The 288,358-nt window shown below is 35.9% G+C and overlaps 5 protein-coding genes across 12 annotated transcripts in view; 3 read left to right on the top strand and 2 right to left on the bottom strand.

Annotated features, from left to right (window-relative positions):
* LOC128871661 (transcription factor castor) overlaps positions 1 to 1,500 on the top strand; it is a 10,915-nt gene extending 9,415 nt beyond the window's left edge. The window contains exon 4 of the mRNA XM_054113600.1: positions 1 to 1,500. This exon is cut by the window's left edge and continues 231 nt beyond it. Coding sequence (XP_053969575.1) covers positions 1 to 258 — 258 coding nt within the window. The 3' untranslated portion in view covers positions 259 to 1,500.
* A 9,106-nt stretch (positions 1,501 to 10,606) lies between these two features.
* LOC128871660 (TBC1 domain family member 1) lies at positions 10,607 to 127,286 on the bottom strand. 6 transcript variants are annotated; one of them, XR_008456054.1, is made up of 12 exons: positions 125,799 to 127,286; positions 76,834 to 77,316; positions 27,497 to 27,778; positions 26,778 to 27,415; positions 23,003 to 23,206; positions 21,735 to 22,643; positions 21,531 to 21,676; positions 20,581 to 21,173; positions 20,093 to 20,515; positions 19,671 to 19,817; positions 16,159 to 19,583; positions 10,607 to 16,111 (listed from the first exon to the last, which is right to left on the bottom strand). XR_008456054.1 is itself a non-coding variant. In XM_054113594.1 (11 exons), the coding sequence occupies exons 1-11, from the start codon at positions 125,916 to 125,918 to the stop codon at positions 18,387 to 18,389; spliced, it is 5,142 nt and encodes a 1,713-aa protein (XP_053969569.1). In that variant the 5' UTR covers positions 125,919 to 127,286; the 3' UTR covers positions 10,607 to 18,386. The 6 variants fall into 6 exon arrangements, 5 of the variants coding, with proteins under 5 accessions (XP_053969569.1, XP_053969570.1, XP_053969572.1 ...); XM_054113594.1 differs by having other exon boundaries at positions 10,607 to 19,583; XM_054113595.1 differs by lacking the exon at positions 23,003 to 23,206 and having other exon boundaries at positions 10,607 to 19,583.
* A 16,175-nt stretch (positions 127,287 to 143,461) lies between these two features.
* On the top strand, positions 143,462 to 181,757 carry LOC128871658 (ras-like GTP-binding protein RhoL). 3 transcript variants are annotated; one of them, XM_054113593.1, is made up of 4 exons: positions 143,462 to 143,775; positions 143,834 to 143,981; positions 179,808 to 180,164; positions 180,270 to 181,757. In XM_054113593.1, the coding sequence occupies exons 3-4, from the start codon at positions 179,931 to 179,933 to the stop codon at positions 180,591 to 180,593; spliced, it is 558 nt and encodes a 185-aa protein (XP_053969568.1). In that variant the 5' UTR covers positions 143,462 to 143,775; positions 143,834 to 143,981; positions 179,808 to 179,930; the 3' UTR covers positions 180,594 to 181,757. The 3 variants fall into 3 exon arrangements, with proteins under 3 accessions (XP_053969568.1, XP_053969567.1, XP_053969566.1); XM_054113592.1 differs by adding an exon at positions 144,057 to 144,130 and having other exon boundaries at positions 143,462 to 143,981; XM_054113591.1 differs by having other exon boundaries at positions 143,462 to 144,001.
* Positions 181,758 to 187,368: 5,611 nt separating this feature from the next.
* LOC128857901 (syntaxin-18) lies at positions 187,369 to 189,231 on the top strand. The gene is made up of 2 exons (XM_054093727.1): positions 187,369 to 188,607; positions 188,669 to 189,231. The coding sequence occupies exons 1-2, from the start codon at positions 187,543 to 187,545 to the stop codon at positions 188,855 to 188,857; spliced, it is 1,254 nt and encodes a 417-aa protein (XP_053949702.1). The 5' UTR covers positions 187,369 to 187,542; the 3' UTR covers positions 188,858 to 189,231.
* Positions 189,232 to 200,279: 11,048 nt separating this feature from the next.
* Positions 200,280 to 285,111, bottom strand: LOC128864850 (uncharacterized). Its single transcript, XM_054104637.1, has 5 exons — positions 284,893 to 285,111; positions 232,587 to 240,423; positions 227,888 to 228,049; positions 226,841 to 227,707; positions 200,280 to 202,282 (listed from the first exon to the last, which is right to left on the bottom strand). The coding sequence occupies exons 1-5, from the start codon at positions 285,109 to 285,111 to the stop codon at positions 201,639 to 201,641; spliced, it is 9,729 nt and encodes a 3,242-aa protein (XP_053960612.1). The 3' UTR covers positions 200,280 to 201,638.
* Positions 285,112 to 288,358: the final 3,247 nt, after the last annotated feature.

Raw genomic sequence — 288,358 nt, 5'->3', positions numbered from 1 at the left:
TCCAACACACCCAATATGCAATTGACGCATTTGATGGCACTCTTCCAGCTGCAAAATCCACTCTTCTATCAAAATCTCTATCCTGGTGGCATGCCTGCGAATATGGCGAATATGTTGGGTGCCGCAGCGCTGGCTGGTGCCTTGCCATCCGCCAGCGGGACCTATGGAAATATGTCAGCGTTTGGTGGCGCGACGGGTGCGACCATAAAATCAGAATTTGGCGATAAGCAGCAGCAGCAGCAGCAGTACAAAGATTGAATGTGGCGGCACCCAATGTTGAATTGTTGAATAGGTTTTGACGACAGGGGTCGCCTACGGTATATTGCATTGGGAAGCGTGTGGTTTTGCTCATTGCAAAATTGCAATCGAGATTTCACATGCGAAGCGTTCGGCGTGTCGCACGTCCTCAAACGGGTACTTGTTGATTGTTCTAGAAACCCGAGGGCGTAAAATAAGCTGTGTGATACAGTGTGCCCGCCGACTTACAAAGCTTGAGTGCAATTGGTTGCAAAAGCTTAAAGCTCACACTCTTGATTTGTGTGAGACCGTAAGTTTCACATTTGTGTTGAGCCAATTTTAGGGCGTGCAAATTCCATATTTTTGGTGGGACTCATGTAATGTTAGACTACTCGTATGCTACTTAGGAATAATTAAGTTCTGCAAAATTCGATGTATGCCCAGATATTGAGATAGGGGATTTTTAGCGCAATTTAGTTTAACTTTTTAGAAGCACAAAGTAAGCAAATTAGAAAATTTTGATGATTTCGTATTCTTTCTTTTTTTAAATAAATTCCTAAACGCGTTTTCTAAACAAATTCAATTTCTGATTAGAAAATACCTATTAACGCACTTGAAAAGTTTCAGAGAGCATATTTGTCTGTATGATAGAAGACCATAGATTTCAGGACTAGTACAGGGAGAATATCATTTCAATAATTAAAATATAGTTCAGGCGAGTTTTATGGCATTTCATGGCTTAGTTTTGATAAAAGTTTCTTTGTCAACTTTTTGAAAACTGTGGAAGCTCGTTGCTTAGAGCTGTAAGCTCAGTTCATGAAAGTTACCGCAGTGCTTAGAAAAGCTGGCAGAAAAACTTTTAAAACATAAGTTTTCATAAAAATTGATAGTTTCTGAAAGGTGCATACGTTGGAATTTTTTAGTTGAATCTACAAAAGGAAATATAGGAAATGTCTCTAACTCTGGACTGTCATCCTTTCGAATCGATTCAAATTATGACGCGCGTTCCATTTTCTAGCTCTCTTATTTTTTCAACCTTTGCTTTGCTCTAAGTTTTAATTTATAAAAGCGATGAAATTACATGTTTAAATAAATAAATTAAATAAACATATAAATAAAAATCTATTGGGGACATTATTTGTATTCAGGATTTGAAGGTTTTCGTTAGTACACAAAAAACAAAAAAAGGGATGACGTTCCAGTGTTAAAGAAGCCAAAAGAAATAAGCCAATTATAACTGTGATTTTCTTAATGATAAATTATTAATACGTCTAACTGTAAATATTAGTTAAAAAATCAAAATAAAATCTGTTAGAATTGTAAATCATATGGACTATGAATCTGTTTCGCACTTTATTTATTACCTATAAAAATAATAAAAAAATATAAATACCAAATTTTTACACTAAAATTATTTGACCACCGGAGAAAAATAAAGACATAAATGTTTAAAAATGAAATATGTGAATGGAGGTGAAGCAAAAAGTAAGTAATTAATGAATGTAGGTTGGTAGATGAAATGGTTGAAGTCCCAGTCTGGCACTCCTCAAGTAACACTAAAGCGCCGTTTTGATACTATAGGGTTATTTATTAAGAGGTGTTATTTTGATATTCAAAGAAAAATGTTATTTTTTTTATTTCATTATAAAGAGGAAGGTATGCCGTTAATAGTGGAAAATAACATCCGGCAAATGACCAACACGACCACGCTTACAGGCCAATATCCTTTTCATGAAATTTTCCATAACCGAATTGCAAAGTGGCTGTCCTATGTCTCGATAGCCTCACGAATTCCATCTTTGAGGTCTTGAATCGACCCTGGGCTGTTGGTGTAGACCTTCTCTTTCACGTTGCCCCAAATAAAAAAGTCATAAGGTGTTAAATCACAAGATCTCGGTTGCCAATTGTAATCACCTCTTCGAGAGATAACACGGTCCGGAAACTTTTCCCCGTAAAAGATCAATGGTTTCGTTGCTTGCACTGACACCCGTCTTGTTAAAAATAAACGTTGTCCAGATCAATTCTATCCAATTCCGGCCATAAAAAATCATTAATCATCTCTCGATAGCGCAATCCGTTCACCTGTAACACCTGTTATTGGAAACCCGTTATTTTGAGATCTCCAACAGACAGATATCTACAGCCAGCCAGAGCTGTTGATATAAAGGAGAAGATTGATGGGATTTAGGTTGGCGCACCGCCACAGGCTGTCGAATAAAGGAGTACCCAGCGACCTTAATCGTCTAGCTGCCAAACTCGGGCATTTGCAGAGAATAAGGTCAATAGTCTCCTTCTCTGAAAGGTCCCCACAGCTTCTGCAATGGAGGTTAAATGGTAACCCTAGCTTTTCCGCGTGCGTGCAGATCGTCCAGTGACCGGTAAATACAGCTACGAGTTTGGAAATTGAATGGCGAGGAGTCCAAAGGACTTTCTGAGTCCTTCGTACATTGTACTGAGGCGAAAGGGTTTTTGAAATAGCACATGAAGAAATGGAGCTGCATCTTTTCTGCACTTTCTTGAGAAATAATTTGTAGGGTTCCCCTTTAACAACTGTCCGGGGGATGCCGATGCCCGGGTAGGAGGTCTCTGAGTCAATTTTGGTCAATTCAGCCCCCTTCCTGGCAAGCTCATCAGCAATTTCATTTCCCTCTATGTTCCTATGTTCTGGAAACTATATCAGAGAAATGTTACCTGCACACCCAAGAGATTTGATCTCCTCCTTACAGGAGTTTATTAATTGACTTCTGCACCATGGCGTCGTCACAGCCTTAATCGCGGCTTGACTATAGGAAAAAATGACAAAATCGCCCTCGTTCCCGCGTTCCCTAAGCATTTTGCATGCCTGCAGGATCGCATAGACTTCTGCTTGAAAAACACTAGCAGTGTTCGGCAGTTTTAAAGGAGATATGTAGATAAATTGGCTGATTTAGGGAAAACCCCTGCTCCAACTCCCGATTCCATCTTGACGACAGAGGTGCAAGCTTCGGTGCAGATTTTCCCCTCGACCCAATGCTACCTATTTAGAAAGATTGCCCTAGCACGACCCTCAAACTCTAGTTTGCCGATAAAGAAATCTGTTTGAAATTTGGAGAAATACGGTGTTAACTGCCCGAAAATGCTACTATGTACCTTGAGAGACTGCCTCCAGAGGCCAACCTCCTTTGACCTGATTGCACTTTGAGCTGCGATGGAAATAACGTAAAAGTCGATGGGAAAGGACATTCAGTAAAACTTGCCCCAGTGCTGCCAATGCATGCAGTTCTTTGCACCTTTCCCTGTTTAGTGATATTATAGCCCTGCCGCAGAGTTTCGCACCAAACCAGGCATTCATACGTTAAAATTGGCAAAATCACTGCCCTGTACATCCAGTGCACGACCTGTGGCTTAAGTTCCCATTTTAATGATGTAAAAAATAGAAAAAATTTAATTTACTAATTAATGATAAAATAAATCAACGTGGCAAATTAAACTTGGTTGGTAGCGTGCCGTTTTTTATCAAAAATGTTGGACGATTTTTTTAACAACTGAACAACTTCTTAGAAATGTTCAATTCACGATCTTGTGAAGTGAATGCAAATAAAGGAAAAACTAGGCAAATTTATTAAATGTATTTGGTGCGCAACTAAGTTCTCGCTGTTTTTTTGATGAAAATACAACTTTATTCTGAAAAAATTGTTACAAGTGAATCATTGAAAGTATTGCCCAGGCTGGCTACCACTTTTTCACATCTTTCTGGTAGATCTCGTATACCGTTGCGGTAAAACTGTTCATCTTTTGAGGCTATCTACGGATCAAGCCATTTTTTGATGTCTTCATATGAATGGAACTGCAGGTCAGCTAGACCATCTGCCATCGATCGGAACAGGTGACAATTGGACGGTGCAATATCTGGAGAATATGGCGGGTGAGGTAAGATTTCCCATTTCAGTGTTTCCAAGTAGGTTTTAACGGGTTTGGCAACGTGAGGCCGAGCGTTGTCATGCTGTAGAATTACTTTTTCATTCCTCTCCGTGTATTGTGGCCGCTTCTCGCGCAGTGCTCGACTCAATAGCATCAATTGATTTTAACAGTTCATAGTAAATAACACCAACTTGGTCCCATCAAATACATAGCATAGACTTTGCAGCGTGAGTATTCGGACGAGGCGACGACGTAGAAGCATGACCGGGCTCCCCATGACTTTCTTTTCTCTCATCACCCGTCACGATGCGATGAAGAAAACCCTTCCTTTTTTGCCGCTGGAGCAAATGTTCACAGGCGAAAAACCGACGTTCAACATCCTTTGGTATTAACTCATAAGGAACCGAAGTCCCCTGTTTCTGAATAATTTCCAAAGCACGCATGGATTGGCGGGTAACTCCAAGCTTTTCTTACGTTTGACACGGATCCTCATGGAACAATGCCTCCAATTCAGTGACTTCGAAGGTTTTCGGCCTTTCCTCACGCGTACGGTCGTCAACATTGAAATCGCCGTCTTTGAAGCGACGGCATCTCCATAAACTTTTTGTAGCTCTCGATACACTTCAGCCGCCGTTTTTTTCGAATGAAAGAGGAAAATCAACACTTCCCGCAAATGGCGATTATTCGGCACAAAATCAATCATTTTCACAAAACCCAAAGTATATGATACCAAAACAAAATAATAAATGTGTCGAAGCAGTTTGTTTACCATATGCCTAAGCTTGGTTTATGACGTTTAGGTTAAGTTAGAATCGATTGATGGCGGCATCTATTGGGAACTTAGTTGCACACCTCATACGCTGATGATGGTGTCAGGACTGTGTCCCAATACGATCAGTGGGATACAGGCTGTGGCCTAGGTTTAAACGCGCGTAAAACAGAACTTATGCTTTTTACCACCAGATACAAGGTACCAACTTTTACTTTCTTTCACTTTCAACCAGTGCAAAGTACTTACGGGTAATTCTGGACTCCAAACTTAGGTGGAAATTAAACATCGAAGAACGGGTAAGGAAAGCAGAAATTGCTTTATATGCCTGTAAACGTATGCTTGGAAGAAGATGGGGTCTTCAACCTAAGCATGCAGTATGGTTGTATGTACAATACCGAATTACTCGGCAGAATACAAATATCAGCCTGTGCAATAACGGTCGGAGCAATCAGATCATGTCCTAGAGAGGCTCTCAATGCACTGACACACGTTATTCCAATAGATCTACATATTAAGAAGACGGCAACCATGAGTGCATTTAGGTTAAATGAAGCGGGTCGCTGGAAAGAAAAAAACGTATGGTCACGCTAGTCTATTATTGCGACAAACTCAGTTAATCTCGGTGAGGACTGACTACATCGTCCCGATGGTAACTTTCAATAGAAATTTTGCCACTCTCTTTCCATTTAAAGAAGAATGGAATAAGGGATTCTCTCTAAACAACTTCGACACTACAGTCTATACAGATGGCAGTAAAATGGATTGTGGTGTTGGAGCTGGTATATATTCTGGTAGACTTGGAATTGAAAAATCTGTGCGTCTCCCTAATACCAGCAGTGTCTTGCAGGCGGAAGTACTGGCAATTGGGGAAGCTTGTACGCTACTAATCACGCATTTCCCTTTTAAGGACAATATCGCTATTCTTTCGGATAGCCAAGCTGCAATCCAGACACTGGACTACAACAACCTCTAAAGTGGTGGAGCAAAGTAGGAATAGCCTTACCACCTCGAGTGAAAACCATAAAGTAAACTTAATTTGGGTCCGAGGACACCGGAACCTAGAAGGTCACGAGAAAGCCGATTAACTGGTAAGAGGGGGATCTGCCATGAATTACGTTCTTGCAGTACCGGTATTCACACCATTAGGTGCACTCAGGAATGCAATTTCCCTAAATACCTTCGAATCGCAGATTGTAGATGGAGAGACCAGACGAAATGCAAAACCAGCAGAACGTTATGGCCCACCTACAACATCAAGCAATCGTCGACATTGATAAACATGAAACGACGGGACGCCTGTAGACTAACGGCAGGCATAACAGGCTTCTGGTCTATCGGAGAACAACCCGCCAAAATGGGCATCCTTCACAACACATACTGTAATAGTTGTAAACAACCGGAGAAAAAGGAAACAATCTTCCATTTCCTCTGCGAATGCCCAGCCCTATGGAAGGACAGAATGTTAACCCTGGACAAACCGCTGTTCGAGAGTCTCGAGCAACTGTCTGGCTTAGACGTCAACAGACTAGTAAGGTTCCTAAACCGCACAGACTGGATATAGTCTTGCTGTAAATACTGTTAAACAAGTTGGTAACGAGGACGTGGCAACAAAATGGTACGGAAGCGCCAGTTGGATTCTGGATGAATCACCACTCCAACCAACTAACCAACCAATTTTCACTTTATAACAATAAAATTAATGGGCTGTAAAACTACATACTCGAATTTTTTCTAAAGATTCTGATTAAAACGTGTGAAGTTGTTGAATTTTTATAAATTTTGTACCTTTGTAGTTTGATTTGTGAACATATTTGATATGTGTTATAGAATGAGTTATATTAAATAAAAAAAAAATAATGAAAATTAAAAGAAAAGGAAAGCAGTCAAAACTGGCCAAAATATCGCGTTTCTAATTCGCTGACAACGGGTTAATATAATTTTGGTAAACTTTTCCTTAGCCTTATCAGATTATTTGTGTATACCTTAAGCCAGTAAACTTTTTCATCTATTACCATTAAAATTACACATAAAAATAATCGCTACATGACTCAGAGACATAGGAAGCTGGACAACAAGATCGTCACAGCTAGATTCTCCTGCAGAGACCATCACTGCTCAAAAATAAATCAGACTTCACAAGACCCTAACTACAAGAAAGATTTTACGGTACGTTTTCCACCGAGGCCGAATGGAGGAAAGGCAAGGTGATTGGTAGATTCGACATTGAATTATACGCTGACGGTTCTAAGATGATCTGTGGTGGGGGAGCTGGCCTCTATTCGGAGCCGCCTAAACTATCCAAATCAATTCGACTTCCTGACTATGCCAGCGTGTTCCAGGCAGAACTGTTAGCGATCAGAGAAGCATGCAAATCACTAAAACTCTACAAGGAAGTTGGTGCAAGAGTAGCCATCTTCTCAGACAGTCAAGCAGCTATTAAGGCCTTAGACTCCAACTACATTTCATCCAAACTAGTCTTACAGTGTAGAGAGGAGCTGGAACTGCTCAGCCATTGGCTTGAAATTACTCTCATATGGGTTTCCGGTCATAGGAATATAGAGATAGCGGATGATCTAGCAAGAAAAGGTTCAGCACTAGACATAACAGAGGCGGTGGCGGTTGCTTTCCCATTCAACACAATAAAAACATCCATTGCTTCACACTACTATGCTGTAGCCGACATGCACTACAACAAGAAAACATGGCCGTTCAGAGGGCGAATTACTTGTTAGGATACTCTCGCCGCAGAATCTCACGTATCACTGCAGCCCTTACCTGTTACCTTGATGTGGGTTCCAGGACATGAGGGGATCGAAGGGAATGAACTTGCGGACACTTTAGCGAAGAAGGGGGCAAACACTCCCTTCATAGGTCCTGAACCTTTCTGCGGGGTAACTAACAGCTTCAAAAGTATCTTTCTGCGTGTGCAGGAACAATGAGGCCTAATCGATTACTGGAGAGCCCAATCTGGCAAGCGGCAATCGAAAAGACTCTTAGATCCAGATCGGATACAGGCAGAAGCAATCCTTAACCTAAGCAGAAAGGATGTAAAACTGTACACTGAACTACTAACAGGACACTGTGAACTTAATTATCACATGAAAAAGATGGGTGCAGAGGCACAAGAAACAGCAGATCATGTTCTATGCGACTGCTGAGCAGTGGCACTACGCAGACTAAATTACCTGGGAAATGGGGCTATAGATCCAAGCCCCCTGGTTGAAATAAAGCCTGCAGCAGGTTTTGGATTTATTAACAGCCGAAAACTGTTTGAGTAGGCTACATGGCTGCACAATAGATCTCTTCAGGTCGCAGTGCGCAAACAGGCAATCAATAATAATAATAACCTTTACAAGTCAAGGGAAGTATGAGGCCAGAAGGGGAGTTGCAGCCAGACTTAACTTTCCCTTCAATTCCATCTGCGGAAGCTGTCGGGCGGAGGGGGTGAAAGAAAGGATTTCATATTATGTTATCTTTTAAGCTTTTTTTAAGACTTAGTATTAGTAAAAATATTTATTTGGAAAGGAGCTACAGCTGATCTCCGGGAGCTCATCTCAAAAAAGACGTTTTGCGGTGACCATTATATCTCTGAACTGGATCCTCTGAAATTAAAAAACCACACAGATTTCGTTAAAGAAATGTTTAATCTAGTAATTAATCGAAGGAATAAGCAAAGTAAATTATTTTGACAAAATGGAGGTTTCACAAAAAAAAAAAAACGGTTTTTGACCGAAATTTCGGCCTTAAATTATTTATAAAAAAATATTTATCGGTGAGAAAAAATCTTCGATTAATTAATACAAAATATATTTAATTTGAGACTAATCGGTTTAGTCGTTTTCGAGTTATGTTGGTCACCGACTTTTACTTTCAAATACTCTGAAACGCCTTTTCAAATTTGCGTGTAACTTCGAAAATATTCACCGGTACGATATTAAATTTTCTGTGTTTACTCTTAAACATATGTACGAGGTGTGCTCAATAAGTATCGCCAATTTTGTGTTTTTCAAAAATGATTTATTTATTCATTAATCCAATCTTCGAAGCACTTCAAAAAATCATTTTTTTATCTTGTTCAGCTTTTCCTTCGATGCCGTCTTTATCTCGTTAATCGTAGCGTAGCGTCGTCCTTTCATGAGCCTCTTCAGTTTCGGGAACAAGAAAACGTCACAGGGGTCAAATCTGGGGAATACGGTGGCTGTGGCGTCATTAGTGTGTTGTTTTTTGCCAAAAAGTCGCGCACAAGCAACGCTGTGTGAGCAGGGGCGTTATCGTGATGCAAGAGCCAATTTTTGTTCTTCCACAAATCCGGGCGTTTCTGGCGGATTGTTTCGCTTGCGCATAACTTATTGACCGTTTTCATAACCATAAACCCACTATTCGTTACCAGTTATGACCCTCTGGAGCAAATTTGGGTCGTTGCGGACAGAGTCCAACATGCAATGTTCATGCGATGCTGCTTTTGGTCGAAATTGAGCAGTTTTGGTACGAATTTTGCGGCGACCCGTCTCATGCCAAAATCATTGAAAAAAATCGAATGGCACGAGCCAACCGATATGTCAGCAACTTTTCTAATGGTGATTCGACAATTGGCCGGTACATTTTCTTCACTTCATCAATTTTTATGTCTGTTGTTGAAGTGCTCGGGCGTCCGGCACGCTTTTCGTCGTTCACATCTTTACGGCCTTCTGCGAACATTTTGTACCACCGATAAACGTTGCTTTGGTCCAAAGTACCTTCTCCGTATGACACAGTCAACCTTCGGAATGCATCCGCGCACTTAATTTCGTTTTTCACACAGGTTCTTTGATCCATCTTTTTGAATAGGTAAAAATTGAAGGCGAGCCGAAAAACGTGCAAGCAAAGCAGTTGTCAACAATTAACTGAACATTCAAAAAGTCCGAACTCATCGGCATGAGTGAGAGACATGAGTACCAATATATAGCCACAAAAAATCGAAATTCGAATATACGTAACCTAAGAAAATTCAAAATTCACGATACTTTTTGAACACACCTCGTGCATTAAGAAAAAAATATATATAAAAAAATCGATTTTTTGAAAATTCTAACTGTATATCATCCCTTATAGGGCCGCTGTTGCTCATCCCTGCGCTAGGCGGAATACGTTAAGAGTCGAAAAGAAGACGATTTACTTTGTTTGTTTTTTGTTTTTGTTTTTGTCTTTAATAAAACACACATGAACTTGTTATCATACATTTTTATTCGATAGCTGCAATTGTTTTGGGGGGAACTACATAATAAATTTGACTTTACTTTTGGTCAGATAAATAATTTTGCTGTTTTATTCAATTTCTGTGTTGATACATTTTTCATAGCTATTACAATATGTATACGCAGTACACTGTTGTTGTATATGTTTAAAGCATTTAAATGTAACAATTCTAAGCGTTTTATAAAACTTTGAAAATATTTATTTTGAAGTACTTGAAAGTGGGTTTTAAATTAGTATAGTAGGTATAATACAATTTTTTTGTTTTTTGTGAAGCACGCAGCGGAGCGAATTCATGAGCGCTACACTACTACGCTACATGAAGCACACACATACAATTGCATTTGTGTATGTATGTATATATTCCTATATATGTATATACTTATGCTTAAGTCAATGCTAAACTTTTGATAGTTGCAACACACAATCACTAAGCTAGAAAATACAATACGATTCCATACATTGTTTTTGTTGTTGATTATATAGCCTTTTCTTTTTATTATTATTATTTGTTTTTAATAAATTATAACACGCACAATTAAATCGAACAACTTGGTTATATACGCACGAACTTATGTTGCTGCAGAGATTATACATTTCATTATATATGTATATGAATATATGTGTGTGTATGCTCTTTTATAAATATTTATAGTTAGGTAGGTAGTTGGGTAGGTAATCAAGCGAATCAGCGAATCAGCTAGCGCATTTTGAAGTATTCTTCTTTTTGTTTTACAATTACAAACTTAACTGTTATAAGCACGTACATTCCGTTATATGTGCTTTTATTTATTTATTTGTTTTTGCTTTGCTTAATCAACGAAATATTTGCTTTATAGATATACTACTTGTACATACAAATATATGCGACCTCCTGCCTGATTTTGTGTCCGATAGAAAATGAACGGCTGAGATAAAAATGAGACATTATGAGTTAAGAGAAATATAAATACACATTTCCATATGCCTATTTGCGTTTTAACATTTTTTTTTATGTTTTTAAGACATAAACTAATATAAATAGAATAATCAAAAAATCTTAACACAAACAATTTTGAGCGTAAGCCATAAAATTGTATAGTAAATCACTTCGTTTCTACTCGCTTTTTTTCTTACCTCATAAACAATCGTTTACACTCTAGTATCTCGTTTATTAAGGGGCTTTCAAAAGATGCGCCTAGATGTCAGAACGTAAAAATTTAGTTTCTTTCATTTTATAACTCACAATGACAAACTATTGCTCACAATTCACACATTCTAATACAGGGTGGAGCAAACTAAATCATCCCATTTTACTAAATGAAAAACAAAAATGATTTTGAGTGATGGAAATCTTTAGTTTTTCCTTTGCGCGCTCCATTCCTTGTCTGTTTGTATACTGCAGCTGTCCAGTTCACAAGTGTCAAATATGATTGACGTACGATGTCATTTGCAAAATTGATTAATCTTCCGATAGGGTGTTATATTTTGAATAACGTTTTCACGTTCTGGGCGCAAACAACAGCCAAAACCAATCCCATCCAGTCACTTGTCAAATCCCATGCGAATTACATAACCTAAACCAAAGAGAACCTATTAAAGGTAATAGCAGTAGGCCAGCTAATATTTTTCTTTTGCCTAGTGCAATAGGATGTCAGCAAAAATAAAATGACGGATAGAATCGGCCTATTTCATACTTCTCTTCGTTCTTTTGTCTGACGGTCTTATGTACAAAACGTAGTTGTTGGTCTAGTGCTGCCAGCTTTAATAGAACCGTGTCTTTGACCCAAACGTATCTTTCACAGCGTGTTTTTGTTGGATTTGCATGCATTTTAATATTAAATGGGGACAAAAGAGTTCATTTATGTGACTTTTATCTTTTGTTATTGCATTCTTATCGAAACAAAGCAACACTGTTTTGTCGCTTGTCAAAATCATAACAATTTTATTGGCTGTCAGCGTCTAAGATTTAGGGAATGAAACATATAAACACAATTTCCATCAAACACGTAGTGAAAACAGTTGAAAATTCCCTCAAACCCAAAATCAAGACACCCAGTGTTTGGCTTTGGTGGAAACGTTTTATAGGAGTTGATTTGTTCGCTGCCAATTTTTATGTAGGTCTCCCCTCATAAGTTATTGAATTATTACCAGGTTTGGCCAATCTGCTATGGAGAAAAACGAAATTGAGCGAGTATGTCCATGCTGTCCGGCTGCATGTCCATTGTACAAAAATACAAGTAAAAACATTCTTCTTCTTCCTATTATTTGACAGGGACCCTTGGTGTGAGCTTGAGAGATAGGCAAGTGTGGGATGGTGTGTGTGCTTTTTCATGAAAAACATGAAACATGAAAAACAAAAGAATATCGACAAACAATAAAAATAGATAATAATATCTTTGACTTGCAAAATTTACAATAACACATTTTTTTAATAGATTTCTCAGCTATAATAATGCTTTTTATTGAAAATATCTAAATTTGTATGACATTTTTTAGACTTTTTGATACCATTTTCTATGAAATTAAATCATATTTTATGCAAGCATAAAAAAACGTTTTGGAATCAGAAAATCTCAATTTTTGACAACCAACTGAGAGTATTTTTACTTATGGATCTGCCACCGAGGATTCGACAGTAGAATTTCGCCCGCTCATTTTACACATATTCAAACACTTGCCCAATAAGTCATTGTTCAGACGGCAACGAAGCAACATTAGTGAAGATTGTGTTGATTTTTTTCGTATATCGCCAACACAATCTCAGTTTTTCGTAAACAAACCACTGTCATGACAATTGTGATGTCAGCCAATTTTGATCTTATGGTCTGATATTGGCTACACCTGAATTTTTTCACCATGGATTTATTATATAGCAGGTCCTGCGTCCACCTATGCATAATTTTTTGAATTTTCACTCAACTTATTCATTCCACGGACAAATGGACGGTTAGAAAAAAAGCATTGCTGTTATATGGAGCTGTTATATGAAGTAGGCTTGGGTGCTGCCTGACTTCTTAAATTTTAAAAATTTTTCTTAATGAAAGTAAATCCACGGGCACCATGTTTGACAAGTTTTAAAGAAGCGGTTTACGAGATACCCACGCTTGCCTAACACGCATCAGTCACTTGTGTTGAAGTGACCACAACATCGCTTCAAAATGTGCAACACAATGAATCATGAAAAATTTCCTTTTTTTTAATATTTAAAACTTTTTTAAAATATTTCAAATTTTGTTTAATGTATTTTGATTTGTTTTCTATAAATATACCGGACTTCTCTTACTTTTTCATTTTTTACTGTTTAATTTCCCCACCATTTTCCAAAACTGCTCTATGATCTTTCAAATAGCTCCTTGTACTAAGTGTAAGCGATTTTTCACATTATCTACTATTGTATCGGGTATTTTTTTAAGAGCTTGAGACTTAAAATGATATTACAAAACAGAGTTGTTGTTGGAATGATTTTTTTTATCTATAATCTGGTGGATAATTTCATGGCATTTATTTGTTGAATATGTAATCCGGCATATGCATGCCGCAAGCTACGAGTTGCATGATCCAATCAATCAGTTCAATTTATGGCCGTATGGCGTCAATGGTGACTTGAATATTGCAATAAATTGATTGTGAAGCGCGCTGTATTGCAAACTGCGCCGTCTTATTGGAACCAAATTTCGTCGATGCTCAGCTAATTGATTTTTGGTAGCAAAAATTCATTCGCCATGGCTCGATAGAGCTCGCCATTCATCGTAACGGCAGCTCCTTGCTCATTTCGAAAGAAATAAGGACCAATGATGTCGCCAGTGCTCTATGAACTTCGCGGGCAGATTTATTTATATATCTATTTTTATCAAATTCAATTTCCAGAATTTGGAAGCGTTGTTTTTGGGCGTTAATCGTCATCGTCATCATAAATCGTGACTTGCCAAACTTTACTGAACAGAAATGTCAACATGGTTGGCCATTCTCAGCGGTCAAATAATAGTTAACGATATCGATAGTTCTCATGCAGCTAAAAAAACACCTGATATATGAAATTTTTTTAATCTATGAAAATTTCAGTTATATGAAAAATGACCGTGGCATCATCACTTTGTTAATTTTCAAGAGTAAAAAGGTAGGATAGGATATCGAATTTTTTTACTCAAGTTATTGTTTCTACGGACAAACATGCCTAAATAGGCTACACTCATCATTTTCAACATTTTTTCAAACTCAATTCCGTTAAACCGACACAAATACCCGCTATGTGAAAAATGTTATAAGGAAAGATTTTCAAGCGCATGCTTCTCAGAATTTGTAAGAGAGATTATAGATTACAAAGTAATCCAATAAACACGTCGCGCATTTGCGGCTAGAGTCATAATCAAAAAAAAAAAATACTAATAATAATAATAACAATATAATAATAAAAAAATTAAAATAATAATGATAAAATAAAAATTAAAAAAGACCAAAAAGAAAAAAGTGATGTTTTGAGTCATGACGTTCTTCCGCCAAACGAGCAATATTTTATACGGAAAATGTTCATTACAAATTTGTAAAATTATCCCAATCTTACATTAATTTACCATCAGATAATATCTGCCCCTTGAGTTATCATTGTGAGTGGCACTTAAAATAAACTAAATATAAATTTAAAAAAATTACATAACCAAACACAGCGTAGTTTTTTTTCTAACTACCAAAAGTCCAAACACATGCGGACATACTTAAATACATAATTTGCCTTTACGATTTCTAAATACTTGCCTATATTTTCCACTTACTGTAAATACAATACATACTCGTACATACCAACAAGTACTAAATTTCAGTTGATACACGCGATTTTCATTTCCAGTTGTACTAAATTTTCTAACACCTGTTTTCTATACATTTCTCGTATTGCGGATAGAATTTTAAACAACTGCAAAGTATTAGAAATTTGTTGTACATATAAATACTTATTTAAATTTTCAGTTTTCTTCCTGAATGCCGTCTTATAGTAAAACAATAGTGACTAGTCCCAATAAATTGTCCAATTGATTGGATTATTTGCTGTGTAACTGAAATTCTAAAATTCTAAAGCAATCTATCAAATGAGAAATGATTTGTGACAACTATCGTTAGAGAGTGCTGAGCCCAGAGGGCTACTAGGGTAATGCGAAATGCAAATGTATACCCTAAGCAAAGCAAGAAAGTTGTTGCTGTTATATTAGCTCATTAAAACCCTGCCTGTGTCGGTTAGATCATCTACTGTCGTCGACAGTGCTACTCAGTGGTAAGTCCAAGAACCAACGGGAAAGCGGTGTTAGTATTAGATGATTTGGTTTGAGCGGCCAAGTAAAAGGATGCATAGTATCATGCCTTAGTATCTCTCACAAGCGGGTCGTGTGTTGAGTATGCCGGGACGGTTCTGGCGGGACTCTGGGCGGAACTCTGGGGGGAAATCGGAAGCGACATTGAGCATTGTCCCAGGGGGTGTGAGTGGGAATCCGCTTCACCTAGGTAGGAAGCCCCATTCGAAATGGCTTGCTGCTCGTGGTGAAGAATCAGAGCGGCGCTTCGCTTCAACGCTTTGCTGAATGTGGTACCCGTGCACATTGCAGGAAAAGCTGTCGCTGCAAGCGCCGCAGTCAGATTGAGGTGTTCTGGCCATAAGCTAGATGTCAGATACGGACACTCTAATATTCTTAAAAACTTTGAGTTCATCCCCATTGTGCTGGATCATTGTACACCTTCGCTAAGTGCGAGCGGAATTTTTTCCATTCATATTTCCTTAAAGGATGGGTGAGCGGTGTGTAACATTTGAATGCAGAGCATGGCAAACATGTTTATGGATGACTCGAAGTTGGACGGAAGAGTTGAGTTAAGCTCAACTTTAGGCTTCCAGACCACTGTAGTGTTTTCTAAGCGGAAGTAGTCCCAATGAAGGAAACAGTGGATTAGTTGCTCACCGGCAACCGGACATTGTCCACGCGGCTAGGCTTGGAATTGTTTCAAGTCCTTTCTGCACAAGCTGTCTAGAGGACGAGGCAGAATCATCTCAGCACCTTCTTCTCAGCTGCCTTGATTTGGTCGGACAAATGTTTAGACATCTGGGCTCTTACTTTTTCGCTACATCTGCGGATATTGCGGGATTAAATATCACAAATATGGTGAAATTCATCAGTATCTTGAATCGGTTAATTCGAACACAAAACGCCACTGCTGGTCGTCATCCTCTAATCCAAAGTCCGTTCTTCATTTTACCCACCTTCCCTTCTTCTTTCCCCAACGAAAGATAACAAAATTATTACGTCGATTTTATAAACAATTTACTCTAAGAAAATACTGTACTAAATGGGCGTTTACATTTTGGCCATACCTATATAAAATTTCAGAGTATAACCTTCTTTAATGGTTTGTGGGAGGGACTTACAACTTCAAGTCTCTGTAGTTTTGTGCCAGACGATATTTATAACAAACTTTCCATGGCAAAAATACACTCGGCGGCTTACCTATTGGAAAACGCTTTCTATCATTTGACGTTTCATGCCCATAATGGGCAGAGAACTTGACACCAATCGCATGGTGGTCATGCACTAATGAAATAATTTCCAGGCTCGCAAAGAAAATTTGATATTCGACCAAGAAATGTCACTGCAGCAGTATTTTATACAGCTATAATATAATAACTACAATTCGGATCTTTCTCATTGGGTCTGTCTAATAAACCTTGCCAGCTGCATTACATTTTTGAACTGTAAAGCGCCATACTATTTGAACTTCTATCACCTATTTTGGGCTGAGCAATCACTTTCAATAGTTTTCACCTATCATTGAGTACTTAAAAAAATCATACCTTATGCTTAGAGGTTACACAACACAATTCTAGCGGACATATCTTAACTCTTACATACATACATACTATACACACATAGCTGTTTGAATATTTTCGAATATTTCTTAATTTTTTTGTTTTAATTTTTGGTGATTTTGCATAGCGATTGAGTAGCGTAGGTGCTTTTATTAAAGTTATCAATTCTAATAGCGGCATTTAAAAGCATTTCTGTAGCCTTAGTCATTCGCTTTCAAGTAGCCTATTAACGAGTTTCAAACAATCACAATATTCTCAATTTTTGCTAGATTTCTCTCAAGCGCATGAAGCTCAATTACTTTTTTTGTTGCTTTTAACTACGGTGATTTTCGTTTTGAAAGCGAAAATAATTGGGCAAACAATTAATTCTTCTATTTGTACCAAGTCACAGTCAGTTATTGTCGTTGTTGTTGTTGTAACAGTAAAAAACATTCGACATAGGTTTTTTTGGGGTATTCTGCTATAGTGACAGTATTTGGCCAGACTTAAATCCGGGACGTTCCAGTAACGCAATCGACTTTTCTGGGAAGTAATGCCTGGGTATGGCCTCGCAGTAAAGCTTCGTGAATCGAAATATGCGAGTGTGTGAAGTGAAATTTTGCATACTTATTACTCAATTCATAAAATGTAATAAAAAACGGCAATACAACTTTTTTGTAATATAATATTTTCCGTATCTGCGAAAGGGTATCCATTCGCTACGGCAGGTCAATAAATGCTTTTATAATTTGTAAATATTGTAGCTTTGAAAAAAACTTGTAATAACCATTCGTTATGCATTTTTTAGACCTGCGAAAGAGTTTTGAACTATGACTCTAAAAAACAATTCGAAATTTACAGGTGAAATTTTCGAGAAACGCGATTCTGAATGCCAGTGTTGAATGCCAAAGTTGATTTTTGCCGGTAATCACTTTTAAATAAAGAATCAGCGGCTTCGTTAGCTGGATCATGCGTCTGGATGGAAACAAACGTTTCGGCTCTGAAAGTATTCGATGCCCAACCAGCTGGTGGTAGCAGAGGACAAGAAGGCCTCCTCTGCATTGGAAAGATCAGGTGGAGAAGGACTTGGCTTCACTTGGTGTGTCCAACTGGCGCCGGTTAGCACGAGAAAGAAACGACTGGCGCGCTTTGTTAAACTCGGCCAAAATCTCGTAAGCGGTTTTCGCGCCAATCAAGAAGAATAATCACTTTTAAAATTAATTTAAGCAAAATCTTCCCAGTGGTCAGCTTTTGAAAAAAAATACCCGCTTAAACCACCGTTTCTTACTTTTGATTCGCTTTATAACTTTCCGCTTAAAATCGAAAAATCACCGCAGTGTTCGCTAAAGTTTTCTATTTTTTCTCTATTTTTGTTTGTCTTTCCTTTGCTATATTATTTCTTTAATAGAAGCTACGCAAAATTTTCGCTATGAATCAAAACCGTTAGCTGAGTACATTCGTCGCAGCTGCATTTGGCGCCTGAATGTTACTGTCACTGCTGCTGTTTTCATCAACACCACCCGTTTGTTGCAGCGCTGTGGCAGTTGCTGCAGCCACTCCTGCTGCTACAGTACTCATGGGGCGCATGTGATGCACGGGTCGTATTGATTTCAGTTGGGTAGTACCATTAAAACGCACATTTACCTCACCGACCATGCTGAGTGGATGCATCTCCGCATTTTCCGCACCCCATTGTGGTTGCTCAGTGGGCAAAATAATAGATACAGGTGGCACCACTTTGCCGACACCACTGCCGCTGCCGCCACCTATTACTTTTGTTGTGCTGCTTGCTGTTGCCCCACTTCCCGCACCATATAATGGCTGCCGGTTGCTAAGCGGCGAAAGCGCCGTCGGTGTATTTTTATAACCCATGCGACTGAAAAGACTGCCACCGCCACCGCTAGAGGCTGTGCTGAGGCCGCTACTACTGCTATTGCTGCTCGTGCTGGGCGGACTGAGTGGCGTACCTACGCCGCTGTCCACCTCTATGGGACTGCGCATGTTGGCAGAGCTTAGCAGTTGCTCCAGCTGATCGGGCAACTTGAGTTCGGTCAGCTTACTTTGCTTGTCCGGCGAGTCTAGTAGTCGATTTGGCCGTTGTTGCTGCTGCTGGGTGTGTGGTTGTTGTTTATGTTGATCTTGACCTTCATCCAACGAACTGCTAGCACTACTCAGTAATTTACGTTGCTGCATCGCTGTTTGTGCTGTTGGTGATGTTTGACCGCCTTGTTGTTGTTGTTGTAGGTTGCGTTGCTGTCGCAGTTGTTCGTAGGTGTGTTCAAAAAAAGGTGTCTTCTCCTTCTTCTTTTGTGGCGAACCATGTTCTTCTTTTTCGTTCAACTCTTCTAACACCTTTAGTGGAAACCCCAAGTGACTGTTGACCGATACGGATTTACCGATTTTGCGTTCAGTGAAATGTGGTTTGCGACGTTGACGTTCCAAATCGTCTAATTGTTGCAGAATGCGACGTACATCGCCGGGCAATTCCAGTTCCACGTTTTGTTCAGTCAACTGAGCGATGAAGTGACCGAGTGTTTGTATGGTCAGTTCGAGCGATTGCACCTGCGTTTGCAGCGATGTGATTTGGGTCTGTTGGGAGAAGCGTGTCTTTTCGATCTGTGCGATCGACGATTGAGCGAACTGTGAGAGGATATAGAAAATTAATTAAATGAAATATAGAGACATTAAAAAAAAATTTTATTAATTTGGAAATTTAGTGCTACTCACCTGCAGATGCTGTTCCAGATGCATATTCCGTGTTTTTTCTCTATTCAACATCTCCAAATGGTGGTTGGCTGTTGAGATCTCTTCTTGCAACACATTGTATTCCACATTATATTCCGTTAATTGCTTACTGACGTCCAAAGTGAATACCTGCAAGAAAGGATAACGTCAATGATTGTTTCCATGTATTTCAAAGAATATTTCGATAAAAGTCTGTGGTTCGGGTAGGTCTTAAACTTGTGAGACTGCCTTGAAATGTTACATATTATATCATGCTATTTGGGAACTTTTCAAACATCTGGCAATCACTTAATTAATCTTTGTTGAAAGGATTGTAGGAGGGTAGTTTAGTATTAATTAAAAATAAAACATTAAAGCATAACCTAAATCAGGAGAGAGAAGTTAGATATTCTCCTAAAACTCACCAACTTCATAATTTTCTCCATTGTATTAGATTCCATTTTCGGTACCACTGTTTTCAAATAATCCATAATTTCCTCAAAGTTATCACGTGCCAGCAACTCATCTTTGTGTACAGTCAGCAAAGCGATAGCGAATTTGAAAATCACTTCCGATGACTCGAGGAATAACAAATCGAAAACGCGTGCCACAAAACCCAAAGGAAATTGTGAGCTGAAAACAGTGAGAATCCAAGGTGCGGCATATAATGTTGGCGATACATCGTTCTGATCCAGCCAGATATACAGTTCTGGTAGATGATCTTTGACGAGACGTGAAAGCTGGTAAAGTTGCAGTTGGAATTTTTTCATATCTGGCAAATATTTGGTACGCATCTGACGTCGGAACATGAGATGTTTGAGCAATTGGAAAGCATCTGCCTCATCACACTAAATAATAAATAAATAGCGACGATACTTCAAAATTGTAAAGTGAGAAAATTAAGACTACTCACATGCAACAACAATATGCCACATATGAAACCCAAACCCTGGCAATAGCCAAGCTCTGGATCGAGTATAGAATACGCTTTTAGCAGATTGAATAGCGACAATTGTCCTACCCCTAGTGGATCTTTGTAAAACTTGTGATTGGGGAAGGTGCGTCCCAGATCTATGAAGATGGCATGCTGATGTTCGGTGAGATTCTTCAGCAATGTATGATAGGGGGTGTTGAAATTGGGGAATTTCTTTGTGTCTACTGGCGCTGTATTCATGGAATGCTGATCGGCGAGAAAGGTCCAAACATCGCCCCGTTTCGAACGTGGTACGCCACATTTAATCGCTTGAGCCAACACTTTAGGATCTTTCTTATTGCTTATCTTCATGGAGTCGCGCTCAATGATCTGCTCCCAGCGCTCGATTAGTTGCTTGTCACATGGGACGATCTCTTCGTAGTCGAGTTTGATACGTTTGAGCTCATTTTCATTTTGACGCGCCTGCAACATGGCATTCTCGGTTTCCATGCGATTCAACAGGATAGTCTGACGAATAGCGGTCTTCCAAAGATCGCGCAGTTCTTCCCGAGTTCGCTTGCCTCGAATGCGTTCTGGAAGGGAAATAATGTTATTAATTCATACAAAAAAAAAAAAGTAAAAATAAAAATAAAAGTAAAACAAATGAAAGTACACAGAAAGTAAAGATAAATAAAAATAGGATAAAATATAATAGTAAAATAAAATAAATTCAAATAAAAAAAGATAAGTGAAATAAAATAAATATAAATAAAATGAAAAAAAAAACCAAATAACACGAAAGGAAATTCAAATTAATTACTAAAAATAAAATAATATAGAATAATAATATAAAAAAATAAATAAATAAAACTCATAATTCCTACGCTCATGGCGGCTGGCGAATTCATCTTAATCACAAATGGAATAACTTAAAGGTTCCTATGACTCACTGGTAATCCTCATCGGGGACATAAATTCATTCTGCGCATCGCCATCCATGCCCTTTGATGGTGTCACCACACTATTTAAAATCGCATGGCGCCATGAAGCCTTATGTGCCTCCGATTCTTTCGGACTGTTGCCAACCTTAATAAATCTAAAAAAAAAAAAGTTTAAATAGTCGCTACTTGTTTCGTAACGCATTTTTTTCTTACATATCCATCATGGGACTCTTTAAGTGCTCCGCGTTAGGCTTGCTCGGACTCGCACTGCCAATTGTATTCGAACGCGAACGGAATCCCTCCGGTGGAGTCTCATTGCCGCTCCGACTAACCACCGGTTGGGGTTCGGCAGAATTCTCACGTACTTGGTGATCGCGCAGGCCATGCGGCACACCAATATCATCCTTTGATGCCTTGCGCTTCAACAGGTGATCAAATGAGTTGGTGAGCGAACGCTTAGCTTTCATGAAAATTGTGCTACCGCCTAAGTATTGATTCAGAAATTCCGAACGATTTTCAGCTGTGTCGTGTACGTGCCGCTGCTGACGCGACTCGCAATGCGCGCGTAATAACATCATTAAAAATTGATTTTGTTCCGCCAGTGGTGAGCTTGTCTTCTCCGATCCATAGTACTTGGCCCAAATCATGTCCTGCTCGTCATCGGTTAGCGATTCTATGCGACGAAATACCATTGCTTGTGTCTTCTTCTCACTCAAACCCTCAATGTCGGTGCACAGTTTGTGGTACCACAACATGGGGCAGTGCTCACACGAGAAGATCTGTGTAGCCTCCTTCTTCTTTTGTTCGGCGCATGTGACGAACGCCTGCGATATGGCCGCCACTATATCGTCGCATACGTGATCCGACTGACATTTGAAGACATAACCAATGTAGCCATCATTGTGCACCTCACGACAGATGATGCCGAAGTGATCGGGGTTCTTTTGACCTTGCGCACAGCTAGCAACATCCTTGAAGTCTTTGTAGAGCAACACTTGTTTGCGATCTGGTGAGATGAGACGCAAATCGCAGCGGCCCACCAGGAAGACCATGGTGCGATTCTGTTCTACATAAGGTGGAATGCAGCCATAGGAAGCGGAGCGATCACGTTGTTTAGGGATGCTTTTGGTAAAGAGGAAGAAGAGAGAACATTACGTACGAACAAAAGACGATTGGTTTTTGCTAAAGCAACGTTGGAGAATTTTTGGGTAAAATGGGGTAAAACTAAAGCGTCTATTGAAGCATGCGCGTGCAATGTGCGGTACGTACGAAAATACGAAAACTAAGCAATTCAAAACGACAACAAAAAATTGCCTGCAAATACATTTTTTATGCACGTCGCTGGGACTTTCAAAAATGCAACAAACCTTAAGCAACACAAAGTAAAAGAAAACAATTAATTTACAAATAACACAGTGGAGCTGGTGCATGCCGCCGGAACAAAAGCCACAAAACGAAAAACGCCTCAACATCCTACTCACGTATCGAGCGTTGCATAGGCTGGCTGTTGTGGTATTGTGGGTTGTTGTTGTGTTGCTGCTGCTGTCGTTTCTTCCTTTTGGTGGGCCAGCTCCTTTGTTTCCTCCTGCGCTTGACGTGGCGGTGATGGATGTTTGTTGATTATAACATTCGGTGCAACTGGCAGCTCAGCTGAGTTGACCTCCTTTTCAACCTTGACCGTGCCACTGTTGGTTGTTTTTATTTTTTTGTTAAAGGAAAAGACGGAACACGCGTTGCATATTAGATAAACGTCGAACGCAAAACTTTCTATTATAAGCAGCAGCTAAGAATTAGGATTTGGTTATTTCTAAATACTAAGTTTTTGGACGATTAGTACCCAAATAGGATTTTTAAATTTTAAAAGGTACTTAATAATGGTTATCACTGCGGTAAACTTTAGTGTACACTTAATTAAAGTTTGAGCTCAATGAATTTCTTTAAGGAGGCCCCGAATAGTCCCAACCTTATATCCATAGAGAATCTTTGGCTTACGAGGGTCGTTTGAAAAATCCGTGCAAAAATAAAAACTACTTAATTGCTTGGGGTAAACCTTTCGTTAACCTCATTTTTCGACTTAGTCTTCTTTTAGGCTTATACACTTCGTCTAATGCTGTTCTAGTTTGTTGATCCCTTCCGAATAATAGGATTTGTCCAAGTCTGAAAACTAGCCATTCGTTTCTGCAATCACCTCTTCGTTTGAATAAAATCTTTTTCCCACCAGCCAGTCCTTCAAATTGGGGAAGAAATAGTAGTCCGAGGGATCCTAGGAAGCCAAGTCTTTAGAATAAGGGAAATGTGAAATGAGTTGGAACCCTATTTCCATTAATTCTGCGCCCACAACTGCTGAGGCATGAGTTGGTGTGTTGTCGTGATGGAAAAGAAAAATCACTCGTCGATTTAAACAAACGCCAAGTAAATATTTTAAATCTTCCGTTCACGCTCTGTATTGTTAGTTTCTACGAGTGATGCCTTTTATATTTTGCACCTTTGTAATGATATGTGCTGTTTACAGCTCCCCCATGTTTTTATCGAAAAGTTTGGTATTTTTTAGCATTAACTTATATAACGAGCTTTATTTTTTTTTTTGTTTCGTTCAGTGAGTTCATAAATTCATCTCGCTCAAAAGATGGAATTATTTCGTGAACATTTTCGTACGATGATTTAGTATGATTTTCGACGTGGATTATTGAGACAGAAGTGCATTGATCAACTTACTTTGACTTTTGGCGTTGAAGCACTAAACGGTTGTTGACGCTGTGCGTCAATAACGCAAGATCGTCATGCGATATATCGCATTTAGTGGGATTAGGCATTAATGAGACCAGTACATATTCAATATTGCATGAACATTGGGTCAAGAAGATTTGTTTCCGTTGTATACCCCATAATTTGACAATTGCCCAATAAGGAACTCGTGTCGGTTGGTGTAAAGAAATATTGAAGAAGTTCAGCCGCGGTGGTTCAAAGCTCATCTATGACATCGTAAAAGGTGGCGAATCTTGGATTTATGTATATGAGCCGAAAACAAAACAGCAATCCACAATATGGAGGCTCCAAGATGAGCCTAATCTTACCAAAGTTTTTCACGGAAGAAGCACCACAACGTAAATGGCCGCCTCTTTTTTCGGAAAATTTGGTCCTATCGCAACTGTACCACTAGAGAAACTTAAAACAGGCAATTCTAAGTGGTACACAACCATTTTTTTGCCAGAAGCTTTGGAGAATAAAGGAAAACCAATAACCGAAGACCTTCACCTTCACGAAGACAGTGCGAACTCTCACGTATTGGCTCACATAAGAGAGTTTTTGAGCACTCAAAAGATCTAATTAATGGGTCAACCGACTTACTTGGCATCTAATGATTTTTTTTGCTCCCGAAAATCAAAAATATATTGCGAGGATAACGTTTTTCAACATATAAAGAAGTTGCTCGTTTTAGAGGTATCCACTTCTGAAAGGGAGAAGTGCTGTGAAAATTGGTTAAAGCGAATGCAGAAATATGTTGATTTCCAAGGAGAATATTCTGAGAAATAATAAGGTCATAATTTTCATAATTATTTTATTGTGTTTTCATGATTGGGCGCAAAATATAATGCATGTTTTTAGTACTCTTTTCATGCTTGGATATTTTTATTCTAGTTGGTTGATATTTTGTGAAACTATATTACTTGCATTGAATTTGAAAAAAAAAAATTATCCGTAATACAGAGCGATTCTCACGAGCCCAGAGGGCAATAAACGTATCAACCATTCAAGAATGATAGATTTACAAGGTTCGTCTTTTCACCAAGTCAACCATCACTAAGGGTTTGAAGTGCTCGTTAAGTATTTTATTTACCATCCGAAATATAATCTTAAATTCATCATTTTGACAAGCTTTCGTTTGCTATAATTAAGTAAGAAGCATCTCTCGTTTGGAGTCAGTTGAAAACTGTTCGTAGGACAACAGTCGAAGTTTTGCTATTGCCTGCCGAGGGACAAAAGTTACGACCGAAATTTTTTTAAATAAAAAAATTCTAAATCACTTTATTTTATTGTGCATTCATCTACGGTGGGTGTTTAGGTGGAGCTTTGTGGGGAACGTATAAATTTTGTTCCATCAATATAAACTTTTATTCCGCATCCGAACGGTTTTCACGACATTTTGTTTTTTTCAATTCCATTATGATCCAAGCGGCAACACATTTAGAGGAAATTTTTTGGTACAGAATTTCCACAGTGAGGCTTTTCCGTGGGTCTTCTGAACTATTAAAGTACACTAGGTTCTACGTTACCGACAAGAAACACTTTAAAGGCTACAATTTTGGCGGCATTTCCTAAAAACAACAAAAACAACACATATGGAATTTTTTTCTTAGCATTCACCTGGGGAACAATAAGCCTGAACATTTAGCCTATTACTATTGAGTTATTTTAAAAATTAAGTCAGAGTAACAGGTAGACGCAAAAAATCTATATTCTCACCTACGTCTGAGAATGTACTTATACATTCTTTGAACATTCTAGTGATTCTTTCTATTATCGATACCCAATTTTTTTAAGATATTTATGGCCTTCAAATCGGATCTGTTTTCTCACCTAACAAAGGTATTTAAGCGATATATTGCTTAGAATATTTTATTTGGTATGCACACACACACACCTGTGTTCATAATAATTGCAGCGCGTATATTGGAAAGTTTTGACTATTTTTATTTTTTTTAATATTTTTTTTTTATGTTTTTTAATATTTTAAATTTAAAATTTTTTTTCTTTTTATTTTTTATTTTTATTTCATTTTTTTAAATGTTTTTGTTCCTTTTATTTATTTATAAAAATATAGTTTATACAAGATCAAATAACATGCCAGTCGGAAGTGGTTCAAAAAATGAATGCTCGAAATTTTTTTGTATGGAGAAAATGCATAAGACCGCTGCACAAATAAAAATTGTTAAAAATCAATGCAGTTTATGCGACTTCAAACTTTTCCCATAATAGGCTAAAATTGAATGGGCGCACGTAGTATTTTGCTAAAGCTTGTAGATGAAAAGTTTGAAATTTTTATGGATTTTTTGTTTTTAATTTTTCATAAAGTTTGAAACTTTAAGTTATATGGTTTTTGTTGTAGTATAAACTTTATTTTTATAAAAAAAATAATAATGGTATAAACTTTGCAATATATCGCGCTGCTATTATTGTGAACGTAGGTGTATGTATTTGCACCTATGTATATATCTGCACCTATGTATATACTTGTAAATTTTCATGGTCACTTACTCTTTCTTCACGAGAAGTTCTGTCTGACTAATGCCGCGCAATAATCGTTTCGGTGATTTATTCTCTTTGTTCGCCATTTTTTGCTCATCCTCTGCCACTTGTGTAACATCTTCGTCTGCAACGCTTTTCTGCCCCGTAAACTCTAGAATTGCCGTTTCCACATTTTTTCGGGATGCCGCATCCTGCTGTTTCACATCCGCTTCTGTCTCCGTAGCTGCCTCCGTCTCCGCCTCTGTCTCTGCCTCCGTTTCTGTGGTTTCTGCATCACTCTCTTTGAGCGAAGTACTTTTAAGGTCAAAAGTTATTGCGCTAATATTGGCATTGGCATTGGCGTTGGCGTTGCCATTGGCGCTCATGCACTCTACATTCAATGAAAGTTTCCGATTTGTTGCAAGTTGTGCCGATGCGCCCACAGTTGAGGGCGAAGCGGTGGCGGTCAATTGCATTAGACGCGTGCGTTGTGCATCGTACGCCTTGAACTTGGGCAAGGCATCATCGATGAACGAGAAGGGCACACGCTTGTGTGAGACACGAATTTTACCCACATACATAACTTCGAAGAAGTGCGTGTGATTGGGCGAGATATCGGCTAGCAGCGATAGATTGCTCTGCGCGGAGGTAGACGTTGGAATGTGCACCTGAGAGGATATTTAAACAAATAAAAAATGATTAAAAAATAATTGCATCTTTTCTCTTTCCAAAACTTAATATATACTCACTGTGCCCGCTGAATTGCTTAAGCCATGCGTATACGATTTAGATGACTTCATCTTTGATGAGACGATATTGGGACTAGCATCGTGTTGAGCATTGCGTACGGATTCGCTGAGTTTGAGATTGGTGGCCGGCGTGGTGTGTATGCCGTTGCCGCTGCCGGTGAGTGCGCGTTGCATGGACATATCATTGCCGCTGCTATTGGCGACGAACGTCTGTGGTATGCTGCCTACAGAGCCGCCAAGCGTGTGCGCCGGATCACGCATTTGATGCATTAACTCGGCCATCTGCAAATGGAAGGAAATGAGTGAATTTAAAATACGTTTTCTTATTGCTGTGATGCAGATTAGAAAATAATTAGTTGATTATTAATTAATTGTTGTTATTCAATTTTAGTTATTAATTAATTAATTAAACTATTGTCAGTTACCTCTTACGAAATTTGTACCGCTCAGTAGCTCTTCAGATTGATTAATAAAGAGGGAAGCGAATTAACAAGTTGCTTATCATTGGCGTCACACGTGATTTAAACGTGATTCACACATTGACCGAAGGCAGTATTTAATAGTGCAGAAACATATTCACATGCATTTGTGTGGTAAGTATTTGCACATATAGGAGATGTATAAGACATATTTTCGCCAAAGTGCTGCAACAATTAGATATACAGCATGCGACAAAGCGATAGTACAGCAACTTTTGATCAGTTTCGACAAAAGTATAGCTCATTGTCTATCAAAAAACCTACATAGACAAGTTTCAAACCTTATACAAAAATTAGAAAAATTCCACAAATTTATCATCCCAATTCCACGGATTTTAATTAGAGTTTCTAGAAAGATTTTCGGTATGCAATTTTATAGCTTATTAAATTTGAGTACAATAAAGTGCAAGTTAGAAGTTGCTACAAATTTCATTGATTTTTTATAATTTTTTCCCCTGAAAGAGTTGTGCATTTTCTCCACATATAAAAAAAATCAAGCATCTATACTATAAAGGTGAATGTATGTACGTTGTCCGCGCATCACTACGAAACGACAACACCAAATGACGTAAAAATTTATATACATTCATATTTTCACCCAATGAAGGTTATAGGCATGTTTTTTTTCATGGAACTCCCTTCCCACAGCCCCCAAGCCGCTCCACCACTCTCATTCGTCACTAATAATCGAATATTTGCTTAAATTTAATCTAAAAAATCTTATTTTTTCCTGTTTCCCACTATTTATAGACTTTTTAGACTTCATAATCCGCATAAGCTGTTCAACTATGACCTAAGTGCAACGGTCAAAAACGGTTTGAGATAGAAAATTAATATAATAAAAATAATTTTGCTTGATATTTTTCTGATTGGTTGTTTTGATTTTATTCAACGAGGCATAGCAACGGATGCGGGGTATTGTAATATTATGGTTATTAATAAAAAATTATTTTCTATGAAATTATTGTTTGTAATTCTTTTATATATAAATCTAATTTATTATACAGAGAAAAAGCGAGAAACAGTCAGGGGAATTGAAAATTTTTATTTATATGATTTGTGATAGACAACGAGCTATACTTTTATAGAAGAGAGTAATGAGCATTAAAAAAAATTGTTAACACTAGGCAAAATTGAGCGGAAAACAAATTGGAGCCTTTAGTGACAGTCAGGCTGCACTAAAGGTTCTGGAGAACGCAAAGCAAACCTCAAGGATTGTTCAAGAATGTAAAAAGAAGTTTAATTCTGTTCCAAGACGGAACAAGCTTGTACTTATATGGGTTCCAGGACACTGGTATTCAAGGGAATGAAATTACCGATGAATTGGCTAACTGTGGATCAGCGGTTACCCCACAAGGACCAGAGCCAATAATCGGAATCAGTATTGTAGCAATCATGAAGTGAATCAGCGATTATGTATGCAATTTACATAAAGAGTGATGGTCCGGTCTGGAACGCTGCAGAACTGCAAATTGTTTTGTGATAAGCCCGAACAGAAAACTGTTGAACTTTCTTCTAAAACTTGTAAGAAAAGACGTTCGGTTGATGGTTGGGATTATTACAGGACACAACAACCTAAGGCGTCAGCAAGTGACCGCCATGTAAATCATTGAGTGTCCGATTAGCCTGTCTTGCTTAGTGGAGCCCTATAACACTGAGCGTTTTCTCTGTGAGTGTCCTGCATTTGCTAGAGCAAGGCTGCGAATTTTGGGTGCCGATGTCACTAGAACGAGTAAAATTCATTCTCTCAAACTGGAGGACATTTTCAGATTTGCCAAAGAATCTGGAAAATTCTAACAGGACTCTGTTTCTAATCTATCCTATCTCTATCTTTCTGGTACTTCTATCTTTTCCTCCTTAACTATCAACGCTTTTACTTTTCACAGCTTTAAAAACAATGGGCTTTTCAGGCTGAGCTACCCAACTTCTCGTTGCTTCTTGGTTTGCCTTTTTTCAAATTTCAATTTCAGTCAAAATCTTGCTGTGCTATCGCTTTGACGCAAGGTGTATGTATGTAAATATATATAACGGTTTTAATATATACATTATATTATTTACTACAAATGGGATTTAAATAGCAATAATGAGCGCCAATTTCATTGCGTTGATGCTGAACGTCGCAAGCGTTGAAACTTTGCCAAGGCGCAAGAGTTCGCAAAGAAACAAATAAAGCAGCAAAAAAGGAAATAATGAAAAAAAAACATTAAGAAAGTTAGAATAAAAGTGTTAAAATTTACTTATACACGTACATACATACATACTACGGCGATTGCCACTGAACAAATTCGGAGCAGCCAATAATAAATGCAGCCATTAGTTGGGCGCTTATAAGTCTGCATTGTCTAAGACAAATGTTCGAAAAAAGTTGTTTGAAGGATTGCAATGCTGCAGAACAAACGTTGTGCCGTGCACACTTACGTAGACATACATACATATTTTTTTGGGCACAAAACCAACATACAAAAATGCCCTTTAAAATAAATCACAATGGCGAACTTGACCGCTATAAACGTGCAATACACACACATTTTTCTCGTAAATGTTTCTTTTACTTTGAAAAATATAATGATTCACATGGATAGATAGAAAAGATGCAAACAAGAATAAAAAGCTTTTCATTGAAAGCAGACATGAATTATTTTGAAGTTAAAAAACATTCGCATTTTTCTTTGAAGTTGGATATGAGAGGATTTCTTTAAGTCTTTGGACCCCGATTTTTTGCTTTGGCTTAATTTATTTTTATTTTTTCACTGGTAATCGTATTATAAAATATTTGTTCTAGAAGTGTATACACAAAATTTTAAGTCACTACCTCGATTTTTTCATCTTTCAAAGCTATAGAAAGTTGCTTATAAGCAAATTTGGGCAGTGATGATAAAAAGTATTTTCTTGGATGAATATTTAATTCCACGTTTGCTGAAAACTATGTCATATGCTTAAACAAGGTAGCGCATTAAAAAACAAAAAAAAATTAAACAAAAAAATTTTTGTTAAAAATAAGAAAAGAAAAAATAAATAAAATAAAAAAAAAATAATATAAAAAAAAATAATAAAGGAAAAAAATTAAAATGTATTGCCCATTTTTCGATCGTAATAAATGTAATATATATATATATATTAGGGCGGGTCGATTTATAAATCGCTTATTGCTCTGTGAAAATCGTATTCTAGGGATCAAAATAAGAAACTTTGCCGAAGGAACCATACCTCTAAAACGAATTCTGATGTCCCCCAATTTGGGTCGAACGAAAAATCCCACTTTGACCCATTTAGAGTGCTCCAATCGAGTCCAAATGTATGACCGACCCCGACTAACTTTGGACGGCCGATCCACCCATGCCAGTGGCACACCCCCTGGAACTCCCCTGGGGGGCTCCCCATACAATCATTTCAAAATATCACCATTTTTGGCCTTTACATGAGAAAAGAAACTAAAAAGTTCGACCCAAATTGGGGGACATCAGAATTCGTTCTAGAGGTATAGTTAGTTCCCTCGGCAAAGTTTCTTATTTTGATCCCTAGAATATGATTTTCACAGAGCAATGCGCGATTTTTTTGCCTCCCCACAAATCGACCCGGCCTAATATATATATATATATATAATTGGCGCTTACACCCTTTTTGGGTGCATGGCCGAGCTTTTCTTCCTATTTGTGGGAGTCGTCTTGACGCTGGGACTTCAGTTTTAAGCCGACTCCGAGCGGCAAATATATTTTATGAGGACCGTAATCGGTAGCACAAGAAATCATTCAATTTTGTTTTTGAATAACTTTTTTAATAAATTACAAAAAAAAACGATTTTGAGTGATGAAAATCTTTATTATGATCTTTATGCGCTCCACTGCTTGTATTTTTGTATACTGTAGCTGTCTGGTTCACAAGTGTTAAATATGATTGACGTACGACTCCATTTGCAAAATTACAAATAACTACAAGCCTTGAAGACGATCCACGTTAAGGACGTCCAAAAAGGCAACAGGACCAGAAATCGTAGGAAAAGTACAGACAAATTTCAGAAAACTGTGTGGCCAATGGGCGCTGCATTCGCTAACAATGAAACAAAAATGCATTCGAATACGACTTTCTCAGCAACATTTAGCGCATTTTCGAAAGGATAAAGTGGATTTTGTGCGCCGATTTATCACTATGGATGAGACTTGGGTTCATCTCCATGATCTTAAATCAAAACAAGAAGCTAAAGAATGGTGTGAATCTGGTTTTTTGGCTCCGAAACGAGTTCGTGTTCAGAAATCGGCCAAGGTGCTAGCCTCAGTTTTTTGGGATGCAAAAGAAAGTTTATTTGTGGATTACTTGCAAACTGGTAAAACAGTAAATTCTTAACCTTTCAGACCAGCCGAAGTGAAAAATTCGGGGAAAAAGAACCAATTTGCCTTTTATCTGTTTCCAGACCTAAAAAAATTCATGCGTGGAAAGCGTTTTTCATGAAATGCTGTGGAAGCGAATTTGCAGTCCTTACAGATTCTCACTTCAGGGATGGAATTTATAAATTGGAATATATTTCAAACTATAAAAACGAGGTTTTCTTATCAACCCGCAAAACTTATTGAAAAACCTAGTATTTGTCTACAATTTTTCCGCTTTGTAAGATTCGCATCTTTCACTATACAGGGCGCCATTACGTTTGCGGAGAATCATCAATGCGGGATAGTTTGAAATATAAGTAAAAGAAAGAGAAGATGCTTAACTTATGCACTCAATTTTAATCTATAAAAAAGCAAGTAAAGGCTTTCCAAGTCTACCATCAACTGTTGTTTCATCAATAATTACGTAAAGAAAAGAAAATAGAACTACTGCTTATGGAGGAGCTTGGCGAATAATATTTACTCCCGGACATAAATAAAATGCAAGCGAGCACTGCACACTCTTAATTATATAAAAGTGTAGAAACATGTTTTAAAAATATTTTAATTTATTATTTCATTTTCAGAATACTAACGAACCGTGAGAAAATTAAATTTCCATTTGGGGCGAACTACAGTGTTGCGTGTAGAAGAAGTTAAATGGAGAAAATTTACTTAGGGACTTCTAATTGTTTAATATAATTGACAACGACGTTGCTGTAATTTAAAGAGTATTCATCTTCAAGATGAATCGAGATGAATTAGTGACAGCATGCAAAAACTTAATAAATATTTTATTGCAATTGGAAATTTATTTAAGTTGAACTTAAGTTTTTGAGAACATCTCTTTGATACGTACGAGGCTTCGTTAAAAAACTGATTCACTGGGACTTATTGGCAATATATTTGTTTCTTATTTAATTTTGATTTGTAAAACAACATCAAGACGCACAATATAAATAGGAGGAGGAGCTCGGTCAAACACCTAACAGTAGTGCACGCGCCAATTATTTATTTCATTTTATTTTTTATTTAATTTTAATAATTTTTTAATGAAACGAAATTATATAGTTTACAAAAACTATATAAATCCAATTTTCAAACAAGCTGAAAATTAACAAAAAATCTAACAAATATGCATAAAAATTTCACACTTTCAAACTAGAATTAAAAAAAATTTTGAGTATGTAGTGTCCATTGAATTTTGGTATAATAAAGTGCAAGTTTGAAATGGCTCAAGAAGTACATTGATTTTTGATAATTTTTTTTTTTTTTTGCAGGCGGTATTATGTATTTTACCCCTATAATGAATGCCCGTCAGCAAAAAAATTGTCAAAAATCAACCTGCTCTTTTAGCCACTTGATACTTGCACTTTATTATACCAAACTTCCTTGGGTTATAAAACTGCATACCGCATATGCATTTTTTCTTTAATTCTTATTTTAGTGTAGAAATTCGAAAAAATCGTTTTTTTATATTCTCAAAGCTTAACCTTTCACGAATATGTCCTTAAAAGGATTTGTTAAAATGTTAATTATTTCCAGAGATATAGCTATTTTAGTGTCACGACTTCTAAACTGACTCGGCTGGAACGCCACAGGGCGTAATTGCACCCAAAACTTTAAACGCGTTTTTCTCGAAACCATATATTTCAAAATGTTTACCTTGATTTCTCAGGGTCTACTTAACCGATTTACTTGAAATTTGGTGTGAGCCTTCTCAATATATATATTAATCGTACTTACTATTATTATAAACAAAATAAAATTGTTACTATTTTTAAAAAATTCCGAAAAGTAACAAAAATTAGTAAATAAATTTACTATATCATTTTTTTGGGCAGCCATAATTTGGCCAAACAAATTTTTTTTCGACTTTTTTGTAGTAAGTACAATAGCAGCATTCATCAAGATTAATACTCTTTTTATTTTTTTGTTTCTGCGTAAGATTTTTGGACCTTTGCACGTTGGCAACGGCGAATATCGCAGACGATGGAACGATGAGCTGTATGAGCTTTACGACGACATAGGCATAGCGCAGCGAATAAAGATCCAGCGGCTTCGTTGGCTGGGTCATGTCGTCCGAATGGATACAAACGCTCCGGCTTTGAAAGTATTCGATGCGGTACCAGCTGGTGGTAGCAGAGGAAGAGGAAGGCCTCCTCTGCGTTGGAAAGATCAGGTGGAGAAGGACTTGGCTTCACTTGGTGTGTCCAATTGGCGCCGGTTAGCACGAGAAAGAAACGACTGGCGCGCTTTGTTAATCTCGGCCAAAATCGCGTAAGCGGTTATCGCGCCAATTAAGAAGAAGATTTTTTTGTTTCAGATTATTAGAACGCTTACATCGTGGTAGGTGTGGCGCGCTATTTTTGTTAACCCCCCACTTCAACAACTTATAACTTTTTGAGTTTTTCGTTTTATGGGCCTTTTATTTTTTTATGTATTTTTAAAACATTAATTAATATTTATTAAAAAATGGATAGTACAAATAGTTTTTATTTTTTATATATATCACCCGAAAAAACACCTCAAATTCATGCCTCTACACTAAAATACCCCCTTAAACTCTATTTTTAAAATGTGAAATTTTGATGAAAATTTATAACAATTTATAATAACAAAAAAGCGAATACCTCAGTTTGCAGTTTTAAGAGAAGTGCCATTGTAGCAGCTAACTCCTCCATTGATATTCTGAGCGACAATCTGAGTGAAATTGGTAAAAATATGGCAGAGAAATTATGCACACACTCATTATTGGGCCATGAATTCTTTCACGATCGCACCATCCAAAAAATTAGGAAGAAAATGTTTAATTTTTTATGGAAAATAAAATTTGAGCGTTTTGCTTAGTAAAAAATTTCATATAAATATTTGTAAGTTTTTTTGAGCGTCTAGTCAGTCGGTTGGTTTGTGTCTTTGCGTAATGAAAAATTCAAATTCTTATGGTAATAGATACTTAATTGCTCGGTTTACTCATAAATGCATAGAGACCGATTATTGTTCATTTAGCTTCAGCTAAATGAAACACTGTGCGAACAGAGACGACTAGGTTGAAGCAAGGGGGATTAACTGTTGTCTGGTTGTGCTTATTTAGTACACGACTTATGCACATATCTGTGTATTTATTAACCGCAAGAGTCAGGTATTAGCTGCTTGTATGCAATTATTTGAAGTGCAAATAAATATTTCTGGAAAAACCACAATGGGAACGTGCTAATAGTAAAATAATACAATACAAATGTTAAGGGATTTCCTTTAAAAACCGCTGTATAAAACTTTGAGTTGTTTTCAAATTGGAGGAGTGTTTGGAGAATTGCTTAAATAAATTTCAAGTCACGTAGACAATGCACTTCAGTGCCTAGATTAGTATTGCATATAAGTAACTTAGCAAAAAGAAAAGATAATTTCATTATGCAAAAACTTGAAAGAAATAAAAAAGTGTAAAAAAGTTGTTAAGTGATTTTAGTTATTGTAACTTATTTAAAAATGCTAACAAAACTAATTACGGGGGTACACCACCTTGACATTTTGACTAAATAAATCCAAATGAATGCCCGTTTGTGTGAAGCTTACAGAATCAATTGTGCTCTAAGGCTCTTTAGTTTAAGTTTACATGATAAGTTCGGTATCATGCCAGGAAAGCTTAGAGCGAAAAGTTGCCGATAGGTAGCCCTGTGCACTGATCAGTTTTTTATTAACGATAAATTCAACAGTTTCACTTCTAACCAATGCTCGGACTCTACCACTAAAGTAGATCCACGACTTTTTTGTAAACATTTTATTTTCTACCACCTCTTTTATTTATGTATTTCAAGTATTTTTTATAGTTTTTTTCCATAGTGAAGAAAAATCTAGAATAGATCTCAAGTTGATAGTTGTATCCTACCGAATACTCTTAACGAAGCCTGCGTCACTTTTTCGTCATGGGAGAAGTCGTATTTGTCCAATATTCTCTGCGTTGTAGCCGTTGATAATGTGACATCCCGTGCATTTATTGCATTCTCTGGGGTGAAGTATTCCAGGACCCTCCTTTTTCTTCTCTTTATTAATGATATTGGCTCATGCTTTCCATTTGCTGAACACTGGTTGTACGCTGCTGATCTTAAAATATTCGCGGCCATTAACAGTGCTTGTTATGCTGAAAAGTTGCAATCCGACTTACACAATGTTCCGAATTGGTGATTTTTATAGTTTTGCTGGCTCACCCCGGCAAGGGTGAAGAAATTAAATATTTGGGCGTTATTTGTGACCTTAAGTTCAATTTCACCAGCCACGTTAACCACGTTATAAGACAATCATACTCAATGCCAGCATTCGTACGCCGAAATTGCTCTGCATTTACTATTCCACACACTCTCAAAACATTGTATTGTGTTTTTGTTAGATCAAGGTCTCCTTATATCAGAAATAGGAGGAGGAGCTCGGCCAAACACCCAAAAAGGGTGTACGCGCCAATTATATATATATATATATGAAACCTTAAAAATTGGCTCCGATTTTTCCGATTAAAATTTGTTTTTCAATTCTTCTGGTGCTAATTTTATATGGCCGTATGTCATCTTAATCAACCATCTTAAGTCGTTTTTTCTCAATAATTATTAAACTATTGTACATTAACTTAATATAGTCTGTAGGAATGTATTCATTCAAAAGAAAAAATAATATTATTGTGCAATATTACGTATAAATGTATTCTATTAAAAAAAAACAGTTGGCAGCTCTTTATTTGTAAGAAGCGTTTGATACACTGCAAAGAAAACTTTGGCAGCATTGACGTTTGACATGATTTGCCGCGAGTAGTAGATATTGCCGCGTTTTGCGATAGTTGCGCTTGTTCTGGTTGTTGGAACTGTGAGCGGTGCATAAGAGATGGAGAAATTCTTAAAAAGGTAACTTTTCCATTTTTTATACATTAATAAAGTGCATAAATATAACACTGTAAAACATAATATACTCATTCCTTTAGAATCCCCAGTACAAGCAGCTCTACTATGCTTTCTCCTACTGCCAAAAACTCACTACCCTGAAATTAAGATCTGTTGAAAAAAATTGAACTACGTGAGTTTGAAAACATCACGGGTCAAAATACGAATACTCGTATATAGTAAAAACACCATTTCAACGATAATCCAACTTCAAAATCGGGTCGTGAACATAAAAGTTATAAAGAAAACATGATTTTAACGTTCAAAATGGCGTGGCTAGGGCGGAATTTTTTATGACACTAAAAGGCTCTCAAAGTAAGCGTGTTAAGCTCTTTTTGCGACCTGCTGAAACCACTGGTCGCCATCCTCTCTAAAGTGGGACAAGAATTATAATTAACAAAACTGAGTTTAAATACACCAAATATACACTCAAAAAGTCGAGAAATTTCTTCTAAAAAGAAGCACTTTTGTAAAGTGAAAAATATGCGATAAATATGATGAATTTACAAGGTGGTGCAAAATTAATCACCCTATCGAAAGATTTATGTTTTTGCAAATGACATCATAGCTGAATTATATGTGACAACTGTGACATAGGCAGTATACAATTACGAGCAATGGAGTGCGTGAAGGTCAAAATACAGATTTCCATCACTCAAATAATTTTTTTTTATTTAGTGAAAATGGTATTCAAAACCAAAATTGGATGATTAATTTTCCGCCACATATTTCGACCTAAAAAATGGCGTAACACATTTTAATTTGTTTTTTGTTTTTAATTTTTATTTAAATTTTATTTAATTTTATTGTTTTATTTAATTTTTTATTTATTTTTTTATTTAAATGAAAAAAAAAATTCTATTTCTATTATTAAATTAAGAAAAAAAAATTATTATATAAGGTTGTCAAAAAAGTCTTGCGGTATTTTTATTGAATTTTCAATTGTTCATAAAATTGGTTATAATAATGCGATTTAAGTCAAATATGCGCCGTTTTGTTCGATGACGAGTTCCCAACGAGATGCCAACTTCATAATGCCCCTCTTATAGAAGCTCGCTTCCCTATTGTCAAAAAACTCGGAGAGCCAATTTTCACAGGACTCTCTTGAGGACAACTTCCGACTACCAAGCTCGTTCGCCATGGACAGAAATAGGTGGTAATTACTTGGTGCGAGATCCGGACTATACGGTGGATGCAAAAGAACCTCGAATCCGAGCTCCCGGAGCTTCTGGCGCGTCACCAAAGATGTGTGTGGCCTGGCGTTGTCCTGATGGAAGACAATACGGCCTCTGTTGATCAAAGATGGCCTCTTCTGCATTAGTGCTGCATTTAAGCGGTCCAGTTGTTGGCAGTACAGGTCCGAATTGAGCGTTTGGTCATAGGGGAGCAGCTCATAGTGGATGATTCCCTGCCAATCCCACCAAACACACAGAAGAACCTTCCTGGCCGTCAATCCAGGCTTGGCCACCGTCTGGGCAGCTTCACCGCTTTTCGACCACGACCGTTTGCGCTTCACGTTGTCGTAAGTGACCCACTTTTCATCGCCAGTCACCATCCGCTTCAAAAACGGGTCGATTTTGTTGCGACTCAGAAGCGATTCGCATGCATCCATACGGGCAAAAATGTTTTTTTGCGTCAAGTCGTGTGGCACCTATACGTCGAGCTTCTTTTTGAATCCAAGCTTTTTCAAATGGTTTATAACGGTTTGATGACTCATGCCCAGCTCTTGGCCGATGCTACGGCTGCTACTATGCCGGTCTCTTTCGATCAATTCAGCGATTTTATCGCAATTTTCGACGACAGGCCTTCCGGACCGTGGCGCATCTTCGATCACCTCTGCACCAGAACGAAAACGTTGAAACCATCGTTGTGCGGTGGAAATGGAAACTGTATCGGGTCCATAAACTGCACAAATTTTATTGGCAGCATGAGATGCATTTTTGCCTTTATCGTAGTAGTACTGTAAAATATACCGTATTTTCTCTTTATTTTGCTCCATGTTTGCGACGCTATAACTCACGAACCACTGAAAGCAAACAACAATTAATCAAACACGTGTTAGCACGTGAAAAGAGCTTTCCAGAAAGCTCTAGCGTGAACCGATGCGACGAATACAACTAGAACTACGCGCTTGCAAAGACAAGCTTGCGGAAATACCGCAAGACTTTTTTGACAACCTTATATTATTATTTTTTTTTTTATTATTATTATTTTTTTGTGTTTATTACGTATATGACATATTTCTCAGCAAACGTTGAATTAAATATTCATCCAAAAAAATACAATACTGCTTCGAGCCAATTTTATATCACCACTGCCCAAATTTGCTTACAAGTTATCATACTTTTTATAGCATTCAAACAGATGGACGTGGGGACTTAAATTTTATGTATCCATTTTTAGAATAAATATAATAAGTTTACTAGTATAGTAAAATCAGAAAAAAATCATTGTATTAACACAAAAATGTTGTTTTTTTAGCTTGATTTGTAAACATTTTTAAACAAAAAAGGCCTACTCAGTTCAATAATGCGATGAATAGATGTATAAGAGAAATAAAGAAACAACTGAAAAGCTTTTATCGTAATACAATTTTGTAATAAACAAGTTTTTACTTCATTTAATTCGATATTTAATATTTTTCGGGAACCCGGCACTAATACGACCTAATGCCAGATTTTCCGAGACCTGAAAAATATCGTGATATCGGCCTGTTATGTACCATAAGTGTAAATTAAAAAATGTCTTTTGATATTTTCGTGCCTATTTTTCCGAGCGCCACGCTGATGTACGAAATGTTTGGTAACCCACTTTCCACAAAATTCAGTTTCAGCTTTTACTGCATAAAATTCAAAATACACAAAATTAGTTCAAAGTGCTTGAAATTGTGCAATGACTTTGAATGTGCATCAGTAAGTACCACAAATTTGTGTTTCTTTTTGTATTTTTCCCTATATTATAATATTATTTTACTACATGGCGTATGAGCAACATGCAATGACGTAGATGATACAACGTTTGATGATAATCATCCCTAACCAATGATCACACAACGAAAAGATGATTTGCAGCCGTCCATTTCGTGCTTGCCACAAAAAATATTTCACAAAATAGTGTGTGTATGCATCAAACAGAATATTTGCTGCACAACCCTGACCAAGTAAATGGAGCCACTGTAGGTATTTTATGAATTTTATGAAGTAAAAGCACATTTTTATACCTCATTTATGTTTATTGATTGATGGGCAGCTAACCGTCTCTTAGTGAGTAAAATGTGTTAAAACAGGGATGAAATTCCCCAGCCATAAGGAACAAACAAAAATTAGGTAATGTCAACTACAATTTTCTACCAAGTTTCTAACCGGCTGAACTACCTAAATAAGATATGAAAATATTTTGAGGAAATACTTAAGAGAATTAGTATAATACTTCCTAAATGTTGTGTCACTGATTTATTTTTGGTAAAGTATAATAGTTCCCAAATGTTGGGATAAAATTTCAAGCAAATTAGAGAATAATTTACGGACACATAGAACTTTGACCAAAAGAGTCCGGCAAGGGAAACTTTAAACAGTGGAAACTTCAACCATATGTGACTGATTTATTTTTCAAAAGTAGATTTTTTGTTTTTTAGATTTTTCTAAAGTATTTTTTTCTTGTTCACTCCTCTCGAGAGCATAGGGCTTCGTCTTGACTCAGTCTCGAGTTGGTTTCGTTAATCTATTTTGATTTCTGACAGGGTGGGTGATTAGCCTGCCGCTCCCAGTCCTAAATAGTGGGAATGCTCACCTGTCGTTGCTGAGGAACAGCGCCTTCTTACTGCTTGGAGCGTCATCTGTGTTTCACATTTTTTGCCAGAATGATCGCACAGATGGTTGAGGACTTCGCTAAATTTGGTGTGTCTGAGCTATTACTGCGGTTGCCCGCTTTCTCTTGCTGGCGCCACAATGCACTGATTATTGTGCGAGAGTAAGAATGGAAAGGATACGTTTTTTGGTTTGAGGAATGATATTTGTTTTTTTTAGAAACAGGGAAAGTAGGTAAATTTGGAAAAGTGCAAGGGCCGTGATTTACGTGGAGGGTCATACTTTCTAAAGTATAATACTTTCTAAATGTTGTGCTAAAATTTCAAGTAAATCACAGAATAACTTACGGAGATATAGAACTTTTACAGAATTCTTACATCAAATTGTAACAAAAGCTAATTTCGTTAATCGTCCAAAGATAAGTTCACCGTTTTTGCTTAATGCTGGTTGGAGTGCAATTAAAATACATGGACAGACAAATAAGTCCATGGTGAAAAAAAATTCAGAAGCCAGGGCCAATGTCAAACCGTTAACCGTCTCTCAACGAATTGAAAAAAAATAAACTAATTGACTGACGTGATCGGGGTAATCAAAGCGATTTGTTTACGAAGGAACTGAGATTGTGTTGGTGATATACAAAAAAAATCAGCACACTTCACACTCATATTGCTTCGATGCCGTCGGAACAACCACTGATTGGTGTGAGTATGTGTGAAATGAGCGGGCAGAATTCTACTGCCGAATCACCGCTTACGTGCCATCCGAAGTTACTCGCTCAATTATGTTTTTGACCATAGCTGAAGGCAAAACCCCAAAAAGAAATTTAAGTGACCGACGGTTTCGTCAGCACACGAATGGATCACTCAACGTACAGGAGTAACCCTTAAAAGTCATGACCACTTGCTAACTTTCAAACTCTCTCTCTCTCTCTTCAACTTCCATACTAATTTTGCAGCCGAAACTGTTTGGGTGCTCATGGATTTCTCTTATTTATGACTCGTAAGCTGTTTGTAATTCATATTTTTTGTAGAATTCCTTCTGAATTAGCCCAAAATACTTTTAATTAGAAGAATCTCTAACAAATCGAATACGAAATAAAAAAAATATGATAGTATATTGAGCAACTGGTCTTATTAAGTTGAACATAACTGTACACATATTTCTGCACAAAGTCCATTTAAAACTATCAAGCCAGTGGCACTTTTTTTGTTTTGTATTTATTTTTATTTGTAAATAGAAATTCGCTATGACGCAATTTTTAAATGCAGTTGTCGAAAAAAATTAATAAATAATTGCTTAAAGTGCCACTGTGCCAAAAATGAGAAATGCCTCTTAATTCGGTTAATATTGTCTGTCTTGTGGGTTATTTCAATTTAGATTTTATGCTTTTATTTGACATTGTCGTGATAGCAGTGAACAATTTCTTCAAGCAACTGAAACGTAAATGGAATTCACTGAAAATAGGCAAAAAGGGCGAGTAGTTAAACGGAGAAAGAGCAGAAGAACAACTTTACAATATTTTGATTAAATTTAAATATTCTAATATGTGAGGGGAAATTCGAAAGAAAAATTATTGTAAAGGAGACTAAACGCGAATCACATTTAAGTCGTTAAAAAGACGATCTCTCGAGTTTTCTAAGAGATGTTCATCGTATTTGTTCCTGAAGGTCTTATGCTTATCAGAAGAAAAGACAGCAATAAGAAATCTTTTGAAAAGGAACACAACTCCTACAAGGTGCGACACTAAGTTCCGGGAGCTAAATTATAACTCAAAACTCGTAAAACAGATTTCTCAAAAGGTTCTTCTTTAGTATAGCAGTTTGAAGAATCACATTTGGTTTGTGTTTATGCTTGTTTTTCGAAAGTAACTATTTTAGTGGCATCGGCAAAATAAGTGACTTACACAACATGCTGGTTTAGTTTGTGATTCAACTTTTCGTGTTTCAGAGGGACGCCAAAGATTATATAAGACGAGTAGTCATTGGAGAAGAGACCTGAATATTTCGGTAAGCTACTGAGGCCAGTAAGGTGAAAAAGGGCGAAGAAGATGGTGTTCAAGTCGCAACTAAAGGCAATGTTGATAATTTGTTTCGATATTCGGGGCATCATTCCAGACAAATAGGGATTTGGCGGTTCTAAGTTGGCATGGTGAAGTGATTACGGGTGCGCATTTTCCGTGTATGTCCGAACTCACCGAAAACAATGCGTCGGTCGCCCGTTCGCTTTGGCGAGAAAAAGACATTACAACGCTGACGCATCCACTTTGTATATTCGATATTTTGTAGGCGACTATTTCTTAATCCCCCAATATGAAATAGCAACTCAAGCGAACTCATCATGGCGGCGTATGGGAAGCTGTAACCGTACAAATTTGTATGAATTGCAGTTACTAAGACTACTCAAAACGTACGAGATATTTTGGAATCGTCGCTGATAATAAAATTTTCCTCGTTATCATTATTTTTTTTTTTTTGTTTTGTCGGGACAATTAGCAAGCATTAAGTCCATTATACTGCTCTCCGGTTCCCTTTTTAATTTTCCTTAATTCTACCCGACCTTCGAAGAAATCTGAGTAGATCGTGTGGTGCCAAGGAGACTTCTTCTCTGGTCGCTTCTTAACACATCAGTGCCAAAGACCTCAAGCCTGATTCGAGCGAAGGTTGGGCAGACGCACAGAAAGTCGTCCGCCGTCTCATAACTTAGCTTGCTTGTGTTTTATTGGTAAATTTCCGACTCATAATTGCCACACCTTGTATATTCAATATTTTTTGATGGATTAACACCGAAATTCTTGGGACGGCATGCCACGGAGTTCTAGGCCTAAAAAATTGAGTATAAAAAACTTAAACGCCGAATGAGTGTTGTATGTTTTCATCAAGACATATAAAACGGTGACTAAATTGAAGGAATTGCACCGAGAAATGGTTTACTATCCTCCGTAATCTCCAAATTCGGTTCTCAGTGACTATTACTTATTGCCAAATATGAAGAGGTTTCTTTAGGGGAAAAGCTCCACCAAATGCACCTTTTTGCAAGATCGAAAAAAAGCGGTCGCTCTCCGACAGGCAACTTCCGAGTGTATTTCTGCTATCGAAAAGCTCCTAATAAAAACCATTTGCCGTTTGAAGTCTGCTTGAAAACTGTGGGTTCCTCCATTTGTGGAACAAAGTCAAGACGCTCGCCAAAAATAGGAGGAGAAGTTCGGCCAAACACCTAACAGAAAGCGCCAATTATTTATTTTTTTATTATTAAAATAATGTTAGAAGACTGAAGTGCATTGCTCTGAGTGGAAACTATTTTGAAAACTAAGATAATTTCGGGAAAGATATGAGTTGTTACATTTTCAGAACTTTTGATTCGCTGTAGAAGCAAGTAATCAGAACGAACGTCATCGAAATTTTCACTTAACGATTTCGTGCTTATGTACTAAAATTATAAGTTATGACCCTATTAAAGAATGTATTAGCGTGTTAGCACCTTTTGCTTTAAGTCGCATACAAAATGTTTAATTAGTTACCGGTAATATTCTAAGTTGTATTTCATGACAATTTGTTTTGTAAATACCATTACATATGTAAGTATTGTACATATTTATGTATTTTGAAAAGGCTGTAAGTTTGTACAATATTAATACCCACATTAACGCCAGTGCAAGGCGAACAAGAAAAACAATTAAAATTGCTTAATGCATGGATGTTGTTGGTATAATTATTGGTTTTGCTTACAGCAAGCAGGCACTTGGAGTTTTGTTTTCCTCTTACTTAAAAAAAGTATGTAGAAAGGTGGATGTATGCGTGTACATATCTTGCATTCATATTTTATACTAATTAAATATGTAAACAGTTGTTTTTTATGTATGCGCAAATGTTTTCAACAATAAAACACCTTTATTAATTATCACTTGTCTTTTTAAATAAATTTACAAAAGAGTGCATTCTTTCAATTAAAAAAACATCAACGATTTATTTAACATTTGTGAGACCAATTAAAGAGGAAATAACTACAGTTCATTTACCAGTAAATTATCATGGACAAATAGGGATCCTCCTCCTATTTGTGGTTTGAGTCTTGGCCTACAAAACTGCATACTCAGAAAAATTAAAAAAAGTCTTGGTTAAACAGTTAAGAGTTTTGTTGAAGTTTTAAAAAAGTTTAAAAAATTGTGTACAAAATTTGGAATTTTGTGTCATATGGTTTTTGATGTACAGCTTTTGATGACGAACAGTAACAAAGTTAAAAACCATACGAACTGCGAAACCTCCTACAAAAACGGTGAGCCTTTCAAGGAGTTGATAGTGTGCACTAACTCTTGCTCCAGATGTTGTCGGATGAACGAATGCTTGGCTGGTATCTTTTCACAATTCCTCATAAGGCTATATAATTTGATTGGAGTATAATTTATATACAACTAAAGTTTATCACCAATGAATTATTTGGACCCAACTATGATAGAGTACCAGGTTTGGTCATCCGAAAAAAATTATAAGAGTAACTTCGGCTGCCAAATCATCGGAACGCCGTTTTGCACTCAAATCAAAATGTTTTAACAGGGAGTAGCTCTAAACTGAATTTATGGTACCACAACGGATCGGCAATGGTCTAAGTGAGTTGGTTTAAAGACCGACTGCCACTTCTACCTACCCACCACGTCATCGAGATTTCGACTAAGGATGGTAGATTACCAGAATTGGCCATCAGGTATGCTCAAAAACAAAATTTAGCGAGTAACTTTGGTTGTCATGTCACAGCAGATTCGACAACAAAATTATGTCAAGGAGAATAGATTACCAGGCTTGCTATTCAGCTGTGGTGAAAACTAAAATTGTTACTTGTTGCTGTTGTTGTTACTTGGTATTCGGAAGTCGAATTCTGCACGTTCAATCAGTCATTGCTCAGATTTCGTTGCAACGAAAAGTCATTGGTTGATTTCTTCTTATATCACCAACATAATCTCAGTTTTTTCGTAAACAAAGAGTTGTCATACACCCGGTTACGTCAGGAAATCAGTTGATTCCTTCAAAATGGCTGAGCGGTGATTAACCGTCTAATGTTGGCAACACATCTGCATCGTGTTTAGACCTAAACTACGTGCATGGAAAAAGAACCGACGCATGCGAGATTTGCGTCAACTTAAAAGTCACTTTAGATAATTCGAAAATAAGTTGTGTATGAGAATTTGTTCTACCTGCAAATATCACATTTCGGTGAACGATTTCGTAAGGCATAATCTCAAGATTCATCAGAATTGTGCTTTGATAGCGAACAAGCGTTCAAACAGCATAAGGAAAAGGTTCACATGGGCACCATCTTCTATAAGAGCCAGAACAAGAAAAATATGATGACAATCGTAATTTTTAAAGGGTTTTGTTTAATTAAGAAGCAGTATTAGGACCGTTAATAATTTCAGCCTTGAGATGCAACGGATACCAATAGCTTTCCCTCAATGAACAATAACCGAGCTTTATATGTAGGTCACTCAACAGGTCCTTGCTAATACTTTTAGAAGCAGACGGGTGACAAAATCCGATTTTAGCGGCTTTAGGTGTTCGAGAAACAAATTCTGCGCAATACTTATAATGGTTAATTACCGCAGATGGAGCAGTATGAGTTTTATGAAGAAGATATTGGCATAATCTGGCGAGTTAAGATTCAGTGGCTCTGTTGATTAACTCATGTCGAATTTTATATGCTTATTGCATTTAATACCTATAGAGAACAGTAAAGAAAAATGGAAAAAGTTTAATGGCAGTTGGCCTGATAATTGTTGATTTCGACAAGTTTTAGCGAGGAAAATTCCCAAAGGGATGTGTAATTTGAAGTTAAAGTTTTTTGTTTCATATAAAAGCAAAAAATTGTATTAAATCTATTTAAAAAGTATGCAATAAATTAAAAAACTTAGTTTTGAATTCTAAGTAAGCATGAATTTTCATATAAAACTCAACTTTTTTTAATGTTTACAAATCGATTACCTCGGAGCCGCACACAAAAATTAAGAAAATTATTTATATAATAAGATAAAGTTTAAACGAACCAATTTGTAAAAGTAAATAAAATACATGCAACATTAGGCCTTAAACTCAAATATTTACATTCGCACGAGTTTTCATTTACGCATACACATACATACATAGCACACATATCGCTTTTACGTAAACAAAGTGACGTGACTATTCGCCAGACGAAGAGAACAACTAAATAAAATAAAGTAAACAGAGTTTATGGAAATATCAAAAGCGAATTCGTGGGCTGACTGATTGGTTGACCAATTGGTGAAGAATTGTAAACAGCCACCACGTTTCGCTAGTTACTTTTTCGCTTAAAGGCATGCACATCCATAGACATACACTTAAGTTCAAAATAATAGCAGCGCGTCATATTGCAAAGTTTTGATTATTCATTTTTATTTATTTTGTTTTGTTTTTCTTTTATTATAAAAATCATAACACTTAACGATTTAAATTTAAAAAAATTCTAAAAATTTTCTTCCAAACTTCAAATTTTTTATTCAGAACTTTTATGAAAATTTTCGATTACGCAGTTTTATAGCTGAAGTGTGAAGTCGCTCACAAATCGCGATTTTCAAAATATTTTTTTGCCGCCAGTGTTTTGCATTTTCGCTATATAAAAAAAATTTGGAGCATTCGTTATATGGAAGAAAAAACATAACACCATCAGAAAAAAAATTATCAAAAATCAAGGATTGGATAGAAAACTGCATACACACAGTTTTCTATAACCTCTAACTTAAAGTAATGTCTTCATATATTCACTGACGGCTCGAAATTGCTAGATGGAGGAGGTACAGGGATTTATTGCGCAGAGCTAGGCATCATGCGGCCATTTAAGCTATATTACCTGACCACTGCAGTATCTTTCAAGCAGAAGTCTTTGCTGTAGAAGAAATAGCATTCATAAAAACATCGGGCAACCCTAAAATAAATATATACGTTGATAGTCAAACGGCGATAAAGGTAATAAACTCATATGAAATTTCATCTCAAAACATGCTTAAGAGCAGCAAAGCAATAGAGAGACTGGGCGCAGACAGACGGCTGCACATTATTGGATACCTGGACCTAAAGGCATTGCAGGGAACGAAATTGTAGATAAGATTGCCAAAAGCGCTGTTTAAGTCAGTTGTGGCATTGCTGCTTTTTTTCAATAGTACATCACATACATTTTTTTGCTGCTAATTAAGTTGATGTTAATTTCTAAAACAAATTTTCCAAAAGTAGGAGAAATGTTCAAATTTCTCGCTTTTGGTCCATCCATAACCATCCAATCTTCGTCCGAAATTTGGGTTTTTAAATTAAGATTCGTAATAATATACATACAATTCTATAATAACATACAAGTGTTTGAGAGAAAGATTCTGCGCAAGATTTTTGGACCTTTGCACGTTGGCAGCGGCGAATATCGCAGGCGATGGAACGATGAGCTGTATGAGCTTTACGACGACATAGACATAGCACAGCGAATAAAGATCCGGCGGCTATGCTGGCTGGGTCATGTCGACCGAATGGATATAAACGCTCCGGCTCTGAAAGTATTCGATGCCCAACCAGCTGGTGGGAGCAGAGGAAGAGGAAGGCCTCCTCTGCGTTGGAAAGATCAGGTGGAGAAGGACTTGGCTTCACTTGGTGGGCCCAACTGGCGCCGGTTAGCACGAGAAAGAAACGACTGGCGCGCTTTGTTAAACTCGGCCAAAATCGCGTAAGCGGTTATAGCGCCAATTAAGAAGAAGTAGAATAATATAACCTGAGAAGTATGCCAGTGTGTGTTCGTAAAGTTCATCGACCTCAATACCGTCTTCGATTGTGCTATTATTCACATGTTTGACTATTTCATCTAACTCATTGAATTTTACAGAGGGATCTATAAGTATTTAGATTGATAATCTCAATGCCGAGCCACTTTGCCCTATCGAAACATTAAGCGCTGTATGTACTTAGTATTTCGGTATTATTTGCTAAAAGAATAAATTTATCATAACGTACATTTATGCATAAATAAAATGAATACATATTTTACTAAACAGATAGTTTCGTAAACGGTACTTAAATTGAGAAGTGCTGGGTGGTCAATGAGACCGCCTGCATACCTCATGGCACCAAAGAAATGTTCCAAGCCATTTTGGTTCAAATTGTCCGTTCAAATTCTTTTAAATCCGATTTTTGAGAACGTAGTAGTATAAACCAAGGCGCATCCAGTAAAGGTGGTGGCACTAGACTAACAACAATATTTTGCACGTTTGATTGTCAAAGAAAAGTATTGGCAAAGTAAAAAACAAAGAATGAATTCGCCTTGTTTCATTCTCAGCTGACAGCCACATAGACACGGCGAAAGCAAAAAACAGCTCAGCTGATTTACCAACACCACCTTTAATATTGTAGATTCGCCTTGGTATAAACCTATATGTAACGTATTCGTGACAATTATTTCTCTCTGAAAGTATGCGAAACTGGTTTTCATTTGAATAATTGGGCTTTACATAACTGAAGCCATTTCGTTTAATATATAAATCTGATTTTCTATTTCGGAGGCAAATGGGTTCTTGAATGCGGTGCAGGCAATATTTTCGTTTACCAGCTGTATGAAATTGCCACAACTGCATGCGCTGCGCGAACTATGGCCAGTGAAATAATAGCGACTTATGGCACTCGCTATTCAAAAAAATGTTTGCACCCAATTTCACTTTTTGGCGGTTAACACTCGTAATGTGCTTCCGATAACTTAAGTGCTTTTGAAAAAAAACACGAATTTTGCGGCATTCCTTTTTTAGTTTTTTTTTTATATAGCTTAAAATATTTATTAAAACTTTCACAACTGGAAAGCAAATTCATTCGGGTTAAAACGAATTACACTAAATGAAAATTTTCGACCAATGCATTCAAAGGAATTGTCATGTTTACATTTTTTGTTTTGCCTACTTGGCTCACTGTAAAAAACTCGTATATTATATAAATTTACACATCATTTAAAACGTGATAAATATTAAATGTGATGTTTTTCCCTTCTTAGCCAATATTTGCACTCCGGGATTCATGTGTGGTACGTCAATGCTCTAATCTATTGGCTAAGGCGTTGCTAAAATTTAAATGAGTCAAATCTCAATTTTCTTTCGAGCAATTATGAGTTTCGAATTTCGAACGAGACTAACTAGACTTCAGGGGTTAGGGGTAGTAAGAATTTTCAAAAAAATTGGATTTTTAGTTTTTGCATTTTCTTAAAGTATAATATCTTAAAAATATTGTGTGAAAATTTGAACCGAATCCGACAAATACTTTTCGACAAAGGGCGCTCGGGCTCTACATAAATCGATAGCAAAACTTTGAATGCATTTTTCTCAAACCTATGAACTGGTGATCACTGTAACTTAAAAACCGCTTAGCAAATCTCAATAAAATGTATACTGCTTTTGAAAAACTTTTGATTTTTCTTAAACAATTAATTGTGGGTTTTTTCTCGAAAATTTGGAAAATATTTCCTGAGGACGCCATATTGTTAATTTTGAAAATAAAAAAGCTTCGATCAGGCACAAGATTATCTATTAATAAAAGTAATTTCTCTAGTCCGATTAATTTTACATGAATCTCCCAGGACTTGTAATGATCACCGCAAGGGACTTCTGGAGAAACGAGCTCCACACCTAAAGCGATAACTTTTGCAATTATTAATTTTTTTTTTTTTTGGATTTTTGCCAAAGTCAAGCCGAAATATGATTTATTTTGTAATATAAAGGAATTGACTAGCAACCAACAAATATTGAAAATCATAATTTTTTCGGGCCTCTGACTACCCCTAACCCCTTTATACCCTTTGCGACTAATTCCGTTCATGTCCCGGACTAATCGAATTTTTTACAGGGTACATACATACATACATATACAAATGAGCAAAAACAATTATTGAAATTTATATTCGTATTTGACGTCAGGCAAAAAACAAAAAACAAAAAAACAAAGTAAGCAAGAAGTCTGAGAACTTTTAAAAGGCCTTTGTTTGTTTTGCTATGTTTTCATTTTTTTTTACCAAAATAGCGTGTATGCGCATATGTTTATATGAATACAAGTAGACATGTACGCATGTGAATATATGTATTGTATATGTAGATGTTCAAAACGTAAATATTTTTAAGCGATTTTCCACAAATTCTTCGCAGAGTACTTTTTACATATCATCTTCTCACACGCTTTGGTGCAATTGAAGGCGATTTGTTTAACTTGCTGAACATTAATTTGTTGTTGTTTAATTGTGCGATTGCCTTTGATCCACTTTAATGTTTCCGCGCAAATCAATTGGGCTTTTTATTGGAATAACAACAACAACAAAAGTACATGTTTGCTTTCTACATATGCGCATATGCAAGTAAATATGATATTTTAACTCTCTGTTTTTCTGCTTACCATTATTTGTTTGTTATTTTTTAATTTCTTTAATTTGTTATTATTATTCACTTTTTTTGCTGCTTAAAAAATCGCTACCTTGTTCCGCATGGCCAGCCAGTTTCTACTTGCTTATGTAAACACTTAGAATTGGTATGCTTTTAACGGTGCTTATTGATTTTGTTGTAAATATTTATTTTCCCATTTTGCATGTAAATAAATAGTTGATTAGAAAATTGTGTGCATAGCTGACTGTGGACACTCTGTTAATTTAAAATCATTACATTTTATTATGCGGAAATCGACGGCAGCTATGAGTTTGACTCGAACAATCGGAGAGTAAATATTTGGGATGCGTCTTAGGCGTGGGGTATTTTCCACCCACAATTAAAAACAAAATATAGAATTTATTTGGTATCAGTAAAAACTTGCTTGAAAAAGTCAAAGTCCGTCAGCTAATGAAGATAGTGAGACTATGCCGAGTAGTACCTAATCCATTGAGATTATGTGATAAATTTTGAAAAAGCAAACAGAACATTTAGCAAATAGATGTCAACTTAAGAATGATAGATTGCAAGGTTTGACCGTGCGAAGCAAAATTGTAAGAGTAACTTCGGCAGCTACATCATAGCGGATTCGGTAGCTGAATTGTACCCGCTGATTTTAAACGTATTCTTACGCTCTTCCAATTAGTCGTTTTTCAGAAGGCAATGACGTAATGTGCGCATTAGCTGTGTGGATTTTTCATATAAATTATTTTATATCCAACATAACCTCAGTTCCGTCGAAAATCAGCTGGTTCCTTCAAATTCGCTGAAGCCGATTAACAATCTGATATTATCCACAACTTCTGAATTATTTTCACCATACGTCAACTGTCGAAAGTTTTGTGTTTAGTAAAGCTAATGGCTGTGTGCTACAGTGTTTTCGAATAAAATTAGAGACAAGAGCATATTCGATATTACGAGTATTACCTAGTAGCATTTAAAAATTTGTAATTATTATATATTAGACGAAAATTCAGAGCAGGTGCTCAAAAATATTTGTGCCTGCTTATGGACTCGATGGACTCACTAACTTGAAGCGGTTAATACGAACGTAATTAGCCACTGTAGGTCGTCAACCTCTAATCCAAAGCCCCTTCTTCCTTTTTCCACCTGCTTGATTATTTCCCTTCTTTTTTACTCCCTGTATGGTACCACAACGGACGAATTTTCGAGTATTTGTCTCGGCAACCTACTCTATGGATTCTTTACAATATCGAAACGCTGATTCCAACGATCCGGTTCTGGTAGACCAAATTTAGAAAATGTTCATAAAATTATGGAGGTCGTCAAGAAGAACGGGCCTGTGTGTACTTATTCACTCACCCAGAAGTTGAAAAATAGTCGGATAACTGTTCAGAACCATTTGCATTAGGCTAAATAATTGATATTAGTTTGGGGAAATCCATTTTTTTACGTAAACAAACCGCTAAAGAATTTTTTTAGTGTGAAATTTCACCTTGACAACGAGCATTAATTTTAAATTGTTTGATCGATACTTTATGAGATATCGATCACTACAGCCATCTATCGAGAAGATAATGGATTTCTTTTAAATTAAAATGTTAAATTCACCTAGGATTTATCAAAAAGATTATTTAGAAAAGCAGAGACATGAAAAATTAAAAAAACTCTTCACTTTGATTGCATATAATGCAGTGGCATGCAGTGGGGTTTGTTTGAACATCTAGATCCTTGATTTAGCAAATGATGTCTTGCTTTTGAGCCATAGGTCTACTGAGCTGCAGTCGATGGTTGCTGAAGTCAGAGAAAATAATGCAAATGGCCATGGTGCGATTTAAAATCCGATTAAAAGCGCAAATGGCGAAGTAGTTGAATGCGTGAGCTCGTTTACCTGCTTAGAATTCCTTTTATACTATGGATGTGAAACTTGGAAGCATTTAAGGGCAATCGAGAACGAGATGCATGTCTTCGTTAGCAAATGCTTGCGAAGAATACTGAAAATCTGGTGGCCAAACCGCATTTCCAACGAATTGATATGGATCCGGACTCAGCAAGAGGTTGTAGCTAACGAAATCAAAACCAGAAAATCGAAATGTATAGGGCACACTTTAAGTCAGGCCAACAGGTATATATCAAGACAAACACTTATATGGAACCGGCAGGGTAGCAGATCTGCCGGAGCACCAGCAAATAAGTGGCGAAGAACAGGCGAAAAGAAGTAAGCTGGAGCGTGATACACATGGAACGACATATGCAAAGAGGTGCCGAACAGAGTTATATACTGAAGACTTGTTGAGGCCTAATGCGCCAGGAGGGGAAATGGACAACAGTAGAAGTAGTAGTAGGAGTCGAGTAGTAGCACAGTAGTGAAAGCGTAGTTGTAACCGCAATATAAACGGTGGGCCCGCAAAAGAAGTTCACACGCTAAGGGAATTTGAAATGCAGAACGTGATGTAGCCCTGATGTAGCCGTAGGTAGATGTAGCATTACAACAGAGAATGGATAATTCAAATCAAAGCTGACTTGGAAGTCATATCAAGTCGGTTTGTAACTTTGAGAAAGAAATAAAATGAGATGGAGAAAACATAATAAATTAGCGAAATTTATGACCACAGTTCTGTGATGTACGGGGAAAAATTTACGAACTTACTCAAGCCATACCGATTATTATTTTATGTATAAGTGTTTAAAAATTTTGATTAAACAAAATTTAAGAATTATTTTAATTTAATTTTATTTAAAAAAAATTAAGGATTATTTTTAAGAATTGGCATAATTTTCCAATTGTAAATGTTAATCGCATTTCAATCAAGTCAGTATATATTTTGCAGAAAAATTCTAAGTAATTCGTCATTTATATTTTGGACTACTTATACAAGTACAAGGTGGCGCAAAATTAATTATTAATTACATAAAACAATTTTGTTTTTGATCAACTTTTTTACAAAATATTGTAAAAACAATAATTTTGAGTGATGGGAATGAATATTTATTTTGACCTTTACGCGCTTGATTACTTGTCTGTTTACGTCATTTGTCAAAATTATAAACCTTCCGATAGGCTGATTAATTTTGTGCCACCTTGGATAATGTAAAAAAAAAATATTCATCGTTAATTGCATGAGTACGAAAATTTTTATTAGTAATTTAGATCAGTCAACAAGCTCATGCACAACATGCAGAAATAATTTTGTTTCTGTAAAGAGGATATTTATTAGTTTTTGGGTTTGTTTTTTCGTTTATTCTAAAATTTTTCAAACACAGAACACTTTCAATGTCACTTGCAAATGCAGTCAGCAACAAAACACTATTTATTTTAAAATATACTTGATTTATTTACGTACGGTACGGCTTTTGTTCAATGCTGAGGCATCGCTGAGCGATGTGGTGAGAATCGTGTCACGATGACAAGGCACCGTGAACATATTGACCTAAAATTGTTTGCACTTACTGACGGAAGCGAAAAAGACAACCTGCGCCCCGGTGAAAAGGAACGGCTATTGAGGGTTAATCACTTGCTTAAATTTTTTTATTTTATAGAAACGCTTTTTATTGCCTATCTGTATAAAACATAATTTTTGAGCAGCACCTTGCATTTACCATTGAATTTTCAAAAACTCGGCCTATTGGTTTTGCTTCACATCCGAGTTGTTGACAAAAAATGTGTGCTTCTTTTAAACTTTCACTGTATTCATTTGCTGTTGCTTTACTTTTTTCCTTATATTTATTTGCGAAAATATTCTTTTTTTTAAATTTTTTTATTTTCTATTCATTTAATATCACAATGGCTTGATCACAATTTTTGCTCTTATTTTCTCAGTAGACACATCTTTCCATGTTGCGTTTCTAATTAACTAATTCAAGATCGATTCTTGATCGTTCGAGCAATTACGATCGGTTGCATCACAAACTCAAACTGATGCGTTGCATGCCACAAGCACACGCATTTCATCGAACATCTGTCAATTAAATTGCTTCTCTGTGTATGTGCAGAGTTTTGGCGTTCAACCACACTATCGATCACACCACCAATGAAGTGGCGCGGCACACGATTCTTTAAATAAATCAGTAAGTGGAATATTTTTTCGTAAATTTTTGAGTTGTTTGTAGGTCAATAGTTTTTCAAAGAACTATTTTATTGGCTTCTGTGGCAATTAAATATTTTTTTATTTCACTTTTCCTTATTCAAAGATCACTGCGAATAAGCTTTCATAAAACGCACACGCACGCAATTTCAATGCCTCAGCACCCTCCACTTTTACCCACCAATCCTCGTATGCACACTTTTCTTATTTTAAATCACAAAATGCCGCTTAATGTAATTAAAACTACCGTTGTACATCTGAATGTCACAAACGCTACCGTCTCAGCGTTTAGTGATCGCCCATGGATCGTATTTATCTATGTATTTATTATAAAAGAAATTCCACAAGTTTGAGTTTCACTTCTATGCGCGCAATGATATTTTATTTACAATTCATATTTTTAAATTTTTCGTTTATCGTCACGCCTGCTATTGGACTGCTAGGGGAGCGTACCGGACTAGCATCTTAACCGTAAATTGTTAATTTTTCAACTGAATCTTGCCGTACATTTGTGAGTTATACAAAGTGATCGCGTCAACGTCGTCTCTTCAACAGCTGTTCACACGGCTGGCTGGGTCGATTGGCTTGACGGTCGCTCAATTGGTGGCACGAACGTGCACTTTTCAAAAGTGGATATGAGCGACAACAAATCTACTCGCTGGAGATGTTAATATGAGCGCTGAATGTTGCTCACGCGATTTCGGGATTCATTGAATGCAATCGCAGGTTTTCAAATTTCTTTTGTACAGTTGCGAACTTCATCGCTAAACTATTTTATTAGCCTCTCATTAGCCTTTTTTTAGCTGTTTCAAGTGCAGAGGCCAAACGAGTATTCGCTCAAACATTACTGCATTTCTTCTTTTTTTTTAATTTTCAGCGTGGCCCTCAGCGTGACCTTTATAAGTATTGGGGATACTTAACCGGGCTAGAATTTTTCGAAAATAATATGCAAAGATTCATGTAGAAGTTAAAGAACGCTTCGACGCGTGAGCGAATTGTAGTAAAGGTATTGGAAGGTTTAATCGATAAAATGGGTGATTTTTCTCACATGAACACTCCTTACAACGACAGTCGGTTCTACTTACCGGAATAACCCGGAAAGGGACTGTCATTCCAGCAGCATTCCCCGCAATAGTATGGAGAACGTTTATGCTGCGACAACAACAACAACATATGGATACTTGTTCCAGCCGGAGAAAACGGCCAACGAATTCGTATTCAGGAACCTCAAAAACGTACCTATATATACATTTTTTGAAATTTTGCCTGTGTATATTCTAGATTTGTCCTTGACAAAAAATTAATTTTTAAGTATTTAGGCATTTGGGGGATGATTTCACCCCTTTAGGGGGGCTGGAAATCTAAGTACTTGCTATGGTGTATTACCGTTGGTTAGGGCTAAGCGGAAAAAGTGCGAAGCTGAATTTGATAACATTAATTTTTTGTTTTTAATCTTTATCTGAACTTTTCATAAAAGTACCCCTATTCAAGGGTGTGTTTTTATATAGTGAAAAAAAATATTAACTCGGGCCTAGACAATATCTTCCAAAATCATTTACGAATATTTAAAAAATATCTTAAAATCAGTCAAAAATGGGTCGAAAATCTCCATTGGCGCTCTTCCAAAATGCAAATCTTTATGAAATCGTCCAGAAAATAAAAAAAATCAACGATGATCTAATACAGCTTCGGCCGCCACTACGGGATTAGCGTACCTATCGATTACTCTCTCAGCACCGATATCGCTGCCAGTATATTTCTCATTATCTCACATTTTTGTAGTGCTTACGCACACAATTTAAAAAAAATTGATCGTGCCACTCAGCGGCTAGCGGCTAATGATTTGCCCACCGCAACAATGAGTGATTTGTTGCCAATTGCTAATGCCAAATAACTGCGACGTTCCGTTATGTAAACAAAGGTGTGGAGACATAAACAAATTTAAAAAAAATAGTAGAAAAATATAAAAAATAGAACTAAAAGTAAAATATAGATAGAATAGAATATAACAAAATACAAATAAAATATACAAAATAGAAATAAAAATGAAATATAAATAATATATTGTATAAAAAATAATATAAACAAATAAAATAACAGTTAATTAATTAAAAAACTTAAAAAGATAATATAAAAAATAAGAAGTATAAAAAATAATATACAAATATAAAATAAAAAGTAATTAATTAAAATAAAAAAATAAAAATAGAATAAAATATAAAAAGCTAATATAAAAAAACAGAACAGAGTGTAAAAACATAATAAATAAAAAATAATATAAAAAAATAGTATAAAAAAAAATGTATTGTATTAAAATAAAAATATACAATATTTAAAAGATACAATATATAAAAGATAAAATAAAAAAATTGAATATAAAAAATAATTAATTAATAAAATCTAATAGATTATATACATTAGTATACAAAAATATAAATAAAATATAAAACATAATATAAAAAAATAAAATAACAATTAAGTAATTAAAAACAAAATAAAAAATGAATATAAAAACTACAGAGAAATATTAAAGACAATATAAAAAAATAAATGAAAAATGAATTATTTAAAATAAAAAAATCTTAATAAGATATAAATTTAATATAAAAAATAATATAAAAAATAACATAAAAATTAATTAAAATAAAAACAAATATTAATCAAAATATAAATAAAATATAAAAAATAATATAAAAAATCCAAGTAAAATATAAAAGATAATATAAATATAAATTAAAATAAACATTAATTAAGATATAAATAAAATATAAAAGATGATATAAAAAAATTAAAAATAAAAGAAATTGAATTTAAATTAATTGATTAAAATAAAAAAATATAAATAAGTATAAGTAATATTTGAACCAGTAATATAAAAAAGACAAATATAATATAAAAAAAAATAAAACAAAAAAGGATTAATTTAAATATAAAAATTAATTAAATGAAATAGAAAAATTAACTAAATAAAATATAAATAAAAAAATAAAAGAAAAAAATTAGTTAAAAAAATAAAAATAAGACAAAAAAAAATAATTGAATAAAATAAAAATTAAAGTAATGTTTTTAAATAAAATAAAATAAAAATTAAAATAGAAAAAATAATTAACTTCAATTAGAGTTAAACAAAAATTAAAAAAAAAATTAAATTAAATAAAAATTAAAATAAACTAAAAAAATCAAAGAAATAAAATAAAAATATAATAATTAAATAAAAAATTAATAAAATAAAATAATTAAATACAAATAAAATAAAAAAATTAATTCAATCAAATAAGAAATTAAATAAAATGAAGCAAATAGTAAACATTTTCATATTTCTCAGAGTTCTCATATTTTTATTTTGTGCGGTCAATGACCTGTTTCACAATAAAACAAGAAATTAAGTTATGGCTATTGGGTCGAGTTCAGTAACTCAATTTTCTGGAAATTGCATTAAAATTCACTCGGAAGTAAATTACAAAACCTGTCCGATTATTTATTTGTTCACGTTTCGATCTCAACTGGAAGTCATCTTAGGCAATCTTGGCTCTGCCTGGTCGATAAAAATAAAATAAGTCTAGTACTGGTTTGCCAGTAAACCTCACAAAACTCTGTGGACCCCATTGCATACCGAAAAAGTGTACTGTTTGTGGGATGCGCATGCTGGAAGCATCATCAGTCTATACTATTTTCCTTGATGGAGATGGAGCCAACGTTACCGCCAATACAGAGTTATTTGGTTTCTCGAGACAATATCAATTGCCGAAGAGTTAAATGGATCTCGAAGTTTTAGTAAACACATCACCTCAAAACTGTGCTTTAAATAGACTTCTTGGAATTTTTTTCAGGGTACGCCAAACTACTGTTCTTTGCTGATTAATGAGCTGCGCATTGATGTTTTGGCCGACGAGCGTAATTTGCGAGAGATTAGGCTAAAAAAATGCTAACAAATTTGAGCGGACGGATAGGCTTCATAGGATAGAGGTGAGATAAGCAGAGGCCATATATTATTTTTGAACACCAAATACTTTAAAATAAAATATACATACATGCCAATAATGTTAAAATGTTGGCCATTTTATTGAGTTTTGCTTATTTTCGCCTAATTTTATTCGAAAATAATTTTATGCCTACTTTTAACAAAGTTCACCCCTGCTTCAAACTTATTTCCATAAACCGATCAAGAACTTATTAATAAAAATGCAATCTACAATATATTCAATGAATTAACTTAAAGCTATATTATATAGTATATTTCTGTTACTAAAATTATAAAAAAAAGAAATAAAAACTCCATCAATAGCATTAAACAGATTTTCGTTTGTATTTGTTTTCTGTATCTCAAAGTTCAGTTGGCCCGAGCGCACGAATTTCAGGCTAAAAAGTATGTATATCTGTACGAATAATAGGTGTAAGCTTATACATATGTGCGTATGTATGTGAATCTTTCATTTGATATCATTTTATTATACATATTTTATTCCCTTTTTTCTTTTTATGCCATACAAAGAGACAGAGAGACAAATGGACTTCAACTGAGGTCACTGAAAGTAAAATTAGAATTTTGGCAAATATTTTCACGTACCATTTTCTCGTACCACACCGAATTTACAACAATTTTCTTATGTGTGTGTGTACATGTATACATACATATGCACACTTACTGATCGTGCGGGCAACACGTGATCATTGGAAGAATAATTAGGGGATTTATTTATAATTTTTTTATTATATTCCAGTTACTGTCAGCAAAATGAAAAATATTTAAAAAGAAATGCCATTCGCTTGCTATTTCAAAAAACTTACATGTATTTGCATTTGATTTATATATTTATTTCCATTTACACTTAACTTAATTGAAGTGCATTGACGATGGCTGGCGATGACGCAGCTTTTCGTGTTCGCAGGCAATGTAAATTGAGCAAATTGATTTGTTATGCACATTTTCAATTTTCAAGCTCAATTTTTTTATACATTTTTATATAATAAAGTACATACACACATATGCAGTAAAAACCCTAGGAAGAACAGTAAAATTATTTAAGGGGGAACGCCACTGTGAGGGGTCGAAAAATAGTCGATTTTTGGGAATTTTTTTTTGTAAGTAGGAATGATTACTCAAGGATCGGACAAAAGGCAATTTATTTTATATGTATTAAACTATGTTGATGTACAATAAATTTTTATTAAAAAATAATGAAAATTGGCAAATGTATGTAAATAAACGTAACGAGTTAAAAAAAAATGGCGTCATCTGGTGGCAGCGATACAGCAATGAATAATCATCTAAAATCCAAACACCAATTTTATTAATCTACACAATAGTGGCTCTCGTTGTACGTAGCTGTTTTTTTTTTTTTTTGTTTTTGACAAAATGGTAGTGATTTGCATTTCGATGTGTGTTTTTCACCATTTTTTTGATTTTCAACAGGCCCAAAAAATAGTTATTTTCAAAATTTTTAAAATCGGCTACGTACAACTATAGCCAATGCGATAGCAAAATTTTGCAAAAAAAAGAAAATTAAAATCGGTACATTAGTCTTCGCGAAATCGTTGCCACCGTATCAAAAAAAGTCGTTTCGAGAAAAACGCGATTGAAAGAAAGCATCGTATCGTAATCGCTACGGGGCCGAACCGACGGGCGCTCACTTAAGTGCACGTGGAATCGGGAATAAAGCGAATTTCGCTTTAAAATTTTTACCACATTTTCTTGAGTAGTTATACTAACAATTTATGCAAAAAAAAAATCGATTTTTTTGAATTTTCACAGTTATGTTCCCCCTTAAAAAAACGAAGACCGACAAAGTAAAGAAGGGAAATGCGAAAGCCAAAAAGCAAGAACGATCATACATACGAGTAGATACAGGGTGGAGCGCAGATACATTTATTTCAACGATCCTACAATAATTTTATACCAACTCTATAATCATTTTAAGAAATATCTGCAAAATACTGCATCACAGCTTTTTGTTGAATTGTTAACAAAACCGGCAACCTTGAACAAGGAGAAGCTCAGGACGAAAAGATATAAACTAATGGCGCATAGCGGGTCAGGCAAACTAAGATTTTGTATGCTCTTCAGGAAGCACCTTAATGCATTTATTAATCCTAACTTCAGCAATGAAGACATTGTGATTGTGAGCCTGGAGGGCCCTGCCGGAAAGCTTTTAATGATGTCGGCCTATATGGCGCATGAGAACGAGGTGGAGCCACCTCCGATGATGCTGAGGGAAGCGCTGGCTGAAGCGAGGAAGTTGTTGGGGAAGTTCCAACATAAATGCGAGAGGTGAGTCACTTTTTTACACTGGACAGCTGAGTTTTCTGAGCTTGGAACTTCGTGCAGACGCTTTTTTAAGAATTAAGTCTCCCTTAGGATGGGAACTGTGTTAGGTAAGGCTAGGAATCTATAAGTCCGAAATTAGGAAGGCTAAGACGGACTCTTGGAGAAGCTACTGTGGAGGCGTTGAGGACTGTCATGAGTCTTCGAGGTTTAAACGAGTACCCAAAAGGAGCTCCGTTCCCTTGGTATACCTGAGGAACGAATCGGGACGTTGGGCGATGAGCTGCGAGGAATCACTAAAGTTACTTCTCGACGCTCATTTTCCGAGGAATCCAGTATCTAGTAGCACCATTCTGGAAAGTACACCAATCTGTCTGCGGAACCGGAGCTGGCTGCTGTATAAGCGCTTTGGCTTGGGCCATTGGCTCATGTCACCTGGTCTTGATGGCGTCATACCTGCCGAGCTGAAGAAATCTGCGGAAGTATCATGCCGTTAAGCCTTATCTATGCTAGCTGCATAGCCCTGGGCTTTACACCAAGACCTTGGAGGGTAAATACGTAACCCCCCTTCTGCTTACCCTATGTCCTCTTAAATAATAGTCGGCTAATTGACATCAGCACCGCGAACTTTTGCGAACTTTTTCGATATTCGATTTTAATATTTAATAATTTTCTCCAATCTAACCATTGGACTTCCAGATCTATAGACTTATCTCCGCCAATCCTTACCATTTTTGTTGATAGTCAAGCAGCGATAAAGGCACTGGCCTCAGCGCGCATCAATTCATGATGTGTTAAAGAACGCAGGAAGTCGCTCTCGCTTATCCAACAACACAACACTTTTTGGGTCTCCGTCCACTCTGGAGTGGAGGGAAATGAAAGAGCGGATGAGTGTGCAAGGAAAGGCTCTGAGCTTGACCTTCTGCGAATTGGAAAGGACATAAGCGTTCCTCTAAACGAACCGTACACCGCGGTCAGGTAACACCGTAGCAGATGAATAGGAAAAAATGATGTGTCTTTAACCAATGTCTCACCTCATCCGGCAATCTCTGGTTTAAAAAAAATTTCTAGTAACAGGTAAACAAAAGATAGGTTGCGAGCCCAGGATGGCACAACTCAGTTCGGTAAGGTTGTACTATATATGTCTCAATTTTATCTCTCCATTTAATAGGCGAGTATATAATTTGTTACATGTTTGCCCAGCTTGTTTGTAATTTGTCCTATATTCTGTGTCCACACAGGACTTCGAACCCAGCCCGACCAAATAGTGGCATAGCAATCAACTATTTGTATCGATTCTTTTCCCAGCTGCTAATAGTCACTAACTTGAGCGTAATCGCTGAAAAAAATAGAAGATGGTCTCTGACTACTATCTGCAGGGTATGCAACGCGCTCGGGCCAAAACTGAATATTAAGAGGACAAAATGTCTGCTTGGAGTCAACAGATGAACTACTACTACGGGTCACTTTATTAATTGCACTCTAGCCAGTAGAATGGGTGTACCTCACAATGAATTCTGCAGGAGCTGTGGAGATAAAGAAGAAATTGAGTCGAAGAAGCCGTGCCAAATATCTTGGCGATTATTTCTTTGAGGACCTGAGTTCAAAATGTTTCACTGGAGGGATTAGGCAACTTCTTAAAAAGATCTAAGTGGTTTAAGCAACGTAGTTAGGGGATGGACCTTAGGGCCACCGAATGTCTTGTGTTAAACAAGCAACCTGACTAACCTAACCTAACCATAGACAAAATTTCAGATAGCTGTCAAAGTGAAAAATGTGTATAGATAAAATTCCAAATGCTCTATGGGCCACCCTGTATGTCAATATGTACTTTATATACAATTTTCTTCAATTCATGTTCAAATTATTTACTTTGCGTCAATATTTTTGTAGTCGCCGGCTCACTGCACTAAACGCATTGCCTTCAACTGGTAGCGCGTGGCGCTAGTGAAACGAAAACCGACATAAAATAACTGAATGCACATTTCTTGAAAGTAACAAGACCGACAACATACTAATAACATTTGTCAAATCAGCGGCAACTGCAGTGAATTGTGTCGTCATAAACGCATAGCTAAGTCTTATCAAAATCAAAGTGAATAATAATAGAGAAAATGATCGCATCACATACCATACATATAAGTAAATACATACGCAGATAACAGCTAGCCGTTGAGCACACGAGCGATTTTTAAATAGTGGAATGTATGCAAGAGAGTAAAATTTAACTTATTTGCGTGAAATGATGAGTAAACAAAACGAAAATATCAATCACAGTTACTCTTAGCCGCTGCCAATGCTTGATAGCCATGTTTTCTGCGAATTCAGGTTCATCATACGCCTACGCGCGCAAAAGCAATCGTTTGTTAAATTAATGTTGTTTATACCTACACATATTTTCATTTAAACAAAAGTGCGCACAAATATACGTGAAATAAGCATTAAAAGTTTGTTTGCGAACTTTTTTTCTGTTATAGAAAATTTATTATAGTAACTCAATTGTGAAGACTATTCACGTTAACATCAGGCCACATGTATTCCACTGACCGTTAAATAGTCAAGAAAACTTGGTTATATCTACATATACGAGTGTATATATATATATAATTGGCGCGTACACCCTATTTTGGCGTTTGACTGAGCTCCTCCTCCTATTTGTGAGGAGCTTTTTCATGGCAGAAATACACTCGGAGGTTTTCCATTGCCTGCCCAGGGGTGACCGCTATTAGAAAAATTGTTTCCTTATTTGGTGTTTCTCCGAGATTCGAACCTACGTTCTCTCTGTGAATTCCAACCCATTCGGCTACGCCGGCCGCCAAGTATACCCAGTATACACACACGAGTATACACGTACATATATCTAGTAATATAGGGTTTTCCAATAATGACCGGCGTATTTACATAAACCAAGGCATTTCTACACTACCTCAACGAACTGGATTTAAGACCGGCCAAGATTGCTACTTTAGTAGCATTGCTCCAAAAAACTATGTAACAAAACAACTACATTTGAAATTTTAATAAATTTTTTTTTTGTTTGAAAGTTAGGAAAGGAATATGACACCGTTGAAATACCCGCCCTGACATCGCCCGGTGGCGCGTATACGAAAAGTCCCAATGCACAGATCAAAAATTTTCCAAAAATGCTACTCAACACGAACAAATGCTAAAAGTTAAGAAAAGGGATATCTCCGTGGTCAACTTTGCCTAAAACCGTACTAGTTCAGAGGGCCTGAATTTTTTTTGCTTACGAAGGCTTAAAGTTTTAATATTTTTTCAAAGTAAATAATGTGTGAAAATAATACAAAATTAAGAATCAATTTACTTTTGCTCGATATTGAGGCGGTCCAGAAACGAATCGCAAGCTGTCCGAATGTGATTTGTGGGTATTTTGGCCCACTCGTGGACAACGACTTTTTTCATCGCCTCGAGACTGGTGAATCTTTTAGTTCGGACCTTGCTCTGCAAAATGACCCAAAGAGGATAATCAATCGGATTCCCGTCTGGTGAATTTGAGAGCCATTGTGTAGACGTTATGAAGTTCGGAACGTTGTTGTTTTGCCATTCTTGGTTTACTCGAGCTTTGTGAGACGTTGCTGAGTCCTGTTAAAACGTCCATGGTCTGCCACCGAAATATTTGTATGCCCACGTATTCAAAGCAACCTCTAGAATACTTTCCCGATAATATTTCGCATTTTCCTGACGCCAGGCTCGATGAAAGCGATTGGAGAGCGCACATCTGCGGTTACAGCAGCCCAAAGCATTACCAGTGGCGAGCGTTGCCTCCTGGTAGCCAATCGATGACACAAATTCTCGTATGAACGGTCGGTCAAATGAAACCATATCGTTTCAGGAGTTTACGAATTGGTCAATTTGAAAAATCTTCTCGACAGAAAACACAATGTTCGGAAATTTACCGCTTTCGGCCAAGCGAAGGAACTTTCTCTTAAGTCTAACTTGTTGCTGCTTTGGTGTGAGATCTTGCGCTTTTTGGACCTTGGCTTAACTTTGAGATCATTTTTCAGTATGCGATGGATGCTACGGTCAGATATTTTCAGTTCTTTCGCTATTTGATTGGCACTTCTTCGGAGATTTCGCTAAAGTCACTTCTTCACTTTTTGAACTATTTCACGTGACGTTGCAGTCTTTTGATGACCACCTCCGTGATGTTTCGCGATACTACCAGTATCATTGTAACGAGTGCGATAAACAAAAATTTTATTTACTTTAAGGTGCTCGAGCTCACGAACAATCACTGGTTGTGATTTTGAAATCCATTACTGATTTTCTTTTTTCGCGTTTACTCTCGGCAAAAAGCTTCCGCTCGCTTGTAAACAAACATTTAGCCAACTAACAGACAACTGATGCCCGTGCAGCAGCTGCGCGAGCGGTCTGAAGTTGGTTCACTTCAAGTGCCGGACCCTGTACATTTTAAACCTCCCTGTACATTTATCTCCTACCTAAATGGAAATTTTTGATCCTTTCTCAAAATATGTGTATTGAAAGCTCATTAAAAGAGACATTTGGGGGTTAAATTGTGCCACAAAAATTTTAAGCAGACGATTTTACTGTGGATCACTGAAAACGAAAAACTCATACGGGTTAGTGCGCAAGAAAGCTAATATCGTCGCAGCGATGGCATTTATCTCGAAACCCAGCTGAAATTTTTTGGTATGGACACATTTTTTCGAATTTATTAGAGGTCTGCTTTGCTTTGTTCTTCTACTATAGAACTCTTCTTCCGTCGTCCCTGCGATGCCATTTATCACGAAGCACATCTGAAATTCTTTATCATTACTATTCAACATCTTTAGAAAAAATGTAGAGACTCAAGCTTTGATTAGCCAAGGGTAGTGTGAATTTCATTAGCTGCCCAAGCCATCTAATGGTTTAGAAAAAATTTCTAGTAACAGGTAAACAAAAGATAGGTTGCGAGGTGGCACAAGTCAGTTCGGTAAGGTTGTACTATATATCTCTCCTTCCAATTGTACTAAATATCTCTCCATTTAATAGGCGAGTATATAATTTGTTACATGTTTGCCAAGCTTGTTTGTAAATTGTCCTATATTCTGTGTCCACACGGGACTTCGAATCCAGCCCGACCAAATAGTGGCATTGCAATCAACTATTTGTGTCGATTCTTTTCCCAGCTGCTAACGGAACCGGTTACCGGAACATCCCGGATTTATAGCTGGACAAGAACTTTCACTCCAACAGCATTTCCCATACGTGTATGGGTAATGTTTATGATGCTACAACAACCACAACAACATCAACGGCTGTATCAAAAGCTTGGAAAACTATCTTTGTTATTGCACTGATTTAGTGTTTTCTTCATCTTTTAAGTTTTGTAATTTTTCGCGGGTAGTAGTCTACTGCTACTTGTAGTGTACCCGTGGTACTCTTGCCATCTAGCCTACCTACCTCCTGTTCTAGTTTGTTGATCCCTTCCGAATAATAGGATTTGTCCAAGTCTGAATTAGCCATTCGTTTCTGCAATCACCTCCCCGTTTGAATAAAATCTTTTTCCCACCAGCCATTTCTTCAAATTGGTAAACAAATCGTAGTCCAAGGGACCCGAGGGTGCCACGTCTGGAAAATAGAAAGATGTGAAACGAGTTGGACCCCATTTTCATTAATTTTGCGACCATAACTGCTGAGGCGTGAGCTGGTGCGTTGTCGTGATGTAAAAGGAAAATCAATCGACTTCCTTGATTCAAACGAATGCCAAGCACAAAGAAATAGATCGAAAACTTAGTTTATGTTCTTCCAAGAAATGTTACTAACTAAACATAACCTCGATAAGTGCCAGTAGTGCCATCTCTCCAACTTTGCACGAACTTTTCAAATGACCCTCGTACTTAACGAAGAACAGATTTCTCTTTTCTTGAGTACCGTTGGTACCAAACATCATTTTGGTAAAGATTTTATACTACATCAGTACCAGGGATTGTCAGCTATATTGCCGATATGACACCGTAAGTAAAGCATAATCGTTAAAGCACATTCATAGATAATAGCCAACGGACCCATTTTGTTGTCTAAGTGGCATCGCTGTCTCTAAGTGCGATGCGGCTGCTAAACCTAATCTTCTTCTTCTTCTTAATTGGCGCTATAACCGCTTACGCGATTTTGGCCGAGTTTAACAAAGCGCGCCAGTCGTTTCTTTCTCGTGCTAACCGGCGCCAGTTGGACACACCAAGTGAAGCCAAGTCCTTCTCCACTTGATCTTTCCAACGCAGAGGAGGCCGCCCTCTTCCTCTGCTACCACCAGCTGGTACCGCATCGAATACTTTCAAAGCCGGAGCGTTTGTATCCATTCGGACGACATGACCCAGCCAACGTAGCCGCTGGATCTTTATTCGCTGCGCTATGTCTATGTCGTCGTAAAGCTCATACAGCTCATCGTTCCATCGTCTGCGATATTCGCTGTTGCCAACGTGCAAAGGTCCAAAAATCTTACGCAGAATCTTTCTCTCGAACACTCCAAGCGTCGCTTCATCGGATGTTGTCATCGTCCAAGCTTCTGCGCCATACGTTAGGACGGGCATGATGAGAGTCTTGTAGAGTGTTAGTTTTGTTCGTCGAGAGAGGACTTTACTTCTCAATTGCCTACTTAGTCCAAAGTAGCACTTGTTGGCAAGAGAGATTCTACGTTGGATTTCAAGGCTGACATTGTTATCGGTGTTAATGCTGGTTCCTAAATAGACGAAGTCTTTTACAACCTCAAAATTATAACTGTCAACAGTGACGTGGGTGCCGATACGCGAGTGCGCCGACTGTTTGTTTGAAGACAGGAGGTACTTCGTTTTGTCCTCGTTCACCACCAGACCCATTCGCTTTGCCTCTTTATCCCTAATCTAACCTAGATAATACCTAGAATAGTTCTGTTCTGTTTGTTCTTAATTGTGAATCGAGCTGGGTGAAAATGGCATCTCCTCTGGTTAATATGGCAGTCTTATGTATATATCACTGGAACTCCCCGGATCTACAATTTATCAATTTATCCAACAGCATTTCTCAACAACTTGAGAAATCAATTTTGTATTGTTGCAATAACAACAAGTACAGTATTATTATAACTAATACTATTATTTTGCGATCAATTTTTATACTTAAACAAAATTTAAACGCTTGAGAAATCCATTTCAGATAATTATTCAAAAGGGGGTCAAATCTAAAGGACCACAACTACACATCACTAACGGAAAGCCATAAACAAAAGGCTTGCGACCCCATATTTATAAAGCGATTTAGCTCATTAAAAGGACATGCAACTAATTGCATATAATAGGGAAAATAAATAAAAGGTTGGTGGAACTGTGCCATGTAATAGTGGGTGTGCAATAGCGGATGTCATTTGAAATGGCCTTTCTCAAATATTTGTTCCCATGAACATTCACACATATATACGAGCACAAACACGTGCATGAATGAACGTACTTACACACATACAGATATGCGGAGTGTGCATGTGAAAAAGCAGTTGGTTGGAAAATTTGCATTTTGAGGTCATGCCACGAGTGAAAAAATAAAGTTGAATTTTTAGCTGTATTTTTTTTTTTTGCATTGATATAGACACGTATGCACGAGTATTAGGCCCGGGTTGGTCATTATGTGAAGAAATATTTTTTACAAAGCAGTAACTTTTAGTTTATCATAGGCATTTGATTTTTTTTAATTTGGTGTCAATTCTAAGTGTTTTGATAATCGCATTTAATAGTGAAAATCATTTAGTATCATTGCCTAATATTTGAAATGCACTGCAACAGAGAGCGCCCTAAAACTTCAGGCGATTTTTATCTCATTTTACGACGAGCTGATACTCGAAATTTTCAGCATAGCTCAGAAACACGATAAAAACTTATCGGTTAGGTGGTGTGGGGATCACAATATTCAATTCAGATAGATCATTCACATAAGGCAATGCTCTTGTTATTATTACCCTTCCTCTGATATATTTATCTTCTTCTTTATTTGCTATTCGTAATCAAATGTAAGTGATTATGCAGTTTAAAGGTTTTTACAATTTTTTTTAAAACAAATTGTGAACTATATTTGAAAATAATTCGCGGTTCCAAGAGGGGACCCATACGTTGTATACCGGTCCATTGCCTTATGTTCCTCAACCAAGAAAACTACTTACGCCCGATACCTCTCTTTCCTTCAATCTTGCTCTGCAATATGAGTTGCAACAGTTCAAATTCAAGATGACTCGCAAAAATGATATACAGATGGTTCCAAACCGCTCCAGGAGGTAGGAGTAGGAATAGTGGGGCCTAGAGCATACAAATCCTTAAATCTAAGCTCAGATACTACAATTTTCTATTCGGAGCTTTTCGCCATAATGTAAATAGTGGCAATCGTATCCAAAAAGGATCAAAAAGTAAAAATTCAAAACACTTTCGTATAGTCAATCAATCCCAAATCCTTAAATAGCTTTACGTTCAATTCAATTCAGTCCTTATAGAGGGTAGCAATGCACTCCACAAATTGACGACTTTTAATCAGGTCTTCCTGATTTCCCCATTTTTCGGCTTTAACAAAAACAACCTAAAACAGAAATTCAAAAAATGGATCCAAATAAAAACCAGGCAATACTCAAACGGCACAAGCGTTCTTAATCACTCCAAAAAGTTCCAGAATTTTAATACCAAGAGAGCAAAATCTGCTCTAACCCTAGACCAAAAGCGCGTCAGATTACTCTGTAGAACACTTACAGGCCACTTTACTTGCAATAAACATTTCAATACAATAGGACTATCTAGCACTAGTTTATGAAGGTTCTGCTGCGATGGAGAGGAGTCCATGCAGCACTTAATCACCAATTGTGCAGCATTAGGTCACAGGAGACACGGAATCCTGGGCTCGTATCTACTAAAAAATGAATATTTACAAGTGCTCCCTTCCAAGGAGCTGGTTCGATGCCTTGCAATACTAAATAATTAAAATTAAGCACTTCGGGGCGCACAATAGATCAATGTGGTCGCAGTACATAAAGGCCTTAGTCTAACCCGTACAACCATTACCATGAGGCTGCCTGGGCTGGTTTTGCAATAGAGCACCCATTTAATCCAATTTTCCCAGAAATTAGTGACGGTTTTTGGCTTTCTCTCACGAATGGCTTCCTTGGTATGCCCCAGAATCATTAATAGACTGTTCGCATAATATCGGTTCTTCACAAAAACAAAGCCTAACGGTGTCAAATCGCAGCTTTGAGTTGGCCGAGATGGCATGTAGCATGAGCCATGGGTGTGGTATGCGTGGTGCGTCATCCTGCTGGAACCAAAGATCCTTCACGTCCGTGTCTTCAACTTCCCGCCAAAAAAACAAACGTTTATCATGCCACTGTACCAAACTGTCACTCTCTGACAATGCATTAAAAAATAAATAATTGGCGCATACACTTCTGTTAGGTGTTTGGCCGAGCTCCTCCTCCTATTTGTGGTGTGCGTCTTGGAGTTGTTCCACAAATGGAGGGACCTACAGTTTCAAGCCGACTCCGAACGGCAGATATTTTTAAGAGGAGCTTTTTCATGGCAGAAATACACTCGGAGGTTTGCCATTGCCTGCCGAGGAGCGACCGCTATTAGAAAAATGTTTTTATTAATTTTCCTTTCACCGAGATTCGAACCAACGACCTCTCTGTGAATTCCGAATGGTAATCACGCACCAACCCATTCGGCTACGACGGACAATGCATTAGCATGTTGAATATTACGTGCGGGATTTTGGATCCCCCAATACGCCAGAGGACGTTGGTTCGAATCTCGGTGAAACACCAAAATTAAGAAAAACGTTTTTCTAATAGCGGTCACTCCTCGGCAGGCAATGGCAAACCTCCGAGTGTATTTCTGCCATGAAAAAGCTCCTCATAAGAGTCATTTGTCGTTCAAAGTCGGCTTGAAACTGTAAGTTCCTCCATTTGTGGAACAACATCAAGACGCACACCACAAATAGGAGGAGGAGCTCGGCGCCGGTTTTGCTGCGTCAGAAAAGATGATTTTGAGTAATTTGCAATATACGCACTATTTGGACTACGCAGCATTCACTTTAAAAATAAGAATGGAATACTTCCCAATACTGTTCAAGCGTAAGGCGACTTCCACGGATATGTGATACTGATTTTTCATCTAGATTTCTAGGGGGAAAGAGCTGTCGGTATAAAAAAACATATGATTAAAAAAACCATTATATGGAACACCCTGCAAATATAGATTGTTCATATTCAGCTTAATGGCTCTTGTTGTTGTAGCACCCGGCGCCTTCGCCTATCTTATCTAACGCTAGGCCCAGGAAACGTGCTGTTTCAACAGGTTGGGTTCAAAGAAAGAGGGGTGTTGGGTTTAAGAGGGTGTTCCTTCAAATCACGGACGTATATTGAGTATGTCGTGGTCAATTCAGGGTAGGTAGGTGTTTAACCTGTTACCATATCTTGGACGTAATTATGCCAAAGTAACGCTAGTCTCACAAAGCTCATCGTTTAGGAAGCTGGTAAGAGACTTCCGACTCATTTAATGCCTGCCTGTAAACTGTGTGATTCAGTACTTGCAGTTTTGTTCGATCCTGTCTCTTGGCAGTATAGTTGAAGTAATGTCTCTTGACGCATCAGGAAGCTCAGCCTCTAGCAAGTGCCTGGCGGGATGGTTTCTACGGTAGCAAGCCAACGTCTACCATGTTCCTTAACCAAAAACATAGTAGCCTCTTTGTTGAAATGTTGCTGGAAAGACATCAGGAAGTATCCCGTGTCTGCCTTGAAGGCAGTATTCTGACTTTCCTCTTAGTTTCGAGCGATTCGCAACAAATGGTTTGTGTTCGAGGAGTTGCAAGACCTTCACTTGACAATTGGGCATAAATTCTCGTAACTGGCGGTAATAAATTTGAACTGTTAACAGTTTAAATTACTTCTGAGACTCTTTTGTTTGTTCTTTGTGGAATATGAGGGATTGTTTCACAGACCTTATCTGCTTCTTGAATGCCCTCATCAGGTCTATTATAACCTTACAATTTAAACTTAATTTTGTTTAGCCAACTTTTAAAATTATTGATAAAAATGCAAAATGCCACTTGAACGTTACTAAGTTAAAGCAATTTTATATATTTTTTATTTTACTGCATCACTGAGTTTATTGAAAAAGAAACAGCAAAAGTATGCTCTCTTTAGCAACTTGATTTTGTAAAGGCAGAAACTCATAGATATCAATACACGCGAAGTTTTAGAATAGCAAAGTGTTTAGCCACAGTAAACCAACAGAAAAGAATTCACGGCAAACTAAGTTTTGCAACATTTCAAAAATGATAATTGAATATCAACACTCCGGCGCAGTGGAAACTTATTTTCGCGAGCACTTGGCACTCGTATAATAAAAAAGTAAATCAAAATAGGACAAAACAAACTTAAATTGGATTAACTAGCGCCTGATAATCATTTATGGATTTGTATGCAGGTTTTTGTGGCAAATACAATTGTAACTTTAAACTATGGAACTCAAGTATTTGCCCCAGCGAATCTCGCTGTAATTACTTTGTTATAGGGAATAAACTTCTAAGCCAATTTGCGCTCAGCCATTCCCCAATAAACAAACATAATCTAATTTATTTATGTGAATTGTGTAGGTGCACACATACATACATATGTGAAAACGAACAATCACATACATAGATATGTGTAAATGTATGTATGAACGCATGTGCATATAGAAAAGTGTATGCGAATCCTTTATGAGCCGCCACTCATAGTTAAATTAGAATGGAAATTGTTGGCTGAGTGCAATGGCGCCAAGTTGATTAACGCCCCCAAAATCAAGTCGTCAACACAGGCTTTGGTGGAGGTGCATAAATATGTAGATAGAGTTTGCATGCGAACAAATACGATGGAACCAACAAAAGATTGATTAGTTGGAACTACTATACAATTTTTGAGACATACAAAAATTTCAACGGATTCGGCATTTTATTGCGCAATTTCACTTAAGTTTTTCTTCAAATAGTCAGTATGGAGACAAGTTGCAAAGCTGCTAAGAAAGAGTCGGTAGAAATTCCTTTGTCATCATAGCAACAGATTCGCTTTCCGATTATTTACGGATTTTGGCATAACATCAAGCCTGTGGAAATATTTCATGAGTATTAAATAACATATGGCTTTCGAGATTTCAGATTTACATTTCCCCCTTGAAGGCGTGGCACGTGAAGGACGTCCAAAATCTTCGACTAATGACGTAAAAAAATCTACGATGATTTCATGACTTATCCATGAAATGAATGTTGAGGAATTTGAGACTTGATTGTCATAGTAGGGATCCATTTACCATTTAGTGATCTACTTGGATACACGAAAAGTGTTAAACCTAATGGTTGCTCGATGTGCTTATCGAAAGCCAACGGGTGTTAAAAAGGAGGAACGTATTCGTTTATCCTTAAAACTTGAGAATTCTGCACTTTACATAAAATTATAATATCTGATGCATCCTGGTTCTCCAAGTACGAGTCTGTCTAGGAAACCAAGTATCAGTCGATGAATAAAGTACAACAAATACTCATCTCCCCATTAAAATCAAGCTGCAGAAGTATGAATGACAATTTTTTTTATCAGAGAAGACATTGTAGCTGTTATTCCTGAAATAGACGGTAATTGGTACTGAAATCTGCTCTCGAATATCGAAAAATTGGTGAGAAAAAATGTAAGCTGCGCTATCTTTTTGAAGCTGTTTGAAAAACGAAAAACTTCACTTTGTTTTTATAGTTTGAAGGAATTCATCCAGAACCGCATTTCGACGAGTGATTCCTAGTTGTAAAAAAAAATTACAAATAAAAAATATATATAAAATAATTAAAAAAAGGGGAATAATGAGTGCATAGCAAATGTAGGTAATGTTGAAATCGCAAACCTAAAAATTGGCCATTTTCAAAGTGCGTTTACCGGCTTCAAACTAATGCAATTTTGTCGAATATTAAAGTTACGTAATTAAAATGTTTTTCTGCATTTTCCTCTTGATGGTGGTGGTGGAGGTGTTGTCTGAGTGACATAGCCCAGACCCAATTAGCACAAAGATGCCTATTTGATACATCACTTCCAGAACCACTAATTTTTATTAGTCGAACCAGCTTGATTTGTCTATGAATCTGCTCATGTCGTTTATTTTCTTTTTTTGCAATTGTTTCATATTTACCATCGAAAGTTCGCCTGCATTCTATTTGTATGTCGTAGAGCACCCAGATTTGAACGCTCGCACATATAGTAAAAGACTTAGATTTTTCTTGATTGCATCTTCTACATCTGTTGTTGTACGACCCCCCAGGCATTTTCTTATTAATCAAATACATATTATATAGTCGAGTGAGATCCGTCTGTGTCGAGAGAGAGCCGTCAGCTCTTGTGAGATACGCCAACTCTTGTGAGCTGTTTCATGGTAGGTGGTTATCTCTTCTTTTTACTGATTTCAGTATTGTTCACAATCATTTTCAACAAGCAATGCCCGCAAGATCTTTGACACAGGTAGAAGTCAAGGAAGAGGTTTTTAATATTGCCCAGCTGAGCGTCAAAAAATATTGGGATCGCTTTTTAGAGAAGCGAGAAATCGTATAAATTTTAAACTGTGGATGGTAGCCACTTCAAAATTGCATCTCTCACTAGGAGTGACAGTTAAGTAACGAGAGTGGCAGTACTTTAGAAAAAGTATGCATGAGTCACTTTCACTTCTGTAAACAAATAGGTACGGCTAGAAAATCATAGCCTACGTTCGCATTACATTTATTTATTTTTTTGTTTACGATTTAGCATGAGAAGCGATAGATATACGAATTGTTTCCAATAAATCCACATGAAGCTTCGAAATAGACCTAGTGAAGCCCCAGGGTTTATAGAAAGAAATATGCGGCATTAAATCTTGCTCTAATTTTTGAGTGGTTTAGATGTTTTTAAGAATACCGAGAATACATTGAAGTGAATTCAAGCCGGATGGCCTAGATGTTATTTTAAACTAAAACATGGAAAATTTAGATTATTTCACTATTTTTATTCAAAGTACGGCTAGTAACAATTATATAAATAGTAAGTGAAGAATTGCATCATTCAAGTCTGCAGGTAAAATCCGCCAAACAGTCGATTTATGAATGCCTAATTGCTGCGAACGTCGAGATATCGGATATTGATGCTGAAGTTTGCTCAGCAACGTTCTCAACAGAACGTTCAGGTTTTGGTCTGCCACTCCTTTTTCTATACCCGATAGCACCAGTTTCTTGAAATCTTTCACCAACTTTGAAATGTCAACTCATTCGGATGATTATTTCCTCCAAAAAAAATCACAAATTTTGCGTTATGTTGGTCTTAAAGATCGACCATTTTCATATTAAGTTTCAATAATTTTAAGGCATTGTTCTATCGTGTAAAATTGTACATCTGTTTATTTGAATATAGTCAAAGATGACATTAAATAACGTATCGTCTAAGAAGATTCACTACTAACATCTAGATGTCGCTTTTGAAAGACCCTTTTTAATTTAATTTCAGCTCGTGGTTTTTTTTCGCCAAATTTTTCTAAAATTATTTCCGGGCGTTTAAATTTCTATAGATATCAAGAAGTGCAGCCACTTTCAACCGCTCTTGATTAAGGCCAATTTTATTTTTGGCACAAAATTTTTTTTAGAGTCGTCAAACAAACTGTTTTTACCAATAATTTAGATATGTTCTAAGAAAAGTGATTGCTAAAAAATCATCTTCTGTCGGTTGTGGTTGCAAATTAAAGCTGCTTAATTAAGATCGCAGATGTTAAGATAAAACAACGTTTTGGTTGTTTGCACTCCAAAACCCTGGCTTGATTGCGGACTGGTTCATGTCAGTCGGATTAGAAAGTCAAACGATTCATATAAATAAGTCTGCCATTGTGACAATTAGCAATCCAGCTGCAGAAGCGACGCGCCCTCTTTCCCTATCTCAATCGTTTATTGAACCAAATACTTGCTTTTCTCAATTTTAATGCCTTTATTATTAATTTTACTACTTTTTTTATATCCATTTTCACACTTACCTCCTCCACTGCATCACATTCGAAAAGATAAATATGCAACAGCGGATCACGCGGATCCTTCATCAAGTACACCAGCCCAGTAATGGGGCCCCAGAATTCCATGAAATTATTTGCATTTCCCCCATTCGCCGCATCATTAGAACCACACTCAGCGCCATTTGCAGCCGTCAAAGCATTTTCACGTTCACGTTCACGCTCCCGCTCTCGTTCACGTAACGCAGCGCTCGTGGAGAGTGAACCGTATGAAGTGGATGTGGTTAAGGGGCCACCAGTGTTGACTGACTTCAAGACATTCGTATTGCCGCTATTGCCAACGGCAGTGAAGGCTTTCAACTGAAGAAAACCATTGCCAGCGCTTTTTGTGCTGTTCTGCTTATGAACGATGCGGCACATGCCCACAATATGCTTGAGTGGATGACTGAATTGCAATTCGAAATCGGAGTTGTATGATTCAAGTACGCCATTTTCGATGCCAACCGAGAGCTGTAAAGAGAAAATAAGAGGTAAAATAGAGTGAAAAGAATTAGCATTTGTGGGGATTTGAATGAAAATTTAATATTATCCGTTGTACAGTCGCCCACTTGCAGCTTAGCAAAAGTTAAGAGCAGGGAAATCACTTCAAAGCCATTTTTTAATTTTTTTGTTTGTTTAACTATGCGTAGCAATGATGCAGTAATTTCCACATCGCTTGCTGCACTGCTGCAACAGAGTGCGTATTGTGCTATGGGTTAGCGAAGTATAAAATATTAAAGTGAAAAGGAGAGTACAGAAAATATTTAAAAAAAGAAAAACACACACAGAGCAGCAAAAGGCCAACTCGTACTCAACCACCACCTCAAGGACCAGTCGTTGTCGCCACAAGTCCCTAAATGGCCTGCTTACAGCCATATCTCAAGCACTCGTTTTTCTTTTCGCTACCACCGCAGTTGGCTTCTATGCAAATTAGCCACCGAACATTCCCACTTCGCATCCACTTCAGCTGCTCTCCAACAAGTTCTCCACCTTGTTGGCTGCCTGTTTAAAATGCAGTCGAAATTTCTCAATGTCACCTTATTGAATAATATCGTTTTCTTTCACATTTTAAATGCTACTCTTTAGTCCAACGTGCCGTCATAATTTAATTGCCCTTTTTTTTTTTTGTGTTTCATCCGAAGTCAAAGTGAAATATAAATTAATTAAAACAAAAGTCGTGTTTTCATTTCATGTGAAAAAAACTGAAATCTGCTGAGTGCAAAATAAAGTTTGCTGCAAAACAAAATTCGCTCAATTAAGCAACGGAAAGGAGCAGTCAGTGCAGGACAGCGTGAGATTTCCTCTTAGTGCACCCATACATACGTATATCGTTTCAGTTTTGAAGTCGGCATGTTGTTTGGTAACTTTCAAGTAAACTTTTTGCAGGATATGCGCGAAAGTTCAATTTCCGTGTATTAGTTTTTTCGTTGCTCGTATTTTTTCTTTCCTTCGCCTCGTTAAATGTCAATTTAAAGTCAATTAGTGTTCAATGGCTTTTGAATACTTTTTTCCCCAAGATTATGGCAAGGGATATGAAAGTTTTTATACTTTCATTAATATTTTTTTAAATTTAATATAAGATTTCACGCTGCTTTGTTGTAAACTTTTTGAAATGCAGTATTTGTAGATGCCAATAAAAATTGTATCTGAAAAATTCACACAAACTTATTATCGCATTACTCATAGGTTGAAGTGGAGATTGAGCTCTCAGTGCTCTCGGACTAGGACAGAAATTCGTTTTATTGAAAATGAAGATCTTAGCCATGTACATAGAATGTGTGTCTAAAGTTCTAATTTGAACTTATAATTAATTAAGTGAATAAGACGAAAGTGAAGACGACAAAAACAAACTTCAAGTAATCGAGACAAAAATTTTCAAGCTAATTTTCGGTGCAGTCAAAGGCAACGGCGAGTGGCGTATAAGAGAGCACCATGAACTGGATCAACTTAAAAGAGGGGAAAATGTTGTGCGGTTCATCAAAGCACAAACACTAGGATGACTAGGCCATACCATAAGAAACTCAACGAAAAATGATTGACGCTAAAACATTTGCAACGAAAGCAAGAGGCAGACCAAGATCAAGTTGGATTAACGAACTAGAAGACGACATGGGGAAACTCAAGGTCAACAATTGGAAGCAACCAACCAAGGATCGAGGCGAAAGGAACCCTCAAAGCTCACACAGAGCTGTAATGCCAAATGATGATGAATTAATTTACCACCTTGACCAAAACGTTCCCGGAATTCATTCTGAAAATTCAAAATTCAAGTTTATTCCTCGAAAGTGATATTAACGTCTTCAAAGTACTTCCCATCAACTGCAATGCACATATGCCAGCGTTCACCCAGCTCTCGAAACATTTCTGGATCTCTATTTGCGGTAAAGCCATCAGAGCAGTTATTTTTTAACTTTCCGTGCTGTAGACTCGCCTATAATACCTTTTCCATACAGGGCGCAAATATCACGGGCTGCTTCGGACCTCGGTGAAAAGCAAAGAAGAGCAGGTATCGAAAATGTTGATTTTTGCCTCCTGGATATGCCATTTATAAGCCTCAAAACTAATAAAAAATTATATACATATGTATAATATATAATTGGCGCGTACACCCTGTTGAATGTTTTGGCCGAGCTCCTCCTCCTATTTGTGGTGTGCGTCTTGATGTTGTTCCACATATGAAGGGACCTACAGTTTCAAGCCGACTCCGAACGGCAGATATTTTTATGAGGAGATTTTTCATGGCAGAAATACACTCGGAGGTGTGTCATTGCCTGCCGAGCGGCGACCGCTATTAGAAAAATGTTTTTCTTAATTTTGGTGTTTCACCGAGATTCGAATCTACGTTCGCTCTGTGAATTCCGAATGGTAGTCACGCACCAACCCATTCGGCTACGGCGGCCGCCTTACATAACTCAAAATTACATTTAACTTAGTTTTGTAGAGCAGAAAAGTTTCTATTACTTACCCTTTGCCAAGCAGCAAAGAAATCGTTGTAAAATAAAAGAAAATATAAAAAAGCTTTGAACTCATTCCCCAACTCAATATATGTTCGCAAAATTCAAAACATAAACCAGTCATTTTAAGTATTCATTACTTTTTATACTTAAAATTACTGATAAAAGAAATTCGATTAGTCAGCGAAAAGCAGTGGTTTTGGCTGAAATGTTTAATCACCTCAAATTTAGTTTAAACTTAAATTTTTTAGTGTTTACCTGAACTCTACTTTTATTCACACGACCCATTGTGAAAGTAGATGCGATGGCGTGAATACCACTTGGAGGAATCATAACTTTAAAAGGGACGGGAGCTTTTTTCATGCAAAAAAATAAGCGACAAATCACTTGAGAGCTAATAATCATCATCATTGGGCAGCTTTACAACTCGGGGTGAGTTTTAGCTTTGTTTCAATGCAACTCGATCCTCGGTAACAGTTATCCAGTTTCTAACACACATTTTTCTCAGGTCCATTAAAACTTGTTCAAACCATGTTCTTCTTGGACGTCCTCGTGCTTTATACGCTACGGGGTTGTATGGCACGATTGATTTCTGGGGGTGTTCATCTCTTATGCGCGTAATATGACTCAGCCATCGCAGCCTTTGGGATAACGTATTTCAGCAATTCTTGATTGTAGCTTAGCCAGTAGATACCATCTTGCAGTCATAGCGGACCAAACACCCATCGCAGCACTTTTCCCTAGAATGCTCTTAGACACGATTCATCTTTAGAAGACATCCCAGAGTTAATAAGCAAAGTTAAGATAAAAATATTTTGAGAAAATTACATAATACAGAAAAACGGAACAAACTATGTAAGTTTACGTGTCTCGGCGTATCGTGTAATTTCAGAAAATTTTCCCACAGTGTACCCAATAAATAAAACAATCTATGCATTCCAGTTGACTGTAAAAGTACAGAGATGCCCTTTAATGACCACAACACATATATGTAAGTACAAATATCTAATACCTATGCATGTACATACATACATAGATATTCACGTTTTTCTAACAAATTCTAAATAATAATTTAGATGATAAATAATTGAAAGGTATAGTCGTGTATGAGAAAAAATGATTGCCACGACAGTTTGTGTCGGGAAATGCGATGTTGAGAACAACAAATATAAATTGAACAATAAAAAAGATAGCCTTCACATAAAGTACAGCAATTGCGCAGAAAATAATCATTAACCTACCGTTGGCAGAGAGGTGAACATGGATGTATTGCAGAGATTGACTTCTGTATGTATTTGTTTATGTTTATAAAAGGTTTGGAGTCAACATATACATACACATGTGTGTATGTGTGTATGTAACTTATAAATATAGTGACACGTAGGGAGTGCCGGAAGACCATTGGACTCATTAGTAATTGCAAATGAAAATAGACAGAAATACAAATATACATACATACATAGATACACTGGCGGACGCGCTTAACTTACAAACGGTTGAGGCGTAATAAAAAGCTTCAAAGGGGTGTCGGAACGGGAGATTACAGAAGAATAAATTATCCACATCAAAAAATGGTCCAGCAGAAAAACCTAGACTAGACGATAGAAGAAAGGAAAGATTATTCAGATCAATAAGATTAATTCAGACCCTAATTTTTTTTATTATACATATGTAGATAAGGCATGACACAGCATTAACACCTATAACAAAATCAGCCTGGAAATCCAACGCAGAGTCTCTCTTGCCAAAGTCTCTCTTCTTAGTTTCAGTCTTCGTCGCAACTACTCCTTTGAAAATTTTATCTTGACATAACAGAAAAGACAACTTACGCACTGAGAAAAGAAGCAGAAAATAAATTTAACAAAATAAATTTCAAAGTGGCAAAAAAACTTTAAAAATTAGTTTATAATCAATAAAGCCACAATAAGGCCAAAGCACCACTTTTGTTGAACGAATTTTCTTTTGCTTTAGTTTCAGCGATAACCTCTTCATTCGAGCGAAATTTCTTACCGGCGAGCAGCGAGTAATTAATATACTGGAATCCAAATCTGGTGGATGTGGGAGCAATTCGAAGTTCAGTTCATGCAGTTTTGTCATTGTTTCGATGGACTTGCGACACAGTGTGTTATCTTGATGAAACAAAATATTTTTTTTTGCCATGTGTGAACATTTCCTTTCAATTTCGGCCTTCAAACGCTCCAATAACGCTATATTAGATTTACTGCTGATGATAGTCAATGAATATGCGATGGTGCTCATCCCAAAACACCGAAGCCATGACCTTTCTAGCCGATTGTTGTGGTTTCGGGCGCTTTGGACGAGGTTCGCCAGTTGCTGTCCACTCAAATGACGATCGTTTTGATTTCGGAATGAAGTGATGGCTCCATGTTTCATCCATTGTCACATATAGATGCAAAACTTCCAGTTTATTACGTTTAAACATGGCCAAACACTGCTCACAATCATCAATATGTTGCTTTTGGTCAACAATGAGCAAACGCGGCACCCACTTTGGACAGAACTTTCTCATAGTCAAATGCTCATGCAATACAAAGCCAACACGTTCTTTTGATGTCAGCTAACTCCCGCAACTTCCCTTTACGATCATTCAACACGATTTTGTGGATTTTTTTGATGGTTTCTGTTGTTACCACCTCATTTGGGCGCCCATTTAAGGTTAGTACTAACTGAAACAGATGTGAATGTCGGGGACTCATCACCCCATGTGCAATTTATAATTAATTGGAAGAATGAAAGAAGAAATATCGTCCAGCTTAGTTCGTTCAATGTAGAGTCGGATCTGCTATAGCAACTAACTTTACTTAAATTTTGAGTTTTACTTATTTTAATGAATTTTAAGGAACAATATAGAAAATTAGTAAAAATTGAAAAACAAATGAGAATTATGAAAGAAGATATAAAAAAATAGGCGCGGGAGCTCTCGATTTTATTAATTCGAGCAATCCTTTGCCGGCCGCCGTAGCCGAATGGGTTGGTGACTACCATTCGGAATTCGGAACATTTTCCTAATAGCGGTCGCCCCTCGGCAGGCAATGGCAAACCTATGAGTGTATTTCTGCAATGAAAAAGCTCCTCATAAAAATATCTGCCGTTCAGAGTCGGCTTAAAACTGCAGGTCCCTCCATTTGTGAAACAACATCCAGACGCATGCCACAAATAGAAGGAAGAGCTCGGCCAAGCACCCAATTATATTTATATATAATCCTTTTGATTATTTTGACTTTTTTATCAGCACTTTTTTAGTTTTACAATTTATTAATACACGGACTTAATGTCGCTTGAAAACTAAAGAAATGCTGATAAATGAAATTGACAATTTTTTGCTTAGCTGCTCAAAATGTTCAAAAGGTTGAAAATTTTTAACAATCCTGTGCGCAGTTGAACGAGTTTCGAGTGAATGTTAAGCTATTCGATACGCAAGTATCTGGAGCTGTAATAGATATACTCAATTAAACTTGTCTTGGGTACATACAAAAAGGAATGAAAAGTAGCCGTTGGAAATAGGCAAATAAGGTATACTATTTGCGCAACAAAAATTAAAAAAAAAAACAAGGGGTTACCTAATAAAATAAATAAATAATTGGCGCGTACATTTCTGTTTGGTGTTTGACCGAGCTCCTCCTCCTCTTATTTGTGGCGTGCGTCTTGATGTTGCTCCACAAAATAAATAATAACCTTACTTTAAATCTAGTCAGTAAGGTGTTTACCATTGACTTTGTAAAAGAAATAAATAAAAAAATAAAAAAAAAAATAAATAAAAAAAAAAAAAATAAATAAATAAAAAACTAAATAACAAATTAAATGAAGAAATAAATATATAAAGGAGTGGCAAGTTATGTGTTACCGCCAGTGTACTTATATGAAAATATCGTCGTTGACAAACGGTAAGCAAATAATACTTGCCCTCTTCATCATTAACTCGTACCCCTACGATTTCTTCTCATATACACCGTGTTGCAAAATTATAAACACACCACCATTTTTTTATAAAAATATATTCATATTCTAAGGGAAAACAATATAACACAAAGTTTCAAACCTTGTACACAATTTTTCAGAATTTCATCAAAACTTTAACCATTTGAACTATTTTAGAATTCTTCTGAGTAAACAGTTTTATAGCACATTAAATTCTAGTATTACTACAATATTTGTAAGTTTGAGCTGATTGCAAACTACCATCGATTTTGGGAAAAAATGTTTATTCCGGGGATAGGCTTTTTCATTCATATAAAAAAATTCGCGAAAAAAAATTTTCAAAAATTAACACAATTTTGAGGTCACTTGAAACTGGCACTTTGTCAGACTAAAATTCAATGGGATACTCAGAAAAAATCGAAAAATTGAGAAATTGTATTGAAAATTTTATAAAAAGTTTGAAACTTTGCGTTATATGGTTTTAATTGCAGTATGAACTACAATATATTAAAAAGAAGAAACAGGGGAAAAACACAAAAAAATGTGTGTGTTTATAATTTTTCACCGGGGTGTATATGAGTAGAAATTGTAAGGTTACGAATTAGTGATTAGGGCAAGTATGATATATGATTAAATGCGCAAATTATTTGCTATTGAAGCATCTTTGAATATACTTATAAAGGGTCTTTCGGCTTTATGTCTTTAGTGAATACTTCCTAGACGGCACCTTTTTTATGTCATCTGTGATATGTGGCAAGTAGACGATACATAATTTTACACGATAAAATAACGCGTTCAAATTATTTAAGCATAATATGAAAAAGGCCTATCTTTAAGAAAAACATATCGCAAAACTCGTGATATTTTTTGGTGGAAATAATCGTCAGAATCAGACGAAAATTCAAAGGTTGGGGAAAAGATTTCAAGAAACTGGTTCTGTGGAGTACTGTAAGGTCTCGTTTTAAGCGGTGGATACGTTCTACAGAAATAATAAATTCGCATAAAAAGGATTCACTTGCCGCATAAAAAAGCTTGCAGAAATGAAAAGAAATAGGCTGCTTTATAAATTACTTCGATTGTCTGAAAGAAATTCATATAAAATCTTTAAATAAACTTGCATTCAAACTTAATTCATTTTACTTTATTGAATTTTAAATTTTTTAATCATCGTTATCTGATAATGGTTTGCACGGTTTGCGAAGTGGTTTCAAATCACTTTCATCGTCAGATGAGACTGTCTGTGCAATAGATATTTGCGAAAAAGGAATAGGAATAAGAATATTAGTCCAAGAAATTTTTGGACAAATATAAACCGCACAACTTCAAAATCGCATAAAAATAATCCGCATAAAACGAGACCTTGCAGTATATAAATAGGACTGGCAGACCAAAAACTGAACGTTCTGAAAATGTTGCTGCTGTAGCGCAGAGTGTTACTGAACAGCCTTCAACATCGATATCGCAACGTTTTCAACAACTAGCCGTTCATGAATCGACTGTTTGGCGGATTTTACCTGTAGACCTGGTAATTGTTAAGAGCCGTATTTCGAATAAAAATAGTGAAATCTGAAAGAATCTACAATAAATGTTTACATGTTTTAATTTAGAACAATATTTAGGCGCATCTTTTCAAAGACCCTTTAAAAGTATACGTATATATAGGATTTGTTAGTTTTGTTAGTAGTTATGTAATTTGCAACTTTGTGGTATAATCATAGAAGATGAAAGGGTGCATGTAGGAAGTAAATAAACAGCGGCAAGCAATTTTAGCTAAATATAGGTTAAATATAAGTATATAACGGGTGATTTTTTAGCTATTATCTGGTTGGTTTAAACAGCTGACGCACGTTTCATGTTTTGTTTCACTGCCGAACATCGTCAGTTTGGTCTGTAATTTAACCATGAATCGTCTTACAAACGAACAACGTTTACAAATCATTGAATTTTCTTATAAAAATGCGTGTTCTGTTAAGAAAGTTTATCGCGCGCTTCTTCTATTTTATGGTCAGTTTACTATAATCCATCTACTGAGTCGAGTTATTGTGACTAAATTTAGAACCAAATTTACATTATTGGACATCAAACCACCAACACGTTTACGTAGAGTGCGAACTGAAGAAAATATCGCAGCTGTATCGACCAGTGTTAATGATGACCATCAATTATAGATTCGTCGCCGTTCGCAGCAATTGGGCCTCTGTTACTCAACAACGTGGAAAATTTGCCACCCAGATCGTGCGATATAACGCCTTTAGATTATTTTTTGGGGGGCTATGTTAAAGCTCATGTCTATTCAGACATGCTTCAATTAACGCATTAGAAGACAACATTAAAGCATTTTTATGTGAGATACCCGCCGAAACATTGGAAAGAGTATGCCAAAATTGGACTAAGCGGATGTGCCATTTGAAGAGCAGTCGCGGTCAACATTTGAATCAAATAATCTTCAAACATTAAATTATATGGACTGTACTACCGATGCTACCGATACTTCGATGCACTTCTGATATCCGCTTTAATTTCAGTTTTGGTAACAGAAAAAGTCGCGGCAGGCTTAGTTCGGCGAATACGCCGGCAAATTCCTAATGTTTTCGACCAATAAATACGGATTTTACATGGGACTACAAAAGTTGATATTATATATAACGGAATTCCGTGGAATTCTATGGAAACACCGTGAAATTTCAGTGACACAATACCTATATGGTTTTTAATATCTCGTCAACACCACGCCAAGAGATGGCCAAATAATAATTCAGAATACCGAAGAAGCGAAAGGCGTGGAATAACTTTGAAGGAAACTCGTCATCAGCCAGAATTTTACACTGACCAATTTAGAAAATATTCTGTTTTGTAGACGCCCAGAAGAAAAGCTCAAATTAATTGACAGCATGAGTAAAGAAAATGCTTCGAAAAATGTCTACATGTTTCCAGTTGCGGATAGTTTCATTAAAAATTCGGACTAAGAAAAAATAAAATAAGAATTTTCATTCTTTCAACTTTCATTAAATATCAATTTAGAATCAATTAGTGCTCAATGACTTACTTTTAATACTTTTTTCTCAATCCTAATCGAAGAAATATAAGGTGTTATTTTGAATAACAGGTGCTATTTCGAAAGATGATTAACGATTTTTTATGGCCGGAATTGGATGGTATTGATTTTGACAACGTCTATTCTCAAAAAGACGGCGCTACGTGTCACACAAGCAACGAAACCATTGATCTTTTACGGGAAAAGTTTCCGGACCGTGTTATCTCTCGAAGAGGTGATGAAATTTGGCCACCGAGATCTTGTGATTTAACGTCGATTTATCGTATTTTAATTGATGATTTTGGCTAACGAAAGGTCTGTGCAGATTTCATTTCGCACAAGTTAATTGAGCACTAAAAATTGTTCAGAATTCAACATTCGAAAGACCACATTAAAGAGACGAGAAAATACGAGAACTTCCTTTACAACATTGTAACTGGTGATGAAACGTGGTGTTTCCAACATGAACCTGAAATTATACGTCAAAGTGTCGAATGGAAGGCCTCAGATGAGCCACCACCCAAAAAATCGCGTTTGGAGAAGTCAAAAATCAAGTCGATGTTCAATTGTTTTTACGATTCCAAGGGAATTGTTCACAAGGACTTCATGCCGATAGGACAAACCGTCAATGCAAGTTTCTATCTGGGCGTTTTGAAGCATTTGTTGCATCGCATTCGTCGAATTCGCCCTGAATACCGCGAAAGAGGAATCTGGCATTACATGATAATGCACCATCTCATCGATCCACTCTTGTGGCTGATTTTTTGACTATAAATCGCATTTTAACCATCTACACTTACCGAATTCGTCTGATATGACTCCCTGTGACTTCAAACTATTCGGAAAATTGCACTTGACCATGAAAGTAAAACGTTTTGCGTCCGTAGAGGCCATCCAAAAGGCTTGTCCCGACATCCTGACTAAAACATTCTCAACAGTACAGCAGAGCCTTAGAAACTATTTTATGTATATTACTAATTTTTTTTAAATTTCGTTAGTGTGGACTTTGTTTTTATTAATTTTATTAATAATTTTGGGTACAGGTGCTGTACTTTTGGCTATTGCAGTCCCAAAATTGTTAGTGTGTATTGAAAAAATTGTTTTGTTAAAATTTCGATTTTTAAGTATACAAGTACAGGGTGGCGCGAAATTAATCATCCAATTTTGTTTTCGAATAACTTTTTTACAAAAAAAAAAATATTTTGTTTGATGGAAATCGTAATTTGGACCTTTACGCGCTCCCTTGCTTATCTGTTTGCATGTTGCAGTTGTCTAGTTCACAAGTGTCAAATATGAGTGACGTACGACGCCATTTGCAAAAATTATAAATTTTCCGATTGGGTGAATTACAGGTTACATTTCAACGTTAATTTCTGGCGTTTAAGTTGAATTTTCAGCTTTAGTGTATTAAGAGACTTACCCGATGATTAAAAGTTACCGGGGGAAGCTGGTCTAGAGCGCAAAAAATGGGCATATTTTATGAATTTATTTTGACTCAACAAAGGAATCAATCGAAAATCTGTGAAATAGGTTTAATAATATAGCTTTCATGGTACAAATACAAAATTTTTCGTCTGAATTAATTTCAAAATGGCCGCTGTCCAGCAGTTCTCCTAAGGCGCCTTTTTTTCTACGTTTGAACGTTTGAACAAAAAGTTACAATTTTCACTATAAAGAACGACATAAAATTGTTGATTAAAAAAAAAACTATGTAATATAAATAAAAAATCCTACGTACGTCTCCGGAGAAAGGTATTTCGAATGTATTGTCAAAATTTCGTAAGAATCGGTAAAGATTTGTTCGAGTTATGTCTTCGGCCAGTTTAAAAAAAGTGATTTCGAGAAAAACGCGTTTAAAGTTGTAAGTAGCGTTCGGGGCATACCTGCGAGGCACTGCCGTCGAATGAAAAATTTGGGCATTTAGACATTTTTGCTGGCATCCCTCATTTGGTATATTATTTCTAAGACCCTAAAGCACCTTTTAAGACAAAAAAAAATTTTTCGATTTTTTCAAAATTCTAGACCAGCTTCCCCCCTTAAACAAACCGCGCACGTGGGAAACGGTCCATATTTTTATCTTATATTGTCACTTCTGTTACTTTTTAGCGCCATCGGTTCATTAGTGTCTGCCTGGCCTGCCGGAAATGTGGGCACACAATTCTTGGATTTTGCATGATGATAACGCACCATCGCACCGAGCCCAAATTGTGCTTGATTATTTGACCAAACACCAAGTAAATAGCATCGTGCAAGCACCGTATCCCCCTAATATGGCCCCGTGCGACTTCTTTTTGCTTCCTAAATTGAAGTTACCACTTCGCGGAAGAGATTTCAGTCGAAAGAGGAAATCAAAGAGAAAGCGACAAGGGAGCTGAAGGCCATCCCTTCGTCGGCCTACCAGGGGTGCATGGAGGACTGGGTTAAACGTTGGCACATGTGTGTTGCTTTAGACAAGTCATACCTATTTTGAAGGAGATAAAATAAATTTGCCTGAAATTTAACTCTGTTTTGTTTTATTTAAAAATTCCCGGTACTTTCTGGGCATAGGGTATAATAAAATTGTATGGTAAATATTTTTGTTGTACATTTTATCACATTATTCTACATGTTTCGTGCCCTTTCCCACAAAAGAGACAAAAGAGGCCCATCAATGAAGATCTCTCTATCAATATTCCACATTTCATAAATCACAAATGTAAAGATCACATGCTGGCTTACCCTAAGAATGTGCAAAAGGTTGCAACTTTGACTCCCCCTGAAATAAAATTCAGACGTAAACTTCCAAGCCGCAAATACATATATATTTTGTTTTTGTTCTCCTCTATCAGAATCCATTGCTGGAATCTTGTTATTTTAGAAAAAGTTAATTCTTTTAGGTTTCACTGTTTCTGTTCAAAACACGCCTTTTGACAATTATATGGGAAAAATTACATCATTTAGACCCTTTATAAATCACATATATAAAAGTATTAAAACACGTTAAAACACTTCAATTAAAAACTGTTAGGTTTGCATCAATTGATTTAATATGTAAATATGTGCATAGAATAACTGCAAAGGCCACTATTGCATCACTTATCCATTTATTTTTTCAATTATACCGTATATTTATAACTTTTTTGCTAGAATATGCATTAGAAAAACTTGAATTTATAATCGTTTGCGTATCATTATCTATTTTGTATGCATTCCTAATGAGCCATAATCATCACCTGGAGTTCAGAAAGGCGTTTCAGGATTTAGAAAAGATAGTTTTTACATATCATTTCGTAGTTCTTGGATATTGTGATGCAAACGGTGTTGTGGAGCTAATAGAATTCGAAGTATTAAGGCGCACAGTTTCGTTCTAGAAATTTTTTGCTCCTTAGATAAGCTATGTTTTTGGCTTTGCGTTCAAAATATTTATTATAATTCAATTGTGCCCATAATTATGAAACCACCTAAGCCATATACCTATTTGAACGAATTAAGAAATATTCTTATATTATGCGACATTTTAATTTATAATTTTCTTAGTCTTGATTAATGGAAATTTATCATCAATATGAAATTTTGTACGCATTTCATAAAATAATTCATGAACATTTATTAATTATTTCAAAAAAAATAATCAATTTTTATCATTTTTTCTAGTTTTTAAGATTCTTAAAATGTTGATGATAAACTGAAGGGACGTATGGTAGTAAACACATAATATCTGTAGGGGAGGGGGCCCAGTTGTGACGCGGGTTTTGAAAAAAATTAAAATTTTTTCCTCAGTTCCGCAAATTGAAAAATGAAGAAGTTTAACATTTAACTATTAACCAAACGCAACTTTTCTCCAAAGAAAGTATGTTTATTTGAGTTACTCAAAAAATTTTGGAACAAATTTTTTCAGGATAACTTTTTTTAGGACAAAAAAAAACTGGGCCACTTGTGACGCACCTCTGGAAATGAGAAAATATGAAAGGAATGTCACACCAATTGTTGTGATTTAATGATTTATTTATTTTGAAGGCTTTCAATGGCAAAAATAATGAAAAATACAAAAGAAAATGTCCTTCAATGGCCATAAATGACAACGATTTTTATTCATCATCGTCATCTAAATATTCCTAGTCGTCGTCCACGTCACTTTCGCAGTGTTTGCAAGTGAAATAACTTGCCTGCATGTTGGCGCACTTCAAATGAACTGGACGCTTGCATACGTTGCAATTGATCGAGTTGGCAGTTGGTTTTTTTTAAACAACAACAAAAATGTAGGAATTCGGCAGTTCTATATGATCGTAGTGCAAAAAAAAGGTGCGTCATAACTGGGCCACCCGCTGAGTCACAACCGGGTCACGATGCTATTTTGTGTATGACAAGCAAGTTTTTTATAGACACCACATAATCACATAAATCCATATAGAATCACAAAATATACGGCAAATACAATATTTTGATGCATTACACTCGCCTTTTCACTGTTAATTTCACAAAATTTTGGTACTTTGAAAAAAATCAAAATAACTTTTTCGCACGATTTTCAACACGATGTTTGGTGCGTGTATACACAATGCGACTACTATCGTTGGTGTCTGCACAAAAACTGCTGAACGTCAAACGAACATGATTGGCAGGGCTCAAACTGTCATTTTCATACCGCATGTCAAAAATATTTAGCTGCGTCACAACTGGGCCTGCGTCACAACTGGGCCCCCTCCCCTATATTTTTCTTCCGTGACTGGTCTAGAGGCGGTGTATAATGGAAGTATTTTAATATTTTCGTATATTTTTGGTCTTCCTCTCCTAGGAGAAAAATCCAAAACGTGGAATTTAGAATCATCTAATGAAGTTTTGTCGAACATTTTATAAGGTTCATTTTTCAAGAAACGCATCCATTGAATTTTCAGCCAAGAGCCAGATTAGCGGTATTTTTTAAAATTTGTGCTCTACCATTTCAATATTATTATTATTTGACCGAGCAATTTTCATCCATGTTACTGCTACTTCTTCGCTGGAATTTTCTTTGGCTTTTTGTTTCATTTATATATGGCTTTTTTCATTTTGTACTATATAGTTCAGAAATGCATCGCAGAGGGTCCCGCGCTATTTCCAAGTTATTTTTATATGTAATTTCTTCAAATTTTTTACTTAGCCCACTTTCATAAATAACACTAAATGAATTCCATATAACGTGAAAACTACATCCACTATCCAAAGGTCCCTTTTTGACGATATCGTGAAAATTACATTAAATACATATATGTATGTAGGTTAAGATAATGTGGATATGGATATGGAATTTTGACTTACACCTCTTTCATAATTATGAGCATAATTAGTGAACAAATTTTCTACAAGGGAGAGTCTGCTTGAAAGCGTAAATAGGTATACTTATTCCCTTCAAATATTATCTTTTAATAGCACTGTTTAAATTTTTCAAAATCTTTCAGTTATGGATCAATTTCGAATTTTATGAACTACGAACAGTGAGAGTCATTAATTTGGATTTTCAATTAAATGAAATTTTGAATTACATGAAAATTCAAATTAACAGGAAATGTTTTAAGTGCTTTACAGATTTTCTTTTGTGTTTTATTTTGACTAACAATTCAATTTCGTAAAAAAAATAGCTTCAGTTACACCTATAAGAACGAGTCATTAGTATTTATAATATTTATTTTTTTATTTACTATTTTAAGTGTAAGCTGATAATTAATAATGTTAAAAATATTGTCTAAGGACCTCCTTTAACCGATTTGGTACATTTTCCACTTTTTAATGATATAATTAGATGAAATTTGAGCCCACTTTCGTTGTTGCATATTTTTCAACTCTGCTGCTGTAGAAATGGTGTGCTTGCGAATAGGAAAAAGCAGTATAATTCATATATCGTATATAAACTCATTAATTTTCTATGTGGTTCGCGTGCGAAGAATGGGCAGTGGGATGGAGCACTTTGGGGCAGTTATACAGAAGTCATCTTGAATTAACCGCGATTTATGCTTCGGGCCATTATTTTGAGTGGTGTCTGATTAAAGGTAGTGGTCGTAGGTAGTCAATCAAGAGAATATCATTTTCGCATGGGCTTAAGTCAAGCTGGCTCCTGTCAAGAACCAGACAGGCTCAAGCATCTAATACTGATAAAAACTGTGGATATGAACCCAGCCGAAGTAAAAATAGTGCGAATAATTGTAATTTGTCAAACATTGGCTGAGTTTTGTTGCTCTGGAACTGTTTTTTTTTTCTTTCAATGTGAACCTGGAATATTTCATGAGCCGGTTGAAAATTGAAATAATAAGAACATATAGCGTAACTCACTGAAACACAAATAAATACTCTCATTTGCTATTGCTGCTTCAGAAAAAGTAAGCTGTGTTTACAAACAACAATTTCGTCGGAATTCCAAAGAACAACCGTTATAACGAAACCTATTTTTTTATGATTTTATGATTTTACTAGTAGAAGATTTCGAATCTATTAGACAACTATGGGAGTTTAAGCCAGTCTCAACAGTTGTCAGGAGCGATATACGAATTATTGCTATTATGAGGGTTGCTACCTAATTTTTGATACAGACAAGTAAAAGTAAATGTAGATAATTGAAAAACCTTTATTGCTTTTCTAAATGCTTGTCCAAAAAGATCAATACATTTTGGTATGCGTTTGAAACAATTTTCCCCCAAGTTAATTTACTAAGCTAATTTTAAGCGATTGTCAAATTAAATTATGCGGTACCCAAGGCTAGCAAATCTTTTGATAACCCAATTTTCATGCAATTGTGAATATTCGAAAGTGGAAATAATGTTGCTAAAATCTTTTTTGTAGTAGTTTACAAAACTTTGCCCAGTTTAATGAAGTTATCTTTCGTTGTCAACTATCTCATCTAACGATATGCCCCGGAAACAGGCTACTTCGACCGGGTGAGACCAGAGGGAAAGGGGTGTTAGATATGTATGTAAGTGGATTACGAGTGAATGTGAAGCGGTGGTAGTGTTATGTGGGATACCTTCACAATCCGGGTGTGTATGTCTATTCTAGGTCTATTCTGGATACGTAGAAGCTTAAGCGGTTAATCCAGTGCGTAAGTTTGCGAGGAAAACGCAGATTCCACGAGGCATCTGAAACTTGTCTCAGTCTCAAGGTAGATCACAAGACGATCTTGCAACATCAATTCACGCACAACATACATTTTTTCTGGCAGAACAACCGATGTTGAATGACCTCTACGAAATTCTTCCCGTAGCGAAATGCGACCACAAATGAATTCATAAAAACCAGCGAAACTCGGTGAGTCGAGATGGTGCTTCATTACCAAAAGTCAAAGTGAGTTGAGCCGCACAGTGTTTTTATTTGAACTATGTCGAAAGTAATAGAAAATCGTCAAACGACAATATTCACGATTTAATACCTTTTTTCACCCAAGATGAATGTAAACAGCACAGATTCGTATCACAAACCATTCTGAGTATGGCTGTTATTAAAAATGCCACACCCTTAATAACAAATGCCAGATTTGACATAACACTTCCTACGGGTGTTGCAATATCGCAAAATTTAAGTAGCCACATAAGTACAATATTTCGCTCTATTACAGTCCTCATGACCTTTGAATCAAGACATTTAATTTACTGATATACAAACACATGTTTATTTTTAGCAGATTACAGGCATCAATGCTGAGATGCTGTGTAATTGTATAAATTTAGCCTTCTTTTACAAAGTAGTATTACAGAGTTCCTTTGTATAACCAAATTTAAATACTTTTTACTACCGCGTGAGCAATGAATCTTAACAGTTGTCAAGTAAATAAAAATAAATTAAAATCAACGAATCTGCCATAAGCTTTGAAAACAATTTAGTCAATTTTATTACAACAAAGCGCTGGCTGATGCTTTTCATATTCCCTGGTATTTTATAGGAACCAATGCATTAACTGAAAATCCAATCAAAAGCGGAGGCGGTAATATGGGTTCATGCCAGTACGGGGTGTTTTTTGAGTTATGAAACTTTTCATATAGATATCTTCTAAAATAGCCTGGGTATACACATATATTTGACTTATAATCTGGAAATTACATTCATTCTTCTGTATAATAACACTGGGCGACATGATTTTTGGATCTGGCGTCTGAGTGTAAAATTTTGGCTGCTTTTGTATTAAAACAAATTTTGTTGATGAAACAATTTTTTTTTTTTGGAAATTAGTGCAATTTTTCTAATTTTTAAGAAAAATTACAAATCATAAAATTTTTCGTGATGTGCGTCTTGATATTTTCCACAAATGGAATGACAGTTTCACGTGACTTCCGAACAGCAGGTGGTATTTATGAGGAGGTTTTTTCATGGCAGAAATACACTCAGATGTTTGCCATTGCCTGCCGAGGGGCGACCGCTATTAAAAAAAATTGTTTCTCTGTAGTAGTCACGTACCAATTTATTCGGCTACGGCGGCCGCCAGCATAAAATTTAAAAAATAAAAAAATGTAGTTCAAAGTGAATATTTTTAGTGGTTTTCTTAAGTTTGTATGGACATTCTCGTATTAAACGTATTAATTATTATCGGAGTAAAGCAAAAAAAGCAAAGTTGAAAGCTGAGAATGGATAATTCGCTGCTTTTCGATGCCTAGCATCACAATTAATGCATTAACCCCTTGCCGTACTTTAAGGGGTTACATGGGTTTCGTGAGTTCAAAAAATCGATTTTTTTGGCTTATTAAGTTCTACAACATCTCAAGAATATTATCCTAAATTTTCAAGTCGATCCGAATAATAGTTTCGGAGATACAGCCTTTGGAAAGTGTGCGCTCCGAGCCACTTTTATTGTTACTCTACCAAAATTCCAATTTTTACTTTTTTTTCTTTCCTTCGTTCAAGCACGAGTTTATGGTCTTAACTAAAACACTTATTTTTGTTTTTTCATTTTCGATAATCCTGTCAGGAGTTATGTTGAAAACGCGGACGCACCTGTTTTTCGAGGGGTCACCGAAGTGACGTCACAGTGGACGAGTTTTAATTTATTTTTATTTTTTGAAAATCTCAGAAATTATTCCTTAAATAAGTATCTATAAGACAGAAAAAAGTTTGAATTAAATAAATAATTTTTTTACATAGGAAAGAATATTGAAAAAAGGCTTTTTTTACCCGACGAAACCCATGTAACCCCTTAACGAGTCTGACTCGTGATGAAAATTTTGGCCCAAATATGAATATGAACAGCCAGGCTCGTGAAGAGATCGTCGGGTCAAACGTAAATATCACGAGCCTGGGTCGAGATTGAATGTTAGTTTATATCTCTACGCCACCAGAGTTAGTGACGAGTCTCATAATTGCTGTCTGATCTGTTTACCGCTGGTTGACGCGTAACACTTGGACCCGAGTTTCGTCGAGCTAAATGACACGGCAAGGGGTTAAAAGAGAAAACCAAAAAGTTTTTTTTTCGATCTGTGTTGCGAGTATAACTCTGTAATACGAGTTCATACAGTATTTTTCTAATAAGTGCAACGGAAAAATCACTTTGTCGTTTTGATGTCATACTTAAAATTTCGTCATCTGTGCAAGAGAATGAGGAAAGGTCTTAGTTTACCCTAGAATGAAAATTAATTGGAAGTTGAACCAAACTTGTTTTGTAGAAATATTTTTAGTAGCGGGTGCATTTCTGATTTAATGGGTGAGGGAATAACCAAAATTTGTCCTATTTAGATATCGAAAAAGCCACTATTTGTCGTGGGTTTTATGCACAAGACATCATTGCTCGATTTAGGGTAGCTTAAGAGCAATGCAGATATTTGACAGCAATTACTTTTGATACAGACTTTAACAAACTTAGTCATGAACCAATACTAAGTTGAATAACAAGCGAAAGTGATTCAATCGTTTTATGAAAATGGCCGTTCTGCAAGCAGTGCAAATCGCGGATTGCGTGATTTTTTTGGTCAACATTGCAGGACATCTAAGTCAATAACAAACAAAACTGCCACATTTGGGGTACTGAATACTCGCATGTCATTCCAGAAAGAAAAAAATATGCGCTCCCAATTTACTGTTTGGTGTAATTTTTAAGCTGGTTTTAGGACTCATCAGACTGCACTTCTTCGAAAATGATGCCGGTAACGCCGTTACAGTGAACGCTGGACGTTATCGTGACATGATAATAAATTTATAATGACCTTCATTTATTGACATTGGCTTGCGACCAATTATTTCGATAAATTTTGTTCTATTTTATTTAATCTGTACTTTTTCAAAACTGACGACGAATTGTTACTGTCTGCCGTAAGAGACACAACTTTTTTTTTTTTGTTTTGGCCGAGCTCTATGTTCTTTCACAAGTGGAGGAACCTACAATTTTAGGGCGTCTCTGAACGACAGGTGGTTTTTATGAGGAAATACTCTTGGAGGTTTGCCCATTGCCTTTTTAGCGAGACATGAGCGGCTATACTGGAAAGAATAGTTCAAAATTGAACCGACCGATTGGTCTTCATGAGATGCTCTCGGGGTAGCTTTCATATAATCAAAATTATTTTTAAACTTTAAGTGCCATAATATGATTAAACTCACTCACGATGTTTTTTCCCATTCATTAATGTCTTTTTATGTTCTATTTTTAACTTCAAAAAAGTTCTATATCTCTGAAAACAGCACCCACTATATATAATGCGGTGCTGCACAAGTGTAAGCATGAAGCAACAACAATAAAGTTCATTTTAAAATGAGTTTTGTTTTCATTTCCCATCAATGGCAATGCAATGAATAGTCCTGCACGAGCTCCATGACAATGTGTCAATAAGAGAATGCTACATTTGGAATAAGCGTTTGTATGTGTGTTATGTGAAAGTTTTGAAACAAAGGCAAGATAATGAAAACAAAATACAAAAAAAGTATGTTGTGACAATGATGTCATTCTTAAGCGCAGAAACAAAACCAATATACAGACAGCCACAAGCAGTAGTCGATGGAAGGACATTTTCTATACTGCTTTTTTTGCTACAGATTTCGGTGCACACACATTTCTTGCAACGATGATTACGTACGGACATTTCCTGCACTGAAATGTCACAGAGTCTGAGAGGCATCAGCATCTAAAAAACAGAATGGCTGTTGATGTCTCTGAAAACTTGACAATTTGATGCAGATGTGGATGTGATTGCAGTCGGTAATGAAAATATGACTATGAGTGATGAAGATCCAATTTTTGTGCGGTGCAATGGCATGCCATGCGCTGACGCATCTACAAATATATTTTAATATGCAATGAGATAAGTGCGGCACCAAGCCCATACGACTTACTACTTATACAAAACTTATTTGGGGAAAATTCATTATTTTATTTATTTAATAAATTTTCAGTTTTAAAATTAATATGTCAACATGTTTTCTAGACGCACATCTAATTGAATTAACCACTTTGCAATTGATGAGGTACACACCAGTACGCACTCCGGAAATCATGCCTTCAGCCCTAGCTACCAATTTATATCCTTGTTCACTCTGCTCGGGAGCATAGGGCCTCGATAAAACGCTTCCATCGTACACGGTTTTGATGTGTTGTTGTTTCGCCGACCCATGTGATGTCGGCATCTGCAACATTGACCTTCTTCAAGTAATCTTTGACCGACCGCGACTTCTGCTCCCTTGCGGGTTCCAGTCCAGAGCCATTCTCGTGATGCTATCTGGTGGTTTTCTAAGCATGTGACCTATCCATCGCCACTTTCTGCGTTTGATTTGCTATAGAATGGGCTCCTCATTCGTTGATCTCAACAGCGCGTCGTTGCTGATGGTGTTCGCCAAAATATTCTACAGACGATGCGGAGGCAAAAGATCGGAGCCTCTGGGTGATGGTGTTGGAGACCAGCCATATTTCACTTCCGACTTCACACATGAGCTGAATATTCGCTGTTTAGTGTACCTGCATGTGACCTCTTCATCTGATCCGCCGTCTGTCGTGATAGTGCAGCCGAGGCAGAAGCTTTCAACAAATTCCACCGGAAATTTATACCAATACGCTTTGTATAATAAAGAGATCGTTGGATACCAAAGCGCCTAATGACAGAATATTTTTACTTGGTATTTACAGGGCGACCGCCGTAGCCGAATGGGTTGGAGGAGACTACCATTCGGAAATCAGAAAGAACGTAGGTTCAAATCCCGGTGAAACACCAAAATAAAGAAAAAGTTTTTTCTAATAGCGGCCGCCGCTCGGCAGGCAATGGCAAACCTCTGAGTGTATTTCTGCCATAAAAAAGCTCCTCATAAAAAATATCTGCCGTTCGGAGTCGACTTGAACTGTAGGCCCCTCCATTTGTGAAACAACATCAAGACGCACACCACAAATAGGAGGAGAAGCTCGGCCAAACACCCAAAAAGGGCGTACGCGCCAGTTATATATATCATATATATATACATATGTATTTACATAAAAAAGGCGTGGGGCGCAAAATTAATCATCCATTTTTTGTTTTTGTACAACGATTTTACTAAATTAGAAAAAGGCTTTCTGCATTCGTATGGAAATCTTCTTTTGACGAACAAAAATAATAATAATCACAGGTTGGAATTTACATGCATGAAGTATATTTAGATAAAACATTTTCTTCAATGTGCGTCCTTATGTTGTCCTAGAAATAGAGCGTCTTAAAGTTTTATGCCGACTCCGAATTACAGTTTGTTGTTTTCAGAAACTTTCTAATGACAAAAATGCGTTTGGAGGTTTGCTGTTGCCTGCCGAGTCTTAGCTCACTGCACAGAGTGACAAGCCCTCCTTAACCCTCTCAAAACACGTTCCCACGGCAGTCGGTACGTACGTAACCGGAACGACCCGTATTTATATCCGGCCAAGGACTGCAAATTCACCAGAATTTTCCGTATATGTATGTTGCTACAACAACAATCCTCTGAACTTCTCGAGCTGAAAGAAATCTATTTTTGAGAGACTAAATGTCGAAAGACTCGGCTTCTCTTAATGTTTCTCAATGATGTCAATTAAGACAAGAAAACAGGAACCGACTTTGTTGAATTTGATCGAAAATCGTCAAGGCGAGTGCAACCCCAACTAAAAAACAGTGAAGAGCTCACCCTATTGTAACCGCTCGTACCACCTAGATCAAAAATTTCCCAGAATATATTCAGAAAATTCCAAATAGTAGTTTATTCCTCAGAAGTAATATTATCGCCTTCAAAGTACACCCCATCCCCATCAATTTTTTGAACTCCATTTTCGGTATAGCCATCAGAGCCGTCTTCAATTTTTTTATTACTTCCTTGCGTATTCCCCGTGATGGTTTTTGAACTCAATCAAATAGGAGACATATCAGGTGAAAACGATAGCTATTGCCACCGTTATCATCAAAACAACAAAATCGACGAGTTGTTTTTCCACAAATCCTTTCTTTACTGTCGCATAGCGCCCAAATATTGCGTCTCATTGACTGGGTGACCTTCTTCGTGGTGTACAATGCCGTTGCAGTCCATAAAAGTCGTGAGCATCGCTTTCTCTTTTGACTGAAAACGACCTGTTTTTTTTGGCCTTGGCTCATTCGGAGCTCTTCACTCACCCGCCTGCTGTCTGTATTGCATTTCGTACTCATAAACCCACGTCTCGTCTCCAGTAATGATGCGTTTGATGAATGTTGGGCCGGATTCAGCCTTGTAAAGCATGTCTGTGACGATATCAACACGGCCCCTTTTTTGCATGAAATTCAGATCCTTTGGAAAAATCTTTACAGCAACACAGCGCAAACCCGAATCAGTAACTTAAATTTTCGGAATGGATCCATTAGTAATGTTCAAGGCCTGAGCCAGATCGCTGTAATTAATTTGCAGTTATTGATCAACTTTCCTTTCACTTTATTGGTGTTTTCATCCGTTCTCGATGCCGACGGCTTGCTACAGCGTTCGTCATCCTTGACGGCCTCACGATCTCTTCTGAAGTGTTCATGCCACTCGTAAACGGCTGTTTTCTTTAGAGTATCATTGCTTAAACAGTTTCCCATTTTTCTGAAGTTTTCGCCCCATTTCATCCATTTTTAACGCAAAATTCAATACAAACTCGTTGTTCCAAATTCGAATCCATTTTGATTAAGGCATAACTTTTACAAATGTCAAGCAGTGACGTTAAATTTTGGTAGGAAGAACATACAGGAGCCTACAGAAAAACAGAACTCAAATCGATAGCTTAATGCCTCTTTTTTCTCCAAGTCTTAGCAAGTGGCGAATACATGAAGCAAATGAACATACATATGTCGATAACGCGAGGAGAGAAATTAAAGAAAATGCCTTAAATTACATGTGCTGGTTGGCCTAATGAGCTATAGCCATATTCGCTAGCGCCGAATCTTACTCGATAACTTTGTTGTTGCTTTCGCATGCAAATGTTTCGTCAAGTTAATCGAGCATAGAGATAACGAGCGGAGAAATGGCGAATAGAAAAGGCCATTAGAAATGTTTTGGAAATGTTTTAATCAAGGTGATGTGTATGTATGTATACCTAGAAGCCATTTTTACTGATGTTTTGTTTTTATTTGTACATATGTATTAAATTTCGACATAAAACTAAGTACCGACTTTTTACCTTAGGTTGCCGACACTTCTCCACTTTGACGACAGATGTCGTTTCTCAAGAAGACACAACAAGTCAATATTTAGATGGATTCAAGTGGACAAGCGAACTCAATACTTGAAGAGGAGAACGAACATAATCCACCTCTGGGAAATACCACCTCCCTCCTTCTTGATTATACGTTTCTAGCGTTTATCCAAGAAAGAAGACACAAATGATTTAAACAGTTAAAGTGACATTTTATTGGCAGCAGAACTTTTGTTTTTCCCAGCATTCTATTAGCATTTCACAAACTCTTCATAGTCATGGAAAATTACTGTGTTTAAGTGTCACTACTTGATAAAAAAATTTGATATTTTTCTGTCTCTTGAAACGTTCTGTGCAAACGCATAAGTTTGAACACACACAACATGAAGACATAGAGTAAGCGTCAAAATAAAGTGTACGCCACATATGGATAAGTTTTGTCTATTTATTTTGTAATTTCAATTATTTTTTTATAAAAGCATAGTTCGTACTACAACAAAACCCATCAAGCAAAGTTTCGAACTTTGTATAAAATTTGTGAAAATTCGGCGACTTTTCATCAATATTACAAAATTTTTACTTAGAGTTTTCAGAAAAATTTCGGGTATACAATTTTAAAAAGCATTGAATACTGGTATAATAAATTGAAAGTTTCAAGTAGATCAAACATCACACTGATTTTTGAGAATTTTTTTCGGACACGGTCTTGTGTATTTTCGCCATTTTTTTTATCTGGAAGAAAACACCCAACACCGTTAGCAGGCTAACGCCTGTCAAACGCAAGAAAGACTTACAGATCTTTGTCAGTTACACAGTAAGTTATTACGAAATTACTAGGAATGACTCAAAATCTGGGAAAATAGGTCCCATTAACAGGGCATAAAGAATGTTTTTACTCATATTAAGTGGATTTTTGTTCATATACTCGTATTAAGAAAGAAAGAGGTATTTGTGAGTTGGGACTAAAAAGTTCTACGTCTACGAAACACGAAGTCTACATTGGTGCAAAATGCAAAAATATCCACTCTACTAGAACCAGATGAAACCAGAAGTTATTGACCATCAACATTCAACTGGGAGGTTTCACCCAATTCGCAATATTCACAGTGCTATTAATTTTCGAAAAACCAAATCTGAAGACTAAGAAACGCGGTATGAAGTTGCATTACAAAATGTCCCCAAAACACGATTTTATTGAAGCGCAAAGTGCTGGAAAATATTAGAGAATTGGCATTCCACATATCAATTTGATCGATTATCGATTTACATCAAACGCAATACTAAATCAACCGTTCTTTGCATTACGTGCAAAATTAATATCCAATAAGTCAACCGTTTGCAACGATTTTCTGCGAATTAATCACAAATTACATTATTCCTCAGTCTATGCCTTTAGCCTCTTTTCTATGCTAGCCATTCGCAGCGTGCTTTGCGTTTGGTGCGTGTACGTTTGCAATGATTTTGTGTTGGAGCGACGTGTTCGCAGATGCAATCACCTGCGTGACTATCGCTGTGGTTTTCTGTCTTTTTGTGCCTTCCGCATGCACGCATACATACATACGTGCGAGTGCATACACGTACGTACGATTATAAGCTTGTACATCACGCGACACCAAAGGAATGGCACGTTCAGGAACGTTGAGCAAACACACCCAGTGCTCTGCTCCAAAACAATGCCCAAGCGAGTCATTCAACCACTTGCCGTTTGCCGTTCATCACCCACCACCCCAAATGTGTATTAAACTTAACCTGCCCACCCAACCAATCAACCGAAAACAAATAAACCAACAGCCATTCAACCGATTCATCTGCCGCAGGAGTAATGCCGCGCATTTTAATGAAATCCACCAACAAAAACAGTGCAACAAAAGTGCAAGCAAATCGTTTTGAGTCGCCCGTTGGCCCATCGGCAGTTAACTCGTATTTGCACTCGTCCATTTCCCACTCATCCGCACAAATCAGCTCCGAGGGAACACCATTCATTTAGCAGGTGGCGTTGCAAATAATTTTTTTCCGTTACAGAATTTACTGCTTTTTGCAACAAAATGACTGTTGGGGACTTGCGGACTGCGAATAACGAAATTGAGTATTTCTTAAAAACAAGAAAAAGTGTAATTATCGTTTGGAAGAGGTAAATTGAAGTTATTTTTGTTAAACTAAGAATCTTAATTTCTTGTATTCCCATTTTGATAGTTGGATGCGATAAAGAATAATTCAAATAATGATTAAAAGTTCGTACACAAAACAGTCCGAATGGTCGCTAGAGAGTTGAGAAGGAGATATGCGCATATATATATATATATACAGCTGTGGTCAAAATAATAGCAGCGCCCACACAGCAAGAAAGAAATGAAGAAGAAGTAAGTTTTTTTTTCACTCCCTTCTGCAGCTATCAAAGCTACCAAACCGGTTACTTCAACCCACAAGCGAGCTTGGCAGGCTGAGAGAGGCTGCAGATGAACAAAACTGAGCTTACCGTCATGTCCTACCGACTGTCGCAGATTATTAAGCAGAATAGACTGTACGCAGCTATTTAGACTGATGACGGACCACTTTCTATGAAAAAGGTGGGCATCTCAGACAGTGCATTCTGCCTAGCATATGGAGAGGAGGATGAAACGGCGGACCAGTTTCTATGCGTCCGCCCGGCCTTCGCTCGAATCAGTCTTGAGGTCTCTGGCACTGATGTGTTAAGGAACGACCTACTTGGCTCCTTGGCATCACAAGATCTACTCAGTTTTCTTAGGAAGTCGGGTAGATTTAAAGAAAATTAAAAAGGAACCCCGAAAAAAAATTTAAAAAAAAAGATTTTTTTATGTTAAATATTTTTGTTGTTATTATTTTAAGGAATTTTCACTGTTAGCAATAAAATCATGAAAGTAAACCTAGAAAAATAATTCATTATAACTTTATTAAAAACATTTGCATACAGACGGTAAAAAACATAGTTTTATGATTTTGTTTAATAAAAAAACATTTAAAAAAATCTTTCTTTTCATCAGATTTAAAGGAAAAATAATACTTAAATATTGATAAAAATAATTAGTATTTAGCAGCGTTTCCTTTGTTCAATATTATCACCACTCAACGACGATGCATCGAATTAACGAGATTTTCACATCGTTCCTTAGGTATCGATTTCCATGTCCGCTCTATTGTTTTCCAAAGCTGATTATTTTTGGTTGGATAAGCATCAGCAACTGCCTTCTTCCTATTGCGCCATAAATTCTCTATTGGATTGAGGTCTGCAGATTGTGTAGGCCATTTCATAACCTCAACCTTATTTCTCAGAAACCACTGCTGCGCCAACTTGCTTGTATACTTTGGGTCATTTTCGTGTTGGAAACCCCAAAGCAGTGGCATTTCTTCGTGCACATATGGTAGCATGATTTCCTCCAACATACACAGTACAATCCATGGGTTTTTTATCCAGTATATCGGTGCGTGACTACCATTCGGAATTCCGAGAGAGAACATATGTTCAAATCTCGATGAAACACCAAAATTAAGAAACACATTTTTCTAATAGCGATCGCCCTTCGACAGGCAATGGAAAACCTCCGAGTGTATTTCTGCCATGAAAAAGCTCCTCATAAAAATATCTACTGTTCGGAGTCGGCTTGAAATTGTAGGTCCCTCCATTTGTGGAACAACATCAAGACGCACACCACAAATAGGAGGAGGAGCTCGGCCAAACACCCAAAAAGGGTGTACGCGCGAATTATATATATATATATATATATATATATATCGGTCCTACACCGTAAAATGAAAAATATGCCGAAATCATAATACTTAATCCTCCATGTTTCATAGTTTTGGTTATGTATTTTGGGTTGTAGTCGGAATTAGCAGGTCGTCTAACGTATTGGAGAGATGCTCTTGTACCATGCAGCACGATTTTGGATTCATCTGCCCACAAAATATTTCTCCATTTCTCGAGAGCTCATTTGCAAACTTTTGCCTTTGTGCCACATGCCTTTTAGTTAGTAATGGTACTTTTTTGGGCTCTGAGGGGCCAAGTTGTGTTCCCGCAAACGTCTACGAATAGTTTCCACACTTGCCTCTAGCTCCAGTTAACTTTTAATTTTAGTAGTCCTCCCATTTGAGGCGTACGTCTTGATGTTTTCCACAAATGGAAGGACCTACAGTTTTAAGCCGACTCCGAACAGCAAATGGTGTTTTATGAGTAATTTTTTCAAAGCAGAAATACACTCAGAGATTTGCATTGTGTGCCAAGAAATATTCCTCTATTAGAAAAAACATTTTCTGTCAATTGAGGTTCTTCCGGAAATAAATAGAATAATTGGCTTTGTTGGCAACATCGCGATTGTAGTGATAGTTCAACATTTAGGCGATGTCACAATAATGCATCCCGCGCAATCCTAAACGTACAATCTTGGCTCGCTTAAAATAACTTAAGGAATGGCTTAATAAAAAGCTGAAGCCGTCCTTACATCTAGCCGAAAGAGCATGTTGAGATTATCTTTGGAATTGGAAACTTCAATATTTCATTCATTGACGCAATCAAATGCTCGAGAATTATGATAGACAAAATAACGTTAATTAAGCCTTCTTCGAATATTGCCAACAAAGAATACTCTACTACTGTTTCAGCCCTATCGAGACTAAGATGAAAGCAGGAGGACCAACACAAAATCGTTGTCAGTTATTGGCAAATGTTGTGAAAAGCCAAATTTTGTACGATGAACCTATTTTTGGACGACTAAACATGACACGCGTTGCACTACGCGTATTTAGTGCATTTAAAACTCTGCCCGACAATCTACTTATAGAACTTATTTGTCCGTGAAGCATTAAGAAAACTACAGAAAACTGCATCGATGAGTGACAAAGTGGTATAACTCTGAGGTTTGGGGTAAGTGGACGTTTACCTGGCCCAGTTCGTAAGGTCATAAGTGCTTCAAAGCGTATCTGCCTAGGTTCAACCCGACGACAATGTCTACTATGATTACTGTAATGTAAGGAGGCAGGACATGGCAAACATGTTTACGGATGACTCGAAGTTGGACGAAGGAATTTGTGTGGGAGTATTCTGCGGGGAGCTCTCTATGAAGCTCAAATTTAGCCTTCCGGACCACTGTAGTGTTTTCTAAGCGGAAGTAGTCGCAATTAAAGAAGCAGTGGATTAGTTGCTTACTTCTGTAATTACTGTAAAGAATGTAAATATCTACTACGACAGCCAAGCGGCAGTTAGGTCCTTGGGCTTGCTGTTTGTGCATTCGAAATTAGTCGGTGAATGCCTGATTTCTCTCTTGATTGCTTCCGAATACTTCTATATCAGCCTTCTTTGAGTTCCCAGTCACAACGCCATAGAGGGAAACTGTTGGGCTGATGAGCTTGGCTAGACACGGGACTCTGGAGACGGTTTCATCGAAAATTGAGAGGATCGAGGTTCCCTTGAGAACCTGTGGTATGCTTCTGCAAAGAGGTGGAATCATCTCAGGACCTTCTTCTCAGCTGCCCTGCTCTCGTCGGACAAAGGTTTAGACATATGAGCTCTCGCTGTTTAGCTAATCCTACGGATATTGCGGGTTTAAATACTATACCACACATCTGGCGAAATTAATCAGTAGCTTGAAGCGGTTAATACGAATGTAAATCGCCGCTGTTGGTCGTCATCCTCTAATCTGAAGCCTCTTCTTCCTTTTTTTCCACCTGTCTAGTTCCTTCTCTTCTCCTTTCCCCTGCCTTCCCCTGTATGGTATAACAATGTACTAATTAGTGAATATTCGTCCAAGAGGCATACGACATTGTGGCCGAGACGATGCAAGAAATGAAGCGTAGGAAAAAACTGAGACACAGTAGTGGCAGCTTGCGTTTCCTTTGTCACATCTGCTGTTGCTCCAAAAACTCAAATTATATAAATTTCGATAAATTTATTAATACTCAAGAAAAAATAAATTAATAAATAAATAAATCTAAGGTAGTATAATTTCCTTTTTTCTGCTTCCGTTAGTTAAACACTTCAATAACATTTCAGCCCCAGCTAACGAAAAAAGAGGTCGTCAAGCATTTAACTCATATACACATAAAAAACTTACATAAGGTTAAAAAAACAGGTGAACTAAACGAGAGCGCAACGAAGCGAGTTGTAAACGGGTGTCCAACAGAGGTGAAATGGTTAGAGGATAAAAAAAAAACAGTGAAAAGTTGAACGCCTGAAGGTATGCTATGCCACACATATGTATACTCAGAAACAATCAAATTGAAGGGGGTAGAAAATCAAAGACTCACTCTTAAGGGACGTTGAGTAAATTATATTATATGGTGGCGCACAATTAATCACCCTATCGGAAGATTTATAATTTTTGCTAATGGCGTCATATGTCTGTCATATTTGACATTTTTGACATAGACAGCTGCAGTATAAAAACAGATCAGCAATGGAGCGCGTAGGGATTTCCATCACACAATTTCATATTTTTTTATTTACTAAAAAATTATTTAAACACGAAATTGGATGATTAATTTTGCGCCATCTTGAATGTATATGTGTTTACTTAATATATTTTTTTTTTATTTAATTTTAGTAATTTCTTACGAAAATATATTTCATTTTTCTTCCATATCCATATAAATCCAAGTCAAACTTAGTGTAAAATAAAAAAATATATTCCAGAAATTTTCAAAAAATTTCATACTTTTTAATCTGAATTTTTGGAAAATTTTCAATTATGCAATGTTGTAACCCATTGCATTTTGGTTTAATAAAGTGCAAGTTTAAAGTGGCTCAAAAACTGCGCTATTTTTCACATTTTTTTCACTAACGAATGTTCAGCTTAACAGGTTGGCAGTCCATTTATCTGGAATAAACACGAAATATGCGATATACATTTGATATTAAGCGCCTCTTAATATGGCCCAATAACACATACATATATGTAATAATAAGTCGACTCATACAAGGTCTACCGCAAAAGTTTTCAAACTGACAAAACTACCCAGTGGAGCCATCTTTTATGCAGTCTTTCAAGCAGGTGAAACTGGTTAAATTCAGTGATTAACTCAGTGCTCCGTGAACAATGTTTCACTCGTAGCTCTTCTATTGAGTGATTTAGGAAGGTAAAGAAGACCGAGAAATTTTGGTAGACGATGATCGAGCCACTTGCCCTAGATCTGCTGTACGTGAAAAACCCATTGAAGTTGTGCGTGAATTGATAAAAAAAGAGCCGAAGTCCTCATTGCGTTACATGGCGATGCGCCAAAAGGTTAATGGTGTTTCCTATCTCGGTGTTTTGAAGCGTTTGCTGTCGCGAATTCATCTTGTTCGACTGGAATATCGTGAAACTCATCATTCATCTTGTCGTCTTGGGCAGAAAGTTGTCGCTTGTTGCTCGACAAAGCACCGGCTCACCTTTCAACTTTAATACCACACTTTTTAATCACCAATGGCGTTATATCTTTCAATTACTTTCTGTATTCGCTTGACTTAGTTCGGCGCCTTACTGTTTCGGAAATGGCTTTTGATCATGAAAGAAAAATCATATGCAGGCGTTAAAGACATTCAAAAGTCGGCGGCCAACATGCAAAAGTTTGTTAGTTTGTAAGTTTTTGTTGCTGTTGCAGCACATAAAGCTCGGCACGTACGGGGTAGTCACAGACAGTCGTCCTCTATCTTATCATGTGCGGGGATTGCTACTGAAGTAACAGTCCTTGGCCTGACCTAAATCTGAGTCGCTGAGGGAGCGTAGAACCGACTGTCGTAGCAACGAGATGGTGCAGGCTACATATATTGAGTATGTCGGGGTCGATTTTGTATAGGTAGGAGTTTAACCCTTCGTTGGGCACCAAGGTCTGGCCAGACTTTGACTATAGACGTGAATTTAACATATTTCTATAATAGCTAACAACTTGAGCTTCCAGGTAGCTTCCTAAAATTTAATTTTCTATCGTTTTTGGATATAACATTTTAAAAAGGATCCTCGAACAGGCCGAAAAAGGTCAGATCCGGGTGCCCAACCGAAGGTTTAAAAAGGTGTCCAACGGAGGGTTAACCTGATACAATATTCAAAACGTAATTGAGCCAAAGTTACACGGGCCAGGCAGCTGAAGTTCTTCGTCTACGATGGATGGCGGTTGGACTCCGATGACGGTATTTGGGGAGTTTAGGAAGGTTGTAGGAGGCTCCCGATTAATGTCGTTTAATGGTCTGCCTGTAAACTATCTGATCCAGTAGTTGTAGTCGTATTTGATGTTGGATCTGGCCAGTATAGCCGAAGAGATGTCCCTTCATGCCAACCACAGTCAGTTCTATGTTACCGGATGGATTTATATCCGGCTAAGATCTGCCACTGAAGCAGTACTCCCGTTACATGTATGGAATGGAATTGTTTATGCTGCTGCCACAACAACAGCAAGACTCCCCTGGGAGGTTTTTTTTGACGGGACAACTAGCAAGTGCAGCACTCAGACACAATTAAATCCGTTGTACTGCACTCGGATTCTCTTTTTAATTGTCTTTAAATCTACTCGACTTCCAAAGAAGTCTGAGTAGATCTTGTGGTGCGGGTTGATTCGAGCGAAGGCGGGGCAGACGCACAGAAAGCTGTCCGCCGTCTCATCCTTCTCTCCACATGCTGGGCAGAATGGACTGTCTGAGATGCCCACCTTTTCTATGTGCTTTTCCCAAGAAAGGAGTGACAGAACGGGCTCCGGGCCAAGAAGGTTGGCGTCAGAGCCCATTCTGGCTAAAGAGTCAGAGATCTCGATACCCACGATACGCATGTAGGCTGGGACCTATGTTAGCATCAGGCTATTACGTCTACCGACATAGTTCAGCCTGGATTTACAGGGCTCGACTACCCTTGAAGTAGTTGGGGGCTGTCTAAGGCCATGAGCGAAGCTTGGCTCTCGCTGCAGACGCATATATATATCGATCTGCCTCTCCATCTGTTTTCCACAACAAAGTTCATCGCTTCTTGAACAGCATATACCTCTGCTTAAACCACAGATTCATGCATTCCAACAGCAAAGTGCAGTTTTGTCCCGCTGGATTCCACCTAGACCCCAGAACCGGAACCGTGCTCGGTCCTGGAGTCATCCGTGTGAATGCGAAAACAGTGTTTGCCCGGATAATTTTCTGAGTTGCTCAGCCTCTGCAAGTGCCTGCACGGATGATTTCTGCATACCTTACTGTGCACCTGGTTAAATAAATCATTTGATATGCTTCTCAGATATGTGAAGCGTTGCATTGAGTTCGAAGGCAATTATTTTGAATAAAATAAAGGAGCTTGGCAAATATTTTAGTTTCCTTAATTTTACACCAGCCTGGTAGCTTTTGCGACGTACTTTGTACAATACATCTATATCCTTCTCTTTGCGCTGACCCCGTTTTCGGAACTTACCGTTAGATGACCTCAGCGATAACTATCCACTCAACTGGACATAATTCATTAATGCTGCTAGAATAACAACAATATTATTCTAGTACGACAGTTGCGTGCAACAGCCCACAAGCCCACAAGCCCTTTACGAGTTTGTGGCATCAATTATTTTATTACAATAAAATGAAATGCGCTACATAAATAAGCCACTTAATTAGTTTTAGCATTCACTATACACTATCTTCTCAAGCAATGTATGTAATTATGTTTTTGTTTTTTTTTTATTTATTTTTAGCTTTTTTGTTGGCTTCTAAGTATACTTTTGCCCTAACTAACTACTTGCCTATTATTATTATGTTGCTTTATGTTTTCGCTATAACTGTATGTTTGCTTTTATGCATAAGGAAATTTATTTTCTGCCGGATAAAAACAAAATTATCGATTTTTCCGTCGAGTCGAGTTGACGTCAATGCATTAGGCGCAGGCATCCTTTCCTACAGCCACATTTTTATGTCAATACTCCTCATTCTATGCTGAGAGGTCTTGTTATTGTACGAGTCCATATGCATACTATAAAGATGTATTCACTTACGTACATATTTGAATGTACATACATACTTTCAGAGTAGTGAAGCTCGTCTATGTTTGTACGAACAATGCGGATCCATGGAATAGACTTGAAGTTTTTCGCTGGTATTTTCTTACTTTTCACAAAATCTTTTGTATACACAAATATTCATATTTATATTTTATTTATTTGATTTTTATTTCAAAATTTATTTTTATTGCTTGCCTCGCTAAAATGTCTTTCTGCATTACGGGAAGAAGCGTGTATAGTAAGTGCTAAACATTTAAAGGGCCGTAAGGCAGAAAGAGACTTTTTCGTAACGAAATTCATAAAGCTCCACTCATTCAGTTCTGCCGAGAGCACATGACACGGAATCGAGAGTGACAATGGAATCAGGAGTGTCGATGGTGGCCTTTACTCTGGGCCGTTGTAGTAAACGAGCTGTTGGAGGAGCTAGAAATAAGGATATGTAGGGTTGATTGTCTACAAGAACGACGACGCGATCTGATACAGAGGTACCTAAACTTGTTACTAAAGTGAGCCATTGACTGGCAACTGTCTGCTAAGGGTCTAATTGTCTATTGAAGAGGGTACTGCTCAATTGCTTCCCCACGCCTTTTAAGACATCCTCCTGGTAACTTTTGCCCCGGTTACGGTTAAGTCTTTTTCGCAGAAATGGGGAGATTTAACGCCTTTACAAGACATTCCCCACCAAATCTTTACGGAGGCTAGGTGGTGGCCACGCTGAACCCTTGGAACAACATTTTCTGAGTCTTTAAGAGTTTTAGCATATATTTTATCGTTTTGCTTATTAAAAACTTCTTGAGCAGTGAAAATTTTCTCATCTGTGGAAAGAATATTTTTTCATGGCCGTTGACCGCGTGCCACCGAAGAAGCTGCTTGAATATGTCGAGTCTAAGTTCTTCAAGCGCGTTGTCTTGTTCTGAAGGATAAATAAGATTACTGTAACTCAAATTCCTTCAATCAGGGATGCTGCATTCTAGTAAAATAAAGCCCTTTGTTTTATCTTAGACAGAAAACTATCTGCAAACTATTTGGAAGAAATGATTTAGAAATCATCCGTTGCCTTGTACTGCTGCAGGAGATCATCGACAAAGATAATTTTGGTTAGATTAGAATCTCCGTACATGAAACAGCAAAATAATTGAAAAAGTTTTTTCTAATAGCGGTCTCCCCTCGGCAGGCAATGGCAAGCCTCTGAGCGCATTTTTGCCATGAAAAAGCTCCTTATAAAAAATATAGCCGTTCAGACTCGGCTTAAAACTGTAGGTCTCTCCATTTGTGGAACAACATCAAGACGCACACCAAAAAAAGGAGAGCTCGGCCAAACAACTAAAAAATGTGTAGGCGCCATTTTTTTATTTTTTATAAATCCAAACAGTTGCAGAGGGCGTAACGAGCGGCCCTCATTGGACAGTGGCAGTAACGGTAAGCTATATTAAATATTGTACCCGCACAGATTGCAGCCAAAATTTCTCCTGCCCTGTTCACGGATGGTTTATGCATCAAATTTAGGCTTCTAGATCACTATAGCGTTTTCAGAGAAGCAGTCGATGGTCTTTTTACTAGCGTAATTCTTATGTGTATTATGTTAGTCCTGCTGGGTCAATTGACTGACTAGGCATGGAGCTCTTAAGTTGGTTTCTCCATGCAAGATGAGGGTGGAAGTGGCTTTAGGAACTCGCTCTCGCCTGCTCAGGTGGACTTCGAGGTAGCCCAGCTATCACTTGGCGAAAAAACTCAGGTTTGCTATTTAGCTATGGTGAAAAAGAGAATTGTGAGGGGAACTTTTGGCTCACGTCACTTGGGGATTCGGCAGCCAAATTCTGCACGATACTTTCATACTCGTTCAATCAGTTGTTGTTCAGACTGCAACAAAGTGTCATTGGTTGATTTTTCTCGTATGGTATATCACCAACACAATCTCAGTTTTTTGTAAGCACACCTCAAGTGACGTCAGTCCATCAGCTGATTCTGTAAAATTCGTTCAGAGCCGAATATCTGTCTGTTAAAGAGCTCACCTTTGAAATCTTATCACCATGGAAAAAAGTGGCTTGCAGGGTTGCAACGCCCATTTGGCCTCTAGATATCGGAGGCTATTAAGCAGTACTTCTGGGGCTGACAAAGCTAACAAGCAGCTATCGTTAGTCATCGAGGTGGTTGTTGTTGTTGCTAATGCTGTTGGAGTAACAGCAACAGAACTTCGAGCTCCTTGTGAAACAGCTGTATGGAGAACCTAGAGACTCCAAAGTAATCGTTATTTTACTCTATACGAGGGAGGGTCAGATCTTCGAAAAATTAAGAATTTTATAATTCAAAAAGTTCTGAACCCCTTACCACCTTACACCAAAGTTAGCAAAAAAAAGTATATACGCCCATATTTTTACTTTTTAAGTTATTTGCATAGAATAAGAATCGCGTCGAGTGGGTCATGCAGTAAACGAGGACAAGGCAAAGTACCGTGTGTCAACAATCGAAAAGTTTACGCAGATTGGACAGCAGGTTGCGATTAACAATTATGAGATCGGCGTAGTCAAAGAGTGTGTCTACCTCGGATCCAACATTAACACCAACAACAACGTCAGCTAAGAGATCTAGCGAAGAATAACTCTTGCCAGCACTTGGCTACGAAATACGAAAAAAAGGTCTATTAGTCACTCAACCTTCCGGTCTTACTGCATGGCGCTGAGTCCTGGACATTGACGAACACCGATGGGCGAGCTTTCATGAGAAAGATCTATGGTAAATTTGCGTGAATGATGCACATCGAATAAGATGGAGTCACGAGCTGTACGCTGAAATCGTTGTAGAGAAGCGCATTAAAATTCAGCAGCTGCGTTGGCTAGGTCACGTGGAGCGAATGGGTAATGACGCTCCAGCAAAGAAGGTGCTATTTTCGTAATGTACTGGTGAAGCTCGCAAAAAAGGACGTCCTCATCTACGTTGGAAATACCAAGTCGACGACGGCCTGATCGCCGTTGGTGTTTGGTGTTTCTAACTGGCGTCAACGCGCGCAGAGGCAATAGGCGGAACATTTTGGTCGCGGCCAAGACCGAACATCGGCAGTAGTTGCCAGCTAAGTAAGTAAGTATTTAAAGATAATTTGTTTACCATTTTTTACCAATTTCGAATTTCAAAGACCCTTATCTCGATTTCGGGGCATAACTTAAAAAACAGAGAAATTACTTGTTTACTTATGACTCGATCTCTTAAAAATAAATGTTTTAGTCTAATACCCAGAAAAAAGTCTATTTCGCCGTTAGTGTTAGTTATGGAAATATAAGAGTGTGGGTATATTCAGTTGGCCGACACTGTATAATATGTTTGTCCTCGACATGAACTGAAACATCACTTGCAAGTGGCACAATCAAGTATGCCACCGGTGAAAATTCATACATTAGCACCATAATTCAATATAAAATTTACATAATAAAAGTTGGAAAACGCCTTTTGTTAGTTCTTATGCCCACCGTTATATTTACATAGAAATATCTATCTGCAATGAAAATTTGGAAGTAGTTGCATACTAACCACAAAGGAAGTAGTTGCACACTAACCTCTTAATCACTTCGTGACTGTACGTAAACTACTCGGAATAGAGTGAAAATAGTATCACTAGAATATTTCCTAGTTACACCGCCAGTAAGAGATATTGCTGTAGTATTAATCCTGATTCTGTGAATGCGAAGCTGGAAAGACGTAGAAGAGGATCGATCGAGGTGGAGAGCTGTAGTTGCAGAAGCAATGGTCGGCACAAGACCGTAATGCTAATGATGACGCAGATGATGCTAATCGGGATATGACCTCTGCAGCATTTAATGAAAATTAAATGTGAACCCAAAAAATATTCTGGTCCTACACTATTAGTAAGAGCGGCTGTCTTTTATCTGCAATTTGATTTCCAAAAATCTTTCAGAATCCCTAATTACTGTAAGATATTTCAAGATGAAATCCATGCTGTAAAAAACAGCTGAATTGGCTCTGGAATTAACTGCTTTTAATACTCGAGCAATAGCCCGAATCTCCATGAAACGCCAAAATGAAGAAACAGTTTTTTCGAATAGCGGTCACATTGGCAAACCTCCGAGTGTATTTCTACCATGAAAAAGCTCCTCATAAAACACATTTGCCGTTCAGAATCGAGTTAAAAACTGTAGGTCTCTCCACTTGTGGAACAACATCAAGACGCACGCCACAAATAGGAGGAGGAGCTTGTCTAAACACCTAACTAAAGTGTACACGCCAATTATTTATTTATTTTAGCAAGTATGGCTCCTTGCACTAACTCGGAATGCGTTCGACACTGCATATCCAAAATAGATGAACAATGCGGAAATGAGCAGGTCACTATTTACTGGATAGCAGAACAAAGGAATGGAAGGAAATGACAAAGCCGACTTTCTCGCTAAGGCAGGTATTCGCTTGCCAAGATTGAGCACGACAAATATATACTTATCACTCTCCCTTCTGAAAACGGAACTAGCTCTGGAAACGCAGTCGATTTGGGAACACTCATCCTCGTACAAAACTGCCAAAAATATGCTAAGAATTTGGAATATGAAAACTGCAAACCTTATTTTATCACTGTCTAAGAAAGGCTGCAAAATATTAGTTGGTTGGACACCGTCAGGACACCGTCTCACCCCACATCGCACAGCTGAAATGGGATTAGTCCAGATCGATGCGAGTAAACATCCAATGAAGCGAATGCTAAGAACACTTTAGAATACCTACTCTGCCACTGCCTTGCTCTTTGAAGGATTCGACAAATGTGCCTAGGACATCCTTGACGGGTATTGCGGAAAAAAGGCTGAACGGTTTGTTAAAACTCGCGAAAACGTGCGAAATACATAGCACTGGCAGCTCAATGGACCGTAGAAGTCTAAGTGAGATCTTTATATAGATCAGCCAGCACTACATATTTTTAGTCAGGACGTTTTACTGCATGGTTTTTCAAGTTCTTAACAGAATTGTGTTTTGGAAAGGCACCTACTCCATCACATAAATATTCCATTAAAACATGCGCGAAGTGGTTGCAAGGACAGCGAAAATGCCGAAATGCGCTGATAAGTCAGTCAAAAAAGGGTAGTAAAATAAGAAACAGAAAAAATCAAAACGTGTCGCCTACAAAAATCAAATAAAAAACTCAAGGAAACCAAGAAAAGGGTAATAAAAAGGCGGTAACTGTATAATGAAATTGAAATTGAGCTCCTCATGTTCTTGTTGCTTATTTTTTGTTGCAGTTACGGTGGCAACCACCATAAATGTCTGCTGCTAATGCAAATATTTGCAGTCGAAGTGGTAAACTTTTTTATGGCACATCTCTACAAAAAAAAAAAAATGGATGATGGCAAACAAATGCGAATGAAGGGTGGGCCCTCGGCTGGTTTCTTTTTAAATCAAATATTATTTTGACACGGATAACCTTTCGTGCCCAAGAAAGTAGCAGAAACTCAGTATTATTCAGGATATGAAATGGATCGTTTTACGTTTGAATGTTACGAAGTATTGAAAACTTACTCCTCGAAAGTAAAGTCTATGAAATAAACCCCATGACCATCCCAGCATAAAAAAAATCGTTTACAAGGTTAATGGAACCTCGACATTTATTCTCTAGTGAGTGGCACAAAATACAGAGGCCAGGTTCCAAGAGTGTATCCAATGTAATGGTCAACATTTGGAGGAAATAATTAAAGAAAAATAAAAACCGCCATTGTCTTCTTTAAAATATTCGTTTGGGGAAAATAAATACAATATTTTCTCAGGAGAAGGCTGTAGAGATCGATATCTCGTAAAGTATCGATCAGACAATTTAAAGTTTATGCTCGTTGTCGAGGTGGCATTTCACACTAAACAATTATTTTGCTGTTTTTCTTTTGATTCATTCAGTTGTGAATTACAGGGTGTTAACAATGGAAGTCAAAAAAGAGAAAATTCGGTAGATTTGATAAAGGCGAAAATGCCGGGCAACTCTAAAAACAGTGTCGATAATGTCGAAAATTTCGATAAAATCACAGAAATAATCGAAGTTAACTGACTTGTTAGTAGCCGTAGCATCGCCAGGAACTTTGTTGTTGTAGCAGCAATACCAAATTCTGTCAATGCAATGTAAATCCCAGGTCGTCTTCGTCTAGCTCATCTAACGGTAGGTCTAGTAAACTTGCTGTTTCGACAGTTTGGGTCCAGAGGGACAAGGGTCTTAGAAGAGTGGGTTAGTGTTGTGCGGGGTGCCTTCATATGCTGGACGTATGTATGTTGGGTATCTCGGGGTCGATTCAACCTGCTACAATATCCCGAACGCAATTGGGCCAAGGTTACGCGGGTCTCTCGGGGTAGCTGGAGCTCTTCATCTGCTGTGGGTGGTGGTTGGACTCCAATTACAGCATTCAGGAGTCGGGAGCTTAAGAAGGTGGTGAGAGTATCCCGTTGAATGTCGTTGAGCGTATATCTAAACACTGTCCGATCCAGTAGTTGTCGATTCGTTTTGTCCTGGACCTTGTCGGCGTAGTTGAAGAGGTGCCTCCTGACGTGCCAGGAAGGTGGCTCTGGGACAAGTAAGTGTCTACATAGGTGAAGCCACCTTAGCAGAAACTGTTTGCTGAGCAATTTGTTGTGTTTCTTTCGGAGGCAACCCGTTGCTGTCCGAATAGCAGTGTTTTGGCATGTCTGAAGCTTTGTCTACTGCGTGTCACTAGTTTCAGGCGACCAGACAGGTGCAACGTCGTTTAAAAACGGCCGCCAATTGCCTTAAATGTCGATAGCAACATTTCGTAGGCTTCTCGTTGCCTGCTGGCGAGCGACCACTGTTAGAAAAGACTTCCTCTAACATTTAATGATTTATGTCCACACTGTGCATTGAACCCGTGGCAAACCTAAACAAAGTCGCGCATCAACAAACTTGACTGCGATGGTCATGGTTACCCTAAACAATTTAAGGCTACCCTTAAACAATTTAAATACCTACTAAGCAGGTACGGATAAAACCACAAACACCCACTCACAACGGCTTGCACATTTACCCACTTTTATGGATTTAGGTTCATGCATAAGTGCCTTTGTAAATATTTGTGTATCTCCTATTATTCCTTCATATGAATGCATTTTTTTTTTTTTTTGTAACAAACTTTCAATTCTAATGCGCTTTAGTTATAGAACTTTTATGGTTTCCTTCCGCCACATGTCCTTCACATCCGCTCGAACTTCAACTTAAGTCTACGGCTCCGTCCAGTAAGCTGCTAAATCCCACAACACATCGAATTACCACTCACTTTGATCGGAAAACAAAACGGGAAAATAATAACATGGCACCAGTTTTCCCTTTGCCGTATTGTTTCTGTTGTTATTGGTTGTGTTGTTTCGTCACTTGCTAATGACAACAGATTTTCTCAACAGTACAAATTGAATTGGTGCTTAGTGATTATATCCTGTGGCGCGTGTATTTATTCATTTGTTTCAGAACACAAAGTTTGTTTCTCTTTTTCTTCTTCTCTTCTTCTGTGTAAGTGAGATGTCATAAAAAGAAAGGCTGTAGCCACTTGATAAATACTAAATGGGGACGGTGTCAATGCCAGCATTAGTCGGTGACGACGGTGAAGCGGAGGCGTTTAACTAATCATTTTATGCCTTTATGCCGGGTGTTCTATGGAAAAAGGTGTAGTAGCCATAAAGTGATATCATGGGGTGCCTTCGGTGAATGGTGTGTGAAGCATAATGAGTGTAGAATAATGCCTAGATTTGAAGACATTAATTTGATGCTGCTGCACGTGGACGTTAATTATGATGTTATGTACACCTGTGTTTACAATAATAGCGGTGCGTTATATTGCAAAGTTTTGAACATTTATTTTTTTTTATTTAATTTCTTTTATTTTTTATGAAAATACAGTTCATACAACAACAAAAAACCATAAAAGTGAAAGTTTCCATTTTTGTACAAAATTAAAAAAAAAAATGTCAGCAAATTTGTATGAAATTTTAAGTTTTTTTAGTCAGTACTCTTAGTTTTGTAGCCCACTCAGCTAAATGTGTTATTGAAAATCCGATTAAAAATCATTAACACTAGAACTACGAAGATTTACCATATACCTATTTCAACTAACCGGTCATTTTAACCGGTTTTTTTGTTTAACTACACAAAACAGTAGAAATTTAGAAATAAAACTAAAAATTCATAAGATAATTAAATTTTCAAGCAAAAGAAACATATTTTATTCATTTATTGTAATTACATAACATAAAAAACATAAATAAGATAATTTTAAGTTCTTGGCTTCATAAGCGCCACGCGCAAATAAAATGGTCAGAAAAGCGTTGAATTTTTCTTCTGATAAATCCAATTCTTCACCAGTAACTCGTAAACCTTCTTGTTTTGTGCATGTTATGATATGATGTATAATATCACGATTAATTAGTAATGAGAAAGCACTACTCACAACATTCTTTACAATTTTTTTTTTTTTCATATCCTGTAGGTCCTACTTTTTGTTTGAAAATGGTATGTTTTGGTTTTCTCCCTGGATAGGATCCAGCTTTGATTTCATTCCAAATAGTTCCATTAGCAATTTCAGTTTGCTGATGTTCACTCTCATCGGAATAGGACGGAAATCTTACACTTTTTCTTTTCAAACTGGACCGCTGAAATATTTGTTGATTTGCAGACAACTTCGGATATATCTTCGCATATATTTGTTATATCTTCAAGAAATTTTGTTTTTTTCGAATGTGACGCCATTTTCAGGGTAATAACTTCTAACTGAAAACTATAATTTTATTTCCCTTTCTAATAATGAAAAAAATATTCAATCAGAAACCACTTACAATGTATCCAAGAATAATGTGAAATTATAAAGAAATATAAAAAATATTCAATTTATTGTCATTTGCAACTATACACGGTAAGTAAGAATATTAAATTGAAATGTTTATATGCTACGATTTATGATAACTTATCAGTATAGGGGTTACAGACTGACTGTAGAAATTGTATTCATATTACGGATTTAGTATAACTGTATATACCATATTACAGTTATACAAATTTTCGCATAATATATGGAAAACGCAAAATCTTTGAATTCCGGGAATTTTCCATATTCAAAATGAATATTTCAAGAAGATACAAAAAGTATTCATGATATTTTTATGACCGATCAAAATGACCGGTTCGTATATTTAGGTATAACACATAGGTAACTCTGAAAATTGGAAGCGTAAGAACAAAATAATCTATAATATTATTCTATACACAAATTTAATAAAAATCATGACATTATCGAAAAAAATGTAATTGGAATATTTAAGAGGAAATGGGAAATAAATGTTCCAACCGGTCATTTTGACCGGTTCGTAGTTCTAGTGTTAATATCCTAAATAATTCCATGCATTGCGAAAAACAGGTTTTTTTCCTTTTTAAAATGCAACAAAAAATGGCTTTAAGTGCCCAGGCATAAGACTGGACCCAATACTAATGTTATGGGCCTAAATAAAACACGCCGCAGAGAAAGCCGTGAAGATGGTATCCCTACTCAACAGACTGATGACAAACATAGGGAGACCAACTCCAAAGAAACGGGAAACAATGAAGGCTACCATGCTCCCCGTTCTCTTATACGGAGCTGAACTGTGGGCAAATCACCGGTGTAAGCTCCTGGAAGAAGAAGTTAGCAAACCTACAGCGCGCAAAATAAAGAACGAAACGTTAAGGCTATGGCAAGACCGCTAGGGAAACGAAACACGAGGCAGATGGGCGGTGCACTAATAAAAGACGTCGTTACATTGTACAGTAGGATCTGCGGCGAAGTAAATTTTTACATAGCCCAAAAGGACCTATTCAAAGTAGGGAAAAGCGAAGACCCCACATGCATATACGTGGATGCCGCCGAAGATGACGCTGAATACCCCTTTTATCAAGGCATGCGTTGGGAACAAGAACGTCGAACGTTCGAAAATGCAGTCGGTCATATAACCATCGGAAATGTAATCGACAAGATGCTAAGCAGAAACGTGGGAAATCATCAGTGGTTTCGCGGAAATAAGTTCTCCGAATGAAAGAGCGGGACCTAGAACGCAGCATACAAGCATACAGGGTTTGATTGAAAAGTAATGAGCCTTATTTTTTTAAGCAGTTTTATTAAACCATCTTGCAAGTGCAATTGGATTACGATGAAGAAGAAGAAACTGCGACTATTTTAGAGCAAACATTTGATGAAACGGTCAACGAAGAGGATTGTGATGAGCCTGATAATCGTATCGCAGTTGATGCGGTCGAGATTTCAGTCTGCGACGTCTTGATCGGTGCCCAAGACGAACTCGCAACGCCTGGTCCATCAGGAATGGTAAAACGTAGGAGATTGCGCTAAATTTTTGAAAGTTTGCATCATATGTGGATTGGGCGTAGGGGAAGTGGGGGATACTTGATCTAATTACAGTTTTCACTAACCTATATTATTTAAAGCCAATTCTTACATTTAGAATAGTTTAATAAGATATTGCAAACCAGCAAAATTATGATCATATGATCAAGTATCCCTTGATATTCTTAATACTAAATATCTCTAAAGTTCTGCAAAGAGAATGGGATTATATTATTAATACTGCCACCCCACTGTAGCCATAAGCTACAGCCTCTTGATGTTGGAGTCTTTGGGCCTTTCAAAAATGCATATGACCGGACTGTTTATGAATGGATGTCAAAAAACCCGGGAAGAGTTATAACAATATATGATGTCTCATTTATTATTGGAAAAGCATATCCTCTTGCATTTACTGCAACAAATATTTTAAATAGTTTTAAAAAAACAGGTATACAACCTGTTGATCGATTAATATTCACTGATGATGACTTTCTCTGTGCATATGTTACAGACCGCCCTGAGTATGAGCTTTCTTAAGTCATAACCATAGAAAATCGCGCAGAAAAAGACAATAATAAACAAAACAATAGTCCACTATTGCTTGAGCATCAAAGAGAATCAGCCCAGACGCAGTGTGAAGAAGCAAGGCCACCCGACTTGCTTGATATCCATTCCCAATTTGCACAAAATGAGGAAGCAGTAACAAGTTTTACTTCACTCCCGGGGCCATCTAACTTCTCTGATTGCTGTGATCAAGTAATTCAGGATAAAAAACCAGGACCCAGTTCTCCTTCACATCAAAGGGAAGAATCAAGCTTCCTTGTTAGTCCTACTGAAGTTATACCCTTTCCAAAAGCTGGTCCAAGAAGCGCAGTTAATAGAAAAGGGAAGAAAAAGTTAAAATCTGCAATTTGAACTGACACACCAGTCAATCAAGACTTAGAAACAGAGCTAAAATTAAGAGAGGAAAAGAAGAAACAAAAGGCAGACAAGACTAACAAAAAAACTCTTAAAGACAAGAAACCTAAGGAGAGGGTAAAGGAAAAGAGTGTTTTCATCTTCTTGTAGTGAAGGGGAACTTTCGTTTAGAGAATCTGAAGATTCTTTAAATGAATTTGAAGAAGAATTTGAGGAGTTAAAGGCAGTGAATTCAGACAATTTAAAAAAGGGGAAATTCATTGTTGTGCGTTTTAAAGGAGGCAGGAGAATGTCGTCAATATACCGGTACTTATGCATAATTGACCAGGTATATTATGACGATCTTGGTTGTCGCGTTATTTCTTTGAAATGTGCGGATGAAACTAAAAAATTGTTCTCGTTAGTAGAATCTGATGTCAGCGATGTTGAATTTGAAGACATTATTGGATTAGTTCCAGATCCAAATATTATTTTAAAAAGTGAAAGAATGTATTATTCCTTCATAAAGGCTCTGAATATTTTGAAAGTATTTAAGATAACCGACTGTATTTTGAAATAAATGTTTTGTTTTTGTTTTTGAGTTAAATTTGTTTTTATTTAATCTGTGATCAAGTATCCCTTGTTTATGCTCAAGTATCCCACTATTGGGGACACTTGATCATTTTGCACTATTTTTTAAATAATAATAATAAAATAATATGCCCACCTATTTAAAAAGTAACGTGATAAAAATAATGTGCAGGAATGTTGTTACTTTCGTGAGTTGTCATTATTGTTATCTAATTTATTCAGAAATTCATAAATATTGACCTAAACCAAAACTATGATCAACTATCCCCCACTTCCCCTACAGGGGACACCACGATAAAAAAAAAGCACCGCTTACTCTACCTCCAGGTGGTGTGGAAATGAGTTTTTTTCGAAAATGCATATTAAAATGTACTTTGTGGCGCTCATACGCCCAAAACTATTGATTTTACAAAAAAATCGTAATAACATTAAATGTAGGAAATTATCTCTAGTTTAATTTTGTTTTTGTTTCTTTCATAAAATGCGTCAGAATGGAGATATTGTAAAAAAAAAACTGTTTTTAGGCGAAACTTTTTCAATATGGCGGCGCTAGCGTCGTAGATACGAGGTGGCAAAGTTGAAATTCGAAAAGAGCATCCCAAAATCTATAAAAATTACCTAGTTTGGAAACTCCCGGAAAACTTTCCAGGTAACTCCCTTTTTTTTACCAAATGACTGGACTACTCGTAAATATTTAAAATTTTGACTGCTCAACTTTAATTTGCATTTGATATCAAAAACGCAAACGTGATTTTCATAGTAATTTTAAGCAATAAAACAAGTTTAACCACTAGTAAAATTTGTTAAGTGGATGTGAACATAAAAATGATTGATTATGTGTTCGTAATTAATGTGTGATTTTTGTCCAAATTGACAAAGAAGTGCAGTTTTCAAACCGAGATTTTTATAAATTAGTTAACTGATGAATTTGCATTTGAAATTAATGTTTCGACTCTTGACTGCAAATGTGTGTTAAAATTAGGCAATCAACTAAACCATAGCAGACTTATCAACTAACTCTTTAACCATTCGCCGTTTACTTCTATTAAAGTAGACTTAATAAGAGAGCTTGGGTCTGCCTCCGCTCGGTAGATGGCAAAAAAGTGATTCCTTAATGTCTAGTCAGCGAACTCCTTTCAGTTAACTTCTGATAAATAATTAGCGGAAGAAGCTCTTAACCAATGGAAGCTGATAGGAGTCCAGTGACATTCGAATCTACGTAACCGGAACGACCCGGATTTATATACAATTTAATTATACGAAACCCAAAGAAATGAAAAGTGATGGTAAAGATTAAAATTTCCGGAGTGACTCGATTTTTTATTCGCTTACAGGACAAAATCCTTTTCATGAAATTGTCCATAACCGAATTGCAAAGTGGCTGCCCTATGTCCTCGATAGCCTCACGAATTTCATCTTTGAGGTCTTGAATCTACCCTGGGAGTTGGCGTAGACCTTCTTTACGTGGCCCCAAAGAAAAAAGTCACAAGTTGTTAAATCACAAGATCTCGGTGGCCAATTGTGATCACCTTTTCGAGAGATAAATTTTCCCGTAAAAGATCAATGGTTTCGTTGCTTGTGTGGCACGTAGCGGCGTCTTGTCAAAAATAAACGTTGTCCAGATCAATACCATCCAATTTCGGCCATAAAAAATCGTTAATCATCTCTCGATAGCGCAACAATAGCGTAGCAAGCAATAGCGTAACACCTGTTATTGGAAAACCCTTTAATAGCTACTGAGAAAACAGTTGAAAAGATATTCATATTTCTAATTTCGCGTGGTTCGAACCATAAAAGCCGTTCGAGAAAAAATGCGCAGAAATCTCCTTAGAAAGCAGAAAATCATGTCCAGGGATATGAAAATATCGACCAGATTCATGTCAAGACTAATTACAGATGATCTCCACATGAAAACATTATTTACACAGATGAGACAATTTTCACTGTTGAAGTTTTCAATAAGCGCAACAACAATCTGTGCTAAAACTTTTAAAGACGCAACAAAGGGTTCAGCGTGGCCACCAATGGCTTGATGGGGAATTTCTTGTAAAAGCGTTAAATCTCTTCATTTCTGCGAAAAAAGGGTTAGGACCGGGGCAAAAGTGTACCAGGAGGAACTATTAGAAGGCGTCGTAAAGCAGTACTGTCTTCAATGGAAAGCATTGGATCTTCCAGCAATATTCCGATGCACCCCATAAGGCAAAAACAACCCAAGCAGTGGCTAAAAACAATATTCCTGGGTTCATAGCCGCAGAAGATTGGTCCTCTGGAAGTCCAGATCTGAATTAATTGGACTACACTTTGTGGCCAGAATTAGAGAACATGGCCTGTCGAAGACCTCACAGAAGTTTGCAGTCTCAAACAATTTTTGGTTCAGCGACGTCAATATACCTACATGAAAACCGTGCGTGCTGCAAAGCTGAATGGCCTAATCGTTTGAAGACTTATGGAAAAGTAAATGGTGGCCATTCCGAATGAAAATTTTTTTTTTTCAATATTTACATGATTAAATAAAACTAACTTCATTAAAAAAAGTATTATAATTTTGTATCTATAACGGATTTAACTTGTAACAGAACTTATGGCAGGACTAAGTAAAGTACGTAGACATATCTGCATCCAAGAAACCCTTCCATAATTTAGAGTTTACTTTCATACATAGATCCACTTCTTTGCTTTATTAAATACTTAATACTACTTACCTTCGAGTAGCTCTCAGTGGACCGAATATCATTGATGGTCCATGGCAGCATGGCAGCGGAGTAGCGCGGATCCACGGAAGCGGTGCCGCGATAAGTTAACGAAACGAGACGTGTTTTCATTTTGAATACTGGCGGGTAGTCACTTTACTCAGAAGCAATATTAACCAAAAATGAACACTTTAAAGTTTAGCTGGTATGCATTCACATTTGCAAAGCGGTCAAAATGGACCTATTAAATTACTTTTTCCAACAAATCACTGTTTTTTTTTTTTGTTTTAAAATCGTTTGTAGCATTCGAAAACTTTTCGGCGCGCATGACTCATTTGGAGCAGATGAACAGAAAAAATGTGGGCGTTGAATGCAAATTGCGTACACAAAAGAGGCAGTTGTAAGGTATGGATAAGTAGATAAGGGTGCTACAGTTTTGAAAAAATCCTGCCAGTAGTTCCTTCCTATGTTAATGGCAGTGAGGTTTATATATGTACATATGTAGTAGATGTACGTAGGTGTTTGTTATGCGATGTCCACCAAGGGAATTCCAAAAATATATACATACATACATATAATTGAGCACGCGACTAAAGGAATTTATGACATAGAGCGCCGACACAAATAAACCGTAGCAAAGGACTACTTTATGTTGGCTTTTAAGAGTATATTTTTATGTTCTTGTCTTATATGCACATACACACACACATCAGTTAGTTGTTTGTTCCGCCTGGATATACTTGCCCATTCATGTAATCGGAAACGCGCAAATGACTAGGTACCTACTTTTCCTAGAGCGCGGCTGCCTCGTCCTCTTTTTATTTTAGCGAATATCGATTTTTCGTGAGTTTCGCTACGTTAGGAATGGGTATTGCTCCGGTTTTACATGCACCATAATTCTTCACCCAGTAGTGCTGTCAAGTTTTTTCTTCATTCCAACAGGATAAATATGCAAACTGGATTTTATATGTAGACTACACAGGCAGCCGCCTTGCAGTCAATTGGACAAAAATGCAAGCAGTTATTCACTCGGTATATCGCAGACACCCCTATTTGTTCATACTTTCGTAGCCAGAGTTAGGATTTCTTTAACAATGCCTCAATTTTTTAGTTTATTCTGTGCTCATTCTATTATTTTGTTTGCTACTCTGTTTGTTATAACGAATTTTAGTGTTTTCCTAATTATTCATGTTGAATTACATACTTTTATACCAATTTTAACACTTTTAAACCATCCGCAACGTATAAACACAACGAAAATCCACTGAAAACTGCTGCCGTCTTAACAGGACACAACAGTTATCGGCTATGTCTGCAAGTTATTTTTATTTCTCTATATCCTTGCGCACTAAATTGTTTTTGCAAATATTGCGCTTTTCAAATTATCCTTCTCAACTTTCGGGCTCTTTAGCTTTTATGTCCTCAAAATCGCTCAAAATTCGCGGCTTTCGGCGCAGTCTCGGTTCATAATGTTTTTATTCGCTTTACTACTTCGCACCTGCTTGACATTTGAATTAGGCCGTTGTTGAGGCAAGCTATAACAACCCTGTAGCTGGCGAAGGTGGTAAGTAAAGCAAATGAATACTGACAGCACGCATCTGTCGTACATTTCCTATTGTGTTGCTAGGCTAGCGAATACACAAACCAGAGAGCAGTGAAAAAATTTTGTTTTCCACACAGGGTGACCCAAATTTTGGAATAAACCATAATGCAAGGTGATAATTTTGAAATGATTGCAGCCGCTTAAGAACACGCAATAGGACTTATTGAAAACAAAACCACGTCTTCCCTTTTTCTATTTTTTGCCAAGTACTATCACACTTTACACACTTCCTCAATTATTTTACACACTGTGCTAACCGAATGATGGCTTGAAATGACGGTCTGCTTTTCACCATGGTCTGGTAGCTCGACTACTGTGAATATTTCATAAAAGAAAAATCCATTGTGAATACACATCAGCTGGGTTTTGTTTACATTATTAGTAATTAATAAATACAGCAATTTTTCTTTAACATTTGTGTTCGTATATCAAAGTTAAATTTTATTACTTATAAATATAGTAAAAAAAGAAGGAAACGCGAAGGAGGAATTCCATAAAATCTTCGGCAAGTCTTGTTATAGCACAGGCAATGCAAGCCACAAATATAGTTCCTACTATAACAAAAACCCATTTAAGGGGTTATACACAGTTAGAATTTACAAAAATTTCAAATTTTAACACGAGTTTCTAAAATATATTTTGTAGTAATTAACAATTTAAGGCTGAAATTTTGGCCAAAAAACGATTTTTTTTAGAAACCGCCATTTCGTCAAAAAAATAATTATTTTGCTTTTCCTTCGGTTAATTACTAGTAAAGTAATGTTAAATTTTAACGAAATCTGTTTGGTTTTTTAATTTCAGTTCCATGGATCCAGTTCCAGTTCAGAGATATAGTGGCCACCGCAAAAGGTCTTTTTTGAGAGGAGCTCCAGGAGATCAGCTGTAGCTCCTTTCCAAATAAATATGTCTACTAATATTAAGTCTTAAAATACAGTTAAAAGATAACATAAAATAATATATGTGTACAAATTTTTAGATCGATAAATTTAAAAATTCTGGAAAATTCGCTTTTTTCGGCCTTTTAACTGTATATAAACCCCTTAGCGCAAACTTTCAAACTTAGTACACAATTTTTCAAAATTTCATCAAAGCTGTCAACTTTTTATAAGAATTTTTAGAATTTTTCTGCGTATGTAGTTTTATAGCCCATTTCAGGTGACATCAATGAAATTTGAAAATTTATTTCGCCTTTTCTGCCACAGAAAGTAGAGGGTCTTTCATAGGTGACGCCTAGATGTAAATAGTCCTTTTTTATGCCATCTATGATATTTGTCAAGTAGACAGATATACAATTTTACACGACAGAACAACTCGTTAAAAGTATTCACACTTATTATGAAAATGGTCGATATTTGAGAACAAGAAAACGCAAAATTCGTGATATTTTTGGGAAAAATATTCGTCCGAAGTCGACAATTCAAAGGTTGGTGGAAAACCTTCGAGAAGAATGAGTTTCTTTCGAGCATAGAAAAGGAACTGGCAGACCTAAAACTGTACGTTCAAAAATTCGGGATTCATAGTACGACTGTTGGGCGGATTTTACATAAGAATTTGTATTTTCATCTTTACAAAGTTCACTTAACATAAGAATTGAAGCCAACAACAATCTTTAGTGATTAAACTCATATCAGACTGGATGGATTTGTCAGCAAACGAAATTGCCGCATTGGGGGAGAAGATAACTCTCGAGTAATTTCGGAAAAATCATAAACAAATTAAATAAATAATTGGCGTAAACTTCTGCCAAGCTCCTCATCCTATTTTGTAACGGGCGTCTTGATGCTGTTCTACAAATGGAGAGACCTACAGATTTAAGTCGACTCCGAACGGCAAATGATTTTTAAAAGGAGCAATTTTACTGAAAGGTTGTAGTCAAGGTCATGCATAGTCTAGGCATATTATTTTATAGTTTTGTCGTTTTATAACCGATTTTCATGATTTTCGCATATTTAGAAAGGCTGATGCTATTGCAATTACTTGTCAAAATTCCAGGCCAATCGTAGCAAAATTAAGGAAGTTATAGCAATTTTACTAAAAGGTTGTAGTCAAGGTCATGCATAGTCAGGCATATCATTTTATAGTTTTGTCGTTTTATAACCCATTTTCATGATTTATTATACTCAGAAACCCTGACGCCCAAAATTTCACGCCAATCGGGGCAAAATTAAGCGAGTTATAGCAATTTTAGTCAGGGTCATGCATAGCAAAGCAATTGGAATTAGGGGGTGTTCATCTCATTTGACATGTGACAGTTTTCTTGTTTTACAACCGATTTTCATGATTTTTCCATGCTTAGAAAGGCTGATGCTTTGAAATTACCTGCCAAAATTCCAGGCCAATCGGGGCAAAATTGGGGGAGTTACAGCACTTGAACTGAAAAGTTATACGACTACTTCTCAGTATAAGGGTTGCTAATACCCGTATTTGTTGCCTGTGATCCATATTTTACTGACAAAACCATTCAATAAGCAAATCAGCTGTTCACTAGTCCGCGTGAGAACCGTCTGTCACGTTACAATTTCCATCAGAATTAACTGCGCCAGTAATACCGATTAACGTCGCCCTCTGTCTAGTCTATAACATCGAAACGAACCAATAGCAATTGGAATGACGTTCATCAGACGAGCTAAAATCCAAAAAACCATGACAATTTTTCTTTACAAAAATTAGTATATAAAAAATCACGTGACCCAAAGTACAAGAAAAAAAAGTTGGTTCACGGCCTGCATCATTTCTCCTTGAAATGTTGATGGATCTGTAAAAAGTAAAAAAAAATCTTGTAAAATAAAGTTGTAGATTTTTGAATTTCAAAAATCTTGCAATTTACGGCATTTAAAAAAAATATGCGTTTTACGTCATAAATGTTACACTTAAATTGTGTCTACAAAATTTTTTAATAAAAATATCAAAAATCTATAGAAAAAACACTTTCGAATATTAAAAAAACAACCGCATCAAAAAATATTAAAAACTGTATGAGTTATCATGCGTTCCGGAAAAAGTAGTTTCGAGAAAAATGAGTTTAATGTTTGAGGTATATTACAAGAGCGCGCGGACCGCTCTCTACCTAGTTAAGGGCGGTAGAAACAATAATATTGGGAATTGCCGAATGAAAATTTCACAGCATATTCTTAAGATACTATCAGGTCAGTCCATAAGTTCGTGCATACTTTACCCATAATTTCACTTTTGTACGATTTTTGCATAAAAAAAATTATTCGCGGAATATAACGGAACTATTTATATTTTCTTTGATATATTGTGCATTCAACAAGTGATTTTAATCGCGGATAGAAGCACGTGTTGTTAAAAAATAAAATGGAATCTTCGAACGCGTATAAGAGGCATATTTTGTATTTTTTTATAAAAGTGGGAAAAATGCAACAACTGCTGCTGTTGACGGAGAGGATACCGTGAGTGTAAGGACTGCGCAAAAGTGGTTTTAAAAATTCCGAAGTGGTAACTGCGACGTGGAGGATGCCCCGCGCGCTGGTCGTCCTGAAGTCTTTAACTCCGACGCCTTGCTCGAACTCGTGGAATCTTTGGGCGACTTAGACCCTTTTTAGTGCTTTTAAATTAGTTACCACTGACGGCTTAGAAAAAAAATATTCGGAGCGTTACAGCGAGATAAGCTCGGTTGTGAAGTAGCTAGAAATGGTGGTATAGAATTGAATTGGCAGAATCGTATTTGTAAGACCCGGTCGAGACAACCACGTGCCCGAAATTTATCATAATCTCCAAATGTCACAAAATTCACGTACTAATGAGCGAAAATATTGTCCAATTCATTAATTCTTTATTTTTTTTTTTTTTTATTCAAAGAGGAATTTCTCTACTAATAGGAGCAAAACCGTTGAATATTGTTCAGTTGACGTTCAGCTGATTGCACTTTGCTCCTCTCCTGCCAATGGTAACGCGGCAGACAGATAACTTGGCGGCAACATCGTCAAAGTGTCAATGTGCGCCTCCGCAAAAATGGCAACAGCCGCAGCAGCAGGTTTTCGCCCCTTGTCTGCGCCAAAAATAGACAGCAAACTCTTTAATTTGTTTTTATGTAATTTTTGCATTTTTATTTTTGTTTTTATTGCCATTTTTTGCCTACACGAATATGGAATAAAGTTGAGTTCCTCAGTACACCGAATGCACTTACGAATATGAATTGCCAGCCGGTAAGATCCCAATATGTGTGTGTGCAGATGTATGTATGTATGTGTATGTATGCGAGAGGGTGTATGGTATGCGCTAGGCATAAATGGCAGATCAATTTTTCGCACGACTGCAATGCATGAACGCGGAGGGACCTAAAAGGCTTTAGTGCGATTGGGCTGAGTGTCGGTAAGATTGAATGGCTTGTCCGCAGTGACAGAGCATAGCTTAGCCAAAAATGCAAAATACAAAAAAAAAAAATATAATACAATTCATATCGTTGGAAAATTATAATTAAATGGTGATATTGAAAATAAGAAGAAAAAAATAGCACACACAGGAACTGATAAGATATCTTTGCTGGCGAGCTATTAGCTGAGTACACATACATACATACTTATGGTTCTATGTATGCATATACACACACATTCATACATACATAGTAAATATGTATATGACCAACTGCATGGATATAAAAATGAAGTATCTAAAAGTGTAAATATGCATACACACACACATACGCACATACTTGTCTTGATATCTTTATGTCCGTATGGCTGCTGCCTGAAATTTAATCACTCCGCACGACAGCTTACCGGAAATGAGGAAGTAGAAATAAACGAAATAGCAATAAAAAGGAGTACATACTCACCCACAAGCAAACCTCACATGGATGCACATTTACATTTATACATACAGATAAGCGTCTGATGGAAAGGGAAATTTGTCGTTTGTAGTCGTCAATGAAATTTATTTTTGTTGCTCATCAAACATTTTGCCTTTGGAAATAGCAAATTTGTACTGATTTTATGATTTTAAAATCTAAGGAAAATAAATAATGACTTACATATGCATGTTTGTATGTACAAGCACATTTGCATCCCCGCAGGAAATGCGCGAACAAGTGCTTCTACGGCAAGTGAGAACGGTATTTTGTTGGTTTTTGAGCACGGCGAAAATAATTGAGAAGGTGTGCTCCATAACAGAACGTTATTCGGCTCTGATGGGTTATTATGGGACGTACTGTTAGAAGGTGTTAGGTTAGGTTATTCAGTTTGCTTGTTTAACACAAGACATTCGGTGGCCCTAAGACCCATTGTGATACCTGCATTTGTTTTCCTTCCCCTAACTAAATTGCTTACATCACTTAGATCTTTTTAAGAAGTTAACTAGTACCTCCAGTGAGACATTTTGCAAAATTCCCAGGTCTTTTTTCGCAAAGAAATAATCACCAAGATATTCGGCATGGCTTCTTTGAAGAGCAGGACATTCACAGAAGAGGTGTTGTAAAAATTCAATAACTGCTTCATCTACACAATTCCTGCAGAAGTCATTGAGAGGTACACCCATTCTACTGGCTAGAATGCTAGTAGTGCAGTGACCCGTTGTAACACCTGTGAGGAAGATGTGGTAGTTGATCTGTTGAATTCAAGCATTTTTGGCTTTTTAAGATTCAGTTTCAGCAGTTAGTAGTCAGAGACCACCTTCTCTTGATTTCCGCGATTATATTCAGGTCAATCGCAGCGTATAATGCGTTTAGAGGAATGCTTATGTTCTCTACTACTCGCAAAAGGTCAAGCTCCACACTCATCCGCTCTTTCATTTCCCTCCACCCCAGAGTGGTCGGGGACCCAACAAAGTGTTGTGTTGTGGGACCTCCTGCATTCTTTAACACATCTTGAATTGATGAATTGATAAGCGTTGAGGTCAGTGCCTTTATCGCTGCTTAATGGCAAGAAAAATGGTAAGGTTTGCCGGATGTAAGTCCATTAGCCTTGTCTTTTTTGTTGCTTTGTCTATAGCGTAGATCTCAGCTTGGAGGATACTGTACCAGTCTGGGAGTATAAATGATCAATTTTAGGATAGTTGTTCCAAGTAAACTTCTGATCCAGCGCCATTGCCCACCTTTGAGCTGACAGCATAAATATGGCGACCACTATCATCTGATATGACTCTGGCCCGCCAATCCTTTCAGTTGAATATTATTTTATAGTATTTGTTCAGATCTATCTTAGGAACCAGATAGTCTGTTTTCGATGCGTCAAGTGATCAACAGATAGTAAGACTGATGCATGACCGTACCGTGACCGTTTTCTTTTAGCATGCCTGCTGCTTTAGTTCTGGAAGCAAATTTGGCCGCTATCCTTTAACATATATTGTATATCAATGGGTGGAATATGTAGGAGCACTTCCAGCGCCGCCTGAGGCTCGATCGGAGACACCTGTTATTCCTAAATAAGCGAATCGTTGCACTTTTATGAGATTCTTCAGGTAGGATTGTGTCTGCACCTCCTCCCACCCACGAAAGCTCTATAAATCAAAATGGGTCTGATGATCGTATTGTACGCCCAGTCGTTGATATACGGTTTCGGACTCCATTTTTTGCCAAATGTCTTCTTACATAATAGGACTATGAATAAGTTCGTGCGGTTTTTTTTCGAAATTTGAAACTTTATTGACGTAAAATGGTTACAAATTTAATATTCAAAATATTGTCCATCGCTTACTACTATATTACTTTTTCCCATCTTTCTGGCAATTCACGGATTCCCTTTGTGAAAAATTCGGTCGGTTTTGCCGCAATCCACGAATCGATCCATTTTTTGACTTCATCGTAATTACGGAAGTGCTGGTCAGCCAGGCCATGTTGCATCGATCGGAAGAGATAGTAATCGGATGGCGCAAGGTCTGGAATATACGGCGGGTGGGGTAGGACATCCCATTTGAGCGTTTCTAAGTATGTTTTGACCACTTGTGCAACATGTGGCCGAGCATTGTCATGTTGCAAAATAACTTTGTCGTGTCTATCGGCGTATTGCGGCCGTTTTTCTCGCAGTGCTCGGCTCAAACGCATCAATTGTCGTCGGTAGACATCCCCCGTAATCGTTTCATTCGGTTTCAGTAGCTCATAATACACAACACCCAGCTGGTCCCACCAGATACACAGCATAACCTTCAGGCCATGAATATTCTGCGCCGACGTCGATGTTGAAGCATGGCCAGGGTATCCATACGTTGCCCGACGTTTTGGATTGTCGTAATGGACCCACTTTTCATCGCCAGTCACAATTCGATGCAAAAAACCCTTTCTTTTGTGCCGTTGAAGCAGTTGTTCGCATGCCATAAAACGGCGTTCAACGTCTCTTGGCTTCAATTCATACGGCACCCAATGGCCTACCTTTCGGATCATTCCCATGGCTTTTAAACGTTTGGAAATGGTTGATTGATCAACTCCCAAAGTTTTTGCAACCTCTTCTTGCGTTTGAGCCGGATCTTGATCGAGCAATTCCTCCAATTCGGTATCCATGAACTTTGGCGGCGCACCCTCGCGTTCTTCGTCTTCCAAGCCAAAATCACCACTTTTAAAGCGTGCAAACCACTTCTGGCACGTTCGCTCAGATAGAGCATGCTCACCATAAACTTCCACCAAGATACGATGACTTTCGGCTGCTTTTTTCTTCATATTAAAATAATGAAGAAGAATTCCCCGCAAAAACACATTATTTGGCACGAAATTCGACATTTTCAAGTGTGGTAAAAATATTGTTGTTTACGCTTCAAATAAAAAACTTATACTGACGTTTGTGCCTTACGACAGTAGCTCTCCAATGAATGTTTGGAAATGTGGATCGATGGAATAATAATCAAGTTACGCCATCTGTTGTAAAACCGCACGAACTTATTCATAGTCCATTATAAAGAGGGCATTACAAGCCTTCTTCACTCACTCCTCGGTGTCCTTTTTCCAAGAAAGCTTTGAGTCCAAAATTATGCCGTTGTTCTTGGCTTCGTTCGATAGGGTTAGTTTTACTCCATCTATAAATGGTAACAGAAAACTTGGTATCTTATAACTTCTGGTGAACAGAACTAGTTCGGTCTTGGTTGGATTAACCATTCGACTTTTGAGGTCGCCCACTTGGAGAGTTCCCATGAGCCCGCTGATAGTCGAGAGAAATTTCCTTGCCATCAGGATGACTACAACGTCCGCATAAGCAACTAGAACATGTTGGTGATATCCGAAAAAAAAAATCAACACAGTCTTCGCTCATCTTACTTCGTTGTTATCTGAAGCACGACTTATTGGACAAGTATGTGAATACATCCGAGTTTCATCAATATTTGAAATATATTTTTAATCTCAGAGAGTAGTATGCGAGAATGTGTGTATTGGTCTAACTCTACTTTTGATGCCTTAAGACTAAAAATCTTTCTTACCGCCTTCCTTATAAACAAGATTTCCTGCTGGGATGCGAAAAGTTCCTCCATCAATACTATATGGCAGCCACTAAAAGTGCTTATAAATAAACAAATGTGGCAATAGTGGTGGCGGTGGTGCCTCCATCTCTGCAGCAGGTAAATTGCTTTTGATCGCACACACAAACTGGCAAAGATACCCAAATATACACATTTTATCGCTTTTCTACAAATACAAATTTTTCCAGTCGAGTGTTTTGGTTTTGGTAAATACTTTACTTTGTTCGGGAGGGAGTCATTCTTTTAGCTTTTGAATCAAAAGGAAATGTGACCTTGGAAATTTTGGAGTGTTGATAGAGAAGTAGTGTGAAACCAATGTTTCCCCCAAATATTTCGAGAGTAGTTACATATTTACATGAATAGGTATTGGGCAACACTAACTAAGCTTCAGCACGTGTACATCACGGGGGCGATGCGAACCTGACCTAAAGCTGTGATGGCCGTGTTGCTCGACTTGACACCGCTTCACATATTTATTCAGCAATCAGGCAAGGGTACTCTGTTGAATATTACTAGGGAGAGTCCCAGAAAAATCGCTGAGTCTGCAGCTCCCACTTGCCCAGATACCCAAGGATGATATCACTAAAGTCAATAAATTTGAGTTAAGAAGTTCAGAATTGAGCTGGACGTTCAAATAAGCAATCGAACAATGAACTGAGAATTCCCACGGGCATTCTCACTGGCCATTGCAGATTACGCAGTCATCTGCAAAGGATTGGGAAATGGTCCACTGGTGCTTGTTGTTTTTGTGATCAATCCCCAGATACTCCAATACACCTAAGTCTTACTCCGTAGTATAAAAATAAATAAATAATAAAAAATTTTTTTTTTTGAATGCAACGATTTTCCTGAAATTTTACAATTTTTAAATTTAGAACAATCGCGAATCTGGATGACAAATTTTTAATCAATATTTCTACCTTTACCTTTGTGCTGAAGTTCATGAAAAAACTAGGATTAAACGGCACAAATTTCAGTGCTGAAGATCCACCTAAATAATGCGGCAGCTCATTCCGTATTGATTGAAGGGTCTTTCAAAAGTAACGCTTAATGTCAGTAGTGAATAATTTCTAGGCGGTACCTTTTTTATGTCATATTTGACAATTTTCAAGTAAACAGATGTACAATTTTAAACGATAGAACAACAATAAAATTATTGGAAATATTGCGAAATTCGTGACTTCTTTGGTGGAAATAATCGTCCGAATGAGTCGACAATTCAAAAGTTGGTGAAAAAATTTCAAGAAACTCGTTCTGTCGAGGATAGAAAAAGAACTGGTACACAAAAACTAGACGTTCCATACAAAATATTGCTGCTGAATTCTGGTCATGCCTCAACTGTACTAAGATTTTCGAACAGTCAATTCTGAGTGGTACACATTTATGGCCGCTGTAGCCGAATGGGTTGGCGCGTGACTACCATTCGGAATTCACAGAGAGAACATAGGTTTGAATCTCGGTGAAACACCAAATTAAGAAAAACATTTTTCTAATAGCGGTCCCCCCTCGGCAGGCAATGGCAAACCTTCGATTGTATTTCTGCCATGAAAAAACTCCTCATAAAAGTCATTTGTCGTTCGAAGTCGGCTTGAAACTGTAGATCCCTCCATTTGTGGAACAACATCAAGACGCACACCACAAATAGGAGGAGGAGCTCGGCCAAACACCCAAAACGGGTGTACGCGCCAATTATATATATATATATATATATATGTATATAATATATATACATGTATGCACATTTATTTGTTTGCCAGAAACTTTCAGAAAATTAAGGCAAATCAATCGTCGAAGACGAATAATCTTTCACCAAGTGACCACGTCGCGGCTTACCCAAGAGAGTTTTTGAGTACACTAAAGAGCGAATTAATGGGTCATGCGGCTAACAGCCCCGATTTGGCTCCTAATGATTTCTTTTTGTTCGCGAACATCAAAAATAAAAAGCGAATTCGAAATTTTTTTTAACGTCTAGAGAGGCTATTGAAGTTTTAAAACGGCGCGTTTTGGAGGTATCCATTTTTGAATGGGAAAAGTGCCTCCAAGTGAAATATTTTGAAAAACAATAACCCATTTTTATAATTATGATACTACGCCTTCATTATTGGGCGCAAAATATTGGGTTGGGGACTATGTTCATAGCGTTGTTATATTTTGTTTTCTTTTACAACGATTTGTTTGCTGTTTGGTAAAGGCTAAGTATTCATTCGACAGAACTCTTTCTGCTCTACAAAACCGGGGGATACGCCAAAGCCGATATTCAAGCCGCATCTTCATTCAAAGAAGATCATGATATGTGTTTGGCGGGACTGTGAGCACAAGGAGCACTGGGAAATGCTCGAAACGAATGCAACGGTCAACAAGGAGCTCTACATTGCTCAGCTACACCGTGTGAATGAGGTAAAACCGCTACGAACTTATTCCCCAACCCAATATAAAAGGCAACAAAGACTACATAAAACGAAATGAAAATGAAATGAATAACTACTTTCAGGTCTTATTATATTACATTTAAGTCATTTTGTACCCCTGCTCTGCAAGATTCGGTAACCATAGATTTAGTAAAGAGCAATGAAATGAAATCCAGATCAAATTCTATATAAAGTTCGTATTAGTTGAACTATTTTGAACTTTATTTTGTGCCTAGTTTTTCAAAGCAAAGGTCAACGTCATTGCATTGGAACATAAGCACACATAAAAAAGAATTTTCTTCAATTAATTAATAAGTAGATTTGTCACATTACTTGGCCTCCTTGCCCCTCCATTTGAACTTTGAAAAAACAAAAACTAAAATTACTGAACAAAAAATGCATTAATGCTCGCGTAATAATTTATCATGAAAGTACTGAAGATGTATATGTTCATGTGTATACATATCTACGCACATATTATGGCTGCGTGTATGGTACCGTTTTTTAATATACTTATATGTATACATATGTACATACATATAATTAAGCAGCAACACAAAAGTGCCAACTAATTGCGTGAAATGCGCTGAAAGTCGGATAATTTAATTAGATCAGAACTTCAGTAAGAAGTAACCAGCAGAACTGTTGAGTAAACAGCAAATAATTCGTGCCGAGTTTGGAAAAGAGGTGTGGTGTGGCTGGGAGCGTTTAAAATATTTAAGCCTACGCTATTTCGTATTTGGATATTTACCTATTTACACGTACACACATACATACATATATGGTTTTCAGTAAATTTCTCACTCAGCATTTGCTAGGAGTGACTAATGTAAAATGATTCTACGTCAATAAAGAAGAAGAGCAAGAAATTATTAAATAAACGAAATAATTACTGTATTGTGAGTTTCTTTTAATAAGCTCATTAACGGTAATCTGTACTTACTCATTTTACTTTCCCTTTCTGCGAAAGAATTATTTATAATTTCATAACAATCAATTGAAGAAAGAAAAGAAATATAAAAATCGGCTTACTTCATTTTACGCAAATTCGCATTACTTTTCACACAGAAGTCAGCAGTCAACTTCTTTATTGCATCATTTGCTCCAGTTATCTGAGTTTTGCGTGTTGAGAAGTAGCAAGATTGAGAAACAAAAATCTTATCAACAAAAATTCTAAAGATAAAACAAATTTTGGTTTTAACAGCCTTTTACTAACTGCTTTTGTAATTAATGGCTGTTTCAAACGAATAGCGACGGCGAAACGGAAAATGCAGTAAGGCGAAGAGTTTGCTTGCATTTATGGAGAGCAAAGATAATTGCTTTAAGTTCGAAAAGTTTGAAGAGAAACAGAAAAGAGCGCGGAAAAGAAATGACTCGAATTGAAAATGAATATAATTCAGAGAGGGGGAAAAAATTTAATGAGAAAACAAATATAATTCAAAAATATATATAATGAATTAAAAACGGAAAAAATGCAAATTAAATCTAATTAAAGGTAAAATTAAATAAAAAAAATATGTATATATTAATAAAGCCAAATGCAATACATTAAGAAATAGAGCAACATAAAAAATAAAATAAGATGCAGTAAATAAGATAAAAATAAAAATGGACTACGGGTCTTGCCAGCTGGTGCGAGTTGTAACGGTAGTATAATACTTTATATTATTCCAATAAATAATAATAATATCTAAAAACAAAAATATAATAAAATCAAACAAAAATAACAGTAAAATAAAAAAGAAATAATTGTAAATAAAATAAATAAAAAATAATTATAATAGAAAAATCGAATGAATAAAAAAATAATAATAATAGAGTAAAATAAAAAAAGTTAAATAAAGGAAATATGTAATTAAGAAAAAAAAGAAAAAACTAAAAAAATTACCACTTTGGTAAAATCAAAAATAAAAAATCCACTATTAATAATACAATAATAATAAAAAATAGTATTATATTATATTAGTATTAATAATATAATATTAAATACTGCCAGGGCTGCAGTGGAATTTTTAGTTTTGATTTTAATAAATATAATAATAAATAATTTGATTTTACCCAAATTTTTTATTTTATTTTTACACCTATTATTTTCTTTCTTTATATTTTATATTATTCATAATAATAAATACAAAATAAAGTAAAATTAAATAAGGTAAATAATGAAAAATTAAGAGGAAAAAACTAAAAAAACAATTAAAAATGTTAGTAAAATCAAAACAAACTTAAATAAAATCAGATGAAAATTAGAAAATCCACTGTAGCCCTGGCAGCTGGTGCAGTAGTAGTGTAATATTTTATATTATTCTAATAATGAATAAAGATATAGTAAAATCAAGCAAAAATTAAATAAAATAAATATATATAAAAAACAAATAGACTCTCTCTCGTGGGAGTCAGGAGGACCTTATCGAGACTACAACGCACTGTGGTCATCTGTTGCACCGGAGCTTTTCCGACTACTTCAGGTCCGGCACTAGATGCTCTGATTGGTTTACCACCACTTGATGTTTTCATCAGAGGAGAGGCCTTGGAGGCCATCTGCTGGCTGAAACTCAATGGGAACTGGTACGTCTTCTGTTCGGCTGGACTTCGATCCAACGATTCTCTCCATGCCCCTTGACTCCATGCCATCAAGAGTCGTACTTGAAAAGAGATGCAGTGCAGTGCTGCCAGAGGCTCATTTGTGGTCAAACTCGGAAAATGAGCCCGGCAAACACTGTTTTCGCATTTTCACGGATGGCTCCAGGACCGAGAACGGCTCCGGCTCTGAGTTCTACGTGGCATCCAGCAGGACAAAACTGCACTTTGCTGTTGGAATGCATGCATCTGTGGTTCAAGCGGAGGTGTATGCAGTTCAAGAAGCGATGAACTTTGTTGTGGAAAAACGATGGAGAGGCATATCTATGTATATATGAGCCTGCAGCGACAGCCAAGCTGCGCTCATGACCTTAGACAGCCCCCAACGACTTCAAGGGTAGTCGAGTGCTGTAAATTCAGGCTGAACTATGTCGGTAAACATAAAAGCCTGATGCTAACATGGGTCCCGAGACACGTGGGTATCGTGGGTAACGAGACCTCTGACTCCTTGGCTAGGAAGGGCTCTGAGGCCAACTTCTATGGCCCAGAGCCCGTTTTGCCACTCCCTTCTGCAACCGTCAAAGCCACGGTTAGCAAATGGGTAACTACCACCCAAAAGCGAGCTTGGCAGGCTGAGAGAGGCTGCAGATGGACTAAACTGATGTTACCTGTCATGTCCGATCGACTGTCGCAAACCCTCCTGTCATTAAGCAGAAAGGAGTGCAGACAGCTGGTTGGGTTGATGATGGGCCACTTTCTGTGGGCGAAGCACATGGAAAAGGTAGGCATCTCAGACAGTGTACTCTGCCCAGCTTGAGAAGAGGAGGATGAGATGGCGGACCACTTTCTGTGCGCCTTCGCCCGAATCAGGTTTGAGGTCTTTGGCACTGATGTGTTAAGAAGCGACCTCCTTTGCTCCTTGGCACCACAAGATCTACTCAGATTTCTTCGGAGATCGGGTAGATTTAAAGAAAATTAAAAGGGAATCCAAGCGTAGTGCAATATATATATACATATATATATATATAATTGGCGTGTATACCCTTTTTGCGTGTTTGGCCGGGCTGCTCCTACTATTTGTGGTGTGCGTCTTGATGTTGTTCCACAAATGGAGGGACCTACAGCTTTAAGCCGACTCCGAACGGTAGATATTTTTATGAGGAACTTTTTCATGGCAGAAATACACTCGGAGGTGTTTTTCGTATTTCACCGAGATTCGAGCCTACGTTCTCTCTGTGAATTCCGAATGGTAGTCACGCACCAACCCATTCGGCTACAAGTAGTAGTATAGTGGTACAATAGACTTAATTAATGTCTGAGTGCTGTACTTGCTAGTTTAAATAAAATAAAAATAAAAAATATATAAATAAAAAAACTAAAAATACATAATAAAATAATTACAAACAAAAAAACAGTATCGGTACATGCACAGTACACATAACAGAAGTGAAACTTTCAAGGCAGACAAAGAAAGAGGGAGAGACCCGAAAGAAAATGAGAGAGAGAGAGAGGGAAAGAATATATATCTAAATAAATTCACAACATTTGCAGAGAATACAAATAGACAAAATTTACAAAAAACGGAGAAGGGTCGACCGGTGTAGGTAAACGCCGGACAAAAACCGTGGCAATAACGCGCACTACTCCGAGCGTTTATCACCCGCACAAACGCAGCGATTCCAAGACTACAGCAACTGCACAAATTACTGCAAAGAAATACCAATAAATCCGACGCCGGAATGGATAGCACTTTAGAGTACGCACAAGCACTAGCCAGGAAACGGAAATAAGCGCCAAAAAGTAGGCACCAAAAAAACGCTAAAAAAATTTGTGATCAAAAAACGCCCCAAACAGTAGGCACCAAGGAAATATAGCGCCAAAAAGTAGGCGCAAGTTTGCACCAACAAACAAGCGCCAAAAAGTAAGCAGTGTTATTTCTCACTAAAAATTAGCAACCACAAGGAAAAACTCGGGAAAAATAGCTTAAAGTGTATCTAAGATATATATATAAGGTATAGCTCTCTCTCTCTCCTGTTCCTCTACGTTATATCTTTCTTCTCTCGCGCGAAACGAAAATGCCCAAAACGTTGCATGGCCTTGAAATTTTACTCTCCACTCTCGCTCGTCCATCGACGCCTAAGAAGTTTCACTTCAAAAACAATAAAAGTAAAGTTGTATTTTGCATTTCATTGTAAAATCTGCAGTTATCGTAGTTTGCGATTACTGCCAGTATACTTGTGAAATTTCGTACAAACCCACCAAAATATGCTACTATTTGTGAAAAACCGTATGATGTTATAACAATAACAACGCTGAATAAATCAAAGAGGTTCACAGTTTGGCAATACCTCGCTTTTTGGAATCTATAAATCCTTAATGCAGCTTTTAAATATAGCTCCTTTAACTGAGACTCTACATAGACTCATTGAAATTCTATACAAACAAATCTGAATGTAAAACCTGTAACATTTTCTCTTAAACTTTTTTAAACTCTTCAGCTCACTACTAATGCCTCTTTATTGCCTGTCACACTCACACACGCACATACATTGCTATCAGTTCCAGTCGACAATTTACGATCAACTGATTCTCCATACCTCCATGCCTTTGTTTGAGTGTGTATGCGTGTGCATTTGCGTAACCAACTGGGGCTCCAGGCCGCCACATTGACTAACATACCAAATCGCTGTTCATTCGAGTAGTTGAGTACGTGGAGATCAGTTCAGTTTGGTTCGGTACGGTTTTGTGAATTTCAACTTTGCGGCAAAACGACGTACAAACAACAACGAAAACAAAAACGAGCAAAAATCACTATAAAACAAGACGTGCGGGTGTAAAAAGTGTTCGATAAGAAACTACATTCACACAAGCATTCATGTGAACGATACAGCGGGGTGCGAATAAAACGAAAAGTGTTTGGCTAGTCGAATTGGTGCTAGTGTGAGTGCGCATGTTTTTAGTTTTCAAAGCAGCTGACGTGCAAAACATACATAAATAAGTAAAAAAAGAATGATTTAATAAATAAATAAAACAAATAAAATTTGTTAAAATTCAAGTGTTCGATAAGCCGTACGTACACCAAAGCAAATCAAAGTCAAGAAAAGAGTAAAGCAAATGCGAGCAGCCAATTGAGAGGAAGCGGCGGTCAGCAGCGAATAAAATTTATCGAGAATCGTACAAATTGAAACGTTGGAGAAATATTGTGTACGTGTTACATAGAGCGGGTTGGTGTATTAAAAATTGTATTTGCTTTAGTTTTTTTTTTATTATTGAATACAGTTGCTTATTATTTGAGTTTTTAATCAAGAGCGCACCTGTGTTGTTGTAAAAGCAATACAATACAACGAAATTTTGTAAGTTTGTTATAAATATTTATTTGATTTGCTTGTGATGTATTTTTTTCTCCCGCGTACAAATGACGCAATGACCTTGCATGTTGTCATTACCGTTGCCATTGTAGATGTGACTATCACTGTCACTGTCATTGTTTTTGTTTTTCTATAATTACATATAAATAATTATTTTTCGGTTCGTATGGCTGAAGTTGGCTTAAATACAAATATTAAACTTAATTCTATAATTATTTACACTTTAATTACATGTACGAATAATAAAGTAGGGGGTAATGGGGTGAATGTTCCACATTCGAGTTTTTTTAATTTTGTATGCTCTTATTTAAATATGCGAACAATTACTTACAACTATTCTTTGAAATTATTGAAGTATAGTTCGAGCTGAGTGACAGCTGGAATAAAAAAAAAATCAAAATAAAAATTAAAATTATGGTGCCAGATTTTTCTTATTTATTTTCGAGATATCGACATTCACAAACTTCATATATTAAAAGGTACACATACACTTACAAGTACTTGTTTATTATACATTTTTTAATACCAGTTTTTAACAAGTTTAGATAGTAAATTTTGTCGAATCTTCACTTTCTTGAATTTTTTTTTACTATTTTTCTACTACTGTTATTTTATTTTGTTTTATTATTTTCCTATTAGTATAATCAAAATTTTTTTTTTTGTTTTATATTTTTGTACCTGTCATCTTTTTTTTTTCTTTTTTTTCTACTACTGTAATGTTTGTTTTTTTTTGGTTTATTATTTTTTTACTTGTAATCTTATATTTTTTTTTATATTATTTTCCTGCTATTGCAATCTTAGTTTTTTAAATTATTTTTCTACTACTGTAATTTTTTTTCTACTCTATCTAATCAAATTCATTTCTAATCAAAGCGCGAGCTAACCTTGCTTATACATAGCTTCCACAATCTTTCTTTATTCTTCCAATTCTTTTTCAACCTCTTCAAAGTAATCACCCACCGACAGAATAGATTCATGCCAAAGTTTTTTCTCGAAAGACGGTTAAAATTTTAATCCCCTAAACGGTCTTCAGTTCACACAGCAACTCTCATTGGACGGCCTCATTGAACGGCCAGAAGTTGTACGAACCTAACTCGGCCAAATGCGGGACTGCAGGATTTTTTAATAGGGGCGAGTTTATGTTGACAGACTGGTGCCGCCATCCCAATATGCCATGGGAAATCTTGTTAAATATTTGTTTCTTATTCAAAACCAAGTGGTAAAGTTACACGGTTAAGCAGCACGCCGAAATGATAAAACTTTTTTTTAACCAATTTGAGGTTATGTTAATCTCTCGCAGAAGAACGTGAATTGGCCATGAAGATCATGAATTGAACTTTTTCTTATGGGTTCGCTGAAGTCGTAGATATATGCCAATACGCCGATAGATGTACTTAAACCCAACGTTACTCTGACCATTATCATAGTCAGCCGGTCATAAACAGCTGAGACATCGAAAATTGGAATTCTTGAATTAGTGCTACCGAGTCAGTCACCCCATTAGAGGGCGTATAATTTTTGCAACTGACTTCTTACGTCAATCGTATTTGATACCTGTAAACTGGACAGCTGCAGTTTGCAAACACACAAGCAATTTCCATCACTCAAACATTTTTTTTTTGCAATTAGTAAACAAGTTATTCACAAACAAAATTGGATGATACATGCAAATATTTAATTATTTATTTATTTATTTTGATCAGTTTTTACTACTGTTTTTTTTAGTTTTATTAATTTTTAATGAAAAAACCTAAATTTGAGTAAAAACATCATGTCGACACCACAAATTGGAGCAGAAGCTCGACAAATTTTAATCAAGATTTCAAAGTTTTTAATCAGAACTAAAAAAAATTTGGCTACGTAGTTTTATAGCCCATTAAATTTTAATATAATAAATCAAGTGGCTTGAAATTCTCGATGAATAATTTTTTCCATGAATGTGTTGTGCATTTTCCGCACAAAACAAGAGCGTGAAATGAAACTTATACTCTACCTACACACTTTCAGTTTAAATTAGGATTTTAAAGTGAAATTAAAAATTCTAATTTGTGAATTAGCGAATCTGTTTACTTAATTTATAGGAAAATTAGGAATTAGGGAATTTGTTGTGTAAATCTGATAATTAAAAAAAATTCTATTAAATCAATTATAAGTTTTTGCTTGGTCAAATATGAATTAACTAATAATTAGTAATTATTGTAAAGTATAAAAACAATATTAGTTACTGGAACGTGCTTATTAACGTTTGTTCTGAGGTGTCTCAGCAAATTGTGTAAAAACGCAATTGAGCAATATCTGAAAACGTGTTGAAAATAAAGAAATAAAGCGCAAATTCAACTTATTTCATGTACATACACACATACATACATATGTACATATGTGATTACATATACCTGTGTGTAGACATGTACTTATGAACACTCATACATAAAATGTACGTGGATGCCCCACAGCCACATTTTGTTCAGAACTGATTTCTTATCTGGAAATGCGTACCAGGCTGGACGGGAATGGATTTTTTCTAACGCTAGGAAGGGAACCAAATCAGAGTTTTCCTAAAAATAAGCTATAAAGCTTATAAAGATAAAGGTAAAGATAAAGAAATAGATATAGATAAAGATAAAGACAAAGACAAAGACAAAGACAAAGACAAAGACAAAGACAAAGACAAAGACAAAGACAAAGACAAAGACAAAGACAAAGACAAAGACAAAGACAAAGACAAAGACAAAGACAAAGACAAAGACAAAGACAAAGACAAAGACAAAGACAAAGACAAAGACAAAGACAAAGACAAAGACAAAGACAAAGACAAAGACAAAGACAAAGACAAAGACAAAGACAAAGACAAAGACAAAGACAAAGACAAAGACAAAGACAAAGACAAAGACAAAGACAAAGACAAAGACAAAGACAAAGACAAAGACAAAGACAAAGACAAAGACAAAGACAAAGACAAAGACAAAGACAAAGACAAAGACAAAGACAAAGACAAAGACAAAGACAAAGACAAAGACAAAGACAAAGACAAAGACAAAGACAAAGACAAAGACAAAGACAAAGACAAAGACAAAGACAAAGACAAAGATAAATATAAAGATAAAGATAAAGATAAAGATAAAGATAAAGATAAAGATAAAGATAAAGATAAAGATAAAGATAAAGATAAAGATAAAGATAAAGGTAAAGGTAAAGATAAAGATAAAGATAAAGATAAAGATAAAGATAAAGATAAAGATAAAGATAAAGATAAAGATAAAGATAAAGATAAAGATAAAGATAAAGATAAAGATAAAGATAAAGATAAAGATAAAGATAAAGATAAAGATAAAGATAAAGATAAAGATAAAGATAAGATAAGACAATATATGACGAGATAAGAAAAATTAGTAAATAAATAATTGGTGCGTACACTTCTATTAGGTGTTTGGTCGAGCTCATCCTCTTATTTGCGACGAGCGTTTTCATGTTGTTCCCCAAATGGAGGGACCTACAGTTTTAACTCGAGTCCGAACAGCATTTTTTTATGAGGAGCTTTTTTTCATGGCAGAATATACTCGAAGGTTTATCATTGCTTGCCGAGGGGCGGCCGCTATTAGAAAAAATTTTTTCAATTATAAAATCTCTATTATGCCAATTGGTCTCCTTTGGTTCCTCATAGCTTAAATTCCATCCAGGTTAAATCTGGGAGATACATTCACACAAACTGTGTTGAAAAGTCTAATCATCCTCCAGACATTTGCGGTATGCCAAAAGACAGACGCATCTAGTAAAGCACGCTGCCGAATAATCTTAAGTTGGCACTACACAAATTACTTAAATCATTTCTACTGTAGCGGTGCTCAAAAATCTATTAACGTACATTTAATATCTATTATCATATAAAATTAAGTGGCAACTCTGTCAAAATTCATCAGTCTGACAAATAGTTGTTAATATTTTCCTTAGCGTACGTATAAATATTTTAGAATTATAACTTGGATCTTCAATCACGTAATAAACTAAAAGGTTGCAACCCTGCCAAAGCATAGTTTTTATTAAAAAATTAATTTGTATGCCCATGTTAAAGTATTCAGATGTCTATTAACGTGCATTCAATATTTATTTCCATATAAAATTAGGTGGGAACTCTGCTATAAAATGCCAAATTTTTCTTAGCATTTCACAGAGCAGAGCTCTTAACTCTTTACCCATATAATAAAGATGACAACTCTGCCAAATAACAGTTTTTAATACATAATTAAATTGTCTATCCATATTAAACTGTTCAAAAAACTATTAACGTACTTTTAATATGTATTCATTTCAAATTAGGTGGCATCTCTGTCAAATTTCCCACCCTGAAAAATAGTTTTTAATAATTTTCTTTGTGCACGTATACATATTCTAAAATTATAACTTAGCTCTTCAATCATTTAATAAATTATGAGATGGCAGCTCTGCCACAGAATGGATTTTCGTACAAAATTAAATTGTACATCCCTATTAAAGCTTTTTAGTTTAGCTCGATGTTGCTAATAGACACTCCGCAGCTGGCCCGTCGAGAGGGGGGGGGATCGGGTACTTTTTCCCCCGGGCCCGGAGTTTTCAGAGGGGCCCGGACTCGAGATTATACGTATTTATATGAATTAGACATCATTTGAAAGGGCCCGCATTTGCAATTTTCCCCCGGGGCCCGGATTTTCCCCCGGACCCGGATATGCTCTCTACGGCCCTGCTCCGCAGACAAACCAATCCTAGTGCCACCTTCTACAGACATTAATCAGTTCGGAACCAGGGTTCTCCGCTGCAGCACCACACCTCACTTTGACATTAAATATATATTAATAAGTGACTTTTTCATCCTTTAACAGGTGGTTTAACGAGCAGCAACTCGTCCATAAACCGATAATGAAACTAACTGGCTAAGCAACACGAAAAAAAGATCCGCCACACAATCCGTGAACCGCTGGTCGGTACCAACCGACACATCTACATGAATATGCGTACAAACATATATACAGACATGCATACATATTTTATTTTCCGCCATAAAAAAGAAAGGAAACCAAATAAAATACAACCGTATAAAAACTGAGTGACGGGGCATAGGAATAAAGATAAACGCACGCACATGTAGATAATCGCACCATATGAGATTTCAACCGGCACAACAACAATAATAATTACAATAAAACAATACCGAAGCAATACCGAAGCAATAACAACAATATTAATTAAGTCAACCACAATTGCAACAACAACGCGCATCGATATTAAAATAGAAAACCATCCCACCAGCTTGTCTCATTTTCACTTATCTCAGTGTGTTGTTGTTTTCGTTTTTTCATTTATTTTTTTTTTTGCTTTGGCTACTAAGTATTATATGGTATTTAAGGCTTATTGGCTATTTGTATCGAACTCACGTCGCAAATGCGTCGTTTCTGGAATTTCAAAAGGTTTTTCTAGTTGAGCATTCATCTGTTCCCTTGTGCATATAAGTACATGCATGTGTGTATGTATGTATTGGTGTATATTGGTATTAACCAATTTAGCTACTTCTGGATTGTTGATGTGACGACGTCAAAAGCGAAATAGCACAAAGGCGTTTAGCCTTTAATGTACAGTCAATCAAACATTAGCAGTGGGTGTATTTAACTATTAGGGGACTAATATGGAACTAGTTCAAGACTAGTATATTTAATTATTAGGGGACTAGTATGGAACTAGTTTAAAATTATTGGTTTTGAATATTATGCGATTAGTTCAAAACTAGTATTTTTAATTATTATGGGACTAGTGTAGAAAAGGTCTAGTATGGAACTAGTTCAGAAGTAGTGTTTTTAACTATTATGGGACTAATAGAGAACTAGTTCAGAAGTAGTACATTTAACTGTTATGGGACTAGTATAGAATGGAACTAGTATGAAACTAGTTCAGAACTAGTGTTTTTAATTATTATGGGATTCTTATGAAATGGGACTGTTAGAGAACTAGTTTAGAACTGGTTGATTAATTATTATGGGACTAGTGTGGAACTAGTTCAGAATTAATTCTTCTATTTTCTTTTGTAATAGTGTCCATAATCGTACCTGTTCAATTCGCTTCTGTTCAGTGCCAGCCTCTGCGTAGCCTTACAAGTGACTTAAGTTCTATAACTCAACAAGCGCTGACGCTGCTTTCACAATATCCAATGCGTAAAATATTCGTCTGACATACATTTGGTTCTAGGTTCGATTATTCGTAAAAGTGGAGAGTTTGTCGAGCCTTTAAACCAGTTCGGATGCACTCACATTTTAGCTCACCATATAATGAGGTTATCACCATTTTTAATGCTGGGTAGAGAGATGAGTGTTTTCGGACTTTATTGGGAGTCGAACAGGTATATGGAAGTGTGTGCATTTTGTGTCACATTATTGTTATTGTTTAAGTGAATTTGTTGTGTGAATGCCGCGTTGCTGCCGGAACCACCGCCGCCGCCACCAACTGCTTGTGTACGAGTTTTTCACCCTATTTTGCATAATTTACGTTGGAGATAAAACTGGTTTGGTGGCTATATAACTCATTAGTATTTTTTTAGCATTGCTGATGTTTTATTTTAAATAATCAACAGGTTGACTGAGCATTTAATGTGCGACAAAATGTTATCACAACGAAGACTAATTTTAACGAAGAAACGCAGCATTGGATCTAATATGAAATTAGTTTTTATTTTGAAACTTTTATTCCTGCATCTCTTATTATGTGATTTGTCGATTCCGCCCGAAACTAAAGTTGTTGCTTTTCTTATTTTCGAAATAAATCTATGTAGTTATTTACCGCCATAGATCAGTCAACAGATCAATGCTTCGTATTGTGGCAAATTGTTTAAAAAATTCAGTGAGCACTGACGCGACATTCACTGTCTCTTTATAGAATTCAAAAAAGCCTTTGGCAGCTTCAACAGAAAAAAGCTACCTTAAATTCTACGTTGGCAAGGTATCCTTAAGCTCTCCTCACAAGTAACGATAACAGGAGCAATATTTAAGATGATGGTACAAGGCAAAATCTCTGACCCTTTCGACGCTTCCACGGCTGTCAAGCCAGGTGGCACAATGTCCGCGGTAATTTTTAACTTAGTTTTGAACTTTGTTACCAACGACGTCGACCCCGGTTGTAACGAGTTCTGCTTACAGCAGGGCAATATCAAAAGAGGTGTTCTAATGTACCAATTTCTTCTTCGCATAAGTTACACACGTCATTCTGGACCAATCCCATTTTAGTTGCATGATATGGACAGAGACAATGTCCCGTCAGTACTTCAACCATATTTTACATGCCTTCCTTGGGAGTGATAAAATAAAGTTGGTTGTTTTTGTATTGCAAGCTCGTAGGATTATTTACGCAAACCTGTGGGAGGTCGAAGCTTCCCTTATATTTATTTAATTTTATAGTAAAATTTTATTAAAAAATTTGTTTAAAATTTGTGCCTTTGTAGATTGAGTTTGAAAAGCGTACTTAATCCGCATCCATTCGGAAACCATGAGGTCCTCAATAATTTTATGCATGCTAATGGTCTATGGTCTGACTATTTTCAACATTAAAAGCTTTTTATTAATTTTCTCGGAGCACGGTTTTCGAACTCACCGATTCGCCTTCAGCTCGGTCATTGTTTACTTATTTACCAAGATCTTCTGAGCATAAATCGAAATGAGCGGGCAAACAATTTACCTCTATCCAATGGTCTCTCTCTTAACCACATTATTTATGCGTAAGTACATACACACACTCAATTAATTTCATAATAATCATCAGCGCAATTTCAGTAAAGAAAAAAGTCCACTCATCTCATAAAAACATCGGTGGTTTTCACTGGAATCTGTTGCAACAAAGAATAATTTTCCATTGTTTTTTTCCGATTTCTCGAATTGTGGTATATAATTTTTCAAATAAATGCCGAGACTTAATATCATCTCTTGCACTCAATATTCAACACACCCAACACTACATATGTACATACTACATACCTACATGTTGCGGATTTGCGTATTATTCATTACGAACTGTTGATTAATTAATTACACTTCGAAAGTTTAGGTTTTGTTTATAAGAAGAAACACAGCCGTCAGGTCTGAAAATATATTTTGGTTTATGTATTTCCTCAAATATATTTTTAAGTATGCATCAGTTAAATGTAGATATCTTTATTGGGGTTTCGCAAGAGTAGGTCAGCAAATTTGTTTGCTGTTATTTACGAACAAAAAACACAAAAAAAAAAACAGATACACAAATGCTACAAAGTCTAAATTTTGTGTATATATTTTGGGAATAACCAAAGATTATATCGACTAACGTAATCAGAATATTGGAAAAATATGTACTTCGAAGGTGGTTTATGACCTCATCTATTGGCCAAAAAAATGTTGGACTTCGAGAAAAGAGCGGACGAAAAAATAGCAAATTTAGAACGTGTAGAATGAAAATATTCTAAATAAATAATTAAATATTATATGTAAATATTTTGGGTTTGTAGAAAAATGTAAGTTATTAATGAGTTGTATTAGCCCAACTGGCGATTCGGGCAAGTAAGTGTTTGCAGGGCTTTTTTAAGAGAGTGAAAATTGAAAAAAAAAGATTATCCAACCTATGAAATTGAATACCTTATTTATACCTTATACCTTAGCGGGTACGAAGGTATTTCAAATGGTATTTTATGATTATTGTTTAAAAATGAGTTCATGCATATCTATGACCTCTCTTTCTCTCTCTTCTAACCCGCCAGGTTTTTTAAGTCTCTTCTGCGGTATGACGGTTTCGATGACCTTAATTGCTTCTATTTGCGCTTTTCTGAATCATCTGGATGAGTGTTTTCTATACTACATTTGAAAAAAGAGCGTTGATCATGATCCGACGCATGATCAATCACTGCTGCACCACGCCAGCCTGGGATTTTAAGACTTTTCTGCGGAATGGTGTTTTCAATGATATTAATTCCTTCTTATTTCGAAATAAAAGATCGATGAATCAGCCAACTTGCCAAAGGCACGAAACAATGACTTAACGTTTTTAATTGTAAATTGTTTATAATTTCAAGGTGACTGCTTTAACAGATAAAATAGCAATTTAACTTGGTTAGCAGACTGCTGGGCTCATAATTTTTTGCTGTAAGGAGTCGTATTACTCCAAAAATGTATCTCTTACCTTATATAAATTCTATTACAAGTGACGCCTAGATGCCGGTAGTGAATAATTCAAAGACGGTACCTTTTTTATTTTTTTATATTATCTGTGATGTTTGTCAAGTAGAAAGATGTACTATTTTAGACGATAGAATTATTGAAACTTACTCTGAAAATGGTCGATCTCTAAGAAATACATATCGCAAAGTTCGAAATTTTTATGGTGGAAAAAATCATCCGAATGAGTTGACAATTCAAAGGTTGGTAAAAAAATTTCAAGAAACTGGTTCTGTCGAGGAACCAAAAATAATTGGCGGACCAAAAACTGAACGTTCTGTTGAGAATATTGTCACTGTCTTTGCAGTATGCTTTGGATCATTGCCCTGCATAAATGTCCAATTTAATGGCATAAACTCAAACAAAAATGGCCCCATTTTATTCTGGAGTATATCCAGATACACTGTATCTCTTTTCAAGTATGACTCCTGATGGCATGGAGTCAAGGGTCAGAAAATGAGCCCGGCAAACACTGTTTTCGAATTTTTACGGATGGCTCCAGGACCGAGCATGGCTCCGGCTCTGTGGTCTACGTGGAATCCAGCGGGACAAAACTGCACTTTGCTCTTGGAATGCATGCATCTGTGTTTCAAGCGGAAGTGTACGCGGTTCAAGAAGCGATGAACTTTGTTGTGGAAAACAGATGGACAGGCATATCTATATAGCGACAACCAAGCTGCGCTCATGACCTTAGACAGCCCCCCAACCACATCAGGGGTAGTCGAGTCCTGTAAATTCAGGCTGAACTATGTCGGTAAACATAATAGCCTGATGCTAACATGGGTCCCGGGACACGTGGGTATCGTGGGTAACGAGACCTCTGACTCCTTAGCTAAGATGGGCTCTGAGGCCAACTTCTATGGCCCAGAGCCCGTTCTGTCACTCCCTTCTGCGGCCATCACAGCCACGGTTAGCAAATGGGTAACTACCACCCAAGAGCGAGCTTGGCAGGCTGAGAGAGGTGGCATGTCCGCTCGACTGTCGCAAACCCTTCTGTCATTAAACAGAGGGGAGTGCAGACGGCTGGTTGGACTGATGATGGGCCACTTTCTGTGGGCGAAGCACATGAACAGGTTGGGCATCTCAGACAGTGTACTCTGCCCAGCTTGTGAAGAGGAGGACGAGACGGCGGACCGCTTCCTGTGCGCCTGCCCCGTCTTCGCTCGAATCAGGTTTGAGGTCTTTGGCACTGATGTGTTAAGAAGCGACCATCTTGGCTCCTTGGCAGCACAAGATCTACTCAGATTTCTTCGGAGATCGGGTAGATTTAAAGAAAATTAAAAGGGAATCGTGTGTAGTACAATGGACTTAATTCATGTCTGAGTGCTGCACTTGCTAGTTGTCCCGACAAAAAAAATATATCCAGATACTGAAATCTATCAATTTTGCTAACCACGCGAACAATCGGCCCAACACCATGCCAGGAAAAAGCTTCCCAAACCATGATACTTCCGCCGCCGTGTTTAATCGTCTTTTTTGTGAACCTAGGATTTAGCGCTTGATTTTTTGGATGACGTACAATAGTTTTCCCCTCTGGTCCCATTCTATTTATTTTGGTTTCGTCGGTCCAAAATACATTTTTCCAAAACTGAATAGATTTGTCTTTGTGGGCTTTTGCAAAGGCAAGTCGATGTTTGATATGTCTTTTTGAGAGGAGTGGTTTTTTTCTGCTTATGCGGCCAAACAACTGGGCTTCGTTAAGTAGCGTTCTTACAAGCTTTCTGGACACCTGTAGACCAGATTCTTGGTTTATTTCAAGCATTTTTTGCCGTGCCGACTTAAAAGGATCTGCTTTGCTCTTGCGTATTATAGCTCCATCCACATTAACATCAGTTTCTCGCGGCTTTCTTTCCGTTTTTTTGCTTAGATAGGATTAATCGTTCTTAACTAAATTAAGAGCATTTATACACCATTTTCGGAGAGCATCATTTGAGCCATTTCTGCATAGCTTTTTCCGTTTTGACTCATACGGTATATAAGAGCTCATTTCTCCGGCGTGCAATGTTTTCCATGTCCCATTTTTAGTAACTACTTTAAAATTTGATTTAAGAAACAAAAAATTATACTAAAAATCGGTGAAACAATGTTGAAGTTTTACTCTCCGTTGCACAAGTTAAAATGTGCTATTTTTGTGTTCACTTCAAAGCAGCAGTAAGCATAAATAAAATAGAATGCAAAGAATTCCATCGAAAAAAAAGTAAGTTTCTCGCATAAATGTACGCTTAATAGCGGTAATAAATGTAAACAAACAAATTTATCGTACTAAAAACTTAACTTAACATATAAGGTTCACATTTGTGCTATTTATCTGTCCATAGCTGTAATTGTTAATAGCCGTATTTTGGATAAAAATAGTGAAACCTGAAATAATGAATTTTTTTTTTTATTTTTTAATTTTTATTAAATTTTAATTTTGACTAAATTTTAATTTTTACTAAATTTTAATTTATTACTAAATTTTAATTTAAAACAACATCTGGGCACGAATTTTGACTTTATTACTGTAAGTTTAATTTTTCGTTACTATTTGGAGCCCCATATATGCAAGGTGGCTCAAAATTAATCATCCAATGTTTTTTAATAACTTTTCTGCCAACTAAAAAAAAAGATTTTGAGTGATGTAAATCTTTATTTTGACCTATAGGCGCTCTATTGCCTCTCTGTTAGTATACTGCAGCTGTTTAGTGCACAAGTGTCAAATATGATTGGCGACGCTATTTGCAAAAATTATAAATCTTTCGGTGGGCTGATTAATTTTGCACCACCTTGTATGTAGGATAAGAGTTTTTTTCTAGTATCGCTTTTATCACCAGTAAAATTACTTAACCTTATAATTTCAACATAATGAAAGAGGTAAAGGCCGAAGCTTTGCAAATATGAGCTTGGAAAAAATAAATCTATAATTGTTGCGTAAATTTTTTGCGCAAATGGTTTTAAACTGTTTTATTACCGATCTTTAGCTCCTGGGCGATGCTACGATGCCGGTCAACTTTGATTATTTCTGCGACTTCATCGAAATTTTCGACATTATCGATATTTTCTTTAATAAATTGCTCGTAATTACCTGTTATAAAATCGGCACCATAAACACCATTCACAATTTCCGCGGCCTAGCTTGGCTTGCATTTTCGCCTATATCAAAAAAAAACTGTAAAATGTACCAAATTTTCTATTTGTTGACTTCCATTGTTCACACCCTATAACTCACAACTAAATGGAACAAACAAAAAACAGTAAAATAATTTGTTTAGTGTGAAATGTCACCTTCTCAACGAGCATAAACTTTAAATTGTTTGATCTATCACTACAGCCATCTACTGAGAAAGTAATGGAATTCTTTTTCCCCAAACTAATACTTTGGTACTCCCATAATTTAACTTCACTTCATTTTTTTTTAAGTAAAGTTAAGACATTTGACGTTCAATATTTCCCTGAAATTCACACATATTAAGTTCTTCCGATAACGAAGCATTTTTCTTATCAACTGCATTTCCCATCCAATTGTGCCTTTTCAATTGCATTAACAGCTTTTCTTAGATCCCACTTGATTCTTGCATTCATTCCAACAGCATTTCTTTTGCTCAACAACGGAAGTCCTTATCGTTTTTACCATAAATCCATTTAGTTAATTGTACACTCTCACTTCTTTTGTATCCAGAAAGCACTACTTCAGTGAAGTGCGTGAAAATGCTCACATATGCATATTTACAATACATTTATTTTATTTTTTATTGTATTTAAACGCAATGGTTTTCTTTCTATATTTATATATGTGTATGTATGTATGTAAGTTCGATATTCCATGGTAATGCGTTCGTTTACATCGTATTTAAATCATTTTTTTCCAGCAGCATTCTTTATATGCTCAACAGTTACATTTGCATTATATTTAACTACGGACTATTCTCCTCTCAATTTACATTCTCTTTACATTTTCAATTTGTGCAATATTTTGCTATTGCATGCACATTTTTATAGTGTTCGTGAAATGTCGCGACACTTGACTGTTATCTGCAATACAATTCACTCCGTTGATTTTGTCTCCCTTTCTCTCTTCCACATACTTGCTTTAACCACCTTCATTGGCTTCTTCCCCGTTATAACAATGCAAGTATACAACTTACAAGTAGTCTGGAACTGCCACTCACACTTTTTTTTTGTTTTCTGCCTCTTGCACTTTCTTCTTACAATGCAGCAGATAAGTCAGAGTACTTCGTTGCCTTGGTGCCATATCGGCTTTCTGTATCGAATATTGTGTGGACGACTATCGCATTACTTGCACTTTACATATTTTCAGCACTATTGTGACACTTATTACAATATAATCGCATTGTATGCAGCCGACACTGACGCTTTTGACTTTACTGTTTCTACAATAATGCTCAGCAGTTGCTTCGGCAATAGTGTTGCCTTATTTGTTAGTTGGCACTCAAAGTGCATTCAACTGGTGTTGTTGATTGTGAAAATATGTATGTATGTATATGAATTTGTGCACACAGTATACAAATTACTGCAATACAATAGCAGAAAAAACAAAACAGAAAAATGAAAAATGAATTATTAAACAAATGGTGAAACAATTCACAATCAAAATATTTGTCAAGCATCAATCACACAGGCAGATGTACATAGGTATGTGTGTGGATAGGCGTATACTCTTACATGCCATTACATTTTGGTTTAGGAAAAACCCATACATTGACCACTATTTTTTGCTGGCTTATCAGTTCTCTAGCTCTGCTTGCAATATGAAACATCCAGAATTTTGACAGCTCATGCCATATTTGAAGTGGATTCATTGGAATTTTCGTGTGATACAATCGAAAGCTATTTACAAAAACTTTGCCACTCAACTCACAAGCGTAATCTAATACCCAACCATTCTACTAAATTTTTTAATTTTTTTATGCATGTTTTTATTTTCTATAAAACTCACGCAACTCCTCATTTCGTGTAATTATAAATAAGAAAGGCAATATTTCATCAAAAGCAGCTTCTGGAAGCAAGGTACCAAAACAAACAATGCTTCTGTTGCTGGCGCTCCGTCGTAATCGCCTTTTAATCACAGCTCATTAGACGTCAATAGTTCCGCCGACAGGCTGCAATCAGCAACGTTCAGTCCAGCCTCTTATGAGTACAAAATGTGTGTTTGTATGTATGCATGTAGCATTCTAGACCGTTTAGCCGCTTGCCATCGTTGGCTCTTTTTACCCACCCATCAAGCCACTTGTCGGCTACATATATATATACGTACATACGAATTGTATTTGTATTTTTTACTCATGCGTCTCTTCGTCTGAGTTTGCCGGTTCATGGACTAATTTTTTCATACACTTGCCGCTGGGTTCTTAGTACAGTCGTTTGGCGTTCAGTGACGTTCTGAATAGTGGCCGTTCTCCACTTTTGTGGGCTGTCTACGTCTTATCGAAATGGCGGGAAAGCATTACAATATTTTTCTGCTCTTTAGTTCTGTTTGTTTATATTTTTTGAATAAATTTCTTTTATGCCGCTTACAATAAATAAATACTTTGTCATCATAAGTAAACCTCTGACAGCTGTACACTTTTTCCTTTGTATGCCTTATGAATATATTTATACTGCACCAATAACACTGGCCTACAGCAAAAATGGGCTACAGATGCAGAATTGCTCGCTGGTTTCGCAAACGGGGTTAATTTTTTTATGGACAAGTTTATGAGATATTTACAATTTTCCGTTATTCAACCAAAAATCAAAAGTAGCTCCACTTAATCACGCCTATTTTGCGAACAAATTAGACGCAATTAATATTAATGTAGGAACTGACAGATACGAGTAATGAAATTCTCCATAAACAGTAAATACAGGCCTAACAGCCTCCGAGAAATTTATTAATTACTTTCGATATATTTTTTTGTATTTGCAAGGAAATTGATAGGCTTAGAAAAAGTGATTCGAAATGAGATTTTTTGACGACTGTATCATCTAATGGCCCTTGAAAACATCGAAAATCGTATGAATATTCCAGTTTTATTCCTCCTTTTCGGGTGGGGGCCTTCGGCCGCGCTTCAAAAAAATAACCCCCATCAGTCCGACTCCGGCTACGCAATCCACTGTATTTTTGCGTAGAACTCCTTTTTTCGTTGACTTTTGTCAACACAAAATTTTTTCAATACAGAATTTTGTTAATACAGAATTTCGTCAGTACAGAATTTCGTCAATACACAATTTTGTCAATACAGAATTTTATTAAGACAGTACAGAATTTTGTTTTTACAGAATTTTGTAAATACAGAATTTTGTCACTGCAGAATTTTGTTACGTTAATTTACAGTATTTCGTACGAAAAGAATTTTGACATACAGCATTTTGTAGGGATCCCGTTAAATTTACGTCCAAAATCGAAAAAGGGGTGGCCAAATCTGGGTGCCCAACGGAGCGTTAAGGAAAATACTCAACCTTTAATAGGAAAAATATTTATCAAATCACTTACTTTTTTAAATTAACTCGATTTTCGGGATTAGCGTTTCTACGTAGGAATTGGATAGTGGCATGCGGTGCAAAAAAAAAAAACAAAAACAAAAAAAAATTGGGAACCAGTGTAGTTAGGGTTTGAATTAAGGCAAGGGATCGAATTGTTTGATAAAAGTTCTATTGAATTTTGGTTACATGAATTTTTTGCGGATTTTATGCTCTGGTATTCTCATATTATATATTTTTTTGTCGGGACAACTGGCAAGTACAGCACTCACAATTAAGTCTATTGTACTACACCCGGGTTCTCTTTTAATTTTCTTTAAATGTACCCCCGACGTCCGAAGAAATCTGAGAGAGAAATCTTGTGGTGCATAGGTGGTTGCTTCTCAACACATCAGTGCCAAAGACCTCAATCCTGAAACGGGCGAATGCCGAGCAGATGTACAGATGGTCCGCCGTCTCATACTCCTCTTTACAAGCTGGGCAGATTACACTGTCTGAGATGCCACCTTTTCCATGTGCTTCGCCCGCAGAAAGTGGCCCGTCATCGGTCCAACCAGCTGTCTGCAATCCTTTTTGCTTAATGACTTCTGACTCGAACACAAAATCCTGATGCGGTGTAAAATCTTTCATTCAATCCCTTAGTTTTGTTTATGCTCTTCTCCTCAGTTTCTCATTTAGTTAAGCCCATTCCAAAAATCGGAAGTATGTCAGCGGATGTCAGATCATACCCAAAAGTTCAAGTTCCAAGACTTTCGATTTTTGCATTTTTAAATTTAAACGATGAATATTTGGAAGCTGAAAGAGCTCTTAACTTCCGTAAAACTCGCAATGGAAATAAATAATTAATTTTTTTAGCCAAAACGTATAATTACTTATTCTAAATGTAAACAGTTTGAAGATGTCGTTATTGACTTGTGAGTCATTCCACTTTCTCACTTCGTTTTATTAGCAATATTTTATTTTGCTCCACAAACAGTTGGTATTGCCCCCGAGTAATTTGCACGCATACAATGAGCCGCCGCTACAAAATGTATTTATGTACCTATGTACATATACAAAAGTAGTCTAAGAGTCATATTTATTGCTTTTCCATTTGTTATAATTCCACACGAAAATCAACATCATGTCGGTCGCTTGAGCTGCTGCTGTTCATTGTCAGTGCCAGCCACTGTGCGACATAAAAATCGCACTCATATTTCTTTCCGGCATTGATGAGAAAGGCAAGTTTGCACTGCTGTCTTGCCTTTCCGTTACTAAAATACTTTTTTCGTAATTTTTTTTTTTGCTGAAAGCGTCGTGGTAGATATTCCATCCTGTTTGTATACGAATACTTGACTGATCAACTGTTAAGTTTTCTTAAATAAATTTGCATAACAGGAAAAACATTTTGGAAGCAGACTTTCATAAAACACTACTATAGTTGTATGCTATTTATACTCGTAAATGACGCTTTCAATAAAATAGCCTAATGGGTTGGTGCGTGACTACCATTCAGTAGGTCCCGGGTAAGAAACCCTCAATGATAAAATGATAAGAGCGGTCGCCCCTCAGCAGGCAGTGGCAAACCTCCGAGTGTATTTCTGGCGTGAAAAACCTCCTCATAAAAGTAATTTGCCGTTCGAAGTCGGCTTAAAACTGCAAGTTGCTCCATTTGCAAAACAACATCAATAAGCGCGCCACAAATAGGAGGAGGAGTTCCGCCAAACACCTAACATAAATGTGCGCGCCAATTATTTATATTATTTATTTTATTTTTTAATGCAAAAAGCAGAGATGCGAAAAATGTGGATCTATCAGTTAATTTAAATAAAATATTTGCTACAATTTTCGAATAATGAATGCACATTTTTATCACGAAATTCCGGTTTCATAGGTATACCTGCCCGATTTAAAACTCGCTTTATTAAACCACAAACTAAGTGGTTTTTTTATGGATTTTATTGATGAAACAATTAGAAGTAGAAAGCAAAATAATTTCCATATTTATAATTTACATACATATATACATACATATACAAGCTCTAATAGCTTGAAAACAACTTAAACGAATCCAATAAAACTCGCATTTTATACTGAGGAGTAAATCTCTTTTGAGCACAGGCGACAACAAAAAACAGTTACATAGTTAAAAGCAGTAAGAAGAAAATAAATGAAACAAGAACCTGTTGCAACATTAGAAGCCGTTGCAAGCAACACATAGCGACATGTGTGACCCACATACCAAGCTACTAATTATTTATGTGACCACTCTCAATAGCTGCGTATATGTAAGCATATGCACGTACATACATGCATACATATGTATGTATGTTTGGTTAACCAGTTTAATCAGTTTTAGCGACGACACGAGGTTTTACCAATCAACAGGCAACAGGCAACAGTCAACAGTCAGCAGGCAACAGCCAACAAACAGCTGTGACAATTTTAAAAGAAAATAAGTATCTACGCAAGAAAGGAATGAAAATTAAAATAACTTAAGCTAACGAAAAACAGCCAAGAAGAGTTTGTTATTACGCCGGCTACTGCACTCAAATGTATTTCCACTAAAAATCATGAAATTTCTCAGAAGCATGAATAAAATTAAATTTCCTCTGTTCTCGCACAACCCCCATCTCACAAAACACTCTTAGCATTTAATCATCACTTCGGCATTGCGGTTACTGCCAAGTTGTAGCGCGCGTGCCTCAACAAATCTACAAACCCACAAAAGCACACAAACCAAAGCCAGTTACGGCAATGAGTCACCATAGAATGGGGCACGGGACGTAGGGAACGAGGCTCAAAAAGTTGCGGTTGATTGTACTCATCGATCACCACTCAGCCACATGAAAAGCTCTAACAATTTTTGTTTTCATCGGCATTTGATAGCGCAGAGAATGGTTTGGAAATGAGCGTAACTTAGAGATGAGCACGACTTGCCCAAGTGATTGTTGCTTGACAACATGGAGAGAGAGTGAGAGAGATAGAGAAAGAGAACGTTACTGAACTTTGACTCTACTACCATATAAACTCACTGTTCCTGCCTCTCTGCCTGCTTGGCTTTCTGCATTTGTTTTATACTCAATTGAGACCACTGTTATTTTATCTGCATCTCCTTTGATAAAGCCTACCACCACAAGCTCTGGCGTATTTTTAGTGTGAATATCTTTTTAATAACTTTTTACTTTAACTTTATTAAACGTGGTTTTTCCTCAGCAAATATTGTTTACGTGGTATTTTGATTTTTTTTTTCTAAAGTACAAAATTCTTAACCAACATTTTCCATATTATAAATATTATCAATATTCTTTATAAATCGCATATAGTTCGTATTGACAGCAATATAGCGATTTTAATGTAAGAACCAGTGTCATCGTCAGCATTCCAAGAAATGAGTCACAAAGTTATTTTAAAGCACTGCGTACTCGTAAATAACCACAAAAAGAGGGTGAGATGGAACGGCGTAACGTTGAAGTTTTGATTGGGGGGTTGTATGGCGGCGGTTAGTAAAACGAATCAATCAAATAAGATGTATGTTTGCGTGTGTGGTTCGTTGGTTATGAGCATGACTAACATTCGGTCAGTCCCGGGCTGGTGCTTAGTGTTCGCATTAACCACCAAATGATAGCATGTTAGGATAATTTGACGTGTCTCATTTTGGCCAAATCTGAATGCATTCATCCTAGCAAAGGATAACTTTATTCACTTAATAGCTGGCAGCAACCTGAATGTTAACAGATATAAGATATGTGCATGTACATACACTTGTGTTTACATAATTAAGGCACTTTATCTTTTTATAATATTCGCAATATTTTTCATGTTGAATTTTTTCAAGTTCTTCAAAAAATGCGTTGCTTTTTGATAGTTGTTTTTAGTTATGGTGTTGAGTTCTTTCTTCCATACAAAAAATGTTGAGTATTCGTTATAAGGAGAAAATGCACAAAGCTGCTAGAAAAAAAATTCTCAAAAATCAACGCAATTTTCGAGCCACTTGAAATTTGCACTGCAGAATTCAATGGGCTATAAAACTGTGTACCTCAAATTTTTCTAAAAATTCAAATATTTTTTTTTTTATCTAATGAAAATTTGTAGAATTTTTGTAATTTCCACAAAGTTTGAAACTTGAATTTATATGGTTTTTATGGGGTAAGGAAAATTATTTTCGTAAAAAGTTATATGAATTAAATAGGACGCAAACAGTAATTTTGAGGGACACGGTGGAGCACTTCGGTCGGTATCTCGTGAATAACTTTAGTAATGTTAGCTTCTAATGCCTCAGTCGAAGCTGGTTTATCCACAAATTATTTAGACTTTACATACCCCCACAATTAAAAGTCCAAAGGTGTGATTTCACACGATCTTGGTGTTCAATCCACTGACGAAATGATGTCGCAGTAAATCCGTTATTTCATGGGCTGTATGGCAAGTAGTGCCCTCTTATTGGCTCCAAATGTTGTGAAGATCACGCGCATGAGTTTCCGACATCAAAAAGTCGTTTCTCATGGCGCGTTAGCCTTCGCCATTCCCTGTTACATTGGCGTCAGCCTCGTCTTTGAAATATGTGCTGATGATCCCCCTAGCCCATAGGTCGCACCAAATAGTTGTTTTCAATGGATATAATGGTGGTTCTTGAATGGCTTCGGTTTGCACTTCAGGCCAAATACGGCAATTTAGCTTATTGACGAAACCATTAAGACAAAAATGAGCCTCAACGCTGAACAAAATTCGGGTCTCGAAATGCAGATCTTCGGCGAGACAACTGAAATTATGACGCTAAGGAAGAAGACGGGCTTCAAATCTGGGACTAGCTGTATTTTATATGCTTTCAAACTAAAATCTTTGCGTAAAATCGCCCAAGTAGTGCCAGTTGAATGTCTTCAAAAATGTACCAAAACTAAAATGATCTTCATAGAAAATAATATAAGACGGTTTTCTGAAATTAGGTACTTAAAATATTTCAAATTGGATTGAAAAATTTTAGATATATAAGTATTTGCATATATGTATGTATTATCATTTTTTTAAGTAGTTTACTATCTGCTCTTAATTCTTAATGGATTTCTTTCACTTTCAACCTCCTTTCAATGAATTTGTTTGCCGCTTGGCATGAAATTTGCAGCTGCTCATAGTTTCGTGTAGCTCATTGCCCTTCCCTAGTACGCATCGATACTCAAAGAAATGATACAAAATAAAACTATTTGAATCATTTTCAAGATGAAGTGGTCTCAATTAACCTTAATTGTTTGTAGGTTTCAGGGTGATACGGGTTAAATGTGGCCCATAACACGACGCTCCACTACAAGTGCAGACAAATTGTTGGATGATATTTTCGTGTTGAGCGCGAAAACGTTGATGGTTGTAGTTTGTAAATAAATATGCATATATATGTCTATTTGTTTTTGTAACAAAATCAAGAGGTATTCTATGAATGGAGACTACACTGATTTGTAGTGATTGAAAATATATCTATGTATATATATTTTTACAATACATACATACAGATTTATGAGTGTTCGATGAACTTAGATAACGAATAGAAACTACATTTTCAAGTAGGTATTCAATTGCAATAAAATGTAAAAACTAGAACTTACCAATTTTCCACGAAGAATGCAAAAAACTAAGTCAAACGAAGACATTTTTTTAATGTTAACAGATTTTTTTATACAAATACGTGCTTCTAATAGTCGTACATAAGAAATATGAGTTTTAAAGAAACTCTAACGAGTTTTCAGCTTGATTTTATATTAATACCTGCTTGCAGTACCGCTTTTTTTACGCTGCTCACCTAGTAAAATCGGTTAATAGATAAAGGCGCATATCAATTAATTCACAGGAAAGGTTCGGTTACGGTGGTTGCCACTCTCCATAAGTGTGTATAGGGGGCCACTTAGGTTTGGAGGCCTATTGCGATGTCACTAGTTTGGACTGAAATTCCTTCTGTAATCTCCAATGAGGTGAAACTACAGGGTGGCTGATGAATTTTGCTACATTAAGAAACTCAAATAACTTTTTTTTTAGTGTATGGAATTCATTTTTTTTTTTTTCAAGTTGAAGGTCATTAAATTTTATTAAATGTAGCTTAACTAGTTTTAAAAATAATTGAATTTAAATGCCCCCCATGCTCGTTGACACAAGTGCGGCATCTTAGTAAAAAGTTGTTCATTGCTGCTTTGAGAGTTGCGACAGCAATAGCCGCAATTGTTGCCCGAATGGATTGTTTTAGTTCATCCAAATTTGTTGGCTTTGTTTTATAAACTTCTTGTTTACATAAACCCCACAAGAAAAAGTCAGGTGCAGTAAGGTCAGGCGACCTGGGAGGCCAACGAAATTCGGAGTTTCTTGAAATCAGTTTATTGGGAAATTTTCGTCGCAACTCTGTCATAACAGTCTGGGCTATGTGAGACGTTGCCCCATCTTGTTGAAACCACACAGAGTTGAAAGGAATTCTCTTTCGGCGTAGTTCTGGATAGAAAAATTCTTTCAGCATTTTCAAATAACGGTCTCCAGTAACCGTAACGGTGTGACCATTTTCTTCAAAAAAATAAGGCCCGACAATACAGCGTGAAGAAACCGCACACCACACTGTCACGCGAAGAGGATGCAATTCCGTCTCGTGGAGTATCTGTGGGTTAGAAGTACTCCATATTCGACAATTTTGTTTGTTCACATTGCCGTTTAAATCGAAATGGGCCTCATCAGACATGAAAAGGCAGTTTAACATGTTTTGGTCTTCTTCCACCATTTGCAGGATCTTCTGGCAAAATTCCAAGCCAATCGGCAAGTCTGCTGCATTCAGTTTGTTAACCATTTGAATTTTGTAGGGAAATAAGTCTAAATCTTTGTGCATTATTGTTTGCAAAGACTGTCGGCTGACACCAAGTTGAGCAGATAAGCTTCTTGTTGAAACCCTTGGATTGCTTTGTATAGCTGCAGCTACAGCAGCGATCGTTTCCTCCGTCCGAACTGGTGGGTTTCGATGATAAGGCCTTCTTGCGACTGTTCCTTGCTCAGCAAAATTATTCAGCAGTCTCATTATGGTCCATCTGCTCGGGGGATCGCCGCCAAACATCCGCCTGTACTCTCTCTGTACCAAAACTACGGACTCCAGTGCGTGATAGCGGCGGACTATCCAAATTCTTGTTTGCGTGTCCCAGTTATCCATTTTAATAAATTTTAAAGATCAATCTGCAAATTAAAACAAAAATGGAACAGATAACTTAAAAAGAAAAAAAGTTATTAAATTTTTTTTTGGTAGCGGCTTTCATCAGCCACCCTGTACTTCGTCTCTTCGTCCGCGATAAAATACTGTGTCCAAGTCTATTACACATCCAAAGAAGTAAGAGTTTGAGTCGGTAAAACACCTCCTCTGTGAATGTCCTGCACTTCAAAGAAGCCGTGCCAAATATCTTGGTGATTATTTATTTGAAAGTCTGGGAATTTTGTAAAATGTCTCACTGAAGGGACCAGTTTCCTTCTTAAAAGGATCTAAGTGGTTTAAGCAACTTGTTAGGGGATGGAAATCAAATGCAGGTATCACAATGGGACACAGTGTTTCTTGTCTTATACAAGTAACCTGGATAACCTAACCTAAGAGCTTAGACAGCGATATCGCGATCTGGCAAGAGCGGTACAGTGGCTGTGGAAGTGTACAACGCTCTCCAGCTTCTCCTCGTTTCTGCAACTGCGACGGAAGTGATTTGAGGGAAACCCCATACGTTTCTCATATGCACCGAACTAATGGAAGGCCTGTCTATGTAGATTGATGTTTCGTGCTCATTCTTCTTAACTCAGATCTATCTTGTTATCTCACAAGTGGGTTCCGTGGTTCGTGTACTATTGGCTGGCTCAATGTAGACCGACCTCAGCCCGAACTTGCTTGAAGATAAAGGGATGAGCGCATATTGGACAGAATTAACTGGTTCAAGGTCATTTCCCTTCATAGAAAGCTGATCTCCAATTCAATTTCAAGGGATGTATCTGTGTCCAGAAACTCTGGTAACGCTCGTGGTGGACTGCTTAGCCAGCTCACTAAGAATAGTTCTACATTCAATTGCCACTTTGGAAAGAGTATGCCCTGTAGAGATTTTCTGGTAGCTTGACTGTGAGAAAAGGAAGCAATCGGCTGTGCTGCAACAGACAAGTTCCTGACCTACAACGCAGCCTCTTCTATACCTATTAACTCAGCTTGAGAGACGCTGCATTAGCCAGGTAGTCGTAGACTTAAGTTTAACTACAGCACTTCTGAGTGGATGCCAGTCCCGACCCTATGAAGATGGCCACTGACCCTGGGTCGGTTGGTTGATAAACAAACTGACTTAAAATGGATTGGTTTTAAAAAGGGACGAAATGGAATAATGTCCATGCAGAATCTTACTCTCGAACACTTCAATAGCCGCTTCGCCGGATGTTACCGTCCAAGTTTTTGTGCGGCCCTTAAAAGTATGGGTTTGTTCAACCAGACACGATTCTACTGCTCAACCAGTTCAATGGCTTTTTAGTGAGAGACTATCCGTTGAATTGAAATTCTAACGAAACGAAACTATTTCTATTAACGAAAGCCGACATCTGTGACGGTGGTAATTATAGCTGTCAACAGTGACTGGGTACGGAGAGATAAATGACTGGCTGTTTATTTGACGACACCAGATACGTCGTATTGCCCTCGCTTACCTCCAGATTCATACGCTGTGCTGTTTTATTAAGTTGTTCGTTGTTAAGGCCGATGATATCAATAGCGTCAGCATATGCTCTTAAAAAAATAGTACATAAGCGATTTAGTTCTAAAGCTCGAACGATCTTTTCCAGCATCAAATTGAAGAAGTCTCACGCTGCCTGAAAAGCTCATCACTTCAGTGACGATAGAGCTAAAGTGAGATGCCATAATCTAATGGGGCCAAACTGAAGTTTTCGGCTTGAGGATACCCTAGAGGATATATAGATTTTATTCACCAGTAGGTTGAAGTGCAAGCGCGCGTTTATCTGGGAGCAAGCAACTCGCTATATAAACGTGTTCCAGAATAAACGTGACCCCTAGAACGTGATGGGTCTGGAACTGGGTACGCCCAAAAAACTTACAATGCAAGACAGCGTGAAATCTCGGATGAGATGTTATGCCCAACACCGTAATTAATTATAATGAAGAAAATTTGTTCAGATTACATATAAGGGATGCTGAATACTATGAATTTTTGTAATTTGGTTCTAAATTTAGTCACAATAGCTCGAAAGCCGCTTCAGTAGGTCGATTAAACTGACCATAAAATGGAAGAAGCGCGCGATAAACTTTCTTAACAGAACACGCTTTTTTATAATAAAATTCAATGATTTGCAAGCGTTGATCGTGTGTAAGACGATTCATGGTTAAATTATAGACCAAACTGAAGATGTTTGACAGTGAAACAAAACACGAAACGTGCGTCAGCTGCTTAAACCAACTGTTTAAAAAGATAATAGCTAAAAAATCACCAGTTACTAAGACGTATAGTACAATACATACATATATGTGCTTGTAAGCCAAAGTCATGCTACATATTTTTCTGTAGCTGTACGCGTTGTTGTTAATTCTTACTAAACAATCGCCACCTTCAAACTATGTATTTCTACATACATATTTATAAATCTGCTTGGAATATTTTTAAGTGCATTTCTAGGCACTTAGGATACACATACGCATGTATGTATGTAGGTATGTATGTACGTATTAGGTGCGCAGCTAAGTTCTCTCTGTTTTTTTTTATGAAAATACAACTTTATTCTGAAAAAATGGTTTTTAGTGAATCATTGAAAGTATTGCCCATCGCTGGCTACTATTGTACTTTTTCCCATCTTTCTGGTAGGTTTCGTATACCGTCGCGGTAAAACTGTTCATATTTTGAGGCTATCCACGGATCAAGCCATTTCTTGATGCCTTCATATGAATGAAACTGCTTGTCAGGTAGACCATGATAACAGTACAGATGATAATCGGACGGCGCAATATCTGGAGAATACGTCGGGTGGGGTAGGATTTCCCATTTCCGTGTTTCCAGGTAGGTTTTAACGGGTTTGGCAACGTGAGGCCGAGCGTTGTCATGCTGTAGAATCACTTTTTCAGGCCTCTCCGCGTATTGCGGCCGCTCTCGCATAGTGCTCGGCTGAATCGCATCAATTGAAGTCGATACCCATCCCCGGTTATGGTTTCGCTTGGTTGTAACAGTTCATAATAAATAACACCAACTTGGTCCTACCAAATGCATAGCGTTTTTCATCACCCGTCAACATCCCTTGGTTTTAACTCATACGGAACCCAAGTCCCCTGTTTCTGAATCATTCCCGAAGCATGCAATCGCTAGAAAATGGATTGGCGGTTAACTCCTAATACTGAAGCAAGCTCTTCTTGCGTTTGTCACGGATCCTCATTGAGCAATGCCTCCAATTCAGCGTATTCGAAGGTTTTTGGCCTTCCTTCACGCGGGCGGTCGTCAACATTAAAATCACCGTCTTTGAAGCGATGGAACGAATCTTGGCACGGATCCTCATTGAGCAATGCCTCCAATTCAGCACCTTCGAAGGTTTTTGGCCTTCCTTCACGCGGACGGTCGTCGACATTAAAATCACCATCTTTGAAGCGATGGAACCAATCTCGGCACGTTGTTTCACTTAAAGCAGCATCTCCATAAACTTTTTGTAGCTCTGGATGCGCTTCAGCCGCCGTTTTTTTTCGAATTAAAGAGGAAAATCAACACTTCCCGCAAATGACGATTATTTGGCACAAAATCAGACATTTTCACAAAACCAAAAGTATATGATGCCAAAAACAAAATCACTAATGTGTCGAGGCAGTTTGTTTACCATATCGCACCCTAAATACAAAAGGGTCACAACTCAAAATGTACTTCTGTTCAAATATGAGCGAGACGTTATCAATAAAACGGTCCGCGGATGACATATGGCAAAAATACATTTTTTGTTTTTTGGTAGGACTGTTATAAGCTTACATGGTAAATTTCAGCGTGATATGTCACATAGTTTGTTTTCTGTGCTACTGTAAACAAGTCAAGCTCGAGTGTGGAAAATTTTGAGTTGTGACCCTTTTGTATTTAGGGTGCGATATGTCTAAGCTTGGTTTATGACGTTTACGCTATGTTAGAATCGACTAGCACACACAGCTGGCGGCATCTATTGACAAACAGCGGGAACTTAGTTGCGCACCTAATACATACCCGTAAATGCCATTTTTTAGCACAAACAAGAAGAAGCATTTTCACACTTCCTTCATTTTCGTTATCTAACTTACTTGTAAAAGAGCTGAAATTGGGTAATAAGGTACTACATACCTACATACACATATGCACTTAAATATATTCATACATATGCATTGGTACATACATACATATAGATAGAGAACCTAAAGTAGAAGTACGTTATGGTTTTGCGGTGCTTATCTTATCGCCAATTAACACCAAAACCCACTAAAAAAAAGTCGGTATGTTATAAAAAAATTCTAAAAACAAAATGCTTAAAACATTTATATATACCAGCACTATATACTAGGTATATGTATGTATGTATGTGTACGTATGCATTTGTTTTGCGAATCGCTTATAAAAGTAACGAACGAAATAACAAGAAGTAAACCAACAGTATTTTATTTGAGTAAAAGCTACATATTTTTTCTTAAACAAACAATTCTGGAAATGTTTCAGTTGCTAACGGAGCTGATCTTAAGAAGAGAGTTATGCCGATATGGCGACAATGGCGCATTCGACTTTTGATTACCTAATCATGGTATGAAGAATTATTGAAAGCTTCCATATTCAGATTTAAGGTATATGAATTGCTGCAATTATTTCACTCGAATTTCTCTAGCAGTACAAATTTGTATTATTTTTATTTATATTTCAAGTACAAAAACAAAAATATGAAAAATATAGTTTGGTGTGTTAACAATATGACTGCTTAATAAAGCAAGTAGGGAAGTGACTAAACTAGGGCGAATGCGAATTTTAATATATGGGCTGAAAATTCGCAGGCCTAACACATATATTGCACTAGTTTTACTGCATTCACCTCATTTTCAGTTAGTACTAACCTTAAAAAGACAGCTGCTAAAATTGCACAATATTCTGTTCATTAGTTCGTGAGTTATGGTGCTAAGAGTGACGCTACTTTTGTTATTTTCAAAAAGAATTTCGTGTTTCAATTTTACACTGCTTCTTGATGGGGGAAAATACGGTTCAAACGCAGAAATGGCTTAAATAGTGTTATGGGGACTCCGCACCATCAGAAACAACTCTAAAACGTGAGTTTACTGAATTCAAACGTGGCCGTAGAGACACCGAAGATGGGCGTCCAAATGAGGCGGTAATACCAGAAAACATAAAAAAAACCACAAAATCGTTTTGAACGGTCGAAAAGTGAAGTAGCGTGAGTTAGCTGACATCAGAAAAAGGTGTTGGCTTTATATTGCATGCATTTGACTATGAGAAAACTCTGTTCAAAGTGGGTGCCGCGTTTGCTCACTATTGACAAAAACAAATCAATCAAAACAATGACAAATTTACATGCATTGAACTTTGAATTGCTCCCATATCTACCATATTCACCAGATTTGAGTTTCAGCGTCTACTGGCTAAGCGCAGCCCTAAAAAAATGCGCGCCGGTAAGAAATTTCGCTCGATTGAAGATGTTGTCGCTGAAAATGAAGCCTATTTCGAGGAAAAAGTTAAATCGTTCTACGAAAGTGGTATTGAAATGTTGTTGAGTGGCGTTGAAATGATTGTGTTGTTCTTGTTGGAAATTACGTTGATGAATAAAACTAATTTTGCCCAAAAAAACGTGTTTTCTTTGTTAGGTTCGGGACTTTTTAGCTCATGTGTAACTTGTACCATACAAACCCCGTTGCAAAATCATAAAAGCACCACATATTTATATATTCACTTTTTAATTTCAATTATTTTTGTGAAAAATATAGTTCATACTACAACAAATACCACAATAATCCAAGTTTCAAACCTTGTACAAAATTTATAAAAATTTTAAAAATGTTCCTCAAAATAATGTTTTTTTGGCCATTTAATTTTATTATAACTAAATGCTTTTTTATATAACTGAATCACTGGATCATGTATAACTTGTCCCAGTGCAGTCCTTAATGTCGTTTTGCCCTCACTTCCCATCGACTTCCACGTTATTTCCATCGCTGCTCAAAGTGCAATCAAGTTGAAGGAGGTTGGCCTCTGGAGGCAATCTCACAAGAGACATGGAAGCATTTTTAGGCAGTTAACACCGCATTTATATGAACTTCGTACAGATTTCTCTATCCGCAAACTGGAGTTTGAGGGTCGTGCCAGGGCAATCTTTTCAAGTAGGCAAAATTAGAATGAGAGGAAAATCTACTTATATACTGATGCTGGCACCTCTGTCTTCACTGACGGTTCCAAGATGGAGCTTCATTTCTTCGTGTGCTATTTCGAAAACCCTTTAGCCCCAGTACAATAGACGCAGGACGCAGAAAGTTCTGGGGGCTCCGCTCCATTCAATTTCCAAACTCGTAGCTGTGACTACCGGTCATTGGACGATCGGCACACACGCAGAAAAGCTAGACTAATCATTTCATACCCAAGCAGAAGCTGTGGGGACATTTCAGATAAGGAAACCGTGGAGCTCTTTCTCTGCAAATATCCGGGTTTGGCAACTTTCTTCGAGAGCCTGGGGCAGTGCTCCAACCTAAATACCATCAACCTTCTCCATTATATCACCTACCTACCTAAATGCTTGTTTGCTGATGCTCAAAACTCTCGTGAATTTTTTGGTCATTTTTACTTGTACTGTGAAGCGCTTTTTCCCATACAACGATTGCACTACATTTCCTTGCAAAATTTTTGAAAATTTTTATGTAAATCTTTTGAGATTTTATTATCACTTGAGCTGGTTTTTTGGAGCAAATATTTGAAGGTATTTTCAAGTCGGTCCAATTCATGTAAATCTTAATACTTTTCTAAAATACTTTGGCGGAAGCCTTAGAATACAATAGATTTTATAATTCTAACGGAAGAATGCTACCTCTTTATCTGGGTATTGAGAGGGATGCATCCTAATGTACATACGAGTATGTAAGATTGCCTCAAAGCGTTGAAATCAACGCAATAAATGAAGTAAATTTTAATAGTGGCTACAAAATTGCACCCACTTACCTAAGCTCACCTTTTCGCTATCATAGAACCATCGATATTTCGTGCGATTCTGTTCATCAGTAGGCTGTACTTTGAAACATACATACAAATATACAAACACATATACATATGAACATTCGCAACAGTTACATAAATGTACTTTATAGCTGCAATAGTCGTAAATGTGATTAACTTTTACAATAGCAACAACCAACAACTGTCTCTATAACTAACTAACTGGTCCGATAAGCACTTTCACATGCTCACTTGCGCCTTATGTTCGTATATGTGTACTTATATATATTATATTATCAATAATGAGAATTTAACTCAATAAACACTACAAGAACATAAGTGGAACTGTGAGTGTATATAAGTATATACACATACCTACATATGTATATTCGATTGGATAAACTGCATATGTGAGAGTTAGTTGATATCATTCGATTTGGAAACAGCCAGTAATGAAAAAAGGGGTCATGCAACGGTAACGTTGTTTCCAAAGTGTTTTCTTGTTCAAACACAAAACTAGAAGTAGCACCACAGCCTACATATGTAATGGGTTTTTTTCTAGGGGTAACGAATTTTTATTTATTTTTTTATTTCAAATAAAGTACACAAAATTTAATAAAAGTTTCCATTAAGTTTCGACTAATTTTAGTGCATTTACGGTCAGTTTAACTATGATTTCCAGTTAAACTAAGTTTGCATGCCCAATTTCGCAGACTTAAGAGGGCCCAGTGGTCTACAAATTAAAAAAAATCGATTTTTTGTTTTTTCGATATTTTAAAAATATAGAATATATTGTGAAATTTTCATGTGGAAATTCCCAATATTATAGCTTCTACAGCCCATGAACTAGGTAGAGAGCGGTCCGCGCGCTCCTGTACCTCAAACTTTAAACTCAATTATCTCGAAACGACTTTTTTCGGCCTGGTGTTGTCAAAAAAAGAAAACTATTCCACCGAATCGTCTGAAATTTTAATATGTTGTTTACAACATCAATGGCTATCGCTCTTACTAGAATCATATTATTATTTCAATTGTTTCGTAATTTTTTGATTAAAAAACTGGAAAACCCCGACTTTTAGAGTATCTAATTTAAAACCATTTTGTCATTTTTTTATCCTAGTAGCGAGGCATAGCTACAGTCATACTGATTAATATTTTTTCCGGTTTTTGTGTTTCAGATAAATAGAAGAGCCAAAATGGACAACTCCGTCTAGGTCCAATTTTTCGCGAGGGCTAACTTCAGCGCCATTTTTAAAACTATTAAAATTAAAAACAAAAAATTTTGATTTCAAATTTTTTTTTTAATTTTTTTTCATTTTTGTGTGTAAAAGAAGTTAAATGAAAAGCCTAAAAAATTTAAATATCGTTTTTAGTTTTTTTTATTGTGATATACCCTAAATTTTCGAGCTGTAGACCACCGGGACCCCTTAAATCCAGTCACGCTCAAAAACGGGCCCCTAAAAATGGCCAAAATCGCGTAAGGCGATATCTGCCAATCGAGCAGAAGAAGGAGTCTTTATAAATAAGTAGCGAAAACTCGCCATATACTGCTCTGCATTGAGGAAAAGTATTTTATTTTAACGACTTAGGATACACCAACTTTTTTGTTTCTCTATCTTCTGTGAAAAAAAAAATCTTGAATGCCCCAGTCGGGAGCAAGCGCAATATAACTGAAAAATACGTTGATTATAAAAAATTGGGTCAGCTCTACAAATTTGGAGTTAATCCTATTTAATTCTTTTTGTTTTTTTTTTGCAAAGAAGAATAATGAACTTCTTGTGGAAAGGAATGAGCCTGGCACAAGAAATTCACTTTTATATGGAGAGCTATCAGAAAAATATTATTTAAGATACAAATGATTTTTTCGTCAATTAAAATTTACTCAGCAACCCGAAAATTTACTAAAGACTGAGATTCAAAAATTCAAAATTTAATGAAAATTTGTGAATTTTTCTATACTTTGCATAAAGTTTGAAATTTTCTTTTATATGGTTTTGTTTAAAGAATTAACAAAATTAAAAAAAAAAGTTACGAAAAAATTCGAACTCGAAAATATTGTAAATATTACAAATAAATCAAGTGTTGGCTTCCAATCATCAGTTGTCACACTTTTTATTGACGTTGGGAATCAAAACAAATCAAAACAAATTTGCCTGTAGCGCTCACATTTGAGTTAACATGCCTCCAGTGATGCCTCCTGCAGAGAAATTGCGTGAAATTGTGACTGATCAGGTAGTAACCAAGTCTCGATACTCTCTTTTTAATTTTGACTATTCGCGCATTATTAAGCCATCATCCCCATTGAAAGTTCTATATGCCACAAAAAACACCCGCTTCATAAACACTTACATACAAATAGGGCAATATTTGATTTCGCAAAATTGTTTTCCTTCCTTTTCTTTCTGATTTTGTTTTCCTTTCATCCAAATTACAAGAAATTTTGTTTACAATTTAGCGTAACATTTCCGGTGTCGATGGCAGTGCACTGCCGGTGTTTGGTGCTTTTAGTAATGCTGCTCGAATTGGTGTCTTGTTTGTCGACATTCCACGCACTCCCTATTGAGGTGGCGCAGCTGTGGAGGAAGCCGCACCGGCAGCAGTAGAACAGCAGCGGTTGGTACGCATGTGCCGCCATATCGCTTGCCATGTGGTGTTGTGTAAAAAATCTCAGCCACTCGGCAACAAAAGCGGTGGCAGTAGCAGCGATTGAACGTCGATAAAACACAAGAACAACAACTACAGAAGCACTAAAAACACGAGCACGCAAAAGAAAAAGATATTACGAGGAAATACTCCAACATTTAGGGAAAGTGTTGAAACACCGAAACACCCAGAAAACCATTTGTTACCTCAAAGAAATATTGCGCATAATATGAGTTGGTTCTTTAAATAGAAAATTGTAGTGTCAAATTTGTAGGAGTCAAATAGCATGGAGATGGTAGGAGACACTAAAGTAAACGGAAAAGTTAAGAGAATTAAAAAAATTATATATAATTAATTATATATAATTTTAATAATTTGTTTATTAAATTAAATTATACATTTTTTTTTATTAAATTAAAATTACAATAATTTTTCAATTATTATAATAATTAAATATAATATTTTAGGTTATGAAGCTCCTCTCTCTCTCTCTCTCGTCGGTTACCTCCCTGCCGTTTACCTCACTTTGCTTCCTTATCTCGCTTAGCAAATGCAGAATTAAGCGGTGTGCTTATTTAGACCGATAATATCAATATCATCAGAATTTTTGGTACTTGAATGGGCTACAGGTGTGCCTTATACATCAGCGATTTAACTTTTGTTATATTTGGCTATGAAAAGCTCATACGAGCGCCGCGTGGGCTTACAATTTACTATAAATGCAATGTTTTGGCTTTGATTTAAAATTGGCTTTGGCGATATTTAATCGTTTACAACAATATCAAGCGGAAAATATCGTAGCGCTGGCCAGGTGGACCAACTCAAACAACATCTGGTATTCATCAAAAGAAGGTTTTGTTATCAGTTTGGTGGGTTTATAAAGGAATTGTCTACTTTGAACTCTTACCACCCAACCGAACGATCAATTCTGATGTCTACATTGAACAACTAACGAAATTAAACAATGCAGTTGAAGAAAAGTGGCCCGAATTGACAAATCGAAAAAGTATTGTCTGCAATCATGACAATGCAAGGCCACACACATTTTTGGCCACTCGGTAGAAATTATTGGAGCTTGGTTGGGATATTTTGCGACATCCACCATATAGTCCTGACCTTGCACCATCTGATTACTTTTTGTTTCGATCTTTACAAAACTCCTCGTACTTGATTCAGTTTTTTGCTAATAGAAACCAGAAGTTTTATGAGCGTGGGATTATGATGCTGCCTGAAAAATTGCAATAGGTCATTGATCAAAATGGGCAATACATTGCAAAATAAAGTTATTTACTTCCATGAAATTGTCTTTGATTTTCTAAAAAAAAATCCGCAATTATTTAGCAGCCAACCCAATATTTGCGAGAAATTGCAAAAATAAAAATATATTTTTTTTAGTTTATATTGAACATAATTTTGCAAAATGACTAAACAAATACCTCGTGAATCCAGTGATTTGTAATTTGAACAAATAAAATATGAGCTTTGAGCCTTTACATACATATGAAAGTTGCTTCAAGGAAGTGCATTTCAGAGAAACCAAACTGAGCATGGATCGGAATCAAAGATTTTTAACCCATTGTCCTCTAAGTCATTTACAAGTTCTTCATGACAAGTTGGGAATCTAATTCTTGCGCACATAACAGCTACCGGCAGAAATAAGAATAGTTCAAATGAAGTAGCTGCGAACAAAAGAATTTACAAGATACTTTTGTGATGTCACTGGCTACCAAACTGGACAAACAAAAAAGATAAGAGAACACTCGGTGCACAATCTTATAATCTATCATTCTTGACATTAATTAGGCTATGTATCGCTCCCTCATTCAGAATGGTAACCAGACTTAGACCACTTCTTGTCTCCAAATGTGAAGAAAAGGTTCAGTTGTAAGCAAAAAGCTTTAAGCCAAACGCAAAATCTCTCAAAATCGCGATTGAAGTTGTAATAACGAACAAAACAAATGCCTTTTTTGAAGGCCTCGGTTAGCAAAACATTGAAGAAGCATTGGAAGCAGTGAGAAGCTAAAAGAAGGCTCCATTGAAAAATATTTTTTCCCCGCATAAAGTACTTTTTACTTAAATTTTTAAGGATTTACTGATTCGCGCTAGTAGTAATACTATTTTCAAACTATTTAAGTATCCTTTGGTGCCGCTTCATATGCTTTGAGCATCGTTAGGCTATCGAATATACAGCCAGCGTCAAATTAAAGTGTACACTACATATTGACAAGTTTTGACTATTTAATTATTTTTTTATAAAATTATAGTTCATACTACAACCAAAACCATATTTTTCCCCCCTTTTCTTTATTTACTGAATCTTTCTTGCATAAGAAAATAACAATAAGTTTACAAATCTTATTTGGTAGAGTATTATGTTTCCTTGCCAATGCTCAGAAACTAATTTTGTGTCCAATGAAGTATATATGTACATACATATGTATATGATTAAATCGGACGTGAATGTGATGGAAGTGAATGAATGGAGGGAGCCAGAAAGGGCGGGTTTCCAGTCTCCGATTCTTCGTAGCTGGGAGCCGGAAAAGCCTTGTTTCCAGTTTCTCTTAAAGCTTCCGTTATCCTTCGTGCTGATTGTGGAATTTTTTTTTCCGGGTGATAGATGTGGATGGAGGGAGCTGAAAAGGACGCATAAAACGCAAAATTTCAAACTTTGTACAAAATTTATAAAAATTCGGTGAATTTTCACCAAATTTGAAACTCATTAATCAGAATTTCTGGAAAAATTTTGAAAGTGTATTTTGTTATAGCAAAGTACAATTTTCAAGTGGCTCAAAAATTACGTTGATTTTTGATCATTTTTTCTGCCGATGGTGTTGGGTATTTTTCTCCATATAACGAATGCTCCATTTTTTTGGTAATTTTTCCAGAAATTCTGATTAAAAAGTGTCAGTGCCTGTTGACAAAGGTCAAATATGTTTGACGTACGACGTCATTTGCAAAAGATATAAATCTTCCGATAGGGTGATTATTTTGCGCCAGCTTATGTTAAGGGTAACATAAATAAACTGCAACTAATGACGGGACTTCACTTCTTACATTTTACATTTTGTTTCGCAGCAAAATGTTCGTTGGGCAATTCATTCCCTCAAAAAAGATGCTTACACTATCCTGCGTGCATACCCTCGTACATACATATTTTTTAAACAAGTGCAATTCATTCATTTTTCACGAGTTTTCTTTTTCCTTACTTTGCAGCACAAACCGGTGCAATACATTTTCCGACAATCGCATACAGCAACAGCCGCAACAAAACAAGAAAAGGAATTTCAAAGACCAAAGTGAAATATAAGTAGCAATCGTAACATCAACAACAACAGTATGGCGAGAAGTTTACGTCCCCTTAAGATCACAATCGTCGGCGACGGTATGGTGGGCAAGACCTGCCTACTCATTACATACACACAAAACGAATTCCCCGAAGAATACATACCCACGGTCTTCGATAATCACGCCTGCAACATTACGGTCGATGGCAATGAATACAATCTGACACTATGGGATACAGCCGGGCAAGAGGATTACGAGCGTCTGCGTCCGCTGAGTTATCCAAATGTAAGAAAATGAAAAAAAAATTACAATCAGAATTCCACTCAACTGAAATTCATTGATTTATTGTGTTTTCTCTCTTCTCTACTCTCCTTATCTTTTCCCACGCAGACGAATTGTTTCTTGCTTTGCTATTCCATAAGCAGTCGCACATCTTTTGAGAATATCAAAAGTAAATGGTGGCCCGAGATACGGCACTTCTCTAATAATGTGCCTGTTGTGTTGGTCGGCACCAAACTGGATTTGCGAGTGCCGAATTCGGAAAAGTTTGTGACGACAAGTGAAGGACGTCGCCTGCGAAAGGAAATTCATGCGCATTCCTTGGTGGAGTGTTCGGCCAAAAAGAAGATCGCTCTGAATCAAGTTTTCGAGGAAGCAGTAAGGGCGGTGGAGAAGAAACCGAGCACTAAACCCAAGCAATGCACGTTGCTGTAAGGAGTATGGCGAGGAGTGGCGCAACAGAAATTTGCAAGAAGAAGAGCAACAAAAACTAAACGAAAAATCGTATACGAGTACTACAATTACTCTATTTACTGCTAGCAATGTATTTATTTGATGTGCATTTCATGCGCCTGAAAGGCGACTACTTTCTGCAAGCAGTGATGGAAATGCTTAGTAGATGAGTTTGTGTCAGTTTTTGGAGTTTGTTGACGGCATGCAGGGGAGGTTGGTTGAGTTAGCAGTACATTGGGGCGGGTAGAGAGAACTTTGAGTTCTTTCGCTTTGTTTTTTTATTGTATTCTTTTTATTAAATATTGTAAAATATTTCATGTGAAAATACAATTGATTTATTTTTACTATTAGTCTTTTAAGTGCATGCAGTTATATACGCAAATATATTTATTTTGTAAAGAAAAAATATGTAAATCTTGAAGAGTATAAAAAAAAGTGCGCAGAACGTAATATTTCAAATAAAAAGCTGTATAATCCATACAAGTAAATAAAAAGTTACACAAAAATTAAAAGAATTAATGTTTTAAAACACATACATACATACGTGCATACAGCTATGTACAGAGAAATAATAAATGGCATACATGTAATAAATATTTAATATCAAAGTATAATTTGTTTTGCATTTTTTTATTACTTTGTCACATACACAAAGGTTAATTTTACTTTAAGGGCCCATAAATACAAATAAAATACAGTTAAGTGTACTTTTGTTTCAAAATAATTTTTTACTGAATATTTAGCTCTAGTCTCACGACACGCTCTAACTCATATTTTCAACGTGTCAATGCATAAAAAGTCGTAAAACTTCCACAGAGCCTTTTTTCGAAGACTCAAATGGGCGACTCATCATCAAATATTCGAATTGTTCGTTGAGAGAGGACCTCGCTGCTCAAGACTGAGTAGGCGTCTAAAGTAGCACCCGAGCTTCTGCATTAGTCATTCACCTTAATTGCGCAATTAAGAAATTTAGATGATTAAGGACCTAATTGAACTCAATTAATAAATTGTGCAACTAAGCCAGATTTTCAAAGCAACCTTGTGAAAATTGTTCAATGTGAAAACGAAATGTCAGGCAAAAATAAATTAAAAAACAACTAATGTAACACAAAATTGATGTACACTAAACAAAATAAAAAATTATGAAAACTAATTTTTATTTATAAATTTATTTTCAAATTATAAAGGGTGATCAATTTAGGGGTATTGGATTTTAAACAAAAATAAAACAACGAAAATTTACATTGGTTGAACAATTTATTATTTTTGTGTAGAACCATTCATGACATTTATTTTTTAAAGATTATCCCTTTCAAATCTTGGTCGCAACTGTGCCGTAATTCGACTATCCGTAAACGCCAATTTTAAATGACTCGCTGGAGCACTTCAGTCGATATCTCGTGAATGACTTTCGTATAATTTAGCTTCCAGTGCCTCAATTGAAGCTAGTTGATCCACAAAGCATTCAGACTTTACATACCCCCTCAAATGAGAGTCCAAAGGTGTGATATCGCACGATCTTGGTGGCCAATCCACTAGCACGAAACGGGAGTTAAATTGCTCGCGATTTGTAAACGTTGTTGAGGCGTAAGTAAGTGTTTCCATGATGAAATGTCAATGAATACTGAAAAAATTATGTACTTAGTTTGACAGTAGTCACGCGTGATCTGTTTAAAACCCCCTTTTGAAGAAATTACCTCCAATCTGATCACCCTTTAAAAATATTAACACCAAAATCAGAGGAAGAGGCTGAGGCTGAATGAGGGTAGGGTGGCGGTTTTTCTTGCAGTTCCTTAGCCAACGGAAAAATGGGCACATCTACGCAGATGATTTCAGATGCAGATGACTTCTCTAAAAAGAATTTGTTGAGCCATTTTTTTTATTAAAAATTAAGAAATTAATTTATTTTTTTTTTATATTTTCACAAAAAAAATCAAACCATATTCAGCTATCTACGCAGATGACTTCCCTAAAAAAAATTTTTAAGCCATTTTTTTATTAAAAATTAAAAAAATTAATTAAATTTTTTTTTCTATTTTCGCAAAAAAAAATCAAACCATCTTCAGCTATCAAATGCTAATTGAGTCAACTTCGCTAATTGTGTGTGAACACCAACACTGTCAACTCAATTTAAAATTTGATTACCTTAATTAAGGTGCATGTTTCAATGTAGTATTAGTGTAGACTTAACTTAACTTAAATTAATTGAACTTAAATAAATTTATCTTGAATTGATGTAACTTAACTTAATTTGAACTTAATTTAACTTAACTCTAACTCTACTTAACATAACTTAATTTACCACAACTTAAGAATTGACAACGATTACTCAACACGTCTATATTTTGCTTTTGTATCTTCTATTACAATGTTTTAACAGTTCGCCTCCTAAGCTATACAACCACAACATATAAATTCTTTCCAAAACAAAAAATATAAAAAAATTATATTTTCAAGAATTTTTTTTAAGAATTATAAAATTGAAGATTTGGCAAGCCTGTTTTTCTCATTACTCCCAACTTACGTAAGGCCCTTACTTAACAATGAAAATCTACAACTTCTTAAGTTAAGTAAAGTTTTAACTAACCGCTGACACAGTTTTCCATATAACAGATTGGGCAAAATATTAAGTTAAGTTAAATTACGTAGATTAAGTTAAGAATTACTGAGATCTAGCACTGTTAACAGTATTGATACTGGCACCGAACTGGCGCGGGTTTGGTGACTGCTTATTTGAGGGCGGACATACAGCAGATTAATGAAGATCACACAATAAGCAGTCACCATGCCAAGAATGTCGTTTGATAATAAAAAAATGTAAATAAAAATAAAAGTAAAAAATAATAAGAAAATAAAAATAAAAAAACTGTGTGGTCCCTCCTTCAACCTCATTTTGCACAGCCGCATTTGTTTTTGGCAGATAATAAATTTAGACACCGCAGTGAATAGTCAACTTCTTCTTGTACTGTCTGAAGTGACCACGAGATGGTGTGTTGATTACATTTTTCGCTGGTGGATTAACAACACAGAACCAACAAAGCTAATATATATTTACCCAACTTGGTGTACTTTTTTTGATACTTTAACTGTCTTCGATACTTTGAGGCCTGAAGACAGATAATTTACTTAAAATATTAACTAAAATTGGCGTCGTGATTGTCATTTTTCGGCAGTCTAAGTAAGCAAATTGTTGAAAACAACGCTCCACCATTTTTAATTTATTTTTTTTTCAAAATAACAAAAAAAAAATTTTTTTTCACAATTAATTGAGATATTTCTCTGCCAATAGCTGTATATAATGTAAAATAAAATAAACATTAAAATTATATTTTTAATCGTTTAGCATTAAAAATGTGTCATTGAAGATTATTCAAACTGAATTCTAAAATATTTTTTTCACAAATTTCAGGCATTTAAAAGAATACATATTTTATATAGAAAGCAACAGTTGATTAATTTTTTTTTTAAACAAACTACTAAAATAAAGTGTTAATGTACCTAAAATAAATGCCTAATATCTTTGTATGTAATAACGAAAGTCTTTTCGCAATTTATTTTTATAATTATAATAAATTATTTAAACTAGTCAATAAAGGTGGCTTTCATTCTTTTAGTTCTATTTGCTTTTCTGGAGTATTCTGTGAGTTTTCAATTAGAGTTTTTCATATGTTGAAATAATGTTTTTATAATATTGTAAGTTTATTATGGGCCTCTTCGTTTCGAAGCAACTGATAGAAACAAACATATCTAATAGGTATGTTCCGGAATAGAGCTGCCTAAAATTAAATTTGTTTGTGCAACTGTAATGACTTATGGGTTATATACAATTAGAATTTTCAAAAAATCGATTTTTTCCTCAACGTACATATATTTAAGAATACACACAGAAAATTTAATATCGTTCCGGTGAATATTTCGAAGTTACACGCAAATTAGAAAAGGCGTTTCAGAGTGCTTGAAAGTGATCTGCAAACTTTAAACGCATTTTTCTCAAAATGGTGTTTTCAAAGTCGGTGACCAACATTACTCGAAAACGGCTAAACCGATTACATTCAAATTTTAACACGAGCTTCTTAAACATTTTTTACCCTTGTTCACTCCTCTCGAGCGCATAGGACCTCGACAAGACTTTTCCAGCGTACACGGTTCTGTGCTGTTGTTTTTGCACCGTCCCATAAGATGTCGGCATTCGCGCAGCATCGACCTTCTCCAAGTGTTTTTTGGTCGACCGCGACCTCTGCCTCTTGCGGGTTCCAGTTCAGTGCCATTATCGTGGTACTATCTGGTGGTTTTCTGAATGTGTGGAGATTCATGGGATGTGCGAAGGATGGGTTCCTCGTTCGTTAATCTCCACAGTGCGTCGTTACTGATGGTGTTTGGCCAGAATATTCTGCAGATGATGCGGAGGCATTTGTTGATGAAGGATTGTAGCCTCTGTGTGATGGTGTTAGAGACTAGCCATGTTTCGCTTCCGTACAACAATACTGACTTTACGCACGAGCACAATATTCGTAGTTTAGTGCGTCTGGAGATTTGCGAACTCCCCCATACTGTATAAATTCGCCCGAATGCCGCCCTTGCTTTGTTTGACCTGCAGTTGACATCTTCATCTGCTCCACCATCTACCCCGATGATGCAGCCGAGGTAGCAGAAGCTTTCAACGAATTCCATCGGGCATCCGTTAAGTTAACTGTTCGTTGTTCATTGTGAATTGAAAATGAAAATATAAAATTCCTAGCACCGAGCATACAAATATATGCTTAATCGAAATTCCCTTAAATTATGTTAGGCAACGATTTAAACGAAAAACTTTTCAGTCAATTTATAGAAACTTTGTGTAAAATTTTTTTTTTCTTCTAATTTTCCACTTTTTTGTTCTCTCTAAATATTTTCCCGTTTTACAAGCATGGAAATATTTACGTAGTTGTTCCACCAATCCACAAAAAATATGAACAATAACTAAATTTCTTTAAAGAACTGAATGCATATTTAAAGTTGGCATCATTAGAGCGCTTAACACATTGACGCCCGACAACGAAATTTCCCGCTTTCATTAGAGATTTGTTGGCAACTGGCAACGATATTTCTCCTTTTGGTGATAAGCATGATTCAATAACAATAACAATAAACAATTCTTTGATTGTTTTCATTATAACGGCCTTTTGTACTGCTATTGAACGTTATCCATTCGGTTTCTAAGTTTTCAATTCGGTTTTTATTTCGGAGTGATTGGTGCATACATACATTAAAGTGTTTAAATAATCATAGTAATTATAATATTAATTTTGTTTTAAAGTTGTATACTTTCGTTATGGATTAGGAACACAGTTTTGCGGAGGACTTTCATAATATTTTTATGAATATTATTTTTATTGCACGCTTCCCAAAATAATTTTCATATTTAAAATCAAGGGTCATATACATATGTATGAGAATGTATTCATTAGGGGGTTATTCGCAGTTATGAAGCAAATAAAAGACGGGTTGTCAAGGATTTATCCTGAAGAAACTTCAGAATATTTTAATTTGAAAATTTTTGGCGGTTATAAAAGCATCCTTCAAGAACGTAACAAAATTTTTTATTTATGAAAATGTTGATTATAGAGCGCGCTGCAGGCGATTTCTGGAACCTCCTTTAAAAAAAGACGATTTACGGTGTACATCGTGACTCAGGATTGGATTATCTGAAATCAAAAAACCAAACAAATTTTGTTAATATATTAGATTATCTAGTAATTAATCGTTCGGCTAATCAAAATAGTGAATTTTCACAAAATGGCAGCTTTTAAAAGAAATGATTTCGATTTTTACGTTAAAATTTGGCCGTAAATTGATTATAAAATGGAAAATAAGTATCAGATTTACAAAAGGAACGATTAATTACTAGAAAATGTATCTTTAAAGATTGAGTTAAAACGGTTGACCGATCAAACAAGCCGTTTTCGAGATATCGTGTACACCGACTTGAAAAATGCCGTTTTGAAAAAAACACGTTTAAAGTTTCAATACCTATAAAACGTGCCGAGGCATCTCTACATATTTAGGTATAACTCCGAAAGTATTGCTTAGATCTACTTCAAATTTCGTGCGTATACTTTTGAATATATGTACATTACAAAAATGCAATAAAAAAATCGATTTTTTTGAAAGTCATAACTGCGTATAACCCCTTAACGTTCTCTCTGCTCTGCGTTAGCAAGTGGCGAATAGATGAAGCAACTGGTAAAAATAAACAAATATTGGCAACGCGGGAATAGAGCTGACTTAAATTACATGTGTTTGTACGACAGTCTAATGAGCTATAACCATACTCAGTAGCGGCGAATCTTACTTGATAGCTTTGTTGTTGCTTTAGCATCCAAATTTTTCGTTAAATTAATCGAGCATAGAGTTAGGAGACGGAGAAATGGCGAATAGAAAAGGCCTTATATTTCTTACAAAACTCAATCGTGTTAATGAAGTCCAAATTTTCCTCACGACATTCTAATCAGCGCTAACGGAAACACTGGAGTGCGTATGCTGCCATCCATTCTTGCTGCATTATTTAAATAGTTTATTAGCGCAATAATTGCTGTTATTATTACCACAATAATAAGAGCAGTATGCCGAAATACCTTCGATAAATAAATAATAATTTAGATGATATATATTTCCTTGAAAATTTCGAAATTAAATATGTTGAGCGAATTTTGGCAAGACTCGTTCGAGGCTCGTTCACTCTTATGCTTCGCTTACCAGCACTACACGAAACAGCTGGCAGCAGCCAACCACTGATGTGTCAACAGCTGTCAGTGGACGTGGTTTCTTGCATTTAACATTTACTCAAAAAATATTTAGAAATCATTTTGTATTTACAAAAGTGGCTACATTTTTGTTTGTACTTTAAATAGAATTAATGTAGCAACGCATTCCTAAAGCACCTCCCGGCAAAATGGACGTTACACAAAGATTCAAAGCCGGTGTAATGATTGTGAAACTACAGCGCAAAGGTGAACTGCCACCACAATCGCTGGACAAGCAACGCATTCTACCGAAAAGCAGCGTTGGCGTGGGCGCTGGACGACGGGATGAATTCTCCCGGCAGGCTAAGGATGTGTGCCACAAAATCACCACATTGCGTAATGTGCTTGTGGAGAATCGGGCGGCGTACATGCGCATCGGTCAGCACCTGAAGAGTGCAACACACATGTCGGACGAACAACGCGATTTAATCGACCGCGAGTCGGAAAAATTTGTGGCCTATTACACACAACATTTGGCACAAATGCGTGCGGACTGGAAGCGTGCAAAACGAAAACCACAGCAGCAGCAACATATCGAGGCGGTGATCGATTTATTGGAACGCTATTTGCGCAACGTGCAACAAATTTATTTGGAGCAAAAACGTTATCGTGTGCAGTACGAACTGGAAACATTTAGACTATTGAAATTAGTAGCTGACAAAAAGAAGATACCAGTGCGTCCGGGTGGGGAACATAGTGGTCGCCGTGAGGCGCGGCACTCAACAAGTAGCACCACCGACGACGATGCCACGGATGATTTACGACCACGCAATGGATTGGGTGAAAACGAAGTTTCTGACTTGCAAGGTGATTGGCTAGATGACGATGATTTCGGTGACATTGGGGGCGATGGTGATGCCGCATTTGGTAGAACAAATGAGCAGAGTAGTGAAGATGAAAATGCGAAGGTGAGTGGTCCACAATTGCGGCATCGGCATCCGCATGCTGAAGGCGAAGACAGCATTGGAAGCGGTGGGGAGTTGAAGACGACACAATCATCGCAGAAAGTGGCGCTAGACGAGGATATACAAAAATCGCAGCAATTAGAAGACGAAGAAGAAGAAGCGAAAAAACTTTCCCCCGAGGATGTTCAAATGTACGAACAGGAGAATGTGCAACTCTATCATGAACTGCAGGGTTTGGCTGAAGAGGTGGAACAGATCGAGAAAAATGTGGTGGACATAGCGCAGTTGCAGGACATCTTCACAGAAAAGGTGCGCCATATTTGCCTTTTAAATGTTTTTTTTCAGTGCCTCATTCATACTCTACTTACAGGTCTCGCTGCAACAACATAACATCGAGCGCATCGCCAATGCTGTGGTTGGCGCAACGGAGAACGTCAAAGACGCTAATGAACAAATCAAACAGGCCATACAACGCAATGCCGGGTTGCGTGTATGGTCGTTATTTTTTTTGTTAGTGATGTCATTTGCTTTACTCTTCCTTGACTGGTATTACGATTGAACTAACACAGATGGAAGAAGAAGGGCATGTCTAGTGGAAGGCAAAAGTCGTTCAGTGGTTTTCCAATGTGGACTCGCACAAATAAACGTTGAGCAGCCTATTTCTTTGGCTTATTTGTCTTTGTTGTGGAGTTTAATATATTTTTTTATTTTAAATGTTAAACGTTAACGGGTAAATCGTTTGAAAACTATTTAATGCACTCACACTCACACAATCACCGCATCATACATACATATATGCACTACATAAAAAAATACTTTTTGTACCGACATTAGCTTAGACGAATACGAAATACTAAATAAATAATTATGTCTTAACGCTGGAATAATAAACGGCTGCTTTAAAGCACTTAGTTAGAAAAGCATGTGGGAAAATCGTGGCTTTTAAATCTGTTTTTTATTGATTTTGAATTCAGGTGTAACATTTCCACTCAAGCTTTTACTGCTGGATATTCGCAGCCATGAATGTACGGGAGATATTTTACATGTTTACTTCCGTCTGGATTTAAAATGTGTTGCACCAGCAGTTTACGCTGTTACAAAAACAATAAGACCGAGTGATTTGTTAAAAAGTATTAGGATGTTCTGAAATTTTATTAAGATTCTGTGAAAATTTACTCTGACTTTATGAAAATTTATTGACATTTTCACATTATTTAATCTTTTATACATAATATATACAAGAATGTGTGGCCATACAAGCTGTGCGGCTACAGGATCGGCGGTGAAGGGATTCCGCTTCCACATAAAACGCAAAAGATTGTCTTGGAAATGTTGTTGTTGTTATAGTAGCATAAACATTACCCATACATATACGGGGCATCCTGCTGGAGTAACAGTCCTTGGCCAGATGGAAATCCATGTCGTTCCGGTAACGTAGAACCAACTGACGTGAGAAATGGAAACGTCGTGGAAATGGATTCATATGCTGATGAACGTGCGATAATGATGTCTGTTGAGTAAGTCTGTGACAACTTGTTTGCTTCAGTGCACTCAACTTTGCGCTTTCACTTACGAAATGAACAGAGCGAACTTATTTACAACTTGTTGCGATACTGCATTAGGCTGCGCAAATCTAGCCGCCTGGCACTAGTAACTCGCAATGGACAAAGCTCCAGACCTGTCAAAATACTGCTATCAGGACAGTCACACGATGCCTTCTGATGACCTCCCCGCAACACCTTCACAACCACGTTTCCATGCTTCTGTTCATGGAGCATAGCAAAATGCTAAGCAAGGAATTTCTGCTTGGGTATTAACGTAGGAATTACCACTGCAGGCATTTAATAGAGCCTGTGCCACCTTCCAGGCGTGTTAGGAGGCATCTCTTCAACTGCACTTGCGAGTTCCAGGACAAAACACAACTGCAACTACTGGACGGACAGTATATGGACAGACGTTAAACGACATTCAACAGGAGACTCTCACCACCGTTTCTTTGGCCGAATTGCGTTCAGGATATTGTAACAGGTTAAACTCCTACTTATCCAGAATCGATCCCGATATACTCACTATATGTCCGGCAGGTGAAAGCACATCGCTCAATACAAGCCACCTATTCATATGTCCTCTCAAGTTCACACACCTAACACCGCTCTCCCTCTGGACCCAACCTGTAGAAGCAGCATGTTTCCTGGGCCTACCGTTAAATGAGTTAGACGACGACGATCGGCGATTATAACGCATTGGTAGGGCCCAGTCAACTGCTACAACAACAACTTGCATGAAAGAGGTGAAGTTGGAGGTAATTATCATATTCATATAGGTCGTCGAGCAAAATTGAAAATCAAATTGAATGAGCTGCTCAAAAAGCGCATATTAGATGTGCGTCGAAGATTGAAAAAAAGCGCTAGCTAAAGCGTATTTTATCTGGATGAAGGGCTACTTTGAAGAGGACAAAATAGTTATTGATGAGCAGGTTAATATTTTTCGAAAAATTTAAGGCATTAAAAAAATTTGTACTTTACTTTATTTGAAAAGATTTTTTTTTTTTAAGTAGAAAAGTAAAGTAAAATTTTTTTTACATCTATAATCGGTTAGTTTTCTAGTCAGCTCAAGAACTATAAAAATAAATAACATAACAGATTAATATCAGTCTGACATAAACCTTTGGTTGGTCATTTTGCAACTACTCCAATTCTATTAAATTTAATATTTTTTTTTTTCCTTAATTTTTTTTTTACTTTAAAATTTTTTATTTACTTTTAAATACCTACTATTACCAAATACTTCGAAAAATATTTTTTTTTTATTTTAAAAAATTTTGTTACTTTAAAATTTTTTTTTTACTTTAAAATTTTTTATTTACTTTTAATTTTTTTTTGGTTTTTTTAAATACACCAAATTCCTGAAAAAATAAATTTTTTATTTTTAAAAATTTCGTTTACTTTAAAATTGTTTTTAAACACACCTCAATATTGTCTACTATTACCAACTCCTTGAAAAGAATTTTGTTTTTTACTAAAAAGTTTTTTTTTACTTTAAAATTCTTTATTTACTTTAAAATTTTTTTTTACTTGAAATTTGTTTTTTCCTTTTTTTTTAATTGAAAAAAAAAATTGTAGTTTTTTTTAAACACACTTCAATAGTGTCCCCTATTACCACCTACTTGAAAATAATTTTTTTGTTAAAACTTAAATTTTTTTTTTACTTTAAAATTTTTTATTTACTTTTTTTAAATACATCTCAATAGTGTCTACAATTACCAAATACCTGAACAAATATTTTTTTTTTTGTTTTTAAAAATTTTGTTAACTTAAAATTTTTTTTTAAATTTTTTGTGTTTTTTATTACCAACTGCTTGAAAAGAATTTTGCTTACTTTAAAAACTTGTTTTTCACTTTAAAACTTTTTTTCCCGCATATTTGAGCTCGGCCTTGAATGAAGGAGAAAGCGCAGCGTACGTGGAATGAAAACACAAAATTGTCTGTAATAATTGTCATTACTACAAACAAGAAGTAAGATCCTCTTACGAGAACCCTCGCTGCTCAAAAACAGATCAGACTACACTCGGGGACCGATCTTAACTTCAAGAAAGACTTTACGGTACGTTTTCCACCGAGAGCCGAATGGAGCAAAGGGAAGGTGATTGAAAGATACGATATACCGATGGTTCTAAGATGAACTGTGCTGTGGGAGCTGGCTTCTATTCGGAGCCGCTCAACCTATCTCAGTCAATTACGTCTTCCTGACTATGCCAGCGGTTTCCAGGCAGAACTGTTAGCGATCAGAGAAGCATGCAAATCACTAAAACTCTACAAGGAAGTTGGTGCAAGAGTAGCCATCTTCTCAGACAGTCAAGCAGCTATTACGGCCTTAGACTCCAACTACATTTCTTCCAAACTAGTCTTACAGTGTAGAGAGGAGCTGGAACTGCTCAGCCATTGGCTTGAAATTACTCTGATATGGGTTCCCGGTCATAGGAACAGACGGGGTAATGAGATAGGGGATGAGCTAGCAAGAAAAGGTTCGACACTAGAAATAGCAGAGGCGGTGGCAGTCTCCACTCAACACAATAAAAACATCCATTGCTCCACACTATCATGGCTTTAGCTGAAAGAAGATAGAAGCAACTAACTACATGTAATATATTACAGCAAAAAACACATGGTCGTCATACAAAATCCAAAGGACGAATGATCTGTTAGGATGCTCTTGGCCAAACGTCGCGCGCATCAATGCAACACTTACAGGCCATTGGAAAGTAGGGGATCATGCAGCTAGACTCAACCTACCCTTCAATCCTATCTGCAGAAGCTGACGAGCGGAAGGAGCGAAGGAAAGTCTTTTCCACTACTTATGTGAATGTCCAGGGCTAGCTAGGGCACGACTCCGCTCCTTTGGTAAGCCTTTCTTGCAGCAAATTAATGAGATCTCAGACATCGAGATAAAGAATTTGCTGCTATACTCGGACCTCATTAAATGGATCTGACTTAGAACAAAAACAAAAAAACAAACATCATTAAACGATACGGTGGTAGTACAACGGTGCTGGTCACTAATTAGGATTATTTCAGTGGAAATACTCACGCACTTCAACATCAACAACAACAAGAACTACAAAGAAGAAAACACCGTTTTTTTTTTCAATTATTATTGCATATAAATTATTGCTTTCTATTTTGAAAATATTAGTATTAAATTTAATATACATTTGTATATAATAAGAGCGCCAGGCTTGGAAAATAGCCTGCAGAGTATCAACTATTTGTGTTCATATGTACGTGCACATATCATTAAAACTATTTAAGATTTCATACAATACATACATATAAAAATTCACATTAAACAATTTTTTCTATTGTGTGTGGTTTTCGCTTGTTGCATTTTTTGATTTTTCTTCGTTTTACAATATTATTATTTTTATTTCCTTTATATACACATAGAATAAATATTTTCATTTTTCTCTTAGTAAGTAAAAAAAAACATTACAATATATTATTTTATACACAGGGTTGCATTTTTATGTGTGCATGTAATTGAACAGCTGGCAAACACAAACTTATTAGTTTTTATATTTCAGTGTTTTTTGTTTTAATATAATTGGTTATGTACATATATTTACATATACATATACATATACATATGCATGTAAGCGTTTACTTATTCGCATATAATTTTTCATATATTCAAATATAATAAAGAAGTATGAGCCATAAGCTTTGACAGCCAGTGCTCCGTTTTTATTCTAAACTAATCATTTGATTGTTGAATTCCATTTAATAAATAAATAAAAAAATAAAGAAGTTTCTTTTTGTTAGCATTACTTCAACAGTTTTGTGGCTTCGCTTTAAACTACTTTCGCATAAAAATAGCGTTAAAATTAGCATAAATAAATAAATATGTCTATATGTATTAAACCATTAAAGATTCGTCCACTCTTTCATATTTTCGTTTTATGTGTTTCCATATAAAAACTTTTTGCAAAACACATAAAAGGATATAAAAAAAAAAATAAATATTTTACAATAAATTCAAATATCTGGTTTTGAAACCAAGTGAAACAAAAATATAATATAATTTATTTAAAAATTCAATGGCGTAGCTAATTAAACTTGTGCGTATATAAAATTATTATAATTGAACAGATTTTCGAAATTACTTGCAAAATAATAAATAATGAAATATTAATGCTAATCTTCACAAGCTCATTAAAGGCCAACACAAGCGGCAAGCGGCTTATAGTAATGAGTGCGCCTGCGACTAGGCAATATTTTCATTTTCTTATACGAGTACAGACGAAGGTGTAGCGCAGATTTTTGGCATTGAATGTTAATTTTTTTCATTTCACTTCTTTTTTTTTTTTGTCAAATACAATACATATTAATATTACAATAAAGAACTGACATTGATAAAATTACTTATATTAAAATTATAACAATATTGAATTATACCCTTAATGCTACTCGCTCATATTGCGTGTGTTTGGAAATATTTACAGTACATGTTGTTGTTTTGTTTAGTTTTTGCTATACATACATACATACTAATAAGAAATATTAAAAGGTATTTAGGCACTAGAGTTCATTATTTAATTATCGCATATTAAGATATATTAAAGATGTATTCATATGAAATGAATATGCAGACTTTTTGAAAGACGAAAATTTATTTCCAAAAATTAGTTTTAATAGTTGAGGGTAGAGTAGCTTTAATGTGGCTGCGGTCATTTGCTGGAAATCGATGTCAGCTGAATTTTCAAGTAAGTATTGCTAATTATGATAAATTATGTCACTAAGTTCAACTAGAGGAATAGTAAATTTTCTGAGAATGCATTTCAATTTAAATTCAAGACATGGAAAGCTAATAAATTGTGCTTGGAATGAATTTTTATAATTGAAATATATGGAAGCGATTCGCTTGAATATTTCCTGCACAAAATACAAAAACAAAAAAAAAACTGTCGTTAATATGTTTTTAATTGACTTGTGCATTCATATGAATTTTTTTCCAAAAAATGTGTATGTACACAAGAGGCATAAGAGAATGAATTTTTCGGAATGCAAATTTTCTAGCACTATACATACATACATTAATTGTCTAAGGTGGAACGATGACAGAAAACGCGTAACGTAAAACCATAAAAAAAAAACATTAAAAAAAATCAAATAAAACGTAAAAAAGTATAAAAATATGTAAAAAAGTTAAAAAATTTAAAAAATATGTAAAAAGAAAATGAAAATATGTAAAAACAAATATTGAAACAAAAAATAAAATTTTAACAAAAACAAAATGTATGTAAACAATAATGTAAAAAAGTAATTGTAAGCACAAAAATATTAAAAATAAGTTAAAAAATTACAAAGCTTAAAATAAAAATCTAAAACAGTAACAAAAACTAAAAAAAACAAATTTTAAACGTAATAAAAAGTACGATAACTAAAGCAAAATTTAAAAAGTAAATAAAAATGGTAAAATATAACAAAAAACTAAAAAAAAATCGTAAACAAAACAAAAAAAAAATGTTATAAAATACCAAATTAAAAAAAAAATTACCAACCAATTAAAATCAAAATGTAATAAAGTAATAAAAACTAAAAAAAAAAAAATTTTTTAAGTAATAAAAAGTATAAAATTTAAAAAGTAATAAAAAGTGAATAAACCTCGTAAAAATATAGCAATAAACTAAAAAAAATCAAACAAAAATTCAAAAAAAATTGTTTTAAAATAACAAAATTAAAAAAAAATTACCAACGAATTAAAATAAAAATCTAAAAAAGTAATAAAAACTTAAAAAAAAAAATTTTCAAAGTAATAAAAAGTACAAAAACCAAACAAAAATTTTCGAAGTAATAAAAAGTACAAAAACTAAAAAAAAAAATTTTAAAAGTAATAAAAAGTTAATAAAAATCGTAAAGATATAGCAATAAACTAAAAAGAATCGTAAAAAAGTAACAAAAATTCAAAAAAAAATTGTTAAAAAATGACAAAATTCAAAAAAAAAATTAACAATTAATTAAAATAAAAATGTAAAAAAGTATAATAAATACTTAATATTTAATAAAATAATAAAAACTAAAAAAAAAAATTAAATAAGAATTAAATAAAAAATCGTAAAAAAGTAACAAAAATTAAAAAAACAATGGCCAGCCTTAAAATATAAAAGTAAAAGTAAATGTAAAAATTTAAAACAAAAAAAGGGATAAAAAACAAATATTAAAAATGTAAAAAAATAACAAAAATTAAGAGACAAACTGTAAAAAATTTAACAAAAATTAAAAAAGAACTTCACAAAAAAATTGAAAAAATGCAGAAAAAAAATTGAAAAAAATAACAAAATTAATTCAATACTTAACTCTTTTCGACACAGATTTTTGTTAGAAATGATAGAAATGTACATTTTAAAACAATTTTACATACACTTAAATTTTTCTTTTTTTTCTTTCTAAAAATATATGTATGCAGTGCATTCTTCTACAAAAATTATAAAAATCCAAGTTAAAAAAAATCCAAATTTTATATTTTTAATCTTTTAATCAGAATTTTCAGACAAATTTCCAGTATGTGGTCAATTTGTTTTTGTGTTTTTACTAGTTTTTATCATTTACAGTTACAGAACATAACTTTTAATAAGTTTAAAACGAAATTTTGTTTGTAACCAATCAGATTAATTTTCATTTTAATTTTTTTAAAATTCATTTTTAATGTTTTTATAAATGGAAAAAGGTTTGCAAGAAAAATAAAAATAAATAAATATATTTATCAAAAAAAAAAAAAATAAAATAAAAAATAATTGAAAATTGAAAAATAATTAAATTCGTAACAATTTGAGAATTCCAAATTATAATAAAGAAAAGAAGTGATAAAAATTTACTACAAATTAATACAATAAAATAAAAAAAATTTAAATTAGAATTTGAAGTGTAAAAATGAGAAATTAAAAAACTAACAAAAAACAAAAATTAGCCAATTTTGATAATTTTATTAAGCAATTTTATTATATTTCTTTTATATTTAATTTAAAAATTTTTACCAAATTTGAGTTCTTACTTGCAAGTTAAACTTGAACTAGTCACTAAGACAAAATATTTTGAAAAGGGTGTCATAAATTCAGTACCAGTGACACCATTTTTAATGTCTCTTAGGTGTTTTAGGCTCTGTTTTTTGCGTTGCATTCATCAGAATGTCATAAGAAAGTGCTTGAAAGCACTTGGAAAATGGGCTAAGCAGATGCAATTAAGGCAGCCTAGCCGTTAGCCATTTCAAGAAGCAAACGAGTAACGCTTAATACTCAACTGCAGGATATAATTTTCTTTTGATTTTATAGCTAATTGGGTTAGATATCGAAAAATTGATAATGAAGAATGTTTTTACATTCATTGAATATTTTCTACATACAGTCTGAGAAAAATGATGACACAACCGCATTTTCACCAGTTTGCACTATTTTTATTTTATTTTTTTATTATTCATTATCTTTTTATAAAAGTATAACTCATTTCGAGTAAAACTCATATAAAAAGGAATTTCAAACTTTTCGTAAAAATTAGATGAACTGCATAAAAAAATTAAATAAATTTAGAAATTTTGCTTTTTAGAAATTAGTATTTCTAGAAAGATTTTTGGTATGCCGTTTTATAGTCCATTAAATTTTAGCATAATAAAGTGCAAGTTTGAAGTAGCTCAAAAATTCCGTTGTTTTTTTTCATTTTTTTCCTTGACTCACTGCTCGATTTCATTCCCTTACTGCTCGACATTATAAAAAAAATTTATAAAGCTATAAAACCATACCAAACATTTTGTTACAAATTCTAATTAAAATCCGTGGATTTGGAATGAAAGTTTCTGAGATTTTTCTAATTTTTGTATGAAATTTTAAAATTATATTTATATGACTTTTGTCATACAGTGATACTTTTATTTATAAAAAAAAAAAAAAATTAAAAAATAAAAGTAGTGAAAATTGTTCAAAATGCTTAGGTGCCATCGTTTTGATGCGGGGTGTACATATACATATATTCGCAGAAAACATTGGGGTTTGTTACCCAAATGACCTCGTCGAATACGAGTATTACTAACCAATTTAAATTATAAAATCTGTCTCTAAGGAAACTTAACACAAAATATAAAGTAAAAAGTTTATACAAATATATAAAAAATATAAATTTTTAAATTGAAATATTTATTTAATATTATTAATTTAAAATTTTAAAATTTATATTAATTCGCAGCTTGGTTGAAAATTTACCCCCGGTTCTCTGTTAAAGATTTCTTCTTCAACATTTCGAATGTATCAAATTGTTAATTAATATTTTTAAATAGTATAGTTTTTTTGAATTTATGCGTATTTAATTTAAAAGTCTTTTTATTTTAGTAAGTTCTTTTGAGAAAATAAATTACAAAGATTTATGGAAGTCTCTTAAAAGCTAATGATTATTGTTTTTAATTTTAACTACAGCTCTTAAATAAATATTTATACGCATTGAGATTAACTTAGGTATTTTAGGTGTATTTTGAATGTAACAAATTTATTTTAATGATTTTTTTGGCGCAATGGCAATTACAGCTCAAAGTTTTCATTGAATGGAAGTGTGTTTAGCGATCATTAAACAAGAACGGAAATGGCATTTGGTGGGTGGGATATATTTAAGAATGTACGAAGCACTTAAAAATATTTATTTACGTATAATTTTATGGTTCATATTAAGAAATCTCAATATTAAGTTCGATTAGATTTACATGTATGTTTGTAGGTATTTTACATTAGTACAATGGAGCGTAATTTATTAGCCTTATCAAATTAAATTTAATGAGAAAAGTGTGATATGCAATGTTTTCAATATATTTTAAGAAATCTATATACATAAATATTGCAGCCTTATTTTGTAAAAACACAAAAGAAAGCAACTGATTCAAATTTTTATAAGGCGAAAATTCTGATTTTGAGATAATATATAAAGCGTTTCCAGCTATTGGACGCCCGATTCTCCAATAGGAGTTAAAGGAAAAATATATAATTACATATTTCCAGCGCATTTTTTAAATTTTAATTAACTTTGTTTTATTTCATTTGAATTTAATTACTTTTTTAATTTATATATTTCAAGTTCTTTATTTGGTTTTATTTTATTTTACTTTAATTTATGTTTTATTATTATATTTAATTTTTTTTTATACCGCGTTACAGCACCAGGCCAATACTTTTTTATTTATTGTAATTTAATTTATTTTGCATCTAATTTTATATTTTCGTCTTTGTTTTTTTAATTTAGTTATATATAAATAATAATATTATATTATATTTATTTTATTTCATTTTTATTTATTATTTTTTTATAAACCGCAGTAGGTTATTATGTTTTTATGTTAATTTAATTTTTTTCTGGCTAATTTTTTTATATTATTTAATTTAATTTATTTTATTAAAAGTTTGTATTTTTTCATTTTATTAACCTTTTTTTACTACTTTTCCGTTTTGTTTTATTTGATATTTTAAAATTTCGTTAAATTTTATTTTAATGTTTCATTTTATTAAGATTTAATTTTTTTGATTTTAATTATTTATAATTATTACTCTTTTCAATAATTAAATAAAAATAAAAAAAATTTTTTTTGTCATTTTGGTTTCATTTAATATTAATTTAACATTATGTTAACTTTTAATTTTTTTTATTTAACTTTTTTTTTTTAATTATAATTAATAAATTCATTTTTTATTTTTTATTTTATTACAATTTTATTTTTGTTTTTGTTATTTTGGTTTTATTTAAGATTGTTTTATTTTATTTGAACATTTTTTTTTTTTTTTTTTAATTTTACTTAATTTAAATTTTTATGTTCTTTTATTTTATTTAGTTTTTTATTTTATTAAAATTTTATTTTTTTGTCATTTTGGTTTCATTTAATATTATTTTACTTTATTTTAACATTTTGGTAAACTTAAATTTTTTTATTTAAACCTTTTTTTTAATTATAATTTTTTAAACTAAAATATTAATATTATTTTACTTTAATTTAAAATTAAAATATTAATTTTAATTTATTAATTAGTTTTTTATTTTTCATTTTGGTTTTATTTAATATTGTTTTATTTCATTTCAACATTTTGTTAAATTTTATTTTTTTATTTTATTTTATTTTCTTTTTTATATTATTTTATGTTTTTATATTATTTTATTTTGTTTTATACTTTTTGTTTTATTAAATTTTGATTTTTTTGCCATTTTGGTTTTATTCAATATTATTTGATTTAATTTTGTATTATAATTTATTTAGTTTATTAGTTTTTATTATTTTATTTATTTCTTTGTTATATGTTTTAATTTCGTTTTTATTTTGTTTAAATTAATTCTATTTAATTTACTTTTTTTTCTGTTTTTTTTTTAATTTTTAATTAGTTTCTTAAATTTTCGTTTTTTACTTACTTTTATTATATATTTACTTTTTTTTCTGTTTTTTTTTTAATTTTTAATTAGTTTCTTAAATTTTCGTTTATGTATTTTATGTTTTTTTTATTTCGGCGTTTATAAACCTATTTACAACACAAATTATTTGTTTCTTTTATTTAATTTCTGTTACATTTAACTCTTTTTTTTTTCGTTTGTGTGATTTAATTATACTTCTTTTTAAGTTAATTATTATTTTAATTTAATTTTTTTAATTTTGTTTTACTTTTTCATTTAATTTAATTTATTTTATTTTAATTTAAATTTTTTTAATTCTTTAAATTCATTAAATTTTATATTTGTTTTCGTTTTCATTTTGTTCAATTTAATTATAATTAATTTTGCGTTATTAAATACAAGTTTTTATTTTCGTTTTTAATTGCAATCTTATTTCCTTTACTTATTTTTATTTCTTTATTTTTAGTTTTTAAATTGATTTTTTAGTTTTTTCATTGTATTTAATTTAATTTATTTTATTTATTTCATTGCTACTTTATTTGTTTTTAATCATTACTATAATGAATTTTTATTTTTTATTTTAATTATTCAATAAAATGTATGCATTCACGATGAAACAAATTCCAGCGTTAAAATAGTATCTACTATACTTTTCTACAACTGCTTGCGGAGTAGTCCAAAAAACAATACTATTAATTCAATGCAATGCCTTTAATGTAAAAGGGCTCGTATTGTAACCTGGCTTCATCCTTCGCACCTTTAAATTTGTATACTAAAGTATAGCTTATAAAAATTTAAAAAGTATTAAACTTAAACAGTTGCGTTTTTTCAAAACCTTTCTTTAAATTTTTTCATGTATAAGCAAGTGCGTGTCAAGAGTTAAAAACAACGCTAAATCGAATAGAGAAACTATTTCTGGCATTAAATATACATAGTATAATAAGTCATCTCAAAGGTTCTTGTTTTCTTAAGACAAAACAATGGTTTTTGTGTCTGTAACACAATTAGTGTCCAACACTAGGCAAGTCTTTGCTGGAATATCGCATTTATCTGGTTCATATAACAGTAAATTCAGGTGGCCATAGTCGGTAAAACCTCTCTATGTATGTGTAGACAGCCGATACCTGAGCTGTAGTTTTAACTACTTAAAATATTTTCTAAAATCTTTTAAAGAATGCAGTTGTTCACTCTAACGGTAATTCCCTGATATACTCGTACATACATCTACATTCTCTGTGCAAAATATTTTATCTCTGTTCAATTCTGACGATGTTCTTCTACAGCTCTCTTTCACCGTCTCTTCGCCGCTGATGATGCTGTACCTTCACCTACCTGCCCCTTCGCCCCCTCCACCTGTTCCTTTTCCTGTTACGTTTCCGCGCAATAGTAGAGCACAATAGTAGGTGGCTTTTGGCCGATGATGTATGCAATCGCCGGAGACTATTTAGCGCTACTGCTGCAACGATTCATGCTCTCGGAATAATTGCGATTGGTGGCGTTGGTGGTAGTGGTGGTGGTGGTGGTGGTGCTAATATCTGAATGGTTTACATGATTGCCATCTGCGAAACTATATGGACTGGCACCAGTAGTGGTACTGGGACTGCAGCTGGCCGCAAACATTAAGTCATCAGCATTTTGCTGCTGTTGTTGCTCTTGTTCTTGCTGTCGTACTTGTTCATCAACTTCTTCTGATACCTGCACGTGCGCCCCATTCTCTTCCGCCTCTGCATTCTCATCTTCAAACTCATGCTCCTGCTGATGATCTGCATTATTGTCAACACTATCAACTGCCATTGGCGTGACGTCTTCATCGTCATAAGCTTGTGGTTCAGCTGTTTGTGGTTCCTCCAACTCTTGTGGCTCATCTTCAAGCAGCTGCTCCAATTCTTGCTGTTCGCGTTCTTCCTGCGGTTGTTCAGTGTCGTCTGTTTGTGGCTGTTGTTCTTCTCGAACCGCATGCAACTCTTCTTCCTCTTCATACACTGGCTCGCGTTGGTGATGTTGTTCCTGCTGGCGACCGTGTGGCAGTTGTAGTGCATCCTCGGACATAAAAACGCCCAACGGCAGATGTGTCTTCATGTGTGCTGTAGAAAAGGCAAAAAATACAAATGCTTTTAGTAATTATGAAATTCAATTACAATTAGAAGGATATGTGAAAATAAATAAAAGAAAATAATAAGTCTGACAAATAAGTTTCGCGCAAAATGCAATACGAGTATACAGACTTAGGAAAGCAGCGAGCAAATTGTTCATAAGAGCATTAAAGTTACTACCCAATACACTTAAGCTACAGAGATAAATATGTAAATAACATAACACTGAGAGCGATGTAAAGAAGATAGATATGCATTGAGGTATGTACATATGTATGCATATGGCAACCAACAGCTGAGAAGCATTCTAGATACACATACAAAGGCTAGCACTCTTCCACACTAAATATAATATGAACTGTATCGCGGATTATCTGCTACAAATTATATGTTAGCCGCACAGAGGAGCTTAATGTAAACTATTGCAAAGCTGCAAGCTGTTTGAGGCACAAGCTGAGGGAAACAGATGTTGAATGATAGGAGAAGTACCACGCCCAGAAAATAATTCGAGATCCCTAATAGACTGGGCTGATCAAGAGGAGGGAAAATACATTCATATATTATTAATTGAACTCTATACAAGGCGGGTATTTTTAGAATGAAGCAAGAAGATATTTTATAGTACAATCAAATAAGAAACAAATATACATATAAAATAAAAACAAAAAACTTAAATGTAAAAGAAATATAAAAAAATAAAGATAAAAATTAAAAATATTAAAAATTAAATACCCAAAATCAAAATATAATAAAATATAGTAAAAACGAGTAAAATAAGAAAAAATAATAGAGGAAAATTTTAAAAACATGAAAAAACGGAAAATATTAAATAAAATAAATTTAATTGAATGGAATAATTTAAAAAATTTAACAAAACAAAAACAATACAGGACAATACAGTAAAATAGTGTAAAATATAAAAAAATAAAGTAAAACAAAATAAAAAATGTAAAACAGAATAGAGAAAATACAATAACATAAAACAAAATATTAAAAATATAAATCAAAAATCAAAAAAACAAAATTAATAAAATTAAATTTAAAAAAATAATTGTAATATTATAAAAAAAATTTTTAAATTTAATACAATAAAACAAATAATATCAAGTTAATTAAAATAAAATTAGAAATTAAAATAATATTATAAAATCTAGTAAATCTGGTGAAAAAAAATAAGTCAAAATAAAGTATAGAAAAATGTAAAAACATAAAAACATTATTAAATCTAATACATTAAATGAAATAAAATAAATGATAGCAAAATAAAAAAAGTTGAATACAATGTAAACGAGTTACATAAAATAAAATAAAGCAAACTAAACAAACAAAATAAAATAAAATATAAGTAAATTAAATCGAATATAATAAAGTAAAACTAATATTAAAATATTTGAACAAAAAATATGAGGTAAAATAAAGTATGAAAACGTGAAATGAATTAAAATAAAATTAAATATGTGCATCTGTATGTGTAAATACAAGGTAGGACCAAATTAATCCTCCGTCTTTGTTTTTGAAAAACTTTTTTACTAAACAAAAAAATGCAATGAGTGATGGAAATCTTTATTTTGATCTTTACGCGATCCATTGTTTGTCTGCTTCTATACTGTAGCTGTCTATTTTACAACTGTCAGATAAGATTGACCTACGACGCCATTTGTAAAATTACAAATCTTATTAATTTTACGCCGCCTTGTAAATAAGTAATTTAATAAACAGAAGCTAAACAAAAACAGCAGCAAAAATTGGCAATCGTCTTCATTAATAGCAAACAATTATGTCTGGAACGTAAACGAAATGCAAAATCAGGCAGATGGAAAGATCCTCTTACTCCCAGAATGTGAGTGGAAAAAAACCATTACCCTAACAGCAACACCACATTTAAAATTCTTTGTAACAGTCAGATCTTGAAGTAGAAAGAATACCAAATAATTGTTAAATTACAGACCGCAGAAAGAATCTTATCTTATAAAAATCTTGTTGACTCAACAAGCTTGCGACGTTGAGCGTATCAGAGGATAAAGCAGAAAATTAAAAGTCTGAAATTTGATTAAAAGAAGAATTTTCATAAGTAAAGAAAATATATCAATGTTTTGAGATCTCTCTTGCCTAGGTTTTACTGCTTTATCTGGTATTTACAGTTAATACTTAACAGAACTTGCCAGCTCTGTTGAATTGTGTGTACTCTGTTTTTTGTGTACAAAAGAGAAATTTTGATGTTTTAATTTTTTATGTTTTTTGCACTTTTTGCGTGCGTTTTTATTCATTATAATATAAGTGATTACTTTGTTTATTATAAATTACCACGTTTTTAAACTAAAAAATTCTGAAAAGGGTAATTTTCTGCACACAAATGCTACAGCGCACAATGCAATCCATGCCAATTAATTTTTGTGACTGCTAATGACTCTGCTTATGCCCGAAAGTATGTTAAAAATTATGTTTACATTACAAATGTATGGTTGTTGGTATGTATTAACAAACTTTTCCCCTCGGTCATACATACACATACAAATGTATGTGAATGCTAAAATTTATTTAACATACATAGGTTGACAGACTGACGAATACATCATTTGTTGGATGCTTGGCCGCGCTCGTCTTCCAATTTGCAGCGTGCATCTTGACATTTTTCCTCAAATGGCGGCTATTGGAAAACACTTTTTCTATCATTTGGTGTTTCATGCCCACCGTGAATTTCAAACTCAAGCCCTACCGCATCGTAGTCACGCACAAACCCATTCGGCTACGGTGGCCGATATACAATAGATAGGTAATTTACGAAGCAGAAAAATCAGGGTTTGAATTCTGGTTATCTTTCCCTTGCCTTGCTACAAAAGTGTAAACAATTCTCCTTTAGTCAAATTCTTCGATTGTATTTTAACTAAGCGCACTAGCACTTCCAGCTACCGTCTAACATCTACAAAGGCATTTCGAATTGTTGGTTTTGGAATGTCTTTTATCCTTTTATTACACAAATAGTTCATTAATGAACAGATGAAAGACAACGCAACAAAAAGTGAGAAGTTGTAGTGAAGCTATTTGCTAATGTGAAACTTTTTGTAGCAGACTCCAATACAGCAAACCGAAGAGGGGGCACAGGGGAACGGAAAAACGTTATTAAGTTCAGCGAAGTAACAAATACATTAACAAAGACAAATTATACAAACAAAAAAGCATAATCAAGTATCAGAGTGTTTACACGCCAACTACAAAGCACGTAATTATGTACACACAACGTGCGCTGAAGCGTTCTAAACGTCGAAAGGGCGTATGCAGCTGCTTAGGCAGGATACAATTGGCGGGTGACAGGCGACAGGAGACAGTGGGAAACAGTAGATAACAGACAGCCACCAAAAAGGACTCGGCGAGTGATGAACGTACGAAGTTGAGTAGTGAGTGCGACTATTTGCAGCTGTATTTAAAGCCGCACACACGTTAAAAATCTCATCTTCATCAATTCGACACTGATGAGCTGTACAGTCGATTGACGTTGATGGGTGACGTCAGCCGTGTGTGTATGTGTGTGTGTATTGCTGAGGATGGATGGATATGTTTGATGAGCCTTCAACAGATGGGTTTGTTTTGATAGCTGCACAGCAGGCGGTGCAGGGGTGATTACTTTGTGTCTATGTGTGTGTGTGTGTGTGTGTACGCAACTAACTAATGATCGATCGTGCCAATTTAAGGATACGCACGCAGAAACCCAAATACCCAAATTTGTCCCTTGTTATTTTGCTTTTGTTTTTATAAATTGCATATTGCCGGGAAATTTGCGTGAAAAAAGGTCATAAACAAGGAAAAAAAAACCCAAAAAAAAACGTTTGTGTTTATTTACAGACTTTGTGTTTCACTTTTGTTACCACACAGTAGATACTGTCAAAGTAACAAGCAATTGATTATTGTCGCACCTTTGTTTTGTTGTTGAATGAGCGAACATAAGGCAATGGACAAGGTATTACATATTAACTACAGTGCGCAACAAAACAACAAACTACTGGCGCCGCAAATGGACGTGAATTCTTTGAAAACTCACAGCTGAGAGTTTTTTTACCTATTTTATTTATTTATTTCTATATTTTTTTTTTCTGTTTTCGTGTTTGCCACCTTGAGGCGCCTTCTTGAATGGCCCCATTCACAACGCATTCGCATAGATCCTGGCTAGAAAACTATTGTAATTTACTGGAAATACCGCAACTTGTAGACGATGAATGTCGTATGACAGATAGCCGCAGCTGCCTTAGAAGACAACAAGGGATAAACCTCAAGGATCACTACATTTCTTTTTTTACAGCCATAAACTAGCCAGTAACATTTGTAATAGAGTACAGGCAGAGTGAGAGCAGCTGGTCGCATTTTGGTAGCACTACTAGAATAATTAATAACTTAGTAAACATTTCAGGAGAATTGTGCATTAAAAAAATTCTCACGTACAGACATTAAAAACAATTCACAAATTCAAGAGTCGGGTGTGAAAGGGTAAAAAAATTCAAAGCATACTCTAAAGGTGATAATTTGAAGCGTGAGTTGAGTTGGCAACTAAGTAATAGACACACACACATACATATGATGTTGCTCAATGCTAAGGTTCCGGTAGATGCGAAGAAGGATAATAATGATAATGATATGGTGCGTCAAACAATGGTGCAAAGGATGCAAATTGTGCTTTGTGAAGAAAACGGATGTCAGCATCTAATACTGAAGGTGCTAGAAATGGGAGGAGCAGGTGATTGGTATAAAAAGAAAAGCAAAACAAATTAAACGGAATAAATAAAACCGAATAAAGTAAAGCGAAGTAAATCAAATTAGATAAAAAAACATACGACCAGAAAAAATTAACATCATTCAAAAAAAATAAAGTGAAATGAACTACAGAATATTTAAGAGTTAACTAAAAAATGAAATAGAATAAAATCAAAACAGATAAAAAAATAAATAAAAAATTCAATTAAATTAAATGAATTAAAAATTGAGAACATAAATAATGTACAATAATAAAATATGATAAAATAAAATAGAAGAAAATCAAATTAGTTAAAGCATAAAATAAAATAATATATAATAAAGTTATATAAAAACTAAAAATAAAAAAAAATCAACTAAAATAAAACGAAATATAGTAAAATAAAAAAAATAATACATAACAAAATTGTGTAAAAAAATAGATAATAAATATTATAAACGGAAACAAAATAAAATAAAAAATAAAATAAAAAATAAACTAAAAAAAAATTAAATTTGATGAAATCAAATAGAAAATAATCAAATCTGATTAAATATAAATGGACAATTAAGTAAACACAACAAAAATATATTCAAAAAACAAACAAAATGAAATGAAATAACATAAAATAACGTGTAATAATATGTAAAAAAAAATTAATAGGACTATGAATAAGTTCGTGCGGTTTTACAACAGATGGCGTAACTTGATTATTATTCCATCGATCCACATTTCCAAACATTCATTGGAGAGCTACTGTCGTAAGGCACAAACATCAGAATAAGTTTTTTATTTGAAGCGTAAACAACAATATTTTTACCACACTTGAAAATGTCGAATTTCGTGCCAAATAATGTGTTTTTGCGGGGAATTCTTCTTCATTATTTTATATTAATATGAAGAAAAAAGCAGCCGAAAGTCATCGTATCTTGGTGGAAGTTTATGGTGAGCATGCTCTATCTGAGCGAACGTGCCAGAAGTGGTTTGCACGCTTTAAAAGTGGTGATTTTGGCTTGGAAGACGAAGAACGCGAGGGTGCGCCGCCAAAGTTCATGGATACCGAATTGGAGGAATTGCTCGATCAAGATCCGGCTCAAACGCAAGAAGAGGTTGCAAAAACTTTGGGAGTTGATCAATCAACCATTTCCAAACGTTTAAAAGCCATGGGAATGATCCGAAAGGTAGGCCATTGGGTGCCGTATGAATTGAAGCCAAGAGACGTTGAACGCCGTTTTATGGCATGCGAACAACTGCTTCAACGGCACAAAAGAAAGGGTTTTTTGCATCGAATTGTGACTGGCGATGAAAAGTGGGTCCATTACGACAATCCAAAACGTCGGGCAACGTATGGATACCCTGGCCATGCTTCAACATCGACGTCGGCGCAGAATATTCATGGCCTGAAGGTTATGCTGTGTATCTGGTGGGACCAGCTGGGTGTTGTGTATTATGAGCTACTGAAACCGAATGAAACGATTACGGGGGATGTCTACCGACGACAATTGATGCGTTTGAGCCGAGCACTGCGAGAAAAACGGCCGCAATACGCCGATAGACACGACAAAGTTATTTTGCAACATGACAATGCTCGGCCACATGTTGCACAAGTGGTCAAAACATACTTAGAAACGCTCAAATGGGATGTCCTACCCCACCCGCCGTATAGTCCAGACCTTGCGCCATCCGATTACTATCTCTTCCGATCGATGCAACATGGCCTGGCTGACCAGCACTTCCGTAATTACGATGAAGTCAAAAAATGGATCGATTCGTGGATTGCGGCAAAACCGACCGAATTTTTCACAAAGGGAATCCGTGAATTGCCAGAAAGATGGGAAAAAGTAGTAGTAAGCGATGGACAATATTTTGAATATTAAATTTGTAACCATTTTACGTCAATAAAGTTTCAAATTTCGAAAAAAACCGCACGAACTTATTCATAGTCCTATTATATAAAAACTAAAACAAAAAAAAAAAATCAAATCAAATAAAACAAAATTAAATTAAATAAACCAATGCATAAAAAAATTAATAAAAAAAGCTATAGATAATAAATTCTATTAAAAAATTTAACTAAATACAATTTATTAAAATAAAATAATAATAATAGTAAAAATATAATAATATATAAAAATATAATAAAAAAATTAAATATGATAAAATTATATAAATTCTAAAAAAAAAATCATATAAAATTTCAAAAACATAATGTAAAATAAAGTAAAACAAAACGAAATAACATAAAATAAAATGAATTAAAAAAAAAATTGTATATAAAATATATTAAAATAAAGCAAAATATAAAATATGACAAAATAAAATTATATCAAAAGTATAATATTATGCAAATAAAATAATAAAAAAAATGAAGTGAAATAAAATAAAAATTAACTAAAAAGTAAAATAAAATAGAATCAAATCAAATCAGATAAAAAAAATATATAAAAAATTAAATTAAATTAAATTAATGTTGAAAAAAATAAAGTTACATAAAATAAAATGTGAAATAAAATATAGTTAAAATAATTAACTAAAACAATAAAATGCTATGATAGAATAAAGTCAAATAAGATAAAAATATACATAAAAAAATTAAAATAAAAAAAATAGAATAAAATAAATAAATAATAATAAAATCATGTAAAAATAAAAAATAATAAATAATATAAAGTAAAATAAAATTAAATAAAAAATAATATAATAATGTATAAAAATAAAAAAATAGAATCAATATAGTAAAAATAATTAACTATAAAAATATAATATAAAAGCGATTTAAGTTAAATAGAATAAAATCAAGTCAGATAAAAATATATATAAAAAATAAAACAAAATTTAAAAAATAAAATAAGATAGAATAAAATAATATATAATAAAATTATGTTAAAAATAAAAAATAAAAATAAATGAAATATAATGCAATACAATAAAAAAAATTTAACTAATAAAATAAAATAAAATCAGATAAATTTTCGAAAAAAAAACTAAAATTTAGTTAAATTAAAAAAAATTATTTAAGTAAAATAAAACAAAGCATACTAAAATGCAATAAATTTAAATTTAAAGAAATTATAGCAGAACATAGAATAAAAACAATAAAAAATATATATAATTAAAAATTATTAAAAATGCACCAATGCCAATTTTTTTATATATAATATATATTCCATGCCACCCTGCGTGCTTTACAACACCTTCCTGAAACCAATCCCGTCATGGGAGTATTTAGTAATTGCACTTTCAAGAAATTTATATTCCATTCGTATTTAAAACTTTTGGTACGCAATATTTTCACGTTTGCCATCTTTGACTAGAACCTACGACAAAAAAAAACAGTTATTTCCAATTGAGATTAAATGGACTTTGACTTTCCATTCAGAATTGGCACTTCGAGCACATTTGGAATAATTTGACAGCCTTAAAATGATGCCCACGCTTTATTAAAAAAAAAATTGATCTATTTTTCATACGCACCACCCAAAAACATTACGCAATTAAAAAAATTCTGAAAATTACAAAATAAAAAAAGACCGTGTTTTTTTATTTTTGATTTGATTCTTGAACAGTTGTGAAGAGTTAAAAAAGGAACTAAATAATATCGATCTGTAAGTTTATAAAAAAATTATAGAACAGGAATTCAACGGTAGTTTTCAAAGCATTGCACAGTGGAGATTTTTTGACAAATTTTCTTAAAAAATGGCCAAGTTTAATAATTTTTTCTTAAAATGCTCGTAAATGATTTTGGGAGAGATTGTTTAGGCCCAAATTTCACTTTTTTTGATATCAAAGCTTACCTTTGAATAAGGGTATCTTTGTGAAAAATTCGAAAAAACTTTAAAAATAAAAAAATGTATGTATTCAAAGCCGCTTTGGCATTTTTTTATTGTAGCTCTAATCAACGGCAATATATGTATACCGGCAAGTACGCAAATTTCCAGCCGCTCTTAATAGTTCAAATCATCTCCTAGCTACCTGAAACTTAAAAACTAGTTTTGTTTTTCAAGGTCAAACCTAGAATATTCACCGGAAAAATTTCAAAATATTCATATATACGTTTTTTGAGTTGCTGAGTCCGAATTCCTTATCCATTTATCCTGGCGGGGTCAAATTGAAGGTCAGTTCAAGGTCAAATGTAGAATATTCACCGGAAAATTTAATTGCTGAGTCCGAATTCGTTGTCAGTTCGTCCTTGGGGGGTCAAGAAAAAAATAGTTAATACAAAATTATTGATTGAAAAGAACAAGCCAGCAAATTAGAAACAAATCATCATTAAAATGAAATTAAAATTTTTTGAAATGTGAAAATCGCTTAGCACAAGACAAAGCCGTTCACAGTTCGCAGTTCTTCTCCTCCGTTGCTTAACAATGCAAGCACCAAGCAATCAACACTTCACACAAAACCTCTCTGACAATATTATTTCTTGACTTTTTCACGCGCTTTGGCATGCGCAAATAAAAACATAACAAAAAAAAAAAAAACAACTGAAAGAGCAACAACAAAAACAATTAAAAACATTAAAGGGTTCCAACGAAGTTGAAAGATCACGCAATTGTTTAACCACAAACACCATTTGCGTTCAAACTGACTGACTGACTGCCGGCTGTCTATGACTTCAACCGACCATCAGCACATCAGTGCATCTGTTCGCCGCTGCCAGTTAGTCAAATCTAACTGACAGAGATAGCGCAAAACAAAAAAATAGAACCAAGTCAACGAAACTCAATAAAGGCTGGCACTGGCTGGCAGGACTGACTGACGGTCGCTCTAACTAAGTAAGAGTGTTGTGCATACATATAACTGTTGTTGTTGTGGTACATGTGTACATGACCGTCAGCTCATCCTGCGGCTTTTTGGCATCTTTGCCGCTTTTCTGTCTTGCGACTCTTTGTCTGTTGGTCTGTCTGTGGGTCGGTGTATCTGCAGCGGTGTGCAAGCAGCGCAGCATTTTGTTTGCTGCGGTTTTTGTTTGTCTGCTTATTGTATATGAATGCTTGAATTGCTGCTTAAAAAGGTCCTCACAAAAAGCACATTTGACTTAAGTACAGTAAATACAGCATTTAAATAAATACAATGATGGACGCACGCACACACACTCACACACGCGAGCATATTTGTTAAAGGCACACATGCATATTTGTTTCTTTGCGGTTATACTAATATACATAAAATATATCTATGTATATGTGTATGTATGTATTATATTTATGTGTATTTGTTTGCTCATGCTTTGTCAGGAGGCCGTGCACAAGGCATTCAGCCATGCAGTCAACCAAAGTCAAGTATGAAAATAAACTTAATTTAATTAAATACGAGTACTCTAAAACTTAACAAGGATGCCTTCAGCTATACAAAATTTATATATGCATAAGTGCGTACATATGAATGTAACTACATATGGACTTATAACTATTCATGAATTATAGTATGCAGTATACAGGGTGTTCAAGAAAAGAATGTCAAATGGAATTTTGGAAATGGAATGTCACTCTGGACATCTTATGTACGCCTAATTCTCTTTTTACACGATTTTTTTTTTACACGAAATGTTTTCTTTTAATACCATTTTCTATATTTTATGAATTTTTCTTGAATTTAATAGAGCAAATAGACTGAGATTTTTCGACGCATGTATGGAGAGTTTAAATTAGTCTCAGGAAAAGTCTCTGAGACTCGAAGGATTTTGCTCTCGCCGTTTAATAATTCTCTTCTCATAATATATTTAATAAATTGAAATGCGTAAGCACGAAATAAAATCTTAAGTGAACTCTAAAAAGTATTATTTTTAATTTTTTTTTACCTAATTCTCTTTTTACACGAATTCTCTATTTACACGCATTTTTTGTTTTTGCTTTGTTTGTGTGTTTGTACATATTAAATAAACAGTTTACTGGAAATAAGAACTTGTCATAACTCCAAAACCGGTATTTGATAAATTCATATTTATTAAGACTCTTTTGCTACTTTTGGCGCATACTAAAAGGTGGCGCAAAATTAATCACCCTATCGGAAGTTTTGTAATTTCTGCAAATAGCGTCGTACGTCAATAATATTCGTGGACAACAGCGCTTAATGGCCAAAATAAAGATTTCCATAACTCAAAATAATTGTTTTTGTTTACTTAGTAATTATTATTAATTTTTTACTAAATAAAAAAAAGTAATATTCAAAAACTAAATTGGATGATTAATTTTGCGCCACCTTGTATATTTTACTTCTTACGTATATTTCACTTTCATTTTTTTCTTAACACCCTGTATATGATTATAAATATGTAGGTAGGCATGTAGGTATGTAGGTGGTAAGTGGTTTATTTACAATACAGTTACATATAATATTACCCATAAGGCGCGTGTAGTGCATAAACGAGGTCGCACAGAAGTCACATTTGTAAAAACGTTCGCCGGTATGTAGGCGCATATGTTTGCGCAGATCTTTCTTGAGGAAAAATTTTCGCTTGCATACATCGCATTCAACGCTGGGCGCTGTAAATCATATTAAAATTTGCAAGAATTCGAAATATATGGTTTCTGTTTGTTTTTGGAATTGAATTTTTAGCAAGTAAAATATGTTGTTTCTTTAATTGGTTTATATGGCTGGCGTTTAAGGTTTAGAATTTTTTAATTTTTTATATTTAAGTAAGCCGAAATTGTTGGTTAGTTTTTGATTTGTTTTTTTATTTTTATTATTTGATTGTTAAATAAATTGTTTTTCAAGTCTTGTTTATAGAAAAAATAAAGAGATTTTAGATAGCAAATAAATTTAAGAAAATCCGATTTAAATTTAGAGCACGTTTTAAAATCAATTTTAATTTTTATATAAACTAGACTATCTTTTTTGAGTAGTTTAAAATTCCCTTATTGGTTTAAGATTTTAAAAATTTAAAGTGTTTTTGTGTCTGTGGTTTAATAATTTCTTATTTTGTAATATTTTATAAAAAATTTAAAAATTGTTTTTAGTTTCCCCTACTTTTTAGTTGAATAACCTAAAAAATGTCCCTTCACTTTTACGTATTTTAATGACAAATTAGTTAGTTAGTTTAGTTTTGAGAGTTTTACTGTTTCTGTCACTATTTTGGCATAATAGTTTTTTGTTTTAGTGGTTAGCTTTACCCGCTTTTTAGTTTAATTAATTAAAAACAAAACAAATTTGCGTGCTTTTTTTTATTTTAACGAATTGAAATCAGCACAAAAAACATTTTTTTTAATAACAAAAATTGTGTTTGCTTTCTTTCTTTTTATTTTAAAATATTAAAATAAATAACATCGTTTGAATAAAAAAATATTTAACGAATTAAAATTAAAAAGAAAGTTGGAATAAAATAATTTATTTTGTTTCCCTCCCCTTCATTTTAACGAATAGTTCGATTAAAGGAAATATTCGTTTCCGTCTTTTACCTTAAACAAATTAAGATCATAAAAAAAAAATAGTTTGAATAAAAAATGTGCTTCCTTTCCCTTTATTATAACGAATTAAATAAAAAAACAAAAATAGTTTGAATAAACAAAAATTGTTTTTGTACCCTTTCCCTTTATTCTAATACTAACGATTTACAATAAAAAAAAGTTTGAATAAACAAAAATTGTTTTCTTCTTTTAATTTTATTTTAGCCAATTAAAATTAAACAAAAAATTATTTCGAATAAAAACATATTCAAAGAATTAAAATTTAAAAAGAGGTTTGAATAAAAGAATTTACTTAAATTAAAAAAACAAAAACAAAAATAGTTTGAATAAGAAAAATAACTTTTTGCTTCCTTTAACTTTATTTTAACGAATTAAAATTATAAAAAAATAGTTTAAATAAAAAAAATTATTTTTCCTTCCTTTGTCTTTATTTTAACGAATTAAATAACAAAAAAAGATTGAATACAATTTTTTCCCCCTCATTTTAACGAATAGTTCGAATAAAAGAAATATTCCTCTCCTTCTTTTATATTTTTTACATTAAAATCACAAAAAAATAGTTTGAATAAAAAAATTAAATAAAAATTCCTTTTACTGTAACGAAGTAAATTATAAAACAAAATTTGTTTGTGCACTTTTTCCCTTTATTTTAATATTAACAATTAAAATAAAAAAAAAAAAATTTAATTGTTTTCCTCTTTGAATTTTATTTTAACCAATTAAAATTAAAAAAAAAAAAAAACTAGTTCGATTAAAAAAAATATTTAACGAATTAAAATTAAAAACAGTTTAAATAAAACAATTTATTTTCTTTCCCTTTATTTTAAGGAATTAAATTAAAAAACAAAAATAGTTCGAATAAGGGAAATAAATTTTTGCTTCTATTACTTTTATTTAAAAAAAAAACAATTTTTGAACAAAAACAAATAAATCTATTTGACGAATTCAAATTGAAAAAAAAAAACTGTTTGAATAAAAAATGTTTTCTCTTATTTTACCTTTATTTTAACGATTTGAAATTTAAAAAAATTGTTTAAATAAAATAAAATTAGATTTTGCTTTCCTTCCCTTTTTTTGTGGTATTAAAACAAAAATAAAAAAATGCTTGAAAGAAAAGTATTTTTATAACTTTCCTTTATATTTATTTGAACGAGTTAAAATAAAAAAAATATAAATATACTTATCGAATTAAAAATACAAAACAAACAAAAAATTAATAAATAAAAATTAAATTTTCCTTTTTTTTTTGGCTTAATTTATTGAGTTGAATTTAAAAAAAAAATTGTTTAAATAAAAAAAGCGGTTTTGCTTCTTCTCCCTTTATTTGAATGAATTAAAATTAAAAAAAAAACATTTGTTTAATAAAATGAAAAATAATTCTTTAATAAAATGAAAAATTTTGTTTGCTTCCTTTCCCTTAATTTTGTTTCTGCTTCCTTTCCCTTTAAGCACATATTTCTTGCTTCCATTCCCCTTTACTTCGACGAAAAAAAATGGTTTCAAGCTTCCTATCCTTACACCGCGTTACACACATTCTGTCCTATGAACCAAATATACTTTTTCGGAAAGGGGATAAAAAATAAAAATAAACGTGTAAAGGCGATTTTCATGTACACGTCACAATTTTTGTTTTTTTTGTATTTTATAACTTTAAACGAGCAATTCTTGTATGCATATCTGTATAGCCACACGATCTCAGGATTAGCTTAACGGATTTGAATGAAATTGGGCACACAGATAGTGTATCACATTTCTAGACTTTTCACCTAGGTGTGGCCACTGACAATGTTTCACAGGATTGCCACCTGTTCGAAATTCAAAAAAAAAAATTGCATGAGATATGCCGATGTGGGTATCAAAAAAAGGTATTTCAATCCGCATTACAATAGAGATTTAAAACCCCGATTGGATCACGGAAACAGGGTTAAAAATTGATCCAAAGTTTTTCACACAGGCGGACTACGAGCTCTATATTTTATACATAAAAAAAAAAATTCTGAAGTGTACATGAAAATCGCCGATACACGTGTATTTTTATTTTTTTCCCCTTTTCGAAAAGGTATATTTGGTTCATAGGACAGAAAAAAAGTTCGTTTTTGTAACGCAGTGTTATTAGTTCAATCAATTTTTTTATTTGTAGTTAGTAAATTTGTTATTTCACTTTCTTGTTTCTTTGGTAAAATAATATTTAATTTTTCAACTTTCCTCGCTTTTTAGTTTAACACGCATCAGCCCTTGACAAAAAATGTCTACTTGGCTCAACATAAAAAATATTCAAATTTAAACAACAAAAAATTAAAAAGTACGGACTAAAAAATTGAGTATACAGACTTCTCTGTATATTCTTTTTTTTTGTAGAAAACAAATTAAAATACACTGAAAAATAAATTCAAAATAAAAAAATATTGATTGTCATTCGCACAAAATGAAGCGATTTTGTTATCAAATTGACGCAAGGGACTAATGCGTGTTAATGAATTAAAGAAAAAAATGTTTTTAACTCCCTTTCCCTTTAAAATCAAATTAATTAAAAACGTGTTTTCCCTTTCTCTTTTAGTATTTTTTGATTTCCCTACCTTAATTAGTATCTTAACTTTCTGAAACAATTCAGTTTTTAAGTTTTAGTTTAGTTAATCAATTTTTTACAGTATCCTTTCCATTTTGTTTTTTATATACAGGGTGGGCCATATAGCGTTTGCTTTTTGAACCACCTATTATTTGAGAATGGTAACACAAATGATTTGTCAAATGTGTTCATAATTTACTTAAAGGTTTGACATTTACGAAATGGGACGCTATACGCTTGAACAAAATTGGGAAATATTGAAAACCTATTTCCAAAGTGGTGAGTCTTCTTCTTCTTCCACGGTTACAGTAAATGGCGAGCGTTACCGTGACATGCTCAACGCGTTTTTGTTTCCAAAAATTGAAGAGGATGACATGGACGACATTTGGTTTCAACAGGACGGTGCAACTTGTCACACTGCCAAAGTTACACTCGAACTTTTGACTACCGTTTTTGAAAATCGAATAATCCGAAATTCCGATATCAATTGGCCGCCTCGGAGCTGTGATTTAAGCCCGTTGGACTATTTTTTGTGGGGAGCCGTTAAGGACAAATGCTATGCGAACCATCCAGAGACGATTGATGCTTTAAAACACGAAATCGAAGTTGCCATTCATGAAATTGGAGCTCAAACAATCGAAAATGTGCTTAAAAATTGGGTTGATCGAGAGGCCTACTGTAAAGCCAGTCGTGGCAGTCATTTGAACGATATTATTTTTCATTCATAAATGACAATGTTCAATCAAAAAATAAAAAAAAGTTGGAAAAAATATTGATTAGCTTTTGTTTTTATAGCCGATTCAAAAAGCAAATTTTACATGGCCCACCCTATATTTACTAGTGTTTCGCTTCCCTTCCCTTTGAGTATGCCTTCATTTTAATTTATGGTAAAGTAAAAGCTTCCTTTCATTTTAAGTTTTACGTAACATTTGTTTTCAAAAGTGCTTGCTTGTTCAGGTTTTTTTTACTTTACTCTCTTCATTTAAGTTTAAAAATATTTAAAATAGTTTTCCTTATTCTTATCATCCATATACAAATTTTCTTATACTCCTTTTTGATTGGACTCTTGTTTTAAAACTTTTTAGAAATAAATAAATATACGCTAGGCTAGCCTTTACTTTCGTGATGAATAAACGATTTAAACTCTTAAACTACTCTTTTTTGGTTTACTACTAATTTTAAAATGTTTTTGTTCTTCTGCTTTTTAGTTTCATAAATCCGTAAAAAATGTGTTTTTCAGCCTGTAGTTCAAAAAATTATTTCTAAAATTAGTGTTTCTCAACTTCTCTAGCCTCGAAAGTTCTATAGTTAAGCTAGAAAACAAGGGTTTAGCGTCCCCTCTGCGTTTAATATTTAGTTCTAAAAGTTTAAAAATTTCAGACTCCTTTCAATTTTAGTTAAATAAATTATAATAATTTTAAATAAACAAATTTCCCTTTAGTTTGGGTTTAATACTTGCTCTTAAAATGTATAACATTTTTGTCATTTAGTTTAATTTTTAGTTTAATATTTTTATTTGTAAGTTTTTCTAGTTTAATTTTGCTTAGATGTTTGTTTGATAAATTTAAAAATTTTTCATTTAATTTTTTTAGAATGTTTTTCCCTTTTGGATTTAAATTTGTTTTTAATGGTTTCCATATTTCAGCCGGCTTGCCAAACATTTAATATTTAATTAAGTTGTTAAAAACTTATTTACGTATTTTTTTAATTTTTTAGTTTTCTGTTTCAGTACGAGTTGTGTTTGTATTTAACTTTGGTATGCATTATTTATTTACGATACATAAGCGCGTTAAAATATTTTACGAACTATTATGCTAACTACTAGTGCAACTAAAAAATTAAATAAATTGCTTAAATAATAAACTTTTTTAAAGATATTTTAATTTAAGTTTACTTAGATTTTTTTATATTTTATAAATATCGAATATAATAAAATGAATTTTTAATAAGCTAGCGTTTCCTACACTTATTGCGAGCACTTAGATTTAACGAGGCATAAGCACGCGACCAACCATTAATTAACATACATATGTAAAGGGTTTTCCCATGGGGCTGATATGCGCTTTTATGTCAATGAAGTGTATATTTTGGCATGAGGAATTGTTAAACAAACCTGAGAAGGAGTAATTAGTAATGCTAGTTTTGTTTTTTTAATATGATTGCCAATACATTGCTTACATGTCATCCCTATTGGAAACCCTTTGCTATTTTTTACTATTAAAAACAATATATACCATATACATATATAGAACTACTTTTTTAATGTAAGTGAAAAAATGTATTAATTTATTAAGTTCTAAATATTAAATCAAACTATTTTTTAAAGTGAAATTTCAGAAAATAAATTGAAATTAAAAATTTCATATTAATTTCACATCATTTAATTTCTAATATTAATAATTATTATATAATAAAATATTATATAAAATATTATTTAGTATTTAAATTAATAATTACTTTAATTATTCAATAATTAAACGGAAACAATGAGAGGCGAAACATATAAATCAAGCCACATTTAACTGAAGTTTGGCCGAGTCGAGGTTATGAATAAAGCTAAGCAGGCAATTGACGGATATATTCTTTTTTTTTTTTTTTGTGGAAATAGAGGTACTTTTGATACCTCAAATTGTTGGCGTCCCTTAATAGACCCTATTCAAAACTTAGGCGAAAAAAATATAAGTTCAGAAAGAACAAATTCACAGAACGTAATAAATTACTAAGAACTCGGGCTGTGCTTTAAGCTATGCCTTAAAAAATGTTACATTCGTAAATATGGCTATCACTGTTAACATAACATTTTCTGTTAGCCGACCAGAGAGATACAACAAGTGTATTAGAATTAGGGAGTTTAAATTGAAGGCTTAACTGTAGTTAAACGTAACTGTAGGTGATGCTTGGTGGAAATAGAGCTTTGCTGAAGCTAAATACATAACACATGGGCTACAAAGTCTCGGGCCTAACACATATGGCACTGGTTTTTTTGCAATCACCGCTTTTTCAGTTATTTCTAACCTGAAAAAGGAATCCACAAAATGGTTTTGAATGAAAGTTAAATAAAAGATCGTAAAGATATCAAAAGAATCTGTTGGCTTTATATTGCATGAGCACTTGACTATGAGAAAACTCTGTTCAAAGTGGGTGCCGGTAAGAAATTTCGCTCGAATGCAGAAGTTATCGCTGAAACGGAGGTCTATTTGGAGGCAAAGGATAAATCGATCTACAAAAGTGGTATTGAAATGTTGTTGAGTGGCGCTGGAATGATTGTGTTTTTCAGGATGGAAATTACGTTGAAAAAAAAAGCAAATTTTGAGCAAAAAAAAACGTGTTTTCTTTGTTAGGTCCAGGACTTTTCAGCCCATGTGTTATATTTAGCATAGGCATTGAACCAGCGGCCGCCGTAGCCGAATGGGTTGGTGCGCGACTACCATTCGGAATTCACAGAGAGAACGTCGGTTCGAATCTCGGTGAAAACACCAAAATTAAGAAAAACAGTTTTCTAATAGCGGTCGCCCCTTGGCAGGCAATGGCAAACCTCCGAGTGTATTTCTGCCATGAAAAGGCTCCTCACAAAAATATATGCCGTTCGGAGTCGGCTTGAAACTGTAAGTCCCTCCATTTGTGGAACAACATCAAGGCGCACACCACAAATAGGAAGAGGAGCTCGGCCAAACACCCAAAAATATATATTGAACCAATGTTCGAATGAGTAAAAATTCGTAAATTACTGATTACTCGCTTTGGATCCTATAAAATAAAGTAACATCGTTTTATTCTTCAACAACTTTCTAATTAATCTCAAATCACCAGTGCGTTGTTTCGGCACCAGATTCCTTCATGCTTCGTAAAACTTGCTTATATGAATATTTGAATATCAAAGCGAGATTTTAATAGTAAAAGTTTTAATTTCCAAACTATTGCCATGCATTTGTTTAATAATTCCGCCACACTTTGCTACCCTTTTTGTGGCATAATGAGGCTTCCTTCTTCTCATTTTCAAACCTTTTTAAGTGCTACCGAAAAACAGTTTGTCTAATCAGGTTTAGTTAAGTGCCTGCAAGACTTCAAAAGAGCGCACCACTTAAAGAGTAAACCGAAAATAGCTAACAAAGACGATGAATAATAAAAAACCCGACGTGTTTGTAATTTTTTATTATTTTTTAAGCTACCGTAAACAAAAAGGACAAAATCTGGTTAATATTCAGTCGGGCGAACAAGTGGATGAAAATGATCAAAAAAAAAAAAAGAAAACAAAAACAACTTGAAATACCGAAAACCAAGAATACAAAAAAACACGACAAGGATATTGGGTTACAACGCATCTACATATGTATGTACGTGTGTATGTATATAACGGAGTATGCCTGGAGGGCGTGCTCACAAATACATAGGTACTTATAATATAATTCCTATTTACATAAATTACCCCCAACGCATATGCAAGCATTTCGCAGCAGGTAATTTATATGTAGCAGAACTAAAGCTACTAACACATACACATACATATTTGCATGAAAACTAAGTAATCTCCGGAGTGTTTGCAACAAACACCACGCAAAACAGGTACTTTATTATGCAGCCTCACTTCTCGCTTTTTTCGGGGGGCGTCAACGTGTCCTTAAGGATATATTTATGTATGCATGTGAGGCATAGGGTATGCGGATATGTATGTGCATATGTGTGTAGATATCTATGCTTTTTACGTAGTCGGGCATATGCATATTTACAGTTGATCTTTTGTTATAAATATAAGGGTTTTATTGCAGTCAAATAATTTTTAACCTAAAACTACATGCATATGTGTATGTATGTATGTAGGAGTTTGCATGTACATATGTACATACATCGATTGATTCTTATCTAAGTACGTATGAGTGTCTACACACATAATTTCTATGTTTTGAAATAATAATAAATTATTATGTCGTATTTGCTGCAGCGGTTTGAGGTTGGGTGCGCAAAATGGGCGTCATTGGTTAATGGATGTTCGGCTGCGAACCCAATGAAGGGTTACAGAGTTATTTGATATGGCGATTTGGTAATTGAATTGCAATATTACAAAGTGCGGTGTACTTTAATATTTACTGTTGTTTTTCTTTTTACATAATTTGTGGCGTAAGCGTGAAAAATTGCAAATTATTGATTGAATCCCATTCACGACTCAGAACTGAGCAACAAAAAAGAAAAAAACAAGGATATGCAATATATGTATGTATGTATGTACGTATAAAACAAACAATAATAATATTAGCTTTCTGCGCAGCATTCAAAAACAGGAAATAAAAAAATATATGCAAATAAAAATATTTCCTCACAGCTTTCCCCTCATGCAATGTAAAGACTTTTGATTTTTGCCTCTCGTGTGAGACAGTGAGGCAGTTTACCACTTCAGCCAGGCAGGAGTCTCTTAATGTGTGACATTGACGGGGTGGCTGTGCTTGATTTTCACTTATTTTCAGAACAGTTCGTATGGGGTGTGCATTCAATTGTTGGAAGCTACAAAAATTTGGTTGTAGAAGCTACGTAGCTTGTAAAGCAGCCAGATTTGATGGTATAAGGAACAGTAGGAGTACTTTTGGTATTTAATAATTTCTGCTGCAAGACGCTTTTGGAATTTTAATAAGCGCTCTTATTCACCATTGCTATTGTTTTTCTATTAGGTCAGAGGTGAGTGCGCGTGCTGTTGGCATATCAAAGTGATGTGGACTACATCAAATTAATGGAATACGAAATATTAAAGTGCTAAAAAATATGTTTTCTGAAGCGTTCACCTCCGGACAGATAAAGGAAAATTTAAGAGTATCTTTCTGATTATACAAATACGTAATTTAATTTTGAATGAGCTATCGTAAAAGCTTAGCATGTTTCATAAAGATTTCTTTTAAAAAAAATGTTTAATCAGTATTCCTGTAGTCAAGTTTAAATTGTTAAAAGTCAAGGAAACTTAATTGCCAAATTTCCTAAACCGTTTTTATGAATGCTTTCATTTGCGGATATAACTTTAAAGTTGCCTGTATAGGAAGCTTTGAAGAATTTATTTAAAAATACCGACACGCATATAACAAGAACATGAAAGCTTTCATGAAAGCTTATTTTAATATTATTTTATTTTATATTTACTAAAAAATACGGTCACGAAAGCTATAAATAGCTCAATAAAGTTCTTCAAGATATACCATGCGAAAATGTTTAAGGAAATTAAAAAAAAAAAAAATACGAGAAATGGCACAAAGTGGATTTAACGGGCTTTTACTAGCGCTTTAACTATTCCAATACTTTAATTACATAAATAATGTCGTTCAAGAAATCTTGAAACACTTTCATGAGAGCAATCAATTTTTTAAATAAAAGTAATAAAAACACACAGAAAACCTTATCGTTAAGGTTTGGCACAAAAACCTGATCCAAAAATTTCCAAAGAGCTTTCTTAAGAACTTTCAAGTATTAAGTAAACTTTTTTGCGGAATTTCAGAACGAAATAAAAACACTAAAAAGCTAGTATGCGCGCTTCTAAAGAGCTTTCAAGTTTTGTGTACAATTTTTTAGTGAACTTCTAATAAAGATACACGGAAAAGTTAAAAATGTAATGGCACAAAAAACTAATTTAAAAATGTGCAAAGAGCTTTCATTAGAGCTTTCTAGTTTAAAGCAAACTTTTTTGAGCAATTTCAGAATAAAAAAAAAACAACAAAAAAGCTAGTTTCTAAAGAGCTAATAAAGATTTTTCATTAGAGCTTTCAAGTTTTCAGTACAATTGTTCGGTGAATTTTTAATAAAGCTACAGAAAACGTGAAATAAATACAAGAAACTGACTTAAAAATGTCCAATGAATTTCCACTACAACTTTTAACTTCTAAGTAAATTTTTTTGAGAAATTTTAAAAAGAAAAAAAAAAAAAAATACGAGAAAGCTAGTTTGAGAGCTTCTAAAGAGCTTTCATTGACCTTTAAAGTAAACAATAACTATAAAGCTAGTATGAGAGCTTTCACTTTTTAATTAAAACTTTTAAGAGATTTCACTGCCAGCTTCATAAAGAATAATAATATCTGATGAAAATCAAGATTCATTAATGTAAACACAAAACCGGTGAAAGTCGTATAAGTTGTTTTGTCAAAGATATCTGCGTGTGCAGCATAAATTAAATGAAAACTGCAATTAACAGATATCTCGAATAAATGGTCTTGCTTACGACCACCTAGATTACAAAACGAAAAAACAAAAATGTTTGACAAAAATCTAACAACTTTAGTGTAGTGACATATACAGCTTCTTAGTGGTAATTTTTAACAGTTTTGCCATTAAAAAGTTAAAACTTGCTGAGGTAAACATGAAAGTGTTTGTTTGCAGATGCCTTAATTTACTTTCTAAAGTAATTTCAAAACATTTAAATAGTCTTAAAACAACAATTACGACCACATTTCGAGGTGTAATTCGTTAAAGTCACGCCAAGTTGCGCAGCACCGCAGCGTGTTTAGCTTGAACCTTAGTGAAACGACTTCATTAAGACGACAAAAGTTAAAATGCGGCCAGCAGCACAATGGCGCAAAGCTAAGAAGCATAAAAAATTAAAGAAAAAAATATAAAAAAAATTCTTATCAGCTGAACGGAAGAGGTAAATGTTACGGTAGCGCTGATGCTATGCCGAAGGTAGTTATGCGGGTGACACACGCAGTGAGCGATTAACGCATTTTCACCATGCCTTACTATTGCAGTTAAGAATATGTATGTATAGTGAGTCAAAAAAGTTATGTTACTGTGAGTTTTTTTTTTAAATATTAGCAATTTTTCGTATTTTCGATTTTGTATGAAAATATAGTTCATACTACAATAAAAACAAAATACTTTAAGTTTTAAATTTTATATACAATACAAAGTTTAAAAAATTCAAGAAATTTAAAAAGAAATTTCGATTTTTTTTTATAAATTTGCTATATTTTTGTTTTTTTAATTTTGAACAAAGTTTGACGACTTTTATTATACTAAAAACTATATTTTCGTAAAAAATTAACGAAGAAAATGTAGCACGAAAAATATTGTGAGTATTGTAAAAAACCTCACTGTACTAAAACTTTTTAGACCGACAGCATTTTGTATGCGCATTTTTTATGCAGCTTTATAGCTCACTTGATTCTAGTGCGTAATTCTTCTACATATTCTTCCATGCAACACTTGAATGCTTCAAGAGAAGCAAATCCAGAGACCATCGGCAAAAAAAATATTAAAAATAACTCAGCAGTTTTAAACTTGCACTTTCTTGCATTCAAATTAAATGATCTATCAAATTGCATACTACGAAAAAAATTATTAAATAAGTTTTAATAATTTTTTGTTTTTTTGGAATTTTTTAAACGTTTTCCTAGATTTTTTCTTCTTATTTAAAAAAAATTTTTTTTAATTTTGATCAAAGTTTGACGACTTCAATTATACTAAAACTATACTAAAAAATAAACTGAAATTAGTTATGAAATTGCATTCTAGGAAAAATTTTAAATTCTGAGTAAAAATATCGAAATTTCTAAAATTTTTTTAAATTTATTTTTTAATTTTGAACAACGTTTGAAGGCTTTTATTATGCCAAGAATATACTAAAACATAAAATTAAACTAAATTTTGCATGAAAAACCTTGTGAATGTTGTAAAACAGCTCATTGTACCAAAACTTTTTTGACCGACTGTTGGTGTATTTTTGAAAATGTTTTTTTTCTATTTTCCCTTACATTTCCGCTTTACGGTATGTGATGTTGAGTTGATAGTATACAATTTTTTTTCTATAGTAATTTTTCTGTAGTACGAGTATAATAATTTTTCAATATTTATAATATATGTAAATATATATGGCATAAATAAGATATGGCAGTTGAACGTACTTGTAGCTTATAAATTGGTATATAAAAGCAACAAAAAAGTAGCTATGCAACAATGTAAGTTTTGCCAACAAAAAAGTAGCTATGCAACAATGTAAAAAAGTAAGTTTTGCCTTGAAAGTAAAAACAAAAACATAGTTTTGTTTTTCTGTTGCAAAAACGCAACGAAGCAGTCAGCATAGAAGCGGTAAACTTACACTAAATCAAATGTGTTTGCTTAAGCTAAATTAAAAAAAAATATATATACCAAATAAAAAAAATTAAATTATATGTTCAAGAAAAATATACAAATCATAACAAAAAATTGTCGGAAATTACGATGTGCTCGTAAAGTCAACTGGAGCATGCAACGCGGCGGTGACGGCGACGACGACGACAACGCAATGGAAGGATACGGTGGGTGTTTCGCTCTTCTTAAAGAGGAGCTTGGAGACAGCGGAGGGAGAATAATGGTGGGAGTAGCAGAAATGGAGTATACAAGTAGTGGTAGGAGTTGTGTTAGTAGTAGTGGTAAACAGTAAACAGTAGTAAAGTTGCAGTTTAGTAGTAGTGTTAGTAATAGCAGCAGTAATGAGATAATAGTATTAGCACAGAGTAGAAAAAGCAAAGTCACCAATTAACGAAATACTCGTATTATAAGACTCACACCCGTTAACGCGAGCAAAAAACAAACATGAACATAAAATTGAATTGAAGGGCATCGGCGACGACAGCGTTAGCTAGCACAAACATATATGTATGTATGTGCTACTTTCGCCACCGCGCCGTTACTACTTGAGGAGTTTAAGGGGTACAAGTATGTATACTTTTAATTGAAATATTTTATTTATTATTTATTTACTACCAGCCTGCCAACCGACTGAGCTGCTGCCAGCCAGGTAGCTGCCAGCCGGCTACAGGTCCACTCAACCGCTACAATATGTTTACAGGTATGTATGTATATATGTACAATATCGCACTAGCGTGTTTGCACATTGGAACCACTTGGCTTACCTGCATGAAATTTGCTGTGCGTCTTGAGCGCGCTCTCCGTTCCGAATTGCTTGCCACACACCTCGCAGGTGTGCGGTTTGCGCAGAAAATGCACCGTCAATTTGTGTAGTGTCAGTTGAGAGGGGCGTGGAAAGCGTACATGACACATTGTACACTCGTATGGTCGTCCTTCGCTGTCGTGCGTTTCCATGTGTCGTTGCAGTGCGGTGCGCATGCGAAAACCACGCTTGCAGATCGAGCACACAAATGGCATTGAGGCTTGATTGCTGTGCGCCAATTGATGATGTTTACGCAGCGCTATGTCATTGGTGAACCGTGCATCACAGAAGAGACAATTATGACTGTTGCGCAAGACACGTTCCATCAGCAACAGTTCGTCCTCGGTGGCGTTCGAATTGCTAGCGGCAGCGGCCATTAGCGCAGCAGCAGCGGCTGTTGAATTGCCACCTCCGGCACCAGTTAACATGGCAGGCATTCCGGTGTATTTGACGCTAGCGCGTCGTTTGCGGAAATGTCGCAGTGTTGCTGTGTTGTTGGTGGAAGTGGAGGTGGAGGTGGAATCGGGTTCGGTTTGCTCGGGTGAGGGGAGCGTAACGTGCGCGCTCTTCGACGGTGGCTGAAGTAATTGCTCTGCGTGTGGCTGCTGCTGCTGCTGCTGCGGATGTTGTTGTTGTTGTTGTTGCTGCTGCTGCTCAAAGCTAGATTCTTCTTCTTGTTGGCCTAACTGCTCATGTTGCTGCTGGCGCTCCACCAGTTGATGTTGTTCTTGGTGCTGCTGCAGCTGTTGTGGTTGTTGCTCTTGTTGCTGTGTTTGTTGCGTTTGAAGCGCTACGCATGGCTGCGCATGGGAATGCTCTTCATTGAAAGCTGTTGATGGAAAAAAATGGCAGTTAATTGAAATAGTTAGTTAGCTAGTTTGCATTCAATTCAATTAAGTTTTCATTCAATTTTCATTCATTTTCTACACGCGATTCAGATTTTCATGATCATTTGGTTTCTGTGCAACGCGATAGTTAACTATTTTTTACGTTAGTTTTTTCAACTTACGATCATCACAATCGGGACAACAAAGTATGCGTTGCGGTTTGCCGCCACTTGAACTTGGCGATGGCGTGTTGACGCCGCCGCCGCCACCACCACCGGACGGCGTATTTGTTGTCGTTGTAGACTCAGCCGTCAATTGCGTGGTGTCTAGTTGCAAATCAATGGCTGTAGGCGAGAACAAACAATGCATAAAATTTAGTTGCAGTGTAATTTAGTTATTAAATACAGTTGGAGGGAAAAGCGTTAAAGCAGAAACATGTAATGATGCATTGAGAATAAAGAAAAGATAAAAGAAAAAATGTGTGCCTAATTACTTATGTGCATGTGCGATAATATGTGCAGAGAGATTTTGTTTTTATCGTAGTTTTTTAGGTCTTCTTAGAAATGTCATCTAATAATATAGTATAACACACAAAACCATAAAACATCAAAGAAATCCACAAAATCGCTTTGAATGATCGAAAAGTGAAGTTTCGTGAGTTAGCTGACATCGTAAAGATATCAAAAGAACATGTTGATGGTGGCAAAACTACATGAATTGCCCCTCGAATTACTCCCACATCCACCGTATTCGCCAGATTTCGCTCCCAGCGGCTAGTGGGAGCGAACAGACCCAAAAAAATGCGCGGCGGTAAGAAATTTCGCTCGAATGGAGAGGTTATCGCTGAAACTGAGGTCTATTTTGAGGCAAAGGATAAATCGATCTACAAAAGTGGTATTGAAATGTTCTTGAGTGGCGCTGGAATGATTGTGTTGTTCAGGATGGAAATTACGTTGATGAATAAAGCTAATTTTGAACAAAAACAAAAAACGTGTTTTCTTTGTTAGGCCCGGGACTTTTCAGCCACGAAATCAAGAAAAATAAATAAAAATTTACATACATATGTTTGTACATGTAAGCATTGAAAATACAGGGTGAAGCTTACGTTAAACTAAAAATATTATTTTTTAAAATCGATGTTTTATAAAAAAATTTTAAACCATTTTTTTTAATAAAAATTTCTTCGAGTGGAAGAAAAAAGCTAAAATAATACAAAGCTAGATTTAAACGTCTTGATCAACGAAGATTGGACAAGCTTCTCCCCAATGTTCGCTATGCGTCTTGATTTTGTCCAACAAAGGGATAGATGCACAATTTTATACCGCCTCCGTAGGGCAAATGGTGTTTATGATAAGTTTCGTCATGACAGAAATTCACTCCGGGACTGGCTGGAGTGACTGTTAATAGACCGACCTTTCTCTATCACTAATACATGGTGCATTGAACCAAGTATTTACTGAGAAGTAGTCCCACAAGTAACAATAAGAAATATCACAAAAATATTTTTTTTCCATTTTCGAATTTTCTATTATATTTTCTCTGACACATTTACAAATGGAAACAATCTTTGATTAGTATTTATTTCGATGAAAATCTTTCTCAGCTTTCTCTTGCATATGTTAGCCATTAGCCAGCCTATTATCGATTCAAGTAAATCTATTCTTATGCGCTTTTAATAATTTATTCAACTACAGTTATGATAATTACCATTGACTACAAATATTTGTGAGCTTCAAATAATTGAATTTCCCATCGGCATTCATTTACCCGGAAATGCTCAAATTAGGATATTTCAAAGTCCATTACTCAAAGTAAAATTGAATGCCAGCTACATAGGCGATCAGACAGACAGACAGCCAGCCAGTCAGTCAGTCAGCCAACCAACCAAACAACGTTTATTCATGACTCTTATAAGTGCCAATTAAGAGCACCATTAAGGCCAATTGAAACATCAGCTTTGATTTTCAAGGCCACCCTCAAGCAAAAAACAGCATTTCAACTACAACAACAGCTACAGCAACAAACGACGATTAAATCTAATCAGAGAAGGCATTAATATTCAGCGTTGAGTTGAAGTGATAATACGAATGTCATTGGGGTAGGAAGCGCAAGCGAAGCGACACTGATAATAGGGGATGGGAGTAAATTTATGTACGTATGTACACTTATACATGCATAGTTTAAGAGCAGAGTACAACTTTAGCATAAACGATTTTTCTGAGCGAAAATTGATCACATTTCTCAAAACAAAAAAATCCTAAAATTCGTTGAGCATTTTCATTCCTATTTTCTCTAGGTTAAATGAAATGCAGTCATGGGAGGTCTGACCATACTCAACACTCACTGTACCTATGACAGATGAAATGAGTAGGCGTGTAGTGAACACCACAGGCGTTATTAAGACCAGTCAAGTATGATGAAGAAAATATCAGAGAATTTGAATGAGTAAATACAAAAGTACGCCATAATTCATTTGAAATGTAAGTATAGGCTATGTGTTTGTTAATTTGTTCTCCGTAGCTGCGGCAGATTTGAGACATTGAGATGGGGTGGAAACATAATATTATTATCGCCTTTTTAAGCGCATAATAATTTTTTCCAAAATATGCACAATAAAACTGTTTACGCATAATTTGAGCAATAAGTAGTAAAACCGTGAATATAAAAACATTTTCCAGGCACGTAAGTATAAAATATGCCCATATGGACGTAACAGAAGTCATAACAGTGTTGTGTTTATAAAAAAATTAGATTGTGTTCGTGATATATGAAAAAATTAACACAATCTACGTTTCTGTAGGTAGGTAGGTAGGTAGGGTGGTTGTCGTAAGACACACTTAGGCCTTCAGCAGGTCCATTGTGATACCACTGGAGCTTATCCTTACTCTACGTGTTCCCTTTCAAACCATCCGGTAGCTTTAATAAACGAGCAGAGCTTCGTTAGTTTTAGATGGGCTATATCCGCTACATCGGTTAGAAATGCTGTATCGAGGGTGCGCAGCCTTACGTTTCTGTTACTTCGTTGCTGTCTGAACAACGTCTAATTGGACGAGTGTGGGAGCGGGCAGAATTCTGTTGTCGAATCTCCGGTGAAGTGGCAGTTGAAGTTACTCTCACGATTTTTTTCCACCATAGAGGACGATGCTATAGCAGCTTAGAGGCAAACAAGGCGTAATTTCGGCTCGGGGGGCTATGTTAGCAAATCAAAGTGCTGCAACTGATAATCTGCACTTGTTTGTCGAGAAGCTAATGCAACTACGGCGCGTGAAAGTTTAACGCCAATTTTGGAGTTATGACATTACTGACATGTTTTTTCCCTCGGAAATTTTGCTGAAATCGTCATTTCGGTCAGCGATAATTCCATGGAGCTATAATTATATTATTAGCCACTTTGGAGACGTCAATTGGATGCTCACAAGGGTCGACCTAATATGAAGAATCCAAAAATGTGCGCATCAAGACCTTTAAATGAATAACATCCGAGCCATTCGTTCATTTTCGAGATCGTGGAAAAGGTGTTGACTAAATGCTCAACTACGAAGCTCGCCAAGGGAGCCCCAGCATCAATGAAGTCACATGCCATAAAAATAACGCATGTTTAATCTTTCTAATAAAGCCATAATATAAAGGATTGTGGTCTTTTGTTTCATTTTTTATTAAGTTTTATTTCTATACAATTTTCATATTTCCTTTCAAGTCTGTCGGTGACCTGAGTCAACATCCATTCTTTCGAGTTCTCCTCCTTCAACTCTAATAGCATTTCGCTTGTGCTTAGGCGACCAGCATATTTATAGCTCGGCCACGCATTTCACATTAGAAGAGTATTTAGTACTTGTACCGGAAATCTCGCTTGGATAAACACACAATACACGAAATACTTCTTTCTTTTGCTATTTATGAACCGTGAAGTCGTCGCTAAAATTAAACTTCCGCTATGAAAAGCGCATTACAAAAGCATCTATATGCATGTGCATGTGTGTGAGTGAGAGTGTATAATGCATGCTCTGCCTACTAATTTATAAATAACTTCATTCATTAGAGTGAAATTTGTGCATCACAATACCCAAGAAACTTCAAACGCAGTCGAATGTTCTACCGTGTGTGTGCGTGTGAATATGCGTATGGCCTACACAATATACGAAAATTGCTAAACAATGAATATTTCTTGTATTGTTTGGCGCTATTGCGATTGCTCTTCAGATGACTGCCCGAACGGAAGTGCTGGAAAATAAATATAATCGGGCTTAGGTTTGTCTAATTGGACCGAGAACCGAAAATGTGCTAAGTCCCGGAGATAGGGCTTTAAACAATCGATGCTACAGAAAAATGCAAAAATTGTGGGAACACAATGGACCATTCCGTTAGCTGGATCTAACAGTAATCTGGACGAATATGATCTTTAGGTGAACGTCCCAGCAAAAAAACTCAGAAATTACATAAATATAATCGATCGTTGAGTGGGTCTAATCTGGTCAAAAATTAAATTTAGATGACCGATGCGAGAGAGAAATTCGGCAAAATATTGCAAATATAGGTTGGTAGAGCCTGGACGACATTCAACTTTAGTTGACCGAACCAACAAAATAATTCAGAAATTAATGAAATAGTAGAAATATAACTGGCCATAGGTAGATTTTATCTGGCCGAAAAACCCCGGCAATTCTAGAAATAAATAATTTCGTGCAAATTTTAATATGATTGCGGTATATTTTGTTTGTAATTTAGAACAACTTGTGTGCGTGTAGTGGTGCGTTCGTGCACAATAAATATTCAAAAGACATTTTTCATTTCTGCTCAACATTTCCCTGCTTTTTTCTAGTCGTAAACCAAAAATAAAGGTGGAAACAAAAGCAAAAACAAACACAATTCATATTTACTTACACTTCTTGCCTTTGGCCGCATCGTCGCACACTTGCAAATGCACATCCTCTACACGCACCATTGGCGTTTGCGAATTGGATGCCGCTGCCGCAGCTGCTGCTGCCGAGGCCATTGCTGCGGTGCGATTGCGACTTTCCAGCCAAGTGGGTCGCTGTTGCAGGAAGCATTTGCGGCGTTGTGGTGAATGTTGCAATTGTTGCGCTGCAACCGCCTGTGTGGTCGCCACACTTGGTGTATGCTGTTGCTGCTGCCGTGACAGGCGCTGTTGCAGTGGCGTCATTGCTGCCGTCGTCTGCGTGTACGGTTGTTGCGTTGGCTCCAATGCATGTGCGCGCTGTAAATGTTGATCGAGCGCACGTTGTGTGCAGAAACTTTGGCCACATTGAGCGCATTGGAAACGATGCGCCCCATGCTCTTCGACAATGTGTTGTTGGCGTTTGACACGGCGTGTAAAATGCATTGGACAATGGGGACAATTGAAGGGTGTCTCAACCGGGTGCATGGCTATGATGTGATTGCTGTAGTCTAGATTGCTGGTGAACTTGGGGCGCTTGTGACAGAAGCGACATACGAGGTTGACTTTTTGAACTGACGCTTGGGCGGCGCTGGCTGTTGCGGTTGTTGGTTGTGGATGCGGTTGAATCAGTTGATGTTGCTGTAGTGTTTGTTGACGTGCACGCGGTTGCTGCATCAAGCGCACTTGTTGTTGTGGATGCTGTTGCGTTCGCTGTTGCTGGCGTTGTTGGTAATGTGAAGCGGAGGGCGTGGAAGCGCAACGTGGCGGCCGATTGGCACTCAGCGCTGCGGGCGGACGTGGTGGTGGTGTACCATTGTGCAGCTGATATTGTTGCAACTGTCGTGTGGAAGGCGTGTGGTGCGCTTGACGCGGTGCTGCCGCATGTGAATTCACTGTAGGTGAGGCGATGAATTGCGGACTCAAATTGACGCCGTTCATCTGCAGTGTTGACATGGGCTGTACAGCTTGCGCTTGTAATTGTGGTTGCGCATGTTGCATGATTACTGCTTGCGGCGCCTGCGACAATTGATACGTAGTCGGCTGATCAGGTGTGCCGGCGGTTGTGGCGTATAGCTGTGCGGTAGCGCCACCTGCACCTGACGTTCCATATTCTTGTGGTATTACAATCATTATTTGTTGTTGCTGTTGTTGTTGCTGCTGCTGGCATGCTTGACGTTGTGTTGCTGCTGATGCACCACCGGTACCGCCAGACATTCCTTCAATGTAGTTTTCATTGGCATCGACAACCGAACATTTGTCCAACTCGAGGGCTTGGCGTTGATGTTGGTGATGTTGTTGTTGGTGATGGTGGGTATGCTGCGGTGGCATTGCGGTGGTTGCAATCAAGTTGGGCTGATACAAATCGCTGGCGCTGATGTAGTAAGTGGTGGTACCACCGCCGGCGACAGGTGCCTCTATGATGGCCGGCGAAAGGGTAGCCAGATCGGCGGTGGACGCCCATTGAATTTCTTGCCCGGAGCCGAGGCCGTGGGCGTAGAGGTTGACTCCCACCCCTAGATTGTGCATCGGCTGGATGGAGTTTGCCGCTTGCGCCAGCTGCATTTGTGCGGCCTCATAGGCGCAGCTGGGCGGCAAGGTAATGTAGTGTTGCTTTTGCTGCGGACCGGGTTGGGCGCGTTGCTGCTTAGGCGCGGCAAGCATGGTTTGATGGATTATTTGCGGGCGCTGCTGCTGCTGTTGTTTGCGTTGTTGTTCCAGCAGTTGTTTTTGTTGCTGCTGTTGTTGTAGGCGTTGCTGCTCCAGCAGTTGCTGTTGACGTTGTTGCTGCAACAGTTGTTCCTGTTGTTGTTGCTCGAGCAATTGCTGCTGCAGCAGCTGTTCTTGTTGCTGCTGTTGTTGTTGCAATAGTTGCTGCTGTTGGAGCAATTCTTCTTCGTGTTGCTGCTGTTGTTGCAGCAGCAGCTCTGATTGCGGCGGTTGTTGCACAAGTTGTTGTTGGGGTAGTATTTGTTGTTGTGCTGGTACCACCTCAGCGGACACCAATTGTTGTTGCACCAGGCGTCGTTGTTGTTGGTTCACAGCACGACGTTGATGAACTAACTGCTGCTGCACATCTACTATTTCGTTCTGCTTCTCCACCCGTTGCGGTTCCGTACCTTCCGGCGCCTCGAAATCATTCAGCAGCTGTGCAAGCGTTTCAGTATCCACCGCATATTCCTTCACAGCGGCTCTTTCACCACTATCCCCGACGGGCAAATTTGGTGTTGGCGTATGCACCTGTGCGCCAGTGTCTCGCGTGCACACCAACCCAATGTCGGCTTCGTTGACGCAGGTATTGACCTCGTTGCTCGGTGCAATGCCCAAATACTGGACAGGGGCCGCCTCCACGACAGCTACCTTACAATTAGACTGCGCTTCAACGGGCACCACCGTCGCCACAGCGGGCACGCCAGTTGAAGTTAATTCGATGTCATGTGGGCCCTGGCCATTGTGGCTGCTTGAGGGACTGGCTGACGAATTGTTAGCAGCTGCTGCTGCCAACTCAATATTTTCGAAACAGGGTATATCATTTTGGAAGCCAATCAACTCCGATTGTGTGCTATCCTCGGTGAAACATTCACCATATTTCTGCCCATTGCCGTTGCCGTTCGCGTACTGCCTACCATAGCCGGCAGCAGCAGCATTCTGGCCCTGTTGTTGCTGCTGGTTCTGATGTGGCGATCGGCCTACAGACATAGGTGCTGGTAGTGGAGAGGGCTCCGACATCTGTCCGCTACTAACACTCGTGGGTTCCATGTGCATGTGTTGCACGTAGGGACTCGAAGCCACTGACAAACTGCCTCCACCACCAACCATGCTGCTGCTGCCCACGCTGCCTACACCGCCTAACGGACTCTCGGCGTACATGCTGTGAGTGGGCGTGGCTGGAGGCTCGGAGAGAGGCGAATATACCGACTGCGCGAAAAAGTCATCCGCACTCGATGAAACTGGCGTATAGATGTGCTGATCCTGCATTTCGTTAAGTATGCCACTTAATGTATTCTCCACATCCTGCATCTCGCTCAAATTCGACTCACTTAATAACTGTGTGGGTTGAGTCGGCTGTAAGGCTGCGTGAGACGCAACGCAAAGTGGCGAAACTTTTTCGGCTTCCGCCTCTGCTTCGGCCAGCAATGCAGCTGTCATATCACCTGCAGGCAAAGTGGCTTGCAGCTCGTTGGCTTGAGGCGCCTCAGACTCATCAACCAACTCGGGCGCAAATTCGCTAATAAAATCGTGAAGTTTTGTACCAGCTAAAGTTGCTGTGGCTGCTATCGGTAAATAGCTGTCGCTACATGCTGCGTTATTGTCTGCTGCACGTTCCACGCGCCTATTTGGGCTTGAACCTGTGCCGTCACTGAATCCCATAAAGTCGCTTTGTTCGCTCTCATACTGACTGTTCCCGCCGCTACAGTCGCCGTAACGCACAAACTGCGCGTTCGCAGCATCGATCTGTGTTTCGTTTTGTGAACTGCATTTCAATGTGCTGATGTCGCCAATTGGCTGCATCTGCTCGTCGCCAACATCCGGCAGTTGCGATGCATCAATAGTTGAGTTTGTACTACCAGACGTTGCGTTTGCTGCAAGGCATCCATCATTTTCGCGTTCGTTGTCGCTGTTGCTATATTTTCGCAGATTGTTATGCTCGTCATGCTCAAGCTTCCCATCCGCAACTTCATCTGTTCGCGCTGGCGCTTGGGGACTTGTTGTATGTGTTGTTGTCGGCGTTGACACGTTCTCCGTCTCGCTGGTCGCCGTTGACACGGCCAATGAGGTTTTAGTTGGTGTCTTTTGTGCATTGCTTGTCCTAAAGAATTTTGTTTGGAACTCAGCGGACAGCGCAGAGAGTGGCACGCGCACAATTAGTTGATTGCGCAATAGCACCGAGACTGGATTGGTTGTTGAAGATGATGTTGGCGATGTCTGCACAGACGCTTTCGAAGTTACTGGCGGCGACTGTGCGGAACATTTCGTCGGTGATAGCGTTGTTGCACACTTGGATGGTGATGCTAATATAGTGGACTTTGTTGTGGTGGACATGAGCGAGGAAAATGTTTTCAGAGACATCGGTGTCGGCGGCGACACTTTGGTTGGCGACGGTGAAGACGACGCGGCAGTTTTCGCTGCAGATGATGGCAATTTACATGTATCATCTCTGTGGCATACTGTAGTGGTTGGCAAAAGCGCTGGCAAGAGAGGCAACAAAGGCACAAGCTGTGTGGGCAAAGACAAGGCAGCGGTTGTGTTCGCAACAGAAGGTGCCGCTGCTGCCCCACGCACTTTCTTATTATTATCACAATTTTCTTTGGCAGACTCCGCGCAGCTGTTGGCATTCACAATGTTTACATTATCTATTATCATCTTGCCTTTAGTTTGGGTGATGAACTGCGGTGGCAAGCTAACATTTTCGCGCCTTCGCACTGCCGTCGGCGCGTTGTCATCTTCAGTTGTATCATCAGTTAAGCAACCATCCCGACAGCACGCACGTCTTGGACGCACACGGCGTCGCTTTTGCGACACACACACCGCAGCATCGTCACCCTGTTGCCGTGGTACGCTTCCCACTACGTGATAGCGAGCCGCCACTGTTGGCGATGTTGAAGCTCCATGTTCATTCTGTGGAACTGTCGTGACTGCGCTTTTCGGCGCACACGTTGCACAGCCGTCAGAACGCTTCTCTTGCACCAGCTTCAATATGATAGGCATAACTTTACCGTTGGTTTTACTTCCTGCATTGGGTGCGTTACTTCTGTTGTTTTCCTCTAACAATTTGCGCCGTTTCTTGATGCGTTTGCTGCGCCGTTCGAGGCCGGTCGACGCCGACATATCCGCATCAGTGGTGCAGGCCTCAGTGAGGCTCACTTCAGTCTTTTGGATTTCAGTGCTAGGTGCCGTGGAGCTCATCGTTTCGTCGAGCGCGCTAAGTATGAGCTGCTCATCCTCTTCTTCTACGGACGTTTGCTGTTCTAGACCCTCCTTCATTTCGGCTTTGGTGCGCCAAGGTGATCTGGTCGATAATGAGCTGTCGATTTCTTCCGCTGGCAATTTACGTTTCAGCGTTATGCGTGTGCTATGCGCATCTTCAGTTGAGTCAGTGGCCGTTATTGCTTCAAATTCGCTGTCCAATAGCCCAGCCATATGAACGTCATTTACGTTTACGTATTCCACCGCATATGACGATGCTTTCTCCGCCGATGACTTTGCGACCTCATCGTGCAATTCATTCGCTTCTATACGCCGCAAACGTACAAAGCATGAGGGTAATTGTTGCGTTGTTCCCTCAGCGGCTCTAGCATCTACTTTGCAGTCATTTGTTGCACTCTCTATGCGCATGTGTTTGTTGAAACATGGGAGGCGTGAGCGTGCGCGCCATTTGAGTCGTCGTCGGCCACGACGAGCGGTCGCATAGTACGAGAAGGTCGGTTGTGGTGGTGGCGGAGAGTTGTTGCTGTCCGTCGCGCTAGTGTCACTACTGTTAACTATTGTCGACGCTGATGTGGTATCACTTTCGAGTATTGTCGTCGCACGCTCACTCGCCAACTGTGTAATGCCGCGTCGTATTTGCTTTTTCTTGTAATGGATGGCTGTAAAAGCGGCCGCAGCGGCTGATGTAGAGGCGGGGGAGGAGGCGAGCAATTGGGCAATGGGTCCTTTTAGCGCACGTCTAATTGTGCGCTGCATATGGCGGCGTGCAAGTGCACGGCATTTGGGTGAGGTGGTGTACGCTTTGAGCGCGGCTTTCGTTACGAAAGAGGAGGTGGCGTATGTGGAGGTGGAGGCGAAAGTATTTGTAGTTTCTGGCAGGACAGTTTGCTCTGAGATCATTGTTGCTGCATCAGACTTAATAGTTTGATTGTTGATTGTATGCTGTGCTGCTATTGTTGTTGTTGTTATTGTTTGCGGCCGCAGTTCAACTGTTGCCATTAGCGTTTCAACGCCTTCATCATCACAATCAACATCAGTAACAGGCACATTTTCAACAGCAAAACGTTCATCAGTTGGCAAACGATTCTCGCCGCCGTCGTTGAGATCACTGCCGTTCACATTTCTCAGACTCAAACTCCAATTCAAACTTGACTTTAAAGTGTTGCCAGCAACTCCCTTATTATTATCCTCGACTGCCGCCGCCTTACTTGCATCAGTTTCACTGGCAATTATCTGCGAGGCAACCGCACCATCTTTCACAGTCTCGTTGTTGCACGTCGTCGTCCTCGTTGTTGCCGGCAAAATAGGCAAATTACTAATCTCAGACACTTCCACTGTTTGTTTACTGCTTTGTACATCATTCGTCGGAGCTTCATTTATCGCCGCCGTTGCCCTCGCTGTAGTGCTGTTGCCCAGCGTTATTTTGGCCGCTTGATCGCTAATCGGTTTCTGTTGCACCATCGTCGACACGTCGTCAACGTCCATTGGTGCCTTAGTTGTGGTAACAACAACAGCTGGTCGTAACAAATCGACGTCGTCTACCTTGTTGTGGCACGAAGACATCAATGTTTCTTCAGTCGTAACCTCATCTGCGTTACCTTTAACAAAATTGCCGCTGCAATCACCGCCACAGCGAGCTATTAACGTGTCCGCATCACACGATATCGCCGCCGCCGCCACCGCCTCTTTCTTCGTCGTCGTTGTTGCCAAGTGGGCGTGGCACATATCCATAAATACTGCTGCTGACGCGATTTCCGCTTCTGTTTCTCGATCTCCTTCTCCTACTCGTTTGCATTCACATTTATGTTCACGTTCTCCGCCCCCTTCTCGTTCTCGTGCACGATTGCCGCGTCGTTCACAACTCTCAGCCCGCTTTGGCTCATCGCTTGAAAACGACGCCGTTATGGCTGTAGCCTCCACAGACATTACGGCGTCGGCTTCCACTTCGTCTGCCCGTGCCAACGCCTCATTTTTCACCTCATCGTCATCATCATCATCACCATCATTAACAGCGCTGGCAAGACAATCATCTTCGCGCGCTTCCTCCCCTTTCACCTTTGCGGGCAAGAATAATTCATCCTCCTTCGTTTGTTTGGCCGGCTTCTTTCGCGCCGATCTCGTTCGCATTACACTCAGTGTAGTGGACGCTGTAGACGTTGTAGACTTGGTGGCTTTCGCGCGTTCCGTTACCGTTGTCGTCGCCGTTGACGCTGCCGATGCTGTCGCTGGTTTGAAAATAATATGCGTTGCCAGCAGCGACTCTTGATCGACGTTGCTACCGCTGCGTCGCCTATTTACATCACGACCCAAAGCCGCCTCAACATCTAACGTACTCAGATCGCTGCTTGGCACTCTCGTTTTCGGCTTTGTGGGTTCCTCACCGCTCAATAATGGGTTTTGTGTCGTTCCGGACGTCACTTTTGCCGTATTGCTAGCGGTAACTGTGTTCGTCGCTGCAGCTGACGTCTTGGACGTCCTGCTATTGTGCTTACTGCTATGCCTATTCGCGGCATTGGCGGTGAGTTCCAGTCCGGTGCGCGGCGATTTGTTGTAGTTATCGTTAATTAAATCGTTGCCAATGTCCAACACCGGTGGCAGATTCACGCTCAACGCGGTCTCCAGCTCGTCTGTTTGAGTCTCTTGGTTTCGCTGTCTTTGGCAATTATTTGGCTTCGATTTCGACTTTGGCTGCTTTTGCTGCGCTTGCAGCTCCTCTGATTGCTCTGCCACCGCTCGCGCCAGCAATTCTTCATATTCCCAACCTTTCGTTTTGCCGAGCAGGGATCGCAATCTAATTTGTACCTTGAGGCATTTACGACGAAACTTGTGAATAATGTAGAATTGCGCGGTACATTTCGGGCAGATACGTTGTGGCAGTCCATCATTGGATTTTATCTGGAAGAAGAGCAAAAAAAGGATAAATAAATAAAGGCACGTTAAAAAATTGTTGCTTATTAATGTTCAGTTTGTTCAAAAGCGAATGCATTTGGATAATATGGGTAGATATGTACGGTCGGTTGAGGGTAGGCAATGATTTGCGGTTGATTATTGGTTGTTGGTTGTTGGTTCTTGTTTGCTGTATGTGCTTTAGTCAATTGTTCGCTCGTTCGAAGGTGTTGAAAATTGCTAAATATTCGTATAATAAAAGAACGCAAGGTAACACCCAGTTTAGTTGGGTTGTTGGAAGGCGAAATGCACATAACAGAGTGTAAACAAATGACGTCAAAGGCTGACTGCTATCAGCATTACTCCCTCCCGTTGGCGGCTGTTTTTATTTTTCTACTCACATCGCCTATATCCCACGTTGCTTCTTCACGAAACTGAGCACAGCGCGATGCCCAAGTAGGTACATCGTCCGTTGTCTGGTCTGATTTTTTTTTTCAGTTTTTATTTTCAATTCATTTCTTTCTGCATTTTCATGGCTACAAAATAGTAGTTATACGGTTTAATGCAGGTTTATGGTAATGCCTGCTTCATTTTTACATCTTGGACAGCTTCATACATACACACTCACAAACATGCGAACATACATATATATGAACATTCGCTACTTTAACTTTGGTGTATTTACATATACGACAATTCCGCGAACTTTTGTCCACAAATGCGACAACGAAATTGAAAACTAACTGGAAGCGCGTCAAATCAAACAGAACCAGAAGCCGTGTACGGTCTAAAATGTATGTATTTGAGACAAAAGAGTGCTACTCGCTGCGACACAAACTCACATGCAGACATGCAAACAAAAGTATTGTTCAAGCAGAATGTCATTAGTAGCTGTCGTGACATTTTTTTTCTTTGCCAGCGCGCTTTTGTGCGATTTTTGGTTAAGCAGAGTAAATGTAATTTTTTTTCGAGAAGCGCGTCGAAGCATGAAATTTAGTTTTGTGAGATTTTAAATAAATGTTTGTGCCAAAAATATTAATTAATAAAAAACAAAAGAACTAAACGTGTAAAACGTGGTGGTTGAAGGCTTGGGGCTATGTATGGCATGCGCTTCAAAAAAGGAGGGAATAAATTCTATTACAGAAATATTTGCATCCTTAAGACCCTAGCCATCACCCCAATCTTCCTACTTGCCATGAATTATTAAATTGTGTAAAACTAGACTACAATAGACAACTAATTGATCTCAAGAAAGCGAGTATCCTTTTCGACTCTACGCATCCAACTGTGAAAAGCAGCGCATGCACTTGGAGGTTAATTCAAAGCTTATAACCGCAGGTGGTAATATTTAAGAGAGATGAGATCATCAGCACCACAGCTGGTTGTTGTCCTTCCGATTTGTCTGCTACTTATGTAGCGTTGTTTTGATATTGCCACCATTTGTTGCAAGTTATGACTAAGCATATCCTTTTAAATTACTTCATATGCCTGCATACACATACACATACTCATACACACGTGGTGGTCAAGTAGGCCTAATTGCGCACGACAATTTACATAAAGCGGATTATGAGGGCCCTTTTTTAGATAGCGTAAGTAACGTAAGAGTAACTTAGCAAATTAAGGACATAAGGATATCCGGCACTTGGAATGCACGAGAAAATAGGCAATAAAAGCCATGTTCTGTTGGCCATCATCGGATGCGGGTTAGCCATGCTTGAGATATTATTCCAATAATTTGCGCATAAGCAGTTTTGAGGTACATGCGAACTATGTATGGTGACACACACATACAAACATACTGCAGTTAACCCCCCGTGAGCTAAATTGAATGTGAACTTAATCATTATTTTTTAATGTGCATTCAAAAGATATTTAAAACTCATAATTCGTAATAATAGCGAGCATAGAAAATGTGGAAGTAGTCTTTAAGTGAATAATAGGCGATCGTTCATAGAACAAATACATTTAAAATGAACAGAGGTATAATTGTGTTGTTGATTGTTCTATGAGTTGTTAATTGGGCTGATCTTTTAACACCAGCGATTAGCAAACGAGGCACGCACATAATGACAGCAAAAACAGCAGAGACAACAGGGACAACTGAGGTAACAGAGACAAGAGAGAGAGAGAAAAGGCAACCAGGTAACTAGTTAGTGAGGGTTAAGAATGCGACTAATGTGTGTGTGTGTGTGTGTTAAGCAACGAACAGGAAGAGGGTAAATAATAAGCGGCATACAACCACCACCTGTTTATTATTCAAAGCATTGTATTGTGTGTCAATTAGACGATGTCAGTTCAGGGCATTTTTAACAAGTAATTGACAACATTGTTGGAGCATAAGTGCACTGGGCAGCACAACAGAGCAGAGCACAAAAGAGCACAGCAAACTCCCAACCTTTTTCGGTAGCTTAAGCGAATGCTTAAGTGTAGTACTTGAGTGCATTCTTGCTTTTGTATTAAATAAAATTAGTTTACATGCACACACAGGCGCACAAAATTTATCATAGATATATATGTATGTATGTATGTATGCATTTATAATGCACAAATTGAGAGCCACCCAGGGAGATTAAGGTTGCTTTGTTTCTATCCGCAAAAAATAGACTTTCGAAGAGTTAGCTCGGCATGAGAAATGAACGAAATGCGACTGTGAATGAAAAGGACAAGGCAGGCGTAAAGATTAGCGGGATGTCGAGGATCCGCATTCGATAGCAAAAACAGAACAAATAAAAAAAATAGAACAAATAAAAAAAATAGAACAAATAAAAAAATTTAACAAATAAAAAAAAATAGATCAAAAACAAAACACAACTACAAAATTGTGCGAAAATAGTTTAAGGGCGCTCGGCTGCTCCGAATACGTGGAATGCAGATAAACGTAATATATATTTCTACTTATAGCTACATACAGACTGCATAGTATGTATGCATGTATGTTGTATGTATGTTACTAGTAAGTAGTCTGTGGTAAAAAGTAATGTCAAAGCCACTCGGCCGTAGCTAATTTGGATTATGTGCAGCATAGGGGTTCATCTAATTGTTATTGCTCAAGCGAGCTGATGACGAGAACGCGTCGCAACATTAGGATGTCAAAGTTGGTTACGGAAGGCAAAAGGAAACAAAAAAAAAAAACAACAGCACACAACGGGCACAACCACAAAAAAAGCCACCTGCTCGGCGGTGGTGAAAAAAGAATGGAATTTCCACTAGAAGTATTTCAAAACTAAGTAGCTAACAAACTCTTAGATCGGCCAATGTGTTTGTGTGTGCGTGCGTGTGAGTTTACCGAGGCAGTTTCATTTATTTATTTCTCTTAACTGCCTTTTTTTAAGCTGCGGGCGTTTTGTGTCACACATTTACCTACACATGTACGTGTTGGAGTCAGAAGGTTGAGTTATTGTTGTGCATATGAGCCCTAAAATGTGCGTCATACATTTGTTTTGCAACAAAATATAGTATCAAAAGTAAAACATACAACGAAATATCAAAAATAAAACATAACAAACAAAACAAAGAAATTAAAAAAAAAAAAATTACTTATCCAGTCTTGCGAAATTTACTACTCTAAAGCGGAAACGTAACACAAATTTCCAATTGTTCTTAAGCCTTTGACAGACATTAATAGTTCCAAATCTGTTTCAGGTTTTTCTCAAATATAATTTACTATAAAAATATTAATATCCTTTTTCTAGAGATTTTATACTAGACTCTTCAATAATTTTTGCGGTTCGATAAGAAAAATACAATTTTATGGTTTGATATATTTACATTTTACTACTGTGGGCAAAAAGTAAGGTGAATTTGGTTGTAAAATGAAAAATCTTTATTTATTCTTGTAAATCAATTTCATCCCCTTCAAAATAATCCCCTCTCGATGAAATTCACTTTTGCCAACGATTTTTCCAATCCCCGACACATGCCAAATAGTCCATTTCCGGTATAGCCATCAGCACTTTCTTCGATTCAGCTTTTATCTCCTCAAGCGACTCGAAACGCGTTCCCCGGAGTGGTCTCTTGAGCTTTGGGAATAGCCAGAAGTCACACGGAACCAAATCAGGCGAATACGGTGGTTGCGGAACGATATGCGTGGAATTTTTGGCGAAATGGTCACGAAGAACAAGTGCAGTGTGAGAAGGTGCATTATTGTGACGCAAAAATCAAGAGTTGTTGGCCCATAATTCTGGTATTTTTAGACGAATTGCTTCACGTAAACGACGCATAACGCTCAAATAATATTCCTTATTAACAGTTTGGCCAGGTGGAAGGAATTCATAGTGCACCACACCACGAAAATCGAAAAGAACTGTCATCATGACCATTATTTTTGAACGACTTTGACGTGCTCTTACGCAGTAAAGCAGTAGTATTATCCAGTATAGTCTCCCTGAATATCAATACACTTGTTCCAACGATTTAAGAATTTTATACCTGAAGTGAGAGTCTGGAAGTGGACTGCAAAATGCGCCTTCATAGCTGTTATGATTTCATCATTTGATGAAAAACGCTAACCACGCATGCTTTTTTTTAAGTCTGGAAGCAGATTGAAGTCAGTAGGAGCCAAATCTACGATGGATGCTCCACCAATTTGAGATTTAATTCATGAATCTTAGCCATAGTCATAACGCCCTTGTGACGCGATGCATTGTCCGGATGAAAACGAATTTTTTTCCTTAGCAAACTGGGGCTTTTTTGACGAATTTTTTCCTTCAGCTGGTATAAAATATTATTGTATCAGAATTCAGAATTTATTATTTTACCAGTGTGCAAGTAATCTACAAACAAAATTCCTTTCGCATCCCAAAAACCTTCTTGGCCAATTTCTGGTCATGAACTCGTTTCGAAGTTCACACTACTCTTTAGCCTCCTGGTTTGATCTAGGATCATGGTGATAGGCCCAAGTCTCATCCATAGTAATGAATCGACGCACAAAATCCACTTTATCCTTTCGAAAATGCTCTAAAAGTTACTGAGAATGTTTCGTTCGAATGTGTTTTTGTTCCTTTGGTAGCAAGTGCGGCATCTATTGTGCGCACAGGTTTCTGAAATACTTCTGAAACCCAATACTTCAATCAAAATATTGCTAACACTGCCCACGAATGAGACGCCCAGATTTTCCAATACGATATTCTGTATTTTTCTATCATTTCTGGTGTTGTTTTTGTTTTGGGATGTCTTTGTGTGGTCGTCTTTAAGGCTTGTACGACCACGTTTAAGTTCAGTAACCCATCTTTCGACTTATAGTACAGTCGATGCGAAAAGCCCTTATACACTTTTAACATTCATTCTTAAATTTGCTTAGCTTTTAAACCTTCCAAAAATAGTTCAATAACCGCACGACACTTGATGTTTTCAATAGTAGAAAATCCTATGGCCCGTCGATACTAAGTGGCTTGTAAACAAAGAATGGATTGATGGATTGAAAAGAGGCTTCCCATACGTCCATATGAAGAGTGGACCAACATAAAAAAAAATTAGGTTAGTATTAACGCCCTCTCTTATCGAATCGCACAACTTATTGAACGACCCAGTATTAGCTACACAACACGGATCCAAGACCCTGGAAGAAGACTTCATTTTCGTATTTAGTCCCAAAGCCATTAGTTTGTTTGCAAACGAGACCAAGAAGCTTTACAGTTACCAATCGTCGTGTTTAAATTGTGGCAGTTATTCGTCGTAAAACAAAGTAAAGTAAAGAAATAAATTCTGAACTTGGTTCCCCAACTTAGTTCGACAGAGGCACCACTAAGCAGTGATGATCTTAGAAACTTTAACTAACTTCAGAAAGTCAGAGCACCTTCACTAGCTTAGGGAGAGTGGCGGCCGTGTATAGAGAGGAGAGTCAAGCTATAACTTTTTTGCTACGTGCTTATTTATTTGTGATTTATAGCTCGAGAGGTTGGCAACTACCTCACAAATTTAGTAAACTTTCCTGTTCGGAGTACGAAAATAGCCTTAATAAATTCCCTTATCGGGAAGTGCATTTTTCAGCCTACGGTTGTAGTATGCACTAGTATACGCTTTGAATTTAACATTTTAGAAGTCATTTGAAAGTTGCAGCCATATACATATGAATAAAATAATGAGCTTAACTCGCAATCTCCAAGTGGATAAGTCGCTGACACCTATGCCTATAGTCACTTGTTAACTACTTATAGATAAGGAAACCATCAACAAGGTAAATACAAGTTGGCAAAACCTCACAACATGCGAACTAAGCAGACAGACATGGCCGAAATGGAACAGCGTCAAAAAGCTTGTTAAGAGAGAGAACGGAGAAGTTATAAGAAACATGATAGGGATATTAACTGGTCATTGTTTAATAGGCAGCGACGCTAGAAGGTTAGGACTCCCGTACTTTGATTTCTGTAGAAGCTGTCTTAACACATAAGAAGAGGAAACAGTCAGACACATTTTATGTGAGTGTGAAAGCTTAGCTATAAAGAGACTCCGCACTCTTGATACGGCATTTTTAACTGATGTAGCGGACATGGCGCATCTAAAACTAACGAAGCTTTGCTCGTTTATTGTAAAGCTACCGGTTGGTTTGAAAAGGAACCCATAGTGTACGGATAAGTTCCAGTAGTATCACAATGGAGCTATGCAAGGTCTAAGTGTGTCATAGCGACAGTCACCCTACCTACCTACCTACCTAACGCGCAATCTACTGCATGCTTATGGGCGCCTAAATATACCTATAAGACGCAACTGCCCCAACCTCATCTTACAGACTTCGAGTATGGTAAAGGTTTCGGATAGATACATACATCACATATCATTTACATACGCCTCATCGGATATTGTCATCATCCACGCTTTTGCGTCATACGTTAGGACGGACCTGAAGAGGGCTTTATCAAGTGTTAGTTTTGTTCTTCGAGAGAGAACTTTAGTTTTTAATATAGGCAAGTGGTATAAGCGACGTGAGCCTGTACAATTTTTCACATGCGCAAGCCGTTAGCCAATGCAATGAACTATACATATACATATATAGTCAATGGATGAGGAAACCTGTAATTTTTAGCAGAGTGAAGTAGTAAATCAATTACTTTTCTATTACTTGGCATATTTTCTTACGGGGCAGCAATGCAAACAAGCTTTAATGAAAAGCCAAATTGAACATTTATGGCTACTCATGGGCACACATAAATGCATGAGATGAATACTAGTGATGTCAATTTTGGTGGAAAATTTTAATCCCGAAATTTCAGGTTATTTGTAAGTCCGATATTTCTTAAGTAGTCCAGGGTCCAAAGATTCAACTTGAAATATAACTTCTTTAATATTAGTCAACAGCCAAATACTTTAATTTAAATTTAAAAACACGAGTACCATACATATAATGTTTAAAATAAACTGATTTTAAGAATCAGACCAATCTTGAAGTGATAAATTTTTTTTAAACAACCAGAATTTTTTCAGTTCAATGTTTGCAAATTTTTGGAATCCAGAAATTATATTGCCTTGCCGGGACCTAAAAAATTCCGGGACTCTGTATCCCGGGATTGGCCTCCCCAGTGCGTACAAACAAGAGCAAACATGCACGCGTACGAGTATGCGTACATTTGTACATTTGTATTATTGCATTCCAACTGCTCCATTATCGCATCACATAGTCCACCAGCAAATCGACCGTGGTCGCACAGGCAGCAGCAGCGACAATTTCAACATTTTATTCATTTCGGCAGGTAAACTCACTCAGATACTCGCAGTTTGCTCCTGCTTCTTCTCGCCTCCTTAGGCTCCTATGTGGCATAGCACCTTTCGTCTCATCCATTCACCACAGCATTTCTCGCAGCAAACAACAGCAAGTACCTGTGTTGTTCGGGGGGCACTAACTATACACAAAGATGTACAGATGTATGCATGTTTGTGCATGTGTATGCATTCGCAGCAGTGTACTTATTTTATGTACTTTTATTACTTCTATATTTTTTTTTTTGGCTTTGGTGTGCTACATAGTTGGGAAATTGTGACTGTCAATTAAACTCATACACTCAAGAGCGTACGAACGGAAATGACGGTCATACCTTTTGTCACCCTCGTTTGCGCTGCGCGCGCACACTATTCCCTCGTATGTACCGCAATCCATTTGCATAAATGACTACCCGACGGCAAAGCTGTGACTCAACTTTGGCGTATACCCTATACTAGTCCCATAGTGAATGAAAGTAGTGTATGTAGAAATGACTTCTTTCATTAGTAGAAATAAAATATATTTGTGTATGCAGATGCTCGTATATTTTAGAGATATCCAGTTGAAATTTCAAACAAGTGATGATCTCTACAAAATTTCGAAGCAATTTTGATTAACAATAATTTTGCCAGAAAAGCCACACAAAACGTACGGAGTAGCTAGAATTATGGGCCTGTTTTTAAAACAAAGTAAGGTATACCTTAGATGGCTCCTACTAAAATAAAAACAAAAAAATGCCTAACCGGTTTACTAGCATTATTCTAATTACCTGAAAAAGCTTTTCCCACTCTTATTTTATGATTATAACAGAAATATTTTACCCAAAAGTATGAAGACAAATTATTCTTTAACTTATTTCTTAATGCATTATTATTCCTCGTGTTTGATCTGTTTGAAACTCTAACAATTTTCAATTAACATATAACTGGGGCCCACCCGATTCTACTTCTTTGGGTAGAGTTTAATTAAATTAGTTTAGATTAGGCGCTGACCAAAAATATATATAAAAATTATAATTTTTCCAATCTAAAAAATAATATACAATACAAACCCCGAAACAATCAGTTCTTCAACGAAGCGGTGCCTACATAAATTTTTCAGGCCTTCTAAAAAGCGTCCCGTCATTGTACCGAATTCATTATTTTCAATGCTGAAAATTTTCATTACAAATGTTTAATGAATCCTGCCTCTACTTCTACTTAAATAGCATCTACAAAAATAATGTGCGAAAATAGAAATCCATTATTTTCTAGGTAGATGGCTGTAGTGATCGGTATCTAGTAAAGTATCGATCAAACAATTCAAAGTTTATGCTCGTGCGCGAAAATTGTACGCAAAAATAATGAATTCCCCAAACTAATATTTTAGTCTTCCTGACGAAAAAGCTAATGAAACATGTGGGTGAGTACTGTCCGATTTTTGAACGAACCTTATCAACGCATCCAGCGAGTTGGCAGCAAACTGTCAAGCTTTTCGCAAAAATGGCGCTTCTACAATCTATGTTCCACCTACGAACATAGGAAGTGTGGCATAAACTTTAGCCAGACGCCAGATAGTAGACTATCGTTCCCACGACAGTTGGTTATACGTGACCCGGGTTTATATCCAACAAAGTACTGTCACGCACATGTATGGGAAATTTTTATGCTACTAAAAGAAAAAATAACAACTGCGTACTATTGCGTTTCTCGAAAAAGTGTTGCCCGGAAATCCGATGATACTGCTTTGTGCTGTAAGAAATGTTCAATGGGAGCTGGCTTTACCTCTGCCTATACAGTTGCACTAACTATGGTGCATCGCCTCCAAATCCGGTTCCAATTCATCTCTATTATTTGTCAGTTGTGGTGGCGGAGGTTTTGTCTGAGTGACGCAGCTCAAGCTCAATGAGCACAATACCTAGATGACATTTTGAAAAAATGTTAATTAATTTCTCAAGTTATCGGTGTGCTCCCCGTTTTCGTTAGGCGAATGCTGTATAAAGCAATGTAATATTACCACCTGCAGGTGTGCAGAGACCTGAAATTAGCAACTAGACATTTTCTATGGCTTGTGAAGATGGGTTTGTGAAAAAAAAACTTGAAAGTTGGCACTTAATATATCTGCTGGTGCTATCTCACAGTCTTCTCCCGCACATTTGTTTGCTTCCTCGTCCTCGTTCGGAGCTCCTTTTCTATATCTCTTTATTAATTGTTCCTGAACCTTTCTATGGACTTACAAAGGGCCACATCAACGAACTTCTCAGGAGGTGGAAGGAGAAGAGGTTAGATGAACACTGGCGGTCTGCGACAAACGGAACAATACCTAACGCCGGACAGAGGAATTTCTGATAAGCTATTGTACTTTCACTCAGCAGACTAAATTTAAGACTTCTAACTGGTTACTTTACGGGCCAATGTAGCCTGAGATATCACTTAAACAAAATTGGTCTCTCTGAGCCCATCAGCTGCTGATTCTGTGAAATGGACACTGAAGATTATTTGTAAATGCCCTGCACTAGGCAGAAAACGGCTGCGCCACCTTGGTGATACTGCCGTGCCTCCATATAAATTATCGAACAATAAACCGCAGAATGTGCAACATACTTTTAAAAAACTTTAAGACAGCAGGCTTTGCACAATAGATCTATTTTGGTCGCAGTGCGCAGTAGCCTAGTAATAAAATTAATATCTCTTTTTGCTAAACAAGTTTTTGTTGAAATCTGAGATATAATTTGACCCACTTCCAGTCGGTTGCGCCCAACTTTAGAATTGTAGTTGTTGCCTGAATGAGAGGCAAGCTTTGAGCTTTGTTACCTTATCACTTTTACATATAGCGGCAAGGAAAAATTCTGAATGGTCTGGTTCGAGAATTTTTTTTAACTATTTTAAAACTTGAGGAATTGTCTGTTTAAATGGAGACTTAAAGATTCTTCGCAACTCAATTCAACATTTCCTAGCTGAAAAAATATTTATTATAATTATTCTCAATTTAAATTTCAATTCCCAATCTGAAGAAAATATTAAGTTTTCTGAGCGCGAAGCTTTCATTTTTTGAATGATTGCTGCTCAAAGCCCTGCAAAGAATAACGACCATTTATTGTAATTGTCTTGTAAGCTGATTTATGAGCACCGAAACCTTATATTATATAATACATTTAATTAGTTATTGGGTGTGGGGTGTGGGGTATCCAAAATAAGTTGTAAACGCATTGCAGTCTACAATTTTTCGTATTTTTATTATTATTCTTCATTCTTATACACTTCAATTGTTGCCGGACAAGCAAACAGGTACACATCTGGTATCTAAATATTTAGTCGATCTTAATGTTTGTTTTAGAGACATTACCTGTTGGACAGACAAACAATGCTGTCTTGATTTCTACATGAATGTACATATGTATGTATGTGTGTATACGTGTATGTACAAGTGACGTGAAGCAAGAAGCATAGCAGCATAGATTTTTTCACGTTTTTTTCATTTTTTTTTTTGTTTTTGGTCATATTTGGTTTTTTATTTTTATTTGGATTTCGGCTGGTTTTGTTTTTAATTATAGGATATGGCAGCACATTGCAGCAATCAGAACCTGTTTTCCACTTTAAAAGTCATAAAATTCAATTGTAATGCTCTTCGCATAAAAAGGCAAAGCTGCAAGCAGACAGGCATAGATACAAATGTATCTCGGTACATTTTTTAAATGTGAACTACGTACATACATACATATGTACATATGAATGTACCTTTGTATGTATATACACAAGTATGGATGCAGCGCGCAAGCTGTTGTATTCATGGCGAGCCAAAACATGCAGCGGCCGAGATTGTGGCAAATGAAATTGAGCACTCAACATTTGTGGCAAGTGGATGGGCAAACAATGAGAAAGAAATAATAAAAAATAGCGACATAACGAAATATGAAAATAAATGTATTAAACAAATTAAAAAAAAAATAATAATTTAAAAAAATAAATGAATTATCACAAAAAAATTGGGGGGGGAAAATTATAATACAGAAATTATTTAACTTTGACTATTATGGAAAATAAATTTAATTTTGAAGAAGAAAATCATAAAAACGAATTAAATGAAAATTTCAAACATTTTTTAAATTAAACTTTAAATTACTTTTGCTGGACATATCGCTGACGGTAAACTATTGTTGCTAGCGCCGCTGCTGACAAAATTTTTCCCTTGCTGTGTGCTATGACTTGCCCTGTGTATGTTATTACTATGCTTCCTGCCATGTCATATTGCAGTGCCCATCATCAGTTGACAGTGGACAGAAGAAAAAAGCAAATATAAAGACAAAAAAACAAAATCTAAGTTGTCCCTTTTCTCATGCTGTCGTCTGGCTGTGAGAGCCATTGATTGACACAGCGAAAAGCCGATGACTACACATAAAAAGTATTTCAAGAGAATTAAAAAATAATAATTGACAGTAAGGAGAAAAAAAATATAAAGAAAAACTTGGGTTTCGACCACGTAAAAAAAATAAAACAATGAAAAAAAACCAAATGTAGATATACTTTTCGATTTGATTCCTCACCATCGCCGTGACGGTGATGCCGTTGCTGTAGCGCACACGAAGCGAGATTTTAATTTCTTACTTATTTGGTTTAATTTTTTACTCTTCCAATGGAGCCCTTCATTCAATGCGCACATACACGCATACATATACTTTTTCTCTCTCTTATTTTCACTTACTTTCAAAAATGCTTAAGTAAATATGCTTTTGATGTTGTATTGCTTTGTGTGCCTAAGTAAATATGTATTCAGACGAACGACAGATAATTGAGTTGCCAATTACAAATAGACAAAATGTTTTCCGCGCATACGCACACACAGCCATACACATTTTATATTTACGTATAATTCATTGTGTTTGTATTGAAGCATTTCTAAGATAAATTTTGGGTTTGAGATTCTATCGAGCGGCCACAATAAAGTTCCAACAAACAATGACAATAAGTTTTTGTAATAAAGGAAAGAAAATCATGCGAAGATTGATATACTCGTACAGTGTGCATATTTATGTATATAAGAGTGTAAGTTGGTTTGAAAGCTTTCAAATATTGAAGTATGCAAAACTCTCCTAATTATTTTATTTAATGCTTGTGATATAATTAAAAAATAAATAAAAGCCCAACGAATCGTTGGAAAGAATACCAGAACAAAGAGCAACAAAACGAGCCTTCAAGAAGCAACTGTATGGGAAGAGAACTAAGGGAAGACCAAAGGAAAGTTGGCTAGATTCGGTTATCGATGACCTCAAAGAGATGAACATAAAATATGGTGGCGATTGACAGCGGATCGAGAAATCTGGTGAAAGATAGTTGCAGAAGCAGTGGACCAGGACTGTCATGCTAAGAAAAGAAGAAGAATATGATATAATTTTTAATTTTTTTTTCTTTTAAAATGTTTGAAATTTAAAATTTTTTTTTTCTTGCTTTTGCAAGTTTTCGTTGAATTTTTATAAGTCTATGAAGGAACAAAAAATAAAGGTTTGAATCTTAGAACCCTCTGTGCCCTCCATTCTTAACAATACCTCATCTAGAGTAAAACCACCTTCCTTCAATAAACCTACGATGCAGCTTGTTTGAGCTGAGCGAAAATGTCTGTCTGTCTTCTGGCTGCACTGGGCCCTTAAGGCGCCGCATTCGAGTGTAGTGTTTTACCTGGAATAGGTTACCGAATCGACTGCAGATTGGCTACCTAGTCTTCAATGGCCAGTGAGGATATCAGTAGATATGCTCAGTTTGTCCTCAAGTAGATTAGATGAGATTAGATTTGTGTGGGGTTGGTCAAGACCAAGCACTCAGTCAGGAAAACCATTATACTACACCAGGATAGATTACAGTGGAAAGCATAGAGAGATAGGGTAGGTACAGTAGGGATGGTAAGACTGAAAAAAAAAACAAATGGGTTTGAGGTCACTCGTCCAGAGAGATCCGGAATACGAAAATTCGGTATTTTAAATTTTAACAGTCTGATAAATTTAAAATTTATTGGTGAAATTGGGCATACATTTTTTCTGTTATTGTTAATATTTGTTATGCTTCTTTTTTTCTTATGGTTTTAACTGTAAAAAAAGGTTAAGTAAAGCCAATCCATTTTTTTCTTATTTGGTTTTTATTCTTTGACCAAATTTTCAAATTAAAGATTTTTTATTTCATTTTTTTTTATTTTTTTTTTTATTTTTGAATTTTCGGTTTTTTTGTTTTTTTTGCAACTTCTTCAGACAGATTTTTTATTTTTTCCGTATAATGTTAACTATAAAAACAACTTCAGTACCGCCACTCAATTTTTTGTTATTTATTTTTTTAACAAAATTTTCAACTTAACATTTTTTTATTTTATTTTATTTATTTTTTAAATTTTTGTTTCTTTGTTTAATTGTTTCTTATTTATTGTCTTTTTGTTTTATTTATTCAGACAAAAAAGTTTATGTTTTTGTTTCTCTTTTTTCTTATTATTTTAACTGTAAAAAAGGTTCAGTACAGCCAACCCAAAAAATTTTTATTTCTTAAATTTTTGTTATTTTTAATTAATTGACTGCAGTTATAATTACATTAAAGTAAACATCCACAACAGTGGCCAAGGGCATAACGAGGTTAAGTAGTTTATTTCACAGCTGTGATATTTTTTACTTTGAAAATTTTAAAGTAATGGGAATTATTCTTTTTTAGTGTTCTTTTTTTTAATTTTACTCTAACAGTATTTCTATTTTTGAATTAATATTTTTATTTTAAAATTTCACCAATTGATTTTCTGTTTATATTTCAATCCTTATCCTTGAATTTTTTTAGTTTCGGTTTAATTTATTGTACATTTTTTTTATTTTACTTTATTTTTTTGCGAGTATGAAGGTATGTAATAATAAACACTTTATTTTACCCTAGTAAAATATTTTATTTTATATCTATTTTTTTTGTTTATTTGTATTTTTTTTTTGGTTCATTTTTTAATATTTTTAATATTTTTTATATTTTTTTATTTATTCATTAATTAATTTTATTTTTTTTTTTGCTTTAATTTTTTAAGTTCTTGTAAATTTTTGAGTGTTGGTCTTTAGAACTAAAGGACTTTCAAACTTCAAATTTATTTTATAAAAAATTTAATAACAAATTACTTTACTGCTAGATGGGCTTACGTACATACATATCTTCGGCTTCCACAATAACAACGATATTACTTTTCAAATTCTTGCAAATTAAATCTACTCCAAAGCATTTGTAGTGATGGATGTCTTTATATGGAGAAACAAGCAGAAAAATGACACTTAAGTATGCGTTCTCAGCTGCTTCAGTGGCCGTCAAGTGTTTGGAAATTGGACGGCTTAAGACTTAAGTGCTTGACGACGATGAAATGAGGCTAGCAACAACAATAACATGAAGAACAGAAAAAGAAAGCATAAGCATACAACAAAGATATGCACATGTATGGACCCACATACATACATACATATAGGGTTATTAAATAGGTGCGCTTCAACTTTTTTCCGATAGGGAGGGCGAACGACGCAATATTTTTTATTGCTGGAATTTCGGCCGATTTATGCAAAAGAGTGGTCGAAAATTGGGTTCAACGATTGGACTTCGTAAAACGTGCACGCGGTGGTCATGCAAAAGAAATCGAATTTCATACTTAAATGTATATGTTCAAACTCGATAATAAAAAAAAAATTAGTTAAAAAAGTCAAACCGTTTGTGTTTTATTCAAAAAAGTTAAAAAGTTGAAGCGCTCTTACTGAAAAACCCTATAAATATATGAGTACGAAAATAAAACAACGCAGTGGGGTATTAAAAATACAGCGACAAAAATCAGTAAAATCATTAATATTCACATTGACTAATAAAATAATAAAATTCAAGCCGCATAAAATAACAAAAATCAACAATAACAACAGCAATGGGTAAGAAAACTGAAATTGTCACAAAAGTATAGCAAAAAAACCATCAGAGTATAAAAAACTCATAAGTACATCCATAAGTACATAAGTACATATGTTCGGAACGCAACAAAAAATGAAAAATGTGATCACAACAACAAAATGCACACCATAAAAAATATGTATAAGCATAAACGAAATTCCACCAACAGGTATTTGCACAACCACAACAACAACGTTTACTTAAGCCAACGTGTCGTCATCAAATCACTTAGATATACTTAAGGGGGATTACCACCAACTTAAGCGACACTTAAGGCCAAAACACCAAAACAGGAGCAAAACGCCAGAAAAAGAGCAAAGTCAAAGTTGTATTTCTTTTATTTTTCGTATCATTTTTTTGTACACTTCTCGTCGTCCATCAAGCGTGTGGCATGTAACCCGATAGCTGCTTCCGACAGGAGTATCTTACGATTCGCCACTTTACGTACCCGCATATTTTTCGACTAAACGCCAGTCACTGGTGAGGTTGTGCCACCAGTCCTTAGCTATGCGCATAAGTATATATGTATGTATGCGTGTATGTATGTGTATATGTATGAATGTATGTATGTATGTATACTTGTGGGTCTGTTTGCTGACATGTTTACACAAATTAGGCGATGTTTTGATTGCTCTATAATAAATCATAGGGGCAAACACACATAACCACACGCACACAAGGCCACACACACACACTCTTGGCGCACGTACTTTTAACGGTGGGAAAAATGTGTAAATAATACTAAGTCAAAAAAATGAAGGAAAGAAAAAATTAAAGTGAAAATTGAAAATAATACGAGAATTAGAAAAAAACAAATAAAAATAAAACCTTTGCCGCCCACGAGTTGTAAGCTATTGCCATTTGGCAGCGTTTCGAACAGCAATTAACCTTTAAATTCCGACAATAGTCATTATTTTTAATTGATTTTTGAAAAAAAAAAAATTATTTACGGAGTAAGTAAAGAAAAATGGTGCAATTATATTTTCCTGCATGTTTGTTTCATCACTATCGGTATTTGCTGAAGGCTAAAAATATATTTATGTACATCAAAAGACCGCCATAGCCGTAAGTTGCATGAAACAGCAAAATTATAGACATTTGTTTTTCAATAGCGGTCGCCCCTCGGCAGGCAATGGAAAACTTTCCGAGTGTATTTTTACCAAGAAAAAGCTCCTCAGAAAAAAATATCTGCCATTCAGAGTCGGCTTCGGTCACTGGACGATCGGCACATACGCGGAAAATCCATTTAACCCCCATTGCAGAAGCTGTGGGGACCTTTCAGAGAAGGAAACTGTACTTTCTCTGTAAATGTCCCGGTTTGGCAGCTAGACGATTAAGGTCACTGGGTGCTCCTTTCACGCCAACCCAATCTCCATTATATCAACAGCTCTGGCTGGCTGTCGATATCTGCCTGTTGGAGGTCTCATAATGGTATGAAAACGGCGTTTTAGTGCTACTTGAGGAGACTGGCACTTCAACCATTTCTCCTACCTACCTAGAGTCGGCTTAAAAAGCCGTGGGCGTGGCAATTGTTTATTTTATTTTTTATGTTGTCAACGGGTTTATTTTTGTTAGTGTCTTGTACAAAGCTTTTAACTTTGATTTATAATTGATTCTTCTGCATTGATGAAAGAATTTTTTTTTAAATGTTTATAAAAAAATAGAAAATTTGAGGTGTTTTTTCTTAATAAAAATTTGGTAATTTTGACGTATTCTTTCTGTAATTTATACATTTTTATTTTTAATTGAATTAATTTTTTTATTTATTAATTTTATATTCGTAAAGTCTACGTATCAATTATTTATTTATATTTTTTTAAGAAGTTCTCAACTTTTTTTTGTTTTTTGTTTCTTTTGTTTTTTGTACAAAGCTTGAAACTTTGACTTATAATTGACTCTTTTGCGTTGATGAAAGAATTTTTTTTAAATCAATAAAAAATTAGAAATTTTGAGTTTTTTGTTTTAATTTTTATAAAAAATTGAAAATTTTGACATGTTCTTTCTTTAATTTATTAATTCTTAAATTTTTTTTTAAATTTGTTTATTAATTTTTTATTCTCAAAGTGTGCGTTTCAATTGCTTATTTTGTTTTTTAAGTTTTCAGCGTGTTTTTTTTCGTTTTTTGCTTTCTTTCCACAATGAAATACATTTATTTATTTTTAGTTTTTATTTTTTTTCTTTTTTTCAAAAACAAAATTTGATGATTATATTTGCACCACCTTGTATTTTCACTTTTTGCCGAGCAAAATTATTTGGATGACCTTTTCGGAATCTATTCTCGAACAAATGATGTCCATTATCATGTCCATGGTAGAGTTATCAGTAGCCGAAGATAGGGATTAATCGTCCAAAGAAGATGCACTGCTTCCTTGATAATTCATATCGAAAATCTTTAACAAATATTGCAAAATTTTTTCTACGCAATTTTCAAGTAAACCCAACAACAAAAATAATAAATATTAATAAACCTATAGTCAAAAATCTAGGCTTTTCAAGTTCGTCAAATGAAAAGTACCACCTAACACCTTTAGCTCCATTTTCTCAATAAATCTTTAACATTACTGCGCCCTTTATCATGCCAATACTGCATTTCCATTTCTTCAAATGTCAAAAACATGAGTACAAAAAGAAACATACATACATACATACATACATATGTAAATACATGGTTATAAGAGAAATACTATACTTCTTTTCTCCAAAAGGTTGCAAAGCCTTTGTCCATTTGGTGCCAAGATCTCTAAACTACGATAGCATCGAATCTACAACTTACGACTATCAACAATAAGAGTATTAAGTTAAGTATACATCTAATGCAAAGGTCGAAGCAAAAGATGCAGGAAAATTCGTAAAAGAAGGTAAAGGCAGAACTAATAAGATTTATTTATATCGTCCCATGTGTATCAAATTTCCATTTTAGCAATTCCAGCATCGAATCGTTTAATGTCCAATAACCTGTTGTGAGAAAGTAACTTGCACGCTAAACAAACAAATGTGTCTCTTCCCAGTCTTACGTACAATAGAAAAGATAAACAAGCAACAACAATGACAAATCCACATGCGGTAGGGCGTTACACTTGTGTAGCGATATCGAGTAAATTTATGTACTTTGCTAGTTCACCTGATAATTTGATCCACAAATATATGCAAGTTAAATGTTAAATGAACATTTGGGAGCCCCTCATAAATTTCAACTAAAACAAATAAACAAATTGAACTCGTTTTTTATTAATTTATTCTCTTATTGACATTCCGACAGCCATACAAATTAGTTATTTAAACGGAAAATGGTAAAAGAAAAGACGCGTATTCGTAGTGGCCCCATTTGTGGCAACTTTAAATTGCCGTCGGAAGATGGATAGAAAAATTAAATGCCGACGGCAAAATCGAATTGCACAGAGGTTTGAGTTGCATTAAATGCCTTATAAGTTTGACTTTTTAAACTTATAAATTATTACTACTATTTATAGGGGATATACATATCCAAAATAGCTCTAACTTAATTAGCACATTGGCTACTAGGGCCTTCAGTGCTTAATGACGATTACAAACTTATAAAGAAAAACTGCCAATCATAGTAGTTTTGGAGGTTGGCATACGAATAAGGTTGGTTGCGAATTGACAAAAAAAGATGCAACGTGCGAAAGTTGATAAAATAGCAAATTTCTTGCATTTTCCGTGATTTTTAAACGAGTTCTGTTACAAAGCTCCAGAGCAGTGGACAATTTTGACAACTAGCGCGCAAGTACTCATATGTACATATATTTATATTTTACGCCAGATTTTTGCAATGATTTCGACTGAGAAGTAATGACAACTACGTAGAAGAATGACTAGAATGATGAGTGGTTGATTAGGATGCGTTTACACATTTTCAGCTTATGTTTGCACAATTAAAGGTTATGTTCACACAATTAGAGGTTATGTTTACACATTTTTGGGTTATGTTTGCACAATTAGAGGTTATGTTCACACAATTAGAGGTTATGTTTACACATTTTCAGGTTATATTTACGCAATTAGAGGTTATGTTTACACATTTTGAGGTTATGTTTACACAATTACAGATTATGTTCACACAATTAGAGGCTATATTTGCACTATTAGAGGTTATGTTTACACATTTAAAGGTTATGTTTACACAATTGGAGATTATGTTTGCACAATTAGAGGTTATGTTTGCACAATTAGAGGTTAAGTTTACACATTTTCAGGTTATGTTTACACATTAGAGGTTATGTTTACACTGTTGCTATTAGGTAAATCTCTTTTTATGCTATTTAAGCGCTGATATCCCAAAGCTTGTATTTTAAGTGTTAGTTTATAGTTTCCTTAATACTTGTGGTTAGGTTTAAAGTGAAGTGAAATTAATTAAGACGAATACAAATAGAGAACAGCCGGTTTTGCTCACCGGTATTATCTGCCCTTAGAAATGGTTGCAGAAAACAGTGGATTTTTACTCTAGACTGGTCGTAGTTGCAAATTTATATTTGAATATTTGAGAAAAAGGAAGGAGACACTTGAAAGAAAACTTATAAGCTAAGTATAGCCGATAGGCTAGTAAAGCTCACTCCATATGAGAAACGGCCCAAAAATAATATTAAAACCAAATGTAAATGAGTCACATCGGGTGTGTTTTTAGCTGCATGGGAACTATCGATACCGATAACTATGGTTTGACCGTTGAGAGTGGCAACTGTGTTGACATTTCTGTTCAGTAAGGTTTGGCAAGCCATCATGAATCGTTTAGTGCCAGAACAACGCTTCTGAATTGTGGAAATTTACTGTAAAAAAATAAAACTGTTCGCGAAGATTTTAGGGCACTTCGTCCACTTTAAGTGCGGTTAACACGCATGCTTCAGTTGTTCTTTCTTTCGAAATGAGGAATGGGCTGCCAGCGCTATCGCGCCTTACTTACTGAGGTTTTTTCTTCCTTTTTCTGTCGTAATAAAATGCCCTTATATAAAGTGAATTAATATTATAAAAAAAGAATCGACGATAAAATATATAACTTGAGTGAATTCTTTTTTAAATTGATAACAAATTTTTGATTATTGATGTGCTAAAACCAACAAAAAAAAAATAGAAACAAAAATTAAAAAAAAAAAAACATTTTTGAATTGTAAAATTTAATTGTTTTTGGTTTTTTGCAAGTTTTTGTTTAATTTATACATACACACATTTACTATAAGAAACTTGAACTGCAAAAAAATAGATCCTTCGTCCCAAACACCCAAACATTCTCAAGTTCAAGTTTATATTACTTTGGTTTTACATACTATGGTTAATATTAACATTCATATTGACTATAGATAAAAAAATAAATAAATAATTGACGCGTATACTTCTGTTAGGTGTTTGGCTAACTCCTCCTCCTATTTGTGGCTTGCGTTTTCATGATGTTCCACAAATGCAGGGATCTACAGTTTTAAGCCGACTCTGAACTGCAAATATTTCTAATGAGGAGCTTTTTATGGCACAAATACACTGCATGTTAAACATATTTTGTTTTAAAATTTGGCTTTAACTTTAAGATTGTTTTTTCTTATAATTTTATATATTGTATAATTCGAATTTTCTAGAAACGATGTCGAAAAAAATTGCCCCGCCCTAATGTTGGTAAATTTAAAAAAAAAAATATTAATACCTTGTTTTTTTTTGCATTTCTACTACGCTAAAAACATTAAATCTACAAATAAAGTTAATTGAGTGCAGTTACTAACTCAAATTTAAATAAAAAAGGGAGTAGAGTGGATGGATAATACTGTAAAAAAATAATTTACATTTTTCAGATTTTTTATATTAAAATACATATATTATTTATAATATTTGATGATGAATAAAATTGTAATGAATTTTAAAAATTAATTGAATTTGCATAGTTGCGCTACCAGTAATACTGGAAGCTTTCACAACAAAGCATGTTAATTAACAACAACAAAAAATAATAATAAATAAGTACAAAAACAAGAATTCAAAAACAAATATAAAAAAAAAAAAAATATAAAAAAAAACACTTGAAACATAGGCAATCTAAGCCAATTAATTACCACATTTTTTGTACATTTCATTTATGCACTAAAGAAGTTGTCCAAAGCGCGTCAAGAAATCAAAACGCGCTCTCGAATCCCCTAATTGAGCCAAACCAAACTAATTATTTATGCTTGTTTTTACACTGTTTACTTAGTTTCTTGTTGAGGCAACAGCCAATGAAGTTAAAAGTACTGCCACGAGGCATGGAGTTTTTTATTGTGTTTTATTTTTTTTTTTTTCTGAAAGTAATTGCAGAATAGCACGCATTCTAAGAACTGCATACGTACATATGTACATATTTCTAAATAATTTATTTTTTATTTTAAGGAATAGTGAGGCAACACACGAATAAATTAAAAAAAATATATATATTTCCTCATACTCTTACATTTTTTCATTGTTGCTTTTGTTTAAAAAAAACATCAATTTGTTAGCAGAGGAGTAATTAACGTGCGGTAATTTATGTTACAACTACCTATGTATTTACTTATGTGCGTACATGTGTATGTATGTATACCAACTTCTGCCACTTGACAGGCAGTACGACCAGATCATCAGCAGTAAGTCAAGATTTTAGAAAGTCAATGCTACTTGTGCCATTGTAGGCACAGCAAACGAAGAATATTATTTTCCTACTGAATGCACATAGGTATGCTTGTATGTATGCATGTGTATATGTGCGATTGTGACCAGCCTAATTAATCGTTGATCAGTCGTAGTCGGAATCGAAATCGCTGTTGAGCAGTTAATAACTGGCTGGCGGCTTGAATTGGAGTTGAGGCCACAAAGAATGGACATTGAGTTGAGTGAACCGCCACGCTGTGCGCGAGCAAACAACGTGGGAATTTAACTATCGAAAATAAATATGTACCTAAACAGTAGGTATGCGTTTGTTTGAACTAAAATATTTTAATTTATATATGCATGTGTGTATGTGTGCATACATATGTATAGGTCTAATTGACTTTTGAGGTTCAGAAGTAATTTTCACTACATTAATTATCCGCGCAGCAAACAGACAGACAATTACTTTCGACGATTTCCTTCCAAATTTGTTTTCTGTTTTTGCCCCCTTTTCGACATAATTTTAACTTCGATTTTACCTATTTTCTTTTTTTTTTCCTTTTTTATACTTGCTTTTTTGGTGAGCGTTTTAAAGCGCGTTTATTACCTGCTAAAACAAAAAGTAATAAACGAGTTAAAATCCCATTAAAAACGCATTCATATTGCGTGCGAACAATATTTACTTAAGTTAATTTTTTCGTGCATTTTTATTTTGTGTGTGTGTGTGTTGTATAGCACTTTTTCGGTCTGATTTTGTCTGCGGACCAGCATTTTGGGGCGTTGAATTCCAGTGAAAACCATGCGCTGTTCTCGTGTGTGCATTTTGCAGAAGGTTAAGAGCGAAAAAATTGCTTAGTGTTTTTGGGTACTGAAATTACTGTCGGTCGACCTAAATCAAAATTTGGCGGCGCGCAAGGCGCAACGGCCAGTCGTGCGTTCGGGCGGACGTATGGAGTGGAGTATCCATTTCTTTGCTCGTTTTTGTATTTCTCTTTTTTGTTTTGGATTTATTTTGGGGGTTTCATTAATCCGAAAAGCAAACATGCCACTACCATTTTTTCACCTTTTTGAATTACTGTTTACCTTATGATATATTACTGTTCAACTTTTGACGTGCGTTTTTGCTGCTTCGTTTTTATGCTTCGCACATTTGAAAATACTTTTCTGTATTTCATTTTTTAATTGTGAAGGATGTTTTTTTATTTTTCTCTGACAAAGCGTTTACAATGGCGTTTTTTTTTTTTTGTTTGAATTTTCAAAAGTCAAACGGTCACTTTAGGCAAACTGCACTACAGTCAAATTAGAAAGTAAGGTAAAAATAAATAATTCACACAAAGTAAAATTTATTTAAATGAAATAAAATAAAACAGAGTAGAATAGAAATAAATGTATATAAAAAATAAATGTAATAAGGAAATAAAATGAAGTAAAATAAAACATAACAATTTAAAAAAAAATTCAACGTTACTTCTCTAAAAGAATCCTCAAACTATCCAAATTCACTTCGAATTATGAAATAATACTAGAAACTAATTTAGAAGATAGTCACATTTATTCTTTAGAACTACACATGAAGTATATCTGGAAAATCATTTATAAATACAATTGCAACAGACACAGACTAACTCAAGGCATCTTAAGTAAAAATGTGTTTCGGCTTAAGCATCTGAACGACATGGGAATGCAGTTCGGTCTGAAGTTTGAAGAAAACATCATCGCTATAGTTAGACTGTCGAAATCGCTGTGTGCAACTTCTTACCAAAATGAAAATAAAAAATCTCAACAAGGCTGGCAAGGCAAAAAACACAGTCAAGCGTGACCCGAATTTATAAACATTTAGACTACTCAATCATATATTAAAGAAGATATGCGCAAGATGTGGTTTACTGAAGCTAAATGCAACTAAATTGCTTTATATACTCATACTTACGCTATAGAGATTTTCTTATTGCAGAGTTTAATTATTGATTAATTTTTGGGCTGTGAGAGACAACATTGTTGTTGCCACAAATTTATTATTTCTTTCTTTATGTACTTATATATTTAAATGAATTATTGCATAAATTATTGAAATGTAAGATGCAATATTTATCAATATATAAATAAAGAATTACTACTAATACTATAATAAAAAATAAAAAAATTTAATTAGAATAAAAATAAGAATGAATGAAACGAAATAAAATAAAATGGAATACAAATCAAAATGAATAGAGAATTAAACGGAAAAAATTAGCTAAATGAAATAAAATAAAAATATATGAACTAAACAATTGAATTATCGAAAAAAAATTAACTAAAAAGTAAAAATTCATAAACAATGAAACGAAATACAATGAATTAAATAGAAAAAATAGAAATTAATAAAAACGAATACGCGATTTATTATTAAGAGAAATAAATAAAATTGAATAAGAATAAAAATAAATTAAAAATAAAACGAAAAAAACTAAATTGAATAAAAAAAAAATAAAAGCAACAAATAACAAATGAAAACTAAACAAAAAACTTTATAAAAAATGAATATAATAAAAAAAAAAAAAACGAAATAATTCCCGATTCTACCAATTATTTAGAAATTTATCAGGCTGTTGTGCAATTTCAATACGAAACTACTAAGAAATTTAAAATGAAACCGAAAATAAAAAACCAAAAATATATTAAAAATATAAAGTGAAATTAAATAAATAAAAAAAATAGAAAATAAAAGAAATGTTAAATTGATTGGGAAACCCGGCATAAACATTATAAAAATATAAAAGTAAATAAAATAAAATACAATAAATGTGAATAAAAATAAAATAAAAATTACTGAAACAATAAGACAAAATAACTTAAATAAAAAAAGTAGAAAATAAAAAAAAAACAAAAAATAAAAAAGTTTAATTTATTGGGAAACCTGGCATAAATATGATAAAAATTTAAAGTGGAGTAACATAAAATAAAAATTAATAAATATCAAAATAAAATAAAAATTAATAAACATATATGTATATATAAAAATTACTACAAAATAAATATATTAAAAATTAAATATAATAAAAAAATAAAAATTAAATAAAAAATATTGTAAAAATTAATGAAGAATATGGGCAATAGAAACAAAACTTCCAGCATTCAATAGATTTAAAAATCTTTAAAGATCGCAAACTAACCCTATCGGAGGATTTTTCATTTTTGCAAATGGCGCCGTACGCCACACTTAATGTCAAATAATCTATGTGAACTAGACAGCTGCAGTATACAATACAAACAGACAAGTAATGGGGCGCGTAAAGGTCCAAATAAAGAAATCTTTTTTTATTTGTTGTTTAAACACAAAATTGGATAGTTAATTTTACATCATCTTGTAACTTGTTAATAGCAATGAGAGTAAGAGAGATATTATTCTTGCAGTTTAAAGCCTAAAGAATGGCAAAGGAAGTCCACACTTGACACAGGAAAATAACCGAGATCACTGAGCATTTCAAAATTACTTTAATGTCAATGCTCTCTAAAACGAGTCTAGGAAGAAAATATTTAGGGTAACTAAAAGTACACACTTCAGAGCCTTGGTAAAATTATTTTCATAATCACAATCCCATTCCAATCAAGGGAATCACTTTAAGCAGTAATCAGAACAAAAATCCAATATATATTATATAAAACAAAGAAAAAATGCTAACCTTTTCGTGACTCACACAAATTGGCGTGCTTTTAGACGGGTTAAAGAAATAAACGAAGCACTAACTGGTACAAAAACGATTGGAAAGAGCAATGAAACGCTGCCAAAAAAATCGAAAGCGCGCAAATAGCAAACAGTAACGAGCTGCGCAACCACCAGAGCTATAGAGAGATCTGGACATACAAATATCGCAGACACAGAGAAACTAACAAATCATTTGAAGAACTAACACAAATAACTGCAAATTCCAACAACTCTAAAACCGCACAACTAAGAGAATCCAACGAGAATCATAACCTGAAAGAACGATAAGCCCTGACACATAAAAACTGACAAGAAACAGATATGGAAAAAATTAAACAAAGACGAAACATATTTTATAGACGTTCACGCAAAAAAATGACGGATTAAATGGACGACGAACCCATCACTAAATCAGCCAATCAAACGAAGCGCAAAAGCCAACAAAATTGTGCATTAAATAAAACCAATCGCGGAATGCGAGCAGAACAAATGACAAACCACACAAGTGAATTTGAAAAATCAAGAATGAAACACAAAAAAAGCCAACGTTCATAAAAAGCAGCCAGTGAAGGCACCAACAAGCTGATGAACGTCAAACAATAAACGCCAGAAAGGTAGCGCATAAAACTAATTTGAAAAGCTTACCATAATAAAAAACTAAGTTAAAAACAGAGAAGTGACAGGGAGTGACTAAGGGCAACCGTAACGACAAGACGCCAGTAAGAAATGTTATTTTTTCCTGCTGCCGAAAATGGATAGTTTAAAACCCGAAATAGGTAAGGTGACCGGGTAAAGAGTTACGGAAACTGTCATTCCCATCGTTTTTCTTTTACTCTTTCAAGCAGCCACGAATTAATTTACTAAATATAGTGAAATGTTAAGCTTACTACACATACAAGCATACAAATGTAACACTAAAAAAATTGGTGAAAGAAATGAGAAGAGAAAAAAAGACGACGAATAGCTGATTAAATAAATTCCAAATACAAATCAACAAATAACAAAATAAAAACAAAAACAAAAACAAAAAAGTATACCAACCAAACGAGGAAAAAATGTAAGGGACATAACATACAAAATTACCGATCATACTTTGTACGAGTACGATAATAAAAACGGCGTAGAAAGAAGCAGCTTCTGGTGACCGAAGACGACAAAGCGACAAAGGTGCTGGGAGAAAATGTGAATTGGTAATACGAATGACTGCTTACCATTTGCTTCTAAACAAGCAGTGTGCATGTACAGAGCTTACGCATAAGCATGTGTGTAAGTGTGTGTGCTGTTGGTAGGAGGTACACGATAAGCGATGTATAGTATGGTGTGTGGTAGTGCGACGAGAAGTTACCCACGTTCCCAATGGAAGTTTGGCGGAGCGCAAAGGGGACAACTTGTGTCTGCGTATGGGGCATGAAAATAAGATGCTAACTCACAAAAACTTTTATCGCCATACGGAATCAATTGAGTGTATTAAATTTGACTTTAAAATGCGTCGTTTTATGAAGTAGCACAGCCAGCATGGAGGGAAAGATCACCAGTGAGGAGAAGAAAAGTGTTATTACCCACAGTTATATGGATTAATCGCTCAGGCGACTATAAAAAACAGTGTACCCGAAAACAAAAGTAGCAAGCAAAAAAGCAACAAAAAAAGAAACATAAAAAAAGAAGCACAACTCAAAAAAAATGTCACCAGAAAAGTGGGGGTTGAAGCATAGCGCAAAATGCTTCTTGACTTTTTGTATTAAACGACGATGAATTACAACTTTTTAATGCACCAACAATTTATGTGCGATAATTAACCTTCCGTTGGACACCTTTCTTAAAGCCTTCGGTTGAGCAACCGGTTCTGGCCTTTTAAGCTCTATTTTTGGGGTCCTTTTGTTATTCTCCAACAATTTATGTGCGATAATTAACCCTCTTTTGGACACCTTTTTTAAAACCTTCGGTTGAGCACCCAACTCTGGTCTTTTTCGCCCTGATTGGGGATCCTTTTGCAATTCTCCAATAATTTATGTGCGATAATTAACTCTCCGCTGGACACCTTTCTTAAAGCCTTCGGTTGAGCCTCCGGTTCTGGCCTCTTTTGTCCTGCTCGAGGATCCCTTTTAAAAAGTTTATATCCATAAAACGATAGAAAATTTAATTTGGAAGCTCAAGTCGTTCGCTATAATAGAAATATGTTAAATTCACATCCAAAGTCGAAAAAATCTGACCAGAAAAGTGTGGACAGACCCAGGTGCCCAACGAAGGGTCAACAAGTAGCTGGCTGGCCACATAGAAAGAGAAGGCGGAGCGCTAAATGTGCAATGCCAGCTGGGAAAGTCATGGGAATACGCAAGTAAACTATTTGGACTAAATAACTTGACTATTTTTGACTTAAAGAGTCGTATTTTCTTCATTTCAAATATTTTTCATTTATTCAGCACACTTCGCCTCAGGCAACAAATGTTACGTAAAGCGCATTTTTCGCTGCAAAGTAGATTACTTTTACACATTTTTTGTGATTCCCTCTTTTTACCCTTCCAGCGAGCTTGCATACTTGTGTTACTTGTAAAGTAGCTTACAATTCCTCCTGACCACCAAGCGCCATCTCAGCCGGTGAATTCAGCAATTTTCGTAAGCACAAATACACTTTTCACATTCTTTCATTTTTACACAATGGGAAATTAAACGAAAATGTTAATTATTTTGTGTACTTGTTTGCGTAGTTGTTAATCTGCCATTCGGATGCTAAACAGGCCTTGCGTACCAGTTCGGCATGGATGGAGCGCATTTGGAATGTTTCTTTTGAACTCAAATCAACGCGAATGCGACTCAACTGGCCGTCTCACCTCGCCTCAACGACAAGAACAACACAACCGGTCTATGGGCACGAACGGCGATGAGACGCAAAACTAGGCATTTCAATTAACTTAATGAATATTTTAAAGTCTGCTTTTACGTCGTTCTTGTTGTTGTTGGTAGATATAAAGAGATTAAATGCGAATACAAAGGAGTAGTTAAATAAGGAATGTAAAAAACAAAAAATAAAAAACAAAAAATAAAAAAAAAAAATAAAAAAATCAGATGTGGAATAAGATGTGAGTGGATGGCGGCGTGCAATTACACACATGGAAAGGTCGAAAAGGTAAAGTAAAGGAAATGAAAAAAACAAAAAAAAAATTAAAAAAGTAAAGAATAAAAAAACCAGAAACAATAAAGGTACTAATGCATGCTTGAGATATTCAAAATAAAATGAAACCGAAAAAACAAGCCTAATGAAATAAGAGCCATAGCAACCGTAATGTGTCCGAAATCAAAGAGTGGGGTGTTGGCAAACAATAAAAAATTTATTAAAGGTAACTAAGTAAATACTAATAAAATGCCTAATCACGCTCGGCCACGTTTCCGGCGCAACGACGGTACAGCTCGTGCCATGGCTTAAACCACGGCGACAGCACACACACACATGCATACTATACGTATAACAGCTTCCATTTGCCGAATTCTACGTAAAGCCATTAGACGTGCAAAACAATTTTATTGTTACTGAGGTGTTACATTACCGAAATTAAATGACGTGGAATGCACGATGATTGAACGATTTGTACATAGTTGGGGCCACACAGCCAAGTAAGCGCGAAGAGCAACAGCTGTTATGAGGATGAAGCTACTAAATGTGAATGAGTTGCTCTTACGCCTTGGCAAGCACATACATACATACACACATACACACACACACACGAAGAATCTAGGGTAAATGAGTAGTGTTCCCGAACAGCTTTTAGTGAGGCTGACTAGAGTGAGCTCACCACTTTCATGGCACTTCACAACCTACTTAACGTAGCTACGAGCACCACTCGATGAGGGTGGTTGGATGTTGGTGGCTGGCTTGTTGTGCTAGTTGGTAAGTAAATTTGCCATAGAATTGTGAACAGTTGGTTGCACAGCAGCCAAGCTGTAACACGGCACGCCACGTCATGCCATGCCACCTCATGCTATGCAATGCCATGCCACGCCATACCACCACATTCCACTTTGCGTAAAAGTCAAGTGAGTGTAAAGCACATAATAAAAAATCTCAAATCAAATCAAATAAATAAATAACTTAAGAAGTGCTGGTAACAAGTGGATTGTTTGTTGGCGAGTTGGAGAGTTGTGGAGCAGTGCGCAATGTGGCAGGCAAGTGGTGGTAAATTTTCGAGTATACTACCGAAAAATAAAAAGAAATTGAATAAAAAGAAAGTAAAGCAAGGAAAGCAGTGAAAGAAAAAAAAAGGAAAAACAAATTACTTAATCATGGCTTATGCCGGAGCAGATAAGTCAATGTCACGACTTAACTACATGGGTACGCACATACCAACGCACTTGAGAGAACGAGTAACGGCATGTATTGAGCCGTGAAGTATTGGTTAAGTAATGTCCAGCGCAGCTGGAGAAATATCGTTAAAAGTTTTACCTCAGACGCACAAGCACTTTAATTGTATTTGTATTTGTGTGTGACTGGTTTGACTGGACTTTTGCGCATTTGTTGTTGTTACAGTTACTTTAGCTTTTGACTATTACTTACATTGAAGCCGAAGAAGGCGAAGGCGACCTATCTACCCGACCGCATTTACGTTTGTTTGGATTTCGGCACGTATTTACCGCAATCGCCCGAGGGCAACCATCTTTGTAGGTGTGCATGTATCCTGCATTTGTTGTGTGCTGTATGCTTGTATGAACTGTAATTGGTGATTTATTGCTGCAATATACTCGTCACATTTCCACACACTTACTTACTTACTTCACTTTACTTGCTGCTCTCTATCGAACATTACAAACAATTAGCTAAGAAGGGGTGTTTGTTCCGCCGTAAATTTGTGCAATTCTTATCGGTCGTTGTTGTTGTTGTTTGGCAACAAAGCGCCAAAGTGTCGGTGAAATATAAAAATCAAGTACTTTTGGCTGTAAGTGAGCGTCGGCGGTCATAAATATTATTTATAATGAAGTTTGTTTGAGTAAAGAATATAAATGAGTTTGTATGCATGTATGTATGTGTGTGTGTGTGTGTGTGTGTAGGTAGGAAGGAAGAAAGAAGGCACAAAGTGCGAAACGAGTCACGCGCCATAGACCCTCAAGTGGAAAGTGAAATTTAATCCAGGGATATGATTTGATGCTTTCATAGGTAATTGATAAATAAATAGCCGTAAAACATTAAAAATAATAAAGGCCAAACATGAGGGCGCCAGTGGGAAATGTAGGAAGGAAGTGTTCAATAGAGAGTACACACGAGTACATACTTACTTATTCAAAGCAACCGAAAATGTGTCAGGCGAGCGTGCATAGCAGAAGTGGCGAAGAGCTCAATTTGTTGGCTACATTGCAAGTTAGAAACTTTTTTTGGGTCATATATCATAAATTTGAAACGCTTGTCATATTTTTTTAATTAGCAACGAGTAAATGGAATGCGAATAAAATTTGCGCAACAATGACTAAGTCTAATATAAAGGAAATCGTTACCTCGTAGATGGGGAAGCAACGGATTATTAAAATCCAACAAATTTAAATTGATCACCAGGAAAGTTATTTCAATTGAAAAAGAAAACACAGCACGTACTACACTGGAATATCGTATAGCATCGACCCCAACAACAAATGAAGCAAGGATGATTTGGCCAAATCCACCCTGGGCAGGATGGAAATTGTGAGAATAACTCATTAAGTATAACTGGGATTTTGATAAATTCATTCATTAGAGCGAAGGGTTTGATTGCAAGTCTGCGTAACAGGGATGTGAGAAACGGGCAGAGGTGGCCATCGAAAAAGAAGTTGCAACAATTTGAGAAAAATTGTCTGGGGAGAGAATGATTCCAACTCTAAGTGAAAGATTTAGACCTAGTATAGTAAAATTGTTGCGAATTCTTTGGTCAAATTTCATTGCTATATAATTTTGTAGATCATTTTAACCTATTAACGCCCACACAAAAGTGTCGATTTTGCTCCTTTTTTAGGAAGTCCGAAAAAAGTTACATTTTGAAGGTCCTCGCTAGGGGTTTAAAATATTTAAAAAATATTTGCCATATAATTTCACAAAATCAACCTCTTTTCGGGATACTGACACAAACCAATTTTAGCTATATAAAAATATGTAAGGTTTTTAATTTTTCGAATATCTGACCTTTGCTAAATCATGCAATGATTTTTAAGCTTTTCTGCAGTACCGCCAATTTCTATTGAAATACATTTAATTGAAATCAGTTTAAGGCGTCTCAGCGCACGCGATACACTCCCATCGCATCACTGCTGCAGTACTGCAATTTCGAATACAAGTCTTGCACTTTGCTCGCTTGCTGATTTTCATACTACTGTAGATATTTAGGTTTATTAGTCATATATGAAAATCTCTTTTGGGATCATTTGTTATTAACATATTTTGGCTCATTAAAAATGCAGAAATCGTTAGCTTCTTAGTAGCAACTATTTGCAGAATATTCCCGTTTTAAATGTTTTTTTTATTATCATATTTTTTTAGTGATTGCAATGTATGCAATATGACCCAGAAATTAATTAATGCTCACGTTAAAGTGTATGGGTTTTCACAGGTAAATGGTCTTCTATGGACAAAATGGCCAAGAGAAATTTATCGAGTTCTTAAGTCAGCTACTCATCAGGGCCATAGAAAAATGGTGACAGTTTTCTAGTTTTGATTAGTTAGTTAGTTGCCTTAAAGCACCCGTTAATCGGTGAATTCTGACCTTATATGGGTTTGAAGCATTTCTACAAAAGTCATTTGCATTTATACATTTTTGATAGCAAAATTTAAATAAAAGAAGACAGCGGGTCACGCCCCTATTTTTTTTTTTTTTTGACTTAATTGTATGGAATATTTGAAAACAATTTTTACCAAAAGCTCCAATTTTGAGTTTCGAAGACCTATATTTCGATTTCGGCTAGCTTTTAAAAACACGAAGGAATTACTTTTTTATTTATGATTCCAAAAAGTTGGTTTTGTTTGTCCACTACACCGCCGAGTGCTGCACAGTCTAATGAAGTATGAAGCTGAAATGATCATCCGAAGAAACCATCATAAAATTTTGAAAAAAATGCGTCAGCTAGAACTATTTGATGTCATGAAAGGCAATAAATACTCCACTTTTCTTGTCTTAATGGCAATAAAAATTTCATTCAATTTAGGCCAAAATCATGTAGATACGTAAATGCTTGCTAGGAATATTTTGTAAAATTTCTCAAATCAAGCAACTCAGGTTGAAATAAGTATTTTTATCATCATTTACAATCATTTCTTTATGAGCTCGGGAACTTCCTTTTGCATTTTAAACTCCGGAGCAACCAAAATTTGTACATAAAAACGACCTCTAGAATGTAAGGATTGGTTGGAATGGAACATAATTGCGCTTGAAACTTTTAAGATTGACTACAAATGACTGATGATTGCAACTGTCACAAACAAAAAAACAGCACTCGACTAGAACGAAAATTCTTTTACGCTGCCTCAAGCAATAATACTTCGAAATTTGCCTCAGCCACATTGACTTAGCAGCTACCATATGGCGGATTTAAACGAAATATATGCGAAATTTTATTTGAGGGCAAACAAACTTTAAATGGGCGCATACAACAGCAATTTAGTTCGAGGCATGCTAGGTAGGTAGGTGGAAGTGGCGGAGGTCGGTCTCTAAACCAACTCACTTAGGCCGTTGCCGATCCATTGTGAGGCATGCTAAGCAAATATTAAATCCATTTTCAGCTATAAAAACGTGCCACTCTCGCATATTAAAGGTGTCAAGGAAACAATGGACATCATCAACAATAGCGACGCCAGAAATGGGAGAAGGGCACGAAATCAGAATACAAGAAATAAATCAAATAAAAAGAATAGTAGGGCTCTCACAAAGTACCCGTGTCAAAAATTTTTCGCGGCCTATAATTATTATTGACATGCTATGGCGCGGCAATTGCGTGACTGCGTTGGCAAGAATAATAGTACGGGTGTATGTATGTATGTATGTATGTGCATGGAACAGAATGGAAGCAAATAAAACAAAAACAACAGCAAGAACAAGAACGTCTCAAAACCGTCATAACCGAGAGCACTTCGAAACGCGATGAAACGTCAAACAAAACACCAACTAATAATCAACACAGCACAACCGTCTATGAGCAGCAACAATGTAAACAGGTACCACAAAAACAACAACAACAATTTAATAATAATACAATAATACTAAATAAGTGCTCACTTGAAATATTTATTTACCATGAACACAATATGGCTTATACGCACTTGAACAAAATGGCTGTAATAATGCATTTACGTAATCATGAATGAAATGTGTGGAGGAGTTGCAAAAGCTGGTTAGCGTGAAAACTAAACAAAACAAACGAGAAGTCCTTCAAACGTATTTGAATTGGAATAAGGCGCATACTTACATACATATATACACATACATATGTACATACACACATACATTCTTACATGCATATACATACACGTACAAGCATACTTACTTTATATTGAACATACATTTGTGCCCGCTCACTCAACTCAATCAGTCAGCTGTCTTCATTTCAGTTTGCAAGCTAAACAAAGGTGGCAAAACCACGCCCCGCTTTCCGATTGCTGGCCACCTCATCGTCACTATAAATTTTGTTGGAAAACTACTCGCACACACACCACCACTTGTGCTTATACGAAAATAAATACTGCTATGTAGGAGTTTCTCCGTCAAGTGGCTATCAGCTCTACTCTGCCAAATGCACAGTGTTTGTGTGTGTGTGTGTCGCTCAAGTATCTACTCAGCTCTACTTAAATATTCATTCAGCAGCGAAAATTGCTAGTAATCTTCGAACAATTGAATAAAAATTACAGTTAGCGTTGGTTACCGTTCGACGATATGAGTTGTTGCTTAAGGCGCGATTATGGGACTATTGTTGTTGTGTAAATATTATGACATTTTTTTTTTTTAATTTTTTTTGTCTCGTTTTTTTTGCTTTTTTGATGGCACTACAAAATTAAATGGAGGATGGATAAGTGGGCTTCCACTTTTTCCCTCTGCCTATAGGCGTTTTATGCGTACATATGTATGTGCATATGTATGCATGAATTTACGCCTTCCTCGATTGGAATCAATTACTTGTGCTCATATTATCACCGTTATAAAATATTTATAGCTAATTGTTTACACAACCAGTTAGTTGAATGGTACTTAACGCATAACGGATTAGGTCACATTCTTTCTATATTTCTGTACATATTTACATACATAGATTTTGAAGAAAATTTAATGTTCTTTAGGTGCTAGTTGCTTCGCATTGGGAATGTATCATAGTAATCAATGTCGAAATATGATGCAATAAGTGGTAGTCTTAGTCTTTTAGTCATGGGAAAAGTCAAGCAAAAGTGGCAGGTAAGACGCTGGGCTGAAAGAGCGAGTTGAGAGCGAAGCCTTTCAACTAGTAGAGAAGATAAAATTAATACACCATTTTACCCATCCTTTACTACATATGTGCCCTACTTTAATCCATCAAATGTATATTTAGCCGATATAATTGCAAAAAATTGCCTATGATTTTATGTCAATCATTTTTGTACAAGTGCGTGAAAAAGCAGAGCTGAAGTGTGAGTGATTCATTTTCGGAAAACGATAACAGTGTAAAACGTAAGTACTTTTTGACAAAAAAAAAATACTTTCAAGAAGTCGATGGATTCCTCTTGCGCGACGAATAATAATTTTACCGCTTTTCAACTGTTTTCTACAGCCAATGATGGCTTGTTTCAAGACAAAAGACTGAATTCTCATTATGATTCATTAACGAATCAGCTCAAGTACAATCCAGTGAAATTTTTGGATTTGGATTTCCAGAAGGATTCGCATTAATATTCGACGAGCAAAGATTGTCACTTTAATAAAGGGTGATCAATTTAGAGGTATCGGATATTAAATTGAAATAAAACAACAAAAATTCAAATTGACTAGGCAATCTTTGTGTAGAACTTTTTATGACATTTAATTTGCGTTTATGACATTTGACTGCGCCGTAATTCGGTCATCTGTAAAAATCAGTGTTATGCGGCACATTAGAATCGGAAGCTAAATTTTTGAACTCATGCAAGAGTTTAAATACTTAGGCATAGTACTCAGCATAAATAAGGATCGGTCCCTATCAATACAAGACAGCATTCAGGCAGCTAACAGAGCATATTTTGGCTAAATCAAACATATAAAGTCTTCATTGATATCAAAGGAGTAAAAGCTCCAGATGTACAGAACTATAATAAGAGCGGTTCTCATCTATAGCTGTGAAACAAGGGTCCTTAAAGTTAATGACATGAATTTACTGATGCGATTTGAAAAAAATTCTCAGAAAAATATTCGGCCCTTTACGATTAGAAGACGTTACATACCGTATGCGGTATAACTAAGAGCTCATTATTTTTAACGCGGGAGGAAATGTAACGCATTTTAAAAAGTCGCAAATGCTACGATGGTATGGACGCGTCATAAAAATGAGCAACGAAAGAGGGACCAAAAAGGTTTTTGGAGCAAATCCTGAAGTCGCAAGGAGAGGCTGATCAAGGCGACAATGGTTGCAAGCCGTACAATACGACAAATGTAATGAGAATATCCCAACATAGATCGAAAGCGGGATGTCGAGAAGAATGGAGACTCCACTGGTCCGAGACGAGAAATAAATTTCTCACTGAAACGAAGAGATTTACAGCAGTAAATCCATTGTTTCACAGGCTGTATGGCAAGTAGCGCCTTCTTATTGGAACCAGTGGATTTGTGGAGATAATGGGCTTCAAATTCCGTACAATAAACAGTTGTTTATCATGGCGCGATTGCGTTCACCATTCACTATAACATTGGCACCAGCCTCGTCTTTTGAAGATATATTGGCCGATGATTCCCCTCCAGCCCTTAGGCCGCGCACCAAACGGTTGTTTTCAATGAATGCAATGGCAGCTCTTGAATGGCTTGGAGCTTCGGGTTGCTCTTTAGCTCAAATGCGACACTTTTGCTTAGGCATTAAGCCAAAAATGGACCTCATCGCTGAACACTATAATTTGGTCTGAGCGCGCGATGAACACTTTTCTCAGAGCGCCGATTTTCGTAATTCAATTTTAAGATTTGTAAGCGTTGTTGAGACGTAAGACTTCACATGATGAAATGTCAATGAATACTGAAAAAAAATTATGTATTCAATATGACAGTAGTCACGCGTGATCTGAAAAGAAACCCTATAGGAAAAAGTACCTCTAAAAAATGTATGTGAAATACTATGTGGCTTTGGAGAGTCCTACTGGATCACAGAAATTTTGAATTAATAAAACTAATTTCTCTAGTCCGATTGATTTTATATGAATCTTCGAGGACTTGTGATGTTCACCGCAAGGGTCTTCTGGAGAAACGCAAACAGCGATGACTTTTACAATTATTAATTTTTGTTTTTGTTTTTTTGAAATTTTGCTAAAGTCAAGTCGAAACATGATGTATTCATGCTATGTTTTTATTTTTGTAAAATAAAGCAATTGACTAGCAAAAAAAAAAACAATTATTGAAAATCATCATTTTTTTGGCCTCTGACTACCACTAACCCCTTAAAAAAATATATATGTATATATACAAATTGCGGCTTGTGGCTTGGTTTTGTTTGTACAGTGGGAATTACAGCTTTTTTGTTTTCAATTTCTCATTAGAACTAATTAGTTTTGCATTTTTTGTGCAGCTAAGAGAAGTTATCAAGAAAATTGGTGTTAAAGTAATCAATTTCAATCCATGGAAGTTTCATTAACATCAAATATTTAGGCTTTTTTTATCAAAAAACAAATGACATTATCTACATACATAAGTAGAAGTGTATATGTGTGTATGCACCTGTATATGCAATTTCCAAGCTTAAAACAAAAAAGTATCCGCCACCAAGGCAATTTAACCAGAAGTCAAATATTTGTAGACACATGTGTTTGCACACACATACATATGTATAGGACTATGAATAAGTTCGTGCGGTTTTTTTTCGAAATTTGAAACTTTATTGACGTAAAATGGTTACAAATTTAATATTCAAAATATTGTCCATCGCTTACTACTACTTTTTCCCATCTTTCTGGCAATTCACGGATTCCCTTTGTGAAAAATTCGGTCGGTTTTGCCGCAATCCACGAATCGATCCATTTTTTGACTTCATCGTAATTACGGAAGTGCTGGTCAGCCAGGCCATGTTGCATCGATCGGAAGAGATAGTAATCGGATGGCGCAAGGTCTGGACTATACGGCGGGTGGGGTAGGACATCCCATTTGAGCGTTTCTAAGTATGTTTTGACCACTTGTGCAACATGTGGCCGAGCATTGTCATGTTGCAAAATAACTTTGTCGTGTCTATCGGCGTATTGCGGCCGTTTTTCTCGCAGTGCTCGGCTCAAACGCATCAATTGTCGTCGGTAGACATCCCCCGTAATCGTTTCATTCGGTTTCAGTAGCTCATAATACACAACACCCAGCTGGTCCCACCAGATACACAGCATAACCTTCAGGCCATGAATATTCTGCGCCGACGTCGATGTTGAAGCATGGCCAGGGTATCCATACGTTGCCCGACGTTTTGGATTGTCGTAATGGACCCACTTTTCATCGCCAGTCACAATTCGATGCAAAAAACCCTTTCTTTTGTGCCGTTGAAGCAGTTGTTCGCATGCCATAAAACGGCGTTCAACGTCTCTTGGCTTCAATTCATACGGCACCCAATGGCCTACCTTTCGGATCATTCCCATGGCTTTTAAACGTTTGGAAATGGTTGATTGATCAACTCCCAAAGTTTTTGCAACCTCTTCTTGCGTTTGAGCCGGATCTTGATCGAGCAATTCCTCCAATTCGGTATCCATGAACTTTGGCGGCGCACCCTCGCGTTCTTCGTCTTCCAAGCCAAAATCACCACTTTTAAAGCGTGCAAACCACTTCTGGCACGTTCGCTCAGATAGAGCATGCTCACCATAAACTTCCACCAAGATACGATGACTTTCGGCTGCTTTTTTCTTCATATTAAAATAATGAAGAAGAATTCCCCGCAAAAACACATTATTTGGCACGAAATTCGACATTTTCAAGTGTGGTAAAAATATTGTTGTTTACGCTTCAAATAAAAACCTTATACTGACGTTTGTGCCTTACGACAGTAGCTCTCCAATGAATGTTTGGAAATGTGGATCGATGGAATAATAATCAAGTTACGCCATCTGTTGTAAAACCGAAACGAACTTATTCATAGTCCTATTACAAAATTATTAATAATGTTCTGGGGGCCTCTTAAAACAAACAGCCTCAGCGGAGGTCAATTGAGCCAAACAGATTACACAAAATTCAATAAAGCATTTAAACAACGAAGAATTTCAAACAAAAAAGGGAAAAACAAACAAATAATGGCTGGTAATACGAAAGCAATCAAGGGAAAATGTACATACATACATGCACACATATAAATATACAGATGCATTGAAATCATTGCCTAAATCACTGATCGAGTGCGTTGTATAATAATAAAGCGACAATCAAACACACAGTCGAAGGCCATTCGGAGTAATTTATCATTTATTGGGGACGTTATGGTTGTTGCGCTTATTACTATTGTTGCATTTGTTGTTGCTGCTACAAGCACAGTTATCTTATGCACTATTAAATAATTGTTTAATCTCAGCGGTAAGTGCTTTTTGTTTTCGACGGCTTTGTTTTGCGGTTTGAAATTTTGATTTCGACAATTTATTATTTTGGGCATGACTGGCGCGGTTTGGGGTAATTACACAAAGTCTTCGAAAAAGAGATAGAGCGAGAATAGCAGGGGGGAGGTGGCAAAGTACAGCGCGGCACATGAAATGAAAGTGCAGATGAAGATAAGAAGCGTGGATAGGCAAGCAAAGCACTGCGGAGCGTGAAAACTCATGCGGCGGCAAGTGTCAAGGATTATAGATTAAGGGAACACGTGAGGGAGATAAAGAAGAGAAAGTTAGACTGGGCGGAACAAACGCAAAAAGCACTACAAAAATACAAAAAATAAAAACTTGTAAAACTGGATTTAAGGGATTAAGGGATAATGTGCGCGGACGCCATGAATGAAATTAGGTTGCATAGCTCGTTATGACCAGCAGCAGCATTAAAATGCTGCTTATCAAGCAGCATCCCACAAGGATTAGAAAGCAATTAAGTTCATATTTATAATCACTAAGATCAGTGCAGATAAGGTTTTGAAATGATGGAGGAAGAGCAACTTGGGAAAACCAACAAAGGACGTAACGAATTGATAGGAATAACTTTGAGGGAAGAACAAATAGAAACATTTTAATGCAACAACTCAATTTGATATTCACCTCATTCACAACTCATGAATATTCAGAGCAATGAATAAGGTAGAATTGAAAGGAATGTTCAGTTGAATCAATTCGATATTAAAAGCAAAATTTTTTAAGGAATTTTTAAGTCAACGAAAATCAAGTGAGAGAGCTCGTAAAGGCTAAAATGTTAGACAACGCCGAGACATAATTCAAAATAAGACAATTTTGTTTAATTGAAGTGGTGTTGTTGTTATTGAAGTGGTTGAGTATTTCTACTGAAATAATCTTAATTCGCGACTAGCGCCATAGAGGTGTACTTTGAATAGTTGTAAAGGCTCTTTCAGCCGCCGTAGCCGAATGGGTTGGTAGATGACTAGCATTCGAGAGTGTGTGGGTCCGAATATCAGTGCAAGCAACAGCAAAATTGTAGAAAAAGTTTTTATATCCGAGTGTATTTTTAGCCGTGAAAAAAGCTCCTCATAAAAAACCATCAGCTGTTCGGAGGCGCCATAAAACTAAAGGTCCTTCGATTTGTAGACAAAAATCAAGACGCGCACACCACAAATTAGAAGAGGAGCTCGGCCAAACACCTAACAGAATTGTGAGCGACAATTATGTATTTTATTTGCCTTTAAAGAGTCTTTCAAAAGTGACTGCTAGATATCAGTAGTAAATAATTCTTAGACGGTAATTTTCTTTTACGTCATCTCTGGCATTTATAGAAAGATGGGCAATTAAATTTAATTTAATTTTAAATTAGAAAAAATTTAAACTTAAAATTATTGAAACTTATTACAAAAATGGTCGTAATTTTAGAACAACAAAACCCAAAATTTATGATTTTTTTTGTGGAAATAATGAGGCGGCAATTCAAAGTCGACAAAGTGTATAACAAACACTTTCTTGCCACATCCACTTAAAAAAGCAAAAAAATGCGTTTGGAGGTATTTTTATAATTTCAGCTTTCCCAATTTAACACTCAGCACTTCGTTTTCATTAGTTTGTTTAGTTTGAATCTCACAAATCGTAATTATACCAAGCCATTCACTGAATTTTTGAAAAACGGTAATTTCCCCTTCTTTTGTTGGTTTTGTATTGTAAAGGAACCTGAAGTCTGACCTGCCAAAATCGCGAAAAATAAACAAAAAAACGGTTTTCGGAAGGCGCCACCTTCGATACTCAAGTGCCTGACGTCACACTTCTCAAAATCGGAAAAAATAATGCAACGACTTTCGGAAGGCGCCACCTTAGGTACTTAATTCGCCTTGCTTCGAAATGAAAAAACTAAAGTAACGGCAAATTATTTTCTATTAAATTCAAATTGAAGTAACAGAGAAATTAGGGAGTCGGTGAATGCGGTTTGAGTAAGCCGATGGAAATAAGTTCAAAAGCCCTCAAGTATATCCGACGCTCTCGGGCAATTTACAGTTATTAAAAAAAAAAAACAGTTACAGTTATTAATGTATCGATAAAAACGAATTTTCTACGAGTATTAACACTTTGATTAAATTCAGCTTAATTGGAAAACGAGGCTAATCGAACGGCATATTTAAGCATGCGATCACAGGGGTGCGCGTTCGTATGAGGTACTTGGACACGGCATATTTTTTTACGCTCTTCGCTAATTTGTACCTCTAGCAAGGGCCAATACACCTGGTTCATTTAATAAAGCCGATAAAACAAAGTAATTTGGCAGCTGCTATAATACAATTAATAATTATTGCTGGATGAAATCTCAATACCCTGTTGATGGCCGAAACTAATCAACGTTTATAGAGAGCACGCACACATACACGAAAAAGGTAGGGAGTAAACCGCCGAATGGTGCACAATAAAAAAAGCTGATATAAATAAAAAAAATTCTCTATAGATAAACTTTTCGATGAGAGCCAAATCAAAATATGACGACAACTGCGGAATAAGCAGAAGCCGAAGCCGTCGTAGCAGAAGTATTAGCAAACGAGAAATGGCAACCGCAGCGAAGCTAATAGCGGTAATTATCACGCACCGGCTACAAATTATGACTATCTAATAGATACGAGAGAAGTGATACCGAGCTAATGTCAGGTTATGTCAGATGAAGTGTTGGTGAATGAAAGCACGAATGAATTATAAATTGATAGAGTGACTCATGAAAAGCATGAAAATTAACGAACGTACTTAAATGCCTGCTGGGCTTTTGAGGTTCGAAAAGCCGCAGCACAGAACGTTGGAAAGTACCGACGCACACACCATAAAATTATGCACAGCGCAGCAGGTAGAAATTGTTTCGGCTGAGCGTCTCAGTCTGAGGTAAAAGGTGCTGAAGTAGCGCTGAAAAGGGCTAAAGTAAACATATTTACCTATACGAACATAAATATGACGAAGCATAACCAATTTATGTACACAAATTAAAAAGAAAAAAACCAAAAAAAAGAGTGTCTGAGTGGGGCCAAATTGCTGTTGGATGTATTACTTGATTCAAGTTGATGGAGCAACAAGTCATCAAAAGCATACCCTGTAGGGCAAACGTGAGCTAGTGAAGCAGAATTCTGGTAAACAAATTAACGCAAATTCTGCGCCAAAAATAAACAGAATTTTTTTAATGCTAAAATTTTGAAGAATTTACTTTTTTGTTTTTGGTTTTGTGGGCATGGCTCAAAGCATTAACTCTTCGTTGGGCATCCGGGTCTAGCCAGACTTGACTTTTTCTACTTAGTACGTCAATTTAAAATATTTCTGACTTATCTGACCAGACTTTTTCGACTTTGGACGATGTAATATGTTTCAGACTTATCTGGCCAGCCTTTTTCCACTTTGTACGTGAATTTAATATATTTCTACTATAGCTAATGAATTGAGCTTCCAGGTAGCTTCCTAGAATTTAGTTTTTTATCTATTTATGGATATAACCTTTTAAAAGGATCCTCGAACAGGACGAAAAAAGGCCAGACCCGGGTATACAAAAAAAAAGGTTTTAAAACAGGTGTTCAAAGGAAGGTTAAGCAACAAGATAAAATTGTTGTTGTTGACATAACAAAAACAGTCCCGTCAAATTTCAGAAAATGCTGCTAACAACAGAAATCGAGTTTAAATTAACTGAAAGAAAGGTAGGTATAGCTTTTTTCCAATAGCAATAATTTTCTAGAAGCAATCCTAAGCTTCAATGCAAGAACACCTAACAGACAGCGTTCGGTAAGGATACCTACCAACTTCGAGAGCTGCGGCTTTCTTGGCCTTAGAAGTTCCCTCGAACGTCCCCAATCTGCTCGAGGTCAAATGGATCTCGCTACTTTAAACGTTTGCGCACTAGTCCCGCGTTCGCTGAGTTGACGCGAGGCTCATCTTTCCAATAGCAGACCACAGATTCTCAAGGAAACCCCAATCCTCTCATTTAGCGATGAAACCGTCTCCAGGGTTCTCTGTCTAGCCAGCTCTCATGATGTTCGTACTCTGTCAACATCCTTTGTGTTCTCGTTCTTCTTAATATTGTTGTTGACTGCAGACCAAAACCTAAACAATTGCAAGCAACGGAGTTGCCATGTCTGAACGCCACGGCCAACACAAAAAGAGGATTTACAAAGTTCAAGCAACTAAAATCTCTCTGTATGAACACGGGCTAATGAAACTCGCTTGAAAAGAAGTTAGCAGCATTCAAAATAATGAGTTATACCAATTTTATGAAGCATAACGGGCGAATCTTACTCGATAACTTCGTTGTTGCTTTCACATGCAAATTTTTCGTCAAGTGAGCAAAGCCCAGAGATAACGAGCAGTGAATTGGCGAATCCAAGGCGCGTAAGAAAACTCGGGTAAGAAATTTCAACACACAAAATATTTATTTTATTTATTTTATTTAAAAAAAAATTGACTTAAAGAGTAAATCTTATAAGCTAATTGTAAATAAAGCGATAGCATCGAGGCCTTACGCTTAAGCTGTGTATATGGAATTATTTTGTATTGTGTCTTAAATTCTATGGTATAGGTTGGTTATTTTAAGGAATTTGGTTATTAAAGATATTGAATCGGAGGTTGGGGAAGATAGATGCGTCATTGGGTTTGAGTTGCTGAAGATTTGTTTTCTGCGGGCGGTGTATAGTGGGCAATGAAGAAGGATATGGGGTATGGTACATGTTACGTCCGGGTTGCACGTGCACGTAGTTGGGTTGGTGTTTGTCATGAAGTGTCCATGTGTAGTCTTTGTATGCCCTAGCCGAAGACGCCCGAACTTTATGACGTCTAGTCGGGTCACCCTATTTTTATTATTTTTTATAAAGTCCGTTATGTGGGTTTTTGTGTGGTTTACCTGTTGGTACCAGTTATTGGTTGAGGTCCATGTGTGGTTCTGTTTGTTGTCAAAATGTTTTTTTATATGTTTTTTAATGTCGGTTAAGTTGAAGTTATGTGTCATTAGCGTTGGTGTTTGATGTGCTTGTTTTGCGGTGTAGTCAGCGAATTCATTTCCGGTAATGTTGGCGTGTCCCGGCACCCAGATTAGTTTGATTTTAGGGTATTTCGCTATCATAATGTTTCTTATGGTGGTTGGGTAGTGATCGTAGTTGTATATGTTTGTTATTGAGTTGATGGCCGAGAGGGAATCGGAACATATTGCGAAGTTTTTGTTTTTGCTCTTTATTGTGTTTATAGCTTCACTTATGGCTATAATTTCTGCAGAGTATGTTGAGCTGTAGCTTGGTAGGTTTGACATTTTTATAACTTCGTTTTGTGAGGTTATGCTGTATGTAGTATTGTTGTCGGTCTTAGATCCGTCTGTGTAGATGAAGGTGTAGTTGTGGTATTTCTCTTTAATTTCGTAGAACTTTGTTTGATACTGGATTGGGTTCGTGTTGTTTTTGTTTAAGTTACTTAGGGTAGTATTAATTGATTTAGGGTTTAGTATCCAGGAAGGCGAGTTGTGGATGGTATGTTTTGGATGTTTTGTAGGTAGATTGAGTTTTGCACTGAGGTTTAATATTTTGCCTATGGCTGGCTCTTGTTTGGGTATGTATTTTCTTTTTTTGTAGTTTTGGGCGATGTTGTGGAGCGGGTTGTGTTTTGATACAAAAATTGTTTTAAATAACCTTGCCGTGGTCAAGTCTCTCTGATTTTCTACCGATCGTATATTGGCTTCGAAGAGTATGTTAGCAATTGGAGTGGTGCGCAGTGCCCCCAGGGCAGTTCTTATAGCTGAATTAAGTATTGTTTTGATTTTTTTCAACTGTGAGTTTGAGGCGAACCCGTACAAAAAAATGCCATAATTTATTTTCGGAATGAGTAGCGTTTTGACCAATGTTAGTAAAGTTTGGGTATCACAATTAAACTTTGGGGTGGCCAGGCACTTTATGACATTAAGTTGTGTTATCAGTGCTGAGCTCATTAAATCTATGTGAGAGTTCCACATGTATCTTTTGTTGAATATGACGCCTAGTACTCTTAATTCATTGCTTGGCTGGAGGTTTATTTCCTGCGATAAGATTGTGCATTTGCAATTGTGTTTACGACATATGTGGATGTATTTGCTTTTTGTTTGAGATAGTCTCGTTCCTGAATGCTTGCACCAGTCTAGTATGTCCCTGAAAATGCTCCTCATGTCTATTACTGGATTTTTCCCTTTTTTTTCTTTAATTATTATATAGAAGTCGTCCGCGTATGCGCAGAAATCGAATTCTTTGTGACGAGATATGATGGAGCTTAGTTTGTTGTAGGCGATGAGGAAAATGATGACGGATATGGGTGAGCCCTGGGGGGTTCCATTGGCCATGGGCCGGATATCGGATAATTGGTTTTTGACGCGTACCGCAAATTTACGGTGAGTCATGAAGTTTATGACGTATTTCGTAATTTTGGGGCCGAGTTTCCACGTTTTGAGCTGCTCCACTATAGTGTGTATGCCGATTCTGTCGTAGGCCTTTTCGAAGTCGAGGGATATGAGGGTTAGATGGCTTTTTGAAGAGAGTCTAGTTGACGCTAAATAATCTAAGAAAAGTAGGGTATCTGCTGTTGATTTTCCTCTCATAAAACCCGTTTGACGGTTATTGAGTAGCTTGTGTTCTGTTACAAGCCACCAAAGCCGATTTGCGATTATTTTGTCTAGAACTTTAGCAAGACAGAGGTTAAGTGATATCGGTCTATACGAATTTGCAAGGGTTTTCTGTGTTTTGGGTTTCGGGAGCGGTATAACTAAACTATATTTGAAGCTTTGTGGAATGTAATTTTGAAAAACGGAGTTATAGAATCTTAACAGGCGTTGTTTAAATGACTTTGAAGAGTTTTTGATCATTGGATACGATATTCTATCTATGCCTGGTGTTTTCCCTTTCAATTTACTGAGTGCTGATGTTAATTCTATGTAGTTTATATCTTGCTCTATAATTATCGACTCCTTGGAAGGAATCCAGTCGACTGGGGTGTTTATTGTTGTTCTCTTTCTGGTTTGAAAGTCGATAGGGAAGTTGAGATCTGACGCGTTTTCGCTCCAGAATGTAGCGATTTCATTGGCGATGTCTTTGGGGTTTGTATACATCTGGCTTGGATTATTGCGCGATTGTAGGCAGTGAATACCATGAGATAATTTGTATCCGCAGAATCGTCTAATGTTTGTCCAGATGGTTTTTGTGGGTGTATTGGGATTTATGTCTTCTGTCAATTTCTGTATCGATAACTGTTTGGTTGTCTTTATTTCGCGTTTTAATTTGGAATTAACTTTCTTGTAGTTAAGGAGATTTTCCTGAGTCATATTTCTTCTAAATATGTTGAATAGTCTATTTTTTTTTGCTTTTAAGTTAGTAAGGTGGCTATTCCACCAAGGGACAGTTTTCGATTTGTTATGGGGTTTTGTTTGAGGGATTGATTCGTTAGCTGATTGTAGTAAAATTTTTTTTAGGTTGAAGGCTTCGGAATTAATGTTATGGCTAATAGGTCTGATTGACTCGTAGTGAGTACATTTTCTCTCGAATAGTGCCCAATTTGCAAGATTGACTTGGAATTTGGGCTTGAAGAGTGTCTGCGAGTGATTTCTTGTTGGAAATAAGGAAATAATAATCGGAAAGTGGTCGCTTCCATTTAAGTCGTCTAGGATCTTCCATTCCGCATGTGCGGCGAGATCGGGAGAGCAGAAAGTCAAGTCGAGGTGAGTGAGCGTGTTATGTGTGGAAAGGTGAGTGGGAGATTTGTCATTTAAAAGTATATAGTTGGATTGGTTGATGAAGTTTGCTAGTATGTTCCCCTTTCGGTTATTTTTGTGTGAGCCCCAGTCTTGGTGCCTGCTGTTAAAATCCCCTGTAATAATGTGTGAGTCCTGTGTTTGGTTCAATACGTTTTCTAAGCTGTGTGTCTGAAAGTTGGAGGAGGGCGGAATGTATGCCGATGTAATTCTGAATTTTCTTAAAGAATAAATTTCTAATGTTACGTTGTCGAAATCTTTGCTAGTTGATATCATTTGGTGTTGGATGGATTTATGTACGAGAAGGGCTGCTCCACCATATGGCAGATTTGAGTTGTAGGAATACAGTGAAAAATTGTTGGGGATAGGAATTTTTTGGAAGTTTGAGGGTAAGTGGGTTTCTTGTATAGATATAATTTGTGGTTTGTATGTTTTTAATAGTAGTAATAATTCATTGTAGTTGTTTATATAACCGTTCATATTCCATTGCAGTACTTGAAACGTCATATCAAGTGGAGTTATAGTGTAAATATTATCTAAGTATTTTCTTGTGGTTGCGTTTGCTTATTTATAAATTACTATGTATAGATTATTGTACTTATGTGTGTGT

Source organism: Anastrepha ludens, chromosome 2 (genome assembly GCF_028408465.1).
Source record: "Anastrepha ludens isolate Willacy chromosome 2, idAnaLude1.1, whole genome shotgun sequence".
NCBI lineage: Eukaryota > Metazoa > Arthropoda > Insecta > Diptera > Tephritidae > Anastrepha > Anastrepha ludens.
Note: the sequence above shows the minus strand (reverse complement) of the source record. Positions and strands in the feature narration are given on the sequence as shown.

Excerpts from the sequence above, each read along its gene's own strand:
- LOC128864850 (XM_054104637.1), bottom strand. The coding sequence starts at position 285,111 with ATGATAGCGAAATACCCTAAAATCAAACTAATCTGGGTGCCGGGACAC. Across the intron at positions 240,424-284,892 it reads CCAATAACTGGTACCAACAG|ATAAAATCCAATGATGGACT; the intron begins GTAAACCACACA and ends CTCTTCTTCCAG. Across the intron at positions 202,283-226,840 it reads GCACAGCAAATTTCATGCAG|CACACATGAAGACACATCTG; the intron begins GTAAGCCAAGTG and ends CCTTTTCTACAG.
- LOC128857901 (XM_054093727.1), top strand. The coding sequence starts at position 187,543 with ATGGACGTTACACAAAGATTCAAAGCCGGTGTAATGATTGTGAAACTA. Across the intron at positions 188,608-188,668 it reads AGGACATCTTCACAGAAAAG|GTCTCGCTGCAACAACATAA; the intron begins GTGCGCCATATT and ends CTCTACTTACAG.
- LOC128871660 (XM_054113594.1), bottom strand. The coding sequence starts at position 125,918 with ATGAAAACACGTCTCGTTTCGTTAACTTATCGCGGCACCGCTTCCGTG. Across the intron at positions 27,779-76,833 it reads AATGTGATGCAGTGGAGGAG|ATGGCCGAGTTAATGCATCA; the intron begins GTAAGTGTGAAA and ends TTCCATTTGCAG. Across the intron at positions 21,677-21,734 it reads AAGAGTCCCATGATGGATAT|ATTTATTAAGGTTGGCAACA; the intron begins GTAAGAAAAAAA and ends TTTTTTTTTTAG.
- LOC128871658 (XM_054113593.1), top strand. The coding sequence starts at position 179,931 with ATGGCGAGAAGTTTACGTCCCCTTAAGATCACAATCGTCGGCGACGGT. Across the intron at positions 180,165-180,269 it reads GTCCGCTGAGTTATCCAAAT|ACGAATTGTTTCTTGCTTTG; the intron begins GTAAGAAAATGA and ends TTTCCCACGCAG.